Source organism: Odocoileus virginianus, chromosome 10 (genome assembly GCF_023699985.2).
Source record: "Odocoileus virginianus isolate 20LAN1187 ecotype Illinois chromosome 10, Ovbor_1.2, whole genome shotgun sequence".
Lineage (NCBI taxonomy): Eukaryota > Metazoa > Chordata > Mammalia > Artiodactyla > Cervidae > Odocoileus > Odocoileus virginianus.
The window spans coordinates 28,330,409-28,577,533 of NC_069683.1; the positions used below are offsets into that span (position 1 = coordinate 28,330,409).

Sequence of the window (247,125 nt, forward strand, 5' to 3'; positions counted from 1 at the left end):
TTAAATTTAAAAAATGACAATTTATGTGAACTTTAAAAAAATAATTGGGAACAATAATGCCCATACTTCACAAGGTTTCAAAAGATTAAGATGTAACTAGCACAGTTGCTAATACAAAGTTAAGTAAATGTTTCTTAGTCTCCATCCATCAAGCCTCATCATCATCCTCTTGCCAGATATCTGTACCAAAATGACCTCTGCCCAGGGTCCCCTATATTGTCCAGGAGGCAGTGAACTTGGACCTAATGCCTGCCTGTCAAATAACAACATCACCTACCTCATAGGGTTGCCATGAGGATTAAACAGTTGTGTGTAAAGTGAATTAACTGCTCAACTTTGATGACTATTATGACTTAACCTGGTGAACAAAATTGGCTGTGTCCCTGAAAAACACACATTTGACCATGCTGCCCCCCTGTGGACAGATTGCAAACAGCCCAGCAAAGAGACCTTAGTAGGCCCCTCCCTCCCCCAGAAGGGCCTGGTGGAAGCACAGAGGACACACAAGGGACTTTTCTTCTCCACTAGGGAGCTCAGGCTTTACTCAGCTATATTTAGTGAACATCCAAACCGGAACTCCTCAGAATAATGTGCTTGTTGGAATGTAGATCAGCACTGACTCAACAGGTCTGGGGTAAGGCCAAAATCTTGAATAAGCTTCCAGATGATACTTAATGCTACTGACCACAGGCCACTCTGAGTAAAGAAGGTCTTAACTATAATATGGGAGTGACATGACAGGAACTATTTATTAGGTGCTTACCCTAGGTCAGTTACCGAGAGAGTTAACCTATATTAACTTGTGTAGTCCTCAAGACCCTATGGGGTAAATACTGTTGACCTCTATTTTTCAGATGAGGAAACCAAAGCATAAAGAGAGAAAAGTACTTCGCTATCTCATACATCCAGTAAGGGATGGGCCTTAGGTTCTAATTTAGGCAGCCTAGCTCCAAAACCTGCTAAGAAGAGGACTCCAACAATGTGTAGAGTATAGCCATGGGAGGGGCTGTGGCAAGGACAGGAGGAGACATAGAACAGAGAATGGACAGCAGTTATGAGTAAGAGAGGAAGCCATCAAGGACACTTTGGCTGCCTTGTTTAGCCCAGTGGAGAGATGGTGGAACCTATCACTACTGAGCTAGGAAATATGGGACAAAGAACAAGTTTTAGGGGGAAGGTTAAGTTCAACTTTAGGACTGGTCAGTGTGAGTGGCTTTTGGTCATGTGGACAAGTAGACAAACCTAAGTGTCTAGAGTTGAGGAGGTGCTTGAACTTTTAGACAAACTTTGGGCATTAGCAGATGCGAAACTCTGAGAGCTTAAGGTCATGTGGACAGTGCACAGACTGTCCTGTTCTAGGCCAAAGTCAACACAGTACATAACTAGAAGAGATAGGATTGGAATCTACTCTCCCTGGCTGCAGTGGAGGCTGGCTCTGTCCATTCTAATGGGCATTCTGGCTCTGGGGAGCAGGCAGAGCATAAGATGTTGATGGGCTGCAGGAAACAAACAGGCTTTTCTGGAGCTCTATGGTGACTAAATCCAATGAACTGTCCCCAACCCCTAGATCAACAGAAATAAGGACAACTCCATAGAGAAAGACCAGATTAAAGGTTGGGAGATATTTATTTTCTTTAAACAAGGTCATAAATAACAAAGAAACAAAGAAGGTCCCAGACTTCAGACCCTGTAGCAGGACAGGGATAGGAAGTTGTGGGGTCAAAAGGTGGAGGGGGCTACGCATCACCTAAGACAGTCACAGAAAAGATGGGCTGCAGGAGACTGCCCCTCCCTACCCTTGGAAATGGCGTGCCTGGGCAGCAGGGAGGCTGAAGTGCTGTGATGAGGCAGCTGGAAAAGGGCAAATGTTGAGGATGCTGGACTGGACTGTTTCTATGAAGGGTGACATGGGAACCATAAACGACTAAGATAAGCTGTGGGTCTAGAAAAGGCAAGCGGGCACTCTGCATACCTCCAGGGACCAACTATGAAAATGGTTAAATCTGCTTCTTAAAAACAACTCCACGGGCCTTAGCCTGTGGCTTTGTGCATGGGCTGTAGTCAACCTGGGTTGCTCTATGGCAGGTGAGGGCTCAAGAGACCCTTGGAGCAGCCTGGCCTCAGCCCAGGGCAGGTGCCCAGACATGTGGGAGTGGGACGTGGGCCCTCCGCAGATGGGAGGCCATGTGCTTGGACTGGCTGAGCCTGATTTTTCAGGCGAGTCTCTTGTGATGCTATCCACCACCCCTCCCTCTACCTAAGGATGAAATCCTGACCTCTCAGGGTCTTCCAAGCCTAGAAGAATAAGACGGGGATAAAAAAGTATCTGACTGGTGTTTTATTTACGAGGGAAAAATAAAGGCCATCGTGCACATGGTCCAGCCTGTGAGGCAGGGCAGGACCATGGCAAGAACGATCTCAAGGAACAGAGGTTCCTGTACCTGGGCAAACGTGGGGACCCAGGTGCATTACCGAATGCCATGAAGAGGGCCCAGGGCGGCGGTTCTGACGGAGGCTTCACCCGAGGCAAGGCAGGGAGGACAGGCAAGAGCTATCCTTGAACAGGGAAGGGAGAGGAGCTGGGGAGCCTTAGACTGGGGAGACCAATGTTGATCAAAGGCCCTCGAAAACAATGCTTTGGGCAGGAATACACGAAAGGGTTTGTACATCTGGGGATGCCCGTCTACAGGGAGCCGGTGTCACATGGTCGGGCGGGATGGTGAGGAGGAGACAGCGGCATCACAGTGGCCTCTGGTGCGATGTATTTACAACAGAGCTCAAAGTTGAGGGAGGGAAGGAGAGCAGGTCACTAACAGCCAGGAAACACACTGTGAAGAGTGGAAAGAGAATGGAAAACAAATGTGACTGTCACTAGCTTACCCCGCTCACCCTGTCTCCTGCAGGAAGCCCTCCCTAATGATCACCATGGCCTCTGCAGATCTCGCCACCTCTTCTCAGCCCCATCCAGGGCTAGACACAGGGTGTGCTCTCAGTGTACAGCTGATCTGACCACAGCTCCAAATGGGCCAGGGCCCCTGGACACGGCTTACTGAGAGAAACTAAGTCTTTATTGTTGATTCCTGGGATCCATCAACGGCCAGTTGCTTGAGGGGTGGTTTGACATCAGGGAATCACTGTGGCTCACTGTACCAGGCTCCTGTCATCATTTTCAGTGCCCACCTTGCTCTGTCATCCACACTGCTTAGGCCCTGGCATTTAGAACTCCCTGATGTAGAAACTGTATTTATTTCTTCAACATTTTTTCTTCAGATTTTCTCAGGGTGGTGAACAAGTTCCCTTGGAACAGCATCAGAATCAGAAAAGAGATTTTCCAACTGGCAGGCATGACTCTTCATATGGCCTGTGGGGCTCTGTGAGGATGGGGCTTCTGCAGTAAAGACTGGGAGCTCCTTGAGGTGGGACCAGGACCATGTGGTTTGGGTCACCACGCCTCTCTTCCTCCTCCTCCTCCACAAAGAAATCTACTGTGTCTCCTAATCCGACAAACAATTTCCTAAGATGAGAGGCATCCTTTTTCCTCTAGACCAGTGGTTCCCAAATGGGAATGACTTTGCCTCCCTTAAGACATTATGTAAAATCTAGGAACATTTTTGCTTGTCACAACTGTGTGTGTTGAGAGGGTGCCACTGGTTCTTAGTATGTAAAAGTCCAGGGATATTGTTCATCATGCTACAGTGCACAGAATAGCCCCACCACCACAAAGGAATACCTGCCTCAAATGTTAACAGTGCTGAGGCTGGAAACCCTGTTCCAGATCTCTACATAGCCTCAAGGTCTGCCTCACCTTCCTCGACAGCAGGGCAGAAGAAGGCATATAGAATTTTTCTAGGAGCCCGGAAATGGACAATTCCCATTTCAGCCTCCACAGGAAGGGGCATCTCAAGAAAAAGTACACATCACAAAGTGGGTAGGGGACTAGGCACCGTTTAATGTCAGTTTAGTAACAACTCACTGGACCAGAGCACACGGAAAGAACTAAGCACGGCTTTGCAGAAACATACACGCTGGGCTCTGTGTTAAGGAGGAAGAAGAAAAGCATGGTGACCTAAACCAGGCAGGGGTAAGGCAGAGATATTTACAACCTTGCAAATATCTCTTTGTTGGGGTATTGCTGGGATCTTTAAATCTTTGTACTTCCTTACCACTGGAATCCACCGATAGGCTCTGCAAACCTGTGCCGAATCAGGAAAGTGGCAACAGCTTCAGCTACCTGGAAAAGGGAGAGATATTCCAGGCCATGTTAAGGGTAGCTACAGGGTTCAGCCTTGGAGATCCTATGGGCTTCTGTTGGAAGTTAAGGCGTTATAGTGGACTCATGGTCCTGCAGTTCTGGGAAGCCTGAAAGCAAAAGGACCTGAGTCCTGCAGGGATGGCTCCAGAAAAGTCAAGAGGAATGATGTGAAGGCTTAGCTATCCCTGTAGAGTTACAAAGCACTTTTTTCCTAAAGGAGGAGCACATATTAATTCCTAACTGTGCGTGTAGCAGTGTCTACCACAGTTATTCCTTCTTCCATCTGGCTTTTGCGGATAATGGAGAAGTACAGCTTACAATCTTAACCACAGTGTGTTAGTCGCTCAATCATGTCCAACTCTTTGCAACCCCATGGAGGAGGCTCCTCTCTGTCCATGGGATTCTCTAAGCAAGAATACTGGAGTGGGTTGCTATTCCCTTCTCCATCTTAACCACAGGGCCCTGGGTAAAACAGCAGGGCACCAGTAGCTCTTCAGCCCATATACAGAAAGGTAAGACCAAAAGCAGCTGTCAGGGATAGGTCAGGGGGGCTGGTGGAATTGCATGTGTGTAGGCCCCACAGCAGCTGCTGCAGGCAACACAGGCTGACTCAGGGGCTCATGCTGTCTTCTGTGAGATCCACAGTTACTCTCACAGAGGCCCTTTTACAGGCATCCAGCACCACGCTCACCTTGTCTGGAGCATCCTCATGGACTGCGTGGCCACACTGGGGCAGGACCTGCATCTGGAACTTCCCTGGGGGAAGATATAAGCCAAAGCCACCTCAAGGACTGAAATGGTCCTCTCCTTACCATCTCTGCAGCCTCACAGGTCACGCTAGCAGGCCAGGACCTCCCCATCACCCCACCCCAACAGTCTGGACCCAGTTAACAAGCCTGTGAGGAAGATGGTAATACCTGACATTGTAACCTTGAGTAAATCATTTCCCTTCACTTCTTCCTTCTGCACCTACTTAATATGCATTTACTTTGGGCCAGACACATAGAAAGAAACAGTTCCTATTTACGCTATAGTCTAGTGGGAGAGCAAAACATAAAACTCAGATTTTAATGCAGCATGTAGTTCCTAGGATAACACTAAGCACATGGAACTGCAAAAACACAGGAATTGGGCCTTTGCAATAAAACAGGCATCCAGGAAGGCTTCCCACATAGAAAAAGTAACTTACACAAAGAAACGGAGGATGAAATGGTATTTGCTCCTGCCTGAGAAGATAAACTTTGGGATGGTGCTCATGAGAGTTAACAATGAGGCTGGAGATGTAAGCGGGGGCCTTATCATTAAGGGATTTGTAAATTAAAGATTTTGAGATTTATTATTACAATAATAAGTTACCATCTTAGTGCTTAACTATGTTCCAGACTGTACTAAACACTTTTCACACTGTCTTGTGTAACACTGTAAGCTCAAACAAATGTGATCATTTTATTAAGAGTGGACAGAGATGACTGATAAAGCAAGATCTCTAAGGAGACTAAAGAATATGAAACCCAGCCCTGGTCATCAAGGCCATGAGACATCCAAGCAGAGATGTCCAGCAGGTTTGATACATGGTTCATGTCTGGACCTCGGGAGAGAGGTATGAGACGAGTCAGAGGTTTAGCTTTGTGAGTTATCAGGGTGTAAATGGGAACCATGACATTGCCCAGGAGAGTAAGTAGAAAAGAAGGAAAGTCAAGAACAGAATCTGCTTAACCTTGGCCCTGGAGTTGGTACCTTTTTTCTTATAACCCAAAGTTGCCAATGCCTATTGACTTCACCTTCACCAAGCCTTTCATCTGTACTAAAGCCAACAGCTTCCATGAAGTTGGTTCCACTGCCTCCACAGTCATCTGGCCAACACATCTGAACCTGAGCACACGTCACTTTCCTACTCATTACACCTCACAATCCCTGTGAGGCTGCCATCAATTTTCTCATTCTACAGATTGAGAAAATTAAAGCTAAGAAGTAACTTGCCCAGGGTGGAAAAAAAATTAGTAGGAAAGAAGTAGTACTCAAACACAGTTCTCCCAACCGCAGAGTCCTTGCTTTTACCACCTCATCATGTTGTCTTCTAAACAGAACTTGTATCTTTTTGTATCTGGGTTATCTTGGACCTTTCCCTTTCCTAAGAATTCTAACAATAATAAAAATACTGACCAGTATTCAGAATATCTCCTTTCATAATAATATCTGCACATAGTACTTTATAATGCCCCTTTCAAAGACACTGCATCACTTTAATTCTTACAACTCTGAGGTCTACGTGGTAATATAATTCCCATTTTTAGACAGAAAATTTCCACATGACTTTGCCCATTTCTCTGCCCTTGGGGGACCTAGGAATTTAATTTCTTCATAACTTACCTTGCATTTGGCCAATAGTCAGATCTTTATCCAATCTATCAACACCTAGAATAAAATAAAGAGAATCCACAAGTAACTTATTTGAAAATGCTGTATGAAATAGGTTTTGCTGTTATGAAGTAAAAATTGTTACAAAGTGGTAAACATGATGACATTCTCAATTCATGTTAATGCCAATCCTAACTTCCTGAGGGTATAGTCTCACCACATGAAGCTTTCAAGGCTGAGGTTCCCCATAATCACTTTGCTTGTTTAAGCTGCTTTCTGAAAACAGGTTTTACTTTTTAAATTTCCTTTTTACTCAGAATATCCTTATACCACTCAAGGAGAAGGACTTGGGTTTGACAGGGTACAGAGACCAGGCCAGAATTAGATCATCCCTGGTGGATGCTCATGCTTAGTTAGTTATGGATTTGTCAAAGGAAGGAGAAAGGGCACAAATGAGTAAGGATGGTATTTCACTTTGGAAGTTGCTACCCATATGGCAAACACTTTTAACAAAGACATAACTGAAATGACAATATACATACGCTGCTAGGGACTGACTTGTGTCCCCCCCAAAAAAAATTTATATGATGAAACCCTAATTCACAATGGGACCACACTTGGCGATATGAAGGTAATTAAGGTTAAATGAGGAAGTAATTAAGGTTAAATGTGGTCACAAAGGTAGAGCCCTCATAAGACAAGATTAGTGTCCTTATAAGAATAAACACCAGACAGCCTGCTCTCACACACTCCGCCACATAAGAACATAGTGAGAAGGTGGTTGTTTGCAAGCCAGTAAGAAAGCTAGAAGTTGACAGGCTGGAACCTTTATTTCAGACTTACAGCTTCCAGAATTGTTTAAGCCACCCAGTATTTTGTTATGGCATCCCAGGCTGACTAATACATATACATGCACACTTACCAGCCAGGAGCAACAATTTAGGAATAGGACAACTAAGAAAGAGATTGGATAAGCCTCGGAACCAGCCATCCCAGTATTTTTCTGTTTTTGCCAGTTCAATTCTCCAAGTGTATGGATGGTCTTTCTTGGTCTGAAAGAGTAAGAGCAAGTTTTGAGCCCAGAGGGCAACCCCAGGAGGAACAGGCTAAAAACTAGGTCCTTGGGAAAAGGAAAGGGAAAGAAACTAGCACATGTTAAGGGCTTACCATGTCCCAGACATTTTAATATATTTAATCCTTATAACAGCCTTGTGACATGTTATTGTTGTACTTGCATGTTTAGATGATTAGAAGTATACTTTTTACTTTTATTAGTTTCAGTGAACCTAGGAAACTTTCTTAAGATCACAACGCTAGTAAACTGGTACAGCCAAGATTGAGCTTCTTATACTCATCTGGCAAAAATAACACATTATCAAAAGAATAACTACACAAAACACACTGCAGTATGGAAAAACGCTTATGATATAACATTAAGTGAAAGACGCAGAGTACAACATGTCACCTGAGTTAAGATTACTACTGGAAAAATATGGTATGCTTTGAGAATGAACTAGAAGGGAAAACTGAAAATATGTTGATAAAATATTTTTTCTTTTATTTTTATATATGACAATGATACGATGTAAACATTATGCTAGTGTGTGAGCATGCTCAGTCGTGTCCAACTTTTTGCAACCTCATGGACTGTAGCCCACCAGGCTTCTCTGTCCATGGAATTCTCCAGGCAAGAATACTAGAGTGGGTTGCCGTTTCCTTCTCCATATGTATGTTTATATAAACAGTAATTTATATATAATTGAAATAGTAATTTTAAAAAGGAAATGACCAAATATAACAAAATCTGTTAAATCTCAATATAAAGTAGATGGCACAGAGTATGTGCTCATTAAATACAAGCTGAACAAATAAAATGTTCTCTACACTATTTTACATCATGTATATTTTGAAATATTATAACTGAAATAAGTAACTGGAATACCACATCAACCACAATATGAAAATCTAGAAGTGAACATGAGACAGCATATATTGTGTTAAAGATCACCAGATGGTTAAGATGTTCATGTTACCCAAAGTGATTTGTAAATTTAACATAATCACTTTCAAAATCCCAATGGCATTGTTTGCAAACATAGAAAAATTTATCCTAAAATTCATATGGAATATTAAGGGATTAATATTTATTAACTTATCCATAAAATTCATATGGATATTAAGGGATCCCAAACACCAAAACAATTTTAATAAAGATGAACAAAACTGGAGGACTCATACTCTATTTCAAAATATATTACAAAGTTACAGTAATCAAAACAGCACAGTACTTGTATAAACATAGACAAATAGAGCAATGGAATAAGCTCAAGAACCCAGAAATAAACATCACATATATGGTGAAGTGATCTTTGATAAGGATGCTGAGACCATTCAATGGGGAAATGACAGTTTTTTCAAAAAACAGTGCTGGGGAAACTGAATACCCACATACAAAAGAATGAAGTTGGATAATATATAAAAATGAACTCAAATGGATTAAAACCTAAATATAATAAGAACCTACAACTATAAAATAAAGCTGTAGGTTCTTACAAACTTTTCAATAAAGCAGTTTTAAAAAAGAGATTTATGCATAAAGAAACATCTCTTGGACAACTGAAGCTTATTCAAGAACCAAAATAATGTTTTCCCTTTTTTTCCCTGTATTTTAACCATTATATATTACAGTCCCCTCATCCCCAATAAAAATGTATAGCTTGTTTTCTTTTACAGAACAGAATGGATGCAACTGACCTCTTATGTATGTCTCAGGGCCATTTCAAACACAACTTTTATACTGTGCTAAACAGAGATGCCCCTAAGAAGCCGTGCCTGGTTTTTTGTGTTGTTGCTGCTACATTTAATTGGCATTACTAACATTATCTCCATCATTTTTATTTATTTTTCCTTTATTGCAATAACAGTGACATACAACATTGTTGAAGGTGTACAACATGTTGATTTGACACATGTACACACTGCAGTGATTACCACCATAGCGTGGTAACCACCTCTATCATGTCACATAATTATCATTTTATCTGTGGTGGGAACAGTTAAGATCTAGTTGCTTAGCAACTTTGAAGTTTATCATACAGTATTGTTGCCTATAATTGCTACGCTGTGCATTAGATTTCCAGGACTTATCCACTAGCTGCAAGAAGCTGTGACTCCGGGGGTTTCTGTGTGTCCTCCCTCAGGTGGAGACTGTCTAGCTAACTTCCTCACTGACTGACGTGCCTCAGTTTGCCCTCCTAACAGAACTGCTGGAGTTCATAAAATCCCATATATTAGGGCCTATAAAAATGATAAGAAAAAAATGAGTTGGAATTAAAATTCAGAGGATCTGGATGTGTTTTAGCACTAACATTTACATGTGACCATAGGCAAGTATCTGCATCTGAGTTGCAAAACTGTTAATATTTACAATGCAGAGCCAAAATGAGAACTAGAGTTGTTAATGTGAATCATTCAGTATAGATCCTAGCACACAAAAGGGAAAAAGTAACTGACAACTTGTATCAGAGTCTCAAATCCACTAAACACTATTTGATTACCTTGGACAAGTCTCTTCATCTCTTGAGTCTGTTTCTACACTGTTAACATGTGAGAAAGGCTCTCTCCTCATCTCACAGACTATGGGAGAGCAAACTGATCACACATTATTCATAACTTTGTGAACTCCAAAAAGGTACAAAGTATTATCTTAAAGATGACAAGAAGATCCTCACTAAATTAAAACTACTGTTTTAAAAAATGTACTCTCCTCCTTGCTGATGCCAGCATCTCCAAATGCAAAGGAATATGTGGTGTACACAGAGTCCATTCCCTGTCATTAGTAAAATATTCATAATTCATCCCTGAAAGTCTGTGGCTCACACTCACTAATCACTTATCAGAAAAAGCCCCCCTTCCCACTACCATCCTCAAATCAGTTGCTCAGCAAGTTGTCACAGAACACTTACTATGCACACAACCTTAAGCTCTATGTTGAGGGAAATTCACACATAATATCAGTTCCTCCCCTCCAAATACATAGGTTATTTTTGGGGGGAGACAATGCTTGTTATTAGAGGACACTGAACCTGTATTATAGGGATGACTATTAGAAAACCATACATTATGAGTGTGGTTTAAGAAAATCAGTTCTATGACAGTCACAACTTCGGAAAAGAAAGTGCTAAGTTGTGTCCTACAGACTCTCAGTGCTATACTACAGACATAAACTGAGGTCGGAAAGCTTCCCAAGGAGATACACCCTGAAAGATGGGTAGGATCTGATCGGTTTTCTGTAGACTGGTGGTAGGAAATGGGATTTTTTCATGAGATAAACCACAGGAACAGAAGTGGAGGTGAGAAAGGGCCTGATGAGAGAGCAGTTCTCCTGAGGGCAGGGTAATACTGTGAGTTTTATGTTCCAATTTGTCAGAGTTATCAAGAAGTGCTTTATGCTTTCAGCCAGAACCACCATCTTCCAGTAATTCGCCAAAATGACCAACACAAAAAGAAAGAGAAGGGGCACCTGCTACATGTTCTCTAGGCCTTTTAGAAAACTTGGAGTTGTTCCTTTGGCCACATACAAGCAAATCTACAAGAAGGGTGATACTACAGGTATCAAGGGAATGGGTACTGTTCCAAAAGGAATGCCTGACAAATGTTACCAGAGCAAAACTGGGAGAGTCTACAGGGTTATCCAGCATGCTGTTGGCATCATTGTAAATAAACAAGGGCAAGATTCCTGCCAAGAGAATTAATGTGCGTATGGAGCATATCAGGCACTCTAAGAGCCGACAGCTTCCTGAAATGTGTGAAGGAAATGATCAGAAAAAGAAGGAAGTCAAAGAGAAAGGGCCTTGTGTTCAGCTGAAGCACCAGCCTGCTCCACCCAGAGAAGCACACTTAATGAGGACAATGGAAAGGAGCGTGAACTCCTGAAGCCCATTCCCTATGTTCATGGCATTTTGGGTGTAAAAATAAAGACCTGGATTATAAAAAGAAAAAAGAAGTGCTTTATATCTTACAGTTAATCTAAGTAACTATTATGATAGTATCTTTGTCCCTTAAAATATCTAATGAATGTCACCTTCCTTTCCCCACCTTACACACTATCCCATCCTTCTAAGAATACTGACTTTCACTCACCTCCATGTCATCTTCCTTTTTCCTCTTGTTTACTGACTCACTTCCTTCTTCATCTTCTTCTTCTTCCTCTATGATTCCTTCCACTATAGACTTTGAGCCTTCTGGACTTGTAATTCCTTCACACCTAGGTATTAAAAAAAAAAAAGTGCTATCACACACCTCTCTTCTATACATAAATTACCTTAGAGAAGCTGATATTTATGGCTTTTTATAATCAAATACTAGTTAAAACTTAACAATGTTCCAGGAAGAGGGTGTGAAAAACGTGCATTTAAAAGTATACAAAAGTATACCAGGGCTGTGGAAGGTCATGACCAACATCTGACTATACTCCAAGGGCTGGTTTCTGGTTCTTGCACCGATGCATGTTTTGTCACTCAGTCATGTCCAACTCTTTGTGACCCAAAGGACTGTGACCTGCCAATCCATGATCCACAATCCATGGTCCACGGGGTTCTCCAGTCCCCTGGAGTGGGTTGCCATTTCCTTCTCCAGGGGATCTTCCCCACCCAGGGATTGAACCCAGGTCTCTTGCATTGCAGGCGGATGCTTTACCATCTGAGCTACTATTGACCCACAGAAGGTAGTAAACATTTCCTGAGGCATGGTGACAAAGAGTTTTATTGGCATTATCTTATATAATCCTCATAGCAATCCCTTAAAATAGCTCTGAAGAGTTAAAAAATTGTCCAGGATCACTTAGCTCATGAGTGGATGAGGCTGGGAGGCAGATCCAGGCCCAATTATAAAGCATGGTGTTTTTCTACTGTACCCTGTTTATAGTACAAGGCTGAAACAGATTGGTAAAAGGCCCCCCACTTTTAATTAGCTGACAGAAATTGGCAATTACAATAACCAAGGCCAGATAAACCTTAGAGATTCGTGCATCTGATCCAACCAGTTATTGTTGTTTTTCATCTAAAAATAATATCTCTTTATTTTATATAATTAGATAGAAAAATTATTACAGGAACAGCTGGTACCATAATTTCTTTTAAAGAGAACTCATTGAACAAAAATACATTGACAGGTGTTAAAAGTAAAACCTCAAGAGCCTAGGTAGCAGCTAGGGCCAAAGTCTGTTCTTCATGATAATTTGTCATTTTGCCCTTGAAAAAGGAGAAGGGAGACAAGGAGAGAGAACAAGCTAGAGAGAGACTGGGACAAATTGAAGGGTCAGTCAAACTTTGGTTGTAGATTTTTTAAGAATGGTAACTTCAGTCTTCTCTACCAAACCTTCAGTGATGTATATGTTCACAAGTGTTTTGTTAAGTGGGAGTTTTCTTAGGAGCGTGAGGTGTTAAGTTTCACAATTAGGTCAAAGTATTAACGAAACAATATGTGCTTTGGGCTTTCACAGCAGTAAATTGGGAGGTTTAAGGGAATTATAACTAGATCAAGAAGGGCAGGAAGGTTCCAGTGGGCATCTAAGTGACAATTAAAATGCAGATTTTTACATACATAGTTTTACATATTTAGAGAAAACGTCACTTGAAGTAAAAATGTAAAGATAACTGAACTACCTGAATACAAGCCATGTAACTCTTTATTGCTTAAACAAATCAGATCTCAAAATATTCAAGCATTGAAAAATTAGCAGTCTCACAGCTTATTTAAAGCCTCTGCATTGTGCCTGCCAGATATTACTACTTAAACTGCTCTTTTGGATATAAAATCCATCATGTAGGCCTTAAAGTCAAATACATAGGAGTTTGAGTTCTAAGAATATGAGTTCTATCATTCATTAGTTATGTGATTCTGGGAAAGTCACTTTACCTTTCTGAACTTCCATTTCCTCCCATATAAAACAACAGTTACCTTGGAGAGGTATTGTAAGGATTAAATGAGATAGTGCAAATGAATGAATGAAATGAATGAATGAATACAGGTAGTTATCATCAATGGCTACTAATACTAAAAAAAAAAAAAGAAGACAACCAGACATTATGTGCTTCCTGATAGCAGTACACAACATCACCTATTGCTGTTGCTATTTAGTTGTTTAGTTTTATCTGACTCTATTGTGACCCCATGGACTGTAGCCCACCAGGCTCCTCTGTCCATGGTATTTCCCAGGCAAGAATACTGGAGCAGGTTGCCATTTCCTTCTCCAGGGGATCTTCCCAACCCAGGGATTGAACCCAAGTCTCCAGCACACATCTCCTGTGTTGCAGGCGGATTCTTTGTCAACAAATAAAAAACCAAAATAACAACGAACAAATCTGAATTTGATCAAATCTCTGACCTAACTAACAATTTACAGAAAATACAAGGAATAAAGGAACATGTTAAATTACACCTTGAGGAATCAATCAGCAAATCCAGATTGTGGGAGAGTCTACAGAGCAAACAACCAGGTTTCCTCAACAAATAAATTGCCAGGGGAAAAATAGAGACAGAGGGTAGCCTATACATTAAAAGATACTTAAGAGATTTATCAATCAATTGCTATGTATATATTCCTATTATAGTTCTGGTTTGAACTAAAAAAAAATTAAGACAATCAGGTAAGTAGATACTAAAGACATTTGATGATATTAAGGAATTGTTAATTTTTTTAGGTGTGATACTGGTTTTGTGACTGTGCTTCAAGTATCCTTACGTTTTGGAGCATACTAAAATTTTGCAAAGGAAATTATATCTGAAATTTTTTTCAAAATATTTTGTCCTTAGGGGAAATAAATAGGGGCACAGATGAAACATGAGTTCATAACTGTTGAAGGTGGGTAATGGGTACATTGGGGTCATTCTATTATTCGATTTGTATATGTTAGAGAACTTTTCATTATACAAGGTTTTAAAATTACATAGTGTATATAAAATGCCTTGCACAATGCCTGGCAAAAAGCAGGCATTTAATAATGCCATTATCATTTTCATCAACCCTTGTACTCCCTGTCTGTCCTTTTCCCAATTCACCTGAAGTTTATTTTGTGACTACACAGCAATACCCAGGACTCATGTAACCCTATCTAGGAAGATCAACTGGGCTAAATAATCTTTTGAAGTCAAGTGTTAGTTGCTCAGTCATGCCCAACTCTTTGTGATCCCATGGACTATAGTCTGCCCAGCTCTTCTCTGTCCATGGAATTCTCCAGGCAAGAATACTGGAGTGGGTTGTCATTTCCTTCTCCAGGAGATCTCCCCAACCCAGGGATCAAACCCAGGTCTCCCACATTGCAGGCCAATTCTTTACCATCTAAGCCACCAGAGAAGTTAAATAATAAATAATCTTAGCTCACCCTTAGGATCTGACTTTCACTCAGGCTATGCCAAAGCTTTTTATAACATGATTTCCTCACAACTAGGTTTGGCTTAGAAGGAGACTGTTACCAGAATGAAACCATGGCTGCCAGCACCAGAGTGAACACTTAATGCCCTTTCTCTGGTATTCTTCATCTTTCAACACCTATAGTTGTGCTAATAAGGTAATCCATTATTATATACAACAGGGGTCCCCAAAGGATCTAATGCCTGATGATCTGAGGTGGAGCTGATGTAATAATAATAGAAATAAAGTACACAATAAGTGTAATATGCTTGAATAATCCCCAAACCATCCCCCCGCCCGCCAGTCCATGGAAAAATTGTCTTCCATGAAACCAGTTCTTGGCGCCAAAAAGGTTGGAGACTGCTGATACAGAAGACATTATTTGGCTTTGGGATTTCTGCAAAAAAAAAGAAGAAGAGAAAATCTATACAACTGGCCAAACTGAGTTCTGTTATAAAAATTATCTAAAATAATGAAGGTATTCACCAGCATGGTAGAATAGATGTATGACCAAAAAAGCAATATATAATTCCTCATTATGTTTCAGCCTCTAACCAGTGCAAAGGGGGAAAAATAAAACCTACTGTTTGACTTGGCCAACCATTGAGACACGGGCAGACTCCAGATTCCGAATCTGGCCACTCTTCACACTAGAAAAGAGAGACAGGAGAGAGAAGGTTATTCATCTTTATCTTATCATATCAGCAGGGTCAAATCAGTAATTTTGCAATTCTGTGGGAGCTACTAAAAAGGTGTGGTTATCAATGTAGCTTACTATGGAGATTACCACTACTTCCCATTTTGTTTTTATGGTGATAAACCAAGCAGTAAAAATTAACGCACTGAAGTCACTTAAGTCCTGGCAATATTTACCAAAAGGTAGATACCATATCCCATGCCTGAGCTCAAGAAGCACATAATTTAGTGGGGAGAAAGAAACAAAACAAATAATTTTAATAGAGTAAGGTTCAAAGGAACCTCATTTATTCTGAATGAAGTCAGAGAAAACTTCCCAAAGTCTTGCCTAAACTCAGGACTGAGGATAAGTGGAAAACAAAAGAGGGTGGTCAAAGCAAAACAGGCAGAAGGCATACTGTGAACAAAGGTACTGTGATGTGAAGAGATCAGTAGGACGATGATCTTAGAGGGAAGAGAGCAAGGAGGAACAGGGGAGAGGAACGGGAGAGTGTGACAGAACAGGACAGGCAGGGGTTAGCTCCTGGAGGATGTTACATGCCATGATAGAGAGGCTTAGGAGCTCAGACTCTATAAATAGAATAGTCTTCTCGGAGCTGACTAAGGGCCAAGAAAATGACTGCCTGTCCCAGGAGACCTGAAAACACTGCCTGAAGCAAGCCACCAGAACACATTTCTTTAAATCTCATTTTTTAGCTTAAAAAAAATCACATAAAATTTTATACTGTAACCCCCTTTAGATAATGACTTTCTTATTTTAGTGATAAACAGAAGCAATCAGAATTACTATTTCATTTTTCTACCACCAACTGAATCTACAAATCCACCCATATTTATAATCACATACTCTACCTTGAAGAGTACTGAATATATGAAGTTATTTCTGTTCCTATTCAAGACCAACGTTGGACACTGGTTCAATCCTCATTTGTTCATGAAGATCTTGTTCCTTTACTTACCCTGTCTCTTATTTGTGTCATTTTTTTCTCTAGTAGATATTACATAAAACATCTAGTGGATATTATAAAACATCCTTTAAAAACATCTTCAACCCCACATTCACTTCTAGATACTACCTTACTTCTCTGCTCTTCTATCTCAAAAAAGTTATCTTACTTGCTTTCTCCACTTTGTCACCTCACATCCTTTCCTCAACCAACATCCCCAACATGCATCAGTTTTTTATCTCCTACTTACTTTCCGAGATTTCCTTTGTCAAGGTCACCTTCATCAGGCCAATCCTAATGGTCATTTCTTAGTCTTGACCTCACTTGATCTCTCAGCAGCATTTGACAAAGATCATTTCTTTTTCCAAGAGTGCTAACACTCTCTTGCTTTCCTTCTATCTCACCAACTGTGCCTTTTCAGTCTATTTTGATGGATATTGCTTTCCTTCCCAAGCTCTAAATACTGTAGTGTATCTCAAAGCTCAGTACTTAGATCTTTTTTCTATCAACTCAATGATTGCATTCAATCTTTTCTTTTTTTTTGCATATTCAAAGAGAATATTTTTATTTGACCATGTGAATAAAAGTCCTGATTCCTGCCCCTTGCCTGCCCTCAAATCTGCTGCTCTTTGTCTCTATCATTCATCAATTGTTGGGTTAAAAACCTAGCAGTCATCCTTGAAAGCTGCATCTCCCCTTACCTGCTCTCCCAACACACAATCCATAAGGCAATCCTGTCAGCTCTACCTTCAAAATACATTCCAAATATGACCTCTTCCTCTGTTGCCATCACCATCTATGCTGACCAGCATTACTCTCTTCTACAATTGTCTCCTAACCAATTTCTCACTTTTGTTATCACCCTTCCTCCTCAACTGCTTCCCCTATTCTGCTTTCCTCAGAGCATCTAGGTGGTAGAACCAAGATCCGAATCCATTTCTGACTTCAAAGCCCAGGCTTTTAATGACTACACCTTATTGTCTCTTATTTGCATGACTGAGAGAACAAAAGCAGAAATTCACTTTGCTTTAAATCTTTACTGGATTAAATAGATTGGTCTTGTATTTCAACATCTTGTCCCCACCTCAAATCTGGAATAATCAAAATGGCCACGAGTCATAAACTATTCAGATATCCCTCAGACACAAAATAAAATTACCAAAAAGCTGGTAGTATTCTTTCTGATTCTTATGCTCAAAAGATATCTAAAAATCAGTGGCTCTCATAGAACCCAGAACATTTTAACATTCAACACATAGAATGCTTATTCTATCCCACATCTGATACTAGAATCAAGACTCTATCTCCCCTTAAGAGAAGGTGCACCACGACCCTCAGACTGGTTTGGGTACTTGTCTTCTGCCTCTTTCGTTGTGTTGCGTTTATACAATTACTTGTATGTATTCCAGTTTTTTGATAAAAGGAACTAAGCCTAATTCATCCCCAGTTCTTAGGTCAGGTACTGATACATCTTAGGTACTTTAAAAAAAAGTGTTCACTGAATAAATTTTAAAAGTTATCTGTGATCATTTTTTCACTGGTTCTTACTTCGGCGGCAGGCAGGATACCCAAGGTACATGTTGAGCTAGTAGGAGTTGTATTCTCAGTGTGGCTGCTTAAGCGATCTTTGGTACTTCCAAGAGAGCATCTTACATCATGGTAGTAAACAGGGGAAGCAAAAGCAACCATATCAAACACAAACATCATTCTGGCAAGCCATATTTGGCATGAGATCCTCTGTCCTAGGAGGAATCCCTAAGATACATTTGCCAGGTTCTTAATTCTCACTTGATATCTCTGACTCAGTAAATAGATACATTCTGCCTGCTAAAGCCATCTGCAGTATGGTATATGTGATATGAAAGTACAAAAGAAATAGAGAATAGCTTCTGATCTTATAATGCAGGAAGAGCATTAAGACAGAAATAAAAATTAACAATATAAGCATATCCCTTAAAGAAGGACTAGAAGACTTAAGGGGTAAACAGTATAATGTAATATAGACTTGAAGGTTTTTAGCAATTTTGCTGAGGGAATGACCAGGGTGGTTTGGAGGAGTTATAGGAAGTGTTCTGGAGAGGGGACTAGAAATGGATTTTGAGGAATAGGTAGGAAGAAAGGATACTGAAGACATTTTATCCCAAAACTGATCTCTGTAGGGGAGGAACAGTGTTTTACTCATATTTACATCATTACCCTTTAGCACAAAGTGTTCAATAAATATGTGTTTAATAGATGGTCAAATAATTTATTGAATTAGTGAATAAATTAATGACTGAACAGTTACTTAAGTGGAAGCCATAGCCAATTCTGTCAGTAATTTCTATGAAAACTATTTAGCAAAGGGTTTTTATTTAGGCCAAACGCAAATAAAAACTGAGAAGGGAATCTACACCCATCTGTTTCTCCACCTTCTCTGGAACAGAGAAAGTGAATCCAGAATCATAGCATATCAGAGGTGGAAAAGGCCTTACAGTCTCATTTAGTCCAAAATCTCACCTTAGAGATGGGAACAGCTAGACAGCAGATAATCCATAATTGTTAAGATTCTAGGAGGTACTATAGTATATTAGAAAAAGGATGGGTTTTAGACAATTGAGCAGTCCAAAATGTTTATTTTTTAAAACTGCTCTTTATATAAATGTTTCCATACATATCACAACAAAGCTAAGGCTTGGAAACTGAACCATTCCCTTCAATTTGGTGCTTGAGCTGATGAAAAAGAAAAGCTAAACCTAACATTTAAAATATAGACAATAAATAAAATAAAATATAGACAATATAAATTTGTAGGTTACCTCCATTCAATGGCATTCTCCAGAGACTTGAAGGTTTTAGGACGACCACGTAAGAAATTCTGCATGCTATTAAGTGCATCCATGGCTGTACCTAGATGTTAAACAAAAAATTTTAACCACAGCACTTAACATATTCTGAGTCAACATAACTTAAAGAGTCAACTATATACTATATATCTCCCCTCAACGACAGAATTAAGTGACGCATGGAGGGAAAAAGCAGTTTAAGAAAATTCAGAAGACTGATGTGATTGCCTCCTTCTAAGATGTCCTCCAATGATTTTTGCCTCCTGGTATTCAGTAGTCCCTCCACATTGAATAGAGCTGACTTACACAAGCAATAGTGTGACTTCTGAGGCTGGATCAGAAAAAACATGGCAGCTTCTTTTTAAATAGTAAATAAAACTATGGGATGTACATACAAATTGAAATATTATGCAGCCATAAACGATGTTTATGTAGAGTTTCTGATGGCATGTAAAATGATTATATAATGTGAGGTGTGGACAAAATGAGTGACGGTGTGAAAAGTACAAACTTCCACTAATAAAATAAGTCCTAGGTATGTAATGCATAGCACGGTGATTATAGTTAATAATACCATATTACATATGTGAAAAGTTGCTAAGATCTTATAAGTTCTCATCACACACACACAAAAATCTGTAACTTTGTGTGATGACATATGTTAACTAGATATATTGTGGTGCTAATTTCACAATATACACATATATCAAGCCATGATGATGTACATTTGAAACGTTAAATGTCAATTATATTCAAATAAAAAAATACTTGGAATGCCTTTGCTACAAAATAACATTTAAAGACATTTTAAAAAGATACAAAAGACAGAGGGACATACTTCAAGATGCAAGTCAACAATAAATAAAGACAAGATAACAATAATCTACCATGGATATCTTTTGTAAGTCAAAGATTTTGATTCAGTCAGCACTAAGAAAACTTACCTTCCACAACATCAATCATGCACAGACCCAAGAGGCTTGGCACCAGGCTGGACGATGCTGTGTGGACTGCAATAGCACCACCCATGCTATGTCCAATGAGCATAATTGGAGGAGGGAGGTCCCCATACATGGCTTCAACCACATTGCCAACATCTCTGCAGAGAAGGAAATAAAGCAGGGCATATTACTCTCTAACAACACTGTAAAAATAGTTTTCTTTCCCAATTCTCTCCTTTGGTCTGTAACTAATAATCCCAGGGCTGTAAAGGTCTAATAGACCATCTTGCAAATGCACCTAAGTAAACCTCCTAACACAGTCCCCAGCACCTATACAAGAAGAGCTAAGAACCAAAACTTTGATCTCCCTTTACATCACACTTTCACTGTTCCACACATTTAGTACAATTACAAAAATATCTACCTTTATTTTAAACCTAAAATAGTCCTGAAACTCTGAACAAATCATTCAACTACTCTATGCTTCAGTTTCCCCATCCATGAAATAGGAAAACAATTTTTTTAAGCATTATAATGTAGCAGTTTGACATCATCTGCAAGATGAACTGGAGATCTAGTTTATTTTTTGCTGTGTGAACTTGGGTTAGTTACTTAATCTCTTAGAGTTTCAACATCTATAAAATGAAGATAAGAATATCACTATTCTGGATTGCTCTGAGGATTACTGAGACACTCGTAGTGAAAAGAGTATTTTCATCACTTTACTTTGAAAAGAGTAAGGTGTTACACAAATATTAATTATTGTTTATAATTTGTCATGTAAAGTTGTTTGAAGTATGAATGCAAATGTAGTGTTCTAAGAAACCAGAAAAATGTTCAGAGCTAATTTTTACTGGCTTCTGTTCCAGTCTTTAATTACGAGTGAACCTATTTAACAAAGTTAAACCCCAAAGCTTTGAAAAGGAGAAGTAAAGCAGAAACTTTGTTTTTCATTCGTGTATGGGCCTTCTTTGCTATAGGAGGAGTAAGTAAGGTGCGCTTCTAGAGACCACTGGCTCTACTGTCTTCTGGGAGTGAGTCAGTCAGTCAACTTCAAGCAGTTTTGTCTTGCTGAATGTCACTACATACCTCAGGCACTCACGCACTGTCAGCCATATAGCAGCTGTGAATGTAGGGACACAGTCTTTCAAATATGGTTCTCCACAGTATTTAGAATGGCAAAAATAAATATTATTTCTGAAGGAATTAATCTTAAAAATCTCATACAATTATAGATATGAATAGGATAGTTGCAGTATCTACAGACAATGTGAATGAGAAATAAGCAGGCCACTCAACTTTATAAGCAAAAACAAATAATTTTTAATATTCCCTCAGAGTTAAATTTAAGGCTAAAAGTTTTGGTTTGTTAGGTTTAATGAGTAAAATAAAAGGATGCTATGAAAGATTATCTAGTTAGTAACTGGATATACAATTTTGGTAGATGCTATCTAGGGGGATCCTGTCATATTTATTAATACTAGTTCATTTCCTGAGAAGCAGTATAGCGTATCACAGACATGACAGAAAATGGAGTATCAGAGTAAGCTGAGCTCGAATCTCGGCCCTTCTGCTTTCAGTGGAGTTTCATTTTTACATAGAGTTTAGGTTCTAAGTTGATGTGAAAGGCAAAACCCATGCTGTCAGCACTACTTGAAAACCCACCAATTGCCCATTAAAATGCCCATTTTAAGATTTTTGTTTCACAGAGTGACTGAATTCAGAAACAATATAAATGCTTTATTGCTTCACCTATTTCAGCAAGAATCCAACTTGTTGGCTCTTCTGATTCTTGGTAATTATCTTCAGTTCTTACAGAAGGTTTTAATCATTTATTTTCTTTTGAACTTTTTGTGTGAGTTATCAACTTATTATCTCTTAGCTCTTATTCACCATTTACATGTTCCACAATAACTGGATGAGGCCTTCAAATATTTTTCCTTTGCTAGCTGGCAAGATGTCAAGCTATGCCAGTGGAGGGCAAAGAAGAGATACTGCAGAGAGAGAGGGTTTTGTTCCCAGTGTGCACTGACTCCACAAGCTCCTGGAACTTGTCTAGCATCCAGGATCTGCAGCACACATAGCTTTTCCGGTGACCAGCTCTTGCAACACAGAAGGTTTCTCCAAACACTCCATCCCCCTATCCCTAGTGTTCTTTTATTCTCCCTAGATTTTGGAAGTATAATTGGTATATAAAAATGGTACATAATTACTGTATACAATTGGTAAGTATACACTCCTATTATCATCACCATGATCAACTCCTGTTATCATCACCATGATCAAGGGAATAAACACATCCATCACCTTCAAGATTCCTTGCACTGCTCATTGTGTGTGTGTGTGTGTGAATGCATACATATGCATGGTAGAAAGACTTTACATGAGAGCCACCCTCCTAACAAACTTCTAAGTGCACAGCAGCATTAACTATAGGCATCATGCTGTACTGCAGATCTCTGGAACCGTCCCTGGTAATTTTGCTGCAGAGTGCCTCTGGTGAGACAACTCCATGTGAACAGCTTCCCCGAACTCAAAAGGGCAGATTTCTGGCAAGTTCTGCCAACAAAGCATCAAAGTGACTTCTATATCTTCAGTAAGCCATCACTAGTGCCCTCTCCAACAAGGTCTAGATCTCAATCTTTTCCACTCAGGTGCTGTCTCGGTCTGAGGAGAGATAGGAAGTGGCTGCTTCTTACATCTGCTATTTCTAGTCTCTCCTTCTGTTTTTCAAACTTGTCCCCAGCTTCCCTGAGATGTAACTGATAGATAAAATTATAATATACTTAAAAAGTGTACAATGTGATGATTTGACATATGTATACGCTGTGACATTGATTCCCATAATCAACTTAATTAACCTCATATTCTTTAGAGTTCTTACTTTTTACCAGCCAATTCCTCATTACTCCAGTCCCCTGTTATAATTAATAAATCTTTATATTAAGCTTTCCTTGTTTATTACTATCTGATTTCTCTCTCCTGATTGTCCCAGATTCATACATGATTAGGCAATATTTCCTTAAGGTCATCATCAATTCTTCAATTTCTTCAGTCTAGCTGAAGAATGTCAGTCAAGCTATCACATCCTTGTCTGGCTGACTGGCCACTTAGATGATACATTTCACTTTTTTGTACCCTTTAAAAATCATCTGCAAATCTTTCTATGGGCATTACATGCTTGATTATTTCAGGCTTTACTGTTCTCATATTACAAAGGAAAAAATGAGGGAGCAGATTCTTGGCTCTCCTTTCGTGGTTTCTCAGGCACGATTATTGAGCTGAATGGTTCTCACACACTGTTATTTCTCTCTCTTTGCCAAGCACTACGGTTGAGTGATCACAGTTCAGGTCCATTAACTGTGTGACCTCACATGGTTAGTTACTGTGCTAGTTTCCTCATTGATAAAAAGGTGACAGTATTTACACTATGGATTAAAACAAATAATTTATTCTAAATAAATGTTTAATTTACACTTAATAAAGCCTGGAAGATAGAAATCACATAAATAATATCTACTATAACAATACAATTTTGGCCACATGAGTTTGGGTTCTGAAGGAAAAACAGAACTTATATCCAGATTCAACTTTACTTATATCCAGATTCAAGCTGCTAAAGTAAGAAGGGACAAGGTATTTTTGGTGCCAAAAAAATACTTGAGAGCACATGCATTAAACACATGAGAGAGCACATGTTAAAAGCAAGGTAGCTTAAAAAAGCCTGTTTACAATACAGAGCGTTGTATGTGTATGTACTCAGTTGTGAGTGAGTGACCCCATGGACAGTGGCCCACCAGGCTCCTCTGTCCACAGAATGTTCCAGGCAAGAATACTAGAGTGGGTTGCCATTTCCTACTCTAGGGGATCTTCCCAACCCAAGGATCAAATTCGTGTTTCCTGCATTGGCAGGCAGATACTTTACCACTGAGCTACCAGGCAAGTCCATACAATACAGAATAGTGGTTCCCAAATACCAGTCATGGGACTGGCTGCATCAGATTCCTTTATAGAAATTTATCAAAATATAAATGCCCAGACCCACTGGTAGAAGCAGTAATTCAAAAGCTGTGAGGCAGGGCTGAATGATCTGTACTTTAAATCATTTCTCAGATAATTCTGATGAATGGCCAGGTTTGAGAGCCACTGTAGGTGCTGTACTCATCTTTTACTCTGCAGTTCAGGGTATAATCAGTTAATTCTTTAATACCTTGTTCCCATCTTACTATAAAGCTGGAAAAGGCATGTGGGCAGGAATCTTAAGAATATCCTAGAGGGCCTTTTGCAAACAACTATTTTTCTTTTTTTTTAAAATATTTATTTATTTATTTGGCTGTGTCAAATCTTAGGTGAGGCATGCAGGATCTTCAGTTATGGCATATGGGATCTAGTTCCCTGACCAGAGGTCGAACCCAGGCCCCCTGTATTGGGAGCTCGGAGCCTTAGCCATTGGACCACCAGGGAAGCCCAGTAAACAACTATTTTTCAAGCTTGGGTCCCCAGTAGATATTCAGATTCTATTCAACTGTGTGAACAGAAGGAAACTTTTCAAAAGCTAATACAGACTAAACTGTTTCCTGAAGAATTTTCAGGGCATCATTTTAAATGATGACCATCATATTGAATATACCAAGAAATTGGAGGTTTCTTTCAATATTAAATAGTAAAGAAACACCAGAAATAGAGGAAAGAAAAAAGAAGTAAAATGTTCTCTGTTATTCATTGTTCAACAATCTCACCAGGAGAGCCATAAAGATAAATTATTATTTATGGTAGTAATGTAAGCCAGGTGATTGTATAAACAGTATTACTTACTTTGCCATTGTTTCCGCAGACAGGTCTTCAGAATTCCTGACTTTTGTTTCACCTAAAAAGAAAATATTTTAAAAATAAAATTCCCAAGGAGATAAATGATAAAATCAGAGTACTGTCTTCCAAAAATCTCACTTTAGGACAATGAAATGGGGACTTTATAATTGTACATGATAGGCACAGCAAGGATTTTCTGTTACAGACTTATCTTTATGAAGGATAATTACAGTAGCAAATGAGGAGGATAATTACAGTAGCAGATTTTTCCACATTCCTTATACACCACCAGCACTGGAATTTGGTTACATTAGCAGACATTTTCTCAACAAGATATATATGTGTGTGAATTTATGAAATATTTGTAAAAACTAAAAGCTAGGATTTCCCTCAAAATGCCAAAATGGAAATGACCAAACCCAGTGAACTTTTTAATACTTTACACTATTCAAAAGGGTTGGCAAATATGTCATTGAGTCAGTGAGTAATTAAAAACTTCACTCACCATGACCTCGAAGATCCAAAGCCACAATCCTACATTGAACTCTACTAATGATTGCTGCCTAGGAGGAAAAGGGAAAGTATTATATAAGATACATCAGGGTTAGCAAATCTTTCCCCATTACCAATGATAACTTTGTTGGGTGAACTGCCATCAGAATTAAAGGATCCCAAGAGAATCAAAGGAATTCCCCTTTGAAAAAAAATTTTAAAACTAATGACTCTGTTTTCTTAGTACACATTCTGGCTCTATCCCAACTTCAAAATATGAAATCCCTCTTTAAAATTTAACTCTTCCTAGCTTTCCATGAAACAGAATAAGCACCTCTAAGCAAAGCCCCTCTGAACTCTGCTATCACCTGTGATTTTCATCCACACTCACTGGTTATCTTTTCCCTATTCTAGAAGGGAAATTCTCTAGATAAGAACCAGTGAGTCAGTCTATATCTTGGTTCAGCATATCACACAAATGTGACATTCAGATAATGAAATAACCTTGAAAGCAGCACAAGTCATAAAATTTACCAAAGATTCACTTAAGATAGAGCAGCAGTACACATATAAGTTTGTGCCAATTAAAAATACATTGAAAAAGAAATCATAATATCATGAGCAAGTACAATTTTATTGGTTTAAACAAAACTGAAATTGAGGATCTTCTTCCTCAAATGAACTAGATTCTTTGACAGTAATACGTCACAATTAGTGTTAGTAAACGTCATCGACACTTTTTTAACTTTTAAGAAAAAGATAGGACAACTATCTAGGCTAACTCCTACATTTTATGAATGAGGAAACTGAAGTCAAGAGAAAGGAAACTATTTTCTTGGGATCATACAACTAGCAGTAAAAATAAGACCAGAACCAAGGTAAGCTACTAACATAACAGTCAATGTATAACATAAAACAAATCAAAGCTCTTAAATCACATTTTCTCATTTTATTTTTAATTGACTAAACATTTTTAATATACTCACATTATAAAAATACAGAAAATTAGTAAGAAAGAGAGGAGAAAAAAGCTCATGATTTGCCATCTAAATGTCATCTCTTTGGATGTTTTCTATGATCTCTTTCCCCAACTCTACTGAAATATTATTGACATAAAACATTAAGTTTAAGGCACTGGATATGATCATTTGATACATGTGTATATGTAAAATAGTTATCACAATAACCTCCAGCCTCTCACATAATAATCATTTGTGTGTGTGGATAACATTTAAGATCTATTCTCTTAACAACTTTCAAGTATTAATACCATAAAATTAATTAGTCACCATGTTGTACATTTAACAGATTCCCAGAACTAATTCTTCTTACCGCTGGGAGTTGGTACCCTTTGACCAACATCTCCCCATTCCCCCACCTCCTCAGTTCAGTTCAGTTCAGTCGCTCAGTCATGTCCGATTCTTTGCGACCCCATGAATCGCAGAACGCCAGGCCTCCCTGTCCATCACCAACTCCCGGAGTCTGCTCAAACTCATGCCCATCGAGTTGGTGATGCCATCCAGCCATCTCATCCTCTATCGTCCCCTTCTCCTCCTGCCCCCAATCCCTCCCAGCATCAGGTCTTTTCCAGTGAGTCAACTCTTCCCATGAGGTGGCCAAAGTATTGGAGTTTCAGCTTCAGCATCAGTCCTTCCAATGAACACCCAGGACTGATCTTCTTTAGGATGGACTGGTTGGATCTCCTTGCAGTCCAAGGGACTCTCAAGAGTCTTCTTCAACACCACAGTTCAAAAGCATCAATTTTTTGGTGCTCAGCTTTCTTCACAGTCCAACTTTCCACATCCATACATGACCATTGGAAAAACCATAGCCTTGACCAGATGGACCTTTGTTGGCAAAGTAATGTCTCTGCTTTTTAATATGCTATCTGGGTTGGTCATAACTTTCCTTCCAAGGAGTAAGCGTCTTTTAATTTCATGGCTGCAGTCACCATCTGCAGTGATTTTGGAGTCCCCAAAAATAAAGTCTGACACTGTTTCTACTGTTTCCCCATCTATTTCCCATGAGGTGATGGGACCAGATGCCACGATCTTAGTTTTCTGAATGTTAAGCTTTCAGCCAACTTTTTCACTCTCCTCTTTCACTTTCATCAAGAGGCTTTTTAGTTCCTCTTCACTTTCTGCCATAAGGGTGGTGTCATCTGCATATCTGAGGTTATTGATATTTCTCCGGGCATTGATTCCAGCTTGTGCTTCTTCCAGCCCAGTGTTTCTCATGATGTACTCTGCATGTAAGTTAAATAAGCAGGATGACAATATACAGCCTTGACGTATTCCTTTGCCTGTTTATAACCAGTCTGTTGTTCCATGTCCAGTTCTAACCGTTGCTTCCTGACCTGCGTACAGGTATTTCAAGAGGCAGGTCAGGTGGTCTGGTATTCCCATCTCCTTCAGAATTTTCCACAGTTTATTCCCACCTCCTAGCCCTTGACAATCACCATTCTACTTTTTTTTTTTTTCCATTTATTTTTATTAGTTGGGAGGCTAATTACTTTACATCATTACAGTAGTTTTTGTCATACATTGAAATGAATTAACCATGGATTTACATGTATTCCCCATCCCGATCCCCCCTCCCACCTCCCTCTCCACCCGATCGCTCTGGGTCTTCCCAGTGCACCAGGCCCGAGCACTTGTCTCATGCACCCAACCTGGGCTGGTGATCTGTTTCACCCTAGATAATATACATGTTTCAATGCTGTTCTCTTGAAACATCCCACCCTCGCCTTCTCCCAGAGTCCACAAGTCTGTTCTATACATCTGAGTCTCTTTTTCTGTTTTGCATATAGGGTTATCGTTACCATCTTTCTAAATTCCATATATATATGTTAGTATGCTGTAGTGTTCTTTATCTTTCTGGCTTACTTCGCTCTGTCTAATCTCATTTTCTATGAAGTCAGCTTTTTTAGATTCTACATGTAACTGAGAACATATATTATTTATCTTTATCTGACTTATTTCATCTAGCACAACGCACTCAAGGTCCTCCATGTGGTTGCAAACAGCAAGATTCCTTTTTTTTTCATGGCTGAATATTCCTGTGTGTGTGAGAGAGAGACATGTTTTGCATGGAATTATTCAGTTTTCCCAACACCATTCATTTTAGAGATTATCTTTTCCCCATGGAGCCTTCTTGGAGTCCTTGGAATTTTTGGTTTCAGTCAAGTTGAACTTATCAACCTTTTTTTTATGGCTTCCACTTCATGTGGCTGCCCCACACCATATATTAATGTTCTTACCATCTTTTTAAATTCAGTAGTTTAATCCATTTGGATTTTTTTATATTAACTTATTTTTATACATGGGCTTATTTCCAGATTCTTTCTGCCAATACCATACTACTGATAAGAGTTTTAGAATATGTTTTCTTTCATGTACTGTTGAAGCCTTGCTTGGAGAATTTTGGGCATTACTTCGCTAGCGTGTGAGACGAGTGCAATTGTGTGGTAGTTTGAACATTCTTTGGCATTGCCTTTCTTTGGGATGGGAATGAAAACTAAGCATTTTCCTCTATGACCCACATCCCAGAATATTAGAAACAAAAGCCAAAATAAACAAATGGGACCTAATGAAACTTAAAAACTTTTGCACAACAAAGGAAACTATAAGCAAGGTGAAAAGACAGCCCTCAGATTGGGAGAAAATAATAGCAAACGAAGCAACAAAGGATTAATCTAAAAAATATACAAGCAACACCTCCAGCTCAACTCCAGAAAAATAAATGACCCAATCAAAAAATGGGCCAAAGAACTAAACAGACATTTCTCCAAGGAAGACATACAGATGGCAAAAAAAAAAAAACACATGAGAAGATGCTCAACATCACTCATTATCAGAGAAATGCAAATCAAAACCACAATGAGGTACCATTACACGCCAGTCAGGATGGCTGCTATCCAAAAGTCTACAAGCAATAAATGCTGGAGAGGGTGTGGAGAAAAGGGAACCCTCTTACACTGTTGGTGGGAATGCAAATTAGTACAGCCACTATGGAAAACAGTGTGGAGATTTCTTTAAAAACTGGAAATAGAGCTGCCATATGACCCAGCAATCCCACTTCTGGGCATACACACCAAGGAAACCAGATCTGAAAGAGACACATGCACCCCAATGTTCATCACAGCACTGTTTATAATAGCCAGGACATGGAAGCAACCTAGATGCCCATCAGCAGACGAATGGATGAGGAAGCTGTGGTACATATACACCATGGAATATTACTCAGCCATTAAAAAGAATTCATTTGAATCAGTTCTAATGAGATGGATGAAACTGGAGCCCATTCTACAGAGTGAAGTAAGCCAGAAAGATAAAGACCATTACAGTATACTAACACATATATATGGACTTTAGAAAGATGGTAACGATAACCCTATATGCAAAACAGAAAAAGAGACACAGATATACAGAACAGACTTTTGGACTCTGTGGAAGAAGGCGAGGGTGGGATGTTTCAAGAGAACAGCATCGAAACATGTATATTATCTAGGGTGAAACAGATCACCAGCCCAGATTGGATGCATGAGACAAGTGCTCAGACCTGGTGCACTGGGAAGAGCCAAAGGGATCGGGTGGAGAGGGAGGTGGGAGGGGGGATCGGGATGGGGAATACATGTAAATCCATAGCTAATTCATGTCAATGTATGACAAAACCCACTACAATAGTGTAAAGTAATTAGCCTCGAACTAATAAAAATAAATGAAAAAAAAAAAAAAGAAAACTAAGCTTTTCCAGTCCTGTGGCCACTGCTGAGTTTTCCAGATTTGATGGCATATTGAGCACAGCACTTTCGCAGCATCATCTTTCAGGATTTGAAATAGCACAACTGGAATTCCATCACATCCGCTAGCTTTGTTCAGTGATGTTTCCTAAGGCCCACTTGACTTCACATTCCAGGATGTCTGGCTCTAGGTGAGTGATCCTACCATTGAGATTATTTGGGTCATGAAGATCTTTTTCATATAGTTCTTCTGTGCATTCTTGCCACCTCTTCTTAATATCTTCTGCTTCTGTTAGATCCATATCATTTCTGTCCTTTATTGTGCCCATCTTTGCATGAAGTGTTCCCTTGGTATCTCTTAATTTTCTTGAAGAGCTCGTCTTTCCCATTCTATTATTTTCCTCTTTCTTTGCAATGATCACTGAGGAAGACGCTCTTATCTCTCCTTGCTATTCTTTGCAACTCTGCATTCAAATGGGTATATCTTTCCTTTTCTCCTTTGCCTTTCACTTCTCTTCTTTTCACAGTTATTTGTAAGGCCTCCCCAGACAGCCATTTTGCTTTTTTGCATTTCTTTTTCTTGGGGATGTTCTTGATCCCTGTCTTCTGTACAATGTCAAGAACCTCCATCCATAGTTCATCGGGCACTCTGTCTATCAGATCTAATCCCTTGAATCTATTTCTCACTTACACTGTAAGGGATTTGACTTAGGTCATACCTGAATGGTCTAGTGGTTTTCCTTACTTTCTTCAATTTAAGTCTGAATTTGGCAATAAGGAGTTCATGATCTGAGCCACAGTCAGCTCCCAGTCTTATTTTTGCTGACTGTATAGAGCATCTTCATCTTTGGCTGCAAAGAATATAATCAATTTGATTTTGGTAATTGACCGTCTGGTGATGTCCATGTATAGAGTCTTCTCTTGTGCTGTTGGAAGAGGGTGTTTGCTGTGAAGAGTGCATTCTCTTGGCAAAACTCTATTAGCCTTTGCCCTGCTTCATTCTGTACTCCGAGGCCAAATTTGCCTGTTACTCCAGGTGTTTCTCGACTTCCTACTTTTGCATTCCAGTCCCCTATAATGAAAAGGACATCTTTTTTGAGTGTTAGTTGTAGAAGGTCTTGTAGGTCTTCACAGAACCATTCAACTTCAGCTTCTTCAGCACTACTGGTCAGGGCATAGACTTGGATTACTTTGATATGGAATGGTTTGCCTTGGAAAAGAACAGAGATCATTCTGTTGTTTTTTAGACTGCATCCAAGTACTGCATTTTGGACTCTTTTGTTGGCTATGAGGGCTACTCCATTTCTTCTAAGGGATTCTTGCCCACACTAGTAGATATAATGGTCATCTGAGTTAAATTCACCCATTCCAGTCCATTTTAGTTCACTGATTCATAAAATGTCAACGTTCACTCTTGCCATCTCCTATTTGACCACTTCCAATTTACCTTTGATTTGATTGATTTCCAATTTGATTCATGGACGTAACATTCCAGGTTCCTATGCAATATTGCTCCTTACAGCATCAGACTTTGCTTCTATCACCAGTCACATTCACAACTAGGTGTTGTTTTTGCTTTGACTTCGTCTCTTCATTCTTTCTGGAGTTATTTCTCCACTGATCTCCAGTAGCCTATTGGGCACCTACCGACCTGGGGAGTTCATCTTTCAGTGTCCTATCTTTTTGCCTTTTCATACTGTTTATGGGGTTTTCAAGGCAAGAATACTTCCTGAAGTGGTTTGCTATTCCCTTCTCCAGTGGACCACATTTTGTCAGAACTCTCCACCATAACCGATCCATCTTGGGTGGCCCTACACGGCATGGCTGATAGTTTCATCGAGCTAACATTAACTTCCACTATCAACTACTTACTTACCGTGAACACAGCCCAGGAAAGGGCAGAATGGCCTCCTCCATGCAGAAGGAGTAGGACTGGACCCTCTGAACCACTCTTGTAAACTCGAAAAGTGTATGAATAGTTAAAGATAACATATCTAAGCTTTTGCTCACTGAAATTTTTGATTACTTAATTATGATGATGCCAATCAGAAAATTCAGACAGGACTAAGCTATAAGCAAAGCTGCAGGTTTCCAAGCTTAAGAGACACTTACGGAGAAGTTTCTGAAACACCAGACCTGTTTTTAAGGCATGGGAGCTGTGTGACCACATTTTCAATGGAAAAAAAATACACCGAACTATTCCCTTTGCCCTAATGAGGACATAATTCCTGGTTTCTAGACAATAAACTGGTTCAACTCACTTGACTCATGAAACTGTCCCCTCAAAAGATATATCAGTTTCAGGAATTTAATTTCTTAATCCCTTCCCATGTATTAGACAATTATAGCCAAATAAGATATTAATAGTCTTACAAATAACATCCCATGTCGTGCAAGGAACAGACGGTTTAAAAATGAAATAAACAGCAAAAATAAAGAACATTTTAGGAACTATACAAATCTTTGTAGACACTATAAATTTATTAAGGAATACGCCAGTTTGCAAAGGATATATCCTTGCCAGTTTCATTCTCTACTTCTACATCTTCCATGGACTCAAAGTACTGACTCCAAGGAACAGGAGAAAAGTCCCGCCTTCTTCCAGGGCTAAGGGTAAGAAAAAGAGAGAGATTACAAATAAAACATAGTCATGCATGAAAAGATAAAATCTTGATCAAAATATTAAACCTGAAATGAAAACAGCATTTCTCTTAAAGATATAAAGAGTTTTTATACAGTAAGTATTACATTAAAATGTGTTTTAAAAAGCTCAAATATGTATAAAAATTTTAGGATTTTAGGAAATTCATTAGTACATTTTAATCACAAACATATTGTATATACATATATACAACACAAGTTCTCTCACCTTATTCTTGGCTATAGGCTCATTCCTATCCTTTCAACCCAGTTTAATATTGTTCCTACTACAATAATTTTTGGTCACTATTGCTTTGTCATACCTTTAATCTTCCATTTTTTTTCATGCTTCTATGTCATTTCCAAAACAAATGGCAAACTGGCCATATCAATACCTTGAATTTCTGGGCATTTATCTGAAGATAAGCTTACACATAACTGAAATGACTTATCTATTCAATGTACCATTGTCTGTAATAGAGAAAAACTGAAAATAACCTAAATATCAGCAGGTAACTGATTAAAATAAATTTTGGTGCATAGAGAAACAAGTTATAAAAAGCAATTATATATTGATAAAATTCCTTATTTGTAGACATGATACACTGTGAAGTAAACAAACATGATACACGTACTACCATATGGGTAAAAACAGGAAATACATATAAATACAATTCCTTATGTATGTTCAGACTATCTCTGGAAGTATACTGATATAACATTGATGGTAACCTGGGAGGGGAACTATGACTAGGAGGAGAGAGGAACAATTTTCAATGCACATCCCTTTCTATCTTTCTATTTTTGAACAATGTATCATTTAAAAATATTAAATCATTTTAAAACAAAACTAATCAATAAATATCCACTTACAACCTACATCTTCAACTTTGGATGGAACATAAGAAAGAAACCCTAAGTCTTCCTCTACTTCCATATCTATTCTTCTTTCCAGTAATGAAGGAAATTCAGAATTCTATTATGAGCAAAACATTAACTACTACCTAAGATCTTCTTATACATGCTATGGGACCAAACCGCGGGTATGTATAAAGTATAATATAAAGTCCCTTTTAAAAATTTAAGTGAATACAGAAGTACTCTAGGTTGACTATAATACGGAATGAATTACAATGGGGCAGGTGGGCAATCAAGGATGTATTCTCTCAACAGTCAAGTATTTATTGAATATCATTTTCTACTAGACACTGAAACAGATTAGTGGGTCTCAATCCATGTAATAAAATTACCTGGGAAGTTTTAAAAAATATTGATGCTTAGGTCTAACTCTAGAAATTGATTTAAACCATCTGGGATGTGGCCTAGGTACTGATAATTTTTAGTTTCCCAAGTTGAGAGAGAGGTGCTAGAAATACAAAGGAGAGTATACAGTTTGCAATGACAGAGGAGTTCAAACGCCTCATCAGTTCAGTTCAGTTGCTCAGTCTTATCCGACTCTTTGCGACCCCATGAATCACAGCTCACCAGGCCTGCCTGTCCATCACCACCTCCCGGAGTTTACTCAAACTCATGTCCATTGAGTCGGTGATGCCATCCAGCCATCTCATCCTCTGTCGTTCCCTTCTCCTCCTGCCCCCAATCCCTCCCAGCATCAGGGTCTTTTCCAGTAAGTCAACTCTTCACATGACAGTTCCTACCATTTCCCTATAATTCCTAACACAGTATGAACTTGGGCAAATTCAACTGATCTAAACTCTTTCTGCCTTAAATTATAGTGACTAAGTAAAATAAGATATCTTTTAAAAGAATCAAATAAATCTGGTAGTTGCTTAGTAAATGTGTAAACCTACCTTCTAATAGAAAAACTTCTTCTGTGGAAGTAAACTACAACTTTAGCCTAGAACTATTTTTCTGGTTTGCTGGTTACACTTGAATTCCTACTGGGAAACTGAAAGCAGTAGGTTATACAACTACCAAGTGGCAGTAACAGGATTCAACTCCAGTTCATCAGTCTTCAAAGTCTCTGTTCTTTATTCCAATGCTGCACTAATTCTCAGATTTTTTAAAAAATATATTTCCTTGGTTGCATTAGGTCTTCATTGTGGTGCACAGGACCTTTGCTGCATCACGCACAATCTTTCATTGCAGCACACGGACTCTCTGGTTGTGGTGCAAGGGCTCAGCTGCTCTGTGGCATGTGGGGTATCAGTTCCCCGACCAGGGATCAGACCTGTGTCCCCTTCATTGCAAGGCAGTTTCTTAACCACAGAACACCAGGGAAGTCCCCTCCAGAATTTTTTTTCTTTCTCACTCTTTCATTTATACTTCTGAAAAGTAATAAGGCTTTATTTAGGGTTTATTATCAAAGGTTTCCTGTTCAGAATCTAAATATGATTAACTTTGCCAAGGCCAAAGAAACTCCAAGTTTGCCAGGCACAAGTCAAAGAAAAAGTACTTTCTACAATCAGAAATTATTGCCAGGAGAACAGCCTCTACTTCTTTTTTTTTTTTTAATTTATTTTTTTTTCCATTTATTTTTATTAGTTGGAGGCTAATTACTTTACATCATTGCAGTGGTTTTTGTCATACATTGACATGAATTAGCCATGGATTTACATGTATTCCCCATCCCGGTCCCCCCTCCCACCTCCCTCTCCACCTGATCCCTTTGGCTCTTCCCAGTGCACCAGGCCCAAGCACTTGTCTCATGCATCCAACCTGGGCTGGTGATCTGTTTCACCCTAGATAATATACATGTTTCGATGCTGTTCTCTCGAAACATCCCACCCTCGCCTTCTCCCACAGAGTCCAAAAGTCTGTTCTGTACATCTGTGTCTCTTTTTCTGTTTTGTATATAGGGTTACTGTACCATCTTTCTAAATTCCATATATATGTGTTAGTATACTGTAATGGTCTTTATCTTTCTGGCTTACTTCGCTCTGTATAATGGGCTCCAGTTTCATCCATCTCATTAGAGCTGATTCAAATGAATTCTTTTTAATCAGCCTCCACTTCTATCTAATCTTCCTTTTAAAAAAAAAGTTTCAGGGACTACCCAACTTTCCCAACGTATGAGTAATTCCCATTGAGTTTAAAAGGCAATAATTTACACCTCAAAATGCTGTTCCTACTACCACAGAGATTTTTCAGGCATACTCCTAACATCTGCATTTCAACACATAATTGTTTATACACTCCAAGACTTGAGGACATTTGGTAATTTAGACAAGTAAAATAGTAAGGACCTTGTATGAAAACTAGTTCTAAAAAATACATGCACCCTAATATTCACAGCAGCACTATTTACAATAGCCAGGACATGGGAGCAACCTAAATGTTCATCAACAGAGGAATGGATAAAGAAAATATGGTACACATATTCAATGGAATATTACTCAGCCATAAAAAGGAATGGAATAATGCCACTTGGCAACAACAAGGATGGACCTAGAGATTATCATACTAAGTGAAGTAAGTCAAAAGAGAAAGACAAAAACAGCGTATCACTTATATGTGGAATCTAAAAATACGACACAAATGAACATACCTATGAAACAGAAACAGACTCACAGATATCGAGAACAGACTTGTGGTTGCCAACTTGTGATTGGGGATGCAGGGGGTGGGGGGAGAAAGGATTTCAAGTTGGGGATTAGCAGATGCAAACTAGTATATATAGCATAGATAAACAAGATCCTATATATCCCATGATAAACAATAGAAAATACATATTTATTCATAACTTAGTGACTCTGCTGTACAACAGAAATTAATTCAACACTGTAAATCAATTATAGTTTGATTTTTAAAAAAAACCCTTGGCCTGTATGTTAACCTTAACAATCTATTTCCAGCAGAAAGTGGAAAAATTTTAAAGGGGATGAAAAGAATGAGGGGCTATTGCACTCTTAAAACTTTTAAAATCTAAATTAATTTTCCATTTGCTAGAGACTAAAGCTTTGTTCTGCCATTATTAATTGTGTGACCTTGGGCAAGTCACTTAACTTCTCAAGGCCTGAGTTTCTTCATGTCAGATAGGTTTGTAGCATCAGTTTTATATGCTTTGTTATGAGGATTAAAGTAGTCCTTTGGCTACTCTCAAATAAGCCTGTTCCATTCTCTGGCAGCTCAAACGGCAAAGAATCTGCCTATAATGCAGCAGACCCGGGTTTGATCCCTGGGTCAGGAAGATTCCCTGGAGAAGGGAATCTTTTCCATGGCAACCCCCTCTAGTACTTCTGCCTGGAGAATTCCATGGACAGATGAAGATGAGCCCAGTAGGCTACAGTCCATGGGTTCACAAAGAGTCAGACACAACTGAGCAACTAACACTTATTTTTGTCATGGAGCCAATCATTTTCAAAAATTAGTTTATTCCTTGGATGTATGGATCCCGGTGAGGCTGCAGAAGGAGAGGGTGGTGAACTGGGAGAACAGGACTGACATATACACTATCATGTATAAAGCAGGTATCTAGTAAGAACCCTACTCTATAGCACAGGGATCTCTATGCAATGCTCTGTGGTAACCTACATGGGAAGGAAACCCAAAAAAACTCCATCTTATTTGATAGAATACATCCTCCATTAGCTTCCTGAGAAAGGGGAATTAATTTTGAAACTTTGCATGTCAGAAAATGCTGCTACCCATTTTTACACTTGACTAACAGCTTTTTTTGATATTGAAATTTTTTTTTTATATTGAAATTTTATGCTACAGACATTTCCATACTGTGGAAGGAAGTACCTTGATAGATTCAACTTTGGAAGTGTTGGCTAAAATTATACATACATTTGTATAAAAATATGTGAATATATAAAAAATAAGTACATATAAGATCACATTTATATAATTATATTTTTAAAACATATACAGGGAATTCCCTGGTGGTACAGTGTTTAGGAGCTGGTACTTTCACTGTGGTGGCCTGGGTTCAATTATTGGCTGGGGAACTAAGATCCTGCAAACTATGTTGTGTAGTGGGAAAAAACACAAAAACAAAAAACAAAGGACACCACTGAAAGTATGAAAAATCATAGATCTGATAAGGAACTTGTATTTAGAATATATAAAGAACTCATAACACAAAGATAACCCAATTTCTTAATGAACAAAGGATCTGAATAGACATTCTTCCAAAGAAGATATACAAGTGGTCAATAAGGACATGAAAAGATACTCAGCATCATTTAGTTATTAGGGAAATGCAAATCAAAACCACAACAAAGAACCACTTCACATCACTAACACAGCTTTTGACAGAAAGATTGCCAGTGACAAGTGTTGGCAAGAAAGGAGAGAGTTAGAAGCCACATCCATTGCTGATGGGAATATAAAATGGTACAGCTGCTTTGAAGAACAGTTTGTCAATTCCTCAAAAGGTTAAACAGAGATATCATATGATCTAGCAATTCCATTCCTAGGAAATTTCCCAAGGAAAATGAAAACATCATGTCTACACAAAAACTTGTATGACAATGTTCACAGGGGCATCGTTCATAATAGTTAAAAAGTAGGAACAACTCAAGTCTCTATTAACTGTTGAACAGATAAATAAAATTTGGTATAAATCCATACAATGGAATATTATTGGGCAACAAAAAAAGAATAGAGTAATTCAACATGCTACAATAAAGATGAACTTAAAATATTATGGTAGGCAAAGAGGTCATTCACAAAAGATCACATATATTGTTTAAGTCCTTTTATTATAAATGTCCAGATTAGGTACATCTATTGAGAAAGAAAACAGATGGCTGCCTAGGGCTTGGAGGTTTAAGGGAAAGTGAGGACTAAAAAGCAAGACATATTGCTCATGGGTATAAAGTTTCTTTTGGGATGCTAAACATGTTCTAAATTGACTATGGTAATGGTTGCAGAACTTTGGGCATATGCTTAAAAAAACATTGACTGTACATTCTAAATGAGTCAGTTGTATAGTATGTGAACTCTATCTCAATAAAGTTGTTACCCAAAAATGAGAAGGGGAACATTTAATTATATCATTACTACTCTAATAGAGAAAACAATGAAATTAGAAAAACACAGGTCAGATGAGACAAAATACAAAATCAGATGGCAGAAATAAATCCAAATGTATGAAAAATAAACTAATTACTCTAGGTTTTAAATATCTTAAGATGAGATTTTTTTTTTAAAATTTCCAAATACATACTTTTTAAAAAGAGACAAAAAGTTCTAAAAAAAAGATGGACAAAAACATAGTAGGCAAATATTAGACAAAACAATTTTACATTATTCTTTCTCAAACTTTAGGGCATTTTTCTATCAACTTCTAATTAAGTTACTGCTGTTGAGTTTTTTTAATTTATAGATTTTCTGTCATTTCTTACCTATACTTTTAAAATTTTATTTTACATTGCAGTTGAGTTTTAAAGAATATTTTTATCCCCCACATTTCTAAACTTTAATCTTAAAGTAGAACAAGCTTCTTCCTAGGAGATCCCTTAAACTTTCTCTTCTATTGAATTATATCTACTATACATGTTTTTATTCCCAACATCTACATTTTATTCTCTGAAACCAGGTTCCTTTTTTTTTTTTTTTTGTAATAAAAGAGCATTCTCTTCTTGTTTCACAGATGCCAAACTGTCTCGTCTCTAACAAGAGATGTTGGGGGGGGGGGTGTTTGGTTTTTTGTGGTTTTTTTTTTTTTTGGCTGTACCCCAAGGCTTGGCTTGCAAGATCTTTGTTCCCCAATCAGAGATTGAACCTGTGCCATAGCAGTGAAAGTGCCAAGTCCTAACCACTGGACCACCAGAAAATTCGAGATGCTCGCTTATTTAGTATTTTATTTTGTTCTGTGCACGACTGTTTCCTTTTCTCATTTTGTTTTGGTTTCTGTCTTTTGTGTTAGAGGCCTTCCCTGGATTACTGGTGATTCTATGAAAAGGGAGGGGAAAAAAAAAAAAAGAAAAAGGAGGGCTTGTTGACTACTGAGTATCACTGTACAGTTATCAAGTAGAGACCCAGACTTTTAAATGAAGGACTCTTCCCTTTAAATATCAATATCTGCATGTCTTTTCTCTTAGGCCAGCCATTTCTCCAGAGAGAAATCCTCCAATCTTCTGCTTGGGCCATAAAACTAGCTGTGAGCCTTCTGAAAAGGATGTGAAATCTCAATTGTCCACTCAACAAATAGGCATTAATAAGCACCTATGAGATATTATTTTAGGCACTGGGAATACTGCAGTGAACAAAAGACAAAACCCCTACTCTTGTGTTTACACTTAATAGGAGACATGAGCAAAAATTTGCAAGGTGGCAATAAGGGCCATATAAAGTCAGGAAGGGGGACAATGAATATCAGAATGGGAAGGAATGAATTTTAAATCAGGTGATCAGGGAAGGCTTCTTTAAGCAAAGACCTGAAGAAAGTAAAGGAGAAACCATAACATATTTAGAAGACACAATTATGTACTTTCACTTAATACCTGTTTCATCCAGCTGCTTTATCTTTGCTCTCATATCCCTACTATCTCTAAATCCAGAGCCACTCTGGTTCAATTTTTCCAGAAGTTAACCTGTCTCCCATTATTGAGAAATTTATTTTCAATAAATAGAGGGAAAGGAAAAGATCTGGGAGTCTAATGGAGTCAATCCTATTTTTAACCCCCTTTCAGAGGTACCTGGCATCTACAATTCCTGAATCTTTATGGGGCTGACATATGGATTAACTTCAACTTTCATTCTCTTTCTACAGTTTGCAGTTCGCTCTTCCCTGTCAGTGAATTAACAGTTTTCAACTTGCCATCTTCCTAAATCCTGCTGGTATCTTACCTTCCCTCCTTTTCTTTGTCCTTTGATTATTCCTTTTTCCAAGTTACTTTAATATAATTTCAAGGGGCTTGAGGAGAAAATGGAGAGGAATTAATGAATTAATTTCAACAACTCTCTAGGGTAGCTGCTATTATTCCTCTTTTGCAAATGAGAAAGCTAAACCCAAGAGAGGTTAAATAACTCATCCAAAACCATAAAAAGTAGCTCAGCTAGGGTCACTTCCTTATTAGGTTTTAGTACTACCCTCAAAATAATATTAGGTTCTCTCCCCATTCTTAAAATCATCAAAGCTAACAATAAGCACCCAGAAATCCCCAGGAAGAAGTGGAAAAGGATTGGTTCCTCCCATAGGGATAATGATTGGTAGAGGACTCTTAAAGCAAGCCTGAGTACCACGGAGACTAAGAAGAAAGTCAAGGTTTACAACTACAATGATGGGACAGAGCAGAAGGGTGGAGTGAAAAGGAGGAATCAAAGACAATTCTCAAGTTTCTCTGAAGTCATTCACAAAGAAAGAACAGAGGAAACCTTATAAAAGAGTTCCAACTTAACGAAACACTGATTTACCAGGTGCTTGAAAATTCTACATCCTACTCCTAATACTTCTCTGCGTTGGCCACTGATGAAAATGTTCCTCATTAACTGGGCATCATAGAATCCAAAAATGGAAATAGCAGGATTTTACACAATGTCCTGTATTAGACAAGAAAGGATACTTATGGCCCAATATACGACCGGTTGTATGAATGAAACCTTACCTCACTTAAAACCACTTTCAGATAAGATACTTAGTCTATGGGAACTTCCAACCTGCCGAGTCAGATCACACAAAAACCTGCTTTGTTTTAAACGGATGGATAAAGACAATGGCTAGAGCACAATAACAACTCTAATCTTATACTTCTGATAATTAAGAACTGTGCTTTACCCAAGTTAGAAATTTTTCTAAATTTTATTTCTACCACTCACCCAATATAAGAACAGCATAAGTAATAACATCTTTTTCAAAAACACTAAAAGTAAAGAGAAAAAAGGATATAAAGTGATCCGGCCTCAAACAAAAACACAACCATTGAGATATCAGTAATGAAAGCAAAAAAGCAGACAATAGAACACTTTATGATATTCTACAAAGATCAACTGGAGTTGTTCACTCTTATCACTGATGCGTGGCCATTCTCAGTCATCAGAACACATGGAAGCTACTATTCTGCTTAGATATATCACAATAGGAAGAAAGAGTTTTGAGGTCAGAGCTTAAAGGCCAATAAAATCCTTATAGAAAACCCTAATATTTCAGAACCAAACCCCTTCCCTAGACTCATCTAAATGCCATGACGATCCAGGATAAAAGACAAACAGCAAATATCTTTAGGGCAATTATTAAAGGGATTTTTTTCTAGTCACAACTTGCTTATATAAGCAGCTAACTTAATTTCAATTAAAGAGATCTTTGGGTATGCCTTGTATGGCAGGCCCTGATACACTTTCTGGGCATGAGGGAAATCAGCAGGCCTGAAATTTTCATCAATGAAAACTTGGTTCTTGACCTCAAAGAGCTAATGCTTGGAGGGAGATAGGCAAGCAAACAGTCACTGTATACCATAGCTATGACAGAAATAAGCCTAGGGTACCATGAGAGCTCACAGATGGGACATTCAATCTTGTTCAGGACACTTATGGGGATGGAACCAAGTCAGAGAAGGATTCACAAAGATTACATCTGGTGGGAATATTTTGTTAAATCAAATGCTATAAAAATTGGAAGTACTATTTTTATTAAACAATGACTTGGATAGGGAATAGGCAAAAGTACAAACCTTCTAATTATCAATAAAAAAGTAATTTCCCAATATTCAGTGGAAAAAAATGTTAGTGTATTCTCCAACTTAAAAATGGGCTTATATTCCAAAGGTTTGTAAAGTAAGTTGTTGGAAAAACTGAAGTACATTTCCTCTGGTTAACAGTATTATAAAATATTCGTAGATTCTCTGAGAAGCTCCATCCCCAAGTCTAATTAGCCATAATACGTTACAATGCTATTTCTGATGAAATTCAGTTAATAATAATCACGTAGTTCAGGTGATTCACATAGAAAACTGAATTTAAATTGATATTAATATATCTTGAACCATGGTTCTTATGCTTAAGGAAAAGCTGGTTTAATTAAATGGATGAGAAGGATTAAATGAAACAAACCAGACACATGTGCATTTGTGCTGGGCACTTGACAAGCATTATCTAAATTTAATCCCCACAACAATCTGGATTGCATTTTCTTAACAGGATAAACATACAGGGATATAAATATGGAATCATCAGAGGGATATAATAGGGTACAAGTTCATTTTTATATACTGTTAATAATGACAGTTTTAAAATTTCACTTCTATGCTCAAGAAGTCTGGCTCTTTCCTCACATTTACTTCCCTACTAAATTCAGGGCACACAATTCTAAGCTGATAGAAAAAATGTCGTATGTCCACTGTATCTGAGCATCATTCATTCATTGATCAAATGTTTACTGACCTCCTGTGTGCTAGCCACTTTGGGGCTAAAACACAAAAGGAGACTATTGTTAAATTAGTGAAGACTAAGCAAAAATAGATCACAATCAAGTTGTGAGATGAAATACTGTATGTAAAGGCACCATTGACTGATGATAAACCATGATTTTTGTAACACTAAAAAAAAAGAGCTACCAGGTAATTCCCTGGTGGTCCAGTGGTTAGAACTCTGCACTTTCACTGCCAAGGGAGCAAGTTCAAGCCCTGGTCAGGGAACTAAAAAAAATAAAAAGAGCTACCAACTAAAGTATGCCACGATACTTTATCAGGCAGAATTCATTTTACATTTCTTTTTATAACTTTACACCTTTAGTTAGCTATTTTTGGCTACTCTGGGTCTGCATTGCTGGGTGTGGGTTTTGTCTGTTGTGGCGAGTGGGGGCCACTCTCCAGTTGCAGTGCACAGACTTCTCATTACAGTGGCTGGTTTCTCTTGGGGCAGACTACAGGTTCTGGAGGGCAGGCTCAGTACTTGTGGTGCAAGGACTTAGCTGCTCCATGGCCTGCACAATCTTCCTGGGCTTCATAGGTGGCTCAATAGTAAAGAATCCACCTGCCAAGCAGGAGACCTGCGTTTAATTCCTGGGTCCGGAAGATCGATCTCCTGGAGAAGAAAATGGCAGCTCACTCCAGTATTCTTGTCTGGGAAATCCCATGGACAGAGGAGCCTGGTGGGCTACAGTGCATGGAGTCACAAAGAGTTGGATATGACTTAGCAACTAAACAACTAACTACTCTCATAGTAAGGCCTTACTTCAGTTCTGGAGAATGAGAGAGAAAAAGTGTCAAGTTTTGTTAAAGTAAAACTAAGCAACACGCACGAATCTTTATATACAAGAGACAAACTCCAATCATGAGTTTCAACCATATGAGCATTTTAAATCTCAAATTAGTCAATGTACTTGTAAACACTCACAATACACTCAGCCTAAATGCTTGGTGTTGACATAAAGTATTGATTCTATTTATGAACTGAAACGACTTTCAGAGGAGTATCACTTAAGTTACCCCATCTTAATGCAACTGGTGAGGAAATAAGGTTTCTTTACAGAGTGAAGCTAAACGGGTCTAGGATTTCAGTTTCTCATTCAGTCAGCACTTCAGCAGCCAGCACGTGAGACATCCAGGAAATTAAGACATGATTCCTACCCTTAAGAAGCTCTACCTGAGTAGAGCTGTCTACCTGACTGGACAGCAGATCAATAATTACAGGAGTCAGAGGGCTAAGTGTTATATCTACAGAAGACTGTGGGGGCATAGAAGATGTGCTCCTTGACTACTATGTGATAATGCCTACTAGGAGATAATAACCAAAACCAACAAAACTGTATGACCACTATGCATCAACTGTTAAGGAAATAAGGGAGAGGAAGAAGAAAAAGAGAGAGGAAAATTTTTTCCCTGCCTAGACACAAGGAATAAGAAATAAAAGTTGTATGTTTTTAGGTGAATGTCTCAAATCCAAATAGATATATTAATATTTCAACATCTACTAGGCTGCTTAAGTTTGTTAGGAGGGCAAGTAATGAGTCATGAGCTGCACAGCAGCAGTCCTAGTCATTGCTGTCACAAACTCTCCAGCTTAGGAGTCTTCTGGTGGGGACAAAATACTGAAGTTTAATTGCAGCCAGCTATTTAAAGCAAGACACCACTGCTCTTATATAAAAAAAAGAAAAGTTCTCATTAGCAACACTGAAAAGAATGGAAAGAATGGAAAGGAAGGTAACCAAATGGCTGTCTGGGATGATGAGAGTTCATTACTATTGATAAGGGCATCTTATTAAAGCAGATGACTTAGATTCTAAAAACTGTGTACTGGATCAGATTATTAAGAGATCATCTAATTCAAATCTTACTTTATGGGAAGGAATAATTAGCTGTCTATTATATAACAAGCTGTATTTTGAATTCAGCAAGAAAAATATTCCCTTTTAAAAATGTGAAAGACTCAAAGACATAAATTTCCCAAAGCCACTCTCCACAGCACTGGAGCTTAAACTCAAGCATGTCTGGTGCCACAGAAGTCTTTATAGTACACCTTAGAGTTCCTTCTGAGGCCCAGAAAGAGGAAGACTTGACCAAGTCACATGGCTTATTAGTGGCAGAGATAGGATTCCCACTTACACCTGGAAAAAGTCCATGGCAAGGACATACACAGAGACACAGTGGAAACAACTGATAGTAAACAACTTCAGCCTTCTGCCATGATTTATAATAACAAGAATTTTCAACATAATCTCTTATTCAATCTTCAAAATACAGAGTTGACCCTTGAACAACATAAGAAGAGGGGCTGGGTTTGGGGGTGTGTGTGTGCAACCCTTCATGCAACTGAAAATTTATGTATAACTTACAGTTGGCCCTGTGTACCTGTGGACCCTCCATATTTGAGATTCCACAGATGCAGTTTCAACCGACTGTCAATTGTATTAAGTGTAGTACACCTGACCCTTCCACAAAACAGCATGAGCTGCATGGGTCCACTTACACGAGGATTTGTTTTCAATAGCAAATATTACACAAGTGTAATGGTAACTACAACACAAGTGGAAGTTGGTTGAAGGTGCAGACACTAAACCATGGAATATGGAGGGCCAACTATAAGTTATACCTGGATTTTTCACTGTGGGGAGGGTCGGTACCCCAACTGTCTGTTGTTGAAGGGTCTATGGCATTTACTATCGAAAAAAAATTCATGTATAACAGGACTTGCTCAGTTCAAACCACTGTTGTTCAAGGGTCAACTATATAGGTAGTATGTGCTTGGGACTGGTTGTAAAACTGAATTTGAAGGACATCTAAGTGTGGTATATAAGGGGACCATCCTTTTAAAAGAGCTCTTTATTATTTAAAAGTTTCTTCTCTAAAAGTAACTATTTCACAGTATAAAGGAAAAAGTTTTTCCTCACCAATCAAAGGTGTTTCCTCAAATCTGACATCAAGTAACATGACAAGAAAGTCTCGTCAGGTTAAAAAAAAATTCCAATTACCCACTTTTGGAGAAATAGATTTGCTGGCAATACATCTAGCAAAAATGGAAAAATGGACATTCATTCAGAAGTGCTCAGGTCAAGGGGCTCAAATGTGGCATAAAGGGGAGAGGGAGAAAATGGGGGAGGGAGGGAAAGAGAGAAACCACTTCCTAAACCTGTGCTGTAAACAAAACAGTAGGGAATCTGAAGTCAGATTAGCCTGTTCCTCTTGTTAATATCAGAACTTAGAGCAGTTGCTGTTTACTCTCTACTCCAGACATCCCTTTCCCACTTCCCACCACTCTCTATTCCCTTAACAGAATTCCAAATAAACAGTAGCTAATAAAGATCTTTGTTATCTTTCCTCCAGTCCAAAAGAATGAATCAGAATTGGTCTAAACCAGTAATCGGAAGAGGCAATGGCACCCCACTCCAGTACTCTTGCCTGGAAAATCCCATGGATGGAGGAGCCTGGTAGGCTGCAGTCCATGGGGTCGCTAAGAGTCGGACACGACTGAGCGACTTCACTTTTATTTTTCACTTTCATGCACTGGAGAAGGAAATGGCAACCCACTCCAGTACTCTTGCCTGGAGAATCCCAGGGACGGGGGAGCCTGGTGGGCTGCCGTCTATGGGGTCGCACAGAGTCGGACACGACTAAAGTGACTTAGCAGTAGCAGTAGCAGTTACAGTAATCCCATTCCCTACTGCCAGTGATTAGTTTTAAGATGTATATGTGAACCAGTTCTAGACAGAGACTTAAGGGAAAAACCTGCTGGAAAGTTTCCCATTCTAGGGGGAAAAAAAAACAGGGACAAGCTAAGTCAGGAAAAGGTCTTTGTCCTTGTTTCTTCCTTTTTATTTGGAAAGATAGAATAATGGTAAGGTGCAAGTGGAGCTGCAGCAGCTATCCTGCAACCATAAGGTGACTGTAAGAGAAGGAAAAGCCAACATTTCTAAGGATGTCAAAGGAAAGGATGCAAAAAAGTCTGGGTCCTGATTGATACAGTTGAATAACTGAATCAACTCTGAACTTCCTATTTATAAAAAGTATTACTTCAATAAATAGTATTTCTGCTTAAATCACAAGTTGTTAACAAAAAATTAATTATTTCACATTAATGTAATATTGTTAATTTGAATTTGAGGAATTTTGTAGGCTGTGTTTAAATAGTAAATATATTTAAATAGTTTTCTAATTATATTACTCTTATACATAGGAATTTATCCCTTGTTTTAATTTGTATATATTAAGTAATATTAAATACAATATGAAACATGTCTACATTATGTAATATAAAATATTAAATGTAACACATGTCAGTACTTTCCATCGGAAATATTTTTCGTTCAAGAGGGATTTATACAATTTGGAGAACATACTTCAAGGAAGACTCAACATCATCAAAATGTTGATTCTAAGTTAACTTACATATTTAATATAATGCCAATAAAGATACTATTAAGCACCAGTCTAGTTGATTATAAAGTTTACATGTAAAAAAAGGAAAAGGAGCTAGAAAAATCCTGAAAGAGAATGAAGGGGAAGCCACCCCTACCATTTACTAAACATATTAAAAATGCCTCTCTGATTTAAAGCATAGTAGTGGCACATGGGCTTCCCCGGTGGCTCAGAGGTTAAAGCGTCTGCCTGCAATGCGGGAGACCCAGGTTCGATCCCTGGGTCAGGAAGATCCCCTGGAGAAGGAAATGGCAACCCACTCCACTATTCTTGCCTGGAGAATCCCATGGACGGAGGAGCCTGGTGGGCTACAGTCCAGGGGGTTGCGAAGAGTCGGACACGACTAAGCGACTTAACTCACTTTCGGTGGCACATGAACAGGCTGATGGAAAAGGAAAGAAAATTCATAAACAGACCCAAATCTACATAGAAATTTGGTGTATGATAAAGATGTCATTTTAATTAGTGGGGGAAAGGACTAATTTTTACTGAGGTGAAATTCAAACAACGGGATAAAGACTTTTTAAACAATTGTGTTACACAATTGGACAGCCTATGAATAAAGACAAAAATGGCTTCCTAGGTGGCTCTAGTGGTAAAGAACTCACCTACCAATGCAGAAAATGCAAGAGACATGGATTTGATCCCTGGGTTGGGAAGATCCCCTGAAGGAGGAAATGGCAACCCACTCCAGTATTTCTGCCTGGAAAATGCCATGGACAGAGGCACCTCGAGGGCTACAGCCCATAGGATTGCAGAGTCAGAAGCAACTTAGCATACAAGTACGCAAAAGATAAAAAAAAATAGATCTGTTCACTTTGCATATCAAGATAAACTTCAGATGGATGTAAAAAAGAAAGCATACAGGTCCCAGGGAGAAAAACATATGAATTACTTTATAACCTGGAAGAAGGAAATATCTTTCTGCAATCCAAAATCCAGAAGCAATGGGTTTTTCTACAGAGGTTTGAGTATATTAAAATTTTAAAATGGAAATTTTTACATGGCAAAAATTATTATAAGATGGCAATTCGGAAAAATATTTTTTAACTTATAAGGAAAAAAAACCCCTAATATATAAAAGGCTTCAAAGCAATTCCATTCTTAGGTATACATCCAAAGAAATACAAACATTATTTCCACACAGAGATTTGCATGTGAATGTTCACAGGATCATCATTCATAAGAGCAAAACACTGGAAACCCAAGTCCAAGACTGAAAAATAATTAAATAAATTGTGATATATCTATACAATGGAATACCATTCAGCAGGGAAAAAAAAAAAAAAGAATGAAGTACTGATAAATGCTACAACATAGATGAAACTTGAAAATATTATGCTAAGTGAAAGAACCCAGTCACAAAAGGTCACATATTGTATGGTTTTATTTATATTATCTCCAGAACAGGCAACTTCATGGACACTGAAAATAGATTAATGGTTGCCAGGGGCTAAGGGAAAGGGGGGGTGATGTGAATAGGTACGTAGTTTCTTTACGGAATGATGAAAATGTCCTGGAGTTAGTGATGATTGTACAACCTTGAACATACTAAAAATCACTGAACTATATACTCTAAAAGGGTGAATTCTTCAGTATGTGAATTATAAATTAACTGTTTGAAGTTGATAATTAACATAAGCAGATATACTCTTTCAGTAACTTACGATTTAACTCTTTTAGTAACTTAATATGCAACCTTGAGCAAATCACTCCATTTTGCCCCTTCTTTCTCTATTTGTGGTAAGCAGTTCCTTAAAGCCCTAAGAGGCCCTGATGTTTGTAACACATTTAAGAAGTTGAATGAAAAACTGTCTGAACAGATATGAATAAATACACAGCTTGAAGGGGGAAAAGCTGACATTATAAAATACTGAAAGAAGAGCTTCTATTTCTTAAAGAATGAGCCTTTCTCATTGTTCTTAACATAATCTACTAGTTACCATTGCTTAAGAGCTTGTGTGTCAGGAAGCATAACTGCTTTTCATATGTTATCTCTTTCTCATAGCACTCTAAGGTAAGCAGAAGTATCCCAGTTTTAGAGTTAGGAAACAGACTATGAGAGGATAAATGACTTAACTAAAGTATATACTCAAGCTAGCGTTCAAACTCAGATCATTATCACTTCAAACAACGATCTCTTTTGCACCAAGGTATAATGAGAACTGGGTTCCAGAATCACTGTGGACAGTGATTTCACTGCAGCCATGAAATTAAAAGACACCTGCTCGTTGGAAAGAAAGCAATGATGAACCTAAACAGTGTATTAAAAAGGAGAGACATCACTTTGCATACAAAGGTCTGTATAGTCAAAACTGTGTTTTTTCCCCTAGTCATGTATGGATGTGAGAGTTGGACCATAAAAAAGGACTGAGCACCAAAGAATGGATGCTTTTGAACTGTGGTGCTGAAGAAGACTCTTGAGAATCCCTTGGACAGCAAGGAGATCAAACTAGTCAATCCTAAAGGAAATCAACCCTGAGTATTCACTGGAAGGACTGATGCTAAAGCTCCAATACTTTCACCACCTGATGTGACGAGCCAACTCACTGGAAAAGACCCTGCTGCTGGGAAAGATTGAAGGCAGGAGGAGAAGTGGGTTGCAGAGGATGACATCGTTAGATGGCATTACTGACTCAGTGGACATAAGTTTGAACAAACTCAGGGAGAAAGTGAAGGACAGAGGAGCCTGGGGCGCTGCAGTCCATGGGGTCACAAAGAGTCAGACACAACTGACTGACTGAACAATAAGTAAGAACAACAATAGTAACAAAAACCCAATATAAATCTGGGTTTCTGAAGTCTTGTTTCTGCCACTTAATATCTGTGATACTAGGCAAGTCAATGAACATTTGAGTTTTCTCAATAAAAGAAAATAATAACCTTTGCCCCAACTTACCTCATGGAATAATATAAAAAAGGGACTAATATATATGTGTCATTTAAAGCACTATAAAACTAAGAGATAATTGTTGAAACAAAGTACTTACTATTGATGATCCAAAACCATACTGAAAAATGACTTACAGTCTCTCTAATCGTAATGGAATGTACTAAAATAGTGACTTTCAAAACATCCTTAAGCACACCACATGAAATAGACTAAATGTTTGTGCCCCCAAAATTCACGTTAAATCCTAACTTACAATGTTACTTTCAAAGGTGGAGCCTTTGGGAGGTGATAAGGTCATGAGGGTGTAGCTCTCATAAAAGTGATTAGTAACCTTATAAGAGACCCTATAGAGCTTCCTTTCCCCTTCCCACAGGTGAGGACACAGTGAGAAGACTGCCATCTATGACCAAGAAGCAGTTCTCACCATACACGGAATCTGCTAGTGCCTTGATCTTGGACTTCTTAGTCTTCAGAACTCTGAGAAAAAAAATTTGGTATTTTTTTTATGGTAACCTAACAGACTAATACCAGTTGCAAGCAGGGCTCTAAAGTCAGAGTAGTTCCAAAAGCTTTAAAAAGTTCAAAACCACTGTTCTGAGCATCATCTACTGACATCTTATCAGGGAACAATAAAACCAGGATTTCAGGCCTTACCCAAGAAATAACATACATAAAACTACTGCCACACTCTTTCCGCCATCTTTCCGTGCCGCCAGAATGGTGCGCATGAATGTCCTGGCTGATGCTCTCAAGAGTATCAACAACACCGAAAAGAGAGGCAAACGCCAGGTGCTTATTCAGCCGTGCTCCAAGGTCATCGTCAGGTTTCTAACAGTGATGATGAAGCATGGTTACATTGGCAAATTTGAAATCATTGATGATCACAGGGCTGGGAAAATTGTTGTGAACCTCACAGGCAGGCTAAATAAGTGTGGAGTGATCAGCCCCAGATTTGATGTGCAACTCAAAGATCTAGAAAAATGGCAGAATAACCTGCTCCCATCCCGTCAGTTTGGTTTCATTGTACTGACAACCTCAGCTGGCATCATGGACCATGAAGAAGCAAGACCAAAACATACAGGAGGGAAAATCCTTGGATTCTTTTTCTAGGGATGTAATACCTACAAATAAAATGCCTTAGAGGAAAAAAAAAAAAAAAACTACTGCCACAATGCCTGGCACACAGCACTAACAAAAAGAAAAAAGTAATTGCTATTATAGCTTTATCCAGTAATACTTTGGAATTACTAAATTCAATTGGAAAAAAATAAATTATGGAAACTCAAGAAAAACCAAAATCTCAAAACCACCCTGAATATGCAAACACAGCTAAACAAGGTTTACTGAAACTGAAGGCAAGAGATTATGGAAAATAGTTAAAAGAGTAAGTCATATAAGATACTGTCAAAAGAACAGTTCCAACCTGAGAGTAAGAGAAAAGCTGGGGAGTGGAAAAGATGGGAAGATTTAAAAAAGCAAGTGGGAAGAAGTTAGAAATACAGGATGATTCAAAACTGGCGGAAGTGAGACTTTATAAACTAGGACCAACTTTAAAAAAAGGAAGACTGAATTCCAGGGTATTTGCAAAGGAATAAGATACATAACTCAAATAAACTATTGCCAACAATAATAATTATAAACCCAAAAAACACAATGGGTCTCAGAGTCCAGAGATCCAAGTCCTTAGTGGCCCTACTGCCAAGCTTCTAGGAAGCATAAGGAAGATTTGCATTTCAGTTTTCTCATTTATCAAGAGAATATACTACTCCCTGCTTCCGAGTTTACCGAACAGAATACAGAATTCTCCAAAGCTCAGTTTCCTCAACCATATGATGAAGCATAAGACCATTTCAAAGCTCTCTTCCAGTTTGATGACTCTAGGGAAGGAGAGTCTATATTATCACTAACAATAGGGTTACATGAGGCATGCCTATGTTCCAATAAGGAAGTAAAAATTCAGGAAAATAAGCCCCTTGAGGAACACATAAAATTCACCAATATATGCTCTTCTTTTCACAGTACTATAAAGAAGCATCTTTCTAAAGAACTTTATTTTCCAGAATAAGCAGTTAACCTAAATTAAGAGGAACAAAGCATCTATTTAAAGAGGTTAAAGTGAAAGTCACTCAGTCATGTTCGACTCTTTGCGACCCCATGGACTGGTCCATGTAATTCCCCAGGACAGAATACTGGAGTGGGTAGCCTTTCCGTTCTCCAGGGGACCTTCCCAACCCAGGGATCAAACCCAGGTCTCCCACATTGCAGGTGGATTCTTTACCAGCTGAACCACAAGGGAAGCCCTTAAAGAGGTTACTGCTGCTGCTAAGTCCCTTCAGTCATGGGGACTCTGTGTGACCCCATAGACAGCAGCCCATCAGGCTCCTCTGTCCCTAGGATTCTCCAGGCAAGAGTACTGGAGTGAGGTGCCATTGCCTTCTCCAATGCATGAAAGTGAAAAGTCAAAGTGAAGTCGCTCAGTCGTGTCAGATTCTTCGCGACCCCATGGACTGCAGCCCACCACGCTCCTCCGTCCATGGGATTTTCCAGGCAAGAGTACTGGAGTGGGGTGCCACTGCCTTCTCCATTAAAGAGGCTAAGTTACTAACAATTAAGCTAATAAGTAGATTTTAGTACATGTGCTGCTGAAGTGGGCACTAATGAGCAGATTTTACTTTCTCTTAGCATTTTTCTTCAGTTCTTCATCTTCAGAGAACTTGTTTTGCCAACATGAGAAGCTAAGCTCTAAACTTATCTGAAGCACATATGGTTATTAAAAAGCTAGTATTTTTATATATTTTCACAGAAGAGCACTGGAATACTGAAAGACCAAAGTTTAGATTAAAAAAGGCAGCAACTAAGATACATATCAACAATAAATGCTATATTAATTTTATAGTCCAGGTTAATTTTCTCCAAATAATCTACTACAGATCAGCTTCCAGATCCTCCATGATCATGTTACAGCCCTACCTTAGTCTTCCAAAGTCAAAACAATCATCATTTTACCTTACATGCAGCCTTCTGCCACCTCTTTATACTGTGTGCATTCACTGACCTACCTTCTACCTTCATCTGTCAAGGTTTTCTCATTTTTCTACTCTGTCCAACGGTCAGGTCTCCACTTCAAGTCTTTGTTTCCTTCCCCGGTTTTTCCAATCATTCTCACTACCCCTCTACCCTACTGTTTTAATTTATAGGATTCTCCTTTCTCTCCATTCCTAGGACCTGTTTTCACAGCACTGTATCTCCTATCTTCGTCTCCTTTTTGGTAAGCTTTTGTACATGTTACTTCTTCAGAACTTAAGATTTTTCTTCTCTAGTCCTTATTCCAAAAATATCAATCCATCTCTAGAATTCCAAATACACACTCTTGATTACCACATACCTAAGTATTTTTTCTATCCCTTACAGTCACTAGTCTCCAGAATCCTGTCTGATACTACAAACACACCTCAAAACTGACTACCTGATCAATTACCTATTTTGGAGCAATTACCCCTCCCAGGTTCAACTCATTACACTCTCTCCCCTACATCTTAGATTCCCCCAACCTGGCCCAGCTCATTCAACAACCTAAAATTCCAAAAGTCAACACAGCTCCTCCCATTCCAGTTAATGGTGGTTTCCCCCAAAACATTTTAAGCTGCTACTCTCAATACTTCACTGAGTTTTATCAGACCAGTACATAACTTCCACCAGACCTACTTGCCCTGCAAAAATCAATTCCCCAAATCTTCCTCTTGAACCTTTCCAGACCTTCTCTCTGCAGTAAGCCATTAGTTAAACCCTATTCCTACTTATTTCTCAATCTCTGGAGCCCACAGTCACTCTCTAAACCCCTGCGTGCTCTCCCTCATCACTCCTCCCCTTATTCCCTACCCTTACTTCTCAGCACATTCCTGTCACCCCTAACAGTCTTCCTGGCTATGTTCTCCATCTCTCCTTAGGCCTATTTTCCACACTTTCTCAGCATCCCTTAAGAGACCTAATCTCTAAGTCACTTGCTCACTCCCTGAATATGCCTCTCCAGAACCTGCTGCTCCCTAGTTCTCTTTCCTTCTCCAACCCTGCCTCAGGTGTCCCGTTTCCCCCAGCTTCTTTCTATTATCTAGTTTTCACAGAAACTCCTCCCAAATATTTCCCTAGTTCTTCTCCTAATTTCCCTCAACTTTTCACTTAGTCATTTCCCATTTCCCTCAACCATCCCTGAAAGATTTTCCCCCACGTTTGTCACAACTCTTTTTTCCTTTTCTCAAACCTCCACCCGTTCTTCTGAGGTGCCTCATACATCTATTAAACTATCTTCTCAGCTTCCTCAATCTCTGCCTCATTCCCGTCTCCCTCCAATACTATTTGCCCTCTAATTTCCAGTGACTTGGCGCCTCCCCTAGTCCCCAGATCTGCCTTCTACTTCATGTAAACGTCTCCAGGCCGCCGCCAACATTCTCTCAATCCTTAGCCTGCCTTGCCATGCCATTCTAAAGACCGAGAGCCACCATTCTCCAACGGTCGGGGCCGGGCCTCTAGGGAGAAGAGGTACGGGTCACGTACCCCATTCGCATCTTGGCTCCGCTCTGACTGCCCCCGCTGCCGGGTAGTGGAGGGCGAGAGGGCAGGCGCCCAAGATGCATACTCTTCTCGAGGGCCGACATGAAGGCCAGGCCGCAGGTAGTCGAACAGTAGCCGAAGCTTCGTCCCACGCTAAGTGCGGCCCAACCGATCACAGCTCGCTCCCCTAGCGACGCCCTGTAGCCTTTAGACAGCACCCAGCTACCGGCAGCACCGCCCACCGGCTCTGTAAACTCCACCCCCTCGCCCCAGCACTTCCACCGGAAGTGCGCAGCAACACTCTACAAAGGGAGCTGGGTAACGGAGTCTCTGACCCTTCAGACCCCTACGAGAGAACTCCACGACCTTCGCCGGAAAGAGAAGCGCTCCTATGTACCCTGGGCAATGGAGTCCTCAAAGAGCGCATCGTGCGCTTGCGCAGTTGGAGGCAACCGCGTTCAACCCTGCAGAGGTAGCGTAGCAAAGCATCCTGGGTGTTGTAGTCTACTGGTGGGAAAGAGTCTTGGCGCCTTCTTTTCTCGTCGCTTCCCAGAGACTGTTAAAGAAAGAACCACTTCTTCCTGCCTCCCAGGCTGCCCAGCGGCGCCGGTTGCCGGGGGACGCTAGCGCCTTGGGAAGGGATGGCGGGAGGCTACAGCTTAGGTGCTGGAGCCGTAGTTGAATTGGTGAAGAGCTCGGGGTCGTCATGAAGCAACGGAAAGCTCAGGGGCCTGGGGGAGGCCGTAGCCGCAAGAAGAGAGGTAATCTGAGTGACCAAAGGTGGAAGAAAGCGTAGTTGGGCGATTGGCGGAGTTCGTGGAGCGGGGCGCTAGGCATTCTAGGAAGACCTCCCACAGCCGCCTGTTAAAAAAGCGGGGAAGAGGATTGCGGAGGGAAAATAAACCAGGGCATCAGAAGGTTAAAAGAGAGCATTTAACCCTCCCGCGAATGGAAACGGTATAGGGGCTGGACTAGGGCAAAGTGGGTGAATAACTTGAATGAGGGGAGGGCTAAAAGGAGATGCTTCCAAAGGAAGAGAACAAAAAATTGTAGGTTTTGTTTTGGTTTTTTTTAAAAATTGAGGATTAATTAACATATAACATTATGTTAGTTTCAGGTGTACATTTGGATTGGATATTTGTATATATTTCGAAATGATTGCCAGTTGTCTCGTTAGCATCCGTTACCATACATAGTTACAATTTTTTTTTCTTTTGAGGAGAACGTTTAAGATTACTCTTTAGCAACCTTCAAATATACAGTACACTACCGTTATAGTCACCGTGCTGTACCTTAAATCCCCGTGACTTAGGAATGTTTTTCATAAACGTGTGGGGGCAGGAAAAGGGGACGTAGAGCTTTGCAGGTCCCTATGGGACTGGAAGAAAAACAAGTTGGAGAGTATGTCGGTAATCCTGATAGGCAAGGATCACGTTTTAGGCCTTACTGAATCCCCCAAAACTAGCACACAGCAGGACTCGATAAATATTAGTTGAATGACTGAGGTGTGAGGCAATTATGAATCATGAAAGGCTACAGATGGGAGTAGGGAAAAGCCAGTTATGGAGGAGAAAGAAATAAAGACAGGATTGACAGTGTGGTAGGGGGTGAGGGTATGAAGATCTTTGAAGGATTTGAGATGGTGAAAAAGCTTAACAGGAGGACTTGATCAGTTTAGTCCCTTCAGGAGACACAGGCTCACCAGGAGACCAGGGGAATGTTAGCTTCAGCAAGAATAGTCACCCTGGGAACCCAGGGCAGATCAGGAAACAAAACTGAATCTCTGCAGAGCTGCCTTGAAACAAAAACTGGGTGACTCTGCCTTTTTACATTATAGGCAAAGAGGTATTTGGAATAGTGATAGTGCATTAGGCCCCTGGGTTGAGGACTAAAGCTGCAGTCTAGAAATGAATCTTATCTGCTGTTTAAAGATAACTAAGGCAGTTTTGAGGCAATGTGTTTCCTTCCAGAAATGATGCAAGATATGAAACAGAAGTGTGGAAGTGTTCAGTGCTGTGCTACCTACCTCAAACCAGTCAAGTATATTTGGTTGATAGGAGGAAAATCAAAATTGAAATAACATCCTAATGTCCTTCTCATTATACCATGTGCATATACAGTAATAGTCATGCACACACCTGTGTATAATTTTTGTATTGAAGCTACTTATTCATAAATATTATGGTGGGTCTTCACTCAAGAAAGCAGAGGGGGTGTTCTCTCGGAAATCCAAAGAATTAGTTATATAAATTTCTGATCTGGTAGACTTCAGTGTATTTTCTTCTTGAGGCATGACCACTCTCCAAAGGAAAAGTGAGAAGAATAGAAAGGTGTGTGTAATATTGGAATAAGTTCTTAAACTTCCTGTGAGCCATGGTTAAAAGATACAGTGAAGGGGAAGACAATCAGGGTCATTAAAGGAAAGCTTTATAGAAAGTCAGGATTAATTGCCTTCTTTACATGTTGTTATCTGTCTAAAAGCCATAAATATTATGAACATAGCACTATGCTAAAGAATAGTGGCAGAATCTAAAGGTGATACTTTCTGTCCTCATTGATTATATGATATTGGCAGGAAGAAAAGACACAGTTTAAGGTGGTCTTTATGGAAGCACTGAGTTGTATGGTGTGCATTTCATTTGTGAATTGACAGGAGTTGATGCTGTTTATATTTAGTGACAGTTTTAAAGTATGAGAATTGGGTAAAAATAGCATCTTTAAAACTGGACATTGCCATAATCAGAATAGCAGTACTTGGAAGAAAAATTTTAATCTCACTTCAGAGATTTTTTAAAATCTATATACTGTATCATTCATGGCATCTGGTCCCATCGCTTCATTGGAAATAGATGAGGAAACAGTGGAAACAGTGTCAGACTTTATTTTGGGGGGGCTCCAAAATTACTGCAGATGGTGGTTGCAGCCATGAAATTAAAAGACGCTTACTCTTTGGAAGGAAAGTTATGACCAACCTAGATAGCATATTAAAAAGCAGAGACATTACTTTGCCAACAAAGGTCCGTTAGCCTTTTAGTTAGTCAAGGCTGTGGTTTTTCCAGTGGTCATGTATGGATGTGAGAGTTGGACTGTGAAGAAAGCTGAGCACCAGAAAATTGATGCTTTTGAACTGTGGTGTTGGAGAAGACTCTTGAGAGTCCCTTGGACTGCAAGGAGATCCAACCAGTCCATCCTAAAGGAGATCAGTCCTGGGTGTTCATTGGAAGGACTGATGCTGAAGCTGAAACTCCAATACTTTGGCCACCTCATGGGAAGAGTTGACTCACTGGAAAAAACCTGATGCTGGGAGGGATTGAGGGCAGGAGGAGAAGGGGGCGAGAGAGGATGAGATGGCTGGATGGCATCACCGACTCGATGGACATGAGTTTGAGCAAACTGCGGGAGTTGGTGATGGACAGGGAGGCCTGGCGTTCTGCGATTCATGGGGTCGCAAAGAATCGGACATGACTGAGCGACTAAACTGAACTGAACTGAACTGTATCATTGTTGTTTTCATTTAGTATCTTTCAGTTAAAGAAGCGTTTATACTACTATGTCTTAAGTTGGTGTGTTCTTTCCTCACAGTAACCTGAATCCAATCCTGAACACTTAACTAGTTTTCAGGGTGGCTTAGGTGACCAGATAGGTTATTCTGTGGTCTGGTTTGCTAGTTACTTCTCATATGTTAGGATAAATAGAATTAACCTTCTCTCTGTAGAGATTAAAATATTTTTATGTGTTTTTCATTCAAAAAGAAGATTATTTGTTTTCTATATTTAGACTAAATTTTGACTTTGTATTCTTGGATTCCTCCACAGGTTTAAGTGATATTTCTCCATCTACAAGCTTGCCGCCCTTGGTTGAAGGCCAGCTACGCTGCTTTCTGAAACTTTCTGTTAATAAAGTCATATGGAAGATTGCAAAGCCTCCTGCTTGTGTACTTGTCCGGGTGAGATGGTGGGGAGAAACATCAGAAGGAACCCTCTTTTGTCCCAGAGATGCATTGCAGACTGAACCAAAAGCTGTGAGAACAACTACACGTTATGCTATTCGCTGTGGTCCAAAGCAGTTTACCTCTTATCTAACAGGTATGTTTTTGTCTTGTCATTTCATCTGCTTGCGTAGTAAGATGCATGTAGCTATGTCGTTAACAGTAGGTATTATTATGTTCCTAGTAGCTGTGGCACTGTTAGTTATTGAGGATTCAGAGATGTTATAATTGCCACCATTATTTAGAGTATACTGTGTGCTACCAGTTGATACATATTTTTTCTAATCTTTAATAACCCTGAAAGATAGATATTTTCTCTGTTTTATAGACAATGATACTGAAGTTCAGAGAGGTGAAATGAATATTCTATATAAGGTTCTATAGTTGATAAATGGCAAAACTAGAATTTGAACCCACTTCTCTCTGACACCAAGACTCATTCACTTGTCACTACATTGTACTTCTTTAAGTAATAACTATAATCTCTACTCTGGAACTTCCATTATACTCAAGGGAAAAATTTTCTAATAGTAAGGATATAAAATTTAGTAATAAAAATTTACTAATAATACAAAATAATACATGCCAAGTACCAGTTGAGTGTTTTAGTGAGTTAGTAGTACAGGTTTTCAGAGAAGGGAGGATCCCTCTACTGGGAACCAAGAGCCAAAATTTCATTTCTGTTCAAGGAAGGCATTCTGAATATACTGTGTTATTTCTCTATTCAAGTCAAGCTTTCATATATACATTTTAGATGGTGGACTTATCAAGTCAATTCAAGTCAGTAAAAAGCATTTATCATGTAAGTATTGTTGGGCTAAGAATACAAGAGAGCCAGAGGTGAATTAAAGATTAACTTGTGCTTAAGTTTACATTCTTTCCAGAAGAAAATTTTGAAGACATCAAAATATAAAGAAAAAAGCTCAGTTATTCAAGAAATATGTATAAAATACTTAGCATGCATCAGACATTGTGCTTAGGTGCTGTGGAGATTATAAAAATGAATCAAAAGATTTAATCCAAATGGTATCTAATTCTAACTAAATTAACAGAGAAGTTTAGTTATGATATTAGGTAGAAAGTGATAAGAACTTTTAAAAGATACCATAAATATCTGATTAAGAAAATGAATGAGACATAGGTGAGCCTGGATGTTAGTAAATAAGCAACAAATGTTGATACATTTCTCGTATTCTATACATGCACATTATTTTATACTCTACAAAGCACTTTTACACCTATTAGTTCATAAAATTTCCCGGTAACTTACATGATTAGATAAGTCAGGGACTGTGATGTGTTAAGTAATTTGCCTAAAGTCATATAACAGCCATTAAGCAACTGCCACATAAAAGGATTCTGTGCTATGTGTTTTATTTACAGTACTACCATTCCTCACAGCCATGATATAGGTATTATGATGCCTATTTTATAGACAGCTGTGGCTTTCACAGAAATAGACTATGAATATCAGAGCCACAACACAGTCACATATCTTCTAATTGTGCTCTTTTCACTACAGCATTCAACATTTGGTGAAAATAAATCATTTTTGCAACTTTGGTAAGAAAATATTCAGAAGTTACACTGATCTGAAATAATCTCAAATTGCATATGCATGCATTGTATTTTTCCTGCTATAAATTGGGACCATGAAGGTGTTAAGTCAAAGCAACCAATTGAAGAATCCATTAAGGAGTTTATTTCCGTTCCTTTTGGTTCTAAGTGCTCTCAGCATTTCAGTCCTCCAGATTATTATTGAGGAATAAGTAATAAAATACTCCTGAGAAGCAGGGACCAGCTGCTGCATCTATATAAGAGAAGCCCTTTGTCCAGTTCAAAACTAGATATGGTGAGAATTTAAAAACTGAGAATTTTTACTTTTTTATTTCAAAACTAAAGCCTGAATCCTTGCCAAATATGTAAAAAAAAAAAAATACTCTTAAAGGTATTTTCCTTATCAAATAGTTGATATGCTAACTATTTCTGTGTAATATTTTCCCTCCATTTGAGATATTTGTCATTGCTTTTCTCTAAAACTTTGTTTTTTTGATCTTGGCTTCACTCTTCCCCACCCCCTGATTGATATGGTAATATATAGTTTATTTGAAAATAAAGTGATTTTTTTTTAAGTAAAAACATTTGGTAAAGTGTACTCCTCTGCCCACTTCCAAAGAAAAACAAGTAAATGAAAACCGTCTGCTGATGTTGTAATTGTTTCTGGTTAGATATGGCTGTGCTGGTGCTGGAAGTAATCACCAAACTTGAACATCTTCCAGTTGGTAGAGTTCAGATCAGTGGACTAGCCCAGCTTTCTCCAACCCATCACATCGATGGATTTTTTACCATTGTTTCACCAGCATCTAAGAAACTTGGAGAACTCCAGGTAAAAATATCATAATTCTCTGCTACATAGAGTAAAACTTTAGGGGCACAAATATTTGAGTCTGTTTGTAGAATGGGAAGGTACATGACTCCCAAGTACCATGCAAATACCCACTCCATGCCTTTGTTCTTTCCCAATGACTGTTTTGTACTTATTTCCCACTTATCCATATCCTCTTAGTTCTATGCTGCCCGTCTCAAGTTCCAAGAATCCTTCACACCTCCTTCTGCACTCATTCTTCTCTGTGCTCTCTGTTAATTTTGTAACATGAATTACATAATCATTCTTCAGTTACAATCTTACATAGTCTCCAAAATCATATATCTGTAGTTTCCTTTTAATTTCCTTTCCTTTTAGTTTATAGATTCCTTGAGAGACAGGACAGTATTTTCTACTTTCTTTGTTTTTCCCCACAGCTCCTAAGGTAGTGCCAAGCAGTAATAGCTTGTTTGACTCATTTAAGTGGTATCTTTGATGTTCATTCATTCATTCAGCCTACATTTTTTTTTTCAGCCTACATTTTTTGATAGTTGTTAAGTGCCATTAACTTAGGATACAGAGATAAGAGATCATCCTTTCAATTAGTTTTCCAAAGTCAGGTGGGATGAAATAGAAAAGAGTAACAAATAGAACACAGTGTGATACATACATAGTAAATATATGTACTAGATAGTGGGAAAGAACTTAGAAGGGTCCCTTTCTGAGGGAGACTCTGGGAGTTCTTCCTGGAGAAATCCTTGAGAGATGTGGTGAGTTTAATACTTTGTCAAATATATTCTAAAATATGTATAGAAATTTAAGCAAATATTTAAGAAAGCAGTTCAAAAAAGATGAAGAAAGAACATATAACATTACCAGATATAAGAACTTGTTATAAAACCACAAGCACATAATTGTGTCAAAGGAAGAGAATAAAGTCCAGAAATAGATTTAACGAAGTGAAAGAACTTGGGCTTCCCTGCTGGCTCAGTGGTGGAGATTCTCTACCTACAATGAAGGAGCCTCAGAAGACTCAGGTTCGATCCCTGGGTCAGAAAGATTCACCTGGAGGGAGAGCATCCTCCTCCAGATCCCCTGGAGAATCCCATGCACAGAGGAGCCTGGCGGACTACAGTTTGTAGGATCACAGAGTTAGACACGACTGAAGAAACTGATTGTGCATGCATGCAAATGAAAGAACTTGGCACTTTCTGTACTCTTTATCATATTTTTATTTGATCATATTTTTATTTATAATATTATTTAAAGATAGTGACACCTTATAGTGGTAACTTTGTGGTAAAATGAGACTGGATTACTCCTGCTTTTCTCATATGGTATAATATTGCATCAGACTGGCAAAAACAGTGGCATTGTGTTTCAAGAGCCATAAAAATGATCATATATCATTTACCTGAATAATTCTACTGCTGGAGACTTATATTAAGGAAATACCATAAAAATAGAGGAAAGTAATATGCTTAGGACTGGTTATGGAAATGCACTTCTAATGTTGAAAATATTCAAACAATTTCATAACACAATATTAAAACCCAAAGTCTATCAGTGGAATATTTTGTTTCCATAAAAGATAAAATTATATTGTTATGATTGTGTAGCAACATGGAAAATTATTTTGGATTGATAACAGAGAATTGAAATTGTACTCACATATATGTGTATGATCAGTGACCAGGGTGAAAAAAACAAGGGAAAATAACACAATTGAAATATAGAATTCTAGGTGGGTTCTTTTCCTATTTTTTAAAAAATGTATTCATTTATTTTTGAGTGTTCTGGGTCTTCATTGCTGCACACAGGCTTTCTCTAGTTGCAGCGAGCAGAGGCTCTTCTCTAGTTTTGGTACACACGCTTCTCATGATGTGGTGGCTTCTCTTGTTGAAGAGAATTTCTCTTGTTGAAGTGTGCTTTTGGTACATGGACTTCAGTAGTTGCAGCAGTTGAGCTCAGTAGTTGTGGGTCAGGGGCTCTAGACCACTGCCTTGGTAGTTGTGCACAGATCCAGTTGCCCTGGGGCATGTAGAATCTTCCTAGACCGCAGATCGAACCTGTGTTTCCTGCGTTGGCAGGTAGACTTACAACCACTGGACCACCAGAGAAGTCCTCTTTTCCTATTTAAATTAGATATAATTCACATGCTATAAAATTCACCCTTTTAAAGTATACAATTCTGTAATTTTTAGTATATTCATAAGAATGTGCAACCATCATGATTATCTAATTCCAGAACATTTTTATCACCCCAAAAAGAAACAATATACCCCTTAGTAGTCATTCCCCTTTTTACTTTCTCCAGCTCCTTGCAACCACTGATCTACTTTCTGTCTCCATAAATTACCTGTTCTGAGTATTTCGTATAAATGATGTAATATGTAGCCTTTTGTATCTGACTTCTTTCACTTAATATAATGTTTTAAAGGTTCATCCATGTTGTAGCATGAACCAGTACTTTATTCCTTATTGTAGCTAAATAATATTCTATTGTATGGATATATCACCTGTTGTTTATCCGATATTCTTCAGTTGACAGACATTTGGATTGTTTCAGCTTTCTGACTTTTATGAATAATGCTGCTGTGAACATTTGCATACAGGTTTTTTTGTGAACAGATGCTTTCAGTTCCTTTGTATATACCTTGGTGTAGAATTGTGATCATGTGGTAGCTATTGAAACTTTGAGGAACTGCTGGACTGTTTTCTAAGGTGTTGGATCATTTTTTTCCCCTTATTTGAATGTCAGCTGATAAAATAATGCAATATGTTTTTTTATTTATATATCATTGGACTTGTTGGAGAATTGTTTTTATAGAGTCTTAGAGACAGAGGTCAGATTTTGAAAGATTATGGAATAAGTAAATGCATAGTAATTACAGTGAAGAAGTAGAAATAACAGAGACTTCTACTCTCTAGAGAGAGAGAGTGTAACCTAATGGATATAGCACCAGCCTTGGAAATGGAAAAATTGGTTGGTGTTCGTTTGTACTCTCTGAGTTTCAGTATCTTATTTTGTAAAATGAAGATAATAACTTTTACCTTGTAGCCTTGTTGCAGGGATTAAGTAATATGAAAAAAAATGTGGAAGCACTTAACATGGTGCCCAGGCATATAAGAGTCACATATAAAATTTACTTGAATTGTAGAGGAAAAGATTGATAGTGGGTGGTAGAATTGAGAAATTTGTTGATACTTTAGAAGAGGAATTGGCACAATGCCTAGTGATCTGAATCTGGCTTTCTAACTGAAAGCTTTCTTATATTTTTAAAGGGTCATTTTAAAAAAGATTGTTCAATCCAGCTGAAAATATTTACCCTCCACCCCTTTACAGAATGAGTTTGCTGACCCTTTGTAGAGAGTCAGAGACCTGATTTGTAGACCAAGAGAAAAGCAAGTGAAGAAAGATACTAAAAATAAAAGAGGATAATTGAGCAAGGTTAATTATCTGGAAAAGGTCAGTTTTCATTCCAGTCCCAAAGGCAATTTCAAAGAATGTTCAAACGTACAGTTGCACTCATTTCACACACTAGCAAAGTAATGCTCAAAATCCTTCAAGCTAGGTTTCAATAGTATGTGAACTTAGAACTTCCAGATGTACAAGCTGGATTTAGAAAAGGCAGAGGAACCAGAGATCAAATGTCAACATCCATTGGATGACCAAAAAAGCTAAAAAATTCCAGAAAAACATCTACTTCTGCTTCATTAGCTACTGTAAAGCCTTTGACTATGTAGATCTCAACAAACTGTGGAAAATTCTTAAAGAGATGGGAATACCAGACCACCTTAGCTGCCTCCTGCAAAACCTGTGTGTGGGTAAAGAAGCAACAATTAGAACTGAACATGGAACAATGGACTGGTTCCAAATTGGGAAAGGAATACATCAAGGCTGTATATTGTCGCCCTGCTTATTTAACTTATATGCAAAGTACATTATGCAAAATGCTGGGCTGGATGAAGCGCAAGCTGGAATCAAGATTGCTGGGAGAAATATCAATAACCTTAGATATGCAGATAACACCACCCTAATGGCAGAAAGCGAAGAGGAACTAAAGAGCCTCTTGATGAAGGTGAAAGAGGAGAGTGAAAAGGCTGACTTAAAGCTCAGCATTGAAAAAACTAAGATCATGGCATCCGGTCCCATCACTTCATGGTAAATAGATGGGGAAACAATGGAAACAGTGACAGACTTTATTTTCTTGGGTTCCAAAATTACTGCAGATGGTGATTATAGCCGTGAAATTAGAAGACGCTTACCTTAAATATGGTGGTGGTCACTTGCATCTAAACATAGTTTTGGCCTTCCTTGTTGGCTCAGCAGTAAAGAATCCACCTGCCAATGCAGGAGACACTGGTTCTATGCCAGGGTCAGGAAGATCCCCTGGAGAAGGAACTGGCAACCCACTCCAATATTCTTGGCTGGGAAATCTACTCCAGCTAATTTTTGCCACATTGGAATGGGGACCCAGGATTGTTGGAACTTCTGATTTTTCAAGAGAAGCCAGAGATTCAAATTTTTACCTAAAATCTGTTTTTTTTAATCACCGTTAAATAATTTTAAAATCTTAACAAATGCTATATTGACCAGCATAAATCTGAAAAATAGATATACTAGTTTGCTTTCTCCAATACTGAAAAATGTTGTAAATGTAGAAGATGACTGTGGGCAACTTAGTGCCAAAGAGAGCATTGAGTCATTGAGAGAACACTGATTTGTGTTCTTAAGGATATTTCATTAACAGATGTGTGAATCATGTGGTATATTCAAGGTATTTGTGGTTGGCATGGAATATAGAAAAGATGTATATTTGGGCAGTAGAATGATGATCTGGCAATGGCACCATAAAGGAATAAGTCAACCTCCCTTATCCTAGATAGTAAAAGAAGTAGTTTCCTTTGGAGAAACTTTGGGGGAAATGAGGACACTTTAAGAGAGATGTTCAGTTAAAGTGTAAAGTGATAAGGTAGTTCGTACCCGGTAGAAGCTCTGCAGGGCTCAGTGAAGGGGTTGTCAAAGGAATGAGCACCAGGGTGAACTTTGATTGGGGCAGAGCATAACTGCTGTGGACTGAAATGAGAATCCGCGAGATGAACACAGGAGTGTATTGGGTACACTGTATGGAAACAGAGGGGTTAGGAGTGGAGATTGCTTGTACTGGTAGGAATTACTGGAACAGTATTCTGTTTTACAGCTGCAAAACTTGACTCATGCTTTTTTCTCTGCCTGGAATGTTTTACCTCAGTCCTCACTCAACTTTATTGCTCACTCATATTTAAGGTTCTGAACCCAAGTATTTATTTTTCAGTCCTGGAAGCCATCTCTGACCCTTCTTCCTCACCTCTTCCCCAAGCCCAGACCCCTCTTTTGTGTTCCTGCAGCACCCAGTACACATATTTATCCTTAAAACTCATCATTTTATATTAAAATTACTTCTTGTTAAATTTCCCTACAAGATGGCTTCCCTGGTGGCTCAGATGATAAAGAATCTGCCTGCAATGCAGGAGACCCAGGTTCAATCCCTGAGTCGGAAAGATCCCCTGGAGAAGGTAACAGTAGCCCACTCCAGTATCCTTGCCTAGAGAATTCCATGGACAGAGGAGCATGGTGGGCTATAGTCCATGGGGTTGCAAAGAGTCGGACACTTCTGAGCAGCTAACCCTTTCACTTTCACAAGATACTCTGATCCTGTGGGTCACATTGCATGTTTCATTATCTCTTTGCCCCAGGCAAGTAGCACAGAACTTGGCATTGATCTCAAAAAGTACTTGTTAATTGAACAAAGGAGTTAGACCAGCACCTATATTTTCCTTGTAAAGTAGGTGTGGCAGGCACCTGGACTTGCTCTCCCACCCCCACCCCCACGCTGGTAATAGAGACCTTTGAGTTGTTTTGTAACTAGTTCAAATTTTTTAAGGAAAAAGCGAAACTATGAGTAGCCAGTAGGTCATTGTTAAGGCCAGGGACTCTTTATTCTCTCTCCTTTGTTTTTAGAATACAGTGACTGTCTTTTGGCAAGTGATAAATGGTAGGGGACAATTTTCTGACACATTTGGGCAGCCAGGATCTTATGTGATCCTCTTACAGCAGTAACTGCATGAAGTATTTATCCCACTGCATTCTGGTCATTTGAAGAAAATCTTGATGAATAGATTTAAAGGACTTTGTGCTACCTGGTTCATGAACAAAGTTCTCATCAAGACCCAGGTGTGTTTATTGAGTCTCTGCCTTGACAATTTCTCCACACAAATTACTCTATTGACCTTCCCAGAGACTTCTTAAAATGTTTAACTGAAATCTTTCATTTTTGCCTTAGGCCATTTATGTGACTCTCTTTGGCTCCTTTTAACAATTCCTTCTTCTTTCTTTGTCATTGTAGCCTAACTTTGAACACTGCTTTTTTTTTTGGAGTACATTATTCAGTTTCTTCTCTAAAGTTTTGCTTTAGGCTCTGTTTTACTTTTTACTCCCCAATTAGACTTTGTTTAGCTTTTCAGAGAACTGGAGAGTTTTTCAGTAGAGTGCCTGAATTCAGTGGAGTGAGATGATAAAGGAAACGTCAAGAAAACTAAAACTTCACATCTTACTGTTCCTCCCTCTTCACCCTGCCTCCTCCCCAGCATAGAACTAGGGCCTTATTTTTCTCAAATAACTAACAATAAGGATGCAACAAGTTGTTTTTTTATTTGTCAGACCATTAGTTGTTATTATGCGTATTTGATGTGTGCACTAAGTATATGCTATGCTGATTCGTCTACAGAAAAATGAATGACAGTCCAAACCTTTGAGAAATTCATAATCTAATTAGGATAACAAATAAACTGAAAGTACAAATACCTCCTTTAAGCATCTGCTTTTTTTTTTTAATCTTCAAATTAGGATAATATACTTTCCTGACAGAATTATATCATCGCATCAGCTTCCCTATGTGAGGAATGTAGCACAGTTTCTGGCCTCTTATAGTATTCAATAAATGGTGGTTATATGAATGGATAGATAACAGAGTAAGTAGAAAAGTGGAAAACGGAGTGGCCATAACATCTCTGCCTAGACACAAAAAAGTTTTCACAGAGGAAATAATACTGGAGGAAATCTGCATATAGAGGCATAAAGGAATGAAATATAAGGTAAATTTAGAAAACTCTTAGGTAATTAGTAAATCTAGAAGAGGGAGATGGGGGAGGAGAGCACAGTGAGAGATGAGGCTTCTGATACAGGCAGGAATTTGAACTTGATCCTATAAGAAATGGGGGTCATTAATTTATATTAAACAGTTTAAAAATTAATCAATGCTAAAAAATAAAACTAATACATTGCATGTCTCTTTCAGGTCTCACTTGCTCTGGAGCCTTTATCAGAAACTTATGACAGCTACAATCCTCTTCCTACCACTAACATGACAGAAAATGCGCTTTTATCTGAGCAGGGATTCAGAGAATATTCTGAAGCAAGCAATACTCAATTTCTGGTTCCATCAAGGCTTCATAGGATCCCTACTACCAAAATTGATGGAAAAGATTTAGCAGCTAATAGCAGTAGGTCAACCCCGCCAAGGTAATTACCACACCTAATACCAATTGGTCTGTCAGCTAACTCCCACTGAACGCATAATGTTTGTCTTTCATTTGTGGTTGCTTAAAAGACTAAAGGTAGTCATTTCACCAAGTAAGTACTGACTATTTCCTGGTGCTGGGCATAGAAATTAATAAGAGGCAGTTCCTGTTTTGTAGATGGCTCATAATCTAGTGAGGAGGCCAATACACAGATAAATAAGTGTGTCTAAATCATATAGAGATGCTATGATAGATGGGCAATGAAGGGAAAGAGGGAAACAGCAGTGTTCTGTGAAAGGGAATGAAGGAAGAAAGATAGATTTTGAGTTTAAATAATTATCAGGCATTTGCTTTGTGTCAGGCTCGGCACTGAGCTTTTTGTTTCATTGTTTCACTTTAGCCACAACCATACCATAGGTAAAACATCTATTATTTATTTCATTTGGGAGATGAAAACAGATTTACAAAGTCTGAGCTACACTGCTATACGCCACTGATCCACTTTCTGTCTCTGACGAAGTATAATGTTACCATAATGGTTAATATACTGCTGAAGTTCTCCTTTATTTTAAAACAGGGGGAAAGATCACTTGTACTTTGCAGAGAACTCTGATACAATAAAAGACTCTTTCGGTGGACTCCAGCACCATCTTAATTCAGGACAGAGTTTAGAGTCTGTGACTCTGAAAGGCAAAGCCCCACGGAAGCAGATGTCCCTTCTCAACAGTTCTGAATTCCAGCCTCAAATTAGCACAGTTGCCAAGAGTCACAGTGACTCATGCATTCTTTCTTCAAACAACCCCCCTACCAAGGACCTTCTTTCAGGTATGTATATATTTGTGAACTGAGATTAAGCTATATTTATTGGGACTCTGCTCGTTAAGCAACATACAAAGAGAAGCAAGGCTTCTGTTTGAACTAAATAGGCAAATAAAAGTGAGTAATCTTACTAGAGTCCAGAATCTTTAACCATTGAAGGGCAGCTCTATTAAACCACTGAATTACTTCTAAATAATTATTGGGTGCTTATAATTTTAAGTTTAGAGAAGGCCATTTAAAGTGAACCTCAGTATGCAAGGAAAGTCTTTATCGCAGAAAAATATTAGTCCTTGTTTTTTTCCAGATAATTCAAAGGGAATAAGAATTTTGTCTCCTCCTCAGAATTTACTTATAGCATTGTGCAGAGGCTAGTACTAAATCTGTTTCATATTCTGAAAATTGTTGGTTTCACTGGGAACATTCATTGCACGAAAACTGCTAATCTTAAGCCTGGGAGTTAAATATGACTGACAACCAAACAAATAGAAAGGTGTCAGTTTACCTGTGTAAGAACTTAGACTGAAATTTTAAAAGAAAATAGCAACTGGATCGGATTACCTCATGTTGGAGAGTGGTATTGTAAAAGCAATTTTGGTACCTTGTGTTGCACTGTAATGGTCAGCCATATCTCTCTGACATCAACAGCATAACATGAATTTGTTGCCACCCTCACAAGTAAAATTTCCAAAGTAGAATATCTATGACAGTAGTAGAAAAGTCTTTTAAATTAAAACTACTTGGGTACATAATTTACATGAATAAGGACTTTTTTAATGAAGAAAAACATTGTGTTCGTATTTTTCACCTAAAGTGTCTGTGATCCCCTATTTTAAAAAATATACCCTGATTATAATATTTTATACTTTAATGCACCCCTAGGCTGCACTAACAAAGAAAATTGTCCCACTATACTCAGCACTGTCGTCTCACACCTAGAATATTTTGTAGACCTGGGAACCAGACTTTGAGAACCAGGCTTTCATTAAGCAGTTATTTATTCAGCACTTATCAAATGTCTGACACTCTTCTAGGTGTGAGGAATACAGCAATTTTTTTTTTTAAGCCCAAAATCTTACCCTATGGATCTTCTATTGTAGATGGGAACAGATGATAAACTAGGTAAGTATGTAGTGTTAGATGGTGATAGTGGCAGTGGGAAAAAATAAAGCAGGGAAAAAGAGGGAATGCTGTTTTATACATCTTGGCAAAGGAAGGCCCCTTTAAGAAGTTAATATTAAAGATCTATAGAAGATGAGTTCCTTCTAAGGAGAGTATCTAGACTAGAGTACTCATTTCACATCCTAGCAAGGTAAGGCTCAAAATCCTTCAGGCTAGGCTTTAGCAATACGTGAACCAAGAACTTCAGATGTACAAGCTGGAGATAGAAAAGGCAGAGGAACCAGAGATCAAATTGCCAACATCCATTGGATCATTGAAAAAGCGAGAGAGTTCCAGAAAAACATCTACTACTGCTCTATTGACTATGCTAAAGCCTTTGACTGCGTGGATCACAACAAACTGTGGAAAATTCTTAAAGAGATGGGAATACCAGACCACCTTACCTGCCTCCTGCAAAACCTGTATGCAGGTCAAGAAGCAACAGTTAGAACTGGACATAGAACAACAGATTGGTTCCAAATTGGGAAAGTGTGTCAAGGCTGTATATTGTCACCCTGCTTATTTAACTTGTGTGCAGAGTACATCATGAGAAACGCTGGGCTGAATGAAGCACAGGCTGGAATCAAGATTGCCAGGGGAGAATGTCAATAACCTTAGATACGCAGATGAAACCATCCTAATGACAGAAAGCAAAGAGGAACTAAAGAACCTCTTGAAGGTGAAAGAGGAGAGTGAAAAAACTGCCTTAAAACTCAACAGTCAAAAAACTAAGATCATGGCATCTGGTCCTATCACTTCATGGCAAATAGATGGGGAAAAAATGGACAGTGAGAGACTTTATTTTCTTGGGCTCCAAAATTACTGTGGACAGTGACTGCAGCCATGAAATTAAAAGACACTTGATCCTTGGAAGAAATGCTATAACAAACCTAGAGAGCATGTTAATTAGCAGAGACATTACTTTGCTGACAAAGGTCTGTCTAGTCAAAGTTATGGTTTTTCTAGTAGTCATGTACAGTTGTGAGAGTTGGACCATAAAGAAGGCTGAGCATTGAAGAATGGATGCTTTCGAACTGTGGTGCTGGAGAAGACTGTTGAGAGTCCCTTGGGTAACAAGGAGATCAAACCAGTCAATCCTAAAGGAAATCAGTCTGGAATATTCATTGGAGGGACTGATGCTGGAGCTGAAGCTCCAATAGTTTGGCTACTTGATGCAAAGAGCGGATTCATTGGAAAAGACCCTAATACTGGGAAAGATTGAGGGCAGGAGGAGAAGGGGGCAACAGAGGATGAGGTAGTTGGATGGCATCACTAACTCAATGGACATGAGTTTGAGCAGACTCCAGAAGATAGTGAAGGACAAGGAGCCTGGTGTCCTGCAATCCATAGGGTCCCAAAGAGCTGGCCATGACCAACTGAACAGCAGCAGCCTAGACTAGGGAAGGAACCACCACAAGATATTTAGCCTTAAGAAAACAGCTAAACAGCTACCATTTATTGAGTATTCATTATTGCTAGCTACTATGCCAGGTGCCTTATACATATAAACTTAACAAAAACCAACTGAGGCTGGGGTTGTTCAGTTCAGTCGCTCCGTCGTATCTGACTCTTTGCAACCCCATGGACTGCAGCATGCCAGGCCTCCCTATCCATCACCAACCCCCAGAGTTTACCCAAACTCATGTCCATTGAGTCGGTGATGCCATCCAACCATCTCATCCTCTGTCGTCCCCTTCTACTCCTGCCTTCAATCTTTCCCAGCATCAGGGTCTTTTCAAATGAGTCAGTTCTTTGCATCAGGAGGCCAAAGTATTGGAGTTTCAGCTTCAATGTCAGTCCTTCCAATGAATATTCAGGACTGATTTCCTTTAGGATGAACTGGTTGGATCTCCTTGCAGTCCAAGGGATTCTCAAGAGTTTTCTCCAACACCACAGTTCAGAAGCATCACTTCTTTGGTGCTCAATTTTCTTTATAGTCCAACTCTCACATCCATACATGACTACTGGAAAAACCACAGCCTTGACTAGACAGACCTTTGTTCACAAAGTAATGTCTCTGCTTTTTAATATGCTCTCTAGGTTGGTCATAACTTTTCTTCCAAGGAGTAAGCGTCTTTTAATCGGATTGTTATCCCTTTTAATGGGATTATTATCCCTACTTTAAAATGAAGACACGGACTCACAGTTTTAGGGAGTTTCTGTTCTATCAAGGGGGACAGCTGCTTCTTGGCTCCAGTTCATTGTTATCTTGGACTCTAAGGCAAGGTCCTTGCTTCAGTCCTGTTGTACGTTCATAGTTTTCTTAGACCTGCTTTATGCTTTAAAAAAAAAAAATCAAGAACTCTGCTGGCCAACTGTTCAAGCCAAACAAAGTGTGCCAGTTGCAACCCATGGGCTGCCAGTGTGCAAATCTCTTCCATAAGGGTTACTAGGATCATTGGGTTTAAAGATAAAACATGACAGATTGTGACTAAGTCTGAGTTAATAGTCCAGTATTCCTACCTGTGCAAAAATGGGAAAGGATAGCTTCAAGAGCTAATGAATTCTTTATCACTGATGATGGTCAAGTGTGGGCTGGATAACTTTGTGATGGGACTCTTACAAATGGGATTAAATCACCAAGTAGACATCTATCTTTAAGATCCCTTTCAATCACAAGACTGTGGATAATGAAGATTTAAGTGGACCACTTTAGTAAGTAGGTCTAGAGCTAAGGTCTTGGAGGATTATAATAAATACATAAACCTAACCACCTTCCTGGTCTTTATTAAACTGACCTCATGAAAGGGGATACAGAGCTAAATTAGTCATCAAGCTAGTATTTATGAAGCACTAAGTACACGTCCTACTTACAAGAGTTGGGATTTAGAATAGATAGCAAGGAGTAGGGGCAAAAACCAGAAGCTTTATACCTCGCTGTTTAGCAGGAGCTGTGCCCATGACATGTAAGAAATAAACAAGGGAAACATTTGTCCTAAACTCACTTAAGTGCCTTTCCTTTGTGTTCAGAAAATGATTATTGAGTTGAGGTGCAGGAAGATCCCATGACAGCTTTCTTAGTATAAGAACCAGCTTCCTCTTATGAAGAGGAGCTAAGGTCTTTTTGTTGCCATGCCTTAGACTTTAGAGAAACTTTTCTAAGAGTGCTTGTTTCAAGGAAGAAACCACTTGAAAGCCAATGAATGGACCATCCTTGCTCAGATTTGTTCACTTGTTGCCATCAGTGTTTATTTCTTTTTTAAAATCTGCTATTGGAAAGAATCTTCAGTGCCTGTTCTTATTCAGATGTTAATAACTAATTAAATCACTCTTAAAATATTACCATTCCAGGGAAACTTTTATTTAGCAAAAACTGCAGTTCAACAGATAACTTTTGAGTGCCTATTTTGTGTCAGCCATTGTTTTGAGTATTGGGGTTACAGTGAGAAATAAGTCCCTGATCTTAATGAATTCATTCTAGTAAGAGAAATACTCTAAAGCAGATATGGTATAATTATATATGATATATACAACAGTGGAAGTATTTATTAAAACATTTAATGACCACATATAGTATAATCATGTGTGATATATTACAACAGTGTAAGTATTTATTAAAACATTTAATCAGGGAGGGAAATGGGAAGAAGGTTCAAGATGGAGGGGACATATGTATACCTATGGCAGATTCATGTTGAGGTTTGACAGAAAACAACAAAATTCTGTAAAGCAGTTATCCTTGTTAAAAAATAAATGAAATGAAAGTCGCTCAGTCATGTCCAACTCTTTGTGACCCCATGGACTATACAGTCCATGGAATTCTCTAGGGCAGAATACTGGAATGGGTAGCCTTTCCCTTCTCCAGGGTATCTTCCCAACCCAGGGATCGAACCCAGGTCTCCTGCATTGCGGGCAGTTTCTTTACTAGCTGAGCCACAAGGGAAGCCCCCCCAAAGAATTTTTTTTAATCAAATTCCTGATGTGTACCAGGCAACAAGGATACAGAGACTAACAAAAGCCAGTCCATCACCTCAAAGTTGGTTGGGTGAGATAAATGATTTTAATACTGCATGGTAATTCTTTGATAGAATGGAATACCTAGAACTTTGAGAGCACAAAGGAAGTATTGTGTTTAAGGAATTAAAAATAGTTGTGTATGGTTAGATCATAAAGTACCATGGCAGTAGAAAAACTATTTTTCTACATGGCCCTAAAGTCAAATGAAGTTTATTATTGACACTGCTTTTCATTAATTACTTTATTCAAGCATTTATTGAGTGTGCCTACCTCATTAAGGAAATGGCAACCCGCTCCAGTACTCTTGCCTGGAAAATCCCATGGACCGAGGAGGCTAGTAGGCTATAGTCCATGGGGTTGCAGAGTCAGACACGACTGAGCAACTTCACTTTACCTCATTAAAGATCTTTAAACCATATCAAATTAAGCCAAGTATTAACTAAGAACTAAAACACGGAGGACTTCATGTCATATAGCAAGCTTCTTTTTTTTTTAATTATTTTAATTGGAGACTAATTGCTTTACAATATTGTGGTGATTTTTGCCATACATTGACATGAATAAGCCACAGGTGTACCTGTGTTCCTCCCCCCTCCCCCCGCCATCCCTAACCCCCCTTCCACCTCCCTCCCCATCCCATCCCTCTGGGTCATCCCAGTGCACTGGCTTTGAGTGCCTTGTTTCATGCATCAAACTTGGACTGGTCATCTATTTCACATATGGTAATATACATGTTTCAGTGCTGTTCTCTCAAATCACCCTCGCCTTCTCCCATAGAGTCCAAAAGTCTGTTCTTTATATCTGTGTCTCTTTTGTTCTCTTGCATATAGGGTTGTTGTTACCACCTTTCTAAATTCCATGTGTATGCGTTAGTATACTATATTGGTGTTTTTCTTTCTGACTTACTTCACTCTGTATAATAGGCTCCAGTTTCATTCACCTCTTTAGAACTGACTCAAATGCGTTCTTCTTAGTAGCTGAGTAATATTCCATTGTGTATGTGTACCACAACTTTCTTATCCATTCATCTGCCAGTGGACATCTAGGTTGCTTCCATGTCCTAGCTATTGTAAACAGTGCTGCAGTGAACATTGGGGTACATGTGTCTCTTTCAGATCTGGTTTCCTCGGTGTGTGTGCCCAGTAGTGGGATTGCTGGGTCGTATGGCAGTTCTATTTCCAGTTTTTTAAGGAATCTCCACACTGTTCTCCATAGTGGCTGTACTAGTTTGTATTCCCACCAACAGTGTAAGAGGGTTCCCTTTTGTCCATACCTCTTCAGCATTTATTATTGTTTGTAGACTTTTTGATGCAGCCATTCTGACTAGCATGAAATGGTATTTCATTGTGGTTTTGATTTGCATTTCTCTGATAATGAGTGATGTTGAGCATCTTTTCATGTGTTTGTTAGCCATCTGTATGTCTTTGGAGAAATGTCTATTTTTTTGGCCCATTTTTTTGACTGGGTCATTTATTTTTCTGGTATTGAGCTGCATGAACTGCTTGTATATTTTGAAGATTAATTCTTTGTCAGTTGTTTCATTTGCTATTCTCCAATTCTGAAGGCTGTCTTTTCACCTTGCTTATAGTTTCCTTCATTATGCAAAAGCTTTTAAGTTTAATTAAGTCCCATTTGTTTATTTTTGCTTTTATTTCCAGTACTCTGGGAGGTGGGTCATAGAGGATCCTGCTGTTATTTATGTCAGAGAGTGTTCTGCCTATGTTTTCCTGTAGGAGTTTTATAGTTTCTGGTCTCACATTTAGATCTTTAACCCATTTTTAGTTTATTTTTGTGTATGGTGTTAGAAAGTGTTCTAGTTTCATTCTTTCACAAGTGGTTGACCAGGTTTCCCAGGACCACTTGTTAAAGAGATTGTCTTTTCTCCATTGTATATTTTTGCCTCCTTTGTCAATGGTAGGGTGTCCGTAGGTGTGTGGATTCATCGCTGGGCTTTCTGTTTTGTTCCACTGATCTATATTTCTGTCTTTGTATAGCAAGCTTCTTTAACCAAATTTTCAGTGCTAGCAAACCATGTTTTCCTCATTCTTTCTCATTTGATAAACAAGATAACCATTTTCTGGCTGAATCCCAAAGAGGTTTTTTTAAAAAATAAAAATGCATACAGTGATTTCTGAATGGAATATTGAATAGCCATTATTTATATAGAAAAAAAGTTAATGTATATTGTTAAGTGAAAAGGCATTTATAAAACAGTATATATAATATACCATTTTTGCAAAAGAAAAAATTTATATATATATATACATACACACACATACACATACCTATACAGGAATATGTATGCATAGATTAAAAACTATACAGAACATATCAAAATGTAAATCATTATTCATAGGTAGTGCCATTAATGGGAATATTAATTTTCTATTGCTATATAACAAGTTACCACAAACTTAGTGTCTTAAAAATAATACCCATTTATTACTCACAGTTCTGTGGATCTGAAGTCCAACAAAGTATGGTTGAGTTTTCTGCTTAGGGCATCATAGGCTAAAATCAAGTTGTCAGCCCAGCTAAATTCTCATCTGAAAGCTCTGGGGGGAAAATTCACTTCTAAGTTCATTCTTGTTGACAGAATCCAGTTCCTTGCTAAAATAGGACTAAGGTCCCATATCCTTGCTGGCTGTCAGCCAGGGTGCACTCTAAGCTCCTAAAGGCCATGTGCATTTCCTGCCATGTGGCCACCTCCATCTTTAAGACAGCAGTGATCCATTGCATCCCTCTCATGCTTTAAATCTCTGACTTCATATCCTGCAAACAGAGAAAACTCTGCTTTATAATGGTTTGGGATGATCAAGATAATCTCCCACTCTTAAGGTAGATCGATTTGGAACCATAATTACTTCCATAAAATCCCTTTACAACATTGTCTAGATGAGTAAATCACTAGGAAAAGGCATTTGTATACCAGTGACTGGAAATCTGAGAGGGACTCGTTTAGAATTCTACCTACATCATTTCTCCGCCTTTTGGCTAAGATCAAGTGAAGAATTCTGCATACCATAATTGGTAACCTTTCTTTTTCTTTTACTTATATTTTCATGTAACAAATTGAACATGATATTTCAGGGTTTTGGGGGGTTTGAGTTTTGAGTTTTTAAGCTATATGTTGAATTCTTTATACTAAAAAATGTTGAATGTTTATGGATCTGTTTGGGATTTTTTTTTTTGGCCTGTATCTTTTTTATTTTTAGAAGCTATAAAAACTCTAGATCAAGATAGACAAGCACTTGGTATCTAGATTTACTTTACCTCCTAAACAACTGTGAAACCTCAAGAAAATAATAGTTCTTCCCAGTGTTCCTTGAAATAATGCCAGTGGTCCTAAGCTTTTAAAAAATCTAAGAAAAGGTGGGATCATATATGTATAGTGATGTAGAGTCATCCTGGTTATACTGCATGATGTATTGGGCAAATGACACATCCTCTGTTCCTCAACTTTTTCATCTGGAAAATGAAGGAAATAATAGTACCCATTTCAGAGGATTGTTGGAAGGGTTAAATCAATTCCTGTATATAACATACCTACAGAAGTGCCCAGGAAGTGGTAAGGGTTCAGTAAATGTTATCCACTATAATTGTTGTTATTGTTATTTAAGGGTGGGAAAATTATTTTACTAAATTTATTATGTACAACCACCAGTTGGAAGAGTCAGTGCATGTATTGCATGTATAACTGCAGTAAGGAGATCAGTCTCTGTGGAATAGAGAGACTCCATTCACTGCTGTAGTGCCAACATCTAAAACAGTTCACAGAATAGAAGCTCAGTAAAAATTTGTTGTAAAGTGAATGTCCTCAAGGGTTTCTCAAGCTAGTGGGGAAAGTACACAAATAAGCAATTATAGTACACTATGGTAAGTTGTGTGATAGAAGAACAAGGGCTAAATATTGCAAATATGTCTGCTGGATTTAGATTTCTTGTGTTCTGCTTTTGCCCTCTTCAGCTCTGTTAGAACAAGGCAATAAACTGCGTAATGCCATGGTGATTTCTGCAATGAAATCAAGTCCAGATACTAGCATGTTGTTGGAAGAAGTTCATCCTTCTATGAAGGAAGATTTTCTTAGAGCATCATCAGAGTAAGTTATGGGATAAACATGAATTCCAGTAGTTCATTTCCTAATAGTTGTTAATGTGTCTTTTTGTCAAGATATGGACTAAATAATCTTGGAAATGTTCAGCAAGTAATTTTTTAATGTGGTGGGAAAGAAGCCTAAACTAGGAGTTAAGATACTCAAAATCTAGACCTAGGACCTCCACTTGCTAAATATGTAAATGGCTAAATTCTTGATCTTTCTCAACCAGCATGCTTGTATATAAAATGGGTATATTTTTTCTTCCCTCTCTTACATAAATGAAATGAGATTCTAATGTAGGAAAAGGCTTTGTAAATTGTGAAGTTTTGTATATGTTTAAGGTAAAGTCTAAAACATTTCAAGTCTTCCATGTTGAACTGTCTCCGTGTATATACTTCTTAGCTCATTAAATTCTGATTTAGATTTTCCCATATGTTAGCCACTGAAAGCATTTTTTTTCCTTCCTTAGAATCAAAGCCTTATCTAGGAATCCAGTTAAAGACCACATTGAAGATCACCTCCTCCCTCCAACTGAGAATACACTTTGGAAACATGACTCAAAGGCTGATACTGGAGCCATACAGCTGCTGTTGGGCAGGTAAGAGCTCTTAACTCTCTTTTCTTTTAAATTTTTCCTACAATTTATTATGTATATTGTTAACAGATTTATCTTCCTAAAGCAACAACACTTCTTTCGAATAACTAAGTCATTCCCTTGTTATTCATTACATATTAAATCATTATTCATTATCTACTAAATAAAAAAAAAATCCAATCTTTAGCATTTTATTCTTAGCATCACTTATAAAATGGTCTCCAGTTTACCTTTCCATTCTTACTTCTCACCTGTTTCCTTAACACCAGTGTTAGCAGTGTATATTGAAGAGAACATGGATTTTAAATAGACACAGTTGAAATTTGGGGTCTATCTCTTATTACCTATATGGCCTGCACAATTAGGCAGGAAAAAAAAAGGGTTCCAAATTGGAAAGGAAGAAGTAAGACTGTATTCACAAGTGACATGATCTGGTATGTAAAAAATCCTAAAGAATCCACTGTGAGACAGATTGCAGAATAACATGATAAGTCAGTTATACTTATATTTACTTGTAGTGACCAATCAAAAAATAAGATAAATGGAATTCCCTGGCAATCCATTAGTTAGGACTCAGCACTTTCACTGCCAGGGCTAGGGTTTAATCCTTGGGCAAGGAGCTAAGACCCTACAAGCCATGCAGTAAAAAATAAATAAAATTAAGAAACAATTCCATTTATAATAGCACTGATAAGAATAAAATACAAATAAATTTAACTGAAGAAGTTTAAAACATAACTGCAAATTGTTCAAAGAAATTAAAGGAGATCTAAATAAATGGGGAAAATCTCATGTTCATGATACAGTACAATCCCTGTCAGATTCATAGCTGACTTCTTCATAGATATTGACAAGCTGATTGTAATTACTATGAAATTACAGGGGACCCAGAATAACCAAAAGAACCTTAAAAAAGAAAAAAATAGAAGGAGTCATACTTTACTATTTTAAAACTTACTACAAAGCAAGAGTAAGCAAGTCAGTTTGGTACTGGCATAAGGATAGACATATAAGTGAATGGAATAGAATTGGTAGTCTAGAAATAAAGCTATATCAACTAATATTCAACAGTGGTGTCAAGACCATTAAGTGGAAGAAAGAATTGCCTTTTCAATAAATGGTGCTGGGACTGCTGGCTAGCCACATGCAAAAAAATGAAGTTGAGCCCTCAAACCATATTAAAAAAATTAATGCACTATGAATTAGATAGCTAAATGGAAGAACTAAAACTATAAAACTCTTAAAACAGAGATAAGTCTTTGTAATCTTGAATTTGGAAAAGGATCCTTAGATATGCATCAGAAGTACAACCAACAACAACAAAAAATAGATAAGTTAAACTTAAGAAAATTAAAAATGTGTGGGCTTCAAAAGATACTTTTTTTTTTTTTAAAATAAAAAGTTTTATTGGAGAAAAATAGAACCACCACGTACACAGGGAAAAGAGCACAAAAATTCAGCTGATACAGAACTGAAAGTCACAACTACCCAATGTTGTTTGCGATTACTTTTCAATTTCTTAAATGGCTTCCATCAATTTTTAAAATAGCTTTGCCAATTTTCAGCCGAAATAGAATCAAGTTTTCAGAAAATTAAGAGCCTCAGCGAAGGGACCAGCTTTTAAGATAACAAAGGTGACACCAAGAGTCTCCCAATAGGACGAATTCTACCGAAAAATTCCTGAAGCACATAACTACTGAGTCTGGTAGAACAGTAGCTCAGAGACCATCAGGGATTAGTTAGAACACTGACTCAGATGGTCCAGTATGCAGAGAGGGCAAACAAAAAAGCTGCATTTCCCTGTCAGATGAGTTCACATAAGAAAACCAAGGAGGTGCTAAGAAAATACAGGCAATGGCTGCTCAAAATAATTAAGAAGGCATTCTAAATACCACATATTATTAGACAACAGTGTGTAAAGTGATGCAATTAGAAAACAGGCAACTTAAAAAAACTATGGTCACAGGTCTTTGAGAACTCAAGAAAACAATCAATAGCAAACACAAGAGCTGAAAGTCTCAGCTGAGGGTTGAAAGTGAAAGTGAAGTCGCTCAATCATATCCGACTCTTTGCGACCCCATGGACTGTAGCCCACCAGGCTCCTCCGTCCATGGAATTCTCCAGGCAAGAATACTGGAGTGGGTTGCCATTTCCTTCTCCCAAAAGATACTATTAAGAAGTGAAAAGATAATCACAGAATGGAAGAAAATGTTTACAAATCTTATATCTGATAAAAGACATATCTAGGATATGTAAGGAACTCAACAACTTAATAATAAATACTCCAATTTAAAAGATAGGCAAAGTTTTTGCATAGAGATTTCTCCAAAGAAGATAGTCAGGTGGCTAATAGCATATAAAAGTTGTCAGCACTGTTAGTTATCAGTCAAATGCAAATCAAAACTGTAAACAAGATACTACTTCATACCCACTAGGATCAGTTCAGTTCAGTCGCTCTGTGTCCAACTCTGCGACCCCATGGACTACAGCACACCAGGCTTCCCTATCCATCACCAACTCCCGGAGCTTGCTCAAACACATGTCCATCAAGTCGGTGATGCCATCCAACCATCTCATCCTCTGTCATCCCCTTCTCCTCTCGCCTCTGTCTTTTCCAGCATCAGGGTCTTTTTCCAATGAGTCAGCTCTTCACATCAGGTGGCCAAAGTATTGGAGTTTCAGCTTCAGCATCAGTCCTTCCAATGAATATTCAGGGCTGGTTTCCCACTGATGGTTAGCATCAAAAAATCAGATTAAGTGTTGGTGAGGCTGTGGAAAATTTGGAATCTTCATAGATAGCTGGTAGCACTGTAAAATGATGCAGCCACTTTGGAAGATAATCTGTCGGTTCCTCAGTTGTTGCACATCAAGTTATCATGTGACCCAGCAGTTCAACTCTCTAAGTATATATCCAAGGAAAATGAAAATATAAGTCCATGCAAAAACATGTACATGAATTTCAATAGTCATAACAGTAAAAAATGTCTATCATCTGATTAGTAGATTTTTTAAATGGAGTATTATTTGGCCAGAAAAAGGGTGAAAGTACTATAACATGCTGCAGCATGGGTGAACTTTGAAAAATCATGTTAAATGAAAGAAGCCAGTCACAAAAGAGCACATAAAGATCAAGAATCCAGCACAGGGATTTCCCTGATGGTCCAGTGGCTAGGAATCCACACTTCCAACGCAGGGAGCCAGAGTTTGATCCCTACTTGGGGAACGAGATCCCGCATGCCAGAGCTAAGAGTTTGCATGCTGCAATTAAAGATCCCACGTGCTGCAACCTGAGTGCCACAACTAAGACCCGATGGAGCCAAAAATAAATAAATGTTTATATATATTTTTTAAAAAGGCTTTTCTACCAGCTCCATGGAAGGCAATGGAGAGTTACTTTCAGGATTCTGAAAACTTTAATTATCTATCTCAAATTTCATTTCCAGTCAAACTATCAATTGTGTGAGGGCAGGGTAAAAATATTTTCATATATTCAAGGACTCAAAAGATTACCTCTCCTGCACTAGTTCTTAGGAAACCACAGGCTATTCTCTGCCACAAAGAGAATCTAGGAATAAAGAGCAAGGCTTGGAGTCCAAGAAGCGGGGGATGTAATAGAGAAAAGAGAGAAATGGAGCTTTATGGTCTGTGTCCATATTTAGAGCAGACACTGCTTGTGGAAGCAGGACAGGGCTTCTGTAGCGATACTTCTAAGGTGGGGAAAGGATAGGTGGAAACACATTTCTCTTGTGTTTGACCAGATCGAGAGGAAATGTTCAGTTCTCTTGGAGAGTTCAATAATGAAGTAATAATTGGCACATAGAAAGCTACTTTAAACAAAAATTATTTGTTATAAAACACTTATTTAAACTGTTATAAAGCAGTTATTAAAACAAGAAAAGCTAGACGTTGTCAAAAAAAGTGTAGTAAATTATACTTGGCTCTGATACGATGTTAACCCTGAAGATTAACAACAGAAAACTATAATATAAATTTGAGAAGATGGTGGAAAGGGAACTCTGTTTCCAAGAATAATGATTTAAGAGAATAGAGCCTTCACATTTTCATAATACAAAGTCCATAAATCATTTAGAAAAGTTAAAAAATCAGAAAATAGCAGCACACATGTGTTACTTAGAAATATAAAGGTAAGTACCAGCAGAAACAAGGAGTTGAAAGTGATTACTTCTAAAGAGGCAGGCAGCTACTGTTTCTCATTATGTCTTATGATCCTATTTGACTTTTAAAATATGTACATGTACATGTTTCCCTTGATTAAAACATGATTAAGAAGAAAAAGAAGAGAGTGGACTTGTCTTGTAGCCAAAGAATACAGACAAATTCCAGGCCCCCTCTCCTTTTTTTCAACTTTTATTTTTCCTGCCCTCCCAACAGGAACCCTGGAAAAGGCAATGACAACCCACTCCAGTACTCTTGCCTGGAAAATCCCATGGACGGAGGAGCCTGGTAGGCTGCAGTCCATGGTGTCGCAAAGAGTTGGACATGACTGAGCGACTTCACTTTCACTTTTCACTTTCATGCATTGGAGAAGGAAATGGCAACCCACTCCAGTGTTCTTGCCTGGAGAACCCCAGGGACGGCAGAGCCTGGTGGGCTGCCGTCTATGGGGTCGCACAGAGTCGGACACGACTGAAGTGACTTAGCAGCAGCAACAGGAACCCCAGGCCACTGGCCTGTGCAGTATACCTCTGACCTCTCTCAGTTTCTGTATAAGTATGTCCTAAGTATTGCATGGAGAGAAATGGCATGCTTTTTTGATATGTCGTAGACAAGAATACATTCAAAGAAATGTTAATTTGGAAAAATAAGTAAAAAGTGGAGGACTATATACTGAGCAGTAGAAATATTCATAACTTAAAGGGTTCCAAAGAGGGGAGAAAAGCAACTAGAGGGGAGAGGGGATCCATAAGTGGCAAATGAGAGTTGTGTAGAACATCAAGAAGAGCTTCAAAAAGGAGCAGTGTTCACAGGCTGCAGAGAAGCTGTGTGGATTGTGAAGTTGTTAATTGGATTTGAGCAGTTAGGAAGTTGTTCTTAACCTTTGAAAGAGAGATTACCATAGATCAGTGGTTCTCAGCTGGAAGCCAGTCCCCCCCTATCCCCACTGTATGGGACATTTGGAAATGTCTGAAGATACTTCTGGTTATCACACCTGGAGGGATTGCTTTCAGGCTATTGGCTTCTGATGAGTAGAGTCCAGAGATCCAGAATGCACATGGTAGCTCCCAGTAACAGTTACTCATTTGACCCAAAATGTCAGTAGCACTAAGATTGAGAAGCTCTGCTACAGGTTAAAGAAAGGAACACTTATTGAACATCTATTTGTTGAGCATCTCTGTTCCAAGAATTTTACGAACACGGTGTAATTTGAAGGTGAAAAGTGAAAGTGAAGTCACTCAGTCGTGTCCGACTCTTTGTGACCCCATGGACTATAGCCTACCAGGCTCCTCCGTCCATGGGATTTTCCAGGCAAGAGTACTGGAGTGGGTTGCCATTTCCTTCTCCAGAGGATCTTCCTGACCGAGGGATCGAACCCAGGTCTCCCAAATTGTAAGCAGATGCTTATAATTTGAAGGTAGTGATCATGTATTATTTTCTTGAGAAAGAAGGGGAAAAAAAGTATAGCAGCTGCCTTGAAAGGGAAGCAGAGTTGAAAGAATTAATTGAAATGCTTAGTTCAGTGTTTGGCATATATTCAGTAATTAATATGTTCATTAAGAATCAATAAGTTTATTTGTAGATGTTTATTAAATGCTAATTACTATAGAAGAAACTAAAATATACATGTATTTGTATGCTTATCTTTCTTATTAGTTTACAAACTCTTTATAAGTAGAGTATCTATTTTACTTATTTCTCCACTCCACATAGAACTGATCTTTCCATAAATAACCTAAATACATATATTTTTGCTTAATAGAAGAAGGTGTGTTTATGAATTAGTCATTCTTCACAAAAAAAAGTATATAACATTTAACTCAATTGAATTATAATCTGCTCTTTACTTTTTTTCCCTCCCTACTAGACCATGAGCAGCACAAGAGTAGAACAAGTTAGCTTAGCCATCTCTGTACCATTCAGGACCTGACATCATGCCTGGCACATAATAGGTGCCCAGTAAAATGTTTGTTCAATAAATGAATGAGATCACAATCAGTGTCTGTAGTGCAGTTTTTGAGTGCTAGTTGTTGACATCCCAGAGGAGGAGGAATATGATATAAAAGTATTAGATAGTCTTCTATATAATGTAAGTCTCTGTTTCATGTATTTTCTTCCATATTTAGAACTTTGGAATGTTTAGCAAAAAAAGAATAACTAAGATGAAACTTCTTTTAAAGTTCTGTTTTCTTTTTCTTATTTCTGCAGTGCTGAATTGTCCCAAGGTCGCTATTGGGATGGCATAGGCTCTCCTCCAGATTCCCCATCTCCTGGCAGTGCTGTGTATTGCAGCAGTGAGCCCAGTGACCCTCAGTATGACCAGAGTCTCCTGGAGAACTTATTTTATATGGCACCTGTAAGTTACTGAATCTGAAAGCTTAGGAATTGGAGAAATTAATTAAATAATTACTTCTCTTGTGTTAATCATAGAGTTATTAATAATATTAGTGGGTGTAGGCACATTACCACTTGTCAGACAGAAAGCTATTCATTTTGCATACTTTAATTATAACAACAGTCTGAAAAGGAGGGTGTTACCTTATTTCTACAGATGAGGAGATAAGACTAGTAAGATAAATTATTTTGTCCAAGTACACATGTAAATAAGTGTTAGAACCAAGATTCAAATTCAGGTTTGCCTGAGTCCAAAGCCTATGGTCTTAATATAGTGTATGGCTTCCTGAGAGCTCTTTGAAGGAAGAGCTAATGTAGGTATACTCTCAGAACCACCCTTGACTGGTATCTTTTCAGATACAGATGTTCCAAAAGTACCTCTCCTCATGGGGAACAAATATCCCTACTGACCCTTAAGAAAGAACATTCTCTTTTCAGGCAGTTTTAGCATTTTCAAAGTTCTTTCGTATATCAAGCTATATGTTCCATTCATTGGTTTAGCATCTTCTATAGTATATGGTGGAGAAGGAAATGGCAGCCCACTCCAGTGTTCTTGCCTGGAGAATCCCAGGGATGGGGGAGCCTGGTGGGCTGCCGTCTATGGGGTCGCACAGAGTCAGACACGACTGAAGTGACTTAGCAGCAGCAGCAGAGTATATGGGGCTTCCCAGGTGGCACAGTGGTAAAGAATCCACCTGCCAGTACAAGAGATGCAAGAGACTAGGGTTTGATCCCTGGATTGGGAGGATCCCTTAAACTAGGAAATGGCCACCTACTCCAGTATTCTTGCCTGGAAAATTTCACGGACAGAGGAGCCTGGCAGGCTACATTCCATGGAGTCACAGTGTCAGACACGACTGAGCCCGCAGAGTATATACAAAATAAGTTCATTTACTGTTCCACAAATAATACTTTATATTTGTGAAGATTGCTGTCGTATTCCCTATTTTCTGTTTCTCCAGGTCAGCACAGATACCTGAAATACAATGTAGTTTATATCAGCTCAGTGGAAAGACTGAGAACTACCAGGGTACAGAAGAAGCAGGGAGAACTTTTACATGAGATTGTCAGGAGGGAGCATCGTGAGGGATAAGGGATTTTAACTGAGACTTGAAAAATAGTTTCAGGGCGATAAAGGATGTGAAATGGGAATAGAAAGCATGACCTGTTTAGAGAAGCAGTTTGTGTACTACCAGGCATCTAGTTTGATTGGGTAAGAATTCATGTGGAGGGGACATCAACAAGGTTAGCTGGCACACTGCAACCAGTCTGTGAAAGTATTTGAATACTAAGTGAGGAGGAAATGACATGACCTACATAGTGTTCTAGCAATGTTAACCTAGCAATTATGTAGGCAGCCAGCTGAGAGGAGAATAACAGGAGCAGATAGGAAGCCATTTTTGGTATTCGAAGCATGAGACAGAGAGAAAGACAGAAAGAGCCAGAATGAGAGTGGTAGCTAGCAGTGGGGTTGGAAAAGAGGAGATGGATTTAAAGGACATTGTGAATTGTTAGGATTTCTTGACTTTCTACAATAAAAGTCATCACTGATACCGTTACCCGTAGGAGAAAGGGAACTTACTTTGTTTTTTAATTGGAGGATAATTGCTTTATAACGTTGTGTTGGTTTCTGCTATACAACAACATGAATCAGCCATAAATATAAATACATTTTCTCTCTCTTGAGCCTCCCTCCAACCCACCCCATCCCACCCCTCTAGGTTGTCACAGAGCACCAGGCAGAGCTTCCTGTGTTTTATAGCAACTTCCCACTAGCTATGGGAACTTACATTGATTACACATTTTCTGTGTGCCAGAGAATTTGTTACCTGTTATTAAGAACTGTCCAAAATGTTTTAAATTGATTATTTCGTTTAATTCTTTTGCTAGCCCCATGAGATAGTGTCATCTCTTTTACATATCATGAAATAAAGACTTGAGAGATGTTAATTGTTAGTAATTATTAATAGGTGGCAGAACTAGAATTCTTACCCTGGTCTGGCAAAAAGCCCATGTTTTTCCGCCTAGAACATATTACCTCCTGAGCCTTGTGCACTTCATTAGAGTGGTGAAAAAAATTAGTCTTTGCACCCATATATATAGTTAGGTGATACTGTACAATCATTTTGCCTCAAACTTTAGTAAAAATAGAGGCTTTGGAACCCATGGAGATCAAGATCTGCCTCTACTACTTACAGCTGTGAATCTTGGAGAAGGAAATTGCAACCCACTCCAGTATTCTTGCCTAAAGAATCCTGTGGATAGCAGAGCGTGGTGGGCTGCCGTCTATGGGGTCGCACAGAGTCAGGCATGACTAAAGCGACTTAGCATGCATGCATGCATTGGAGAAGGAAATGGCAACCCACTCCAGTATTCTTGCCTGGAGAATCCCAGGGACAGAGGAGCCTGGTGGGCTGCTGTCTGTGGGGTCGCACAGAGTCAGACACAACTGACGCAACTTAGCAGCAGCAGCAGCAGCTGTGAATCTTAAAGGCACCTGACTTCTCTCAGCGTTCATTTTCTCATTTGTAAAAATTTTGAGATGAGAATGCCTTATAGGAATGTAATAAGTACTAAAAATACACATGCAGCATTTAACATAGTACCAGATACATAGTAGGCAATCAGTAAATAGTTGTTGTTATTATTGAGAATAATTTGAAAGAAGAATCTAATTTTGTTTATTTCCTTTGAACTGAACTTGCAGGTTATTTTTATGAACTTTGGGTTATTTTTGTGTAACCAAGAGAAACACAGGATTGTCTCCCTAGTATCAGTTCTTTCTTGATTACTACTTTCAGAGAAATGTTTTCATTACCTCTGTCCCCAAAGCAGTTATCTTTTAGTGCCTCTCTTCTCTTTTCTGTCCCTTGATAGAAATCTGATACCAGCGTCAGTGATATCTTCAGTGAAGATGATGATGTCCCTTCTAAAACAATGAGCCAGTCAAAAGCTCTTGCCAGATCTCCTAAGGTTTTAGAGTCAAATGATCATAAGTCGAAGAAGGAGATGGGTAAGAAAAATAGGTGAGCCTCTTTATGAATGCTTGTTTAGAGGCAAAAGCAAGGAAAGATGATTTTCACAAGATCTCCTCATGTGAAATGATCTGTGTTTGCCAACACTGTCAGACTGGTTAAGTGAATTACAGTAATGCATTAAGTATTGCAGTCCTTAAACATGTAATAACATGAAAAGATGGATGTAGTAAAATGGTTAAGAGAGAAAGCAGAATTCTGGGTTGTATTTGTACTCTGTTACACTTAATGTAGAAAGTATACATAAAGAACGCAAATGAAAAGGAATACACAAAAGTAATGATAGTAGTTTATATTAAAGTAGTAACTGAACTAAAGTCTTGTTGAAAACCTGATTCTCTGATATCAGTTTCTATACTTGTGTGGAGATAAGCCTTTGGATTATAAGAATGTTTTTATAGTTTTTTGGATTTTTTCACTGTAAATTAGGACTAAGGCCGTTTCTCAGTCTTTGATAACTTGTGCATTAAGATGCCTGCTGCCCTTCTTTTCTCCTGTTACCTGTACAAACTAGATCGTTTCATATTTGGCTTCTGAAGTCTACCTTACTACCTGTATGAACTCCTTTCAGAAATCTTGTTGAACAGCAGATGCTATCAGAAACTCCAGAAGATGCCCAAGTGATGACACTAAATGTGGATAAACTGACCCTTCTGGGTAGAACACATTCAGTCAGAATCATCATCGAAACAATAGGACTTCCTCCAGATAGTCCTCAGGATACCTCTGGCAAAAAAACTTTTCCTGGGAGACCACCTAAACTGACATCAAAAAAGCGGTATGTCTCTCACATGGGAAAACTAAATTTGCCATTTCTGGAAAGTGTTTGCGATGAGAGGAAATAATTATATTGTACTTAGTGTTTTCATATGCTTCATCAATCAATAAAATGTACTGAATCTCCCACTAGGTCCTGAGCATGAAAAGTCTGAGAATAAAGAAATTTAAGAGCCAGGCTCTGTTCTTCCCTGCCTTACGGTCAGCAGGAGAGAGAAACATTTGAATGGCTGCTATAATAGGGCTTTAGGGGCCAAAAGAAATGTTTTATATGAAAAGTGCTGTAGGAACGCAAGATTGGTGAAGGTTTTGAAAAGAGGAAGTCCTCTGAGGACCTGGGGTTCTAAAAATAGGGCCTTGAAAGATATGTAGGATTTATCAGAAAATAAGATTATTATTTGGTTTGTTTTTTAATTGTTTTGATTTTTTTAGCACCTTCTTTGTGGAATATCACTTTCCTGTGGGCTTTTCCAAAAATGGATTGACAAAGACCACTTTAATTACTGAGGTGGTTCGACTTGCATCCAGTAAAATTATAGATGGAGGTAAGAGAGAATTTGATTTCTGCTCCTTAGACATTTTGACTTTGGGAGGATTTTTGAATCTAATTACTCATATATTCCTATATTATCATAGAATCTTAGAGGTAGAAGAATTTTGAGGTGACTTTATCTTATTCCTTTATAAGTGAGGAAACTGGCCCAGAGGTTTATCCTGTCCTCAGGCTATTCTCATGCAAGGCAGTGACATAGCTGAAACTCTGACTCAAAACTTGATTCTTAAATCATGTTCTTGCAGCTATTATTGTTTTTCTTTTCTTCCCTTTTTAAAATATCTTTATCAAGATACAATTCATATACCATGTCATTACCAATTTGAAGTATACAACACAGTGATTTTTAATATATTCACAAGTTGTATAACCATCACCACAATCTTAATTTTAGAGCATTTTTATCCCACCTAAAAGAAATCCCATACTTACTAGCATTCATTCTTCAGTTCTCTCTTTGCCCCCTTTCACTAAGCAACTCTATCCTACTTTGTCTCAATTTTCCCATCCTGGACATTTGATTCAAGTGGAATCCTACGATATGTGATTTTACTGACTGGTTTTTTGACTTGCAATAATACTTCAACTTTCAATATTTAAGTTGCTTTCTATGCGTTGCTATTAAAAACAGTGCTTCAATGAGTAGTATTGCACATCATTTCTTATTTGATGTATTTCCAGCCCAAGCATTAAAAATAAATACCCTTAAAATAAATCCTCATTTGCCCTTAAAAACAGCACCTAAAGTAATTTAAAATACTCTTTTACTAGAGTCATTTGTTTCACTTTCTCCATCACCTTAAGGAAGAATTAGGACACTTACATTTTTCATATGTTTTCTGTATACTTAAATTATTGATAGCAACAAAAGGTACTGTGTAGGTTTGTTCAAAGCATTTGAGAGTGTATAATTGATTCTGCTGGCTAAAGTATGTTTGAGAAGCTTTAATGCAATTAATCTGCTTTTATCAAACCCCAATGCAAAGAAAAATGTTGGATTCTTTTCTTAGGTCTTCCCTCTTCTACCTCCTTCTATCCATATGACATTTGATGAGCTCCTTAAAATTTCTCTGAGCCTCACGTTCCCCATCTATAAAATTGAGATACAGCAAGGACATGGTTCTGATATGCACGAGTTTCAGTTTACATAGTATCTGCAAAGCAAGGATTGCCTGTATTACACAAGGGCTTAATGTATAATCAGATAGGATAATGAATGTAAAAGCATTAAACTCTAAAATAGCATGTAACTAATAGTAGTTTACATTTGGGGGGCACTAAATTATCAGTGTTTTACATACATTAATCATGTGATCCTTTAAAACATGTAAATATAGATGGAAAGAGGAAGCTAAGATGTAAATCAGTTAAGTAACTTGTCTAAGATAATACAACTGATTTATGGTTGAACTAGAACTTGCACCTAGAACGTTTTTGATTCCAAATTGTGTGCACTTAATCTGTATTACTTCTCATGCATTATTATTGTTGGCCACAGAGACTGAGTTTTCATTTTGTCATTCTGAGAAGGATAATATGGGACATATGGAGTAAGCATCAAGTCAAGAATTGGAAGAGTTCTAGCTCTAGTTATACCAGACAGTTAATTCTATGACCCTGGACACAATGGCCTTTCCATCTGTGGGCCGCTCTCAATAATGACATGCAATGGACAAGATATTTTCAGTATCTCCTTCAGCTCTTTAAAAAAAAAAAGTCTTTTAGGGATATTACTAGCAATTTGTTTACATGAATTTCTTCTTCCATTATTGCTTTAACTCACTTTTAGTTTAATAATGAGCTTAAGAAGCAGAATTATGTAAGAAATAAAATAACAGTGCCAAGACATACTTAAGTAATAAGGAGAAATCCGAGTACCACCAGGTTGATATAAAGTTCTTTTTGTAAAAGAGATTTTATAGTGTCTTAAAGGTTTCGTAGTGTTTTAAAGTTTTAAAGTGCTCTTTTATCTGTTGCCTCAGTTGATCCTCTCAGCACACCAATGAGGCGTAGGTGTTGTCTTACTTCTCTTTCCATGGTGGGAGAAGCAGAGAAGCTGATCTAGTTAGTGTGGGCTTATTGGGACCAGACCTTTTGTTAACAGTTCTGTGGATGGATCCAAATAACAAGGCCCAGATCCTGTCCATGAGTACGAAGAGAAATAAATAGAGTCAAGAATTAAGATGGTAAGGATAGAGATCAGTAGATCAAGTGGGCTGTTTGAATGAATATTAGAGATAGTGGGTTCCCTGTATCTGGGCATTTTTGTGTGGGTTCTTCAGATCCATTTTAAGGATCTAGAAGTGAATGAACTGGAAGATCGTTTTTCAGGTGATAAATTGTGGCTAAAGTGGTTCATTAGTAAATAACAGAACTTACTCATATATCAAATGATTCTACCCCACATTCCTGTTTTTAAAATCCTGTTAAAACCCCATAGCAGGGAGCACGGACTCAGATACTGCTATCATTTTATCCCATTCACACTTGGTATTACAGCAGAAACCTTTTCCTTTCTATCTAAAAAACAGACTCCATTCTGCCCAACACTGCAAACAAACATCACACTTGTCCAAGTGTGACAAGAGGAGTCCCCTAGTCTTCAGTCAGAAAATAAACTCATTTTCATTATTACAGCTTTTGAATTAGTTCTTCTCTTCATTTATCCCTCACTGTCCAGCCATCTCCCTTCTTTCATTATACTACCTATCAACTTGTCTTTTAAAACACTAAGCCATACCTTATACCCAGTGAAGTGTATGGTATGTCTCTTTACACATCCAGTGCTCATATGCTTGACACTGATGATTTCTCATAGCAAAGCAGAGCACCGTAGCCCTCCTTATCTTCTCTGTACTGTACCCAGGATTTTCTCTGTCTTTGTTATTTCAGTCCTATAGGGATAGTCGCTCAGTTGTGTCTGACTCTTTGTGACCCCATGGACTGACTGTAGCCCGCCAGGCTCCTCTCTCCATGGAATTCTCCAGGCAAGAATACTGGAGTGGGTTGCCATTCCTTCTCCAGGGAATATTCCCAATCCAGGGATCGAACATGGGTCTACTGCATTGCAGGCAGACTGTTTACCATCTGAGCCACCAGGGAAGTCTACTATTAAAAGACATTTCTAAGTATAAAGACAGGTCAACTTAAACTAGCTGATTCATGTTGAGATTTGATAGAAAACAACAAAATTCTGTAAAACAATTACCTTCAATAAAAAATTTTTTTTTAAGTATCAGCAGATATATCCTTGCTGCTGCTGCTAAGTCGCATCAGTCCTGTCCGATTCTGTGCGACCCCATAGACAGCAGCCCACCAGGCTCCTCTGTCCCTGGGATTCTCCAGGCAAAAATACTGGAGTGGGTTGCCATTTCCCTCTCCAGTGCACAAAAGTGAAAAGTAAAATGAAGTCACTCATTCGTGCCGACTCTTAGCAATCCCATGTACTGTAGCCTACCAGGCTCCTCCATCCATGGGATTTTCCAGGCAAGAGTACTGGAGTGGGGTGCCATTTCCTTCTCCGATATATCCTTGACTTTACTTTATAATCTGTAGACAATACATTAGAATATGTAATGAATCTGTACACCTTTTCCAAAGTAATACCCAAGATAAAAATAACAATAAAGTTATAAATGGCTGTTATCAGTCATATGAAATAATTTAGATGAAGCTTATCTCTCTTAAAGAGATGGGGACTAGGAAAGTGGTCAGGAAGGAAATACAATGTGCTTTTAACTTTGAAAAATAATGTTCAGTTCCATGTTGCTGCACATTGTTCTGTTTTTGCCAAATAAATCCTCTCCTTCAAAGTACTGTCTGAATGCTTTATTAAAACTCCGCTTCTGGCCTTTGTTTTGGAATCTGTTCCTTGTGTAGCCACCTCCTGCTCACTGACCTCTGAAGCTTCTACTTCTTTTCTGCTGTCCCCTGAAGCCTCAGTTGCCTTCCCGCTGTCCTCAGAAGTTGTGATATCCTTCCCGTGGTCCTTCCAGCTCTGGTTGCTCCATGGCCACAGAAAACTGCCAGCACCATGAATCATGCCACTTTTCCTGTACTTCTGTTACTGATGCAGTGGGGATATCAAAGCAAACACCCTGCTTTCCTTTGAGAAAGACCATTCCCTTTACTTTGGAATCAATATCCTCATCCAGTTGCTCTTTAAGTTTTTTCCAACCATAACGAATGTTTGGCATTTCCATTGAGCACCACAAGATCATGGTCACAAAGCCCACATCTCAGTTAAGGAGCACTGGTCTACCGACATAGCACCGAAATGTGGGCCAGGACTGCTGCCAGGGCTTCCACGGCTCCCTTCCCCTCAGTCAGCTTCTCAGCTGACTGCTTGAAGTGACTGATCACGGTAGGAGGCACAGAGTCAAAGTCCTATAACCTTAACACTTTTATGAAATTACACTGATTGGATTTCTGAAAGAGATTTTAGTTAGATTTGAAAGAGAGGTGGGTGGTATCAAGGCATGAATTGGTGAAATGGCTCTAGTTAGATGGTGTGACATGTGCTTTTGTGTCTGGTTCTCTACAGTGGTGAAATTCCAGCAGAGATCTGTGTTTCCAGTACAGTTTGGTGGCCCAATGATCAAACACTGGTGGAATTCTAATCTTACTTTCCAAATTTACACAAAGAAAACCCCACAGAAAAAGGTACTTCAAGTGATTATGACTTTTGCCTTACCATTTAGTCACACCAGGGATTTGGAGCATACTTAAAATTATATTCGTATCTTCAACTAGAAATTTCTCCAGGCTCAAACAATAATAATACTTATGATTTATTGTCTATTGTTATAATTTTAAATTTCTGTTTAGTATTTATCATAAGCTAGATAATATGCTAAAGGCTCTGAATGGATATTATCAAATTTAATCATTAAAACAAGTCTGTGAATCAGGTACCTGCTATCTTCAATTTGATGAAAAAACTGAGATTTAGTGAAATAACTTAGGTCTAAGCTCACCCTAATAATAAAGCTAATAAAAGACAAAGCCAGGACTCTATCCCAAGTCTTTATAGATCCTAAGTTCTTAAGCTCTTTGCTATGCTCCCTGCTATGGAGAGTTGACTATTTGGATTGATACAGAATAGCAGCCTTAATTTGAGGCTCTATTTTCTTTTTTCAGACAGAATATATAAGGTATCCATCCCATATCCAAAATAATATATTGTGGATAGCAGTTTTATCAGCTAATTCCAGCTTTATAAAATCCACTTGCAATTGGTGCAACAAAAATCAATAATCATATCATGAGCAGTTTTTACTTCCTTCAATTAAAAGAGTAGTTTTTATAATATTTGACCTCTTTGACATAGATAGCATGAAGAATGCATCTTGTTTTCTTTTTGTTTGTATTTTCAGGGGATTTAAATAATATAGGTTTATTTTGGAAAATACAGCAAAATAGGAGAAGGAAAAATATAATTGCACAACCTCAAGACAACCTCTATAAGCATTTCAGTGTATTTTCATTGAATCAGTAGTTAATGGCTTTTTCTAATTATAAAAGAATTATGTTTTTAATAGAAAAATATCTTTAAAACACAAAAATCACCTATAATTTCTTCACCAAGAAATAGCTGTTGTTAATATTTATGTATGTCATTTTTATCTTTTTCAAATGAATACAGTATATATATAAATCTTTGACAGTATTAGGATAATTTTATGCAATTTTATGCAACTTTTATCCTTTTTTAAATTTAACATTGTCTTAAGGATTTTTATTCTTTTTTTCAAAAATATATATTTACTCTTCCATATAATTTTATAAGTATGTGAAGGTTTTACTATATGTATAAAACTTAATACCCTATTTCTCATAAACATAACAAAAATTGTTCATATTATTTCAAATTTTAGTAAAAATTATTGTAACAGCTGTGTATTCCATTCTAGGAATGTGGTATAACGAATAATTCCTGATTATTGAAAATTTAATCATTTCTTATTGTAACTTAAAATATGCATTTGCATATAAAATTATTAAATATTGTTATTCAGTATTAATTTCCAGAAGTGAAATTACTGGGCCAAAGAATATGAATATTAAAAGCTTTTTACTATTTTTTGCTAAATTTGCTTTCAGAAGTGATGCTGCCAGTTTATATTCCCAACTTTAGGCACATGACAGCCTCTGTTTCTCCATAACCTTGACAGTATTGGGTATATTTTATAGTTTTCTTAGTTTTAATGACAAACATTTGTATCATCTTAATTGCACTTTTTAAGAGTGAAATTAAACATTTTTTATAAGAACTAACTCTTAAAAAGAGAAAAAAATAATCTCCTAACTTCTTTCTGACTCCTGAAACCCTTTCTAATCTTTCATGGAGAGGTGGTGAAACCCAAAAGGGAGACTACAGTGGCAGAATATGGGCTCCCACTTAAGAGTTGCTTCAGTCAAATAATTAAGCTATTGACTTCATAAAGCATGGATTCCTTATAAAGTCATCATATGTTGTCATTTTTAGTCCCTGTGGCTCCTCTTTAATTTAACCCAGACTTTTTCTTTCCTTCTTTTCTCAGCCTGAAGTCATTGGTTCCGCATCACTTCCTTTACGAGCTGTCATGCTGTCTGAGCTGCTTTGTTTCAGTGACCAGCTTCCAGTACAACAGGAGAAAGGTCAGACTCCTCTTGGCCCCATCAAGGTGGGTATATACACATTCAGGGAGTCAAGTATTTATGGAGCATGTGTTACTGGCTGGGCCTGAGAATGTAGCAGTGAACGAGAAGACCAGCATCTTAACTTTTGCAGCTTATGTTAAAATAGGATAACACAAGTTCTGCGAAGGAGCTGAAGAGTGTGCTGTGATCCCCTGGAGGAGGGCATGGCAACCCACTCCAGTATTCTTGCCTGGAGAATCTCATGGACAGAGGAGCCTGGCGGGCTACAGTCCATGGGGTTGCAAAGAGTCGAACACAACTGAAGCAAGTTAGCGTGCACGCACATATGACAGTAAGTACTTGGGAGGAAATAGAAGATGGAAAGATGTCTCCAAGGAGGTGACACTTAGGTGATAATTGAAGAATGAGAGGAAGAGACTGCCGAGGAAGATCATTCCAGAGAAAAGAATGGCACATGCGAAGACCCTAAAGTGAGAGTGGCCTTGACTTCATCAGCGGTCAGAATGTTTCCACACGACAGTGAGCCAAATGGGAGATTGGCTAGACAGGCAGGAGTCATATTGTTCAGAGCTTTGTAGTAAGAGTAAAGGTCTTAATTTTATCTTTAGAGCCAAGAAGAATATTGAAACAAACATGAAAGTAATACCTGATTTACATTTTAAAAGATGGCCCTGTGGAGAATATTGTAGGGTACAGGAGGGAAAATAGGGAATCTATTGCATCCAGAGAAGAAATGATTGATGGTTAGGATTAGAGTAGTGGCAGTGAACAAGGAGAGAAGTGACTGAGTTTGTGTCTGGATGCTGAATGTAATTCGTCAGAGCGAGAGTTCTTTCCTTTTATTCAGAAGCATCAGTTTCTTAGGTGGAAGAAATTTTTTTTTTTTTTACAGCTTACCCTAATCATTTCTTTAATTGAAGTATAGCTGATGTGCAATATAAGTTATGGGGGTACAGTATAGTGATTCATGATTTTTAAAGGTTATATTCCATTTATAGTTATTATAAAATATTGACTATATTCCCTGAACTGCACAGTATATCCTTGTTGCTTATTTTACATTGTACATAGTAGTTTGTGCCTCTTAATCTGCTGCCTCTGTTTTGTTTTTGCCCCATCTGTCTCCCCACCACTAATTTGTTCTCTGCATCTGTGAGTCTGTTTATTTTTTGTTATATTCACAAGTTTATTGCATTTTTAGAGTCCACGTATAAGTGATACAGTATTTGTCTTTCTCTGTCTGACTTATTTCCCTTGGCATAATACCCTCCAAGACCACCCATGTTTTTGCAAATGGCAAGATTTTTATTCTTTTTTGTGATTGAGTAGTATTCCATTGTATATACACCATCTTCATTATTCATTCATCTGTGTTGGATACTTAGGTTTCATTCATATCTTGGTAATTGTAAATAATGCTGGTATCATTGGGGTAGATGTATTTTTTCAAATTAGTGTTTTTGTTTCTTTCATATATGTATCCAGGAGTGAAATTGCTGGATCATATGATAGTTCTATTTTTAGTTTTCTGAGACACTTCCATACAGTTTTCCACAGTGGCTACACCAATTTACATTCCCATTAGGTGGAAGAATTTGAATGTGTGGCTTCAATATAGCTTTGTCCTGTTGTCCTGGTGGGCTTTTGAAATCATCACAGCCGTGCTTAAAACATATCCATGGCTCCTTATCACCCACAGGATAAAAGGGCCCATCGTATGACCCCAGCAGACCACTGCAGCTATCTCTCTCACAGCTTCCCTACCAATAGCCATGTCATACTATGTAAAGGATTGCCAAGGTGTCATGCTGGCTTATGCATTCATGCTTTTGTTCTTGATTTTCGTGCTTCTTCTCCTTGGAAGCCCTCTCTGCCCTCTTTCTGGCCTCCTTAGTAATAAATACTGTTTAAAGACTTGTTTCACTTATCAATGAAAAAAATCAATATAACATTATTCTTCCCCTACCAAAGTCTTATTTTTTTGCTTTCTTAGTCCATTCTGGACTGTAAGGTTTACAATCAGAAAGGAGTAATAAATAGAACTGATGGACTGGAAATTGTTTCTATCCTGGCTTTGTTGAGAGAAGTACTGTTCTAGATAGATTGCTGTCTATATTCAATAGAGGAAAAGAATTTTGCTGTGGATTTCAAATGAAAGGTACAAGTCCCCATTGTCTCTAGTAATTCAGTCTCATAAAATAGTGACCATTTTCATTCTTCATTTATCCCACATCCTTTATTACTTTTTAACATTTTTAAACTTTGAAAAATAACTTCAAACTTAGAGAAAAATTACAAAAAATAGTACAGAGAACTCATATACCCTTATTACCTGAACTCAGCAATTATTCTTCATGTTTGCTTTATAATTATCCACCTCTTCTCTCTCTCTTTTTGTCTCCTTCCCCACTCTCTGTCTCTGTACACATATACAATTTCTTTCTGAACTATTTGAGACTATGTTATAGACATTAAACCTTTCTCCCTGAATTCTGTGTGTTTTTCCTAATAACAATTAGGAAGATTGTTATTCTTGGGCTTGCCTGGTGGCTCAGCTGGTAAGGACTCCCTCCTGCAGTGCAGGGGACCTGGGTTCGATCCCTGGGTTGGGAAGATCTTCTGGAGAAGGGAATAGCTACCCACTCCAGTATTCTGTCCTAGAGAATTCCATGGACTGTATAGTCCATGAGGTTGCAAGGAGTCGGACATAACTGAACGACTTTCACTTCACTTCCTAATAACAAAGGCAGAATCATACATAATACTGTACAGTAATAAAGATCAGTTTAACAGCAATACTATATTCTATCTATAGTCCATACTCAGATTTCACCAGCTGTACCAATACTTCCCTTTGTAGCATTTTTTTCCAGTCCAGGATCATCTGCTACATTTATTTATTTATAATGAATTAAATTTTGCTTATTAGCTTTATTCATATAATATGTAAGAGAGCTTGCATGTCTTACATGATATGTAAGATAGGGTAGCTGATTCCGAAGAAGGGAAGAACCTTTAAACAATTAACTAACCTCAATTTACATAATGGTCTTATTTGCATAGCAAATAGGTAGGGTTTGATTCTAGGCCATTAACAGTCATTAATAAGTGAAACTGTGTTAGAAATACTACTTGGGTGTGTATTTCAGACTCAAGAACCAAACATTTGTTGCATTTAAATGTTGTATCTCTCTAATTTCCTTTAGTCTGAAACAGTTGTGCTGCTCTTCTTTGTCTTTTAGTACTTTACTGTTTTTGAAAGTAAGGCCATCTGATTACTGTTTTTGAAAGTAAGGCCATCTGATTTTCCTTGTTATGGCTTCTTAGATACACCCAGCCTTTAAAAGTGGAAATTTCATTTCCAAATAATGGGCTTTTGTTTAAAGTATTGTTAATAATAAATTCTCATTTCGATATTAATTTCTCATTTAAATGCTTTCTTCTCTGCAATCATCCTCTGTATAGTTTTCGGGGTTTTTTTTTCCCCAGTAATAAAGATACTTTATTACTTTTGATGAGGCTTTTGGTGCCTAAGTCAAAGATCTCTCTTGGTAAGTGTCACATTACACTTGAAAATATGTGGGTTATTTTCAGATATCTTTTGCTATTGATTTCTAATATAATGACACAGTGATAAGAGAACGTTTGATTTCAGTACCTTTAGACCATGAAATTTTTGCACCTTGTTTTATGTCCCTGGATATGTTGCAGTGTCTCCTAATTTATAGTCTATGGGAGAGCATGAATAGAATTTGTAACCTACTGTTGTGTGAAAATTGTATAAATCTTAATTATGTTTAAAAAAAAAAGTAAAGCCAGTTACTTTGTACAGTCCTCCATTTGGGGTTTATCTGAATGACTTACTACTGTGATAATTGAAAGGATATGGTTTTATATGGTTTTCTAACGTCACCATTTGACTCCCCCACTCCCTGTGCATTTATTAATCATCATTCTACACAGAAAAGTTGAACCTTCTCCCTTGTTTGTTGACAGTCATATGGACTCATGGATTCTGACATTCAAAAGCTTATAACCCACTACTATTATTATTCATTTGGAAACTCAGATTGTCCTATATTTGTCCAGTGGGAGCCCCTTCCACTGAATTCTGTCCTTTCAGTATGTCTCCATTCTTTTCTGAGCACTTCCCTTTTTTTCTGGCACAAAATGGTGTTGTAGGCTCATCTTGTGTTATTGATGAATTATCTGCTTAGCTTTTCTTAATCCTAGTAAGGTAAGGCAGTCTATTAGTGTTCTTACTATTGCGATATTTGAGTATGAATTAATTATATCCTAACAATCTGATGCTGCTTCTAGCTCCAAAATTCTGATTCCGATTCTAGAAGATATCCCTATTAACTTTCTTCCTTTAATGTTTTCTAGGTAACTGTGGAGCTTGTTTTAGATAACAAGGATTTCACTGGTGTCAATACAAAGTTGAGTAGCAATACCCAACATACCCCACTTAGTGCTCTTACAAATCCAGATAAGACACTGCCAGAAACTATTCAAGATGTTACTTGTACCAAAAATCCACAGATCCTAAATCAAAGTCATGAAGAAACTGTAAAGAAAATGCAAAATTTGATGCTCCCCACCCCAAAGTCACCTAGCCCTTACATACCAAATTCTTCAACCTTCATGGCAGCACCAGCCTCTCATGATTTGGTAAATGAGATGAGTGGGTCAACAAAAGAGAGTGCTTTGCTATTGCATGTGCTATTGATGGTGCCAGATGGAAAAGATTTTGTTACTGGAGAATCTGAGAAACAACCATCAAGTAATATTTATTTAAATTGCAAACTCTTCAGCACAGAAGAAGTCACCAGATCTGTCATTGCATGGGGCACAACAAAACCAGTCTTTAACTTTTCTCAGGTAACTTTGTACATGTCTTAATGTTCCATATGCATTAAGGATGAAGATGGGAGTTGGGGAAGGAAGAGAAATATGTTTCCCAGATCATAATTACATTGTAAAGGAAATAGAGAATGTTCAGACTGGGGGGACTTTTATAATTATCTGGTGTGCAGATCCAATCCCAGTATTGGATGGGAGGAGGAAAAGACATTGCCAACGTTTTAAAACAATTTGTGTCTTTCTTTCTTTCTGTTCTGTTTATATGGTTTCCTGCTATTTCTTTTCCCTGAATTCCGAGTTCTATTTCTTTGTTTCCTCTAGGACTTTGATCAGTTAAACTGTTTTCTTTTCTGTTTCCATTCTCATTATTTATTTTTCCTTAGACTCATTTATTTCTCTGCTGATTTAAATACTCATCTTACTTGATTTCTCAGTAGAATTTGATGCTGTTTAAATTGTTTCCTCCCTTGATTTTTGTGATTCTCTCCTCTTATTTTCCTTCTGACTCAACAACTGTTCTTTTTCCGTCATTGAGCTAGTAGGAAAACTAGGAAAAGGATTGTGACCCCAGCACTTCTCCCTGTCTCCTACTTTTAATTATTAGTATCCCTGTTCATTACTATATGCTTAGCATTCTCCAAACCAACCCTCTTTTCCCCATGGTCGCCTCATCTACTCCCATAGCTTCATTTATGTGAAGATGACTTCCAAATCCACACTTCTTTGTAGGCCAGGCATTTCCCTCTAGTTCCAGATCTCTGTGTCTAACTGCCTTCTGGTCATCACCACCTAGATCTCTCAAGAGCCCTTTCCTCTTGGCACCTAACACATCCCCTGGCAAATTGCAGGTATTCAATAAAGTTGTGTAAATGGAAAAGTAATTCAGATGTATTCAAATCTGAATTTATTTTTCCTTCCAAGTCTGTTCCTCTTCCTCCTCTCTGCCCTAATTCATGTTATAATTCACTTAGAAACCCAAGCAGAACCTAGAAGTTGACCTTGAGTCTTTCTTACATAATGACTTACCAAGTCCAGTAGATGCTACAAACTTAATTATCTCTGGAATAACTCATCTCTCCTCCATTGTCACCGCTTTCACTCAGGCCCTCGTTCCTGTTCCAAATAGCTCTCCGACTGTCCTACCTGTTTGTCTCTCCTTGTCCATTCCTTCCCCTGTGTACCAACAGTCATGATCTTTCTAAAACACTAACCTGAATATTTTACTTCCCTGCTTAAAATATTTCAGTGATTCCCCATAGCCTTCAGGCTAGAATTCGAATCCTAATTTGGACTATAAGACCCTGCCTGTACTTCTCCAGTGTCCTCTTCTCTGCACACTAGATAGTCCAGCTGTGCTCAACTCCCTGCAGTTTTCTAAATATCCTCTTTTCCCAACTGTGCCCCAGGAGCCGTATTTAGATGAGCTTTGTCATCAGAGAATTCATGCTGTTTTGTATTTGGCCTTTGTGTGTTTGTCTCTAAACAAGGCTATGGCTTTAGACTGAGGATACAGAGTGGGTTTTATTTTGATGTTTTCAGCTCCTAGCCCTGTGCGTGGCAAATAGGCTTTTCGTAAATGCTTGTTGAATAAAAGTATGAGTTAATACTTTGTCTCAGATGTGGGGTTTTGTTTTGTTTTGTTTTTTGGTTGTCCCTCTCCCCAGGTGATTCCTGTCTCTCTGTCTTCCAAATGTCTGGAAAGGCTTAAGAACAATGTGATGATAATTGAAACTTGGAACAAGGTGCGGAGCCCAGGACAGGACAAGCTTCTCGGGCTGGTGAAACTCCCCCTCCATCAGTTTTACATGTCATTCAAGTAAATAGGACCTTTTGAAGTATTCTTTTTTTACATTTTTAACTTTGTATGGACTTGAATAGGAGTATTTGCAGTTTGCAAACATTTCCAACCCAATAATTCCTTGGAGGATTTTTCTCAATTTCACTACATTTGCTGCTCTTTCTCCTAGGTTATAGCAATCATACAGATACTGCTTTCCATGTTTCAGGCCCTATGGTAAGAACCTTACATACATCAAGTCCTTTAATCCTCACAACAGTCCTCTGAGGCAGATAAATTTTATTTCCCCTGTTTTCAAATGAGGTAACAGAGGCACAGGAAAGTTAAATAATTTGCAATATGTATTAAAGTAGTGGAACCAGGATTAGAACCCAGAAATCTGGCTCTCTAGTCCACTCCCCTCACCAAGAAGCTCAGCTGCCAAAGTTTATCACCTCACAGAACTGATGGTTTATCTCTGTCACAAACTTTAGTTAGTATTGTTTGCATCAACCATTTACAAGATTTCTATAGTGAGCATTGTCTTTTAGACCTTCAGATTTGATTGCTATACCTCATTTATCACTACTCAAACTTAGATGGGATATTAATTTATCTGAAAATCATTTCCATCCTCAGTACAAACTGTTCAGTTTTTGTTTCAAGGTATTGATTTTTAATTATGCTAGAACTGACCTCTTTCCTAACAACCTTCTAATGGTTCTGTGTTTTAAAGGCTGCACCTTACACTTTGCAAAGGGCACTGTTGTGGGTAGTGTCTCACATGAGCCTTTCTATAACCCAGGAAGTATTATCATTATCCCCATTTTACAAATGAGGAAGCTTATCATTTAACTTGGAGATGTCAGCCTTTCTGGCTTTCTTTTTATCATCTGTAAAATGAGGGTGATGACAGATATCCTACCTCCCTCTTGGAGCAGTTGTGAGGATCCAGTGAGTAAATAGAGGAATGAGCCTCCAGTGAACAGTCTAGTACTTACATGATGGTAACATTGGGAAGCCTGGTCAGGCTAAGGAGTTCTGCTGGAATCATGGATGTCGTTGTCAGCTGAAGGCGTTTGGCTTTTTCCCCTTTTTTGTTGTGGTATTAGACTGATCTGATATTCCCCTTTCTTTTTCATTTCCTTAGACCCCTTTCATTGCTGAGCGTGTAGAACAGTAATAGCTATCAATTACTAAGCACTTATCAGGTTGGCATTTTATATTAGTTATCTCAGTTTAGTCCTAACAGCAGCCCTTTGATGCAGGTTTTCTTACCTACAGTTTACAGATGTGGAAACACTTTCAAAAGTTATACTGATTACTTAGTCATACAGCAAGTAAGAGGCAGATGTAAGATTCAGCATGGTAATGAAGAGCATTTAGACTTTTTTTCTCATCTGTAAATAGTGAAGAATAGCAACCTTTGCCATGTTAGAAGGATTAAAGGAACTAAAGTGCTTATGACATAGTAAGTACACAGTAAATTAGCAGATATTATTTGTAATATTACTCAAAACTTATCTGCTGGACTCCAAAATTTATATACTTTTTCTAGTTGACCACTGCCTACCTCTAAAATATTCTTTTCAGCAACCCTTGGGGCCATGATGATACAGAGATAAGTTAGACACATCCCTTCCCCCTCAAATTGCTGCTTTTGGAGCTTATCTGCCTGTCATTTTTACTTGATGGATTATGGATAGAATCCTATTTTTTCGAACCACCATTACTTGTCTAGTTGTAGGTCCATTTTTAACAAACTGAGAAAACAAGTAAAAAATGAAGCAACTCTATGATGTGATTGATGACTGTTGTTTGTTCATGCACAATTTCTCTTTCTTATAGAGATCCCAAGGTTTCTCGCCTGCTGCTTGATGCTCGGTATCCAGTTGTTGCTGTCGACAGCTACATGCCTGTGATTGACGTGTTCTCAGGCCACCAAAATGGGAGTCTTCGAGTCTTTTTGGCTATGGGCTCTTCAGATCAGATAATAGCACTACAAAGATTAAAGAATGAAGAAGGAACAGTTACTCCCTTCAACCCCAGGCCAGCCCATTTCCTGGACCAGCCGTCTGTAGCATCTGTTGCTATGGTAGTGACCAAATACTTGATTGTTTAGAAAAAACATAAGCTTATTTTAAGGCTTACAAGGTGATGCTTTGATAATTGGAGTGAACCTAAATCTGCCCTAAAAAAAAAAAACAGTGGAAAAAAAGAAAAGGTAATCTGGGGGAGAAAATGGGGATGGAGTGAAGAGTGATCCTAAATGTAAACTGGCAAAATATTCTGTTTCTTGACCAAATCCATGTTGCAAAGTTTTCAAGTGACATTCTTAACTTTCTACTCATAACTTAAAAGTAATTTGTTCTGTACAGTTGTTCAGTTAAGAAAGCACATTGACATACTTTATTGTGTTTATTCCCTTATACATGAGGTAGGTCATTGTCATTCTCTTTTTTAGGTATTGAAATAGAAATAGAGTTTATATTACTGATCCAGGGTCACGTAGCTGAGAATGGGAAAATTGGTGTTCAGATGCAGGTCTTCTGACTCTTAAGTCCACTATATCATGTCCTCCTGTATCTTACATTTGATGTCTTTACTAGAATAGCCAAATCTCAGTCTCCACTGTATGTTATGTTTTTTAATCTGAATCTAAATGACAAATTGGTTGCCTCTAGCAGAGAAAGAACTATTAGGACAATATCTGTTAGTAGGCTATTGTTTATTTGTTATGAACTCTGAACTTTTTCTATTTTATATTCATGTCTATCAGTAGATAATAGTGAGGGGAGTTAATTTAAAAATGACATAAAAGCACAAATAAAGCTCATCTCTTTAATATTCCCAAGTCTTTTTTAGGTGTTACGTCATGCTCACGTTGCAATGTAAACTTAGATTTTGTTAAATTTCATACCGAAGGTTAAAAAATGTTACTGTGAACACAAAAGAAGTCCTTAAAAGATTCATTTCAGTTCAGTCGCTCAGTCGTGTCTGACTCTTTGCAACCCCATGGACTGCAGCATGCCAGGCTTTCCTGTCTTATCACCAGCTCCCAGAGCTTACACAAACTCGTGTCCATTAAGTCAGTGATGCCATCCAACCATCTCATCCTCTGTCGTCCCCTTCTCCTCCCACCTTCAGTCTTTCCCAGCATCAGGGTCTTTTCCAGTGAGTCAGTTCTTTGCATCAGATGGCCAAAGTATTGGAGTTTCAGCTTCAGCATCAGTCCTTCCAATGAATATTCAGGATGGATTTCCTTTAGGATGGACTGGTTGGATTCCCTTGCTGTCTAAGGGACTCTCAAGAGTCTTCTCCAACACCGCAGTTCAAAAGCAACAATTCTTCGGTGCTCAACTTTCTTTATAGTCGAACTCTCACATCCATACATGGCTACTGGAAAAACCACAGCTCTGACTAGACCGATCTTTGTTGGCAAAGGATTGTCTCTGCTTTTTAATATGCTGCCTAGGTTGGTCATAACTTTTCTTCCAAGGAGCAAGCATCTTTTAATTTCATGGCTTCAGTCACCATTTGCAGTTATTTTGGAGCCCACAAAAATAACGTCTGCCACTGTTTCTACTGTTTCCCCATCTATTTGCCATGAAGTGATGGGACCAGATACCATGATCTTCGTTTTCTGAATGTTGAGCTTTAAGCCAGCTTTTTCACTCTCTTTCACTTTCATCAAGAGGCTCTTTGGTTCTTTGCCTTCTGCCATAGGGTGGTATCATCTGCATATCTCAGGTTATTGATATTTCTCCTAGCAATCTTGATTCCAGCTTGTACTTCATCCAGCCCAGTGTTTCTCATTATGTACTCTGCATATAAGTTAAATAAGCAGGGTGACAATACACAGCCTTGACGTCCTCCTTTTCCGATTTGGAACACAAATACAGTTGTTTCTGCTTCTGCACTCAGTGTCTCTTATCCAGTCCAGTGTCTGCAGAACTGAATTACTATAATACTGCATGGTTATATTAAGAAGCTGCTATTATCCTCAGGGGCTTTTTTTTTTTTTTTTTTTTTTTGGCCTGTACTCTTCTTCTCTAGAGAATCAAAGTACAAATTTTCTGTTTCCCTAGGGAACTTTTTTGAACAGCTGTCACTGACATGCTTTTAGATTCCAAGGCAAAGACCCAATGCGATCTCTGTTCCACATATTTTGGATTAGTAGTTAGACACTTAAACGCATAAAAATTATACAGTCTGACCCTTATCTGAATCCTGAGTTCCCCTTTGGTGAGTATTCCCAATAATCACTTAGCTAGTGTCTGCTGAGGCTGTCTGGAATTGAGGAAAAGAACACTGGCTGTGGAGTCACTCTACCTGAGTTCAGACCCTGGTTCCACTATTACTGGCTACGCATGTCAAATTAATACTAATAAGTGCAAGGCTCAGAGTAAGTAATAAATACATTATTGTTATTAGAAGTACCTTCAGTAGCAGTATATTTACTACCTCTCCTCTAATAAACACTCTGTGTTACTCCTAGTGTCATTAAAAAGAATAATTAACATAATTAATACTTAGCTGCTTCAAATATGTGTTCTTTATCCTGTTAAGGAAATAGCCTTCTAAGCATATGAAGAATCAGAAACATCTGATTAAATTTTATCAAATACCCTTTCAGCCTTTATTGAGGTAGTCACTTTTTTCCTTTCTCTATTAGTGCACTGGATTACATTTATGGATTTCCTAATATTGACCAAGTCTCACAGTCAAGAGTAAATGCTCCCTGATCTGATTACAGTGAGCAGTCATGAGATTTATACACAATGAATATTAAGTATCTGTTCTTCATCTCTTCTCAGACTGTACAGATAATGAGCGTGAACACTCTATACAAATTACTCTTTAAAACTCACCGGCATCTCTGTTTCATTTCATAGGCAGGGGACCATGGAAATGGACTGATGGAGCACCACTTTGAACTCCTTGTAGACAAGGTTAAAGGGCTCACCCCTCTTCAGGCCACAGTCTGGGGAGAAGCAGATTGTTATGTCCAGTACTACTTTCCAGTTCAAGACTCCCAGTCCAATGTGCTGAAAGGACCTGAGTTCCTTGAAAATGGTAGGTTTGGGAGATTAGGCCTTGTCGTTCTTGTGTGGCTCTTTGATTGAATATACTGAGAGATTTTCCTTCCTTCCTGAGTCTTGTGTTCCTCGGTATTTCTAGTCTTACCTGAGCAAGGCAGGAGATACCCTGAGTTTTTGCTTTTCCTAAATTATTTCTTGCAACATTTTATTTTGATTTGATTTCAAATTTATGGAAAAGTTGCAAAAATAGTACAAAGAATTCCTGTATACCCTTTACCTAAGTCCATCAATCATTTACATTTTGTCTCATTTAACATCATTTACAAGCCTATTCACTCTTATCTATTAACATACAGTTGATTCTCATTATCCATCAAAATTATATTCTGTAAGGTCATCAAGAGCGCTAAATTAAGAGAATACTGAACCATTGTTTCTAGCGGAAATATGTACATAAACATATCTCACATAGATCATAATCTTAAATCCTAAAGCAACTTACCGTGGTAGATTCTAGTGTCTTTATTTTACAAAAGAGAAAGCAAGGTTCAGAGTGTTAGTGACTGCGGCCAGCCCACTAACGAGTGCCATGGTTGGCATTTAAACACTGTCCACCTGGCCCTAATGTAGAGCTCTTGCAGTACATTGTACTGTCCCTTACTGCGTCTATCCTCTGGTCATCTCTGAGAGCTCAAACAAGAGGACGAAGTGTCACCTTGTTTGATTGCAGCTGGGAATGAGCAAGTTGGGTGACTCAAATTTTCTGTTATTCTGAGCATGTCCTTAAGTAACTGAAAGTGCTGCCAGGATTGGTTTTGAGGTTCAAATAATGGACTTGTATCCAGGATATATAAAGACTCTTAACAAATCAGTAATAAAAAGACAACCCAATTTAAAAACGGGCAAAAGATCTGAATAGACACTCCTCTATATAGAAATGGCTAATAAGCACATGAAAAGATGGTTAACATTATTAGTCACTTGGGAGATAAGGATCAAAACAGTCACAAGTTACCACTTCATACTCGCTGAGATGGCTATATATATAGTTTTTAAATTTATTAATAAGTGCTGGTAAGAAAGTAAAGAAAATAAAGTGCTGGAGCTCTCACACAACTCTCCACCAACAAAGGAATCTCTTCTGTATTATCATGGCATTTTAGGAGACCATAGCTACTAGGGAAATGGACCTTGGTAGGAGTAATGCACTCAGAAGATACAGATTCCGGTTCCAAGTCTGTGACCTGCTAGCTCTAAGATCCTTAGATTGATTGTGTAACCTCAAGGTATCCATACTCTCATCTGTAGCAGGAGAAATACCTGCTTTCTTTTCCCCTGGAGAAGGGAGTGGCTACCCACTCCAGTATTCTTTTTTTTTTTTTTTTCATTTATTTTTATTAAATTGGAGGCTAATTCGTTTACAGTATTGTAGTAGTTTTTGTCATACATTGATATGAATCAGCCATGGATTTACATGTATTCCCCATCCCGATCCTCCCTCCCACCTCCTTCTCTACCCAATCCTTCTGGGTCTTCCCAATGCACCAGGCCCGAGCACTTGTCTCATGCATCCAACCTGGTGATCTGTTTCACTATAGATAATATACATGTTTCGATGCTGTTCTCTCAAAACATCCCACCCTCGCCTTCTCCCACAGAGTCCAAAAGTCTGTTCTGTACATCTGTGTCTCTTTTTCTGTTTTGCATATAGGGTTATCATTACCATCTTTCTAAATTCCATATATATGTGTTAGTATGCTGTAATGTTCTTTATCTTTCTGGCTTAGTTCACTCTGTATAATGGGCTCCAGTTTCATCCATCTCATTAGAACTGATTCAAATGAATTCTTTTTAATGGCTGAGTAATATTCCATGGTGTATATGTACCACAGCTTCCTTATCCATTTGTCTGCTGATGGGCATCTAGGTTGCTTCCATGTCCTGGCTATTATAAACAGTGCTGCGATGAACATTGAGGTGCACGTATCTCCACTCCAGTATTCTTGCCTGGAGAATTCCGTAGACAGAGAAGCCTGGCAGACTACAGTCTATTTTGAGGATAAAATTGAATAATACTGGATATTAACATTCTCTCTTACTACATTTAAGACACTTGATGATGTGTTGAATTACTCTGAACTTCTTTTCTTTTCCAAAGGAATCACCCTGAGGCCTTTCAGATCTGCAACCACACTCTGTGTTCCAGACCCCGTCTTTAACAGTGAACACCGTCACTCTCTGCTGTTGCCAGCTGAAGTTCCAGTGCAAAGGCTCCTGCTCAGTGCCTTCTCTGCACATGGGCTTGTCCCTGGAGGTGGAGTCCAGTTTGAAATCTGGTGCAGGTACAGTATGGACAATCCATTCCTGTGCCTAGTAAAGAAGTGCATAGTCATAGAACATCCTTCCCTTAATTAGCTCTGGTTGAATTGCAAGTAAGCAAAGTGACCCCTTGTGCCCTGTTTAATATTATTTAAGAGCTTGGTAGTGACTCTTATCCAGCTTTTACCATAATCTGTTAAATTATTAGGCTTTAGGGAGCAGTTTGTATCTCTTGCTTCTAACCACTACTTACATTTGGAAGAGAACTTTTCGTTTTTATCTCCTGCTGTCACTTAACATGTATTAGTCACCTTTCTTCTGCTTCTCTTTTTGCCTTACATTGTTCAGGCCCTCGCTATATCATGCCTCAGCTATGGTAATACCCTCCTAACTGGTCTCTCCACTTCTAGACTCATTTCTTGTAATCTGTTTTTCCCATCACCGGAAGACTAGCCTTTGTGAAATAATAATTCCACTCACGGCACAGAGCCACCTGTGCTTCAGGATGGATGTTGTCAGGAGCGGCTACTCCCAAAGGGCAAAGCCAGATGCTGATTCCTCAACAAAAAACCTGTGAGAAGCTGGGCTTTGTCTTGAACACAGAGTATAATTTATGGGGTTCCTTCTGCAGGTTATGGGCAGTAAATCTAGCCAGACACAACCACAGCTGCATACCACAAATACAGAACAATCAGGCTCCAAAGAAAACTCGATACTGAAAGCTTACCCCTGGGACAGACTGAATCATTCGTCCACCTAATTCTTTCAGCTGACAGCTTGTGCTTTTGTGGCTTACAGATACTATTATCCTAATGTGAGAGACCAGATGGTTGCCAAAGGAACTTTGCCATTATCGAGGATCTGTGCCTTGGTAACCATGCAGCACCGTGAGGATGGGGGCATACAGACCTTTAATCTCCCTTTAACCCCCAGGTTTGAGAATAGGAAAGAACTGAGGAGCCAATCATCAGGTAATTTAAGACATTTACCTTTCCCTTTCAAAGGCAGTATATGTGAATATCCCTTTTCTCTCTAAATTAGTGATTCTTCACATTTTGTGGTACTTACCCTTTTAAGAATTTGGGGAAAACTGAGGCACCTTCTCTTAGAAAATGAGTAGAATACATACTGCAAATTTTGAATATAATTTTAGAAAATTCATAGTTATTTAGACTATGTACATAAATATTGCTTGTCTCATCTCGCCTTTAACTTCAGTAGCATTTGACAAGCCCTCATGACACAAATCCCAAGTATTATGTAGGTATACTCAGAGAATTGTTATTCCAAGGCAATATGATGTAGGATTGGGAGAAAATAACATGAACTGGAAATTCCCTGTGAGGGAAGAGAGAGTCAGGATTTAAAGTTAAAAGGGATTAGTTAGAGCTAGAGTTTTGAATTCTATCCTATTGGTTCCAGTAAGATGACCGATCCTCCAAATACATCATGAATAACTAGAATGAGCCTCATAAATCAAGTTACTCTTCCCTCTTACTGGAGAGGATCTGCCCAAACAAAAGGCTTTATCTTGTTTGATTAAGATTGAGTTGTTCCTCCTGACCCTCACTGATCAGCTTGTTCTGTTGTTCCTTAAAGCTTTCCCTGGGGATTTCTCTGGTGGCACAATAGATAAGAATCCAGCTGCCAGTGCAGGGGCTATAGGTTTGATCCCTGGTCCAGGAAGATTCCACATGCTGCAGAGCAAGTAGAGCTCAAGAGCTGGGACTGCTGAGCCCACGTGCTGCAACTGCTGAAGCCCGTGAACCTAGAGCCTGTGCTGCGCAGCAAGGGAAGCCCCCGCAGTGAGACGCCTGCGCACCGTAACTGAGAGGAGCCCCCACTCTCTGCAACTAGGGAAAGTCCACAGGCAGCAACTGAGACCCAGTGCAACCAAAACTAAGTAATTTAAAAACAATGTTTATTTTTATTTTTGGCTGCACTGGGTCTTCATTACTATGTGAACTTTTTCTCTAGTTTCAGCCAGTGGGGGCTACTCTTTGTTAAGGTGTGTGGGCCCTCTTGTTGCAGAGCCTAGGCTCTAGGGCACATGGGCTCAGTAGTTATAGTACTTGGGCTTAGTTGCCCTGCAGCACGTGGAATCTTCCTGGACCAGGGATCAAACTCATGTCCCCTGCATTGACAAGTAGATTCCCAGCCACGGGAATACCAGGGAAGTCCAGGAGAATTTTTATTAAAAGATGGCATGTGAAGGTGTTTCAGGTGGTGGTAGTAGGAGGGTGATAGAAATGTGTGAGTGTAAAAACCTTTTAAAGATTTAAAAAAACCAAGATTAGAGTCCATCTCAATTCTATAAAAATAACTAGGATTACATTCTGCCTGTTAGTTATGTGATTTTTTGACAAGCAGTTGAATCTCTGAGCCATAGTTTTCATAGATATAAAGTGAAAATTGTGACTTCTATTCTGCTTTTTAATCCTAAAGTACAATAATATAATGTGATTCTGACCATAGACAGATTGTTTCACTGCTGAGGCCCCTTACTGTTCGTTAGGATTATAGTGTTTAATCTCTTCCTTCCTTCCTGACTAGGACTTAGGGATTGGTAGAACAGAAGATTATTTCACCCAACCTTTTGATTTTTCCTTTCACCCTCATTCTTCAGGTTTACTGGATGTGGGCCTAAGGTACAGGCGTACTCCAAGGACAGCAGAGGGAGTTCTCGCTGCCCGAACTGTCTCCATCTCAGTCCAGATAATCAGAGCCTGTGGTTTGCAAGCAGCAGCCAAGTAAGTTCACCTTAGAAAAGCAATTCTCAAACCAAACCTTTCTCCACTGCAGTCCACATAATTTGTGATGCTCAGATAACATATAACTTCCTTGGGTACAATCTTCAGTTTATTAACCACAATCCTGCTCTTTTCTTTTTCTCTTAAGAAAGCACGTAGGAATATAAGTGAATAAACCATTTGCAAATGTTGCTGTTTTAACTGTTATTAGCAACTTAGTTCCTTGACCTTGTCCAGCAGTTTGTCCTCTGCTAATGTAGAGTCACATAAGTCATGTCCGGCTCTTTACAAGCCCATAGACTGCAGCCCACCAGGCTCCTCTGTCCATGGGATTCTCCAGGTAAGAATACTGGAGTGGGTTGCCATTGCCTCCTCCAGGAGATCCTCCCGACCTGGGGATCGAACCCAGACCTCCCCCGTTGTAGGCAGATTACCACCTGAGCCACTAGGGAAGCCCTCTGCCCTACTCACCCCTTAACCCCAGGTCAGAACCTAGGCCCTCCAACCATGCCAAGACCAATTACTAGTCCAGAGCCTCTGTCGTCTCATGTTCAGTCTGAGTACCACCTTCTGTTTTTCTGGCTCATTCCCCTTTAGTCTGTTCTCAGTACAGAAGCCAGTGAGCTTATGAAAACTTAAATAGATCTTGACACACATCTACTTAAAACCCACTTAAAATGCCTTTCCATCTCATTTAGAGTAAAAGCCAGAGCCTTTTAAATGGCTGTAAGACCCCACATGATCTGACTCCGTTATCTTTATGACCTCCTCTCCTGCTAGTAGTTGCGGCTCTGCTCACTTCACTCCAGCCACTGACTGTTTTATTGCTTATGCACACTTACTCTTCTTCCCCTCACGGCCTTTGCCTTGCTGTTTTCTCTGCCTGAAATACTGTTTCTCTGTATAAACAGCATGGCCCTCTCTTGCCTGCATTGCTCATTCTTCTCTCTACTTTGGATGTTCTTCCTTATTTTGTCCTCTAAACAAACTGCCATTTTCATCAAGGCTCTGCAGCCTTCCTCCATCTCTCCCTACATGTTGATAGAATTGGTGCTTTGTCCTTGTCTATTAGCTTCATGTTGCAGCACATAGCAGTCTGTTTCCATTACTTGTAGACATGAGTTTTCCTCCACTAGGCTGTGAATTCCTCTGCATGCACACACTGCCTGAACTCTTCTCTGTACCCCCTCCACAGAGCATTATTCCAGCACATAACAAGTGCTCGGCTAAGAAGGAGAATTAGGGACTTCCCTGGTGGTCCAATGGCTAAGACTCCATGCTTCCAATCCAGGGGGCCCAGGTTCAGTCCCTTATCAGGGATTTGGATCCTGTATACCACAAGTAGGAGTTCATATGCTGCAAATAAAGGGCCCATATGCCATGACTAAGACCCAGTGGAGCTAAATAAATCAGTTCAGTGTAGTTGCTCAGTGGTGTCTGACTCTGAGACCATGAACCACAGCACGCCAGACCTCCCTGTCCATCACCAATTTCCGGAGTTTACTCAGACTCATGGACATTGAGTCGGTGATGCCATCCAACCATCTCATCCTCTGTTGTCCCCTTCCCCCACCTTCAATCATTCCCAGCATCAGGGTGTTTTCAAATGAGTCAGTTCTTCACATCAGATGGCCAAAGTATTGGGGTTTCAGCTTCAGCATCAGTCCTTCCAATGAATATTCAGTATTGATTTCATTAGGAAGGACTGATTGGATCCCCTTGCAGTCCAAGGAACTCTCAAGAGTCTTCTCCAACACCACAGTTCAAAAGCATCAATTCTTTGGTGCTCAACTTTCTTCACAGTCCAACTCTCACATCCAAACATGACTACTGGAAAAACCACAGCTCTGACTAGACAGACCTTTGTTGGCAAAGGAATGTCTCTGCTTTTTAATATGCTGCCTAGGTTGGTCATAACTTCTTCCAAGGAGCAAGCATCTTTTAATTTCATGGCTGCAGTCACCATCTGCAGTTATTTTGGAGCCCCAAAAAATAAAGTCTGCCACTGTTTCCATGGTTTCCCCATCCATTTGTCATGAAGTGATGGGACCAGATGCCATGATCTTTGTTTTCTGAATGTTGAGCTTTAAGCCAACTTTTTCACTCTCCTCTTTCACTTGCATCAAGAGGCTCTTTAGTTCTTTGCTTTCTGCCATAGGGTGGTGTCATCTGCATATTTCAGGTTATTGATATTTCTCCTAGCAATCTTGATTCCAGCTTGTGCTTCCTCCAGCCCAGCATTTCTCATGATGTACTCTGCATATACGTTAAACAAGCAGGGTGACAGTATACAGCCTTGACGTACTCCTTTCCTGATTTGGAACCAGTCTGTTCTTCCATGTCCAGTTCTAACTGTTGCTTCCTGACCTGCATACAGATTTCTCAGGAGGCTGGTTAGGTGGTCTGGTATTCTCATCTCTTTCAGAATTTTCCACAGTTTGCTGTGATCCACACAGTCAAAGGCTTTGGCATAGTCAATAAAGCAGAAAGAGATGTTTTTTCTGGAACTCTCTTGCTTTTTCGAAGATCCAGCAGATGTTGGCAATTTGATCTCTGGTTCCTCTCCCTTTTCTAAAACCAGCTTGAACATCTGGAAGTTCATGGTTCACATACTGTTGGAAGCCTGACTTGGAGAATTTTGAGCATTACTTTGCTAGCGTGTGAGATGAGTACAATTGTGTGGTAGTTTGAGCATTCTTTGGCATTGCCTTTCTTTGGGACTGGAATGAAAACTGACCTTTTCCAGTCCTGTGGCCACTGCTGAGTTTTCCAAATTTGCTGGCATATTGAGTGCAGCACTTTCCCAGCATCATCTTTTAGGATTTGAAATAGCTGAACTGGAATTCCATCACCTCCACTAGCTTTGTTCATTGTGATGCTTCCTAAGGCCCACTTTACTTTACGTTCCAGGATGTCTGGCTCTAGATGAGTGATCACACCATCGTGATTATCTGGATCATGAAGATATTTTTTGTATTGTTCTTCTGTGTATTCTTGCCACCTCTTAATATCTTCTGCTTCTGTTAGATCCCTACCATTTCTATCCTTTATTGATCCCATCTTTGCATGAAACGTTCCCTTGGTATCTCTAATTTTCTTGAAGAAATCTTTAGTCTTCCCTATTCTATTGTTTTCTCCTATTTCTTTCCACTGATCACTGAGGAAGGCTTTCTTATCTCTCCCTGCTATTCTTTGGAACTCTGCATTCAAATGAGTATATCTTTCCTTTTCTCCTTTGCCTTTCACTTCTCTTCTTTTAACAGCTGTTTGTAAGGCCTCCTCAGACAACTATTTTGCCTTTTTGCATTTCTTTTTCTTGGATGTCTTGATCCCTGCCTCCTATACAATGTTACAAACCTCCGTCCATAGTTCTTCATGCCAAATAAATAAATATAAATACATTTTTTTAAAAAAGAATAACTAGATTGTGATCCTGAAGCAAGCTTTGGATGTGAATTCAAGAAAGATGCAAATGCTGCTTAATTTGGTCCCTGTTAAACAATTTAAGAGTCAGAATATTTACCTTTAACTTCATAGTTGCTAAATAACTATTGGGATTACTGTCATGTGAGATCTGATGTGAAAGTAGCTGGTAATATGTTCAGTCTAATTAATACTTTTCCTCACTGAATTCTCCAAATAGACTTTTCCAGTAACCACTCAAGAACATCGTAGTGTTAGTAAGATACCAGGATGGTTTTTTAATCATGTTCTACCATATAGTTAAACTTCTGATGGTTTCTCATTGTCATTAACAGCGGTCTCCTAATTTTAATTCTACATTCCTATTATTATTAAAAAAAATTAGCATACTCTCCAAACATGTGGATACTTAATTCATGGATGAGTTATCTTCCTGTACTACTGTACTAATATATATATTGTTAAGAGTAGTAAAACTTTAATATATGAAATAACAATTCTAGAAATTTTAATAATTTTTTTCTTATGCCCGTATAGTTTACTCTCTGAACCCCCTATATGGTACTCACTACGTTCTAGGGTAGTGGTCCACAGGATAAGGTCCAACCTGCTTGCTCAACATAGCGTTTAGGGCCCTTCAAAATATCTTAATCTGAGTCTTGAAAGAAGAGTAGGAGTTAATCAAAATGCCCAAGAAAGCTGAAAATTATTCCAGTCAAAGAGAAGAACATGTGCAAAAGCCATGGAGGCATGAAACATATATAATGGAGTACCTGTTCTGGGTAAGACCCAGCCTATGTCAGAATCATAAACATAGTGTTAAATAAATTAATTACTATGTAATTTACATATTAAAAAGCAGAGACATTACTTTGCCAACAAAGGTCTGTCTTGTCAAAGCTGTGGTTTTTCCAGTAGTCATGTATGGATGTGAGAGTTGAACTGTAAACTAAGTTGAGTGCTGAAGAATTGATGCTTTTGAACTATGGTGTTGGAGAAGACTCTTGAGGAGTCCCTTGGGCTGCAAGGAGATCCAGCCAGTCCATCCTAAAGGAGATCAGTCCTGGGTGTTCATTGGAAGGACTGTTGTTGAAGGTGAAACTCCAATACTTTGGCCACCTGATGCGAAGAGCTGACATGTTGGAAAAGACCCTGATGCTGGGAAAGATTGAAAGTGGGAGGAGAAGGGGACGACAGAGGATGAGATGGTTGGATGGCATCTTCGACTCAATGGCCATGAGTTTGAGTAAGCAGGAGTTGGTGATGGGCGGGAAAGCCTGGTGTGCTGCAGTCCATGGGGTCACAAAGAGTCGGACACGACTGAGCGACTGAACTGAACTAACAGATAGGACTCAGAATTTCAGTACTCATATCTCAGAGAGACTGAGTAATAGATAAGAAATTCAGTAGTTTCTCTCTCTGGGAACTCATGGGGAAAGTCAGATTAGATGGCAGGCAGTTTTTTTTAAGTCCTCCTTCTGATCTGTGTTGCACTTTGGAAAAAAAAGGGCAAGAAGTCAGACAAGAGCAGTGGAATGTCCTTGTAGTATCACTCTAGTAGGCAGATGAAGATTGTCTCCTTCATACACACGTATGCTGTGACATCTCTATTACTAAGAAGACACACTGTGGCACTGCCAAAGCCTAGGTAGGAAACACATGGTCTGTGAGTGTTCTTGATGGCCTCGTGGGAATGGTGATGTTTCTTAGGCAGTCTCCTGATTTCTGATACTACATCCTTCTCATTTCTGATATTCCTACCCTTCTCCCCTGCAGGGCTTTGGCTGAGCAGGAACCTGCTCTGCAGTTTAGTGCCACAGTCGGGGTCAATGCCTTTGTCACCACTCATCTGTCCTTCCTGCCCAAGGGAGAACAGCGCCAAACCCGCCCTGTGGCCTGTTCCTTCTGCCCTGAGTTCTCCCATCACAGTGAGTTCTCATGTAACTTGGTAACCCAGCACTGCAGTGGAGAAGCATGTTTCCTGGCAGAGCTGTTAGAGTTTGCAGAAGTTACTTTTGCTGTTTACCATGAAGATACCAAATCAGGTGAGGACAAATAGCTCATAGTCACAATTAAAAAGAGTTCTGTTTTGAATGGTATAGCGTTTCCAACTTACTGCTAAAGGGTATAGCAAAAACATGTAGAATACGTATTGCATGTGTTTAAGAGAATGTAGAGAAGTAAAGCAAATGTGTCAAGTTGTTAGCAGGTGAATATAGGTGAAGGATATATAGGAGTTCATAAGTATTCTTGTAACTTTTCTGTATGCCTAAATTTTTCAAAGTAAAGTTATTTAAGTGTGGGTATACACATACTTAATGATTTAGTTTAAATGATTTAGAAGGCATTCAAGATTTGACTGGAGCAAGATGATCTCTAATGCATCTTCCAACACTGAAATTCACTGAGTGTAAATGGGTTCTCATATGGCTATATTATAACACAAGCCCGTTAGTCAATAAACCACCAACTAATTTCCCTTTTTTTTGTTTAACAGCCAGTGATATAACCAGTATCCATTCATTCAAAGATTATCTGCTTGGAGTAGTAAAGATTCCAACAAAAGATCTGCTGATCAAGAGATCTGGTAGGGATCCTGGATTATCACTTTCTAATCCTGTCCTTTCCTGTTCACTTCCCTGCTCGAGAGCATCTTGTTTGGCTCTCTTGCAAGATATGAGGGGAATAAAAAGACCCCTTAAGACATACTTCTCAATTCTGCCAAATAGCTCAGAAGTTTTCTCAAAAATATTTTAAGTCCTTTGCTAGTTATTTCAGAAGTCTTCTAATAAAGCAGAGAAGCTCAAAATACTGTACTGTCTGTCATCTTCCCCCAGGAAAGGGAATGATGATGATATTACCTATAATAAATATGGCAATACCTATTGCATTATATAGCACTCTGTAAAATATTTTCTCAGATCTCATTTGAACCTCAGGGTAACTCTTTACTGTCAGAGATACTAGGATTATCTTCATTTGACTGATGAGAAAATTTAGGCTCACAGAGTTTAAGTGATTTGTCAGAACCACACAGCCACATAGTAGAGTCCTGGAAATCAAATCCAGGTTTGCCCATTCTTTTTCACTATACTCTTCTGTCTCACTGAAGAAGAAATGAGGCTGTGAGATAGAGACCCGAAAGAAGGTACAACCACCAGGACAGCAGTCTGGAAATATTGGTCCCATCCTGCTTTTTACTAGCTCAGTGACATTGACCTCTCTGAGTCCCACTTACATTGTAGATGGAGACTGTTAATGGTAACAAGTCTATGAGGTAGGACTCAGTGAGATAGGATATGTAAAGTACCTGACACATGGTAGGCATTCAGTAAACGTTAAGTTTTCTTCTTTTGCCCATCTTCCTCCCTAGGATTATATGATCTATTTTCCAAAATTTTCTCACACATCTCCCAGTTTTAACTGTGAATTGAAATTTGAACAACACTCAATAAGCAAATACTATGTGCCTGCCAGAAAGAAGTCACTACAACTTGATAAAGGGTTCAAATCTCACTTCTGTCACTGTTTGTGATCTAGGACAAGTCACTTCATCTCTCAGCTCCCTAAATGGAATCTCTAAAAATGGAAGTAATAAGATCTTTGCAGGATTAGTGAAGCATTCAATGAAGTTATACATATAAAAGATCTCTGCACAGGTCTGGCCACATGGTTTCTTTCCTTCTGAAACTTAGTACAGAGTTTGTCAGAAAATAGGCACCATCCGAGAAATCCCATCTCCACAAATTAAATTTAACCACTTGGAAATAAACCTTTTGATAATTTAGAATGTAGCATTTGTCCTTATAGTCAATTATTCTAAAGTGAACATTCGGTTTTGTTTCCTCCTGCCAGAAATCTCAATTATAGAATCACAGAGCCAGAGGAATGATACCATGCAGCAGTTCTAAGTGCTAAAATTGTGTGAAATTATTTGTGTAATTTATATTTGAGCATTTTTCTGGGCCAACTTTCGTTACTGCCAAAGGGATCTGTGACCAAATAATGTTAAGAACCACTTGGTTGTGAGGAAATTAATACCCAGTGATGAGAAATTACTAACCAAAGCTGTAGGTTTTTAGACTAAAGTCAAGAGTCTCGAAGATCTACATTCTTATTTCAGCATCCTCATTTTATAAGTGAAAACTTGGAAGGCCCCCCAAAATTAAATGCCTTAAGTCATAACAACGTAAGTGACCTTTGGCAAATTCATCTCAATAAGTCTGAATCTTCTCATCTGTAATTTTAATTAATAAAATCTCAGAAAATTGCTGCGACTATTATACCAGTCTATAAACTGCTTTACATAATTATGAAATCCAAAAAGCTCAGAAAATTATGTTTTTTTTAATTAGTTAAGCAGCCAAACCTGACACCAACTGTTTAGTCTTTATTTTCTGACTTAGGCCACTTCCTGATTATACAGTTTTATTGGAGCACATTGTGCCCATTCATATGCATATCATCTATGTCAACTTTCTCACTACAACACAATTGAATAGCTGCAACAGAGACTATATGGCCAAAAAGCCTAAAATATTTACCATCTGCCCTTTTACAGAAGAAGTTTACCAACCCCTGACCTACGTGACCACTGACTAGTACATAGTATTCAATTTATGTACCATATTAATTTCTAAAATCTGAAAATTTGTAAAATTGTAAACAAATCTGATGCTGAAGATTCTAGATAAGATATTATAAATTTATAATAGGTGTATTGTAGACTTTAAAGCCAGCTATACCTGGATTCAAAGCCTAACTATATGGCCTAGTAGCTGTAACAACTTGGGAAGGTCTCTGAGCTTTCATTTGCACGTCTGTAAAGTATGGGTTATTGTCCTGTTTAAGCCTTCCTCAGCAATCAATGCAAAGAAATAGAGGAAAACAATAGAATGGGAAAGACTAAAGATCTCTTCAAGAAAATTAGAGATACCCTGGGAACATTTCATGCAAAGATGGGCTCAATAAAGGACAGAAATAGTAGGGACCTAACAGAAGCAGAAGATACTAAGAAGAGGTGGCAAGAATACACAGAAGAACTGTACAAAAAAGATCTTCATGACCCAGATAATCACGATGGCGTGATCACTCATCTAGAGCCAGACATCCTGGAATGTGAAGTCAAGTGGGCCTTAGGAAGCATCAGTACAAACAAAGCTAGTGGAGGTGATGGAATTCCAGTTGAGCTGTTTCAAATCCTGAAAGATGATGCTGTGAAAGTGCTGTACTCAATATGCCAGCAAACTTGGAAAATTCAGCAGTGGCCACAGGACTGGAAAAGGTCAGTTTTCATTTCAATCCCAAAAAGGCAATGCCAAAGAATGCTTAAACTACTGCACAGTTGCACTCATCTCACATGCTAGTAAAGAAATGCTCAAAATTCTCCAAGCCAGGCTTTAGCAATACGTGAGCCGTGAACTTCCAAATGTTCAAGCTGGTTTTAGAAAAGGCAGAGGAACCAGAGATCAAATTGGCAACATCCGCTGGATCATCAAAAAAGCAGGAGAGTTCCAGAAAAACATCTCTTTCTGCTTTATTGACTATGCCAAAGCCTTTGACTGTGTGGATCACAACAAACTGTGGAAAATTCTGAAAGAGATGGGAATACCAGACCACCTGACCTCTTGAGAAACCTGTATGCAGATCAGGAAGCAGAACTGGACATGGTGGAGAAGGAAATGGCAACCCACTCCAGTATTCTTGCCTGGAAAAGTCCATGGACAGAGGAGCCTGGCAGGCTGAAGTCCATGGGATTACATGACTGAGCATGTGTGCATGAGGGTGGAGGGAGATGGGTTGGTAGCAATAAAGTGGTAGAACTAAAAAAAAAAAAGAACTGGACATGGAACAACAGACTGGTTCCAAATAGGAAAAGGAGTACATCAAGGCTGTATATCGTCACCCTGCTTATTTAACTTATATGCAGAGTACATCATGAGAAACGCTGGGCTAGAGGAAGCACAAGCTGGAATCAAGATTGCCAGGAGAAATATCAATAACCTCAGATATGCAGATGACACCACTCTTATGGCAGAAAGTGAAGAAGAACTAAAGAGCCTCTTGATGCAAGTGAAAGAGGAGAGTGAAAAAGTTTGTTTAAAGCTCAGCATTAAACAAACTAAGATCATGGCATCCAGTCCCATCACTTCATGGCAGACAAATGGGGAAGCAGTGGCTGACTTTATTTTTCTGGGCTCCAAAATAACTGCAGATGGTGATTGCAGCCATGAAATTAAAAGATGCTTACACCTTGGAAGAAAAGTTATGACCAACCTGTACAGCATATTAAAAAGCAGAGACGTTACTTTGTCAACAAAGGTCCGTCTGGTCAAGGCTATGGTTTTTCTAGTGGTTATGTATGGATGTGAGAATTGGGCTATAAAGAAAGCTGAGCAATGAAGAATTGATGCTTTTGAACTGTGGTGTTGGAGAAGACTCTTGAGAGTCTCTTGGGCTGCAAGGAGATCCAACCTGTCCATTCTAAAGGAGATCAGTCCTGGGTATTCATTGGAAGGACTCATGTTGAAGGTGAAACTCCAATACTTTGGCCACCTGATGCAAAGAGCTGACTCATTGGAAAAGACCTTGATGCCGGGAAGGATTGAGGGCATGAGGAGAAGGAGGTGACAGAGGATGAGATGGTTGGATGGCATCCCTGACTCAATGAACATGGGTTTGGGTGGACTCTGGGAGTTGGTGATGGACAGGGAGGCCTGGTGTGCTGCAGTTCTTGGGGTCGCAAAGAATCAGATACGACTGAGCAACTGAACTGAACTGAATCCTCAAAACTTGACAGGCTTGTCAAGAAAATTAAATGATGTAATATATATAAGGGCTTCAGGTGGCGCTAGTGATAAAGAACCCGCCTGCCAGTGCAGAAAATCAAAGGTGGGTTTGATCTCTGGGTTGGGAAGATCCCCTGGAGAGTGGCATGGCAACCCCTGAAGTGTTCTTACCTGGAGAACAGCAGGACAGTGGAGCCTGGTGGGCTACAGTTTAGGGTCACGAAGAGTTGGACACAACTGAAGCAACTTATAGCACAATATGTATAAAGTATAAGAGAATTTCTGACACATAGTAGATACCCATTAACAAGTAGCTAATATTTAAAATTTTTATTTGAAGTCTAGTGCCTGGTCCTCTGTATGTGTTCAATAAGTGGCGGTTCCCTTGGTAAAAGACCCATGGCTAGATATCTCTCAGATCTCCTGATCCTGTCCCATGCCTTCTCCATTGTACTCATCGTATCATGATAATATTTCACATTTAATTCTCTTTCAAAGCTCTTCTAGAACCACTATCTCATTTGACAATCATAATAATGTTGTCTTGTAGGCAAAATTGGCACTGTTTTTCCCATTTGTCAGGTAATGAAATAAGGCTAAAAGATATTAATGGCTTACCCAGACTAAACCACTAATTTTGGGCTGAGCCAAGGAGAAAATTCAGATCTTCTGGCTCCTAACCGTTGTTCTTCCACCTGATTTCATTGTCTTTCAGTGGTCAGATGAAACAGACTTCATTGCACTGTGGGTTTGTGTTTTCTTTTCTATCTTGGACCAGGGTGATGGTGGCTCTTAGGCAGAAAGTGGGTTAGCCGTTTTACTTTTAAAACAATAATTGAAAATCTTCCTTTTCTCTCATAAGGGATCACAGGATGGTATCCTATCATCTTCCCAGAAGAGGGGGTCCTGCCTCATGGCTTGGAACTCATGCAGAAGATTGTGGGTGGTCTGGAGCTTTCGGTTTCCTTCACCCATCCTGGAGACAGAGAGCGGGTATTGGAAGCTGCTGAGCTATTGGGCTGGAGCTTTGAGAATAATCTGAAGGATTTTGTCAAGATGGATGAAGAGGAGCCAGCCACTGTCACCATCTCCACCCCGAGGCTCTGGCTGCCCATCCATTGCGTGCTGCTTGCCGGCCACAACCACATTCATAAGAATACATATTGCTACCTCCGCTACAAGCTGTATGATCAGGAAGGCTTTTGGACCCCTCTCAAGAAGCCTAAGGAATCTACAAACAAAAAGCAGGTCATGGTTACTTTCAAGGCATCCAAAAGAGCAGAAGTCACTCGGAACCCATCACTGCTTTGGTACTTCAGAGAGGAGAGGTTAGAGATCCAAGTGTGGCGGGCTTATGGCAATGAGAGTGTGGAGAGGCCCCACCAGACAGACAGCTGGATTGGCTCAGCCTATGTGGACTTGACCAGACTTGGGGAGAGGTCAGCAAGAACGCTCACTGTCAGTGGTAAGTGATGAACAGCCTTAGCTCTTGTGGTTTGAGCGCCTCTGTTCTGTGACAAGCACCATGTGAGACACCCTCTCTGACATTATTTTATTTGGTACTCCCAGAAATCTATGAAACAGATAGCAAACTCATTTTTCAGTCATGAAAATGGAGGCTCAGGTAGGTTGGGTAACTGCCCAAGGTCACATATTAGTAAGTATTCTATCCATTATTGCATGTTGAAAGATTAATAGTAATTTAGTAATGCTTCTTGAAAGTAAAGAGATTTCTGAAAGAGGTCTGCTTTAAGAAGGGCATTATCTAGTGACATTATACCTTAGTGGAGTCTAAGGTATACTGTCTAAGATCTAAGAACTGGCTCTGAACTTTTGTAGCCTTAAAGTACATCCAAATTCATCAGATTGTTGTACCTAACACAGTGCCTAGAACACTAAATCTTCAGTTAATACATGTAAAATAAGAATGAGTGAATTTAGGGTCTACCTTTAATCCCATGTATAAGAGCCTATATGATAATCTAAAATGTTAGTTTTTAAATACACTGAGAAGTGTACCTGCTATTGAGATTAGGATATCCTTTCTCTCTGGTCAACACATCTTAGAATCAGAAAATCTACATGGTAATTAACTGGTTCACAAGACAGAAAGGAAAAAGATAGTATTTTGCAAGTGGCACTATATGGGTGCTTTTCTTTCAAGCATTTGTTCAGTATTTGCTCTATGTACATGACCCTGGAAATTCAAAAGATGCGTCAAAAATAGTTAATGAGCTCGTTGTCTAATGGGAGAGTAGAGTAGTACATACATACAGTGAAGTGTAAGAACTATGAAAAGGGATTCTCAGTGGCGCTGTGGGAGCGAGCACAGGGACACAACAGATCTTTGGTCCAAGGATGACATGTCAGTGGAAGTGATGCTTGACCTGAGTTTCAAAGGATTTAGAAATAAGTCAAGAAAAGGGGGAGAAAACAGTTTTCTAAATGGGAACAGCACGGGTGAAGGCACAGAGGAGGAAGCAGCCTGATACATTTTAGGTCTTGTAAGTAATTTGGTGCTGTTGGATCACAGGATATATAGGTTGGGAAATGGTGGGGAATGAAGCTAGAGAGGTGAGCGGGAGGATTGTGTGGGAAGCCTCTTCTAAGCAGGAGAGTTTAGGCTTTTTTCTCAGAGCTATGGAAAGCTATTTTAATGAGTTCTGAATAGAAGAGTGACTCAGCTTTACTTTGTAGAAAAATAAGTCTGGCAGCTATGCTACAGAATGAATTGAAGATGACCAGACTAGACTCTTTACAAATGTCATATTTATAAACCTTAATATTCCTATAAGGTAGTTTTCCTCACTATACAGTTGAAGAAACTGGGTCACAATCCTATCTTAGCTCTGTTAGCCTTGTGCTCCTGTGCTGTTACTGAGCAGGTAGCCCAAGCTAAAGGAGGACTGAGTATCAGGGTGATCATCCTAGATTCTCTGATTCTCTCTGGACCCAATAGGTATAATTCTGACTCTGGTGAGCACCTCGTCAAATGCCGTGTGCCCTATTTTGTCTGGACTGGCCTAGAGTCACTTCAGAGAGACTACAGAAAAAATCCTTGAAGTATGCAGAGCTCATTTGAACTAAAGTTCATAAATATAGGCTTATAACTTCACTCTGCTGAAGCAGGTGGGTTTGGGAAACTGAATATAGATTTAAGGATCAGAACTTGAACATAAAAAATTCTTTCCCCACTCCCCCACTCCTGTCAGCTTTTTATCCACTTGTAAAAGGGCCTTATACAAAGTGTAGCATTTTATGTTTATTGAATGGGTTGCAATCAGTTCATCTGATCATCCATCCAACCATCTTTCCAAGTACTATTAAATTTCTTGAGGATAAGGATTTAACAGTGTTGCTTTTGGTATCTTCCTTTCTATGACTTGCCCTTATTTTGTGCCTGTGATAATCCTCATAATCTACACATTGCATGGGGAAAAAACAGGTTGCCTAAAAACAGAAAAAGACAGGGAAGACTTTCTCTTATTGCAATCTGTGAATCAGTAAAGTCTTTTCCTGAATTGCTTATTGTTGTTCAGTCGCTAGATCATTTCCAACCTTTTGTGACCTCATGGACTGCAGCAGCACATCAGGCTTCCCTGTCCTTCACTGTTTCCTGGAGTTTGCTCAGATTCATGTCCACTGAGTCTGATGCTATCTAACCATCTCATCCTCTGCTGCCCTGTTAATTCGAATGAGTCTTATGAAGCAAACTTTGAGATTCTGAAGAAACTATTAGTGCCCTCTGCTCTATAAATAAATCTCATTTTAATACCCAGCAAACCAGAAAAGTTATATCTCTGGGTTTAAATCTGCCACTTATTGGAAAAGTCATCTTGCCAGGTTACTTAACCCCTCTGAGATTCTAGCACATGAAAAATACTCAACAGATACTCCCTTTTCTTTTTGCCTCCTGCCACCACCTCTTTCCCTTACAAATGATCTTCAGGGTTACTGCCAAAACCTATTTATTTGGTGAAACAGGCTAAATTGAGCATCAAGTCAGATTCCTAATAAGAGGCCTAAGAAGAGGAAACAGTGGGACTTATGGAAGAAAAGACAGGCTACTCTTGATTTCATCAAATGTTAAACTTTTAAGAGACTCCAGAAGTCATTTAAGTCTAGCTACCCCCTCTGCGCATGGATTCCTCCTATGGCAGCTGTGCCTGGTAGTCATTCAGCTTTGGCTTAAAATCCAGCCTCTCATTGCTTTCCATTATTTCAGATAGAGTTGGGGGGGTGCGGGGGAGACAGTAAAAACTCTCACAGTGTATATTAACCCCACAGTTTCTTTTGCAAGTTGGATGTTAGGGCCTATGGCCCTACCAAACAAAAGAGGACCACAAGCACCCTCAGTGAACATCTCCAGGTTTAGAAAGTGTTCCTGCTTGCCTCGATTTATTCTCCTCCATCCTCTTGCAGGTGTTTATCCCCTATTTGGACGAAACGCTTCCAACCTCTCGGGAGCTGCCTTGAGAGTTCATGTGGTTCTTTCCTCTCTTTCTTCACACCCTGGGCCCACTCATGAGCTGGACTCCATGGACTGCAGCAGCCACAGTGAGTCTGAGCAGGTCCCCAGAGGAGTTGATGAGATCCAGCTCTCTCCACCACATGGCCACCAGAAGTCTCCAGCCTCCACTCAGGTCCCCTGCAACACCACCACCACTGAAGTCTGCCCAGCCCAGGAGGGCCCTCCTGAGTCAGATGGAACTTTCACAGTCAGCATTCTGGTAGAGAGAGCAATGCACTTAAGCTTGAAAGGTATGTTCTTCTCACTTATCTATAAACAGGTATCTGACTCTGAAGGCTACAGTCCTGTCTTCATAAATCTTTCTAATCATGACAGGGTCTGGAGGAATTGCTAATCATCTTAATCAGTAATAATTATATTTCTCAAGCCTAAAGGTTTAAGCAGGATGAAAGCCTTTCTGAACCTAAGTGGACCTTAGGTTCAGGACCTTATAATTTTGTATATCATAAATTCCTCAGTCCAGAAACCAGAGTATCAACTTAGATACACCTCTTTTTCTTTTTCACCATCAAATCCTCAGATCCATTAAATTGCTGTGTTTCTGAAATTTCTGTTAGATCTCTACCTTTGTCTCTATCCATACCAACTTTGTCCCTCTTCAGTATACACCTAGGGCCAAGGATTCTTAGCACTGGATCTATAAACCCTCAGGGATCCAAGGATTCAAGTCAGGGTAGATGATCTTGGATAGGAAAATAATTACATCTTTATTTTTATTAACCTCTAACTAAAATTGAGGCTTTCCAGGTAGCCTAGTGGTAAAGAGTCTGCCTGCTAAGCAGGAGATATGGGTTTAATTCCTGGATCAGGAAGATCCCCTGGAGAAGGAAATAGAAACCCACTCCAGTATTCTTGCCTGGAAAATCCCATGGACAGAGGAGTCTGGCGGGCTACAGTCCATGGGGTTGCAAAGAGTTGGACATGACTCGGCGACTAAACAGTAGCATAGCAGCAACTAAAATTGAACATTTCTTCCAACTGTGAGTGTAGGCAATAAAGCCTAGTAATATTAACAGTACCTGTGATGCTGTCAACTATAGAAATCACAGGTATTTTCATATCCCATTTTAGCTACTGCAGATATCTTGGAATGTCGTTTATTCCTGTCATTACTGCAAAATCACAGTAGTTATTAAACCAAAGTAATTATTAAACCTAAAGCTTAATCTTATATATTAATAAAACACATATATTGCTGTGTCACAATTTTTTAATGTTTTGTTAACTTTGATTTCTTTGTAATCTTATGTATTTTACATTATTCATTAAAAAAAAAAAAAAAAACTACTACTAGAAGCAGCCCACAGACCTCCGCAGATGGCCGGAGTGCTCCATGGTACAAAGAACCCCTGCCCTACATTTTTCTCGCCCTCCCCCTACTTTTATTCATCCTCATAATCTCTCCTAAAATTTCCCCTTTTGCCATCACCCTTCTCTTTTGCCTGCTTAATTCCGATTCCTCTCTCAAGGCTCAGCACAAACGTCACCATTTACCATAGTTGCCTTGATGTAAGGGCCACGACCTATTTGCTCTCTTAGCACTTTTGCCCTTTTTATCATAGCATATATTGCAATACATTAATGCTAACATTATTTGCATGATTTTCTTCTCTACTAGGTAGGAGCTATTTAAGAGCAGAGACCTTGTCTCATTCATTTATTCATTCATTAAGCAACAAAACATATTCTGTTTGCTGTGTGAGCACTGTCCATGGTGCTGGGGATAAAGCAGTGAACAAAATGACAATAATAGCACCCTTATGAAGCTTACATTCTAGTAGGAATATATTCAGCCCTGTATTTCCAGGCAATAAGTTGTGTATGTTTGTGACTTTGAGCAGTTATTGTCTCTCTGTGTCTTGAATTTCTCATCTGTAAATGGCTGTGATTATCAGTTCTGAGATGTGTGATTATTCTGAGAGCTACAAATCCATAGCTTTGTGAGTCCAGAAGATTTCAATATTTATCTTCTGATTTGGCCTTCCTGCTTGGCTCCTGCAGATTCTGTGTTGCCTCTCAGTTTCTGCTGCGTATCCTTATTACTTTGGAACAGAAACAAAATTCATTCTCACAGTAACTGTTGTCTGTCTTTTATTTCTATTTCTCCATATCCATACTACCAACAAATGTTATTTCCAGAATTATAAGCTTCTACAAAGACCCTGAGGTTCTCAACCTTCTCATCACCTTTGTGTGTCAGAGACCTTGAAGCATTCTGTCTCAGGACAGAATCTTCTCCACATACAATCTTGCTGTGCTATATTGGAGATACTGAGGTCCTGTATGAGTCACAAAATTAGGAAACAGTTTTCGCTTTTTGACCGTCCTACCAGTGCAGCCCATCTGTGACAAGTCTGATAAGGAATGAATTTAAGGAAAGCACAAAAAAGCCTTGATTTTTGCAAAAATTGTTTTGGTGTTTGTTTTCGCATTGAAAATAAAATTTAATGTGCAAAAACATGGTTATGTTCCATTTTAGGGGTTGTCTCCATGTTGCAAAAAGCAAATATGCTTGTAACTTCTCAGACAGCAAATTGCATTTTTTAAATATGGCTTGACAACTATCAGTAATTTATTGAGCATCTCTTTGTAACAAATTCTATTCTCACTTTTGTACATTAATTATCTCACTTAATATCTTACCAGTATCCAGTATTCTTGGGCTTCCCTTGTGGCTTAGCTGATAAAGAATCTGCCTGCAATGCAGGAGACCTGGGTTCGATCCCTGGGTTGGAAAGATCCCCTGGAAAAGGGTAAGGCTACCCACTCCAGTATTCTGGCCTAGAGAATTCCATGGACTATATAGTCCATGGAGTACAAAGTTAGTCAAGAAACTGAGCGATTTTCACTTTAATCCTTACCACAAAGGATTATTTTATGAGCAGATTACAGTACATACCCATTTTATAAATGAGGAAACTGAAGCTCACAAAACTGAAATGACTTGAGTTACACAGTTGATAAGCTCTACAGAGCTGGAATTTTAATTCTAAAGCCTGACCTAAAGGAATTAATTTCACCTAAAGCCTGTGCTCTTTGGTCTAGTACACAGAGTCTTTACCATCCTGCCTCTCAGGATGTATTTATCAGTTTATCTGTGTTTATCATTTAGTCCTGCTTACACTCTGTATTACCAGGGTAATTGTGTACTGTATGTCCAGTCCTGTGCTCATGATGCAAGAATGGTAGTTCAGTTCAGCAAGCAGTAAATCTGTGCTAGGCCAGTGCCAGGTACAGAAAATGCAGAGCAAATGGCACACAGTTTCTGTCCTCTTAAGAGCTGATAACCCAGATAAGGGGATATGATGAATTGACTTGATTTTAGAGGGGCTGTGGACACAGTGGTGGCACCATGGTGACTTTCTTTCCCTTCTAGTCATAATATATATATAGCAAGCCAGTCCCTGGCTCATGCACCTTTCTTAGCCTAGATTCCTTTCTCCCTTCCCCAGTTACCAAATTCTTGCCAGCATCCTGCTCTTTCTGTCTGTTACCTTGTTCCAGCCATGCTGGCCTCTTTGCTTTTTCTTGAATGTATAGGCAAACTCCTGCTTTAAGGCTTTTAAATCTGATGTTCACTGTGTGCCTGGAACATTCTTCACTTTTGTCCTGGCTTTACTGAAATCACTGGCTCAGCTAGACCTTCCTTGGTCACCCATATAAACTTACAGCCTCCCCCAAAAATACCTGTCCCTTTTCCCTGCTTAATTTTTGTCTGTGGCCTTTAAATAGTGTATTTTGTTTATCTTCCATCTTTCCAGGAAAAGATTAAGTCCTATAGAAACAGCAGTTTCTTGATTTATTGACTGCTAACTCCCCAACACCTCGAACTGTGTCTAACACATAACATAAGCAGTAAATGTTAAATGAGGAAGCAGATGAATCTGAGACCTTGTTCAAATGCCCTTTATCTCCTTTTAATATGTTCTCTGCTTCGCCTCTCCTGCAGGAAAGTTGCTTATATGGAATTTAACAGAGGATAAGTTGCAGAGATTAGTAGATTCATTCAACAAATAGGTATTAAGTTCCTGCTGTATCCGGTACAAGGTATAGGATCATGTCCTCTTACCCAGAAAGTTTTATATCACCTTTTCTCTATTCTCACTGCTTCCTTGCATGTTCAGGCTTCAGGAACTTAGATTAATGGGATTGCCCTCTCAGTGATTGCTGTGAACAGTATTCTCTTTCAGTATCTTCTTCATTCTACTACTGAGATTATATTATGTCTGTTCAACAAATGTGACCTCATCTCTCCAGTTAAAATACTTTGTTGACTTCATGTCACTGCAGTCACAGTGGCCTAGCACACAGAGTACTGCCATGTGGCCTAATCAGTCTTTCCAACCTCATCTCTCACTGTTTCTTATATTAGGCAATTCGCTTTTTGCCAGTGCCCCATCCTCTATCATGTTACCCTTGATCGTGGTCTTTTCTCTACCTGGAACGCCTTCTCTCTTATTCAGTGAACTTGCTCCTCATCCTTTAAGAGTAAACTAGATGATACTAACACTTTGCAGCCTACTGACCACTCTATTAGTAGAAAACTTTCCTCTATGTTCCCAAAACTTCCTTATTCCACCACCATCCCTACACAGGTTTCCTCCTTCATATCACTTATTACTCTGTACTGAAAATGTTTCTTAATGTGTCTCTCCTTAGGCTGCCTGTTTCTTGGGGACAGGGACTGTGTGTTTATTCCTGTATCTCGATACCTGTGTCTTCATGATGCAACTAAGCAGGCATAATGTCCTTTTGTTTGTGAATACAATACTCGCTGCCTCTCGTATTTCTGGCATGAGTTACAAATCTGTAAATCACTTGTTATTTTGCCTCTTTCTGTTTAGCCAGGGCAGATTAAGCAACAGAATGGACACTTTCAGAGGTTTCTTGTCTCCCAAGTCCTACTCTCACAGTGATAGGCCCATATAGGCCTTCCCCCGCAAATATTGATGGTTCACTCAGACCCTGTGCTGGGCTCTGAGTGTACAGACCTGTGTGTCATCTCTCTGAAATGTGCTTCCAAATGATGATATAATAGGAAGACTTCTGGGATGAAATTCAGAAGACTGGCTTCTGGCCCTAGCTAAGTCATTAACTTGTATAGTGACTTTGGGCAACCCATTTCTCTTTTCCTCAATTGTAAAATGTAATAGTCTTATAAGATCATCTCTGAGCATATGGAGCTGAGGGCAGCCTATCCCACACTGTAAGTCAGCTACAAATTGCCAAGTTCTTGTGAAAATCCTGGGTGGATGCTTCCTTAATATCCATGTTGACCATCCTGCCTTCAGCAGTGCTCTCAGTGTGTCTGCCCCTCTCAGGCCTTAGAGGCGTCTTCACTGATAAAGGAAACAAATGACTCTTCAGTGCAAAGCTGCATGCAGAGGCTTCGTAAACAGCCCTGAATTATGCCTTACACCTGAGACAATGTAGTCCCCACTGTGGTCCTGGTTCTGAAATACAAGAGTTTCTTGGATACTTTTGTTAGAAGAAACTCTGAGAAACCTTCAAGAATCAGCTTCAGTACTCATAAGATTTGTGTACTTATACTAGACATGACCAGTATCTCTAGCCCTGCCTTACAGATGAAACCATCAAGGAACAGAGAGGTAAAGTGATTTGAGGTCATTTAAATTATACCCAGTGAAAACCAAAACCATCTTCAGTATCATCAGCCTTTAGAGGCTCTCTTTCAGCTACCCAGGCAGGGTTAGGGGTCCTTCTGCATTCCCACAGCCCCCTGTGCTCTTGGTATAGTCTTTATCTTATTGTATTATAATTATCTGTTTGTGTCTGCCTCCAGATCAAGAATCAGATCTGACTCATCTATGCATGTAAGCCACATTGCAGGTGTCAGTTAATGATAGCTTAACAAAACTGAGCTAAGTTTTTATTAATGTACAAATCTGGGCATTGCTTGAGGGAAAGTTTCCATCTATTGACTCCAGGCCAGAGGGAAAGCTTTTCTTTTAACCAGGTAGAATTAATTAGAAGTATTGCAATGGAATATCCCTGGAACAGGAGTTAGGAAACCTTCAGTTGACCAGATGTGTGACGAGCAAGCCACTTTACCTCTCTGTTCCTTGGTTGCTTTGTTTGTAAACTAGAGATAGAGATACCATCTTATGTGATTATCAGGGATGTTATCAGCTCAAATTTAGTGTGGATAAGAAAACTTACCCACACTAAAATAAGGAGTTACGGGACTTCCCTGGTGGTTAAGATTCTGAGCTGCCAATGCAGGAGGCACTGGTTCGATCCCTAGTCAGGGAACTAGATCCCACATGCTGTGTGGTACAGCCAAAAGATTTTAAAAATTAAAATTAAAAAAATAAGGAGTTATTATTTTAATCCCATTGGAGAAATTATACCATTTTTGATGCATAAAACTACTACTTTCCACACGTAGGTGAAACACAGGAAATTCAGTGAAGACTCTTAAACAGTAAAGGTGGCTCATCTCAAGTCCTCTTAACTGCTCTCAGTGTGTGTCCCAATTCAATAGGAGGTATAGCAGTTTTCATCTCGGCTGCCTCCAAAAGTATTTCAGAACTTGACCTTTCAGGGAAGGTGAACAGGCCCAGCCAGATTTCCAGCTGCAAGGGGAGAGCCAGGGAAACCTGATAGACTTGCTCTCCCAAGCTGATTTGTTTATCACTCGCCTGTTTGGCTGAAAGATGTATCTCTGTTCAAGACTGAATAAGGAACAGTTTTTTTTCCAAAGTAGAAATAGTACTTCTGTTTCACAGCCTCTAGCAAATAGCAGCCTCAAAAGTAGTGAACCTAAAAAGAGAGGGTTAAGGTATGAGAGAGAGATCTGGGCAGTATTGGTAGGCATCTAGCATCATAGAATTTATCGTAGGTAATTATCGAGTAATTTGAGAGTATATGTTTCTGATGAAGAAACTTGATGCCCAGAGGGTCAGAGTGAAGGCCCCAATATATCATGCTAAATCAGTGCAGAGTACACCAGAACCGAGGAGTCCTGTCTCAGAACCCCACGTGTCCTCTCTGCTGAGCTCTCAGCGCTGTCCTGAGCAGGTGCACTGCACGCGGACGAGGCCGCTTCTCTCTCTCCTCCTCCCTCTGTGTCTCCCATTTTTCTTGGTAGGTCTCAAGTTTAGTAGGTCTCTCTTCAACCCTGACAACCCTCTCAGGCCAAGGGCAGCAGGGAGTCTGCAAACCATTCTGAAGAGCTGTGGGCCTACTCTGTGCATTTAAGAGACTCTTAATTTAGTGAGGGAAACATAGACACAGATTATTATAGAATCTCCCTTGCTGTGAGGATTTGTGACATTTTTTGAAAGAAATCAGTTGAGAAACTTGAGACCTACTTAAAAAAATGGGAGACAGAGAGAGGGGGCTGAGATTGAGAAAGAGAGAAATGGAAGCTACGTCAGGGAGAGTCTAGTTGCCAGAAACAACTCACTCCAGCTGTTTTAAACAGAGAGAAGTTTAATGTAGAATGTTAAGGTACTTCAAGGTACTGGAAGGGCTCAGGGAGTTGGCTCTAGGCTAAGCTTTTAGGAGAGAACTAGTAGATCTTTTAAGTTAGAAATAACAGTGCCAACAGTGCAGTCCAGGGATCAGGAAATCATTTCTGTTACCATTTGGCCTCTGGGGACCCAGGGACACAACCCCTGAGCAGGAAACTCAGTGTCATCCTTGCAGTAGCAAGTGGAAAAGGAACGTGTCCTCTGCCTCCCGTCTGCCTTCCAAGTCTGTTATAATGGCATCTAATACATAGAGACCAGTATGTATCCATCTAGCACAGCAGAGTCGTGACCGTTTCAATCTCTGCAGTAAAGGAATGCAAAACAGTAAACGTAAGTGAGGGTGGATGCTGAGCAAGTCAGTCCATGTAATACTGTTAAGTTTCACGAAAATAAAAAAACTTTTTAAGATGATAGCTCAGTAGATAAAGGTAATACTAGTGTTATTCTGTACATTTCACATTAGTAATTTATTGATTTCTATTAGCTATTCTTTGATTACTGCCATTTTATTAGAATCATTTTTTTTCCTGCTCTTTCAAGAATATGCTTGTAAACTGGTTTGACCAGGTTGTAGCCAGTCTGTCTGTACCCCGGTTTTCATCTATATAATGAGAAGAATAATATCTTCCTCATAGGTTTGTTGTAAGGATTAAATGAGTTAATACACGTATAGTTCCTAGAAAAATGCTGGCACACAGCAAGTGGTATATGTTATCTACTACTATTATTTTTAAGGTTATATACTATGTGACTCCATCTATGTGATAATTTTTTTTACAATTTTATTTTTATTTATTTTTGGCTGAGCTTCATTGCTTCATGGGCTTTTCTGTAGTTGCAGTGAGCAGGGCCTCCTCTAGCTGCAGCGTGCAGGCCTCTCTCTGCGGTGGCTTCTCTCGTTGCAGAGCACAGGCTTTAGAGCACACAGACTTCAGTAGTTGCCACTCGTGGGCTCAGTGGTTGTGGCACGTGGGCTTAATTGCTCCACAGCATGAGGGCTCTTTCCAGACCAGGGATCGAACCCATGTCTCCTTCATTGGCAGGCAGATTCTTCACCACTGAGCCACCAGGGATGGCCACCAGATGTTAAGTACCATACATGTCATTTGAAGATGGGGTGGCCTAGATAGGCCTTGCCCAAGGTCACACATTGCCAAAGTCACACAGAATGTGTGTAGCAGAGCTGTCATTGATCATTGGACTTTTAAGTCTGGGTTCTTTGCAGTTCTATCTTTTTCCTCTTAATCCAGTGTTTTCCATCATCCCACAGAGTATAAGGAGATGGGAGAAGTTGTTTCTTGCTGGGTGGTATTTATGAACTGAGCCTTGAAAGAACAGTTTCAATAGCAGAAACATTTCAGACACGGGATAACTCAAAGATCCAAAGGTAGAAGATAGGAATGGTTCTTGTACCTATATAATGAAGGGCTTCCAGCACATTCTTTTTTGGTAGCCTAAAGTTTAGTCACTTCACTGTTTCCTATTTCAGGGAGCCCCTTGACACAGCGGAAAGTATCAATTCCCAGTTGTTGTGTATCCTTTGTAACAGCTGATGAGCCATCTCCTATCTACACCCAGGTGGTTGAAAACACAGATTCCCCCATCTGGAATTTTCAACAGCAATCAAGGTTTGTATTTTATGATGTACCATCAGCCTTCCAGAATCTGCTTTCTATTCCAAGAGACAGACAAAGTGAGGCATATAACAGACACTACAATACTGAGCAGACTTGGAGAATGCTTTCTTTATCAAACAATTATTTAATCCTAGTGCTTATGAATTCACAGCTAGTGGTGGTTTAAAGGTATTGTCGTGTGTTTTTTAGCTCCACTCAGTACAACTCAAAAATTATTCAATGAAGTCCTCCTATTTGCTCTGCTGTATTCTTGGGCAGTGGGAATTAAAGACAATGGATTAAAACAGTCCCTATAGACACCTCAGCTAAATGTGAAAGAATGTATACAAGTTATCTAGGTGAAGAAGGTGGAGATCTCCGGAAAGGCTATAGATTATGCATCTTTGGGAAAGATTTCTGATGCAGTAGGAAGAGCCTGGGCTTTGAAACTAGAGAGACTTGGCCTCCAACCCCATCTCTTGTCATTCACTAACTGTGTGAACAAGTTATATAACATTACTAAGCCTCAGATTCATCATCTGTAAAAATTGAGGTAATTGTGAGGTCAATTTATGAGGTCCAAATTATATGAAATTTAGAAATATTACCTCATGGTACATGGTAGGTACATAACAAATGCCAGATCTGATTTGAAAGCTCAAAAACAGAGGAGGTGGAAGAGTCCTGTCAACCACATGGCCTGCAGCTCAGAGGTTGGGGGCTGGCACAGAGGCCAGCTGCACAGGGCTCTCCTCCCTTTTCTGCTGTTACCTGTTTCATCATAATTAAAAGTGTGAGTTCTGTTACTAATTGTTGTTAATATTATCTTTACACTGCATTGCCTTTTGTAAAATTTAATTCTTGTCCACCAGCACTAGCCACACACATGGTATCTGATCTGCTATTTTCTCACAGTGTTTATGTACCTAGTTGAGTCTCAGCGGTTGCTCACATGTTCAGTGTTTTTGAAATTTGAGAGGTTGACCTGAGTCAGGAACTCTAACTGCAGTGACAATTCAGTAGTGAGAAGATGTCTAGAAGATGTCTGTGGTGAGCTACTGGAAATTACAGAAATTCTGGCCATAGTGGCCAGTACTTTATCTAAAATACCAAATCTGCCTCCAAAGGTAGGCGATCAGAGGGTTAAGCCCAGCGTAGGTGCTCAATAAACATTCTTTTCCTCTCTTCTCACTGCCTCCACCTACCACGATGAGATATGAGAACAATCCTTACCTGTTCCAATAAAATGGGGGCCACGGGTGTTGGGGGAAAGAATACCACATCCGGGTTGCATGTTTTCAGTTCTTGACAAGTTACTAGTTACATCACCTCTCTGAACTTCCATCCCCTGCTTTTAGAGGATAAAAATATATCCTAGAAGATGATCATGAGCTTGAAAGGAAAGTGATTTGCAAACTTTAAGATAGCCTTCAAGTCTGGGTTTCATACTAGAGAAGCTTCCTACACGGTTAATTTATGGTGCTTGTTTTATTTACTAGGCTTTCGAAAGAGCTTCTTTTGGACCCACAACAAACTCTGGTCTTCAAAGTTTGGCATAAAGGAGGTATGAACTGTTTCTTTGGTTATAAAATAAGTCCACATCATATTAATTTGCCAATCTTTTTTTAACCAAGTAAAACCATGGCACTGATGGTGCTGGGAACATGTATGTGTGTTAGAGGTGATCCCATAGAATGGCATGTCATTCTCTGGTGGAATTTAAATCCTTAGAGACCATATCATTTTGTTTGACTGCGTACTTTGTTTTTATTAGTGAATGGCAATATACCTTTAGAAATATCTCTAATCTTGTAAGGTAAGAATACAACTAGTTAGATTTTATGTATATAAAAACTGAGGCCCAAGAAAGTTTAGTGGCTTGACTAAGGTCATATACCTATTAATTGATGGAGCTAGGATTCAAACTCACTTTCTCTTTTTTTGGCCACACACAAGGTTTGCAGAATCTTAGTTCCCCGATCAGGGATTAACACAGGTCCCGGCAGGGGAAGTGCCAAGTCCTAACCACTGGACAAACAGGGCATTCTCCTCAGACCCAGTTCTGACTGGCTGTTTAGCCTTTACTATTGGTACTTCACCAGACTAGTAAGGTTGAATGATTCAGAAAAATAAGCTGATTAGGACATTCAGCTATCTCACAGCTCTTAGAAAATTTTGTCTCACTAAATCCCTCCTTACAAACCTAGGTCCTTTAAGATTCCTGCTGGATCTTGGTTTCCAAACCTTCAATGGTTTTGAGTTATCTATAGCATCATAGTGTTTGCTTACCAATGGGTAACCCTAAAATCTAACAAAGACCTGAGGGTCGTCAGGGGGTAAAGGAGATCGACTCACCAGGCTCCCTTCTTGTGCTCCTCTTTGGGAGTGATGCCTTGGATCTGGTTTTGGTGATTGGTCCCATGCTGCTGCCAAGGATTCCCAACCCCGCCCATCCTCATTAGTGGGTCAGAAACTGACCATAATTCAGTTTTCTGTAAATCATTGCAAGGAATTCCTGCTATATTCAGCTCAGCGCAACACTCCTCTCTAGTTTTCTATTCCTGTCTTCTCTCTGAAGTATTCCAAATTGTCAAGCAGACCAGACCTTGCCTCAATTCAACAGTTACTTCAGCAGGAAAAAAGAATAAATTTCGGTCTTATGCAGATCTGTATTCAAATCTTGGCTCTGCTATTTACAGACTGTGTGACCTGAGATAAATTGCTCTACCTGTTTGGGTCTTTGTTTCCTTATTTACAAAATTAGGATTAATAGAACCTGCAATGCAGGGTTTTTGATGGAGAAGGAAATAGCAACCCACTCCAGTATTATTGCCTGAAAACCTGATGAACAAAGGAGCTTGGCAGGCTCCAAGCCTGCAGTCCATGGGGTTGCAAAGAGTTGGACATGATTTAGCAACTGAACAATAACAACAACAGTTTTTGTAAGGGTTAAAGATAAAATTTATATAAAGTATTTGGGACAAATACAAAATACAAATACAAAAATTGGCACTTAATAAGTGGAGCTGTTTTTATTATTATGCCTACTATGTGTAAAATACAGTGCTAGGGCTGTTAGGTATGGAGATGAAGAAAATACATTTCCTGCCTTTCAGGACCCTTAGACAATTGTGTAGAACCCGATGTAAAGGGGTTCTCTCAGTGTATGTAGACTTGCTTAACTCCATCCTTTTCTTAACTCCATCCTTTCCACACAGATTGAAGGAACCTGTTGTAAAAGGTACTCAGACCAGACCAAGCTGTGTTCAATAAATATTTGAGTTCCTACTCTGTGCCAGGAACTGTGCTAAGTGATGGGGATACAAAGGTAAAACAAGACATACAGGATGCTCTGGTAGCAGACTTCTAACCCAGACTTAGGATGTTAGAGAAGGCTTTGAGGGGCATACCTCTGATGAGAAATGAAGGGACCTGACATTGTATGGTCAGAAGGGATAGTAGATACAAAAGCCTAAAGTAAAGAAAGAGTACAAGGGAAGTTCAGGATCACTGGAGCATAAGACTGCAAAGGGAGAATGTGGGATTGACTGCTGAATCTGATATTAAATTTAACTTACTGGATTAAAATTATTAAATTTATTAAATAAATTTAAATTTATTTTAATTTTAAATTAATTTTTAAAATTAAATAAAACTTATTAAAATTAACTTACTGGATTCCCTGGCAATCCAGTTTTTAAGACTTTGCACTTATACTTTAGAGGGTGTGGGTTTGACCTAGGATAACTGCATGCTTCGTGGTGCAGTCAAAAAAATTTTTGTATGAAAGAGGAAATTAATAGTAACACAATAATAGTAGGAGACTTTAATACCCCACTCACAACTATGGATAGATCAACTAAACAGAAAATGAACAAGGAAACACAAACTTTAACGGACACAATGGACCAGCTAGACCTAATTGATATCTATAGGACGTTTCACCCCAAAACAATCAACTTCACCTTTTTCTCAAGTGCACATGGAACTTTCTCCAGAATAGATCACATCCTGGGCCATAAATCTAGTCTTGGTAAATTCAAAAAGATTGAAATCATTCCAGTCATCTTTTCTGACCACAGTGCAGTAAGATTAGATCTCAATTACAGGAAAAAAATTATTAAAAATTCAAACATATGGAGGCTAAACAACACGCTTCTGAATAACCAACAAATCATAGAAGAAATCAAAAAAGAAATCAAAATATGCATAGAAATGAATGAAAATGAAAACACAACAACCCAAAACCTATGGGACACTGTAAAAGCAGTGCTAAGGGGAAGATTCATAGCATTACAGGCCTACCTCAAGAAACAAGAAAAAAGTCAAATAAATAACCTAACTCTACACCTAAAGCAACTAGAGGAGGAAAAAATGAAGAACCCCAGGGTTAGTAGAAGGAAAGAAATCTTAAAAATTAGGGCAGAAATAAATGCAAAAGAAACTAAAGAGATCATAGCAAAAATTAACAAAGCTAAAAGCTTGTTTTTTGAAAAAATAAACAAAATTGACAAACCATTAGCAAGACTCATTAAGAAACAAAGGGAGAAGAACCAAATTAACAAAATTAGAAATGAAAATGGAGAGATCACAAAAGACAACACTGAAATACAAAGGATCATAAGAGACTACTACCAGCAGCTCTATGCCAATAAAATGGACAACTTGGAAGAAATGGACAAGTTCTTAGAGAAGTATAACTTTCCAAAACTGAGCCAGGAAGAAATAGAAGATCTTAACAAAACGATCACAAGCAAGGAAATCGAAACTGTAATCAGAAATCTTCCAGCAAACAAAAGCCCAGGACCAGATGGTTTCACAGCTGAATTCTACCAAAAATTTAGAGAAGAGCTAACACCTATCTTACTCAAACTCTTCCAGAAAATTGCAGAAGGTAAACTTCCAAACTCATTCTATGAGGCCACCATCACCCTAATTGCAAAACCAGACAAAGATGCCACAAAAAAAGAAAACTACAGGCCAATATCACTGATGAACATAGATGCAAAAATCCTTAACAAAATTCTAGCAAACAGAATCCAACAACATATTAAAAAAATCATTCATCATGACCAAGTGGGCTTTATCCCAGGAATGCAAGGATTCTTTAATATCGCAAATCAATCAATGTAATACACCACATTAACAAATTGAAAGATAAAAACCATATGATTATCTCAATAGATGCAGAAAAAGCCTTTGACAAAATTCAACATCCATTTATGATTAAAACTCTCCAGAAATCAGGAATAGAAGGAACATACCTCAACATAATAAAAGCTATATATGACAAACCCACAGCAAGCATCACCCTCAATGGTGAAAAATTGAAAGCATTTCCCCTGAAATCAGGAACAAGACAAGGGTGCCCACTCTCACCACTACTATTCAACATAGTTTTGGAAGTTTTGGCCACAGCAATCAGGGCAGAAAAAGAAGTAAAAGGAATCCAGATAGGAAAAGAAGAAGTGAAACTCTCTGTTTGCAGATGACATGATCCTCTACATAGAAAACCCTAAAGACTCTACCAGAAAATTACTAGAGCTAATAGAAAACCCTAAAGACTCTACCAGAAAATTACTCGAGCTAATCAATGAATACAGTAAAGTTGCAGGATATAAAATTAACACAAGAAATCTCTTGCATTCCTATACACTAACAATGAGAAAACAAAGAGAAATTAAGGAAACAATACCATTCACCATTGCAACAAAAAGAATAAAATACTTAGGAGTATATCTACCTAAAGAAACAAAAGACCTATACATAGAAAACTATAAAACACTGATGAAAGAAATCAAAGAGGACACAAACAGATGGAGAAATATACCGTGTTCATGGATTGGAAGAATCAATATTGTCAAAATGGCTATACTACCCAAAGCAATCTATAGATTCAATGCAATCCCTATCAAACTACCAACGGTATTTTTCACAGAACTAGAACAAATAATTTCACAATTTGTATGGAAATACAAAAAAACCTCGAATAGCCAAAGTAATCCTGAGAAAGAAGAATGGAACTGGAGGAATCAATCTGCCTGACTTCAGACTCTACTACAAAGCCACAGTCATCAAGACAGTATGGTACTGGCACAAAGACAGAAATATAGATCAATGGAACAGAATAGAAAGCCCAGAGATAAATCCACGAACCTATGGTCACCTTATCTTCGACAAAGGAGGCAAGGATATACAATGGAAAAAAGATAACCTCTTTAACAAGTGGTGCTGGGAAAACTGGTCAACCACCTGTAAAAGAATGAAACTAGAACACTTTCTAACACCATACACAAAAATAAACTCAAAATGGATTAAAGATCTAAATGTAAGACCAGAAACTATCAAACTCCTAGAGGAGAACATAGGCAAAACACTCTCTGACATAAATCACAGCAGGATCCTCTATGACCCACATCCCAGAATTTTAGAAATAAAAGCAAAAATAAACAAATGGGACCTAATGAAACTTAAAAGCTTTTGCACAACTAAGGAAACTATAAGCAAGGTGAAAAGACAGCCCTCAGATTGGGAGAAAATAATAGCAAACGAAGCAACAGACAAAGGATTAATCTCAAAAATATACAAGCAACTCCTCCAGCTCAACTCCAGAAAAATAAATGACCCAATCAAAAAATGGGCCAAAGAACTAAACAGACATTTCTCCAAGGAAGACATACAGATGGCTAACAAACACATGAAAAGATGCTCAACATCACTCATTATCAGAGAAATGCAAATCAAAACCACAATGAGGTACCATTATACACCAGTCAGGATGGCTGCTATCCAAAAGTCTACAAGCAATAAATGCTGGAGAGGGTGTGGAGAAAAGGGAACCCTCTTACACTGTTGGTGGGAATGCAAATTAGTACAGCCACTATGGAAAACAGTGTGGAGATTTCTTAAAAAGCTGGAGATAGAACTGCCATATGACCCAGCAATCCCACTTCTAGGCATACACACCAAGGAAACCAGATCTGAAAGAGACACGTGCACCCCAATGTTCATCACAGCACTGTTTATAATAGCCAGGACATGGAAGCAACCCAGATGCCCATCAGCAGACGAATGGATGAGGAAGCTGTGGTACATATACACCATGGAATATTACTCAGCCATTAAAAAGAATTCATTTGAATCAGTTCTAATGAGATGGATGAAACTGGAGCCCATTATACAGAGCGAAGTAAGCCAGAAAGATAAAGACCATTACAGTATACTAACACATATATATGGACTTTAGAAAGATGGTAATGATAACCCTATATGCAAAACAGAAAAAGAGACTCAGATGTATAGAACAGACTTGTGGACTCTGGGAGAAGGCGAGGGTGGGATGTTTCAAGAGAACAGCATTGAAACATGTATATTATCTAGGGTGAAACAGATCACCAGCCCAGGTTGGGTGCATGAGACAAGTGCCTGGTGGACTGGGAAGACCCAGAGGGATCGGGTGGAGAGGGAGGTGGGAGGGGGGACTGGGATGGGGAATACATGTAAATCCATGGCTAATTCATTTCAATGTATGACAAAAACTACTGTAATGATGTAAAGTAATTAGCCTCCAACTAATAAAAATAAATGGAAAAAAATAATAATAAATAAATTTAAGTTGCAGTTTGTGGGGTTTCAGTTCACTGACCAGGGATCGAACCTGAGCCACAGCAGTGAAAGCCCAAAATCCTATTCCTTAAGCAGCCGGGGAACTCCTGATTTTTTTTCTTGATGATCAGTTTAGCCAGATTTCTCCTCCACTGTGTTTAGGATAAAGTGCTTTCATGTTAGGCAGAACCTTCAAATGGGATTGCCTAAAGTTATTATATAACAAGAACAGGGTACATCTTTGACAACCAAAGAGAACAAGATTAGCTTTCTTTGAAAAGCAAGAATATCTTTGGAGAACAAATCAATGGCTCTCCATCATTCTTCACCCGCAGTGGGTAAGAATTACATGACCCCTACTCCGGGGAAAACAACTTCAAATGTTCCTACAGTCTAACTTTGTCCAAGTTAAAGAGAATCTTAGATCTGGTTCAGCACTTCTCCTATATATGAAACTTGAGGCCCAGGAAATTAGAATAATGAGTTTTCAAGTCAAAGCCACATTTAGATTTGCTGTTGTAGTACACTGCTTCTTAGTCTCTGTCTACAGTGGCCGGTTCACACATGCTTTCAGTGGATGTCTTACCTAGTTCCTGTGGTGTAGGAAGATGCTATGCCAGGTATGGAAAGTTTAGGGAACATAAAGTGAGTTATACTTGGTCTCAGCTTTTAGGTAGGTCCCAGTCTAGAGAATAGCAGACTGTGTAAACAAAAGTTAGACAGTGTGTGATGAGTCCAGTGTCAAAGGAATCGTGAAACTCATGACCACTCTTGAAAATTTGCGTTCCTTGATTTATTCAGCAAATTGAAAACTGAGAATTGTGTCCATGTTTGGTAGAATCAGTCCTTGATTCAGTGTAGGGAGTGGAGCCTATACAAAATAGGAGCATGTAAGGGGACAGGGGTCTGTTTGTCCTCAGCTACTTTCATGTTAGAAGTGAGGAAGCAGTAAATCTGAAAATAAAGGTCATTGCATGGTAGCTTATCCAACCAAGAAGGGGTCTTCTCTGTCATTAAGAGCCGCCTGAGCCCAAACTCATTTTGTACCCTGTACTGGTTTTTTAGGGGATTGTTTGTCTTCTGTGTGTGTGTATGTGTTCTTAATTAAATATAATACATGTGTATGTTATAGAAAATTTGAAAAATACAGAGAACTATAAGTAAGAAAATGCAAATCATTCATAATTCCAAGAGTGATTTTTTTTCAAGAACCACTTCCCTAAGGAAAATCAGTGAGACCTGGTGCCCTAGGAAGAAGAACAAGTGTCTCTTATGTTTAAGGGATGTTTTCCAGTAGCCTATATGAAGAGGACAGAGCTCAACCCTGCGAGCTTTTCCCTACCATACAAAAAAATATACAGTAGTTGGAAAACAGGCTATGGTTGCCAGCCTCTTATCCTCGTTATCTGTACTCTCTGTTGATTGTGGAGTCACTGAACCCTCCCACCCCCTAAACCACCTCTGTGTGCCACCTTGAAGCCCAGTGGCAAGATGTGCCCGGCCACACTGCCCAGCTCTTCTTTCTCCCCCACAGATGAGGAGAGGGTGATTGGCTTTGCCTCTGTGGACCTCTCCCCACTTCTCTCTGGCTTCCAGTTTGTCTGTGGCTGGTACAACATCACAGACTTCAGTGGAGAGTGCCAAGGGCAGATAAAAGTTGCTGTCTCCCCTTTGGAGAGTTTGATTCATCTCAAAGAAGAAAGACAAGCAAGACGTGAGGTGGGGAACCCAGGATCACTGGTATGTATCTTTATTCACATCCTTAACCAATAAAGTTCTACTGAGCAAAACCTATAAAAAGATAGTTTACATGTGTTTGGTACTTTCCAGTGTATAGAATGCATTTCTGTTTTATAATGACTTAATGACGTTTTGGGGTGAAAATATTCTGAAATTACATGGTGGTGATGGATACTATTGAAAAACCACTGAATTGAACACTTACTTTCAAAGGGTGAATTTTATAATACATGAATTAAATCTCAATTTTTTTAATAAAATAAGGTTAGATAGAGTGTGGAACCTGAAACCACATTAGATAAACTTTAAAAATAAAAAGTTATGGTAACATCTTTGGTCTCTTAAAAAAAGAGAGAAAATGGGAAGAGGGAAATTGATGTTAGTAAGTATAGACAACTCTTTCAGGGAGTTTAACCATAAAGGAAAAGAAAATTTTCCAGACTGTCCCAGATAGGGAAGCTCCGTCAAGGGCAGACTGTGTTACGCATGCCTGATCCAGGGTTTGGCAGAGTGGGGTTCAGTAAATGTCAGATGAGTTACTGAGTGAATAAATGCATGCATGAGAAAATGATAGTTTAAATAATCCCCTTTGTAGGAGGGCCTTTTCTTTACATCAACCCGAGTAATCATGTGATAAGAACTATCACAGCCAGATTATCCTCACATGTAAAGAAAATGTAAGATGTCTAGCCAGGGGTTCACAAACTAGATGGAGGAAACAAGAGCATAAATAAAAATAAAGCAACTTTTAAAAAGCAGTCTGACATTGTAGTTTGTCAAATAAGGATGATAATAGTACCTCCCTCACAAGAGTGTGATATATAAATGAGAAAATGCATATAAATTATTGCTTGGTACAGTGTTCAACAGAAAATAGTAAGTTATACAATAAATTTTACAAATTTATTTATACTGCTTTATTCCAAAAGGATTTGTGACAAGTGTGCACAAGTGTTTTTCTCATTGCTTCTGCAGATCCCAGTATACAGTACCGTCTCCTTCCCTGCCTCTGCTGTGTATGCTGCATTCCCTGGCTGCACTGCAGGACAGACCCCAGAACTGCCTGCTCACCCCTCATCAAAGGAGGTTGATTTCTCCTCTCCTGGGAGGTGAGTGATTTCTTGATGACAGGAAGAGATGGGGTCCAGAATGGAAGTGTGGAAACTAGCTTGTCATTTCTCTTTCCTTTATTAGAGGAAGAAATGAGAAACAGGCAAAGACTAGTGACCTTCTTTCATAAGCCCAGGGAACCCCAAGATCATATGAAAACAAAATTTTTATAAAATTAGGTACTAAAAATTTTACTGCTATCAAAAGGGTAGCTTCAGTGCAAGGGATTCGTTTCTTCTCAGAGACCTTTAACCTTCATGCCTAAAAGCAATCATCAGCTATGTGAGAAACATAACATGACCTTTCCCCTCCCAAACCTACGTGCCAGGTTATTGTGTAAAAAGCACCTGGCATTCTCATTTCACCAAACTAACTGGATATGCTTATGTATATTAGGGCTAGAATACATTCCATCCTGTCAAAGGATAGAATCTAAGATTTAAGATTGCTTCTTTCCACCCCACTCTCCTCAGGCCCTAGTACCATTTGACATCCCTCTGCCTCCATCAGTCTTCTCCACGTCTCTCTCTCCACTTTAGGGAGAAGGCAAGGGATCGTGTAGCAGCCACTCCTACAGTAGCAGTTACTGAGACCATTTATTCCAGGAAAGATGCTCTTATACTGCTTAGCCACGCAAAGGCCTGTCTGAGTGCTATATAGCATTTCTACCACATGAAGAGAGCCTCTGCATAGAAGGAGCCCATGTGTCTGTGAAGCCCTAGTTTAGAAAATTTCTCTTAACCTGTTTTATAGATGTTACATTGACCATAGCTAGTCAATGAGACAGTCAAAGGAATCTCAAAATAATTATGCTGAGAGAGAAAAGCTAGACAAAGAGTACATTGCATGTGATTCCATTTGTATAAAATTCTAGAAAATGTGTACTAATCTGTAGTGACAGAAGGCAAATCAGTCTTCAGCCATACCACCCTGAACATGCCCGATCTGGTTTCTGATCTCAGAAACTAAGCTTGAATGGGAGAAAGCAAATCAGTGGTTGCCTAGAGACAAAGCAGGATGAATGGAGTGGGAAGGAGGGAGGAATTTTCAAAGATGGAGGAAACTTTTAGGAGTGATGGATATGTTCATTATCTTGAAATGGTAATGGTTTCCTTAGAGGTACGTTTGTGTCAAAACACATCATACTATACACTTTAAATATGTAAAGTTCATTGTATATCAGTTATACCTTAATAAAGCAGTGGTTCTCAGACATTTCCACTTCAAAATTCTTTTATACTCCTAAAAATTACTGGTGACCTCAGAGAGGTTTGTTTCTGTAGGTTTTAACTATCAATTTTTACCGCATTATAAATTTAAACTGATAAACTTTGATGTCTTACAGTTCTTTTAATTTTTATTGAAATATAATTGATTTACAATATATAATTTTATTGAAATATAGTTGCTTTATGATATCATGTCAGTTCAGGTGTACAGCACAGTGATGCAATTATTCCTTTGCAGATTCTTCTCTCTACAGGTTATCACAGAATGTTGAGTGTAGTGGCCTGTGCTCTACAGTAGGTCCTCACTTTTTTTTATTTCTTGGCTGTGATAGGTCTTCATTGCTGCACATGGGCTTTCTGTAGTTGCCATACGTGGGGCCTCCTCTTTGTTGCAGTGTGTGGGCTTCTCCTCGTGGTGGCGCCTCTTGTTGTGGAGCCCAGGCTCTGAGTCCACTGGCTTCAGTAGTTGTGGTCCATGGGCTTAGTTGCTCCTCAGCATGTAGGATCTTCCTGGCTACTAGGGATTGAGCTGGTGTCTTACATTGTAAGGTGGATTCTTAACCACTGGATCACCAGGGAGGCCCTATCTTTTTTTTTTTTTAATGTTTTTATTTTTTTGGCCTCACTGTGTAGCACATGGGATCTTAGTTCCCCAGCGAGGGATCAAACCCATTCCCCCTGCATTGGAAGTGCAGAGTCCTTACTGCTGGACCACCAGGGAATTCCCAGTTATCTATTTTATATATAGTAGTGTGTATATCGGAGAAGGCAATGGCACCCCACTCCAGTACTGTTGCCTGGAAAATCCCATGGACAGAGGAGCCTGGTAGGCTGTAGACCATGGGGTCGCACAGAGTCAGACACGACTGAAGTGACTTAGCAACAGCAGCAGCAGTGTATATATATATATATATTAGTATGCTAGTTGTATATATATATGTGTGTTAGTTTTATATATATTAGTGTGCTAATCCCAACCTTCTAATTTATCCTTCCACCACCACCCCAAATTGAGAAACTTTCAAAACGTAATATATAAAATCAGTTGTGTTTCTATACATCAGCCATGCATGAATGATCCAAAATGAAATTGAAAAAATGAGTAGATTTATAATACCATCAAAAAGAATAAAATACTTAAGAATAAATTTAACCAGGAAAGTGCAGAATGTATTATCTGAAAACTATAAACCATTGTTGAAAGAAATTAAAGTTCTAAATAAATGGGAAGATATCTGTGTTCATGGATTGGAAGACTTAATATTGTAAAAATGGCAGTATTTCCCAAATTGATCTATAGATTCAACATACTCCCTATATCACAAGTCTCTGCTGGATTCCTTATGGAAATGGGCAAGCTGGTCCTCTATAAATATTGTGGTTACTGTTATTTCAGATCTGTGTTTTTAAAAAATCACTGAGGCTATAAGGTAGAGAATTTATAAAAGGAGAATGAATAAAACTGTAGGCAGAATTACTCAGGAGGTATTGTAATCCAAGCACTTGAGCCAGTGAAGCTAGAACTGTGGTGGTGGGGATGGATCTGCAGTGCCATGTCAGGAGGGTGAGCTGTTTGTTGTCACAAATTTATTGTTTTCTCATTGGTTGGGAATATATTTTGCCCCCACTTATTTTCAACAGAAGTGGTACCACAAGAAGCCAGGCATCACGCCATGAAGAGCATGTGCAGAACATCCGCCGATTCCATGAATCCCTGCAGCAGGCAGAGGCAGTCTTGCCAAATGACGACAGACTGACCACATCACCCTTGTCCTCCCGTACCTCCATTCTGACTTCTCTCAGGTGAGACTCTCCACTGAGAAAAGACACGGAGAACCATAGTGGAGCACAAGGTGAATGGGCAAAGGCAGCCTGCAGTATGTTTTCCATCAGCTACCACTGCTCTGGGATGTTTTGCAGGGGCTTTCATGTATGTTAGTGTCAAGGTGAACCTGGAACCTCACAGGATTCTTCACAGATGAGTCTGTCTCAGCTTGGAGCCTTCCATTCCTTCAGGGGGCTATAGTACTGGCCCACCTATAAATACAGAAACTTTAGATGAGTCACCAAATAACCACCCTCACATCTACTCTACAATTTACAAAGCCTCGTCCTGCCTCCTGTCTTTATCCTCACAGCCACTGGGTGCTTCCAGACCAGCATCTGCCCTGTTAATGCTTCCCTGTCTCTTTCTTAGCTCAGTCAGCATCTGAGCCAGAAAAGCACTGTGAGAATTGAAAGGATCTTTATAGCTCATCTGGACCAGCCCCTGGATTACCTAGTAAGAAGGGGGTGCAATGGGAAGGATTTGGCTTCAGAGTCAGATAGACTTGATTTCCAGTCATGGCTCTGCCATTCCCAGCAGAGGAGATAGCCATGTTGCCATTATAGTTATAACCATGTATGTATGATTAAGAGTTCCAAATTTCCTGGCCAAGAGTACATGGAAGAATGACTAACATTCTAGGTTGGTCATGAAAAGATATAAAGAAATCACATTTGATCTGGTCTTTAAAGGAACAAGTCAACAAATGTGAAGGGCATTCTGTTCAGGAAAAAAATGTTGTAAGGAGCATGAAACAATAAGCCTAGTTTGGGAAAGCAGTGAAGTTAGAGTGAAGCTGAGCATAAGATGTAAGGGGCAGGACAAGTTCTGTGGGAGGCAGATCTTGAAAGGCATTGAGCGTCAGGCTGTTTGGACTTGACTTTCAAATGGAAAGATATGGAGCTGGGACGAAGAGCATGTGTAAAATTTGACAAAACAAATATTAAAAAGATTTTGTTTTGAAAAATTAATAACCTATTGTTTGATTTCATAAAACAAACAAAATGAAAGATTAGCAAAATCTTTTTTGGTGGAACATGGGTTAGAATGGACTGATCAGTTGCACTGTAGACTGGGGAACTGCTCAAACTTATAAGGAAGTAATATGTTCAGTTTCTCAGTTTAGTAAGATGCTGGAGACTGCAGGCCAAGTAAAACCATCAACAGTTTGGCTGCATTTTATTAGATCATTCCCATGACACACTAGAACCCAATGAAGAAAGAGAAAAAGGAACTCTGCTTTGCCCTGGAGCAGTTTCTCTCAGCCTCAGCACCTTTGACACCTGAGCCATGTATTTTGCCTCTGGGGGCCTGTCATGCACATTATAGGATATTTAGCTGCATCCCTGGTCTCTGTCCACCAAATACTAGTGGCACTCCTCCCCGACTTGTGACAACCAAAAATGTCTCCATATGTTGCCAGATGTCCCCCTCGGGCTAAAACCATCAGGCTACAAACCACTGCCCTAGAGGAGTGGTTCTCAAAATTTAGTGTGTTTCAGAATCACATGAAGGGCTTGTTAAAACAATGATTGCTGGAACCCACCCATAAGTTCCTGATTCAGTAAGTCTAGGATGGGGCCCAAGAATTTGCATCACTCAAGTGACGCTGCCGCTAGTCCTAGAGCCAGGTTTTGAGAACCACTGCCATAGACAGATTCTCTACAAAAGAGATGAAACAAGATACTGTCAATTTTGCATTACTTCTTTGGGTTCACGAAGCCCTAAAACAAGTGTTTCATTTGAGTCACAGCAATCCTGTGAGGCCTGCAGGGTGAGTATTACCAAACTTTTTTCACAGACGAGAAAATTGCAGCTTGGTGTCAATAGGTTCCATACTCAGAACCTCAAACAAGGGCAGTTGGGTTGGCATATTTTCTAAAGCTTCATAAAGTTTACATGTGTCTACATGCTCCTGCTTCAGGTATTTAATCTGTGTAGCATAAACCCAGATGTAAACACCTAAGTAAATCTACTGTGATTTGATAGAGTTGTTGCTTCTAGTGATAGACTAAGGATCAGGTTTGTCCTCTCATGTAATTTAGATTCAACTCTAAGATACACAGACTGTTCTTAACAAAAGGATAGAAAGACTTTCTGTTTACTTCACAGGTGTTTAATGTCTGTGTTTTGCCAGTTGTGCCAGGCACATTGAGAAACCTAGAGAAATAGAGAAGTTTGATATACTGTCTTCTGTTACCAGATGCTCATGGCCTAGTTAGGGAAGCTAAACTAACACATAATGGAAAAACTAAGGGAAATTTTAAGGCAGAAGGTTAGATGCCAAGAGTGAAGGAGTTGAAGGGAGAGGTGGTCCACTGATTTGGGGCAGTGGACTCTGAAAGGGAGAAATATGACCTACACCTTAAAAAGTGAGTAGGACAGGGACAGAGAAGAGAGCAGCTTGAACCCAGGTTCTGGCATGCAGAGGTATGAGGCAGAAATGAACCCAGTTGGAACAGAGCCCATTTACTATAATGGAAAAAGCATAAGTCTTGGAGTTCCAATTTCTGAGTAACTGTGTGCTACTGCGTGTCTAGACAAATCATTTAAATTCTCTGAACCTCACATTCCTTATTTGTATAACAGTAATTGCTGGCCTCATCTGGTTGGATGAGTATTAAACAAGATAATGTATTTGAAAGCATAAAACATAAAATCCTATGCAAGTGAAGGTGATCATGGTTGGTATAATTTTTCATTGGAATAGTAAGAACGAATGTATCCCCATTTAAGACTTCTGAATTAAAGATGTTTAAGACATTTATTCATGTCTGTTTATCCATTCAGCATTCATTTTTTGTGCCAAGCACTGTCCGAGGTGCAGTAGATACAAAGGAGTCAGCACAGAATTCACATCACATTAGGGGAAATTGATGTGAAACAAATCATGTGGTTGAAGAGTATAGAAAGAACTGTAGAGCACAGAGGAATGGCCCTTAAACCAACTTAGAGGGTCAAGGAAGGTTTGCTATAAGAGGTCACTTACTTGAAGGATCAAGAATTGTGGTTGTTTAGTCACTAAGGCATGTCCTCCTCTTTGCAACCCCATGGACTGAAGTATGCCAGAAATGGCTTTAAAGTAGTACAGATCAGTGCTAGCCCAGAGTTAGGGAAAGTGAGGACTGGAACGATGATAAGAATGGTTCCTTATAAGGAGGTAGAATATTTGCTAGATATGAGAAGAGGAATTACATTAGCCAGACAGAATGAGGAAAATGTCCTAGGCAGTGGGATTGTAGTTGGTAAAGGATGAATTGGTGGATTGGAGAGAGAGGGGCCCTGCTATTAATTGATCAAGTGAGAGTAAGTTCCTAGCTCAAGCAATAGAATGTCAAGAGAACATAAAAGATGCTCGTAATCCTAGTAAATGACCCTTTTGTCTTCTCCCTCTCTTTTGCAGGAGGAATCTGAGTGAGCTAGATCAGATGCAGCGGTACTTCAGCCAGAAGCTCACCAAGCCTTTACTCCCCCTCAGCCCTCAGACCCACACTGCCATCTTGCAGTGCCAGGAGAGTCAGACGGACTGTCTTCGGCCAGCAGCCAGCAGCCTAGACCCCGAGAGCCAGTGCATCCTGGAGAAATCCAATAACCTGGTGTTGCAAGTCAGCTCCTTAATCACGGGTATGGCTGTTGTTGAGTTACTGTCACTGGGTGCTTTTTCAAAAAGCATTTAAATGTGTGCAGACAAGCCCTTATGACAGATAGAGACCAACACCTGTCACCATCTTACTTGCCATCTTCCTTTTGGAAAGAGAGAATGTGTGCAATGGAAAGAGCAGTAGACTAAGAGGCATGAGACCTGAGTTAAGTCCTTGGTGGGTTTCTGGCACGGACGTACTGTTTGACTCTGAAAATGTTCTTTGCCTTCTTGAGCTTCAGTTTCCCCAACCAGAGAAAGGGTCGGGGGGGAATGGGTTAGGTGATTTCTGCAGTGGCAGTTTCTGAACACATGCCACTGTATTTTCTGAAAAACTCAACTACAAATATTAAAAATTTTAATTCTCAAGGCCAGAAGACTGCATTTTTAGCAAGCACCCCAGATGATTCTAGATGTTGGTAGTCCACAGTCCACCCTTTCAAAAGCCCCTTGAAATGGTAATTCTTGCTTTATTGCATTAAAATTATTGAGAGAACTTTAAAAAATCCAGATCCCAGGCTGCACTACAGGTCAGGTATATCAGAATCTCTGAGGGTGGGGCCCAGCCATCAGGATTTTTCAAAACTCTCTGGGTAATTCTGTTGTGCAGCCCAGACAGAGAGCGCTCTAGAACAAGTATTTCCAACTTGCCTGAGCATAAGAATCACCTGGGACACATATTTTGAAATACGAATTCCTGGGTCCTGCTCTGCTCCTCTGAATCAGAATCTAGAGTTAAGGTCTATAAAACTGTACGAAGCACACCTGGGGGAATACTGAGAAGTCAACTAGATCAACATCTTTAGCCCTCACTTGGTATCACTTTTGCTCAAGCAAAATGTGTAGATTCTACAGAGGGATGAGTAAGTTCAGTTTTTTCCCTTTAAAAGGAGGAAAAAAGCCACCATGGTTGCTATTAGACACAAATCTAATCTCCCAGATATATAACCTGTTGGTAACCAGGACCACAGATGTGTGGTCTTTGGCTTCCGCTTGCTTGGAAATAAGCAGTCAGCTCTTTATTGATCACCAACTATGCCAGACATTATTGTGTTTCTAGTTCCAGCAGTATACAGTGGTGGACAAGACAGGCATTGTCTGTGCTTTCATCAAGCATACATTCTATGGTCAACCGAAGAAGCTGCCCCTCAGAAAGAAAGCATAAGAGCACAACAGAAGGAGGCTTGTTTGAGGTGGAGGTGAGGGTGGATTAGGGGAATCCCTTTAAAGGTTAGAGGTAAAGAGAGCAAAGAGAATCAAAGGCTTAAAGCCGAAGGGCCTTAAAGGCAAGCTTGGGGGTTTAATCTTTATTCTGGAAGAATATGGGGAGTTCTAAGCAAGGAATGACAGAAGGAGAACTGATTTTCACAAGGAGAGAATGTTGAAAGGAGCTACTGATTGCCTATTTATGGCCTCATTTATGTTCCTTCATCTCATGTATTTTTCACCATAACCCTGTGAAAAGGGTGGTGCTTTATCACATTGTAAAAATAAACAGACTCATGATAGTTTGCTCGTAACCACAAAGTTGACAAGTGACAGTAGAGATTTGAACCCAATATTGGCTCCAAAGCCTGTGCCCCTTTCACGCTGCCTCCATTCTCTCGGTGTATCTCCCTTGCCTTACTATTTGGGTGATGGGTATTTCCTTGCTTTTATTTTCCAAGTAAATAGTTCTAATAATTGTCATCAAATAGGTAAATAAGTGGATTCTCATTTTGGTTTTTGATATAGGTAATCATTGAAGTAAATGGAAGCTTGAACATGCCCACCAGGACTCCCAGCTCCCAAGAATTCCTGAGCATGAGCAGATAGTCTCTGAAAGCGTTTCCACAGATGTAACCACAGCTATAAATAGATTAGATTTTGGTCCTCTGATATTAGAATAAAGTGCTAGAAATTGTATTGCCTTGAATATAGTTTCACTGATTCTTGGGAATGAATTAACTATTATCTTTGAGATTTGTTCAAAGTCTGATTGCAAGACTCCATCTGAAACTGGAAGCTGGTGTGGGAGAGTTGAGTGGTCTGTGGCCATACCTTGTAGTAAGAGTGATATCTGTTACTGTTCAGATCTGCAGACTCTCACCAGGAATTCTCCAGGATCTGTGAGTTCTCACCAAGCCAGGAGTAGAAGCAGAGAAGTCCCCACCCTCCCAGACGCTCAGGACAGAGGGACCATGCAAGAACGGAGCACAAGTCCAGACCTCCCATTGGCAAGAGCTCCAGATGAGGGCAGGAACTCCCCACCTCCCTCTGCTCTTAAGGAGACTTCAAGCGGAAGAGGAAAGCTTCCTGGGGCCCTGGAGCACACGGAACCCATCACAGAAGTGCAGAGCACTTCGGACACCGAGGCAGGCCCAGCCTTCAGTGATGAGGACTATGAGGAAGACGTCATTGAGCCCAGGACCCTCAATGAGATCACCACTGTGACAGACAAAACTAGCCCATGGTCCAGTTTCATGTCAGATGCAAGTGAGGGCATGAGCCCTCAGCCTGATGAGGTCCACAGGGAAGGCTTCTCTTGTCCTTCAGACTCCTTCCCCAGAGAGGAGCTCAGGGTCAGAAGTAGCTTTCTGTCCAGCCCGGAAAGGACTGTCAGTGCCTACTTGCATAGGCAAGGTTCTCCGAGCCAAAGTACTTTGTCTTGTGAGGGTGTGGCCTCTGAGGCCAGGGTTGGAGAGCCTACCTCAGCAGACCCACAGCTCACCTCCCACATGAGACTCTCAGGAGCCCAGCAGAATGACACTTGTGTTGGATGGCACTCACCAAAGGCAGACCAGGACCAGGGCCCCAAGCCACAGTCCCAGGCTAAGAAGGAAGTGGCCTATGATGAGCTAAGTGGCTCTGCTGATAGCTCTGAGAAATTCCCTCTGCAGCCAGCATCTGAAAGCAGAAGGGAAAACCATAAGGAGCCATCCATCACTTGCCCTGACATCAAGCAGAAGCAGACAACCTCTGGGTCAGAGGTGTCCACGAGGCAGAGCCTCCTCCTGTATCCTTTGGTGTTTCCCCCAAATAGCCCCTTAAGCCATCTTTAGGCATTTTGGATGCTGGTATTTAGACCAGCCATATGAGTGAGCAGTGCCCCTCCTCCCAATCAAATGCACTCAGAGGGATAGGGATCCCCTTTCTACTGAAAACTCACCTGCACTGACCAAGTGCTATGATTCTACCATTATCATCAGCCCTCTGAAGCATAATGCTTTGCACTGGGTTTAGATGTTGGTAGCACATTCATTGGGCTTCCCTCATGGCTCAGTCGGTAAAGAATCCACCTGCAATGCGGGAGATGGGGTTTGATTCCTGGGTTGGAAAGATCCCCTGGAAGACGACATGGCAACCCACTCCAGTACTCTTGCCTGGAGAATCCTGTGGACAGAGGAATCCGGCGGGCTACAGTCCGTGGGGTCACAAAGAGTCAGAGCAACTAAGCACAGCACATTGGTTAGCCTATCCTAGCCTGATTTATCTGATTAATTTTGGGTATTTTACACCTGAAGGCAAAGCTCTGCATCTAAGGTATGAGACCATTAATCTCAGTTGAAATTTCAGGGGAGGGTATAGAGAAAGGGGAAGAAGAGTCCTACCAGTGATTGAGCATTTACCATGTGCTAGGTGCTTTACATACATTCCAAGTTTGGTTATCACAAGTCTTTAAAGTTGGTATCGTTTTTTGGTTTTTTTTAATATTTGTTTATTTTGGCTGCACTGGGTTTTAGTTGCAGCATGAGAGGTCTTTAATTGTGACATGTGGAATCTAGTTCCCTGACCAGGGGTTGAACCCAGGCCCCCTGCTTTGGGAGCTTGAAGTCTTAGCCACTGGACCACCAGGGAAGTCCTTAAAGTCAGTATCATTTCTGTTTTGCCTGTAACGAAACAAAGATTCAGAATTATAGTGACATCTACTATTTAATTTTTTTTTAGGCAAGGGATGGGGCCAGATATAGGGGAAGTGGGTACCATTGAAATGGTCTTGCCCACGCCCCCCAGGATGGCAGTGTTGGTCGGGAGAAGTGTATCTAACACTCCCTCTCTTCCTCCTTTGAAATGCAGATGGGCATGTTATGGGAAAAGGAAGCCAATTAGGACCATCAGTAACCCTCTCATCCATAGCCTGAACAGCTGATTGATCAGCTCACATGATATCCCAGTGATAAACAGGTTATCGCATGGCCAGTGGGGGAGCAGGCTGCCTTTGTGGCACTTTGCAGTGATTTCTCTACTAGAAGTCAGGGACCTGACTTCAACCCTTCGAGACCCAGCTCTTACTACTTGTGTAACTTTAGATATATAGTTTAACCCTTCTGAGCCTCGATTTCTTCACTTATAAGATGGAGGTAATAATCCCTTACCAGACTATATGCTCCAGGGAAGTCAAGGGCCTTGTCATTCTCTGTGTCCCCAGATATTGCACACAAAAAAGGTCAGTAATATAGACTGAAGTGAGCCATCAGTTTCACAGGATTCTTGAGAAAATCAAATGAGTGGGAACATTTGTACATACCACACAGATGATTCTGGATGCAAGACAAACAGAAACCTGCAGGTTGGGGAGCATGGGCTCAGGAGAGACTTAAGCATGAAATGGCTGGAGGCTGAGCACTGAGAGCAGTCTCTAGAGGTTCTTTCTTGCCTCCTTCACCCGGGCTTCTACCACTTCTGCCTCTGCAGTCAGTTTATGTGCTCTCAGAATTTATGGTCAGTGGAGGAGCAGTCACATGTGCCCAGGTCTACGGGTACTGCTTTAATTCGGGCCTTCCAAACTTCATTCTTCCAAAAAGTAAGTATACCCAGGCCCTGTGCTGTGTAATTGCAGGCCCAAAAGCACAATTGTTAAAGTGCTGCACTCAGTATGCCAGCAAATTTGGAAAACTCAGCAGTGGTCACAGGACTGGAAAAGGTCAGTTTTCATTCCAGTCCCAAAGAAAGGCAATGCCAAAGAATGCTCAAACTACCGCACAATTGCACTCATCTCACAGGCTAGCAAAGTAATGCTCAAAATTCTCCCAAGCCAGGCTTCATGATATTCCAGATGTTCAAGGTGGATTTACAAAAGGGAGGAACCAGAGATCAAATTGCCAATATCCGTTGGATCATAGAAAAAGTAAGAGAGTTCCAGAAAATCATCTACTTCTGCTTTATTCACTATGCCAAAGCCTTTGACTGTGTGGATCACAACAGATTGTGGAAAATTTTTTTTTTTTTTTTTTTTAAATTCTTAAAGAGATGGGAATACCAGATCACCTGACCTGCCTCCTGAGAAATCTGTATGCAGGTCAGGAAGCAACAGTTAGAACTGGACATGGAACAACAGACTGGTTCCAAACAGGGAAAGGAATACATCAAGGCTGTATATTGTCACCCTGCTTATTTAACTTATATGCAGGGTACATCATGTGAAAGGCTGGATGAAGCACAAGCTGAAATCAAGATTGCCAGGAGAAATATCAATAACCTCAGATATGCAGATGACACCACCCTTATGGCAGAAAGCAAAGAAGAACTAAAGAGCCTCTTGATGAAAGGGAAAGAGTGAAAAAGAAGGCTTAAGATTCAACATTCAGAAAACTAAGATCATGGCATCTGGTCCCATCACTTCATGGCAAATACATGGGGAAACAATGGAAACAGTGAGAGACTTATTTGGGGAGGCTCCAAAATCACTGCAGATGGTGACTGCAGCCATGATGCTTGCTTCTTGGAAGAAAAGCTATGACCAACCTAGACAGCATATTGAAAAGCTTTGCCAACAAAGGTCTGTGTCTAGTCAAAGCTATGGTTTTTCTAGTAGTCATGTATGGATGTGAGAGTTGGTCTATAAAGAAAGCTGAGTGCCAAAGAAAAGCTGAGTGCTTTTGAGCTGTGGTGTTGGAGAAGACTCTTGAGAGTCCCTTGGACTGCAAGGAGATCCAACCAGTCAGGCCTAAAAGAAGTCAGTCCTGAATATTCATTGAAAGGGCTGATGGTAAAGCTGAAACTCCAATAGTTTGGCCACCTGATGCAACGAGCTGACTCATTGGAAAAGACCCTGATGCTGGGAAGATTGAAGACAGGAGGAGAAGGGGACGACAGAGGATGAGATGGTTGGATGGCATCACCGACACAATAGACATGACTTTGAGTAAGCTCCGGGAGTTGGTGATGGACAGGGAAGCCTGGTGTGCCGCAGTCCATGGGGTTGCAAAAAGTTGGACACAACTGAGAGACTGAACTGAACCGTGCTATATAATAAGTGCAGAGGTTTGAATCAAACCCTACCTCAAGAAGTTCCCATATTAGGTAGGAGACAGGTAATGACAGCAGCAGATTAAAACAGTACTTTTCTCGTGGGGGTTTTGTGAAAATTAACAATGTAAACTACTTAGTATAGTGCTGGTAGGTAAACAGTGTTCAGCAAATGTTAGTGGCAAGCAAGTGTATGGTTGGTCAGATTTACACATTAAAGAATTCTCCCAGTGCCTTGTAGAGGGTGGATAGGTCAGGAGAGACCAGAAGCAAGGAGACCAGGTAGGAAACTTGCAGTAATAATGACAAATAAAGAAAGTCTGACCTAAAGCATAGACTGCTTTATGATGAGGGAGAAGGGGAGGGATTTAATAGGATTATATAGGGGCAGGGGATGAGAAAGACAAAAACAGAAAGATATGACTTAGAGATTTCTATCACAAGTAGGTCATTGACCAGGTAGGGTGCAGTGCGCAGTTAATTTGGAGGGAAGAAGCAGATTTCCATTTTGCATATTTGCATTTTGCCTGTGAGAGGAGGACATGCTGGCTTGGAATTCAAGATGAGCTCTGCTCTAAAGGTCAGTGTCTCTGGAAACAGACGGGGATAGCAGGGAGAGAGGGAAAGGGAGAGCCACGCAAGACAGATCCCTGAGGATCACCAGCACGTGAGGGCAGGGGGAGCAGAGACCAGCACAGAGGAGGCAGTGGAGGGCTGGTCAGAGAGATGGGGGATAGCAGTTTCAGGGAGTGGTGGTCATCACCCTGATGCTCAAGGCGGATCCAGCAGAAGGTGGGCTGACATGTATTCGCTGGCTTTTGTGTTAGGAGGACAGTGCAGAGGTAGGGATGGAAAGCAGGTTTCAGTGGGGGAGGGAACCAGTGGTAACTTTTCCCTCTCAACTAGGGAGCCAGGAACAGCTGACGCTGATGGAGTACATGCTCTGTATCAGGCGCCATTCTAAGCACTCTGCATGTATAACATCATTTAATCCTTAAAAGGTATAATTATTATATCCCATCTAATAGGTGAAGGAACAAGCCCAAAATGTGAACTTGCCTGACGTTACCGTTTAATATAAGACAGATTACTGATGGAGTAGGACCCTTAGAAAGGCAGGTGGTGCCGGGATGAGAAGGGGAATTTTGTGTTTCAGACACACTCTGAACCCCTCACAGCAAAGCTGTTCTCCCCACAGTATCAGCTGACTCTCAGGCAGAGTCCCCAGCAGTCAGAGCGGCAACAACAGTAGGCCCTACCTCACAGAGCCCTCTGAGGAAGTCTGAGTTCAAAGGGCTCTTTTCTTCATGATCTCCAACTCCACTCCCACCCTCTCTGTGGAAAATTCGGGGACTTGAGCCAAAGCAAGAAATGCCTTTCACTCATTCTGTAGATATTTATTAAACATTTATTGTGTCCCAGGTACTATACTAGGTGACAGGAATGTAGTATGAAGAAGAGCTCATATTTGCCCTCCTCAAGTTCAGAGTCTAGCATTAGAGCAGTATTAGACCAGTTTGCATCAGAACCATACTTAGCTTACTTAATAGAAACAAAAATGTAGACCGTCAAAGTAGTCCCCTCCCCGGAATTCCCTGGCAGTCCAGTGGTTAGTGCTTTCATTCCATGGCCCAGGTTCAATCCCTAGTCGGGGTGGTAAGATCCTGCAAGCTTCGAGGAGGGGCCAAAAAAATAGTCCCCTCCCAAACTCAGTCAGTGCTTTGAACAAATAGTACTGGATGTCTCTAGAGGATACAGAGGAGTGCAAGTACAGTACCTGCCTTCTAGAGCTCACGTCACAACAGTGGATCGGCTGTGCCCACTTAGAGCCATTTCTGGGTGTGAGCACAGAACACCCCATAGGACAGGCCCTCCTTCAGTGCCCGGCACCACCTTCCATCCTAAGGCACTGCCCTGGAGCTGCCTTCCCATACCCACCCTGTCAGGTTCTGACCAGCAGGCCCTCAGCAAGAATCATCCAGTGCTTGCTACCTGTCAGCATCATGCGGGCTCTAGGGAGTTAGTGAGGTGACTGAAGGAAGTACAGTGGCACTGCCTTTGTGAAGCTTACTGAATATTGAGGGAAACAAATGGAGAATCATATCAGATTAAAGAAGGATTAGCCTTTGTTTCATGAAGGCTATGGTTTTTCCAGTGGTCATGTGTGGATGTGAGAGTTGGACTGTGAAGAAGGCTGAGTGCCGAAGAATTGATGCTTTTGAACTGTGGTGTTGGAGAAGACTCTTGAGGGTACCTTGGACTGCAAGGAGATCCAGTCAGTCCATCCTAAAGGAGATCAGTCCTGGGTGTTCATTGGAAGGACTGATGCTGAAGCCAAAACTCCAATACTTTGGCCACCTCATGCGACGAGTTGACTCATTGGAAAAGACCCTGATGCTGGGAGGGATTGGGGGCAGGAGGAGAAGGGGATGACAGAGGAAGAGATGGCTGGATGGCATTACTGACTCGACGGACATGAGTTTGAGTAAACTCCAGGAGTTGGTGATGGACAGGGAGGCCTGGCGTGCTGAGGTTCATGGGGTCACAAAGACTGAGCAACTGAACTGAACTGACTGAGCCTTTGTTTCAGTCTGTGCTCTGGACTAGGAAGGAGGAATTATTGTGGGCTATAATTTAGAGAAGGCTTCCTGGAGAAGGTGAGATTTGAAGTGACCCATAAAGTATAAACTGATCTATATCTATACTACATCTATACCTATACCTCTAACGGAGTTCACAGGGCCTTCTCAGCAGAGGGAACCACTTGAAAAGGATTTGTGGACAGGAGTTAAGTTGGGTGGGGCTGGGGGAATAAAGGAGTGGTTGAGGTCAAAGGAAACGGGTTAGGAGACAATTTCCAAGTATTTGTGTCCCTTAACTACCTTTACAGCCCAGAGCCCGTTGTGGTCCCCAACTTCTTTCTACCTCCCCAGCAGTTGGAGGCCTCTCTGCGGATGCTCTCTGTCTCCACAGCTTTGCCACCGCCAGCCACAACAGATCAGGTAAGAGGATACCCAGCTGACCTGTTTGCTGTAGTGTCATTATCTCTTCAGTGAAAGTGTACAGAATGCAGAGTGGCCCCAGCCACACTCCTGGAAAGGTGGTCACAATGGTCATTCTCTTGCGCTGAGCTTATCCTGTGGGCACAACAGTGAAGGAGCTCAAGAAAAGTGAGGAAGTGCACTTGTGTAAAGAGCAAGGCATTGTTAGCTAAGATGACAGGTAGGAGAATTAACATGGAAACGTAAAAACAGAACTCAGCTAAGATACACATACTGAGTGCTGTGGAAGCTTCAAGCAGGAGATGCAGAGACCAGACTATTCATCATGTAGCCAAGTTAGGTGCTTAGAACCTTGGTACAGCTCCTATCTGTCATCTTTTCTGCCTTGGCGCAGCACCTCACTTTTCTAATATCTATTTCTCGAAATCATTCAGCATGTATTTACTGAGTACCTGTGCTGTATCAGGCATTGTGCTAGGTGCTGAGTGTACAGTAGTAAATAAGGCAAATTCCCAGTCTTAATGGAGTACAAATCGTAAACAAAAAATATTTACCAACTGTGATGAGTACTAGATGCTCTGAGAAAGAACAGGCTGTCTGAAGAGGCAGTGTTTAAGCTGAAAATGATGATCATGGCGGTGCTGGCCAGGTACCCCACACTGCTTGAAGCGCTTTGTTAGCTCCTTTACTTCAGCAGCCTTATGAAGTACATCCTTGTATCTCTGTTTTAAGATGAGAAAACTGAGGCACAAAGAGGTCAAATAACTTGCTTCACACAAGTAGTGAAGTGTTAGAACCAGAATTGGAACCCAAGCATTTTGGTTTCAAATTCTGTGTTTCTAACTACTGTACTCTGCTGAGGAGACACAAAACCACTGCCTCGTGCAGCTTTTATTTTTAATCTCCCTTTTTATTATTTGGGCACCCGATTTATAAATGTTGGAGTAAATTTCTGTTGGTTATACAGTCACAATGGTTGAAGTCATCTCACCTGCAATCCAGGGAAGACTTTTTTTTTAATTTTTATTTTATATTGGAGAATAATTGATTTAAAATGTTTCAGGCATACAGTAAATTGATTCAGTATATATATATATATATATATATATATATATATATCTCCATTCTTTTTCAGATTCTTCTCCCATATAGGTTATTACAGAACATTGCGTTCCCTATGTTATACAGTAGATCCTTGTTGATTATCTGTTTTATATTTATTAATAGTGGTGTCTATATGTTAATCCCATACTCCCAGTTTACCTCTCCCACACACACACCTTTTGTCTTTGGGAATCGTAAGCTTGAAGTCTGTGAATCTATTTCTGTTCGGTAAACAAATTTTGTATCATTTTTTAGATTTCCCTATATAAGTGATATCATATGATATTTGTCTTTGACTTAATTCACTTAGTATGATCAACTTTAGGTACATCCATGTTGCTGCAAATGGCATTATTTCATTGTTTTCTATGGCTGAGTAATATTCCATTGTATGTCTACCATATCTTCTTTATCCATTTTTCTGCCATTGGATATTTTGGTTGCTTCCATGTCTTGGCTATATTAAGTAGTGCTGTATCTGTATACTGTGCTGTATACTAGGGTGCATGTATCCTTTTGGATTATGGTTTTTCCCTTGATATAAGCCCAGGAGTGGGATTGTTGGATATGTTGGATCTGGATTGGTAGCTCTGTTTTTAGTTTTTGAGGAACCTCCGTACTGTTCTCCTTAGTGGTTGTACCAATTTACATTCCCTTTTCTCCACACCCTCACCAGTATTTATTATTTGTAAACTTTTTGAGATCCAACCAGTCCATCCTAAAGGAAATCAATCCTGAATATTCATTGGGAGGACTGATGCTGAAGCTGAAACTCCAGTACTTTGGCCACCTGATGCAAAGAACTGACTCGTTGGAAAAGACCCTGATGCTGGGAAAGATTGAAGGCGGGAGGAGAAGGGGATGACAGAGGATGAGATGGTTGGATGGCATCACCGACTCAATGGACATGAGTTTGAGTAAACTCCAGGAGTTGGTGATGGACAGGGAGGTCTGGCGTGCTGCAATCCATGGGGTCGCAAAGAGTCGGACTAAGCGACTGAACTGAACTGATGATGGACATTCTGACCAGTGTGAGGTGATACCTCATTGTGGTTTTGATTTGCATTTCTCTGGTAGTTAGCAGTGTTGAGCATCTTTTCACGTACTTTGGCCTCTATATGTATTCTCTGGAGAGATGTCTGTTTAGATCCTCTGCATTTTTTGATTGAGGTCTTTGTACGTTTTGGAGATTAATCCCTTGTCAGTTGCTTCATTTGCAAATATTTTCTCCCATTCTGTGGGTTGTCTTTTCATACTGTTTATGGGTTCCTTTGATGTGCAAAAGCTTTTAAGTTTAATTAGGTCTCATTTGTTTATATTTTATTTTCATTACTCTAGGAGGTGGATAATAGAGCTTTGAAAAAGCCATTTTAGAGAATAATACATGCTGTGAGCAAAATGTATTAGCTTATTTGTTAATTATAATAGCTAACTCCTATTTAATGCTTACTATGCACTAGACATTATTCTAAGCACTTTACATGTATAAACCGATTTAATTCTCCCAAGAACCCAACAGGAGAGGTACTATTGTTATCCCCACTTAATAGATGAGAAAACTAAGACTAATACAGAACTTCCCATACAGACCTACAAGGTATTGTAATTTTTAATCTATAGAAACTGAGACACATATAAAGTTAAGTATGTTCTCACTTGCCCAGGGTCTCCTAACCAGTAAAGAAAAATGTATGACTCCAAACTGTGCTTTCCATTGCACCATTTTAAAATCATGACATTTGGCTTACAGTATAGTTTTCTAGCTAATTTACCTTCTTTCTGTAGGTCTCCTTTTGCAGTTAACATTTGAACATTTTTTGTGCTCTTCCAGAGCCTACTTTGATGACAGATGGAGTTGGTCCAGAAGTATCCTGGAAACCTGGAGTATAGTCCTAAAGAGATGTCTGTTCTTTCACTGGTTTCCTTCCACTTCTCCCTCATCTACCCTAGCACCATTTTAAGGACACCTCATTTATTTGGCACATGGATCAGTCTTAAGTTCCCACACATCTCAGTTTTTATCAGATATGTATTCCTGTCCTAGAGGAGGAGAGGTGTCAGTCCCCACCAGGAGCTCTGCATTTCTGGGGCCTTATTTCTACCCTGGCTCAGGTCACTGGTTCATCCTCTTCTGCTCTGCATCTCCCCTTGCATGTCCTTTGTATCAACAGCAGCACTTACGCCAGCATAGCAGGGCCGTGTCCAGCACCAAGCGCAAGCTTTTGAGCAAGACCAGCTATGAAGTGAAATAATGAATCTGCCACGTAGCTTAGTGATCTTGAGCAGGGGACTTGGCCTTTCTCTCTTTTTTTTTTTTTTTTTGAAGTAACATCAGGCTAATATAATTCTTACCTAATAAGAGGATGATAAGAATTACCCTAGAGAAAAAAGCAAACACTGTTAGTTTCCTTTCCCTCTTCCCCTCCCAGCCAAGTGGGTGAAATGTCAGTGAGTTGTGCCCTGTAGGAAGGGAAGCCTTTGAGTCACTGTGTCCAAGCCAAACAGAGTAACTGCTCTTCCTGCTTTTGTGTTTCTGCCTTCATGATGTGCCAGCTCCTGGATGACTTATTGTCTTTAATCTATTAAATATAAATACAAAGGATGGGAGGGGAAGATACAAGAATGTTTACTTCAGTTAACGAGCACATCTAGTTCTGAGAAAGATAAGTCTCAAACACTTTTCAGCCTTTTTTCATTGTTATTTTGGGTTGAATTGGGTCTCTGTTGCTGCGCAGTCTTTCTCTGGTTGCGGTGCGCAGGTTTCTCATTGCCGTGTCTTCTCCTGTTGCAGAGAAACTCTAGCGCACACGGGCTCAGTAGTTGTGGCACAAAGGCTTAAGTTGTCCCGAGGCATGTGGAATCTTCCCAGACCAGGGATCCCTGAATTGGCAAGCGGACTCTTAACCACTGGATGACCAGGGAAGTCTGCCTTTTTTCTTTCTTGCCCACAACAAAACTCCATGGTTTGCTTCTCTCAGAACACCTGTCTCTTCAGGACCTCATCTTGGGTCCTAGTTAGGGTAGCCAGTCGTCACAGATCACCCAGAATTGTCTCATTCAGTACTGAATGTCCCCAGGACCCAGGCAACATCAGGATGCTGGCCATCCTCACTGGTTATGAGCCTCTCACTACTCGATGTGTTTGTAGCAGTATGTTTTCTCCATCGTATGCTCTTGGCTTCATTCCTCCTTTACACCCTGGTCTCAGCCTATTACCGTTTCCCTTCAGCATGAAGAACCTCCTTCAGAATTTCGTACAGTGCAGACCTATGGGGAGCTGATGCTGTCAACTTCAGTTGGCTAAAGATATATTTTACCTTCATTTTACAAACTTATTTTTTCCCACTGGATATAAAATTCAAACTTGAATTGTGTTTGTTTTAGCATTTTACTTATTTATTTTTGGCCACTCGAAGGATCTTGGTTCCCTGACTAGAGATTGAACCCAGGTCCTCAGCAATGAAAGCTCTGCATCCTAACCATGGGACCACCAAGCAATTCCATTTAGAACTGTCCCTCCACATTCTACTGACTTCCATTGTTTCTGATGAGAAACAACTGTAATTCTCATTGCTGTTGCCTCAGATGTTATATGACCTTTATTCTTTGGCTGCTTTTAATATTTTTGTGTCTGGTTTTTAACAGTTTGACTACAACCGTACATAGTTGTAGAGGTAGGGGATTGGATGAGGAAGAAGAGCACATAGTCTATTCAACAATATTGATGATGCTTTAGTTCTTAGGTTGGATTGTAGATTTATAGATGTTCATTTTTATTATGCTTCATAATTTACATATTCTCTGGTATGTTACACAGTGAAAACACAAAATCATATGTAATTTAAATTTTAAGAATGATTGAATGGTGACAAAATGGAGATACCAGCTTCTTCCATAGATTTGGCTAGGAATATGGATCGGAAGTATAGAGTAGTGGGTGGAGTAGCATCTGAGATGGGAAGTTTGTTTTTTGTTTTTATGAGAAAGGCTACAGTTTTTTCTGAGTGCCAAGTACAGTGACCAGTAGAGAAAGAGAGAAGAGGAAGATGCTGGAGCAGGAAAGAGAATAGAGAAACTACGCCCTGGGTTGTAGAGATTGCATGGGATCCAGAGCACACGTGGGTTAGCCTTCTGAGAAGTAGAAAACTCACCGTGCAGCATCCAGGCAGGCAAAGAAGGCGGGTACTAAAGCAGATAGGACTAGATGTGGTAATGGAGTTTCCCATTTGATAAAAGCTTCTGTTTTCTTGTCTTCTGTTTTTGGTTAGGTTTCAGGCACAGTCAACAGCTCAAAGTGAGAGGTAGGCATGGGAGGGCAGGAGCCTTGTCCTGTATCCCCAGCTTGAGGATTCCATCTGTTTTGCCTCTTCCTAAGGCCCTGACTTCCCTGGTGGCTCAGATAGTAAAGCATCTGCCTGCAATGCGGAAGATCTGAGTTTGATCCCTGGGTCAAGAAGATCCTCTGGAAAAGGCAATGGCAACCCACTCCAGTACTCTTGCCTGGAAAATCCCATGGACAGAGGAGCCTGGTAGGCTACAGTCCATGGGGTCGCAAACAGTCAGACATGACTGAGCGACTTCACTTAAGGCCCTGAAGGCTGAAGAGGAGCCTTTGAGAGGCTGGACTCGCCTCAAGCAGTGTCCTGGGACAGCTATACAGTAGTTCACCTGGCTTCACAAGATCTAAGGGAAGGCCCAGTCCTTCTTCCACACTGAAACAGTGCACCTGAACCCAGGAACTTAACTTCGCAGACAGTCTCCACTTCCAGCATTTGTGAGACTGGTGTTTTCCCTCTGTCCCGCACAGTGTAGTGGATACAGGACTCTGTGTGACCTTTGTCAGATCTTCTGATCTGAGTCGGTGTCATCTGTCAGATGGGGTTATAAGGCCTGAAAGCCTGATTGTACTGAACAGAACCAGGTGTCACACAGAGAAGGTAGGGGGAGCTCTCAGCCCTCCTTCCTCATGACTGATCTTCTGGTTTTCACCTCTTCAAGAAGCAAAAGAGGGAGAAGGATGGCGGGTCTGGCAGGAACACTCCACAGCCATCCAGTGGCACATTTGAAATTATTGGGTTGGCAAAAAAAGTTTGTTTGGGTTTTTCCATAACGTGCAGAAAAAATCCAAACAAACCTTTTTGCCCACCCGATACTTACTTACGAATCAGTCAGGTTCTGCTATTTCTGCTTTCTCTTCCTTCTTTGTGATAAAGAACTCTTCACCAGGACAGCTCCCTGGTTTTGTTTATAGTTACATCTGATTCTGTTTGCTTTGTTGCCAGGGGCAAACTAATTTTATCAAATTCCCTAAAAAGGAGGTAGAAGGTGCAACAGCATTAGTGGATGTATTGTTTTCCCCAGGCTTACGTCTTCTGCTCTTGCAAATGTTTCTTTGGGAAAGTCTCAGCCACTTCAGTTATTACAGTTTGACTCTTGAATCCTTACTTTCAGCCTAGACTTCTCTGCCATGCTGTAGACACATGTGGGTCCAGCAGCGTCTTGAAGTCTTTTAGTTGATGTTACAAACAGTTCAGCACATCCAGAACTTGAGCCTGTTACCTTCCTTTGCACACCTGCCCCTACTGCGTGCATCCCTTATCTCAGTAGATGCGACCACCATCCTGTAGTTACCCTGCCGGAGTAACTACATCTTCCCTTCCTCCTCCCCTCCTCCTACTCTTTACCCCCCACACCTACAGCCGTCTATCAATCACCGAGGCCTGTTAATTCTGTCCCCTAAATATTGTTGAATCCACTCCTCACCATTCCATTATCTCGTCCCAGTCGTATCCTCCATAGCTGTTTCTAACCAGTCTACTCATTCTCACTCCCTCCCACTGCTGTGCCTCTCCAAACTGCATCTCCACCGGCCTTGCCTGCTGTAATGGACTTTTACCACAGTCTACTCCAGAGGATGGAGGGATTCTTCAAGGTTGTCAAAAAAAAAAAAAACCTTCCATATTCCTAAACCAGTTATTCAGTCTGAGTGCCCAGCTTATTTGACCTGTCAGCAGCATGTGGCACACTTGCCCTCTCTCCTGTGAACAGTTGTTTCCCTGTTTAGACAGGCATCAGTGCTTCTCGGTTCTTCTCCTCCCTTGCTGGCAGCTCCTGCTCAGCCACCTTCGCTGGTTTTCCTCATTTCTTCTACTTGTGAATACAGGGGTGACCCAGGATGTGGTCTTATACTTACTTCTCTATTTACACTTACTTTCTGGATGACCTTGTCTGATCTCAAGGCTTTGAATCCCATTTATACATTGAAGACTCATAATGACCATCTTAGCCCAGACCTATCCTCTGACTCTAGGTTCATATGTCTGGCTGCCTATGTAGCATCTCAACTTGGATATCTAATAGGTATCTGAAATTCAGCATACCCAAAACTCAGCGCCAGAGTATTCCTGAAATCTGTTCTTCAGTCTCTTCCATCTCAGTTAATAGCTATTCTCTTTCTGGTTTAGTTGTTCCTGCCAAAACCTGTGGAATCCTCACTGATGCCTTGATTTCTAATCCACCAAGAAATTCTGGCTGCTCTGCCTTTAAATTCAGATCCAGCCACTGCTCACACTCCCAGCATTACTTGGTCTAAACTGCCATCATCTCCCACCTAGGAGCCTCCTAACTTGCCTTTCTGCTCCTGCCCTTGCCCCTTGCAACCCACTCCCCATATAGTTTACTGTTAAGTTTTTAAGATGTTAAGTAAATCATGAGTCATGTGACTCCTCCACTCAGAACCCTCCAGTAACTTAACCATTGATGACTAGGAGAGCCCAAAGTGACTGGAGGACAGGCAGGCCAGGGAGTAGGAAAGTAATTAGGGCCTCAGCAAATTGCAAAGTCCTGAACTCTGTACACAAGTAGAGAAGGAGCTGTGGCCCCTTCCTCACCCCCACGCTTCCACACACCCGCCAAAGCTTACAGTTCCCCAGGGGATTTATCTGTATATGTTAGGTTCTACCAACTCCATCAAGTTCATTTGTTTGATGTAGAAATGCTGGACCTGGTGCCATGGACCCTGTCTTCAGGGAGGGCACAGTTCCTTGAGAGGCACTGGCCACCAAACTACTCAACTAACTTTCTCAAATGCCATTTAGCCTATATTAGTACTTAACAAAACAAAGAGAATGAGTACAGGGAAAGTCTGACAGAGCCATGTGGGGCAGTATGAGTAGACGTCAGCAAAGATGAAGGAAAGGCTTTGCAGGCTGTGGATGTGGAGAAAAGAAACTTCTCAGAGAATCAACAGAATGTGGTAACTGGGAGGTATAAACAATATGTGTTAGAGAAGAGGCCAGAGATGGGGCAAGATCGGCCTGGGTCGAAGCAGTCAAAAGAGAAAAAGAGAAAAGCAAGAGTCAAGCTGTCATCTGAGTCCCTGGAATAACCGCAGGCCTGGGGCCAGGTGCTATTGATCATGAGGGGTCCTGTAGGAGGCGGAAGTCAAGGCCAGGCATGAGTGTCCCCTTGAAAGCCTTCAGTTGCCCAGCCCCCTCCCACCCTAGAGGTTTCAGACATCACAGGGATCAAGGTGCTCCAGGCCAGCGGGGGAGCTGGGAGCACACCTGGCCTTCTGAGGGGCCACACACGGTCTGGGGAGGCAGTGTGGACCTAGTTTGTAGGTGTACCTCCCTCACAGTGTTGTGCAGCGGTTAGGTGCATGGCCTCCAAATGAGACAGCCTAAGTTCAGAACTCAGCTTTGCCACTTTCTAGCTGTGTCACCCAGCACAAGTTACCTAACTTTTCTGTGCTTCAGTGCCTTTATCTGAAAAGTGGGTGTAATAGTACCTGTCTCCTAGAGCTTGTGTAGCATTAACTGAATAAGATGTTAAGTGCTTAGAACAGTTTTTAGCACATGACATATGAATATTAACTATTTTTGTTTTTAATCATCATTATTATTGAGACAACTTCCCCTCTTACACTGTTACATTTTGGGAGAACTAGTAAGAAAGATACAGAGAGATAGGGACATCAGCAGAAGCTTAGCACCAGGAGCAGGGAGATGCTAGACCCCACAGGGCAGCTCCAGAAGGATGGAGAGCAGTGGCCAGAGCCCTGGCAATTGATTATGTGTCCAATTCAGACCCTGAGCAGAAGTCAGCACAACCCACCGCCCCTACCTCAGGGTGACAGAACCCTAGCCTCAGAAGTCTGTGGCCTGCTTACCTCTGAGTCCTGAGGCAGCTTCTTTTCTCCCAGGAGCTCAAATAATTTTTCTGTCCTTTGGTTTCCCTTCCCTAGCCCAGAGCCATTTAAGAGAAACACAGTCTTGGTGGAGGAACCCAGCCTACCACAAGATCACCAGACTGGATGGTTGGAATCCAAGGGAACTTCCTGGCTGACCTGCCCCTCTTGGGGCAAGAAGCCTGACCTATTGCCTCCCTATTTCAGCTACCGAGTCCCTAGCCCTCTGCAGAGCCCTCAGAGGAGACCCAAAGGTCAAAGCGTTTCTGATTAAGGCCACACAAAGCTTTAGGGAGGAGAAGAGCTCTCTGGCCAAGGGTGTACATAAGTCAGGGGACACAGCCACAATTGGCTGGTGGCCCACCTGGCCCATATGCAGTCAGCAGGTACCTAGAGGGAGAGGGCCTGCAGGGCCACAGACAGGTGCTCGGCTCAAGTTGCCTGAGCAGTTCCTGAGGCCAAAATCTTCGGGAGTGTCACTTTACCCTTTCCTGCCCAGGAACCAGGACTTTTGAGCCCTCTCCCCAGCAGGGCATGGGTTCAGAAGGCTGAGGCGTCTTGATCTAATCCAGCTTCCTCATTGTGCAGATTAGGAGACTGAGGCCTGGGCTGAGGGATAACCCAGGGCCTGTGGAATAGGTCTGTTTTCAGGGAATCCTTCTCAGAGGAGGGGAGGGAGGCATCAGGGCGTGAGGAAAGGTGGGAGCATGTAGGTAGTGAGAGCCACATGACCAGAGCTCTACGGCAGGGTTACAGGGGCCCTTGGGGTATGGAGCCCCGCCATGCTGCAGCCAGGCTCCGTGGTCAGATTTAGGACTTGCCTGTCAGGGCTGGGCCCCTGGCCTGCGCATCTTGTCCTCACTTACCCCCTGCTCTGAGTTGCAGCTGCTGAGTCTGCTACTTCCTGCAGCACAAGGAAGTCCTAGTCTCAGGCTTCAGACAGGACTCTGGGCGCCGCCCCAGGGGAGACAGCCAGCCAAGGGGGTGAAAGGTGAACAGGCGGCGGTGGTGCTGAGCCTCACTCAACTCTGTCAGCAGCGCTCTCCAAGCCAGAACTGGGCGCTGTTTACTTTCAGTTTTCAGCTCTAGAAAGTTTTACTTCGGGCTCCTGAGTCATTGTTTATGTCATACAAGGGATCTGTTCTGGAATAAAAAGCAACTTCAGCCCCGTTGCCAGGCCCAGGAGCTTGCTGGTGGGGGCAGTAGGAGGGGAGCATGGCCAGTGCTGGGCTTGCCTTGGGAGGTGCCGCACCCACTCTCACTGCACCTTAAGTGCAGTCTGAGAGCAGCAAGTCTGTTCTGCTCTCCGTTCTGGTGCCACTTAGCCCTTCCCTTGAGAGGATGGCATATCAGACCAGAGCCTTGGTCATGTCTGAATTGTATTTCAGCTTCACAGTAGACGTGGCGCAAGGAAGGGGGGTTCTCAGCTCCACTTGGTAATGAAGGTACCAGGACCCAGAGAGAGAGAGTTTTGGCCTCAAGCAAGTGAGGGAGTTGAACTGGGCCACAGCCTAGTGTTCCTTCCACTCCACCCCACCACCTCCCCTCTGAGAAGGTCCAGGGACACCTGAAGCAGGGGTAAATGGGGGCACCTGCACCCACCACCCTCCAGGGAACATGTGGCCTATTGAGGGACATCCATCTGGGGACTGGATGGAGTGAACCCAGAACACAGGGGCTTCGATCAGATCACATTTCAGACCAAAGAAGAGGGCTAGAGCGTTCTGAGAAGACATTGCATCACAGGGAGGTGGCCAAACAGGAAGCCACGGTCCGAGAGAAGTCCCTGGGTTACAGGGCAGCTCCTCTTGTATTATCTGCTTATCTTGATCTGTTCTCAGATGAGGAAACCAAGGCCCAGAGAAGAAGTGACTTGCCCAAAGCCACTTGGTTAAGAAGTGATAGAGCCAGGACTAGAACCAGCTCCCTGGCCAAGGTCGGAGAACCCCAGCTCCTCACTTTGAGGAGCCCCAGGAGGCCCCATGTTTTCCTGCCACCACTGTTCCTTACTTGTTTCCTGATGCTTTATTTTCTCCCAGTGGAGTTCTACCTTTGACACTGAAACTCCTTTGAGACATCTGTCTCAAACAATAGACTGAAAGGCCTATCCATTTTCATGACCTGGGTGCCCAGAAAAGAGCAGGTCTCCATATTTGGAAGTAGAAGAAGTTAATGGCAGACCTGCATAGATTGGATGGGGCAGTCAGACCCCTGATGTACTGCTAGGCTTAACACACAGATCACTGGGAAGTCCAAGAGGAATATAGTCAGTTGCTCCCCAGACATTCAGGAACTGTAGCCCCCTCTCTCTTGGCATGTCTTCTGCTCTCCATTTCTGCAGTCAGCCAGGCCCATCCTCACTGTTTTCCCAGCAAAGACATTCCATACCTTTGCTCAAGTCTCCATCTAGAACATCCTTCTCATAGCCTTTGTTCAGATTCCCCCTTCATGTTGTTTTAAGTCCCTCTTCTGGAAAGGACCCTTGCGGGGACTTCACCCCCCATATGACATCCTCAGTCTGATGATCCTGCTTCAATGTGGGATCCTCCTGCCTCCCCAGGAAGGCTGAGACTCCTCAAAGCTCAGGCCATAGTGACAATTTCCCAGTGCCCCCAGAGCTCCAGCGAGGAATAGTTGTACATGTAGGGTTGCCCTATTCTGGGCAGCTTCAGTTATCTGGGGAGGAGACTGCCTCTTGCGGCAAATACCTCATTCATTTTTTCATTCATTCCAGAACCAGTGATGGCTCAAGCTGAAGGGGAGACAGATGCTGATGTACCCCACAACCACAGAGATGAAGCTCAGAGCCTGGGAGCTTGCCCAGCCCCTCCAACGTTGTATGTCCTGGGGTAGCAGCCCTGATGAAGGAGGAAACTTTACTGTTAGGACAATTTTAGACCCTTTGGAGGTCAACATAAGCCAAATGCTGCTGACCTTCCACAGCTCTGCCCTGCCCAGGACACAGAGCCAAGCCCCGTCCTGTCCGTCCCTGGGTCTGGGCCTTGCAGATAAGCACCCCCGCCCCTGCAGGTTGCTGGGCCCGGGTGTGGGTACTGGGAAGTTGCCTGTGGCTGGTTCACAGATGTGGGCCCAGCTAGCATGTATAGGCCCCGCTCATGCTGCTCCCTCCAGTGGCATGACCTCACCCCACCCCAGCTGTGCTGAAACCCTGTGTGTCTCGGATACCACCTCTGTGTGAAGCTGCCCCATCCTTCCCACTGTCATGAATTTCCCTCTGTGCTCCCAGGCTCTGAGCTTCATCTCTGTGGTTGTGGGGTACATCAGCATCTGTCTCCCCTCTAGCTTGAGCCATCACTGGTTCTGGAATGAATGAATGAATGAATGAATGAATGAGATATTTGTCGCAAGAGGCAGTCTCCTCCCCAGTTAACTGAAGCCTCTGGTCACCATGGCTTGACCCACTCACTGGTCTGGCAGCTCTCAAGCTCCCATCTCAGGCCTGTCCCAGTGGGAGGCACACGTCAGACTCTGACCATGCCCTGCAAGAGCACTCAGTCTGGAGGGAGAGGGCCTCAGGCAGTGGCTGGGTAGCTGGCCTCCCTGTCTTGAGGCATTAGGGGGTGCAGGTACCATCAGCACAGGCTGGGTTTCCTTCTTCCCCTTTTAGCCTCGGCCTGTCTGGGAGATTGGGAGCAGCACACTCTCACCTCTGCTGAGCATGCCCCGCCCCGCGCTCCGTTCTGCTCTCAGTTCTCCAGCAGAGAACCTGCCTGTGGCCTCTCGGTGCTGAGAGCTTGTCAGGGTGTATGCCCTCCCTTGGCACTTAGAATCCCAGATTGGTGGAGACCCTCAGGGTTGCCTGACTTCCATTCCCCCTATCGTCTCCAGGCTGCTATTTTAATTCTTGGAATACTTCTCTGTCTTGCCAGCTCAACTCTGAGCTGTGGAGGTCAAGAACAGTTGGTCTCTCTCTTCCTCTCACAGTAGACAACAAGGTGGTGAAATGAAGGAAAGAAGGGGTCACTCAATATTACTGATCCCGGAAGCAACTGGAGCTGGGCCTCAGTTTCCCATTAGCAGAACTACTAAGGAGTAGGGAAGTAGTCTCCACCTCTAGGATCTCCACCAAGCTGGTTCTTGGTGCCTAGGGAATAGTACAGCGTGCTTCCAGCATGTGGGGACAGGGAGGAGATACCCATCCACGGGACAGACTGCACTGTGAAGTCAGCCAAGTTCACCTGCCTCTTCCTCTGCCAGGCCTCCATCTCCGCCCGAGGGCCTTGCTCTCCGCCACCAGCCTGGGGTGGTGGCTTTCCTGTATCCTTCAAGCTCCTTCAGGGCAGAAACCCAGCACAGAAATAAAGGATTGATTAAACAAATGGATAAGGCATAAAAGAATCCAAAGAACCATGATGCCATGACCCAAAAGCACTCACCTTAAAGGAGGAATTAATGGGACTTCCTTGGTGGTCCAGCGGCTAAGACAGTGTTCCAGTGCAGGGGGCCCAGGTTTGATCCCTGGTCGGGGAACTAGATCCCACATGCTGCAACTAAAAAAAAAAAAAAAAAGATCCTGCATGCTGCAACAAAGAAGACTGAAGATCCACATGCCACAACTAAGACCCAGCATAGCTGAATAAATAAATAAATATTAAAGGTGAGGGGATTAGTGATAGCCGTCAGCCCGAGACAGGGAAATGTTTGGTAGCAGAGCTGTGGGTATGTGCTTCATGGCACCTGGCAGGTCACACACAGGACACCCACATTTCAGAGGACGAATGACTTGTCTAGACTCATGCAGCGAGAGACAACCCCTGTGCTGGAGGAGCCCACCCCTCCTCCTCCAGAGGCACAGGAGGAGTCTGAGCAGCGGTGAACATCTTAGCTCTGCTACTCTGGGGGGGGGGGGGGGGGGTGTGTATATCCTGAGTTTATTTCACCTGAACTGTCATTTCCTCATCCATCCATGAACCACATACCAGCCTACAGAGTCGAGGTGAGGGTTAAACACACTCAGGTGTGTAAAGTGCCTTGTAAATCAGTCAGCTCTATACCAGTATTAGCCGAAGGAGCAAAAGACGAGAGGAGTCAAAGTCATCTCTAGGCTGTGCCGTGTGTGCAGTGCTAACCTTGCTGACCTCTTCCTCTCCAGGACAAGAGCAGGGCCACCAGAGGATCCCTGTCCCAAAGGCCTTGTCGCCCCAGACCCAGCTCGCTGCCACCCACCCTGCCTGAGGAAGAAACTCGCAGGATTGCACGGATATTTTCTTCCAAGTTCTCCCAGAAGGACTAATATAGCCCAAAAGACTGAGGGAAGGACGACCCGCCCACTCACCCTCAGCCTTGTCCGGCTTCCTTCAGGGCTGTGAGAGCCCTGAGACCACCACCAGCCTAGTTCCTGGACACCAGTCACCCCAGACTAGAGGAGCATCCCGAACCGGGGCTGTGTCCACCTGCCAGGACTTCAGCTTCCTCCAATGGTGAGACAAAGGCGGGACACGGTGGATTCCAGTGCCCAAGTGGCCCACCATCTTTTGACCAGGGGACCCAAGTAGGCATCCTTCAGCTGGGAAACTCTTCCCAGTGTCCTCAACAGAGCCTGCTGCTGACACGAGCCTACCCTCTGCCTGAATATGATGGGCCCTTTTGCCTTAAGGTTTGGGGGGGTATCGGGCATAGCCAGGGAAGTCCTAGGACCACTTCCAGTTTATTTGCTTGGGAATAGGGGTATTTTATAGATAAAATTATTTTTATGCTATGTTGAATTAATCAGTAGGAAAGGAGGGGGAAATTACCTCCTTCAGACTTTTTATCTGATTGTCTGAAATTCTAACCATGCTTTTAACTTATTGTTTTTACCCAGCTCTGAAGGTCATTGTTCCTGCCTGTGTTTGAATAAAATAATACTGGTATTTGTATGTGCACAAGTGTTTACTGGGTTGGCCTCTGGAGCGTTAGGAATTTGTTTGTGTTCTAACAGCCAGAGAGAAAGCTTGACAACCATCCCCGGCCCTTGGAGAAGCTCATCTGGAACCAGGGGGCAGGGTCACCATGAGACCTCTGACTCTCCCAAAGATTAGGTTGGTCCAGATTGGGGTGACACCTAGTATTTCCTCTGCTGGTTCCTCAAGTCTGTCAGCCAAGTAAAGGGGTCTCATGCCACAGGCTTGCTTGAATCCCCCGTCTCTCTGGGATGAGTACATAGCTCTGGCTTAGACTGTCAGACTCCACACATTTGAGCAGCTACTACAGACAGGGCCTGTGTGGAGAGGATTAGAAAGGGGCAGAGGGGAGGGGAGAGGAGGGAACAACATGGAGGGCCCTGCTTTCCACCCTCAAGCACAGGTCATCTCAATCTTCAGAGCAACTCTACAACCTACATACTATGGTTCGCATTTTATAATTAATCTGAAGCTCAACAGACTTACATGACTTGCCTCTGTTCATGTACCTAGGAAGTAAGTCACCACATGAGACACCTCCAGACACATCAGAAGGCTTCTGTGCCCAGGGTACAGTCAGTTAAGTGTTGTGAATTCAGGGAGTTTGGGGAGGTTGCTGGGGGGGGTGGGGGTGAACCATGTGGACTGGAAGTCAAAGAAGGCTTCCTTGAAGTCCGGGGGTAAGCCAGCAGGGCATTTGGGGCCACATGCAGCAGCGGGGAAGAGCAGAGAGCGGCCTGGTTCTGCTGCTTCCTGATAGGTGCCCTCAGGCCTGACTACGCCTCTGTCTGAGCCTCTGTCACCTCCTCTGTAAAGCAAGATAACAAGCCCAGCTTCAGTGGGTTGCTGCGAAACTTAGATGACATTTGTGAAAGTGCTTCGCCTGCACTTGGCCCTTGGTGGAAACTCAGGAAATGTCAGCCCCACCCACTCCTCCCCCACTGACCAGAGCAAGTCAGTAGACAGACGAGTTCACCACTAACTGTGAGACTGGCAGGCCAGGCCCCAGAGGGAACCCAGAGGAAACACAGGCTGCCTTCCTCATCAGTCAAGGGCCCTCAGACCAGCGTCTCCCCTTCATCTGTTCACCTGGGCCCCTAACCTTCAGGCTACCAGCTCACCCTCTCCCCAGCGTATCCCTCTCAGCTCACCAGCTGCCTTGAAGATTTCAAGGCCCAGGTCTCCACCTGCCTTGAAGCCACAGAGAACCTACAGAGGGGCCACCAGAAGTCCAGGCTTGAGAGGTTTAACCTCAGGTGAAGAACATTGCTAAATCCTGCTCCAACTCCTGTAAATAACTCAATGGGGTCGAGTTAGGATAAGGACACCTACTCAGGCTGAGGGCAGCCTCCAGTAACACAGAGGCACCCTGAGGGTCTGAACCCCCCTCTACTCTGTTACACAGTCTCTTTACCAGCATCTTCTCCCCAGAAGGTGGTTGTCTTCCCCAACACCAGCTCAGAAGCACCCTGCCGAGCATGCAGCACAGGGTGCGGGCACAAGGTGCATGCTTGTTCCCACCACAGCCGATAGAAACAGCCGGTGTCTCCCCACTTCCCTCTGCGCACCCCCTTCCCACCACAGAGCCCTGAAAAGGGGTGCTTCTGATCTCCCAGAGGCTGGTTGGTTTCAACCCATAGCAGCCAACTTGGAACTTCTAGCACAGGCTGGATTCTGGGGAAACAGCCAAAGCAGACAGGGCTGACCCTGCCCTCAGCACCCAGGCCCACATGAGCTCAGCTGCCCACAGTTTGGGTTTCTCCAGGGCCCACTGCCCCTATTTACCCCTCCACATCTCCTGGCTGCAAGTCCCCCACCACCTCCAGACTGCCATTCTCAGGTGGAGCCAGAAACCTTCCAGAGCCCTCCCCACCTCAGCGACCCGAGCAGCCACTCCCCTTATAGGACTAATCCAGCTGCTTCTGTTGACATTAGGGCAGGGCCTGGCCCGAGGAGGAGGGCCTTGGTACTTGAGTATTTGGACCCGTAACCACTTGTACTGTGGCCACAACGCTGCGCCCAAGTCTAGAAGTGGCCTCTGTCCCACCAGATTAACTCCCATCCCCTCCGCCTCTCCGTCTGTCCTCCCCTGCCCCTTGCCCTCCCTCTTTCCTCGGCCACCTGGTTCCCAGGTTCAGATTTGCCCAACCCTTACCCTCAGTGCCTGCCACTGGCTGCTGCAAGGGAGCCTCCCCTCCCTTCCCCACACACCCTCCCCAGATCCCTTTAGCTCCAGTGGTGTCCATGCTGAAGCCTCCAAGTGTCATGTCATAGAGAATAGTATTCACAGCAGATAGGTCCAAAGTACATTATCATTTACAGGCTGGAAGTCAGGCCCTGCCACGTAACTGTCTGACCTGGGCAAGTCCCTATCTCTCCCTAACAATCAGTTCTCTCCTCTGTAAACTAAGCATTAAAATGCATGAATCCTCAGTCATAAAAAGGCATGAAGTGCTGACACATGATCCAACAAGGATGAACTCTGAAAACACTATGGTAAGTAAAAGAAGCCAGTCACAAAAGGTCACATTTTGTGTGATTCTATTTGTATGAAATGTTCAGGATAAGCAAATTTATAGAGACAAAGTAGATTAATGATTGCCTGGGCAGAATCCTGGGTTGGAGGGAAGGGAAAACAAGTGACACTGTTGATGTGTACGGAGATGTGTGGGGAGGGAGGTAACGAAAATGTTCTAAAATTACAATGACTGATGGCTGCATAACTGTGAATACACTAAAAACCACTGAATTGTACCAGTTAAACAGATAAATTGCATGGGAATTATATTCCAATAAAGCTTTGAAAAAAAAGACTCCTAATTGTACCTACCTTGTAAGAGGTGGGAAAGAAAAAATGTATGTAAAGTTTCTAGCACATAGTAGGCACCAAGAAATGAGTTAGCACCACCATTGTTCCTATTAAGAGGAGGCCCAGGGGAGCCCTGACCAGTCCATCACGGCAGCCTTGGCCTTTGGACTCTCACAAGTGGCAAGTCCAACCCCCACCACCCCATATACACCCTCATCACCCAAAGGTGCTCTTCTTTCATCAACTGGAATGGGTGTTTTAAAGAAGCTCAAGTCAAGGGAACTGAAGCAGGTCTGGAACACTGACCTCCCCCCTCGCCTCCCTGCCCTGCACCAGCCGCCTCTGGTCAAGTGACCAGGTTGTCAAGTAGCTACTCCAGGGTAAGGTTTCAGGTCAGCCAAAGTGTATAAAGACAGGTGCCAAGCCAGAGGCTGCAGAAACTCCAGCAAATGGCAAAGGGGCGATCAGATCCCTGCTGCCGCCTCCTGGGACGGAGCCCTGAGGAGCCTTAGAGAGGCCCCATGCTTCCGCCACCCTGGCTGCCCCTACAGGTAAGACCCCACCCTCCTCCACCCCATCTTCCTTCTCCATGTTCTCCCCAAAGGCAGCTGGCAGCCAGAGCTGGTGGCACACAGCGGGTAGAGACTGAGTCGGGATGAGGGAAAGGCAGCCCTGATGAGGGCACTGTTGGGGCTGGGACTCCACCCCCACTCCTGTCACTCACCAAGGACTCACTTCCCTTTTGCTCTGCTGGCGGCCTCAGCTGTGATTTTGCAAATCCCCAAAGATAAGATGTGGTTTTCTGCTTAGTCTGGCCCAGAGTCCCCACAATTCCTCCAGAGCATAAAGCCCTTTCCCCAGGAGGGCCCCCCTCCTGAGTAGGGGGTGCTCCCCGACTCAGCGGGCATGCAGGAGAGGCTTTGCCACAAAGGTGGGGTCGAGGGCATCTCAGAACAGACTGATCCCTGCTCCAGAGCCACCACAGAGAACTTGTTTCTAATGCAGATTCCCAGGGCCCAGGCTCAGACCTGAATCCTGGGCTGAGGGCCAAGAATCCAGTCTGTAAACAAGGGACTCCAGGTACCCTGAGCTCGCTCTGAGACTCTGGGAGGTGGGACTGGAGCAGGTGCCAGACAGACTGGGCTCTAATCCCTCTCCATCCCTCTAGCCTTGTGACTAGCTGAAGCCCTCAAAGCTTCGGGGCCCTTGGACCCAGACAATCATAGCAACTATCTCGTAGCTTTATAAAGGGGTTGAATTAGTCACTGCCTCTAAAGCCCTCAGCGCAGTGTCTGGTGTGGGAAGTGCTCAGCAGATGTTAACGGGGCACCACTACTCTGGGTGTGCAAGGCGGGAATGCCCCATTCCTCATGCCCCAGCAGAGCATGGGGAGGAACTTCCGCTCTACACTTCACCTATGTCAGTGGGCTAGGTCTCCTGGCCGCTAGGGCTTCCCAAGTACCTTTTCAGGAGGCTGGGATAAAGGAAGAGGTCGGGGAGCACCAGCCTCAGGATCCCTACCTCTGCCCACCCTGGTGGCCTCCCCCTGTCCTGCCCCCACGTGACCACTGAAAGTCTAGAGCCCACACCGCCTGAGTCCACGCCCATCCACTCTGCCCCCGTGGGGGCTCAAGACAGCCTCTGGAACAGGTTCCGGATTGCCTCCTGGCTGCTGCTCCTGACCAAGGCCAGACTCCAACACCTCTGGTGCACCATCCCTTCAACCTCACTGGTCTCAGAGCCTCCACTGGCTCCCTCCCTGTTCAGCCCCGATGCCTCCACCAGCCTGACCTGAACACAGGTCTGATGGTGTCATCCATCAACTTGAAAACACCAGCCAGCCCCCATTCTCGCTAGATTAAGTACAGCCAGGGCATTTGAGCCCCTCCATCAAAGAACACTGTGGGCATCTCAGCTTCTTTCCCACTTCCCCACCTCAGCCCGTGGGGTCGCTTGGTCGTCTGGTCCTCCCTGGGTCCCTCTGGCCCCAGGCCATCCGGGTACCAGGCTGCACAGAAAAGTGGGATAAGTAGCTCCTGTCCTTGCTTTGGGGCCCCCATCCAGGGAGAAATCACGGCAGTTAATGAGCTAATTCTAGGGACTTCCTTGACTGTCCAATGGTTAAGATTCCATGCTTCCACTGCAGAGGCCACAGGTTCAATCCCTGGTCAGGGAACTAAGATCCCACATGCCATGCAGCCAAAGGGGCGGGGGTGGGGGGAATGAGCCAATTCTAAAGAAGGTCTGGGACAGAGGCAGCCAAGGACTAAGAAGGTTCAGAAGGGAAGCCATATCAGATGGTTCAGCTCCCTGGCTGGGGACACAGGCTCCCCAGGAAGACAGACCCAGCCCGGAAGGCACAGTTCGTGAAGTGCTCAAAGCCACCCAGTGGGGCCTGGCCCATCACAAACACTCCACACCAGGGGCCAAGGGCAAGGAGTGTGCAGCCACACGGCTCTGGGGGTCCCACCTCTGCTCCTCAGTTCCTAACTCTGAGAGCGGAGTAAAACTACCTATCTCGGCAGGGTTCTTCTACTGGAGCCTGGGTGGCCACCAAACATTTTGGGAAAGGGACACTCGTACAACCAGTAAGAGACACTAGAGAACACACCGCCCAGGGGCCTCTCCGCCCTGGGAGTCAGGCCCTCAGACCCCTGAGCAGCCCTGCTCCTGTCAGAAGGAGATGGGCAGGGGAAAGGCCAGGGCCTGAGGGAAGAGAGGCTGACGGGATGTGGGCACTGGGAGCTGCTCCTGCACTCACTCGGACACATGCATTCCAACCCCAAAAGAGGAGCCAGAGCCTCCCCACCAGGGACCAAGCCTCCTGGCAGTTGCTGGGCTTCTGTCAGGCAAATGGGAAGGAGGACGGTGTTCCCTCGGCTGGTCTGCCATGCTGTCCCCTCAGCCAGACTCAGCTCCACATCAGCCCCTCAGGGAGCAACACAGAAAGGCAGAGAGATGGGCTGTGGGACAAACCCTGCAGGGGGATCCCAAGCCCTGACTGACAGGCACCTGTCTTGGCCTCCCCGGGCGCATTGTCTTCCTCTGCCAGCCTGGACAGCAGTGCCCACCCAACCTCCTCACCAAGCTGTTGTTGCACATGCTTAGCACTTAAGTCCCCAGAGAGTGGGGTTGCATATAATTCAAGGGGCTTTGAATACACGCAACAAAAAGGCAAGATGGTGGACATCCATTCTACCACATCCATTGGGGCCACTGAGTGGAATGCACAGTGAAGGGGGTCTTACTGCCGCCACAAGACCCTGGCTGCAGTTCTGTGAATTTGAGGAAGTCTCTCTCCATCTTAAGCCTCTCTTTTTCCCACCTGTAAAATAGATTGAAATACCATCCTGCCCTCTTTCCAGCACCGTTTCAAGCCTAGGAGAGCGGAGCGACCCGCGCTCTGACACTGGTGACCCTGAGCAGGCCAACATCTCTGAGCCCAAAGCGGGGAGAGGAGAGAAGCTACCCCGCAGCCAAGTTGTAAGAATTCAGTAGATGGTGTGTAGCACTCCGCCCCCAGAGCCTCATGCCCCGTAGCCATTCCCTCCTCCTCCTCTAAGCCTGCCCTGGACTGTCTCACAGAGCCTGCCCTTCCCTGCGCCTGGAGCCCCCTCCCACTTCTCCAGGTGCTGCAGTCTTGCCCATCTTCCCAGGTTCTCCTCCCACCCCTACCATGTTGATTTGAGATGGCAGGACCTAAAGAGATAAGGCTGGGCGAGCTCTCCATACACCAGCATATTAAAAAATAGAGACATCACTTTGCTTACAAAGGTCCATATAGTCAAAGCTATAGTTGTTCCAGTAGCCATGTACAGATGTGTGAGTTGGACTATAAAGAAAGCTGAGCTCTGAAGAATTTATGTTTTCGAACTGTGGTGCTGGAGATGACTCTTGAGAGTCCCTTGGACAGCAAGGAGATCAAACCAGTCAATCCTAAAGGAAATTAACCTTGAATATCCATTGGAAAGACTGATGCTGAAGCTCCAATACTTGGCCACCTGATGTGAAGAGCCGACTCATTGGAAAAGACCCTGATGCTGGGAAAGATTGAAGGCAGGAGGAGAGGGGTTGACAGGGGATGAGATGGTTGGATGGCATCACCGACTCGATAGACATGAGTTTGAACAGACTCTGGGAGATAGTTGAAGGACAGAGAGGCCTGGCATGTTGCAGTCCATGGGGTCACAAAGAGCCCGACACAACTGAGTGACTAAACAACAACTATACACCAGGGAGCAGGCCTTTCCCAGGAAGCAGCTTGAGGCTGGGGAAGAAGAAGAGGGTTGTGGTGTGGAGTCAAAACCAGGTCTGTCTCTGCCTGAGCCTTTATACAATGAAGACCACTTCCAACGGGGAAGGGAAAGGGCAGGGTGAGGATGGTAAGAGATTTGGGAGGAAAGCGACCTGTTCTTATAAGTCAAATCCACAGAGCTAAGACAGCCCTGCTCAGGCTTTTCACTTACAAACCCACTCCTGGTGCTGAGGGGAACCTGGGGATGGGCCTGGAGGGCACGGGTCCCATGTCCTCCCCTGGCCTGTCTCCTGCAGCTTCCTCCATGCACTGAAGCCCAAGGCTGGGCAGCAGCCTCTCTCCTTGGACCTCCACTGGGCCCTGGAGGGACCAGGCAGAGCCTCTGGGACCATGGTTGGACTGAAACCTTCAGAGAGGCCCCCCACAACGGCTGTGAAGTTCCTGGGGGCAGGCACGGCAGCCTGCTTTGCTGACCTCCTCACCTTTCCACTGGACACAGCCAAGGTCCGCCTGCAGGTAGGTGCCCTTTGGCCAAGGATCACTGTTCCCAACAATGGAGGGGCTGAGTTCTCCACCATGGCACCTGCAGCGTCTGCCCGCCTGCCCTTCCTCACAGAGAACCCTGAGCAGGTCACTCACTATCCATAACCCTACCTCACCATCCCCTCATCACCATCACCCAAGATCTTAATTCCTTGGCAGGATGTGCCAGGGCCCTTATATGGCCTTGCCCTAATTTGTAAGCCATAAAGTGAGAAGTAAGGAATTACTGTGTAAGCTTAGGCAAGTCACAGACAACTTGTAACGAGAAAAACCATCACCCTCCATTTTACCACACTATGTACAACAGTTTGTGGGCTGGCAACTGCTACACAGAACTGTCATTTTTACTGAGATGTGATACTGTGATTATGCTTGTTCCAAGGTCCAGCCCTGCCCACCCCCCACCCCCCACCCTCCACCCAAGTCCTCATACTCTGCGGGGTGTCCTTCAGATCCAGGGGGAGAACCAGGCGGCCCAGGCGGCCCGGAGTGCCCAGTACCGCGGGGTGCTGGGCACCATCCTGACCATGGTGCGCACCGAGGGCCCCCGCAGCCTCTACAGCGGGCTGGTTGCTGGCCTGCAGCGCCAGATGAGCTTCGCCTCCATTCGCATCGGCCTCTACGACTCTGTCAAGCAGTTCTACACCCCCAAGGGATCAGACCGTGAGTGCTGAGGGGTGGGTCAAAGCAGGATCTAGGCTGTAGGTCAGGAGATCAGGGCGGTGCAGACCCAGAGGCAGAGCTGGGGCATGGGAAGCTAGTAACAGAGGCTCATGAGGAGACTGAGCCTCTGTCAAGGAGGATCTGGAGCCCTGGCCTGGGAGAGGTGGGCATGGGGCAGGGGCAGCCCCCAGAGACCAGCATCAGGCCTGCAGTGGTGTGGGGTAGTACAATGCTGGCCTGCTTGCTCTCCTCGTCTCCAGACTCCAGCATCATTACCCGGATTTTGGCGGGCTGCACCACGGGGGCCATGGCAGTGACCTGTGCCCAACCCACAGACGTGGTGAAGATCCGCTTTCAGGCCAGCATGCATACTGGGCCGGGGAGCATCAGGAAGTACAGTGGGACAATGGATGCCTACAGGACCATCGCCAGGGAGGAAGGGGTTCGGGGCCTGTGGAAAGGTAGGTCTGGGCTCCAGGCTTGGGGGTCTTGGGCAGCGTCTTCTCCACCTGAGGGCTGGGACAGGGAACTGAGCAAGCGGGGAGCTCCCATCAGGACTGTTCCAGCAGTTCTAAAGGAATATCCTAACACATCCCAGTGTGCCAGCTGACCTGCCATACTGCCCCAAATTCAGTTCAGTTTACCAACCCTTCACCACATGCAGGGCTGTGAGGGAGACAGAAATGAACAGAGGATACCCTCACAGCTCCCAGTCACAGAGGGGAGGGGCCATGTCAAGGAGCAGCCATTCCACAGGGCAAGATGTGCTGGACTCACACAGAGGTGCAGGCATGAGGGCTTGGGGCGTTGGGAGGCAGAGGCGATGTGAAAGCTGGGCCTCAAAGTTCCCGTGAGCTCCCGGTGTGTGGAGCTGGAGAGAAGGGCCTCCCCAGCAGTGGCCTATGAGGGGTGACTGCTGGGCATGGAGAAGAAGCAGAGGCCACTGGGGGAAGCAGTCGTGAGGAGGGGGCTTCCTTGGGAACAAGGCTTTAAGGATCCCTAAGTGTCTGAATGGTGACCACCTTGACAAATAATGTTGTCTCTCCCACATGTGGCCAGGGGTCACATGAATCTTGCAGAAGAAAACAATGACCCAGTGATGGTTAAAGGCAGGACACCTGAGTCACAGCCTTGCTTGCTGTGTGCCTTCCCAGAGCCCAGCCCTCATCTGTGAGACCAGCGGGTGGTCTCAACCCTCTCCAAGGGCTCTGCCATGGCTGCACCCTGTCACTGTTTCAAAAGCCTCCCATTCCTCTCGCAAAGAAAGGCTTCCTCTTCTGGCTCTAGCCAGGTCTCAGGGAGGCATATTTTAATTTTGATGGATATTACAGTTTATCCTCTGAAATGTGACCCAAACACACACAAGTCTCTAAGATGGACATGGATAATCTGAGTTTTTAACATCAGAAAGGAAAGTGTGGAATCTGCCCATCTAGGATGGGCTCCTTTTGACCACTGGAATGAGGCACCGTATCCCCCAACTGGGCCTGTGGCCTTGCAGCCGGGGGTCCACTTCTTCTATTTCCCACTCATTAGCCCCACCCCCTTCCTGACAGGAATTCTGCCCAACATCACGAGGAATGCCATTGTCAACTGCGGTGAGATGGTGACCTATGACATCATCAAGGAGAAGCTACTAGACTACCACCTGCTCACCGGTGAGGCCCTAGGCTCCAGGCAGATAGCCCTCCCACAGTCTGGAGGGGACTGGGACTCCACAGAGTGGGCACCACCCGCAGGCAACTGAGCTTTAGAAGGAGTGGAGGGAGGCACGGTGCCCAGTACATCATTAGGATGAGAAAGGAGGAACCCCAGACAGGAGGCCAGAGACCTGGGTTCCAGCCCAGCACCATTACCCCTGTGCACCTTCAAGCAAGGGTCACCTTCTCTGACTTCAGTTCCCTCTAATGAGGTGGTTGGGCCGGACTAGCTTCCAGCTCTGGGACAGCCCAGTTTTGTGAGTCCTTATCAAGAGCTCCGCCTTGGCACTGCAAGAGATTTGGAAAACACTATCCTCATACTGGGCTTCCCTGGTGACTCAGATGGTAAGGAATCCGCCTGCAATGCAGGAGATACGGGTTCTATCCCGGGGTCAGGAAGATCCCCTGGAAGAGGAAATGGAACCCACTCCAGTATTCTTGCCTGGGGAAATCCCATGGACAGAGGAACCTGGTGGGCTACTGTCCAGGGGCTCACAAAGAGTCACATATGACTGAGCACAAGCCCTGGACTACACTAACCTCATACTCAAGGAGTTGAGTTTCATTAGGGACAAACAATGAACACACATGAAACAGAACAAAGGCCCTTCATCTCACAGCCCAATATCTGCTCTTCCCCACCCTGAGACAGACAACTTCCCCTGCCACTTTGTCTCTGCCTTTGGAGCTGGCTTCTGTGCCACCCTGGTGGCCTCCCCAGTGGATGTGGTGAAGACGCGGTATATGAACTCACCCCCAGGCCAGTACCACAGCCCCTTCAACTGTATGCTGAAGATGGTGACCCAGGAGGGCCCCACAGCCTTCTACAAGGGGTGAGCTCCCCTCTTGCCACCAGCACACCCTCCTCGAGAACCAGGCCTCCCTCCCCATTTCCCTTCCTCCCCTCCATGTAGAGTGTGTCTGCCGTGGGTTCACCTAGAAACGCAGTGTTGAACAGCACAGATGTAAATGCCACAAAGGAAAATTACAATATAAAGACCTAAGGAAATATTTTTTTGAAAAGAGGGGACCAGATTTGGTCAGATCAGGGAGGCTTATCTGAGGGAAAAAAAGGGGGGTCTAGGCATAGATCCAAGTGCATCCCCAAACACACAGGCAGGGGAGGAGGAGGGAAAGGTGCTTGGTAATCCTGAGGCTTTTCCTTGACCCTCTGCCTTCACTGCGGATCACCACTGCCGACAGCCCATGTGCACTATGTGCTTCACATATTCTTGGCATTTACAATTCCCTCTGCATGGAAGCCATTCCTGTGCCATCCACGTCTTCTACACCTTATTGTCCTTCAAGACTAGTTAAAATACCACCTTCTCTGTAACACTCTCAGGTACAAATTATCCCCCTCTGTGAACTTCAGCAGTACTTTCTTGATACCATTTTTATGGTACCCACCACTTCCTACTTTGTAGGACGGTATTTGTAAGTTTAAATGATCCCCCATGCTACAGTACAACTCCCTTGCAGCTAAAGACTGGCTTATACAGCTGACCCTTGAACAAATACCAGGGTTACAGACATGGACCCAATGCAGTTGAAAATATCAATACATGTAAAACTTACAGACAGCCCTCCATATACGAGGTTCCTCTGTTGCCATGGTTTCTGCACATCCCTCGTTCCACACCCAGATTCAACCCATCTCAGATCATTAGTATTTAACATTAAAAAAAAACTGTATAAGTGGACCCACACAGTTCAAACCTGTGTTGTTCAAGGGTCAACTGTATTCATCTTCCACTTCCCAGAGTCCCCAGCACAAAATCAGCTCTCTATAATAAAGTTATGAACAATCACCATGACCACCAAGTCACTAAGCATGAAGACTCGGGTTAACACTTCACATATATTATCTCCACACTCCCCCTGAACTGGGCTATTTCTCCCCATTTACTGAGGAGGAGAATGAGACTCAGAAAGGTCACAGAAATTGTCCCAGCTCACAAAGTTTAAACGGCAGAGCCACGGCTCAAACCCTGACCTTTAGACACCACCCACTCCATCCCACACTGAGCTCTTTGCTTGGCCCTCGTACCTCCACCATTGAGGATGGTTTTTTGGCACCCACTGTTGGATTAGGCCCAACAAGCACACATGTCCTTGACCCCGAGATGATGTCACGAAACTGAGCTTCAGCTGACAGTTCTTTTCCTATAAGTGCCGCCATCAGAAGGTTCTTCATCCCACTTGTCTCGGCTTGTACTTTCACTTGGCAAACATTCCCTGAGCACTTCGTGGGTGCTGGGCCCCGTGCTGTGCTTCTTTTGAAGAGCAGCTAACAAGCAGGGGACATTTATTGAGGATTTACTAATACCGAACCCTGTCCATTATCATTGAATCCTCTAGACAATGTCCTCCAGTTACAGGTAAGTAAACTGAGGCTGAGAAAGATTAAGAAGCTGGTCAAGCTGGGAGTTGAACTCAGGACCATCCCCAGAGTTCACATGTGTTGCCCACGTGCCACATCCTCCCTGTGAGGGGCCCAGGCTGAGGGTTCAAGAGAGGCCCTGGTGTGAGATTCTGGTGCCCAAGCCAAGTCCCACAGAGCCAAGAACAACCAGCCTGGCAAGGAGAGGAGCAAGCAGAAGGAGCAACGTGAGCAAAGGTGTGGGAGGAAGGGTCTGACCGAGCTGAGAGAACCAGGAGGGGATTGGTGGAGAGACAGGCTGAAGAGGAGGGCAGGAGCCAGGCTCCTCCCTCAGTGGGTGAACCACAGCTGAGGTGAGGATTCTCTCCCTGTCACAGGACAGGCAGGCTCTTGGGAGATTAGCTAAATTGGCGTCAAGTTGTTTTCGCCTTGCGATGCCTCCAGTTGGAGGCAGGGGCCTCCTCAAGGGTGGCTGCTTAGGTTGTAAATGAACCCAGAAACACTCAGCAGCGGAGTGGAGTCAGGTGGTTTCAACAGAGCTATCTCAGCCTGGTCTCTGAAGAGAAACTGGCAGCAATCACAGCTACCTGATAAAACTGTGAGAATTAACTGCCTAACACGGTAACCTGGCTCAAAGTGCTAGTTTTCTTTCCTTGCCTGACTCTGACTTCAGCCTAAATTCCTTCAGTAGAGAAGAAAATGACAGAACCATCTCAGAAGTGCTCGTGACTAACAGAAGTTCAGCACCAGCACTGAGCGGGGAGGGCACACAGATCTCTGCGGGACTCCAGTCCACCCACCTGACCATGTGGTTGTCTCTCTCATCAGATTTACACCCTCCTTTTTGCGTTTGGGATCCTGGAATGTGGTGATGTTCGTCAGCTACGAGCAGATGAAACGGGCCTTGATGAAAGTCCAGATGCTACGAGACTCTCCATTTTGATAAGACAAGGCTACTTAGTATTTAACTAGGACAAAACCAGTTAAGGTTGGAATAAAGCAGTGGGTCCACGCCACAGGGACACAGACCCACACATGTTTGTTTACGGAACTATTTACTTGATGCTGACTCAAGAGACAGAAGAGGAGGAAGGATTGTGGTCTTCAGTGCTTTGTCTTAAGAACACCTTTGTTTTGTACTGACAAGATGGAAAATAAATTATATTAATTTGTGAAATCCATCAGGTTGGATGCCTAACATTTAGGCAAGGAAAAATAAACCAAAACAGATCTATTTGGGTAAAACGGAAGTTTGCATACTTATATCCCCTGGAAAATCTGATTAGATGATGAATTATAAACAGGAAAGACTGCAAGCATGGAACAAGAGTGGCACGCATTTCCCTTCGAAATCAGCTAAGGAGTCTAGCGGGACACCACCGAAGCAACGCAAAGACTTCTGACTGCAGCCTTCAGTTAGCCACAGATCATCAGCTGTATTTGTTATGTGTCTGCGTGTAGAATCCATTGAGATTGTGGGAGATGTGAGAAAGAAAACAAAAGAGAGAAAACCTAGAAACTGGGTCAAAGGAGCACGGCTGGGCCAGTGTGAGGCTGAGACCCATAAATGTTCGCTGACAACACTGGAGAACCAAGAGGGCAGCCTCAGTCTCCTTTCCTGTAAAATGGGAGTAATAATCCTTTTCCTCCTACCTCCCTTGGGGTGTTTATGAGGATCAAGTAAGAAGCTGGGCAGAAAAGCACATTATAAAAGCAAAAGCTCTGGACAAGTGTGCATAAAAGGACAATGCCTCGGAAAAGATTTTGTTGATTAGTGAGGAAGTGCCAGGGAAGAAGTTTTTGAAAGACAGTTGCCTAGAGGTGAGACCAAAGGAACCAGGGACTCAGGGGGCCAGGGGTAACAGAGAATGTTGTACAGCTGCTGGAGTCCCACTCCCAGGCAGCCCCCACTCCCCCACTGGACTGTGAGGCACCTTGAAGGGTGTGGAGTCTGGGGACAAAGAGGTAAAAGCTGGGCTGAGAGTCTAAAGTATCAGGACTCAGAATTTTTGAAAATTATCATGACTCAATAAAGGAATTCACACCTTGAGTGTGGGAATGAAAACAGCCACTTTTCTGCCTTCTCTTTCTTAGATGGAATTTCCCTTTCTCACTTCAGGCATCCTGTTCAGCAGTGCAGGGCCATACCTGGCCCCTCACACATACACTGCCTTCTGCACTTCTGCAGGCCAGCTGCGCTGCATTTTAAGGGTTTGGCTCCTCCATCTATAAAAGGCAGGCTTGAACCAGATGACCTTCTCCTAAACGTAACTGGATATATTTCATGTTGATAACTGGGATCCAGGAGATCAGTCTTTTTCTGGTTCTTAACAGCTTATGTGGCTCTGATAACAGAACTGGGTCCCAACCTCACTCACCCAGCCACCCACACACAGTTACTAGCAACCTAACCATGGGGAATCCTTGCATGATAGAGTCCTCCAGAGAAGTGGGAAGGACAATCCGCACCTCACAGGAAGGGCTCAGTGATGTTACCCCTCCCTCCCCACTCTGACTCCTCTGCATCCTGGGGAAAAATGAATATCCACTTACCTTCAGCACTTTCCTCAATCTAAATCATAATTTGAGATCATTTACATATACAAACTGGAAAGTCCAAGCAAAACCAAAAAAGTAAAAATTATTTTGATTTAATGTCTGGTTTGGCTTTCAAATAAAAACCACATTTAAAACTTTTTCTTTTCACTTGACAGCAAATACAAATCATTTTTAAACACTTGCTCTTGATTTGTAAGTTGCTAGAGGCCAAGGACTGTGCCTTCCATGAATTTCTATCTGGCAATATTAACCCATCATCTGCCAGAGCATACTATTTAGATGATGCTGCTGAAACAGGATAAATGCTTCTGAGCGATGTTTTGATTGGAATCAGAAACTCAGTGACTTTCAGATTTCTGGGAGAGGGAAAACAAGACTGGTGGGAGGTCATCTAAGGTTTTCTAGACAAAATACTATATCTCTTTCCCCATTTCTTAAAGGCGGAAGTGGAACCAAGTGACCTCAGAATAAAGTTCTGTGATTTTAAGAACCAAAAGACAGCTCCTGACAGCCACTTCCCGCCATCTCTGCCACCAGGAAGCCATGGATGAAGACTCACAAGGTCAGATCATCAGCTGAGGCCCACACTCATTCCCTCACTGCACACTCACTGACACCTACCTCCATCAAGTCATTCAAAAGATTATCGAACTTGGACGTCCCTGATGGCCCAGCGGTTAAGAATCCTCTTGCCAATGCGGGGCACATGGGTTCAATCCCTGGTCTGTGAAGATTCCACATGCTTTGGGGCAACTAAGCCCACGTGTCACAACTGCTGAGCCTGCAAAGCTCCCTAAAGCCCTTGCTCAGGGCAACAAGAAAAACCACTGCAATGAGAAGCCTGAGCACTGCAACTAGAGTAAGCAGTTCCTTCTCAACAAAACTAGAGAAAGCTGGCATGCAGGAATGAAGACCTAGTGCAGCCAAAAATAAGTAAATGACATTAACAACAATTTTTTAAAAAAGGTTTACCAAATCAAATGGGTCCTCTTGCCTGAGCAGTAAAGCTGATGTACTGACATCGGGTTGCGGTGAGGGAAAGCGCAGCACTTATTGCAGGTACAATCAACGAGTCCCGAATGGCTAGTGCTCAAAAAGCTCAACCTCCCCAGTGGACTTCAGCAGAGCATTTTGAAAGGCAAGGTGAGGGAGGGGCATCCCAGGGTCTGCGATCAGCTTGTGCACAATTCTCTGATTGGCTGATGGTGAGGAACAGGGCTGTGTCACTGGTGTTAACATTATCAATCCTTAGGCACCAGGAGGCCTGGGGGCAGCATGCTCATCAAGTAGTTAATTCCTTCCATTTCGTGGGGTGGTTTCCACATCTATAAAACAACTCAGGAAATGTGCATCAGATACTATCATTAGGTAATATTATCTAGGTACTTCAGAGAGGATTGAAAGCAGATGATACAGAGGAGGGGTCTGTCCCAGGAAGGCCCCATGGGGTCTCGCTGGGTTAAAAAAAAATCTGCTTTCTCACAAACTCTTCTAGTATATCAGGAAAAATGAGATAGTCTAGCCCCTGACTCAGTCACATTAGTGACATAGTGGATTACTGACTTCATAGAAGTCTTATCAGTAAAAGTAATATTTTTAAAGGAATATTTTATTCAGGAAGAATGGATGTTAAGTACAGAAATATAATTATACCTCTATAGATGAGTTCATTTGTGTCAGGACACTTTATTTATTTATTTTTTTTCAGAGGTGAAAACCCCCCTTTATTGTTCTTTCTGCACGCAAAATGCTGGTGGTCAGTTGCCTACATGCTAGCACATCTGAGAGAGCCCAGTTCTGGGTGGGAGGCTTCCTCAGAAGGTCTCGTCATCTTTGCAGTTGGTAGCCCAGTGCCCAAACATCTCGCAGATTTCACAGTATGGGCGTTCCTCGCTCCGACTGCCGTGGTGTGCAGAGTGGGGAGGGTCCTCAGACATCTGGGACTGGGTGGGACAATCCTCTGTGTCATGCAGATCAAAGCAGTCACATACGTCACAGAAGAGGCGGGGTTTCTTCTTGGACTGTTTTTCCTGGTCATCGCTGTCGTAATTGTTCAGGTCATCCCCGGCCCCGTTCAAGGCTGCTTCTGACATCATCTCCACCTTCATCGTGAGGTATGTCAGGACACTTTAAAAACTACAGAGTGCTATACAATGAAAGTATTCATAGTACCTACGTTGTTAGCCACACATTTGACTAGGTGTTGAGGTGAACGAGGCCAGTGATGCATTCAGGGAGTTCACTGGGGTGATGGATGGTTGAGCAGAAGAGACAAATAAATGATACAGCATGATGAAAGTCACTGTACAGAGATGCACAAGGCACTCAGGAGCAGGAACACAGATGAAGGATACCTAACCCGGTTTAGGAGCCAGGGAGCTTCTTTGGAGAAGATACCTAAAGGACAGATAGGAGTTATCCAAACAAAGGAGAGGTGAGTCATTCTAGGAAGAGGGAGTGACTCATACACACAAAGGCCCAGAAAGAAGCAAGAGTTAGGGGCAATCAAGTATTGCCAGCTGTCAATATGGCTAGGTTGCAGAACTAAAGGGAAGCAGTGAGAGAGATGGGCGTGAAGAGAAAAACAGGGGCCCTGAAAGGCTAGAGAAGTCACATATTATGGACTGAATATTTGTACCCCCAAAATTCATATATTGAAGCCCTAACACCCAATGTGATGGAATTTGGAGTTTGGGCCTTTGGAAGGTAATTAGGTTCAGTTGAGTTCATGAGGGTGGGGCCCCCATGATGGAATTAGGGTCTTTATAAAAAGAAGAAGAGAGACCAGAGCTCGCTCACTCTCTGCCACATGAGGACATGGTAAGCCGACTGTCTGCAAGTCAGGAAAAGGACCCCCCCACCAGGGAGTCTAATGGGCAGGCACCTTGATCTCAGACTTCCCAGCTTCCAGACCGATGAGAAATAACTCTTGTTGTTGAAGCCACCAGGTCTGTGGTATTTTGTTATGGTAGGCTGAGCTAAGACACCACATAAGAAGTCTGGAGTATTTTGAGGGTAGTGTGGAACCACTAAAGTGTTTTAAGTAGGAATGACAGACTGCAGGGCAGAGAATGAATTAGTAGAGTGGACTCTGGTCATAGGAAGATGAAACTGTTGTAACCCAAGCAACAGTACTGAAAGTGGTAATTAAGTGAACAGAATAGTAATAAAATCAATAAAAGTTTCCATTTGGAAGGGGTAGTGAGATCCTGCTTTCCATGCTTTTGGGTATAAACCCAGAAGTGGAATTTCTGGATCAATTGCTAAATCATTCTACTTATCTATTTTTGAGGGACTTCCATACTGCTTTCCATGGCAGCTGTACCATTCTACATTCCCACCAACAGTACATAGTGTTCCAATTTGTCCCTTCCTCACCAACACTTATTTTCCATTTTTAAAAATAATACCCATCCTAATGAGTGTGAAGTGGTATCTCATTGTGGTTTTGATTTTAATTTCCCTGTAATTAGTGATACTGAGCATCTTTTCATGTGCTTATTTGCTATCTGTATATCTTCTTTGGAGAAATGTCAATTCAAGTCTTTTACTCACCTTTGAACTGGATTTTTGTGGTTTTTGATTTTTAGTTCTCTACATATTCCAGACATTAACCTTTCATGAGATATGTGATTTGCAAATATCTTCTACCGTTCTGTAGGTTGTCTTCTTACTTTGTGATTTTATCCTTTGATGGACAAAAGATTTTAATTTTCATGAGCTCCAATTGTCTATGTTTTATTTCCTGCACCTTTGGTATCATATTTAAGAAATTATTGACAAATGTAATGATATGAAGCTTTTATCCTGTGTTTCCTTCTAAGAGTTCTTTTTTTTCTTACATCCAGAACAAAAAACTTTATTAACGGGTTTCAACAAGAAAATGAGTGGATACACACAGAAACATGGACAGCGTCTCCCCCAGGAGCAGGCAGGGTAGGAAAAGAAGGTGGGGGTGAGGAGGGTAGTCCCAGGGGATTTCCCCTCTGGGTTCCAGCAGCTGTGGGATCTCAGGGTCAGGGCCAGGTTCCCTCCGTCCAGCTGCAGGCCCAGAGACTGCATCGCCCAGGGAAGCCCAGCACCGCAGCTGATGGCAGGAGCCTGAACAGCCACGGGTGAGGCCTAGGGCAAGGTGGATAGAGAGGTCCAGGATGTGTCCCTTCTAGGCTGATATCACCAGGGGGGCGTCATGGGCTGAGGGTTCTGCAGATATGATGTCACCACAGCAGAGATGGACAGCATGAAGCTCCTCATCATCTGCTTCGTGTCCTCAGAGCTCTGGGAGTTGGCAGAGCTGATGAAGGAGCAGTAGACAGCGACCCAAGCGCACCACTTCAGCTTAAGCATGAGGCGGCACATGCTGAAGATCATGCCCAGCAGGTTCATGTAGTCTGGTGTGGGATCATCCAGCACTGGGTTATACTGGCTCGGTGGGGGCTTGTACCTCAGCACTTTGTTGGGCCTCCGTGGGTCCGACATATTGTTCGTGGACACAGCGAGTCAGAAGTCCTTCTAAGAGTTTTATAGTTTGTTGTTTTGTTTGTTTTTGGCTGCACAGCATGCAGAACTTCCCCAATCAGTGATTGAACCCAAGCCCCCTTGTATTGGAGGAACATAGTCGTAACCACTGGACCACCAGAGATGGTCATACAGTTCTAGATCTTATGTTTAGGTCTTTGATCTATTTTGAGTTAATCTGTGTATATGATGTTAGGTAAGGATCCAAGCTCTCTCTAAATACATTTTTAAGAGATTAAAAAAAAAATTCCTAAAGTAGAGCTTTGCCTTTGAGACCTAAAAACAATGAATAATCTATTTTTGCAGGGGGTGGGGCACAGATCTCTTGAGTATTCAAGTATACATCTCAATTCATGTAAATGAAATGAGTATGAATCTTGTAATTAAAAAATAAGTTAGAATTCCAGTCTGGGACTTTTTAGCTATGTGACATGGTTCAAATTCTTGGTATTCTTAAGCCTCAGTTTATTTACCTATGCTAAGTCTGCCAGGCTCCTCTGTTCATGGGATTCTCCAGGCAAAAATACTGGCGTGGGTTGCCATTCCCTTCTCCAGGGGATCTTCCTGACCCAGGGATGGAATCTGCATCTCTTATATCTCCTGTGTTTGCAGGTAGATTCTTTACCACTAGCACCCCTGGGAAGCCCCTTTATTTACCTATAAAATACGAGTAATGATTTGACAGCAAAAATCTGCAGTTTTGTCAACTAAAAATGGTAAACTTTGTAGGAAACAAACTGGATTCCCCATGCACTGCTGGCAGAAATGTAAGATAGTAGGGCCACTTTGGAAAATTTGAATTTTTAAAAATATTAAATACATATTTACCATTTGATCCAGTCACCAGAGAAATGAAATTTTATGTCCACACAAAGATTTGTACATGAATTTCCATAACAACCTTATTCATAATAGCCTCAAACTGGAAATATGTAATCCAAATGCCCATCAACTGGTGAGGACACAAACAAAAGGTTCTGTATCGTTGTGATGGAATACTACTCGGCAATAAAAAAGGAAAAAACTGCTGATACATGCATCAACGTGGATGAACCTCAAAAAGCATTATATTATATGACAGAAGCCAGACACCAAAGACTATATCTCACTTACTATAAAAATTATAGAAAATGCAAAGCTATAGAGGCAGAAAGTAGATCAGTAGTTATCCAGGGCAGAAGGTAAGAGAAGGAAATGACTGCAAACAGATAAAACACAACTTTGGGGTGATGGAAGTTTTAGGGGTGATAAAACTGGATTGTGGGGACTTCCCTGGTGGTCCGGTGGCTAAGAATCCACCTTCCAGTGCAGGGGACACATGTTCAATCCCTGGTTAGGGAACTAAGATCCCACATTCCACAGAGCAAACAAGCGCATGCACCACAACTAGAGAAGACCACATTCCACAACAAAGACCCAGCACAGCCAAAATTAAAAATAAAAGTAAAAAATTGGATTGTGGTTATTGCTACACAACAGTATAAAATTACTAAGAATTAATTAAATCATACATTTAACAATGAGTGAACTGTATGGTAAGTTATACCTCAATAAGGCTGTTAAAAGTGAAAAACGTTACTCTTAGCTCTTGGCAGTACTACTGTAACAGACAAAAACTAGACACAACTGAAATGTACCATCAACAGTGGAGTGAATACATTGGATATACTCACACATAGAGACTATACAGCTGTGGTAATTAAAGATCTACAACTTCATGTAACTGGGATGAATCTCACAAATACAATGTTGAGTGAAAGACACAATATAATACAACTCCATTTATATGATGTTTAAGGACAGGCAGTGGCCACAGGACTGGAAAAGGTCAGTTTTCATTCCAATCCCAAAGAAAGACAATGCCAAAGAATGCTCAAACTACCACACAATTGCACTCATCTCACATGCTAGTAAAGAAATGCTCAAAATTCTCCAAGCCAGGCTTCAACAATATGTGAACCATGAACTTCCAGATGTTCAAGCTGGTTTTAGAAAAGGCAGAGGAACCAGAGATCAAATTGCCAACATCCGCTGGATCATCGAAAAAGCAAGAGAGTTCCAGAAAAACACTACTTCTGCTTTATTGACTACACCAAAGCTATTGACTGTGTGGATCACAACAAACTGTGGAAAATTCTTCAAGAGATGGGAATACCAGACCACCTGACCTGCCTCTTGAGAAACCTGTATGCAATTCAGGAAGCAACAGTTAGAACTGGACATGGAACAACAGACTGGTTCCAAATAGGGAAAGGAGTATGTCAAGGCTGTATATTGTCACCTTGCATATTTAACTTATATGCAGAGTACATCATGAGAAACGCTGGGCTGGATGGAGCACAAGCTGAAATCAAGATTGCCAGGAGAAATATCTATAACCTCAGATATGCAGATGACACCACCCTTCAGGCAGAAAGCAAAGAACTAAAGAGCCTCTTGATGAAAGTGAAAGCTGCTGCTGCTGCAGCTAAGTTGCATCAGTCGTGTCCAACTCTGTGCAACCCCATCGACAGCAGCCTACCAGGCTCCTCTGTCCCTGGGATTTTCTAGGCAAGAATACTGGAGTGGGTTGCCATTTCCTTCTCCAATACATGAAAGTGAAAGTGAAAGAGGAGACTGAAAAAGTAGGCTTAAAGCTCAACATTCAGAAAACCAAGATCATGGCATCTGGTCCCATCACTTCATGGCAAATAGATGGGGAAACAATGGAAACAGTAAGAGACTTTATTTTGCGGGGCCCCAAAATCACTGCAGATGTTGACTGCAGCCATGAAATTAAAAGATGCTTGATCCTTGGAAGAAAAGTTATGACCAACCTAGACAGCATATTAAAAAGCAGAGACATTACTTTGCCAACAAAGGTCTGTCTAGTCAAAGCTTTGGTTTTTCCAGTAGTCATGTATGGATGTGACTGTTGGACTATAAACAAAGCTGAGCACCAAAGAATTAATGGTTTTGAACTGTGGTGTTGGAGAAGACTCTTGAGAGTCCCTTGGACAGCAAGGAGATCAGTCCATCCTAAAGGAAATCAATCCTGAATATTCACTGGAAGGACTGATGCTGAAGCTGAAACTCCAATACTTTGGCCATCTGATGCGAAGAACTGACTCATTGGAAAAGATCCTGATGCTGGGAAAGACTGAAGATAGGAGGAGAAGGGGACAACAGAGGATGAGATGGCTGGATGGCATCACCAACTCAATGGACATGAGTCTGAGTAGGCTCTGGGAGTTGGTGATGGACAGGGAGGCCTGGTGTGCTGCAGTCCATAAGGGTTGCAAAGAGTCAGACACGATTGAGCGACTGAATTGAACTGAAGTGAACTAACAGGCAAAACAAATATTTGGTGTTAGAAATCAGTATAGTAGTTGCTCTTTGGGTAAATAGTGACTGAGAAAGAACATGAGCTTTTGTTTCTGGGCTGTTAATAATATTTCTGTTTAAATTATTTTAATTTTGTTGAAGTATAATTAACATATTATATAATTAAATAATGTTAATAATGCTTCTTGATGTGTGCAAATTATATAGAGACATTCACTTTCTGAAAGTGTGTGCAGCTGTATAATTATGACTATGCACTGTTTAATACATATGTTATACTTCTATACAAAAAATTTACTTAAAAGTGCACTTAACTTGAAGAGATCCCTGGTGATCTCCAAGGTGTATGTGTGTGTGTGTGTCTGTGTGTGTCTGTATGTGTATCTGTGTGTGTGTAGGGATGATAAGAGGTGCTAGCCAGGTAAAGATCTGAGGCAAAGTGTTCCAGGAGAAGGGAACAAGCTGTCCACAGGCCCTACAGGAAGGGGCTTGGCATGTTCAAACAGAAAAAAAAAAAAACTGTGTGGCTGGCATACAGTGAATGAAGAGATGAATGTGAGATCATTCATTTATTCATTCATCAGATATGTAAGAGTTGTGCCAGAAGCTAAGCCAGAGGACAGCCAATTGTTCAGAAAGTTTGGCAGAGAAAGAAAGGAGAAAAAATAGCCACTGTAAAGGGGTAGTAAAGTCCTAAGAATATATTTTACACACAAACACATACAGTAGAAGAAAGGAAAGATTGGAGACAGGGGGAAAAGTCCTAGAAAACAAAGAAGCATAGAATAATGGGTACAGGTTGGAGGGATCACTATGGAAAGGATATGGTAAACCTAGAAATTATAAAATAGAGTCACACAGGCAAGAATTTTGAAATGGAGAGAAGCAAAATGAAAGCATTCTCCATCCTTTCATTGAAATTTGAGGAACAGTCACATGTGAGAGTAGTGAACCTGCAGAATTATTTACAAGAATGATGATTTTAAAAACCCTTTTTTCCTTAAAGTGTAATTTAATGAAGAAACTGAGATCCTCTGATGCATCCCTGACACTGTCCCCTGCCATGGTGAGCTGTCCAGAGCCCTCACTGTGCGGCAGCCCAGGGAACTCTAACCTGTGAGGCTCCAGGCGTCCAGCAGGCTCCCCACCAGCTGTCCCGGGGCCTTCCTAGACGGGAAGTTGCACATCAAGCACAGCCACTCACAGAGCCAGCTGCCCGCCAACACGTGATAGGGTCTTGGAACTTCACAGAGGAAATATGCAAAGCAGATTGTCCTCTACATACCCACAGTCAGTTATGATACAGAAATATAACTTTAACATGTCAAGAAAGATGAATGCAAATGCTCTGAGGAACTATTTAACAGTCAAGATGATTTCAGGCTGTACATTTTACCATTTATTGAGTATTAGGGTAAAGGGCCTGAGGTTAACACATTATATTATACTGAGATTATAAAGGACATTATGAACAATGTGAAAAGTTATGCTTTAGGAGTTCCCTGGTAGCCTAGTGGCTAGAATTCTGGGCTTTCACTGCTGAGGCCCAGGTTCAATCTCTGGTCACGGAACTGAGATCCCACAAGTCAAGTGGTGTGACCCTAAAAACAAAGTTATGCTTCATTGCCCATTTTAACTAGGACTGACAGTTTAAGTTTTCTTGGCATAAAAAGATAGCAGTTCATTGGTATTCTGAAACAATGTAGATCATTACTTTGTTTTGAAATCTGAGGAATAGTCACATCTTCTACCAATAACGTGTGATCATGTGTGCTCAGTCGCTTCAGTCCTGTTCAGCTCTTTGCAACCCTATGGACTACAGCCCGCCGGGTTCCTCTGTCCATAGAATTCTCCAGGCAATACTGGAGTGGGTTGCCATGCCCTCTTCCAAGGGATCTTCCCAGCCCAGGGATGAACCTGTGTCTCCTGCATTGCAGGCTGATTCTTTACTGTTGAGCCATTGGGGAAGTCCAATAAAACCAGTGGAAACTGCCAAAAAGTCATCATGGAGTGGTATAAGCCAGTCAGATCTCAAGAATGACATAAAGATATGCGTTTTGCCTGAGACATATACTCAACTCTCTGAATCACTATAATACAAAATGCCACAGAGTTTATATAACAAGTAATATATTTTAATGTGTTAATATCTTATAATTTTATTCTCTTGACTGTTTTATAATGAATTGAGTTCAAGATGACTAGGTGATAACTTTGAAACTCTGTATTTCTTTCAATAAATGAGCATATGAACGTTGCAGAGCTTGGATGTATCCTTGAGATAGACATATCCCTGGCTAAGAACGTTTTCATATATTGTTGTTTGGACTTTGCCCATAAGAAGAGACATAAGTAATAAATGGGCATCAATTATATTCATCGTGGTGCAATGTTCTATCTGCAAAAAGATTTAAAAGTGCTTTCTATCCTCAAAAGATACTCCTTTTATAAGATGACACAGAAAGTAGGAATCCTGAAATAGAAGTTTCATCAGCTCTGATACTGATAGAAATAGGCAAGATCCAGCTGACACAGCCAATATAAGCAACTTGGTTAGATCTATATATAGCATATTAGTTATATGTTATATATATATATGTTATATATATATGAGTTATATATAGCATATATAGCTCACAAAGCATACTACTGCTTTCATATTTGACTCAACACTTTCCTTTGTAATGATGAGAAATCTTGTACCAAAAGTTGACAGACTTTCACATAAGTCTCTGGACAGCTCCCTTACAGGACTAAAAAATACTGGACTTCAAAATACTGATGATGAAGAAAAAGTGCAAACTTGCAGAGATATTTTAATCAGGCAATCACTCTGAGAAACATCACACTGTCTCTGCATCATAATAACAATATAGTCAAACAACTACAGTCAGAAAAATCAATTATGGTTTTCTTCTGAATTTCTTAAAAAGTATGAAAGCCTTCTTGATTTGGACCCTGTGACTTTTATCAGAGTTCTTTTTTAATTAAAATTTTATTTACGTATTTATTTTTGGCTGCACTGGGTCTCTGTTGCGGGCTTCTCATTGCAGTAACTGCTCTTGCTGCAGAGCATGGGCTCCAGGTGTGTGGGCTTCAGTAGTTGTAGCACAGGGACTTAGTTGCTCCACAGCATGTGGGATCTTCCCAGACCAGGGATTGAACCCATGTCCCCTGCATTCTTAACCATTGGATCACCTGGGAAATCCATGCAGCAGAGCTCCAAACAAAATTACACAACGCTTGTTTCTATGACTCTTCTCACTAATGAATACAGACCATCAGCAACAGTACTCCTCAGAATATTAGACCAGTTATCCAGAAGCCACTGCTCAGAAGTCAGATCCCGATTTCTTTTACTTTGGCCAAAAGTAGAAGACTTCAAAAACTATCAGATATATTTCAGAGCTAATACTGAGCGTTAATGATATTTTGGAGTCATAATCCTGAAGTAACTCCTACTTCAGATTAGCTCAGATGTTAAGTGATAGCATGAGAAAAACTTTTTCCATTTGATTAAAACAGAGCTACAAGGAAAGTTCGCTTGCATCAATATGAATGTTCATCAAACACTGCAAATATTAAGAAAGTGGGCTTGCAAGGATTTCTATGAATATGTCACCACATCTAAGCTTCTAGTCAACATGTAAACAGAAAACCTGGTGATGCTTCTGATGAGGAGAACTTGATTTAACCTATTTAACTTCTGGTTCTGAGCAAATGAAGAATCCTGTGAAATGGTCACTGAGGAAGCCACAACAGATACAACAACAAAACAAGACTCTGATGTTGCCACAACAGAAGTGACTGGTTTCCTCTTGAGCTGTGCTTCGAAATTCCACTATTTGGCTCTACATTAAACAAGTTTGCAGAAAAACTGCTACATACAACCAAGAAAGCTTTTCAAGACCCTGACATTCCAGCAGAAAATTCTCTGTACTTGTCCTTAACTTTGTTCTTTCATTCAAGGAAGATGTTTCAACACTGGATATTCACACTGAAGTCAGCTTTCTCAAGACTGCTTTACCATCTAATGCGGATATGGGATTTCCACTTCTTGGAAAGATTGTAATATTAGAGATGCCATTTTAGCAGAATAGTTTAGAGGGTCATCTCCCTTGTGTCTCACTGCTAGTCTTCATTGGCTACAATTTAGTTACCCCATTTGTTTGTTGCACTTGGTGTCTTTTTTTTTTCTTAAAGTGCCAGTTGCAAAAACCATTCTGCTGGTGCAGTATAACTTACCATTAAATGATGCCAAAAGTGTGTCGTATTGCAGTTTGGCTAACATTTAATTTGCCAGGAGTCTTGCTCATTACAACATATCCTAATGCAACAAAGAGCTCCTTTTTTTTTTTTGTTAAATTGATCCCTAGATTGTTGGTTTCTTTTTAACATAGAACTTTTTAGCAATCAGCACTGTATTTTTATTTTCAGGTAAACCTACTTTTTTTTTCCCCCTCAGCAAGCAGCACAAAGGATCTTTGTTCCCAGATCAGGGAGGGGACCCAAGTCCCCTGCAATGAAAGCACAGTCTTAACCACTAGGCCACCAGGGAAGTCCCTACATTTCTTTTTCTTAGTCTTAGGATAAACCTTGTAGGTTTTATGATAACTGTAAACATTTATAAGCAGTCACTGAATATTGTAGTGGAGATTTTATATAACTTTAACAAACCTTATTTACTTCTAGATTTTATTATCTACACTTCGGGGAATAATGGAAAGGGATTTGACTCTTCCTATGAACAGACTTTTTGGTATTTAGACTAGAAAGAATATAAAACAATAAACACCCATTACTGCCAGAAGATTTGATGACACATTAAGAATTCCTATGGAGGGAATTCCCTGGTGGTCCAGTGGTTAGACTCTGAGCTTTCACTACTCCCTGGTCAGGGAATTAATATCCCACAAGCCATGCAGCTGTGCATCGAGTCAAAAAAACAAAAAACAAAACAAAGTCCTGTGGATATCTAATAAATTATGTGTATCAGCTGAACTTTGTTGAAGGTATGCAAATCAGTATAATTTAACTTTGTTTGATATATTGAAGGTATGCAAATCAGTAAAATTATGTATAATTTGACCTTGCTGTATAAGGTCTTAATTCAGACTATAAAAGTTCACTGACATTTCATAAGAAGTTTTGGAAAATATTCTCTCTTTTTTTAATGCATTTAAAGAATCTGCTGCTAAGCAGGAGACATGGGTCTGATCCCTGGGTTAGGAAGACCCCCTGGAGAAGGAAACAGCAACCCACTTCAGTATTCTTGCTTGGGAAATCCCACAGACAGAGGAGCCTAGTGGGCGATAGCCCACGGGCTCACAAGACTCAGACACAACTGACCAACTTACCAACTAAACAACATCCTTAAAAGGATGTTAACACGGTTTGATTTGCATTTGGTTTTGTTTCTCTCTCTTCCTCTTTTTTTTGTGGGGGGGAGAGGTAGCAGCATTATTGAAATATAATTCACATATGACACAGTTCATCCACTCAAAGAATAAAACAATGCTTTTTTAGTAAGTCAGAGTTGTGCAACTATCACTACAATCAATTGTAGAACATTTTCATCACCCCAAAACAATCACACCCCCTTAACATGTTAGTTGTCATGCCCAAATCCCCCCATCCCCCCAGCTCTACTTTCTGCTTTCTCTATAGATTTGCCTATATAAATAGGAACATAAATTATGTGGTCTTTTGTGACTGTTTTTTTACTTAGCATGTTTTCAAGACTTATCCATATCATAGCAGGTATCAGTACTTCATCCATTTTTATTGCTGGAGAGTATCCCATTGTTTGGGTAACGGCACTTTATTTAACTACTCAACAATTGGTGGACATTTGGTTTATTTTCTATTTTTGGCAAACATCCTAGTTTTAAACAAGGTTTATTTGTAGACTTTGTCATGTTAGGTTTTTCTTTTCATAGACTGTCTAAGGAAAAACAGAACTTTTTCATTTTGGTAGCAGTGGTTGCTCCATGCTATCATCTTGATTTAATAAGTTTTGTTTAGTTTCTACACCAACTAACATAAAGTTGAATTTGATGTTTGCAAACCAAGGACTATGATTTGAAGTTAAAATCACACACTGGAAGCATTGAGGCTATGTCTTCAGGTCAAAATACTCTAGTGATAAATCTACTATGAAGACCTTATTTTAGGCAATCTAGATATTAAACTGGGGCTTCCCGAGTGGTTCCATGGTTAAAAACCTGGAGTTCAGTTCAGTTCAGTTCAGGTCAGTTCAGTAGCTCAGTTGCATCCAACTCTTTGCCACCACATGGACTACAGCATGCCAGGCCTCCCTGTCTATTACAAACTCCCAGAGCTTACTCAAACTCATGTCCATAGAGTCGGTGATACCATCAAACCATCTCATCCTCTGTCATCCCCTTCTCCTCCTGTCTTCAATCTTTCCCAGCATCAGGGTCTTTTCAAATGAGTCAGTTCTTCACATCAGGTGGCCAAAAAAAGCATTGGTGTTTCAGCTTCAGCATCAGTCCTTCCAATGAATATTCAGGATTGATTTCCTTTAGGATGGACTGATTTGATCTCCTTGCTGTCCAAGGGACTCTCAAGAGTCTTCTCCAACGCCACAGAATTCTTTGGCGCTCAGCTTTCTTTACAGTCCAACTCTTACATCCATACATGACTCCTGGAAAAACGAAAGTTTTGACTAGACAGACCTTTGTTGGCAAAGTCATGTCTCTGCTTTTTAATATGCTGTCTAGGTTGGTCATAGCTTTTCTTCCAAGGATCAAGTCTTTTAATTTCATGGCTGTAGTCACTATCTGCAGTGACTTTGGGGCCCAAAAAATACTGTTTCCATTGTTTCTCCATCTATTTGCCATGAAGTGATGGGACCAGATGCCATTATCTTGGTTTTCTGAATGTTGAGCTTTAAGCCAACTTTTTCACTCTCCTCTTTCCCTTTCATCAAAAGGCTCTTTATTCTTATTCACTTTCTGTCTTAAGGGTGGTGTCATCTGCATATCTGAGGTTATTGATATTTCTCCCGGCAATCTTGATTCCCACTGTGCTTCATCCAACCCAGCATTTCACATGATGTACTCTGCATATAAGTTAAATAAGCAAGGTGATAATATATAGCCTTAACATACTCCTTTCCCTATTTGGAACCAGTCTGTTATTCCATGTCCAGTTCTAACTGTTATGTCTTGACCTGAATACAGATTTCTGAAGAGGCAGGTCAGGTGGTCTGGTATTCCCATCTCGTTCAGAATTTTCCACAGTTTGTTGTGATTCACACAGTCAAAGGCTTTGGCACAGTCAATAAAGCAGAAGTAGATGTTTTTCTAGAACTCTCGCTTTTTCGATGATCCAGCGAATGTTGGCAATTTGATCTCCGGTTCCTCTGCCTTTTCTAAAACCAGCTTGAACATCTGGAAGTTAATGGTTCACATATTGTTGAAGCCTGGCTTGGAGAATTTTGAGCATTTCTTTACTAGCATGTGAGATGAGTACAATTGTGTAATAGTTTGAGCATTCTTTGGCATTGGAATGAAAACTGACCTTTTCCAGTCCTGTGGCCACTGCTGAGTTTTCCAAGATTGCTGGGATATTGAGTGCAGCATTTTCACAGCATCACCTTTTAGGATTTGAAATAGCTCAACTGGAATTCCATCACCTCCACTAGCTTTGTTCGTAGTGATGCTTCCTAAGGCCCACTTGACTTCGCATTCCAGAATGTCTGGCTCTAGATGAGTGATCACGCCATCGTGATTATCTGGGTCATGAAGATCTTTTTGTACAGTTCTTCTGTGTATTCTTGCCACTTCTTCTGAATATCTTGTTTCTGTTAGGTCCATACCATTTCTGTCCTTTATCATGCCCATCTTGCAGACACGTGTTCAATCCCTGGTCTGGGAGGCTCCCACATACTGTGGGACCAGAGTCACTGCACTACAAATACTGAGGCTGTGTGCTGCAACTACGGAAACCCAAATGTTCTAGAACCTGTACCCTGCAACAAGAGAAGTCACTGCAAGGAGAATCCCGTGCATTGCAGCTAGAGAGTAGCCCCCGCTCTCCACAACGAGAGAAAGCCTGAACAGCAACAAGGACCCAACACAACCAAATAAATAAATAAAATTAGTTTCTTAAATAATCAAAAAAATTATTTTAAAAAATGATAATTTTTTAAAAAGGACATTTTTTTAAATGTATGGATCAATTTATCTCTTAAATGTTTTTAAAGAAATTCAGCTTTTATATCATTTTTTTAAAGTATGATCATCAAATTTCCTTGATTTCTTTTTAAAAAATGCAATCAGATAACTTTGTATTTGTTTGGGGAGGGGAGTTAATACAGCTAACAATATTCTTGGCAAAAAAATACCAGAGACACTTGAGATCTTTTTTTCTCATGTTGGTTTTCATTACCTAATGTTTTCAGCTTTCTCTGTCATTCTTGCTTTTTTCTCATTTTCAGTGTTTCAATTTGTTTTTAAAACTTTAAATTTCCAAAACTATAAGTACAGTGGATTGCTTTCTAGCATGATATTAACACTATAAACTGTGTCAAATGGATTACTGGCATATATAACATGCGGCTTTCCAGGTGGCACTAGCGGTAAAGAATCAGCCTACCAATGCAGGAGATGCAAAAGAAATGAGGGTTCGATCCCTTGGTTGGGAAGATTCCCCTGGAAAAGGAAATGGCAACCTACTCCAGTATTCTCACCTGGGAAATTCTATGGACAGAGGAACCTGGTGGGCTACAGTCCATAGGGTTGCAAACAGTAAGACACACATGTACAATATGTTTACAAATAAACTGGGATATATATTTTTTTTCAATAAACTAGATGTGCAACAGGTTTGTAAAATGCACTTATCTGTACTCATTGTACATCCTAAAAGATGATGCTGTGAAAGTGCTGCACGCAATATGTCAGCAAATTTGGAAAACTCAGCAGTGGCCACAAGACTGGAAAAGGTCAGTTTTCATTCCAATCCCAAAGAAAGGCAATGCCAAAGAATGCTCAAACTACTGCACAATTGCACTCATCTCACATGGGAGCAAAGTAATGCTCAAAATTCTCCAAGCCAGGCTTCAACAGTACGTGAACCGTGAACTTCCAGATGTTCAAGCTGGTTTTAGAAAATGAACCAGAGATCAAATTGCTGACATCTGTTGGAGTATCAAAAAAGAGAGCTCTAGAAAAACATCTATTTCTGCTTTATTGACTATGCCAAAACCTTTGACTGTGTGGATCACCACAGACTGAAGAGATGGGAATACCAGACCACCTGACCTGCCCCTTGAGAAATGTGTATGAGGTCAAGAAGCAACAGTTGGAACTGGGCAAGGAATAACAGACTGGTTTCAAATAGGGAAAGGAGTATGTCAAGGCTGTATATTGTCACCCTGCTTATTTAACTTATATGCAGAGTACATCATGAGAAATGCTGGGCTGGGTGAAGCACAAGCTGGAATCAAGATTGCCGGGAGAAATATCAATAACCTCAGATATGCAGATGACACCACCCTTATGGCAGAAAGCCTCTTGATGAAAGTGAAAAAGGAGAGTGAAAAAGTAGGCTTAAAGTTCAACATTCAAAAAATGAATATCATGGCATCTGGTCCCATCACTTCATTGCAAATAGATGGGGAAACAGTGATAATGCTGAGAGATTTTATATTTTTGCACTCAAAAATCACCGCAGATAGTGACTGCAGCCATGAAGTTCAAAGACACTTAATCCTTGGAAGAAAAGTTATGACCAACCTAGAGAGCATATTAAAAAGCAGAGACATTACTTTGCCAACAAAGGCCTGTCTAGTCAAGGCTGTGGTTTTTCCAGTAGTCATATATGGGTGTGACAGTTGAACTTGAAAGAAAGCTGAGCGTCAAAGAACTGATGCTTTTGAACTGTGGTGTTGGAGAAGACTTTTGAGAGTCCCTTGGACAACAAGGAGATCAAACCAGTCATCCTAAAGGAAATCAATCCTGAATATTCATTGGAAGGACTGATGCTGAGGCTGAAACTCCAATACTTTGGCCACCTGATGCAAAGAACTGACTCATTGGAAAAGACTGATGCTGGGAAAGATTGAAGGCGGGAGGAGAAGGGGACGACAGAGAATGAGATGGTTTGATGGTATCACCGACTCAATGGACCTGAGTTTGAGTAAACTCCGGGAGTTGGTGATGGATAGGGAGGCCTGGTGTGCTGCAGTCCATCAGGTCGAAAAGAGTTGGACACTACTGAGTGACTGAACTGAACTGAACTGTACCCATTGTGGACAAAGAACATCTGCCAGAGGAGTAAACAGAGGATGTTAAGACCATCAAGCCACCCACCACAGTGCACCCTGAGGGGATTCAGGATGGGGAAAAACAGGATACTGTCCCTAGATAGCTAAGGTGCATATCAAAAGAATAATTTCATTAAGTCCAGACTGCTGCATCTTCCCATACATAATGCTAAAGTCATTAACTTGAGATGTCTGTTTTTTCTTTCATCAGTTATAATCTTTTGTTATTCAACTACATGGGTTTGTTTTGTTGTTATTTTTGCAAGAACTCCTGTATACCCAGGTGGTACAGTGGTAAAGAATCCGCCTGCCAATGCAGGAGACGCAAGAGACTCGGGTTCGATCTCTGGGTGGGGAAGATCCCCTGGAGAAGGAAATGGCTACCCACTCCAGTATTCTTGCCTGGAAAATTGCATGGACAGAGAAGCCTGGCGTGCTACAGTCCATGGGGTCGCAAACAGCTGGACATGACTGAGCACTGAGCACAGCCTGTTCCTCAGAGGTATCTGAGAGGCTGTATCCCTAGCTTATGTCCTCATTAATGCCCCAAGTAAACATCATTCTCAACTTTTAGGTTGCTCATTTTTTACAGTTAATACTATACATTCTTCTTTCTCCATAAGACATCTTATGACTTGGATAAGTTGCTTGCTAAAAGTCCAGAGGTACAGTGTCTGTAGCATTGTTCTCATCTGCCTAGCCCATTCCAAGGAAAAGAGAATTTAACAGGATTTCTTAATCCATATTGAATCCTGGTGATACCTACTTCCCTCTTTAAATGCCCACTTATCCTTCTAACAGTCCCTTGAATTTTGCTAGGGATGAACAAATATCTCACAGGTATGGAGCCTCTGAAATACAGACTCTTCCCTATTCTGGCAATCAGGGTAACACTTTTATTTCCAGGCTTTTGGTTCTACTCTATTTTTCATGTCTCCTCAAAGATCACCAACCAGTTCAGTAGTCTCCCCAGAAATTTGCAGAGCATCCTGGGAATTTGTTCATCACAGCCAAAGACAGAAGCTGATGTACAAAATCTAGGCCAGCAGTGGATGGGAGACTCCAGTGCCAGAAATAAATTTTTGGCTTGATTTCAGTTTCTTCCAGGAACATGTGCTCACTGTGTTTTTTCTTTTCTGCTATAATTATCCAGTCCCCTTCCAGCTATAGTCTCCTGGCTGACAATTCCCCCTGCTTATGGAAAATACCCAAATGGAGTTGGGCTTAAATCATGGTTCACCATTTCCTAACATTGTGACCCATGTGGCTCAGTGGTAAATTAATCTGCCAGGGCTTCCCTGGTGGCTCAGATGGCAATGAATCCACCTGCAATGCAGGAGATATGGGTTGACTCCTGGGTCAGAAAGATCCCCTGAAGGAGGAAATGGCAACCCACTCCAGTATTTTTGCCTGGGAAAATCCCATGGAGGAGCCTGGTGAGCTACATTCCATGGGCTGGCAATGAGTCGACTGAGCACAAGTACTGGACTTAGGAAAGTGTGACATCAGGCAGATGATTTAACCTCTCTGGCACTCATTTGTAGATCAGAGGTTAATACCAGCCTCACAGGGTTATGCAGAAGTATCCACAAGGAATCTGAACATAGGTAACTGCACGCACTAAATGTTCATCTTCCCAGATCCTCCCATTACACTTTCCAAAGGTACTTTCAACAGCAGGCCAAACAGCTGCAATTGAAGAAAAACACACACCTGAAAGTAACCAGTTAAACTTTACCCGGGGAATCTTACTGAAGGAGACAGCCCACGAGAGGGCCTCTCAGATACCTTTGAGGACATGTTTGAAAGAGGTTAAGAGAAAAGCCAAGATAAATATTTTGCTGGGAAAAAAAATGTAGTTGAACATCAAAAAATTAGTCAATCATAAAGAACAGACATCTCAAATTAATGATTTTAGTGGTTTTCTGTATACAGGAAAATGTAATAATCTGGATTCATTTAAATTATTCCTTAGGTATGCATCTTAACTATGGAAGGCCAGTAGTACCCAAAGCACAGAATGCTTCCTGTTTTCCTCCATCCTGAATTCCTCTCAGGGCTCACTGTGGTTGGGTGGTTACAGTGGCTAATGGCCAGAGCATTACAGAACTGAGATGATGGGCAACTTTGTTTACTAGGATGGCAGACAACGTCCACAATTTCTCACAACAGTCCCAGACAGCCTACAAGGCTGAAAAGAGGCAGTGGGGGACAGAAGGTACACAAAAGTAGGGACACAAGAGTCCAAGGGCGAACATAGAGTCCTTCTACACTCCATGTGCACGTGTTTGTCCGGCCACAAGACACAATTACTGGTTGTTTACATGTCTCACCCCCAAAAGACCACCAGCCACCTGAGGGGCCAGATTCCTCGCCTACCATCCCTTTCTCATGCTGGGGCCTAAGCACGCAGCACATCCAAGCCCTGTTCGGCCTTCTCACTCCAGCTTTTCACTCGAGGGGCGCCAGCCCGTTGGCTCGTCTGTAAGTGGGGGCGGGAGTGCCACGGTCGGTACCCCCGCCCCGTCCAGAAGTCCCCCGGGAACCCAGGACAGAGCCCTCAGGCGGCAGGAAACCCAGATGCGCCCAAAGGCCGTTGGCGGTGACAGGCCACCTGCTGCTGCGAGGCCTGTCGGGAGGCCCCGCCCTAGAGAACCGGCGCTGGCGCCTGGGGAGAGCGAGCGGTTGGCGGAAACACGGGTGGCCGAGTTGCGGGTAGCGAACTGGGCCCGTGAAATCACGGAGTGCTCTTTTTCTACCCGAGTCTTTGGGCGTTGTTAGAAAGAGCCGCGGCTAGGGGCCAGAGGCGTGTAGGACCCTGGGCAGCCTCTGCTTCTTCCCGCCCGTCAGTCTTGCCATCCTCACAATGAGGTTGGCGGGGCGAGGGGGAACCCTATGGGGTACAAAAGGGCTGACGCGGGGACCGAAGCCCGGAAATGGGAGTGAAAGAAGGCGCGAAGACGGCCTTGGGCGTGGCGGTCTCTGCTGCTAAGGGTCGCCGCCCAGCCCTCGGAGCCCGCAGGCCCCGCCCCCGCCCAGCAGGCCCCACCCCCGCCCAGCAGGCTCCGCCCCGAGATCTAAGGCTCAGGGCACCCTCCTCCTACCTCTGTACAAGCCCCGCCGGCCGCGCCTTCGGATCGAGTTCTGTCTGCGCTCCGTGGACGCGCCCTCCGCCCGCCGACCGACAGAACTGCCTGTACCCGCTTGTTCTCCTTGCGGCCCGGTGAGCCCGGCCCCGGCCCGCCCCAGTCCTGCACCCGCAACACCTGCCCTCCTCCTGCTACTCCGGCCGAGGGGACCCACGTGCCACCTCTAATTTCCCTCCTCGCCTCCCACCCTATTTTGTATTTTACCGTTTTGTCTTTTTTTTTTTTTAATCTCTCTTCTTCCACTCTTTTCCTGTCTTGCCTTTGTTCTTTACCTCTCGCGCTCAAAAGCCTGTAATATAAGCCCTCTCCTCTGCCAGGGTAGGGGGCCTTCAGCGATGATCAGAAGGACCTCTCCCATTCCAGGCAGCTACAGGCCTTCCTAGAGTTCTTTCTGCTGGCAGGAGCTTTGAGCTGCTTGATATGGCCTCCGCTGGGCCCATTCCAACCTCTCTAACCTCCTCAAGCCCTGCTCTGGGCCCTAGTCTCTGAACCATCCTGATGCCCCTTCCCCACCTCACTTCCAGCACTTCCACTCACCAGAGTCTGCTATGTTGTGGGATGCTTCCCCAGAGTACTGAATTACACTAAAGCAGAAATCTGAAAGAGCAATGTGTGATACTAATAGGTCAGACAGGGGAGGGAGGACTTCTGGGTTCATCCCTTCCTCCCATTTGTCTGTCCATCTCCTCCACTGTGTGGACTTAATTAGTCCACAGCTGCCCTGTGGGAAATGGACCCTGTTCCCTACCCTCACATCCGCCAGGCAAGGACTGAATACGCTAACATGCCTCGGGCAGATGGCCTTTTCCTTTTACTGGGTTTATAGTCCTTTTAAGGCCCATTTCTCTTTCTAAACTCACCTCCTTTGCTCTACAGGACACATAGTATGACCATTAGGTATTTCGTCTACCAACCATTTTCTATGGAAAACCAAAGGGATCAGGCCATGATAGCCACTGGCAGCTTTGAAGAATGGGACATCTTTAGAGAAGCTTGACCTTGAAGGCCTCAGCGTGGGACCCAACGAAGCCGGGTAAGAGTCCAGTCTAAGGGAGAAGTCTTCTACTGCCTTAACCCGGTGGTCTGGGGCGGGGGCAGCAGGATAGTAACAAAAGTAACTAGCACCACCATCCCAGTAAAGTCACTCTTAGAGCTCACAAAGCACTTTCCTATATCCTTGGTCTTCTTCTGGCCCTTAAACTGACCCTGACAAGCCAAGGAGTATAATCCCCATGTTACAGAGGAGGACAGTGAGGCCCCAGTGGAACAGTGTTTAGCTCCAGGAAATCAGCAACAGAGGAGAACCTAGTGTTCTAAATACATATTGTTGACTCAAGCTTTTGACTACCCTTGAGATTTCGATTAGGAATCAGATGTATGTTTTGGTCTGTCCCTAAGACTGTGATAATCAGGTGAAAGTGGTTATTTGTTGGTGAGTAATATATGATTAATTCTTTCCCATTAGGCCTTAGTTTAATTTAATCTTCTTAGTAGGGTCTTTAGCACAGGGACCTTTGCTTCCCATACCTATGCCTCTGAAGGACCTGACTTATGGCAAACCCAAGGCAATATTCAAAATGGCAACTTAGCCTTTGCACTTGTCTCCAAGATGGGCTGGGTCTTATATTTCTCTGACCCTCACAACACATTGCAACCTAGATCAAGGTCAGGAAATGATTGACTCATGTTGTTATCATGTCTCCGATGCCCAGAAGGGATGCCTTTTTTGCCTGAATCTTCTCAGAACTGTCATATTGTCACAGGAGAACTGGGATGTTGGACTTCCTCATGAAAGGTCCTGCCTGTGCCTGGGGCTGAGAAAACAGGAAAGAAATGACCTAGGCTCCAGTGTAAAGCAAATTGTATAAGCTTTGGAGCCTGCAGACAGGACTCTTACTAAGCTCCCTCACAGGGCTGCTCTGAGAAGCAAGTGAGCTAATAGAATCTGCCAGAGGGGTGAGGAAAGGTGTGGAGTACTTCCTGGGGGATGAGAATGTCAGGTCAGGGACTGTGGCGGTTCCGGAACACCTTCATCAACCCCTTCCGCTGCCTGAGTGCAGCCTTCACTGAGCCTCATGTAGTCCAGGGAAACACGAATAAGGCCAGCAGCCGAGTGGTGAGTAGCCTTTAGATTTCCCGTTTGCCCAGCCACCTGGGATGAGAGGCCCAGGAGGAAGAAGCCTGGTGAACATTTTGCTTCCATCGGTCTGTGTGTTCACTACTGTCACCACATCATTCCTCTGTTGGCCAGCTCTTTCCTCGCAGCCCCAGCAACAGGGATAGCCAATTAGGTGGGGCTCAGAGTAGCCACTTCTGGTCAAAATAAACTCAGGGGAGAAAAGCAGGTCACCCTCCCCCATTGGGGTGCTGGGCTCACTTCCTCCCAAGGCAGGGGAGGAGGGTGTTGTTCTAGTTCTGAGAACAAGATGGAGGTTTTGGTTTCCTTTGTCATTCTTTATAGCTCTGACCTACACTACTTCCCCATCCCCACCTCTCATGAAGACATGGCTCCCCCTGTGTTATAGGAGGAGAGGAAACTGGCCAGAGAGGGAATAGTTTTCCCTGTGTTACACAGTAGGCTGGGGGAGGGAGGAAGATACTCTTAGCCCTAAGATCTGCACAGTATCCTTCAAGGCCCAGCTAAATGTTAGACTTTTCCTAAGTCTTTTCTGACTACCCACCCTTTCTTCTCTCACAGTGGAGGTGGATGTTCCCTCCTTTTAATTTTGAGAATGTTTCTGCAAGCCCTAAATGCAGCTTGAAACACCTGCCCACCCCCAGTGCCAGACAATAAGCCTCCCTCTAGGGTAGATAATGTCTCAGTGAACCAGCGCTGGGCAAAGCGAACTCATTGAAGAGTGACTCTAGAGAGCCCAAGCTGTGTGTGGGCTGGTGGGGAAGAGTGAGACCAAATTGAAGGGGCTGAATAGGTCTTGTTCACTCCTCTTCTTCTAAACTTAGACAATTCCAGACTCTTCTGCTTAAGACATCCAGGGCATAACGCCTGTGGGTTTATACCTATCAGGTCTTAGTCTGGCTGAAACCTTTCCCCTCGTCTGCCTGCCCTCTAGACAGAGCTACAGAATCAGGAACGTGGGTGGGCATCAGTGACATCTTTGTAGCCAGCAGACAAAGGGCTGGGCCAGTGCCTCTTTGCAAGGCAGTACTAGGACAGCTGTGATCCAGATACTCCACGTGGTGAAGGAGAAGACTTCTCAGGCAGGAATTACTTCGCCAGCCCCTGTTGAGTACCTGTGGAGCTCAGCCCCTGTTGAGTACCTGTGGAGCTCACTCCTATTTGCCCTCGAGGGGCAGCTCTGAGCCCTTGCTTAGGGGGGTGATGCTATCAGAGAAGGTAGGGGCAGGATAGTAAGAAGAGAAGGTCTGGAGGTTCGGCTATTGATGGACCTTGTCTCTCCTTGGCTTAGCCTCCGGCAGAGTTCCTCTGCCTCGTCTTGTTGCTGACAGAAGGTGCCCCTTCTCCAGTTTTTGTTCATCTCCTGGGAGGTTGCAGGAATCATCATTATGGTTGGGTTCAAGGCCACAGATGTGCCCCCTACAGCCACTGTGAAGTTCCTGGGGGCAGGCACAGCTGCCTGCATTGCTGACCTCATCACCTTTCCCCTGGATACTGCTAAAGTCCGGCTACAGGTGAGCGGATGAGGCCTGCATTTCTGAGGGTGGCTAGTCTGCTCCCTCCCCAAGGCACAGACTCCTCAAGGGCCAGTATGTGGGGTTTTGGGGACCATAAATTTTAGAGCACAGGGATGGCAGGAGATGGGGAGGGCAACCACCTGCCTTGGCCTTGCAGATCCAAGGAGAAAGGCAGGGGCCAATGCAGGCTGCAGCCAGTGCCCAGTACCGCGGGGTGCTGGGCACCATCCTGACCATGGTGCGCACTGAGGGCCCCCGCAGCCTCTACAGCGGGCTGGTCGCCGGCCTGCAGCGCCAGATGAGCTTCGCCTCCGTCCGCATCGGCCTCTACGACTCCGTCAAGCAGTTCTACACCAAGGGCTCTGAGCGTGAGTGTGGAGCTGGGCCATAGGCCTCTTGGCCTGTTCTCAGTGATGGTCGATCCTAGTTCTTCCAGCCGCACAGTTCCTTTAGGCCCTAAGACCTCTAGGAGGAATTTCAGTTCAGAGGAACTGAGAACTAGAAGTGTCCCTCATTATTCTGATGATTCCTGGGCTGAGTCAGGCTCTGAGCAGGGCATCAGCTCATCACGGTTTTCACAACCACTTCGGGAGCAGGTGGTATCATCCCCGTGTTCCAGCTGGAGAGGCTGAGGCGTACCTGGGGTTGGGGAGGGGACTCGGCCAAGGGCTCACAATGAAGAGCCAGAAAACTCCCAGGACTTCTGCTTTCAAGGCCAGTGCTCTTCCATTTCACCTTCTCAGCATACCATGTCCACCCTCCATTTTACACTTGTGGAAACTGAGAACCCAGATCGAAAGGTTTCCTTTTCCCAAGATCACATGTCAGGGAGAAGCAGATGAGGGATGAGAACCCAAGTCCTGTGAATCCCAGTCTGAGAAAGCCTTTCATGGTTGTCAAATGGAAATGATTCTCGGGAATTCCCTGGTGGTCCAGTGGTTAGGGCTTTCACTGCTGGGGCCTGGGTTCAGTCCCTCGTCAGGGAACTAAGATCGTACAAGCTCTGCGACGCAGCCCAAAAAATAAAAGTTTCTGATTTCTCAGGGCCATTTAGTGAGTGAAATGAATAGAAATGCTTTATGAAAGAAAATAGCATTAAACCTCATTTTGTCCTGTTCCTTGCTCTGTCCCAGTGCCCACAGTACATAATAGACACTGTATGATGCAAGGTGATCTTAGAGCAGAGCTGGTCTGGGTCTTATTAACAGGGGACAGTGAAGACAGATTTCAGTGGTGTGGTTCTGGTGAGGAGAGGTGGACACTAGGGGAAGCCCAGGTGGCCACTGACCCCCATGGCTTTCCGACAGATGCCGGCATCGGGAGCCGCCTCCTGGCAGGCAGCACCACTGGTGCCTTGGCCGTGGCCGTGGCCCAGCCAACGGATGTGGTGAAGGTCCGGTTCCAAGCGCAGGCCCGAGCTGGAGCTGGCCGGAGGTACCAGAGCACTGTTGAGGCCTACAAAACCATTGCCCGAGAGGAGGGGTTTCGGGGACTCTGGAAAGGTGTGTACCAGCTGTTTTCTCTTCCCTGTCTTCCTCTTCCCCTACTCCCTGGTCTCTCACACAGACATCCTTTCCTCCCGTAGGGACATCTCCCAATGTCGCTCGCAATGCCATTGTCAACTGTGCTGAGCTGGTGACCTACGACCTCATCAAGGACACTCTCCTGAAGGCCCACCTAATGACAGGTGAATTAGGGGAGATGATGCTGGGTTTCACCCTTCCCCCAAACCAGGAGCCAGTGTGGATCTGTCTGGAGACCACATCCTTCATCCCATTTCCCCTTTGCTTATGCAGTGAGTTTCTCTCACTGAATTGCCACCAGCTGGGGTGAAGTTGCCACAGTGCACCTTGAGGCCCTGAGGCTACATGGGCAAAACGACTCTCAGAGGCACTGGGAGAGGTTCCCACTGGAGTTTCTGGGTCTAAAACCACGAGACCGTAGTTACTTCAATCATCTCCTTCTGGAATTATCGGGGGAGGAGTCCTGATGCCTCCTACTCCTCCTTGGCAGACGACCTCCCTTGCCACTTTACTTCTGCCTTCGGGGCGGGCTTCTGCACCACCGTCATCGCCTCCCCTGTCGACGTGGTCAAGACGAGATACATGAACTCTGCCCTGGGCCAGTACAGCAGCGCTGGCCACTGCGCCCTCAGTATGCTCCAGAAGGAGGGGCCCCGAGCCTTCTACAAAGGGTGAGCCTCTGACCTGCCCCTCCCAGGTCCAGGCCTCCTGTCCCCGTCACACAAATGAGAGAACCACTGGGACTGAGTGGCAGCCACATGTCAGCAGTTTCTGATCCTGGTCCTGGCATTCTCATGCTCTTAACTCCTCCCTCCTGGAGCTGCTATCATGCCCGTTTTATGGGTGTTAAAATGGAGACTCAGAGGGGACTGTTGCCCACAGCTCCATTTCTTGGGCCATCCCAACTTCCTGGGAGACAGAGCATCTGTCAGGATGCCAGGGCGAACTAGAGATGACCTGTATTTTCTCCCCCTCTAGGTTCATGCCCTCCTTTCTCCGTTTGGGATCCTGGAACGTGGTGATGTTCGTCACCTACGAGCAGCTGAAACGGGCCCTCATGGCTGCCCGTGCTTCCCGGGAGGCTCCCTTCTGAGCAGCTGCTGACCTGATCAGCATTGGCTCCAGCTGCAGCCTGGCCCTGCTTCCTTTTTCTTCCTCCCCTTCTCCCCTTCCCTCTCTTCTGCTCCCTTCCCCCTCCCCACATTCTCACCCCTCAGCTCCCTGTAGCCTCTCACAGTCCAGGTGGAGTTGACCCCAGCTGACACTGTGGAAAGCCTGGCACCAGCCAGGATCTCAAGCCCCCAGTCCTCTAGAAAGCCCTCAGCCTGACTCTTCATCCTGCTTCCTGCCCCCGAGCCCAACTAGCACGTCACCCATAAAACAAGCTCAACCTTGGCGTCTCCTCCCTCTCTATCACCACAGATCTTGGTCTGCTGGGCCCTTTTGGCACCTGGTGGGCAGGGGAGGAGCCACCTGACTTGGAACGGGGGGTGGACCCATCTTCCTCTAGCAGTCCACTCTGGGTGGAGGCCATCTGGTCCACCTCCGTCTCCAGACCAGGCCAGGGCTGAGATGGGAAGTGAAGGAGCGACCTGGAGTCCGCAGTTGCCTGGCTCTCTTGCCAGACCACTTGAGCTTTCACTCACCAGCTCCTGGTACTCCAGCACCTGCCTCCAACCCCCCAGCAGGCCCTGGGCCTGTTATTCCGCAGAATGAGTGTTCCTGTTTGCCCTGCATCTCCTGTGCTGCTTGGAAAAGTTAGAGGAACTTGGGGATCTTGGATGTTGTCACTTATTTTATTCTACTTTATAAATAGGAAACCCACCTCCCCCAAGTCCCAGGCCTAGTGAGAGCAAGTCCATCCTCCACAGTCACACCCTTAGGAGGCAGCATGGGCTACAGCAGGCTGCAGAGCAGACATCCAGCCTCAGCCTGAGGAGTCTTTCCATTTAGAGTCTCACCCTCACCCCAGGCTAGAGATTCCAGGCAGGGAGGTGGTGACAAGCAGGGGTGTCAGCCTCCCTGCCCCTCTTCCTGCTACCTGGCCTTAGTCAGGAAAACAGATGGGCAGAGCTATTGCTATTTCAAGGGTTTGGGGACTCTGAGGTTCCAGAATCTCAAGGCATCTCATGCACAGCTGGGCCTTGGAATTAAGCCATCCAGGCCCGTTTTATAGATGTCTGAAGAACCTGAAGACTGGGACAGGTCACGCAGGCAAGGACACATAGGAGATCTGCAGCTGAACTCAGTCTACGAACCAGATTCCTCCCTCCCCCTTCCCCCCGGGAGTCAGTGCTGGGGTTCCTCAGGAGTCCTGTTAGGCAGCTGTGGAGCCAGGCCCAGAGAACATGACCTTCCTGCTTCAGTCAGCTGGTGCTACCAGGCCTTCCCCACCAGTCAGAGTTGGAGGCTGGGCCCTTCAGTGCTCGGGCAAGGGGTCCCGCATGTTAGGGTCATGGAGAAGGAAAGAGGGCCCAGGATTCCTCACCTTACTTCTGAGCTGAGGTCTCACAGTCCCCAGGAGGGACAAGGTTGGGTGTCATGAATCAAGCCAGGGTGGCAAGGGTCGGCCTAAACGGGATCCAGTCAGTGTGCCTAATGCACCCTAATTCTCACCTTAATCCTGTGAGACAGGCTATTCACTGTTGTGCACCAGAGGAAACCGAGGGGCAGTCTGTTGCCCCAGGCGTGTTTGTCAGCTGGCTCATTGACCAGTCTTGTGTTTCGGACACTGGCTTGGGCATGAGACCACCAGACTTCATTGTTCTAGGAATGATCCTGAGACAGGAGCTGGGAAAGGTGGTAGGAACACGGAACAGCATACCAGCAGGCCTCAGTAACTCCTCCCTCACTGCCTGTGAAACACCAGACATACAGTAGCACTGAAGACCACACTGACCTAATAACAATCTCATAAATGGCCCTCATCAGGCCTGAAACCAGGCTTCCCTGAGAATCTCACCATGAGGAAGAGGTTAGGAGCAGGCCTTGCTGCTGGCCTAGAGGAGAGCTAGACTGCCAGGGTTTCACCGGGCAGGTCCTCAGCCACTCGCTGTCAAACCAGGGCAGCTAGTACCACCTCTCCACCTAGGTCCTGCCTCAGGGCAGAGTCTGCTCCACTCCTCTGGTTTCCACTCATAACCTAACCCTGTCCTTGGGGACTATAAGACCTCAGCTCAGAAGTAAGGTGTGGAATCCTCCTCCTGCAAGACAGGGATTGTAAACAGCTTCAGAGAGGTGAAGCGATTTGCCCAAGGGCACATAGCTGGCAAGTAGAACCCCTAGGGGTGTACCTAACTCCGAAGCCCACATTCTTTAATGGGTCAGATTCTACATCTCAAGGTCTGCGGCCTTCTCCCTGATAGTTTAAAATGGGTTAAGCTAATATGATATTTTGAATGGTGTAATCAAAGCAATATCTATTCTATGGGGCCCTCTTCTGGCCCGCTTTTTTTTTCTTTTTTTGGGGGGGGAGGGGGCTGCACTGCGAGGCTTGTGGGATCTTAGTCCCCCAACCAGGGATTGAACCCGCACTCTTGACAGTGAAAGTTGAGAGTCCTAACCACTGGACCACCAGGGAATTCCCTCTGGTGTCTCTTAAGTCACTCCATGTAAGTGGCCACCCTCTCTGTCATAAGCTTGAATCTCTCCTAGCCCAAGCCCAGACTTCAGTGAGGGGTGCCTCCCCGGGCACAGAAGGCAGACTGGGGAAGCAGGTGTGGTCTGCACAAGCCCAGGTGGGCCTGGAGGCTGGCACTCCCATAGGCCATATTGGCAGCAATGCTGTAACCCTGATACCTATGCCATGAGTTCACCAAGCACCTTCACATCAGTGAGCAGCCTGAGGAGGGTTATGGGTTCTTCTTTACTAACAAGATGGATAATAATGTCCAAAGGGGCAGGGGCAGGATTAGAAGCAGAGCCCAGTTCTAAGAACCTGCCGAGTTCTAGCTCAGGACCCACTGCACAGAACCAGCAATGGAGACTGGCAAGGCAGAAACCTAAGCCACTTCTGGCAGTCTGTCCTTGGTGCTGCCTCGGAGCAGAGTGAAGTTGTGAGAAGTGGCCTTCAAGGTTCTGATGGAGCTTTGCCACTGAGCCCTGTGTGACCTGGGACAAGTGTTTTGCTCTCGTTGTGCTTCAGTTTTCCTGAGTACACTGTGACTGTAACACACTAGAGACTGCCCTTCCAGAGAGCATGTGTCATGAGAAATAGATCTGGGAACCCTCAGAGATGATGCAGCACTGCACCCCACTATCAAGGTGGGAGTACAGAGGCTCTGAACCCTCAGAGACCTGGCCAGGCTCACATAGCCAGGATGGGGTCCCAGCTCCTCAATTTTTTGGGCCCTGCCCTTGCCTCTGCTCCACGAGAAGGGCTGTATGAAGCTCTTCTCCATCTAACACATAACTCTCCTGGGTGTAGCTGGAGGATAGGAAATAAAAACTTTATTGTGTCAGTTCAAAAATCCCATGCCATCCAGTCCTCATGTCCTGTCTGTGCAGTGGGTGGGCTCCCCTGCACACCCTGGGGCTGGGTAGAGGTGGGGTCAGGCCCCGCTCACCTTCCCCTACCCCTGCTCAGGCCCCAGCCCACCCGAGTTACATCAGCAACGCCTGGCGCAGCATCTGCTTCTTCTGGGGTGTGAGGCGGGTGGGGAACTGGATGTCGAAGTAAATGAAGAGGTCCCCCTTCTTGGTGGGGTCTTCCGGCAGTGGCATCCCCTCCCCTGGCACCTTCTTGAAGTACTTGGGGCTGAGACAGGGGAGGATGAAAGAAGGGAACTCAGAGGGCACCAGAGCCAGACATCTGCCCCTGCTCACATAACCTCAGGCATGCAGCAGTCACCAGCTTCTAGAACCAGTGGCAGGGGAGAGGAGACTGGCTTGTTCCAGACAGCTTGCTCCCTGGAAATCCATTTACACTGAGTCTCTGATGGAGGATTCCGGGAATCTCATTTAGATGGAAAACAGGACAAGGAGGGAAGGAAAGTGAGCAGACCCTGGGTTGGAATGGGGAGTGCTCTGTTGCCAAGCTTCCCACACAGAGGACCTTGCTGGGGAAAGGGCTTGGGGGATGCAATTCAGAACTCTGGAAATTCTAGAGGATGAAGACAACAGGGATTTCCTAACACTGGGGGCCCCTAGCCTCCACAATGAGGCACTCCATTTGTCAAATGAATGCAGCCCACAGCTTGGCCAAAGTGGGGGCTGGATTTCAATCCCTCTCACTCCCTTGTGCTGGGTGCCACTAAGGACCAGGAAGCCCTTCTCCCATCTATTGGGGCCCAAGCGAACGGACTCACTGGATGATGTCATTGATGGGGATGTTGAGTAGACGGTCATCTAGGGTCTTCACCTCCACGGTGCAGCAGGTCAGAGCCTAGGGGACATGAAGGCCAAAAGTGGGAGTAGGGAAGGTCCCTACGTCCATTCTGTTTAGAAGGTACTTTATGAGGCTATCTGATGCCAGGCTCTAAGCTGGACCTCAAGGAGACAAAAGGATGTTCAAGGACTAACAGGTGAGTGAGCTGAGCAATTACCTGCCCTCAGGAGTTCACAGTCTGGGAGAAAAGAGTGACATTGGTGTGTGTTATGATAGAGGGAGGTAAAGGGGTTGGTGGAGCCCAGGTGATCTGCCCACCCTTGGCTCCTCCACTTTGCCCACTCACCTTGCCCAAGGGGATGGAGTTCACAAAAAAGAGGTTGTCATTCTCCCTGCGGAAGCGAGGGTGTAGCTTCTCTTTTACAATGAAGATGATGTCGGCTGGGATGATGTTGGGACCCTGGGCAGGGGAGGCCAAGGGGTGACAAGGACTACTTGGCTATGTGACCTTGGCCAAGTTCCTGTCTCTATTGTCTCCAAATCTTCATCTGAACAACAAGGAGATTAGACCAGTTTTTTCTGGAAGGGCCTTTCTATTTTGGCCTTAGAAAGAAACCTACCCCAACGGCTACACACACCCACTCCCCGCCCATCACCCTCCCCGTGCCATTACTCTGCAGCCCAAGTAGATGCAACCCAGCTGGAGGGCAGAATACTGGGTTGGGGTCAGAGTACTGCCTGCAAGACTGTCCTGCCAAGCTTCATTAAGTCCCAGAACTCTGTTGGAACTCCTGTGGGCACTCGGAATAGAGGAATCAGACTCGCCCCTACCCACCAGGGCTTCCAGTCTGGGTGAAACAGTGACACAGTGAATCCTCAAGACTGAGATAAAGGGAACCCAGAGGTGGGAGCTCAGAGAGAGGTCAGGGAAGGCTGCCTGGAGAGGGGAGCTTTAGAACTGGGTGGATTTTTTTTTTAATTTAATTTTATTTATTTGGCTATGCTGGGTCTTGGTTTTGTGACATGTTGAATCTAGTTCCCTGACCAGGGATGGAACCTGGGCCCCCTGCACTGGGAATGTGGAGTACTAGCCATTAGACCACTAGGGAAGTCCTAGAGGTAGGTCTTGAAATGGGTTTTTGGAAGTAGGTGTTTCATAAGTGAGAAAGAGGCAAGAGATATGGAAAGAGGAATTCATTTCTCTGGCTCCAAAGATACCATCATTCCTTTTCTTTTCAGAACTTGAGGAATCAGCATGCTTTGGACAATAATTTTATATTTTTATTTAAATAAGTATTTAATTTAAAATTATTATAGACAAATGGCTTCTGAGTAGCTCCTACAATTGGGCTTTACTCAGAGAAACACACAAGAAAATCAGGAAGGGTACTTCCCTATGGTCCAGTGTCCAAGATTCCACATTCCCAATGCAGGGTCCTGGCTTTGATTCTTGGTCAGGGAACTAGATCCCACATGCTGCAACTAAGACCCAGCACAGCCAAATAAGTAAATAATTTTTTGAAAAGAAAATCAGAGCACTGATGTTAGGACTGGGATCTCCTTTCTGCTCTGGTGCTCTTGCCCTGGGCAAGTCCCTTCTCTCTCTGGGCCTGTTTCTCACTCTACAAAATGAGGAGACGTCCTGGGTAACCCACTCACCGAGGCACTGTGGGAGGCTCTGCCCCTCAGAAGGGGCATTAGTGGTCAGCTCATCTCCCCTGCAGACTGGTCTCCCTTCCAGACCCGGGCTCCCAGGGGCCTCCTTCCTCCTCAGTCTTCCCATCACACAAACCCAGGTAAATGACCTTAGACAGCTTTCCCAACCCTCACCTGGTCCCCCTCCTTCTCGAAGGTGATACGTGTGCCCTGCCTCCATCCAGGCTTTACGTCGATAGTGAGGATCTTGTCTTTGATAGTAGAGGAGTACCCATCCTCGTTCAGCACCTGTAGCGAGATGATGGGGAAGGAGGTAGGCTCAGGATTTCCCAGCTGGCTTTTTACACATGTGAAAGATGCTCCATGGGATCTGTGCACAGCTCAGTCCTCCAGCAATGGGGAGGACCTGTCTGAGCCATCCCCACTCCCATCCTATTCCACTGGAATCAAGAACTTATGATTCCAGGATGGCAGGACATGTCATGGGGTTGGGGCCTGAGGTGCCAAGCAGTCCCCATGAGTTGATCAAGGTCAGAACTCCAGCCCTAGAAATTACATGGTCTTAGCGACTAACAGACACACGGTGAACATGCACTCGCTCTCCCACCCCAGAGGCTCTGACCTACAGCCTCTGGCATATCTTTTAATCTCAAAGGGAGAAAAACAATAGAGGGCAACATATCTTGGCCTCTCCCAAAGCATCCCTCCGTCATCCATCTATTTCCCAGTCACATGCCCAGATGGGTGCCCTCCCTCCATGGAAAGCATGGCTGCAGCTGGCATCTCCTCTGCTGGGCAGAGGTGTGAGGGGTCTTGCTTGGGTGCCTAGCACAGGGCTGGACCAAGGGCCATGGCTAGGGTGGGGTCTGGGACCTGAGGCACTGAGGGTCTTCTTCAACCAGTCCCCGTGGGACATGTGCCCTGGCCCAGCCTCCATGCCCGCACGGCTCCTTCTTACTCCTGAGGCGAACACCCAGATGAAACCTGGAGGGGACCGTCAGGAAACACCCAGAGGGCAGAATTCACAGGAGACTCCTACCATCCAGAGCCTTCCCACTTCCCCCAGGGATGGGGCTGAGCTGAGAAGGGAAAGAGTTGGTCCCAGTTAGGAAAGCACACAGAGGATTCCTACAGGAGGAAAGAATCCGGCTGAAGCTCTCAACTGTCCCTTCCAAACCTCAGGTTTTAGAATTCGACCATCCTGGGACTCCAAATCTAAGATTCCATGCTTCTGTGAGACCACAGCTGAGGTCTCCACTGAGGATCAGGGAGGGGGTGACCAGTAGGGTTGGAGGGGATAGAAGATGGCTCCCAAGTACTCACCCTTCGGGAGATCTTAATTTTCTTGGTGCAGCCAAAATATAGGTCCTCCAGGGACAGGTAGAGGTCTCGTTCGATTGGAGGGTCCTGTTTCTTGACCCCTCGGCCCCGGAGTCCCCCAAATTTCATGTCTACCTCATTTCCTTCTGCATCAAAAAACTCTGCAGGAGGTGGGGACAGGTGAGGCGTAAGAGAAATTGTGTCCAGAAACTCAGATTCACAGACTATCCCTCACCTCTTCAGTCCCCAAGTGTAATACCTAGCCTCCCATTCCCACCTCACAGACTCGAGGCCTGTTTGGCCAGGCCAATGTGCTGCCCTTGTAATAGGGAAGCACCTTTGTATTCTAGTACAAGGTAAGCACTAAAGCAATATTGCCTATAAGCTTAAATTATACATAAAGGCCCATCTCTGGGAAAAGGAAATGGCTACCCACGCCAGTATTCTTGCCTGGGAAATCCCACAGACAGAGGAGCCTGGTGGGCTACAGTCCATGGGGCTGCAAAGAGTCGGACACAACTTAGCAACTAAAATACTGGGAACCCTGCCTCCCAGGTGATGAATATTAAGCTAAAATGCCTTTGTTTCGCTCACAGGGACATGCTGACCAGGCTCACAGGGACATGCTGACCAGGCTCACCTATGAATGACTGCAGGGAGGAAGAAATGAACACATCCTGTCCTAAGGCTGACCGAAACTAGGAGATGTTTGACTTTCAGTTCAGTTCAGTCGCTCAGTCGTGTCTGACTCTTTACAACCCCATGAACTGCAGCATGCCAGGCCTCCCTGTCCCATCACCAACTCCCGGAGTCCACCCAAACCCATGTCCATTGAGTCAGTGATGCCATCCAACCATCTCATCCTCTGTTGTCCCCTTCTCCTCCTGCCCTCAATCTTTCCCAGCATCAGGGTCTTTTCTAATGAGTCAGCCCTCTGCATCAGGTGGCCAAAGTATTGGAGTTTCAGCTTCAACATCAGTCCTTCCAATGAACACCCTGAACTGATCTCCTTTAGGATGCACTGGTTGGATTTCCTTGCAGTCCAACGGACTCTCAAGAGTCTTCTCCAACACCACAGTTCAAAAGCATCAATCCTTCTGTGCTCAGCTTTCTTTATAGTCCGTCTCTCACAGCCATACATAACTACTGGAAAAACCACAGCCTTGACTAGACGGACCTTTGTTGACAAAGTAATGTCTCTGCTTTTTAATATGCTAAGTTGGTCATAACTTTCCTTCCAAGGAGTAAGCGTCTTTTAATTTCATGGCTGCAGTCACCATCTGCAGTGATTTTGGAGCCCCCCTAAATAAAGTCTGCCACTGTTTCCACTGTTTCCCCATCTATCTCCATGAAGTAATGGGACTGGATGCCATGACCTTTGTTTTCTGAATGTTGAGCTTTAAGCCAACTTTTTCACTCTCCTCTTTCACTTTCATCAAGAGGCTCTTTAGTTCTTCTTCACTTTCTGCCATAAGGGTGGTGTCATCTGCATATCTGAATTTATTGATATTTCTCCTGGCAATCTTGATTCCAGCTTGTGCTTCTTCCAGCCCAGCACTTCTCATGATGTACTCTGCATACAAGTTAAATAAGGGGTGACAATATACAGCCTTGACGTCCTCCTTTTCCTATTTGGAACCAGTCTGTTGTTCCATGTCCAGTTCTAACTGTTGCTTCCTGACCTGCATACAGGTTTCTCAAGAGGCAGGTCAGGTGGTCTGGTATTTTCCAGTTTGTTTGATCCACACCGTCAAAGCCTTTGGCATAGTCACATTTGACTTTACTCCTCCCCTTTAAGTATAAAGGAAGGCTGAATTCTAACTCAGGCAAGATGGTTCTTCGGGACAATGGGTCCCACCAACTTCTTGGTCTGCTGACTTTGCAAATAAAGTTGCTATTCCTTGCCCCAACAACCCATCTGTCAATTTACTGGCCTGTCCTGAAGTGAGCTGTACAAGCTTGGACTCAGTAAATCCTCAATTGCAGATCCAAAGATAACTATCTCTTGAGGCTCTCCATTGCTTCATCCTCCACTTTAGACTCCCTTCACCCACACTTCCCTACCTCCCATCCCACCCCTCCCTTCCCCCAACTTCGGGCAAGTGCTCCTCAACTCTGCCTGCCTCAGGAGAGAGAGGAGTGTCCTCTGGTAGCAGTGGTTGGTAGTGCCAGAAATGACTTGTTAGCTTTTGTGGAAGACGGGTCACAGCATGCAGTCCTCCCTCCCCTCCCCCAGACTTCATTTCTCCTCACTGTTCCCCAGCTCCAGACCACTGCAGATCTCAGACTCAAGTTCCTATAAAGTCAGCAGCTGAGACAGGGGAGAGGCAGGGTTAATCACTACCCAGTTAGAGAGGTCACCAAGATGTCCCCAAACTCTTTCCTCAACTTCTTCTACCCCCGCCCAGCTCTATGCTGTACAATGGAAACTTATGCAGCTATTAAAATAAATGAGGTCGATCTGTATGTAGTATAGTGTATAATAAGATAATCTCTAATATATAAGTGAAAAAAAATCAGTGTAAACAGTGTGGTCCCATTTCCTTAACAAGATGAAAGGCTATGTGAAAATAAATAGAAGCTCATAAATGCACCGAATATTTCTAGAAGGATACATAAATTGTAACAATGAGTGGCTACTTCTGGAGATGGAATGGAGGGCTGAAATTTATTTCTTTTTCAATAAATAGGGTTTTAAAAAAATACCATGTACTATACATATGGGGCTTTGCAGGTGGCTCAGTGATAAAGAATCCACCTGCCAATGCAGGAGACAACAGGAGATGTGGGTTTGATCCCTGGGTTAGGAAGATCCCCTGGAGAAGGAAATGACAACCCACTCCAGTATTGTTGCCTGGGAAGTCCCGTGGACATAGAAGCCTGGTGGACTACAGTCCACAGGGTCCCAGTCGGACACGGCTTAGCGACTGAGCATGGATGAGCACACACACTGTATGTATATTTCTTAAAGTGAACAATTTAACTACTCACAGAAAAGCATCTTCTACAGCAACATCCTTCCCTAGTAAGGCAGAGGGGCAGGCAGGGCCTCTTACCATTAAAGGGGTTATCTCCTCCAAAGAACTCATGGAAAACCTTTTCTGGGTTGCCATGGAAGACGTAACCAGTTGTCCATGGGGTCTGTGATCCAAACTCCAGAGGAATTCCGCCCTTCAGACCCTCCTCTCCAAACTTGTCGTAGATGCCTCTTTTCACAGCTGTGGATACGCGTCACCTTGAGAAGGGGCCAGCATGGGTACTAAGAGAGCTGGAGGACTGGGAAGCCAGAGGATACGGGGCAGAGAGGAAGAAGCAGGGTGAAAACAGCCTTATTTCTAAAGTGCTTTCTGTCTGGAAGTCTTTGGAGGGAGCCACTAGAAGTTAGGGATTTAATTTCACCCTTGGACCTACGTATGGCCCCATAGCCCAGAAGAGAGATGAGAAAAACTGAAACTTCCTGGGGAGGGTTGGGGATTGGAGAAGAAACCAAGAGACTGAGGGTCGGGCTACTATCCTGGGGTTTGGTTTAACTCAGTCATTACAGCTAATGTCTTATGTGGGTAAATACAATCCTAGTGCCTTGAGATTATAGGATATAAGAATTCAAGAGCTGTCAAATTCTAGAGCTTGGAAATCTAAGAGTCCAAAGTCCTGAAAACTTAGGGCTGGGGAAACTTTAGTGATCTTCTGGCCACTCTTCTGCACAGTATCCACACAGCCTCCAGAACAGTATTTAGGAAACCCACGTGCACCCCACAGAGGCAAGGATCTCTTTCCCCAGGCTTCAGGTTGCCACAGCAGAGAGAGATTTCCTAATCACAGACCTCTCTCTGTCCCTTGGTACTTATGCTGTCCTCAGGGAGAGAGAGATTTGGCTTCTTGGTAATCTGGGAATAACTGGGTGTGTCTGCCTCAGCCTTAGCCTTCTTCCCTGAGCAGCAAGCATGTAATTTTGCATCCCTGAAGGGGACAGGTGAGGCCTGGGGGGTGTTGGGGAGCCCCTGCCCCGGGTCCTGCATGGCTGAGACTCGGGAAGCAGGTCAGCCTAATCTGGGGGCTCTCCACACCATGTCCTCCACTTAGCTTGTGTCTACTTTGCTTAGATTCTGGGCCAGGAAGAGGAATGCTTGCTCTCCATTGGGCGCCCTCAGAAAGCCTGACACTCTTCTGAGTGAGGAATGACATTAAAGAAGATGGAGGAGCCGCCCTCACGCTCAGCCCCAGTCACTCACGGTCGCTCAGCACATCGTAGGCCTCTGCTATTTGTCTGAATGTCTCCACTGCACCTGGCTCAATGGACCTCAGCGGGTGGTTCTTAAGGGCAAGTTTCCGGTACCTAGAGAAGAAGGATTTAATACCTTGAGGCACAGTCCAAGGCTCAGAGCTGGCCCTGCTGGTGGCTGCCTGCCATTTGTACAGAACCTGAAGTGGAAAAGCTGAATATCTTTGGCTCCAAGTTTTCCTTTGTCCCTTACACCCCTGTTCCAATGAAAACTCACACTGGCTTTTCGTTCTAGATAATGTTTTCTTCTTGCCTCTTCATTTCCACAACTATTGCAGAACCATGTCTTCCTATTTCCAGTTTCCCCCCACTCCAGTTTATTCTGTGTGCTGCCACCAGTTTGATTTCTCTCTTTTTTTTAAACTTGCCCTTTTAAAATGCTCCTTGACCAAGTCACTCTCCTGCCTAAACCCTTCACTGGTTCCTCCTTTGTCTTTTTTTTTTTTTCTTCAAGGAGTCAGGATTCAAATCTCATGCAGCTCCAGAGTTTCTCTCTTTTTAAAACAAACAAACAAAAAAATTAATATTTATCTGGCTGTACTGGCATGAGAAATCTTTAATCTTCATTTTGGCATTTGAGATCTTTTAAATGATGCTTTCAAACTCTCAGTTGCAGCCTGTAGGATCTAGTTCCCTGACCAGGGATCAAACCTGGGTACTCTGCATTAGGAGTGTGGAGTCTTAGCCACTGGACCACTAGGGAAGTCCCATAAAAACTTAAAAAATTTTTTTGGCCATACTGCACAGACCAGGGATTAAACCCAGGGCTTCCCTGGTGGCTCAGAGGGTAAAGCATCTGCCTGAATGTGGGAGACCCAGGTTCGATCCCTGGGTTGGGAAGATCTCCTGGAGAAGGAAATGGCAACCCACTCCAGTATTCTTGCCTGGAGAATCCCATGGACAGAGCAGCCTGGTAGGCTACAGTCCATGGGGTCGCAAAGAGTCGGACACGACTGAGCAACTTCACTTCACTTCATGGCAGTGAAAGCGCTGACTCCTAATCACTAGGCCACCAAGGAAATCCCCGCCCTTTGAATTCAGTATAAAACCCAAACGTCTCTAAGATTCGACTCCTTCTCGCCCTGCCCTTCTCACTCACTCTCCTTCCCTGCTGCCACAACCTCTCCAGTTCTTCTCTCCGGGCTCCATACTCTGCATACTGCACTGCTCATGCCTTTAACACTCTCCTACTTTTACCTGGAATGATCAACCCTCTCCAGCCCCCTTCATCTCCTCCTGACAATTATTTATTCATCTTCCCACATTCAACTCAGGGGTCCGCTCTTCAAGGATGCCTTCCTTGACTGCAGCCTCCATTCTAGATTAGATTTCCTTTCCAGCAGCGCCAGTGCCTCTGATGCTGGTCCTTAGCATACAGTCTCAGCTGTTTGATGGGTTTGTCTCTCCCACCAGCCTGTGAGTGAGTCCCTCCAGCTGCTGTGTCCAGTTCTGTGTCCTCAGCGCCTCTCACCAAGTGCAATGAGTAAATGAATGACGTGAACTCACCATTTTGCTGTGGGACCACTCTGACTCTTAAGTAACACTTTTCTCTTCCTGAGCTGGGTCTGCTCTTGGGCAACTCTGTCTCCATCCACAAGGGTCATAGTTCTGCCCTGGGGCCTTACAGATAGAATCTGCTCTACCTTGAAAGACTTGAAGGCAATTGTCACAACCTCCCAGAAAGTCCTAAACCAGCCCTTCCCACTTACAAAGGTTGTAGTTAAGTATCAGAATTGCAATAAAACTCTAACACTGAGTAAAAGTAATGAGGTTTGAGAAGAGTTCAGTTTTTCATATTACCTTGAGGGATTTTATTTTTTACTTGAGGGATTTTTAGATGATTCTTGTGGCACCTGCTTTCCTGAGTGGGAGAGAAAGGGGTGAAGTCACAACCTAGAAGTGGCAGCCTAAAATGAATAAGAAGTTAATAGCTGGGTGATTATGAATCACTTTGGTACTTTTCTTCATTATATGTTTAGTCTTTTGGGGGTATGTGTGTGTCAAAATCTAGGTACTCCCATGAGGGAGTGTCTCAAACATGTGATTCATTCTTTAAGAGTTATTTCAGGGAAGAAGGGTTAAAAACAGTTGTTTAGAACATAAATGCTTTTTAAATCACTCTTTATAAGACACGGTTTCAGATGCAAATGACTGCTCTGCATTTTCATCTCATTATCTCATATAATTCTATTTCAGTACCACAACAACTTTTTTTTTTTTTTGAGAGATGGGAAGACTGAGGTTCAGAAAGGTTAAGTAATTTGCTGAGGTCCTACAGCTAGCAGGTAAGAGAACCTAGGTTCAGACCTGGCTCTTTCTAATGCTTCAGTCAGTTCAATTCAGTCGCTCAGTCATGTCCGACTCTTTGCGACCCCATGGACTGCAGCAGCCAGGTTTCCCTGTCCATCACCAACTCCCGGAGTTTACTCAAACTCATGTCCATTGAGTCGGTGATGTCATCAAACCATCTCATCCTCTGTCGTCACCTTCTCCCGCCCTCAATCTTTCCCAGCATCAGGGTCTTTTCCAATGAGTCAGTTCTTCATATCAGGTGGCCAAAGTATTGGAGTTTCAGCCTCAGCATCAGTCCTTCCAATGAATATTCAGGACTGATTTCCTTTAGGATGGGCTGGTTGGCTCTCCTTGCAGTCCAAGGGACTCTCAAGAGTCTTCTCCAACACCACAGTTCAAAAGCATCAATTCTTCAGTGCTCACCTTTCTTTATAGTCCAGCTCTCACATCCATACATGACTACTGGAAAAACCATAGCTTTGACTAGACAGACCTTTGTTGGCAAAGTAACGTCTCTGCTTTTTAATATGCTGCCTAGGTTGGAAACAATGGAAACAATGCTTCCAACGCTTCAGTTCAGTTCAGTTCAGTCGCTCAGTCGTGTCCGACTGTTTGCAACCCCATGGATCACAGCATGCCAGGCCTCCCTGTCCATCACCAACTCCACCAACTCCCGGAGTTTACTCAGACTCATGTCCATTGAGTCGGTGATGCCATCCAGCCATCTCATCCTCTGTCTCCCCTTGTCCTCCTGCCCCCAATCCCTCCCAGCATCAGGGTCTTTTCCAATGAGTCAACTCTTCGCATGAGGTGGCCAAAGTATTGGAGTTTCAGCTTCAGCATCAGTCCTTCCAATGAACACCCAGGACTGGTCTCCTTTAGGATAGACTGGTTGGATCTCCTTGCAGTCCAAGGGACTCTCAAGAGCCTTCTCCAACACCACAGTTCAAAAGCATCAATTCTTTGGTGCTCAGCTTTCTTCACAGTGAAAGTCTCACATCCATACATGACCACGGGAAAAACCATAGCCTTGACTATACAGACCTTTGTTGGCCAAGTAATGTCTCTGCTTTTTAATATGCTATCTAGGTTGCTCATAACTTTCCTTCCAAGGAGTAAGCATCTTTTAATTTCATGGCTGCAATCACCATCTGCAGTGATTTTGGAGCCCCCCAAAATAGAGTCAGCCACTGTTTCCTCTGTTTCCCCACCTATTTCCCATGAAGTGATGGGACTGGATGCCATGATCTTAGTTTTCTGAATGTTGAACTTTAAGCCAACTTTTCACTCTCCTCTTTCACTTTCATCATGAGACTCTTTAGTTCCTCTTCACTTTCTGCCATAAGGGTGGTGTCATCTGCATATCTGAGGTTATTGATAATTTCTCCCAGCAATCTTGATTCCAGCTTGTGCTTCCTCCAGTCCAGTGTTTCTCATGATGTACTCAGCATATAAGTTAAACAAGCAGGGTGACAACATACAGCCTTTTCCTATTTGGAACGAGTCTGTTGTTCTATGTCCAGTTCTAACTGTTGCTTCCTGACCTGCATATAGGTTTCTCAAGAGGCAGGTCAGGTGGTCTGGTATTCCCATCTGTTTCAGAATTTTCCAGTTGGGCTTATCTTTCTGCTTTCCAACTGCCCTTTCTCCTTGTGACATTTCCCTAGACAGGTCTCACTGACCAACCAAATGTTATGAACAGTGGGTGACATCACAGACTGTCCTGAATTGTTCTCTAATTGATTCATGAGTTTGTATTTTGTTTCTCAACCACACTGTAGACTCTCTCCAGTTAGCTCACTGAGATCCCCTACTGGATGTGATCCATGGTAGGCAACAATAGTAGGCAAGGTGTCTGAATACTGGCTCTGCCAGTTACTAGGCACATGGTCCTGGGATGATAATGGTACCTACCACTCAGGCTGTTGTGAGGATTAAACGAAATGATAGTAGGTTTTCCGAATGGCATCTGCACAATTCAATGGAGTGTAGCTATTGTCACTAGTCCATTAAATTGTCCTAGATTTCTCCCTTTTTCTTTACCCTACAATGATCCAATTAATAACTAAGTCTATTCTCTCTTCTCTCTTCAGCTCACTGCCCTGCTTCAAGCCTCACCTTTTTGCCTTGATTATTGTGACAGCCACTGAAGGGGTCTCTCTCCTTCCAATATAGCTTCCACATGCCCTGTATGTCCCTTTTTGTAACATTCATCAAGCTTACTGTGACTTATTCAACATCTGTATTCATCAACAAAATTAAGCTGCACGTCTGATTCACAATTGTATCTCCAGCTGCTGAGACCACCCTGAACTCACATAATAATCACCAAAAAACATTTTTTCAGAAAAATGTTCTGATTCCTGCCCCAGATTTCTCAGAAATACCACAAAGTCCCCAAGACTTGATGGAACTATTCAGAGATGGCATTTATTCAATACCAAAAGCCCATGTGACAGAGGAATAAAATTTATAATACATGTATCTGGCCAGGTCACTCTCCTGTTCGCAATCATGTGGGTCTCTACAATATTAAGGGTAAAGTCTCCTTTGTTCTCATTTTATTGCTAGGAAGACCATGGTACCCAGGAGAGCACACACGGCATAGAGGATAAGGGATGATGAACTGGGAACCCTGACACAACCCAAAGCCAGGATGTGGGTGTGCAAGAAGTAAGAGAAGGAACATGGTTTACCTTGCCTGCCCTAAACTGTGCAGGAAAGTTCAGTTTGGAAGAGATGAGGGTGGGGCCTGTCCCAGCACAACCCAAAAGCTTTGCTCCTGCCCCAACTTACGCATTCTTGATCTGAGCATCTTCTGAATTGCGAGTGATCTGGAGCACAGAGTAATAATCCTGGCCCATGGCTGGCTTGCTGTCAGTCGGTGGATAGTCCCGACTCCAGCGGCAGGTCTGTTAGTCTGCATTCCTCGGTTGCTCCTGACAACCGCACAGGGGCACTCTGGGAGTTGTAGTCCTTCCTTCCTAAGCAAACCCCCTTCTCACCTGTGCCTGTAGAAGGGGGATTGAGAGAACTAGGACTGATTCTGTGAGCCTGATAAGAAACCAGAGTTTCTAGGGAGAGTAGAAATTGGTTTTAATTAAAAGTTTTCAGAACAAACAGATTTGGCTATTTTAAAAAATAAATATTTTAGAATGTTTTCAGATTTTCAGAAAAGGTGTGAAGATAGCATTCTCATATGCCCCACACCAGGTTTCCCTTATCATAAACACATTACACAAGTACGGTACATTTGCCAGAAATAATAACCCATATCCATCCATAATCTATGGGGGCTTCCCAGGTGGCACCAGTGGTAAAGAATGCATCCACAAACGTAGAAGACACAAGAGAGGCAGGTTCGATTCCTGGGTTAGGAAGATCCTTTGGAGTAGGAAATGGCATCCCACTCCAGTATTCTTGCCTGGAAAATTTACATGGGCAGAGAAGCCTTGTAGGTTACAGTCCATGGGGTCGCAAAAAGTCAGACATAACTGAGCAACTGAGCACATACATAATCTATAACATACCTCCATACTTTATTCAGATTTCCTAGTTTTCACCCTAGTGAAAAAAACCCTAGTGTTTTTTTTTTATCTCCTGTTCCAGGATCTGATCCAGGACATAACATTACAATTACCTGTCATGTTTCCTTAGGCTCCTCTTGTTTATAGCTATTTCTCAAAATTTCCATGTTTTTGATGACTTTGACAGTTTGAGAGTATTGGTCAGGTATTTTGCAGAATGTCTCTCAATTGGGATTTGTTTGATGATTTTCTTATGATTTAGACTGGGGTTGGGGTGCTTTTGGAAGGAAGACCACACATGTAAAGTGCTATCCTCATCACATCAGGTCAAAGGTGTGCACCATCACGACTTATCGCTGAAGACGGTGACCTTCCTTGATCACCTGCTGAGGCAGTGTTTCTCAGGTTTATCCATTTCTGGCTTGTACTCTTTGGAAGGAAGTCATTTCATAACCCACCGTTAAAGAGCGGGGAGTTCCACTGCACCTCCTTGAGGGCAGCGGTGCCATTTTCCTCTCAGTCACCCACACCCAGCCACCGAGCTCAGACCATTTTACCTCCTCGACATCCCTCAAGCTCCTGCTCTGCTTGTCCTCCTCCCAGCCAGGGCCTTGCTTTGGCTTTCTTCTCAGCAAGGCCACCACGACTTCCTTGTTGTCCTGCCACCTTATTTCTACCCTGCCAAGACCTCACTCCACTGACTGCCCAGTTAATCCAAGCTGTTCATCCTGGCACACGGGCACTCTGTGATCTGCCCCCTCGTACCTGCTCTTACCTCTCACACCCACCTGTGGCACCAGCAATTGCCCAGCTAACCATTCCCTCTCTCACACTCACCTGTGCTGCCACCGCTGCTCAGACCCTCCCCACCACACCCACCATGAACCCTGGCTTCAACCCAGGTATTTTTTTCTTATGAAATAGTCTACATGCACAGGAGTAGCATTAGAGCATTTGTAATTGAAGGACAGTGGCCCCTGTGTTCCCCTCCCTACTTATCATTCTCTTAGTCTATTATTTTATTATTGAGTTGGGCAAAAAGTCTGTTCAGGTTTTTCCAAATCATTGAAGAGAAAAACTAGAATGAACTTTTTGGCCAATTCAATACTATGCCATGTATCTGTTGGTGTACTGGTAAATGTTTAATAGGCTTACCAGAAAGGAAAAAAAAAAAAAAAAAGCCCTGAATTATAGCACTTACCAATTCCTCTCAGGTTGGCACAAGCCATCTCCACATACCACTACATGTATCCCAAACATATTTACCTTTTCATATTTTAAAACTTTCTAGAAATGGTATAATCTATGCAAATGGTGTGTTGGTGCATGTGTGTGACATCTTCATAGTGGCTGTTTAGCATTCACTGCTGATCCTGAATATTTGGGCATGTGTGTCAGCTCTGCAAGATAATGTCAGTTTTCTGATGTGGAGATTCTAATTTACAATAGCAATGTAGTAGTATGTGTGTGTTCCTTTTTGCTCCACATTCTCACAATTCTTGGTGTCAAAGTTTTAAATGTTTGCTGATATAGGTGTGAAATAGCATCTCACTGTGGATTTTAACTTGTATTTCTTGGTGGAGGTCTTTTCATTTTTATTGCCAATTTTTTACTTCGTTGTGAAATGCCTATTTACATATCTATTTTCTTTCTGGCAGTGATTTGTGACTGTGTTTTATGTTTCTTTGCTGATAATATAAAATACAAACCCCTTCCACCTTGGAGCTTGTCTTTTTACCATTTTTTTTTAATGGGGTCAAATTTATCAATCTGTTTCTTTTGGGTCTAGTTTAAGAAATATTCCCTATACAAGGTCATAAAGATCTTCACCTGTATATTCTTCCAAAAGTCCATTTGACTTTTAAATCTTTAATCCACTTAGAACTTATTTTTCTGTATATGGTTCCATGTAGGTTTTTTCTTTTTGATATCCCATTGTTCCAGAACCATTCATTCAACAGTCTGTTGTTTTCCCACAAGTTGTTGTTTCCCACAAGACTGCTGTGTTAAACACAGATATTACATAGATGCATGGTTTGTATCTGGACTACTGCTACTGCTCCATGGGTCTGACCCTGGGTCAGCACCTCACCACAGCCCTTCCTCTTCTCCTCCTTCTTCCTCAGGAGTAATTTCTCTAGGTACTTAGCCTCCTATTCCTCTCAAAGGGAAGTGTGTTCTTAAGAAAGGAACTAATATCAGTCATACAGGGAAAGAGAGGTGCTACATTTTATTTATTTTTTTTTCCATTTATTTTTATTAGTTGGAGGCTAATTACTTTACATCATTACAGTAGTTTTTGTCATACATTGAAATGAATTAGCCATGGATTTACATGTGTTCCCCATCCCGGTCCCCCCTCCCACCTCCCTCTCCACCCGATCCCTCTGGGTCTTCCCAGTGAGGTGCTACATTTTAAAACTCACCTCTAATTGTGGATGGAAAATCTTGATGGTTCCCTGACGACATTTCAGATACTAATAACTGAAAGAACTCTCCTGGGTCCTCTGAAGACACACTACTACAGAGGAGGGCCTGCCTTAAAGTACTATAGAACTTTCATGTTGTTTGAAGCAAAAGGTCTATTTTAGGTATATTTGGAAGTGACAAAACACACTTTTGGAATTGGGTCAAAGGACAGAGAAATCAACTAGAAAGCTAAGAAGTAAAGTGCAGGTGTTTAGGTGAGTTGAGTGGTCAGAGTGATCATATCTTGATGTTGCTGAGCTCACAGCCATCTGTGTGACTTGAGGAGGTCTACTTAGTGGCCCCAAGTTTAATTTTACCTGAATAAATGGGAGTATTAACGCCACAACTGAGTTGGTGTGAAAATATTAAATAAAACTATACAAAAGCATGTGTCACATGGAAGATGCTCCCTTACCACTGATGCAGCAGAGCCAGAGCCAAATCCTGTTAGCAACTAGTTTTATGACCTTAAAACAATCATTTCTTAGCTATAGTTGTCTGCTTGTAAAATGAACATACAAATATACATAGTTGTCTGCTTATAAAATGAAAATGTGGAATTACTCTGTATTTTTTTCATTTCTGAGCTTTCTCATGGATTTAATTTGCATTTTTATTTAACTACTAATATTGAACATTTTTTCTTGGGTACTGGCCATTTGTTTTACCTTTTTTTTTTCTGGTCATGCAGCTTGTGGGATCTTAGTTCCACAACCAGGGATCAAACCTGGGCTCCCGCAGTGAAAGCACTAAATCCTAAACACTGGACTGCCAGGGAATTCCCTGTTTTACTTTTATTACCAGGAAAAAAAAGTTATTAAACTCAGAGGGTTGGGGGAAGGCTTTGCTTTATCTGGGACTGGCTGAATGCAAACGAAGAAGGAGACTCTAGTAGAACACCAGGTGTGCAAGGGCCGTGGTGAAAGGGAAGATGACCTGGGCGGGTGGAAGATTGGTTACTCACAGTGGTATTGAGCAAATAAGTGAATACATTGAGAATTACGAGAGCCAAGCTTCTCATTGTTGGAGAAAGGAGGTATATATGTAGAAGGTGGAGCTGGATTGGAATTGGTGACATCAGTGTGAACTCATGATTTTTAATATAATGTAGAATGATGGATGTAGAAAGAGAGATGTACAGATGTAGTATCTTCTGACAGGGCCTAGAAGCAATAATACCCCAGGAGTAAAGAGCATATTATTGCCCAGATCTTGATTTCTGAATACAATTCTCCACTAAAAGAAACCAGGGCTATTTAGACAAATGACTGATTCCAGGCCTGAAGTGAGAAATCATAAGTTGAGGCTTGACTATCTTACAGGGCAGAGAATGTGCAACAGCTCAAAGAAGGATGGAAAAATGTTAAAAGGACATAAGATACAGCTTGGAGGAGCCCCCACTGGCCCAAATGGGACAATTTAAATATCAAAATAAATCACAGTAACAATGGATTATAATCTATAGAATAAAAGATGAATCTATGAGTTATCTATAATAATATATCTAAGACAAATGAATGCGTGAATGAATAAATAATTCAGGGAGAAGGGAAAGTTCTTCCTTAGAGTAGAATGCTGATTATAAATGTAAAGAGAATAATGGAATTAGAAAATCACCACGTGGCAGTTATTATAGGAATAACTGATTCAGACAGAAATCATTAAAGAATGCCAAAACTAGTTGATAAAAGATTGTTGAGGACTAGGATATTCACATAGTCTCAAAGTAGTTCTCTCTCAAATACTTATTAACTTTGCTGTGGAGAAATCGCATAAATACCATTTTAATTGACTTAACATTATCTGACTAAAATAAAAAGCATGGACAAAAACAAGAGCTGGCAAGGACATGGAAAAATTAGAACCCTTATGCTGGTGGGCATGTAAAATGGTGCAGCCACTTTGGAAAATAGTTGGCAGTTTCTCAAAACATTAAACCTAGAGTTTACCATATGACCAAGCAGTTCCACTGTTAAGTACATACCCAATAGAACTAAAAACATATGTTCACAGCAGAACTATTCAAAATAGCTAAAAAATGTAAACAAACAAACAAAAATGTAAACAACCCAAATGTCTATCATCTGATGAATGGATTAAAACACTGTAGTATATCCATACAATGGTGTATTAGGGTTCTCCAGAGAAAGAGCCAATAAGATATGTTTGTGTGCATATAGAGAGATTTATTTTAAGGAATTGGCTCATGCAATTACAGAGGCTTGAGGAGTCCAAAATGCAAGACAGGTCTGCAGTGCAGTAGGAGACCCAGGGAAGAGTTGCATTTCAAATCCACAGGCAATCCACTGGGAGAATTCCTTCTTGTTGGTGGAAGTCAGTCTTCATCTATTAGGGCCTTCAACTGATTGGATGAGGCCTTATATTATGGAAGGTAATCTGCTTTACTCAAAGTTCACTGATTTAAATGTTAATAGCTCCCAAAAAACACAGGAACATCCAGAATGTTTGACCAAATATCTGGGCAACACGGCTCAGTCAAGTTAACACATAAAATTAACCATCACAAGTGGATTAAAAGAATGAAGTACTGATGCATGCTATTAATACCACATTGATGAACCTTGAAAATTTTATGCTAAGTGAAAGAAGCCAGACACAAAGGGTCACGTATATTCCATTTATATAAAACATTCAGAATAGGCACATCCAGAGACAGAGTCTGCTGATCAGTGGTTGCCAGGACTAGAGCACAGGGAGTGACTATTGTAGTATATGGGGTTTCTTTCTGGGGTGAGGAATGTTCTGGAACTGGTGGTGATGGCCTCACTACCTTGTAAGTAAATATACTAAAAACCACCAAATTGTGTAATTTAAAAGGGTGCATTTTTTGGTTTGTGAATTATATCTCCAAAGGGAAAAAAGAAAGCTAATACCAACCAGCAGAGAGACAAATCAGCACTGCCTGGCTCCCAACACCATGCTCTTAGGATGGAGAATTACTTTGGGAATATTCCTGCCCAAATATACAACCTGAATCTAATCATGAGGAAACATCAGACAAACCCTAAGTGGCCTATGTTCCAAAAATATCAGGGTTATAAAAGGAAAAACTGAGGAAGTACTCCAGACAGAAGCCAAATAAATGCAACAAGTGATCCTGGATTAGACCCTGGACCACAAAGGAAAGAGTGATTATAAAGGACACTGTTGGGAAAACCAGCAAAATTTGAATGGGGTCAGCAAACTGGATGGTAGTATAGGATCAATGGGGGTTTCCTTGTTTTGATAGATGTACTGTGGTTATACAGGAGTGTCCCTGATTTCAGCAAATGCATATTTAAGTACTGAAAACTGAGAGGACATAATATTTGTGTATTACAAGTGATTCAGAAAAAAATATATATAGCATATATAACCTGTGTTAAAAAAAAAAAATATATATATATATATACACAAAGAGAGAGGGAGTGAGAGGGTGATAAAGCAAACATAATAAAAAGTTAACTGGGAGATCTGTGTGGGGATATACTGGAATCCTTTGAACTATTCTTACAGCTTATCTGCTAGTTTGAAATTATTTCAAAATGGAAAGTAAATTTAAAATATATCCACAAAGAGATCTGTTCAAGAAAAATAAAACTTTACAAGGCTATTGTGAGGACTATGCCAGGCATACACTATACGCTCAATAGCCACTGCCACTGCCGGTTTTTCAGGCCTGAGAAACAGCAGTACTTTTCAAGAGAAGTCACAAGGGGGCATCTGAATACCAGAAAACAAAATCTAAGCACAGAGCTTCCCTGGGCCTGCAGTGTTCCAGATGAGGGTTGTCAATACTTCCCCACCCAGAAAGCACTCCTCGACTCAAAAGAAAAAAACTCTGCTGCAAACTGGGGATGATTCCATTCACAGTAAATAAGGTTTGGGGTACCTGAAAGCTAGCCTTTGCTCCTTCTGTTTGGGTCTGGATTTCAGGACAGCTGTCAAGAGTCACTGCATCCATCACAAACAGGATGTCAACTCTGGAGACCTGTGAAAAGGGGTTGGTGAATGTGATGGTAATAAACATGAACGAGTCCTGGAATGGGGACTCAGGAGACACACTTGCTGTGTGAACTCAGTCAAAATCTTCCTCCTCCTGTTTTGTTAACCTGACTTCTTAAACGTTCCCCCAGACCTCCTAGCTTTCAATGTTTCTGAGCTCTGGAATGTGTCCTCTTGAGTCTATCTGACCCTATCACAAATCATTCCGTGAATGAAACTGCTCTAGTCCCTGAGGTCTCGTGACCACACGGTGTAGTGGAAGGAGCACAGGCCTTGCAGACACATTGAGAAAGGTCCAAATCAAGGCTCTGGTACTTCATTTCTTGAGCTTCAGTTTCTTTATCCTTTACACAGGAATAATACCATTTCCTTTTTAAGAATGTTATGAGGATTAAGTATCTAAATACAGTAACTAGAACAGAGTAGATATCCAGTAGATATTCAATGAACTAAAGTATTTTATTTTCAATTTGGTTTAGGCAAAAGCAACTAGAAGGAAAATATAGGATTTAAAGTTCAACTGTGTTCAAGTTCCTACCCTCTATGACCCTTGGCTAATCACTAGATCTCTTTGAGTCTTACTAGCAGTCTTTTGTTGTTGTTGTTGTTGTTGTTGCGCTCTCGCAATATGCAGGATCTTATTTCCCCAACCAGGGAACAAATCCATGCCCCCTTGCAGCGGAAGTGCAGTCTTAACCACTGGGCTGCCAGGGAAATCTACACTTTTTATTAAAAAGAATGAGGAAAGTCCAACTGTATTGAGATGTAAAGAACTCAGAGACACTACGTGAAAATAAACCACAGAATATACATAACTCCATTTTTATGTTTAGGGAAAAAAAAGAAGTGACCATGTTGTACCCTTGCTTTAAAAAGTGTTCTGTGTCTCCCCAATGCCAACCAAGTGAAGCTCAAGCTCCTTACCTGGCATTTAAGTCCCTTCACTATTTGGACCCTGTCAACCACTTCAGCCTCATCCATGAGCACTGAGTTCCATCTATGACTAAATTGCCCTTCACCATCTCTTTTGGTCTCTCATATTTTAGCAGGAATTAGAATCACCTTGAAATCGTTAAAATACTGATTGTGGGCCCCATCCATAGCACTTCTGATTTAAGTCTGAAAAGGGGAGGCAGTTCCCATAATTTCTAACAAGTTCCTGGGTGATCTGATACAGCTACTTTAAGAACCACACTTTAACAGCTGTCACTTTTACAGTGATGATTCAACTTCATCACCTGTATAAAGGCTAACCAATCA

General features: G+C 41.9%; 7 protein-coding genes, 2 long non-coding RNA genes and 1 pseudogene across 17 annotated transcripts; 5 read left to right on the forward strand and 5 right to left on the reverse strand.

Moving 5' to 3' along the window:
• Window positions 1–1,607: 1,607 nt before the first annotated feature.
• Window positions 1,608–55,421, reverse strand: PPME1 (protein phosphatase methylesterase 1). 2 transcript variants are annotated; one of them, XM_070473264.1, is made up of 14 exons: window positions 55,321–55,421; window positions 32,987–33,081; window positions 32,351–32,442; window positions 25,747–25,804; window positions 25,248–25,299; window positions 20,436–20,590; window positions 19,465–19,555; window positions 15,608–15,673; window positions 11,753–11,876; window positions 7,533–7,662; window positions 6,623–6,667; window positions 4,944–5,008; window positions 4,164–4,231; window positions 1,608–2,828 (listed from the first exon to the last, which is right to left on the reverse strand). In XM_070473264.1, exons 1-14 carry the CDS (start codon window positions 55,419–55,421, stop codon window positions 2,810–2,812), a joined length of 1,161 nt encoding a protein of 386 aa, XP_070329365.1. In that variant the 3' UTR covers window positions 1,608–2,809. The 2 variants fall into 2 exon arrangements, with proteins under 2 accessions (XP_070329365.1, XP_070329366.1); XM_070473265.1 differs by lacking the exon at window positions 1,608–2,828 and adding an exon at window positions 3,930–4,032.
• On the forward strand, window positions 51,463–51,929 carry LOC139037119 (small ribosomal subunit protein uS8-like). The gene has a single exon (XM_070473266.1). It carries the CDS (start codon window positions 51,487–51,489, stop codon window positions 51,877–51,879), a length of 393 nt encoding a protein of 130 aa, XP_070329367.1. The 5' UTR covers window positions 51,463–51,486; the 3' UTR covers window positions 51,880–51,929.
• Window positions 55,422–55,620: 199 nt separating the features above from the next.
• C2CD3 (C2 domain containing 3 centriole elongation regulator) lies at window positions 55,621–179,584 on the forward strand. 8 transcript variants are annotated; one of them, XR_002311300.2, is made up of 34 exons: window positions 55,621–55,789; window positions 59,133–59,402; window positions 61,534–61,691; window positions 69,011–69,234; window positions 69,811–70,058; window positions 79,134–79,266; window positions 79,733–79,861; window positions 86,243–86,390; window positions 89,306–89,454; window positions 90,035–90,241; window positions 90,673–90,785; window positions 95,337–95,455; window positions 97,336–97,458; window positions 101,822–102,316; window positions 103,963–104,114; window positions 105,924–106,170; window positions 108,971–109,151; window positions 111,276–111,459; window positions 112,235–112,407; window positions 114,063–114,186; window positions 119,386–119,654; window positions 120,107–120,196; window positions 125,260–125,862; window positions 128,820–129,158; window positions 137,914–138,052; window positions 139,540–139,604; window positions 147,180–147,385; window positions 148,361–148,494; window positions 151,366–151,527; window positions 154,953–155,173; window positions 157,263–158,184; window positions 164,308–164,419; window positions 178,825–179,152; window positions 179,536–179,584. XR_002311300.2 is itself a non-coding variant. In XM_070473260.1 (33 exons), the coding sequence occupies exons 1-33, from the start codon at window positions 55,723–55,725 to the stop codon at window positions 178,963–178,965; spliced, it is 7,047 nt and encodes a 2,348-aa protein (XP_070329361.1). In that variant the 5' UTR covers window positions 55,621–55,722; the 3' UTR covers window positions 178,966–179,584. The 8 variants fall into 8 exon arrangements, 7 of the variants coding, with proteins under 7 accessions (XP_070329361.1, XP_070329362.1, XP_070329363.1 ...); XM_070473260.1 differs by having other exon boundaries at window positions 178,825–179,584; XM_070473261.1 differs by lacking the exons at window positions 178,825–179,152; window positions 179,536–179,584 and adding an exon at window positions 168,315–169,562.
• LOC139037120 (uncharacterized) lies at window positions 157,780–174,781 on the reverse strand. The gene is made up of 2 exons (XR_011489938.1): window positions 173,694–174,781; window positions 157,780–158,467 (listed from the first exon to the last, which is right to left on the reverse strand). It is a non-coding gene; the product is annotated as an uncharacterized lncRNA (long non-coding RNA).
• Window positions 179,585–182,840: 3,256 nt separating the features above from the next.
• Window positions 182,841–194,032, forward strand: UCP3 (uncoupling protein 3). Its single transcript, XM_020879859.2, has 7 exons — window positions 182,841–182,974; window positions 186,975–187,194; window positions 187,674–187,884; window positions 188,145–188,345; window positions 189,441–189,542; window positions 190,237–190,417; window positions 192,796–194,032. The coding sequence occupies exons 2-7, from the start codon at window positions 187,069–187,071 to the stop codon at window positions 192,908–192,910; spliced, it is 936 nt and encodes a 311-aa protein (XP_020735518.1). The 5' UTR covers window positions 182,841–182,974; window positions 186,975–187,068; the 3' UTR covers window positions 192,911–194,032.
• A 2,179-nt stretch (window positions 194,033–196,211) lies between these two features.
• LOC139037210 (PAT complex subunit Asterix-like) lies at window positions 196,212–199,026 on the reverse strand (the record flags this gene model as incomplete). The annotated part of the gene is made up of 1 exon (XM_070473704.1): window positions 196,212–199,026. A coding segment is annotated over one exon (327 nt), but the record flags the coding sequence as incomplete, so codon positions are not given.
• On the reverse strand, window positions 196,212–203,602 carry LOC139037121 (uncharacterized). Its single transcript, XR_011489939.1, has 2 exons — window positions 203,483–203,602; window positions 196,212–196,923 (listed from the first exon to the last, which is right to left on the reverse strand). It is a non-coding gene; the product is annotated as an uncharacterized lncRNA (long non-coding RNA).
• A 2,277-nt stretch (window positions 203,603–205,879) lies between these two features.
• On the forward strand, window positions 205,880–206,518 carry LOC110151611 (protein FAM91A1 pseudogene; annotated as a pseudogene).
• A 9,233-nt stretch (window positions 206,519–215,751) lies between these two features.
• On the forward strand, window positions 215,752–222,383 carry UCP2 (uncoupling protein 2). Its single transcript, XM_070473267.1, has 8 exons — window positions 215,752–215,885; window positions 216,688–216,844; window positions 219,240–219,462; window positions 219,623–219,833; window positions 220,773–220,967; window positions 221,051–221,152; window positions 221,479–221,659; window positions 221,967–222,383. The coding sequence occupies exons 3-8, from the start codon at window positions 219,337–219,339 to the stop codon at window positions 222,079–222,081; spliced, it is 930 nt and encodes a 309-aa protein (XP_070329368.1). The 5' UTR covers window positions 215,752–215,885; window positions 216,688–216,844; window positions 219,240–219,336; the 3' UTR covers window positions 222,082–222,383.
• Window positions 222,384–225,424: 3,041 nt separating this feature from the next.
• Window positions 225,425–238,810, reverse strand: DNAJB13 (DnaJ heat shock protein family (Hsp40) member B13). The gene is made up of 8 exons (XM_020902785.2): window positions 238,661–238,810; window positions 233,523–233,626; window positions 232,347–232,508; window positions 229,294–229,451; window positions 228,145–228,258; window positions 226,661–226,774; window positions 226,295–226,371; window positions 225,425–225,744 (listed from the first exon to the last, which is right to left on the reverse strand). Exons 1-8 carry the CDS (start codon window positions 238,726–238,728, stop codon window positions 225,591–225,593), a joined length of 951 nt encoding a protein of 316 aa, XP_020758444.1. The 5' UTR covers window positions 238,729–238,810; the 3' UTR covers window positions 225,425–225,590.
• Between the last annotated feature and the right edge of the window lie 8,315 nt (window positions 238,811–247,125).

What these genes read in the sequence shown, in the direction of transcription:
- LOC139037119 (XM_070473266.1), top strand. Translation starts at nt 51,487, where the DNA reads ATGGTGCGCATGAATGTCCTGGCTGATGCTCTCAAGAGTATCAACAAC.
- PPME1 (XM_070473264.1), bottom strand. Translation starts at nt 55,421, where the DNA reads ATGTCGGCCCTCGAGAAGAGTATGCATCTTGGGCGCCTGCCCTCTCGC. An exon ending in TTTCCTGGGCTGTGTTCACG is followed by an intron (nt 25,805 to 32,350) that starts GTAAGTAAGTAG and finishes TTTTCCTCCTAG; the next exon opens with GCAGCAATCATTAGTAGAGT. An exon ending in ATGGTTGGCCAAGTCAAACA is followed by an intron (nt 11,877 to 15,607) that starts GTAGGTTTTATT and finishes TTTAATACCTAG; the next exon opens with GTGTGAAGGAATTACAAGTC.
- C2CD3 (XM_070473260.1), top strand. Translation starts at nt 55,723, where the DNA reads ATGGAGTCCTCAAAGAGCGCATCGTGCGCTTGCGCAGTTGGAGGCAAC. An exon ending in TCTGCTGATCAAGAGATCTG is followed by an intron (nt 120,197 to 125,259) that starts GTAGGGATCCTG and finishes TTCTCTCATAAG; the next exon opens with GGATCACAGGATGGTATCCT. An exon ending in ACGAGGCAGAGCCTCCTCCT is followed by an intron (nt 158,185 to 164,307) that starts GTATCCTTTGGT and finishes CTACCTTTACAG; the next exon opens with CCCAGAGCCCGTTGTGGTCC.
- UCP3 (XM_020879859.2), top strand. Translation starts at nt 187,069, where the DNA reads ATGGTTGGACTGAAACCTTCAGAGAGGCCCCCCACAACGGCTGTGAAG. An exon ending in AGACTACCACCTGCTCACCG is followed by an intron (nt 189,543 to 190,236) that starts GTGAGGCCCTAG and finishes ACCCTGAGACAG; the next exon opens with ACAACTTCCCCTGCCACTTT. An exon ending in CCCACAGCCTTCTACAAGGG is followed by an intron (nt 190,418 to 192,795) that starts GTGAGCTCCCCT and finishes CTCTCTCATCAG; the next exon opens with ATTTACACCCTCCTTTTTGC.
- UCP2 (XM_070473267.1), top strand. Translation starts at nt 219,337, where the DNA reads ATGGTTGGGTTCAAGGCCACAGATGTGCCCCCTACAGCCACTGTGAAG. An exon ending in CTGCTAAAGTCCGGCTACAG is followed by an intron (nt 219,463 to 219,622) that starts GTGAGCGGATGA and finishes TTGGCCTTGCAG; the next exon opens with ATCCAAGGAGAAAGGCAGGG. An exon ending in GTTTCGGGGACTCTGGAAAG is followed by an intron (nt 220,968 to 221,050) that starts GTGTGTACCAGC and finishes TTCCTCCCGTAG; the next exon opens with GGACATCTCCCAATGTCGCT.
- DNAJB13 (XM_020902785.2), bottom strand. Translation starts at nt 238,728, where the DNA reads ATGGGCCAGGATTATTACTCTGTGCTCCAGATCACTCGCAATTCAGAA. An exon ending in AAATTAAGATCTCCCGAAGG is followed by an intron (nt 228,259 to 229,293) that starts GTGAGTACTTGG and finishes ATCTCGCTACAG; the next exon opens with GTGCTGAACGAGGATGGGTA. An exon ending in CCCATCAATGACATCATCCA is followed by an intron (nt 225,745 to 226,294) that starts GTGAGTCCGTTC and finishes CCCCTGTCTCAG; the next exon opens with CCCCAAGTACTTCAAGAAGG.